Source organism: Mus musculus, chromosome 10 (assembly GCF_000001635.26).
Source record: "Mus musculus strain C57BL/6J chromosome 10, GRCm38.p6 C57BL/6J".
Lineage (NCBI taxonomy): Eukaryota > Metazoa > Chordata > Mammalia > Rodentia > Muridae > Mus > Mus musculus.
Genome location: NC_000076.6, coordinates 76,347,873 through 76,629,729, shown reverse-complemented (window position 1 = coordinate 76,629,729; position 281,857 = coordinate 76,347,873). Strand labels below are relative to the sequence as shown.

The 281,857-nt window shown below is 47.8% G+C and overlaps 8 protein-coding genes and 3 long non-coding RNA genes across 42 annotated transcripts; 5 read left to right on the top strand and 6 right to left on the bottom strand.

Moving 5' to 3' along the window:
* The first annotated feature begins 6,099 nt into the window (after window positions 1-6,099).
* On the top strand, window positions 6,100-33,974 carry Col6a2 (collagen, type VI, alpha 2). 2 transcript variants are annotated; one of them, NM_001347207.1, is made up of 28 exons: window positions 6,100-6,479; window positions 14,512-14,684; window positions 14,795-15,393; window positions 15,601-15,621; window positions 16,410-16,475; window positions 17,729-17,782; window positions 17,894-17,938; window positions 18,288-18,314; window positions 18,541-18,567; window positions 18,657-18,701; window positions 19,027-19,080; window positions 19,508-19,570; window positions 20,148-20,210; window positions 20,384-20,473; window positions 20,960-21,022; window positions 21,561-21,623; window positions 21,941-22,003; window positions 22,573-22,635; window positions 23,105-23,155; window positions 23,523-23,558; window positions 23,894-23,956; window positions 24,608-24,670; window positions 24,846-24,881; window positions 25,340-25,385; window positions 25,522-25,674; window positions 25,816-26,268; window positions 26,363-26,401; window positions 29,837-31,895. In NM_001347207.1, the coding sequence occupies exons 2-28, from the start codon at window positions 14,525-14,527 to the stop codon at window positions 30,130-30,132; spliced, it is 2,802 nt and encodes a 933-aa protein (NP_001334136.1). In that variant the 5' UTR covers window positions 6,100-6,479; window positions 14,512-14,524; the 3' UTR covers window positions 30,133-31,895. The 2 variants fall into 2 exon arrangements, with proteins under 2 accessions (NP_001334136.1, NP_666119.1); NM_146007.2 differs by lacking the exon at window positions 29,837-31,895 and adding an exon at window positions 32,919-33,974 and having other exon boundaries at window positions 6,326-6,479.
* A 5,417-nt stretch (window positions 33,975-39,391) lies between these two features.
* Window positions 39,392-54,082, bottom strand: Ftcd (formiminotransferase cyclodeaminase). Of its 3 annotated transcripts, none has more exons than NM_080845.2 (14): window positions 53,971-54,082; window positions 53,046-53,229; window positions 51,600-51,728; window positions 49,859-49,947; window positions 49,561-49,740; window positions 48,298-48,435; window positions 48,096-48,227; window positions 45,858-45,919; window positions 45,431-45,560; window positions 45,037-45,198; window positions 42,554-42,597; window positions 42,291-42,429; window positions 41,565-41,660; window positions 39,392-40,504 (listed from the first exon to the last, which is right to left on the bottom strand). In NM_080845.2, exons 1-14 carry the CDS (start codon window positions 54,022-54,024, stop codon window positions 40,418-40,420), a joined length of 1,626 nt encoding a protein of 541 aa, NP_543121.1. In that variant the 5' UTR covers window positions 54,025-54,082; the 3' UTR covers window positions 39,392-40,417. The 3 variants fall into 3 exon arrangements, with proteins under 3 accessions (NP_543121.1, XP_006513278.1, XP_006513279.1); XM_006513215.3 differs by lacking the exon at window positions 53,971-54,082 and adding an exon at window positions 53,342-53,383 and having other exon boundaries at window positions 40,169-40,504; XM_006513216.3 differs by lacking the exon at window positions 49,859-49,947 and having other exon boundaries at window positions 40,169-40,504; window positions 53,971-54,068.
* Window positions 54,083-59,197: 5,115 nt separating this feature from the next.
* Window positions 59,198-64,965, top strand: Gm15343 (predicted gene 15343). Its single transcript, NR_152752.1, has 4 exons — window positions 59,198-59,527; window positions 60,260-60,398; window positions 60,698-60,827; window positions 64,925-64,965. It is a non-coding gene; the product is annotated as a predicted gene 15343 (long non-coding RNA).
* Spatc1l (spermatogenesis and centriole associated 1 like) lies at window positions 59,529-67,737 on the bottom strand. Of its 4 annotated transcripts, none has more exons than XM_017314142.2 (4): window positions 67,498-67,737; window positions 65,535-65,882; window positions 60,243-60,394; window positions 59,529-60,064 (listed from the first exon to the last, which is right to left on the bottom strand). In XM_017314142.2, the coding sequence occupies exons 2-4, from the start codon at window positions 65,740-65,742 to the stop codon at window positions 59,738-59,740; spliced, it is 687 nt and encodes a 228-aa protein (XP_017169631.1). In that variant the 5' UTR covers window positions 65,743-65,882; window positions 67,498-67,737; the 3' UTR covers window positions 59,529-59,737. The 4 variants fall into 4 exon arrangements, with proteins under 4 accessions (XP_017169631.1, XP_006514342.1, NP_001346115.1 ...); XM_006514279.3 differs by lacking the exon at window positions 67,498-67,737 and adding an exon at window positions 67,381-67,479; NM_001359186.1 differs by lacking the exon at window positions 67,498-67,737 and adding an exon at window positions 67,163-67,458 and having other exon boundaries at window positions 65,599-65,882.
* Window positions 67,504-83,859, top strand: 4930483K19Rik (RIKEN cDNA 4930483K19 gene). The gene is made up of 4 exons (NR_045354.1): window positions 67,504-67,617; window positions 74,423-74,527; window positions 74,667-74,754; window positions 82,930-83,859. It is a non-coding gene; the product is annotated as an RIKEN cDNA 4930483K19 gene (long non-coding RNA).
* Window positions 72,591-98,165, bottom strand: Lss (lanosterol synthase). Of its 4 annotated transcripts, XM_030244922.1 has the most exons (23): window positions 98,056-98,105; window positions 97,712-97,880; window positions 96,079-96,217; window positions 94,063-94,171; window positions 93,365-93,486; window positions 92,067-92,161; window positions 91,282-91,378; window positions 89,810-89,945; window positions 89,310-89,418; window positions 88,766-88,884; window positions 87,814-87,911; window positions 87,235-87,262; window positions 85,823-85,879; window positions 85,194-85,265; window positions 84,229-84,279; window positions 83,519-83,668; window positions 82,871-82,967; window positions 82,190-82,295; window positions 80,445-80,510; window positions 79,847-79,927; window positions 78,975-79,145; window positions 77,332-77,410; window positions 72,591-76,793 (listed from the first exon to the last, which is right to left on the bottom strand). In XM_030244922.1, exons 7-23 carry the CDS (start codon window positions 91,284-91,286, stop codon window positions 76,662-76,664), a joined length of 1,557 nt encoding a protein of 518 aa, XP_030100782.1. In that variant the 5' UTR covers window positions 91,287-91,378; window positions 92,067-92,161; window positions 93,365-93,486; window positions 94,063-94,171; window positions 96,079-96,217; window positions 97,712-97,880; window positions 98,056-98,105; the 3' UTR covers window positions 72,591-76,661. The 4 variants fall into 4 exon arrangements, with proteins under 4 accessions (XP_030100782.1, NP_666118.1, XP_006513346.1 ...); NM_146006.2 differs by lacking the exon at window positions 92,067-92,161 and having other exon boundaries at window positions 98,056-98,125; XM_006513283.3 differs by lacking the exons at window positions 72,591-76,793; window positions 77,332-77,410; window positions 78,975-79,145; window positions 79,847-79,927; window positions 92,067-92,161 and having other exon boundaries at window positions 80,446-80,510; window positions 82,181-82,295; window positions 98,056-98,165.
* Window positions 98,166-113,870: 15,705 nt separating this feature from the next.
* Window positions 113,871-160,828, bottom strand: Mcm3ap (minichromosome maintenance complex component 3 associated protein). Of its 2 annotated transcripts, NM_019434.3 has the most exons (29): window positions 160,516-160,828; window positions 158,478-159,781; window positions 158,081-158,307; window positions 153,138-153,216; window positions 152,806-152,947; window positions 151,820-152,010; window positions 148,590-148,729; window positions 146,909-147,106; window positions 146,347-146,615; window positions 144,914-145,076; window positions 141,228-141,388; window positions 140,154-140,395; window positions 139,663-139,862; window positions 138,902-139,002; window positions 136,738-136,869; window positions 136,187-136,300; window positions 133,170-133,322; window positions 130,077-130,274; window positions 128,600-128,668; window positions 128,386-128,520; window positions 126,925-127,078; window positions 125,309-125,567; window positions 125,003-125,100; window positions 123,042-123,432; window positions 122,183-122,440; window positions 121,303-121,432; window positions 118,507-118,710; window positions 117,162-117,312; window positions 113,871-114,148 (listed from the first exon to the last, which is right to left on the bottom strand). In NM_019434.3, exons 2-29 carry the CDS (start codon window positions 159,673-159,675, stop codon window positions 113,990-113,992), a joined length of 5,916 nt encoding a protein of 1,971 aa, NP_062307.2. In that variant the 5' UTR covers window positions 159,676-159,781; window positions 160,516-160,828; the 3' UTR covers window positions 113,871-113,989. The 2 variants fall into 2 exon arrangements, with proteins under 2 accessions (NP_062307.2, XP_006513957.1); XM_006513894.3 differs by lacking the exons at window positions 151,820-152,010; window positions 152,806-152,947; window positions 153,138-153,216; ... (1 more) ...; window positions 158,478-159,781; window positions 160,516-160,828 and having other exon boundaries at window positions 148,219-148,729.
* On the top strand, window positions 160,616-172,478 carry Ybey (ybeY metallopeptidase). Of its 2 annotated transcripts, none has more exons than NM_172550.4 (5): window positions 160,616-160,956; window positions 161,344-161,573; window positions 163,365-163,493; window positions 165,405-165,473; window positions 166,411-170,163. In NM_172550.4, the coding sequence occupies exons 2-5, from the start codon at window positions 161,364-161,366 to the stop codon at window positions 166,495-166,497; spliced, it is 495 nt and encodes a 164-aa protein (NP_766138.3). In that variant the 5' UTR covers window positions 160,616-160,956; window positions 161,344-161,363; the 3' UTR covers window positions 166,498-170,163. The 2 variants fall into 2 exon arrangements, with proteins under 2 accessions (NP_766138.3, XP_017169375.1); XM_017313886.2 differs by lacking the exon at window positions 166,411-170,163 and adding an exon at window positions 171,308-172,478 and having other exon boundaries at window positions 160,846-160,956.
* On the bottom strand, window positions 168,512-180,681 carry 2610028H24Rik (RIKEN cDNA 2610028H24 gene). Of its 5 annotated transcripts, none has more exons than NM_029816.2 (8): window positions 180,409-180,649; window positions 179,061-179,097; window positions 178,344-178,417; window positions 176,782-176,946; window positions 174,911-175,025; window positions 172,114-172,229; window positions 171,568-171,850; window positions 168,512-169,243 (listed from the first exon to the last, which is right to left on the bottom strand). In NM_029816.2, the coding sequence occupies exons 1-7, from the start codon at window positions 180,469-180,471 to the stop codon at window positions 171,608-171,610; spliced, it is 813 nt and encodes a 270-aa protein (NP_084092.2). In that variant the 5' UTR covers window positions 180,472-180,649; the 3' UTR covers window positions 168,512-169,243; window positions 171,568-171,607. The 5 variants fall into 5 exon arrangements, with proteins under 5 accessions (NP_084092.2, XP_006514360.1, XP_011241902.1 ...); XM_006514297.4 differs by having other exon boundaries at window positions 168,620-169,243; window positions 179,061-179,239; window positions 180,409-180,449; XM_006514295.4 differs by lacking the exon at window positions 168,512-169,243 and adding an exon at window positions 171,291-171,359 and having other exon boundaries at window positions 180,409-180,681.
* Window positions 180,682-186,817: 6,136 nt separating this feature from the next.
* Pcnt (pericentrin (kendrin)) lies at window positions 186,818-278,476 on the top strand. 17 transcript variants are annotated; one of them, XM_017313839.2, is made up of 43 exons: window positions 186,904-187,165; window positions 189,375-189,587; window positions 192,514-192,585; window positions 193,049-193,304; window positions 195,690-195,745; window positions 195,949-196,123; window positions 196,590-196,726; window positions 200,419-200,530; window positions 201,677-201,917; window positions 202,758-202,845; window positions 206,505-206,962; window positions 209,188-209,752; window positions 211,164-211,370; window positions 217,081-217,232; window positions 217,558-217,709; window positions 217,972-218,204; window positions 220,100-220,262; window positions 220,820-221,032; window positions 223,006-223,038; window positions 225,079-225,308; window positions 225,856-225,972; window positions 226,086-226,106; window positions 228,195-228,398; window positions 229,704-229,874; window positions 236,691-237,536; window positions 240,198-240,878; window positions 242,201-242,303; window positions 243,860-244,026; window positions 244,825-244,989; window positions 247,543-247,710; window positions 248,305-248,497; window positions 249,291-249,567; window positions 249,675-249,825; window positions 254,430-255,110; window positions 259,651-259,895; window positions 260,897-260,999; window positions 262,249-262,422; window positions 272,576-272,695; window positions 273,334-273,566; window positions 274,595-274,671; window positions 275,419-275,557; window positions 276,694-276,821; window positions 277,951-278,466. In XM_017313839.2, the coding sequence occupies exons 1-43, from the start codon at window positions 187,112-187,114 to the stop codon at window positions 277,989-277,991; spliced, it is 9,015 nt and encodes a 3,004-aa protein (XP_017169328.1). In that variant the 5' UTR covers window positions 186,904-187,111; the 3' UTR covers window positions 277,992-278,466. The 17 variants fall into 17 exon arrangements, with proteins under 17 accessions (NP_001269921.1, NP_032813.3, XP_017169328.1 ...); XM_017313843.2 differs by having other exon boundaries at window positions 211,161-211,370; window positions 249,291-249,513; window positions 254,430-254,879; XM_017313841.2 differs by having other exon boundaries at window positions 211,161-211,370; window positions 249,291-249,513.
* 1700094J05Rik (RIKEN cDNA 1700094J05 gene) lies at window positions 228,223-240,715 on the bottom strand. Its single transcript, NR_040580.1, has 5 exons — window positions 240,624-240,715; window positions 240,170-240,344; window positions 230,785-231,329; window positions 228,900-228,944; window positions 228,223-228,362 (listed from the first exon to the last, which is right to left on the bottom strand). It is a non-coding gene; the product is annotated as an RIKEN cDNA 1700094J05 gene (long non-coding RNA).
* Window positions 278,477-281,857: the final 3,381 nt, after the last annotated feature.

The following is a 281,857-nucleotide window of genomic DNA, read 5'->3' as shown; positions in this document are numbered from 1 at the left end:
AACTAGACCCGGAGACATCAGAGCAAGGCTGTCACAACCCAATAAGAGTATCTTCAAAGAAACTAGAGGAAGAAAGCTCATTTTCTTCAAAGACCGGCTTCCCCACACATCTGGAAGCCAGAAGACAACGGAATGCCATAGAGAGGAAATAACTACTAAGCTGGACTCCTTATCTAGGGAAATATCCTTCAGAGCTGAAAGCTAAATAAAAAGTTGTTTAGACAACTGGAAGTGGAAACACTGGTGTCCAGCAGACCCATATTACAAATCTCAGCTGAGGGTACGGTGGCGGGCAGTGCCTAAAGTGTCCCCTAAGGACTCCACCTCCAGTCGCCATTTGTGTAGAACCTCCCCTTGAGCGTGACTACACCTGATGGCTCTCTTCTAAGGAGTAGATAATGGCAAAAGCCACAGATGGTCACTTCTGAGGGGAGCTTATACAAGTGGGGGGGTCCTCTCTCCTGAGTCGCCACCCTTTCTTGCCAGCACTACCTGTCTCTTTGTGTCTCATCTGTTGCATCCCCACCTCTCTGTTACCTCTCTTTCTACATACTCCCTACTCTGAGGAAATGAGGCTTCTATGTAGGATATGAGGCACTGGCTCCTGTAATAAATTTGTGTTTGGGACCCATGGAGGCTGGAGCTTGCTACAGGCACATGGAGAACTTGGTGATGGAGATGGAGATGGGTTAAGGATGATCATGGTGATGATGGTGGTGGTGGTGAAGGTGATGATGGAGAGAAGAATGGTGGCGATATTTATTTTCTCATGACCCTGGTGACAGAGGTGACGGTAGTCATGGTGGCCGCAGTAGTTACTTTTCTGTTTCGGTGATGAAGTATCCTGGCCAAAGGTAACTTAAGAAGGAGTTTGTTTGATCTTGTGGTTCCAGAGAGAGAGAGAGAGAGAGAGAGAGAGAGAGAGAGAGAGAGAGAAGCTAAGAGATCACTTTTTTTTTTGGTTTTTTGAGACAGGGTTTCTCTGTATAGCCCTGTCTGTCCTGGAACTCACTTTGTAGACCAGGCTGGCCTCGAACTCAGAAATCTGCCTGCCTCTGCCTCCCGAGTGCTGGGATTAAAGGCATTCGCCACCACGCCCGGCTAAGAGATCACATCTTTTAACCACACATGAAGCAGAGAGCAAACTAGAAATAGGTGTGGATATAAATCCTCAGAACCTACCCCCAGTGGTGTGCATTCCTCCAGAAAGGGTATAGACATCCTCTCATAACCTCCCCAGATGGCACCACCAACTGGGGACCGAGTATTCCAATGCCTGAGCTGAGCCTATGGGGAACATTTCTCTTCAAGCCACCATCATGGCCATGATGGTGAAGCAGATGAGCATCATGATGATATCAACGGTAGTGGAAGAGACAATGTGGATGACATCGATGGTGGTGACAGTAACCATGGTGAGGATGTTGGATGGTACCTACATAGTACTCATTGTGAATATGGGGGCAGAGTATAGATGGTCAATGAAGAGGATCATGGTACTGGTGGTAGTGATTCTGAACCCCTGAGTTGTCATGAAAATTTGATCTTTGTTCAACATGGTTATCTTTGGAGGTGGGGTGTGTGTCTGTCTGTCTGCCTGCCTGCCTGCCTGTCTGTCTGTCTCTGTGTCTGAGAATTCAGTTAAATCTATGGGTTTCTACCTCAAAAAAAAATTACTCATAGTCCAAGTTTTCCTTAGACCTGGGGGACTTGATGCCCCCCAGAGGAGCCCTATGCTAGCATTCTTACATCCGGTCAGGCCAGGCAGAATGGGGTTTGTCAGCACAGCTTCATCAGGCCGGCGCAGAGCTGGAGTACATGACATTAGAGTGACCCCTTCTTTCAGCACAGCACATCTGGAGAAGGGGAAACTTTTGTCGGAATATAAATATTGTGAAGTATTTTGTAATCTAACTGCATGTAGTTTAGATGTACTCGGAGTGGTTGAGGGGGAGAAAATCAATACCACTGGACCAGAAGTTGAAACAGTCAGAATGTCTTTCTCCTGTTCCAGCCTCTTCAGTGAGCCTTATTCTTCCCACGGTGAGAAGAGTGGCCTCTCCTGTCTACCCTTCATAACACAGGGTCCCCTAGAGGGGCTCCAGCAACCGCCTGGTTTCACTTCCTGATAAATGTGTGTGTCCAACACACACACACACACACAAAATGGAACTCAAAGACTACCTAACCAAGTCCTTGACTGGGCTTCTCCTGAATGCTCTTGAGATACTCCTCTGAGGCATTTGTGCCCCCATCACCTGGCATCCTCGTTCTCCCTGGACCCTAAGAACCAGCCCTCTGCTCCTGGACCAACTGAAAACAAAAGCAATTATCTGTGAGCTAATTAAGGACACGGGAGTATCACCAACTTGAAAAGATGAAACCTCTATAGCTCTACCACCAACTCTGAATAATCAGGTGCTGTCACAGAGCAGCTCATGTGGTCACCCACAGCAGGGGCCTTTGTGATGGTTTTGTTTGTTTGTTTTTGTTTCTGCTTTGTCTTTGGAGAAAGTGAAACCCTGAGGGGTATGGGGGAAATTGAAGCTCTGGGAGTTGGGGAAGTTACTGGTGTGTTGACTCTACCTGAGCGAAAGGAACTAAAACCATCCTTTGAAATATAATCAATATATCCAGGGCCAAAAGCAACACTCCTGGATCTAGAATGTTCCCACAGATGTCTCAAGCATAAGGAAGCCACTGATGGTCTTCCAAGAGCTACTGCAGTCTTTCAAGGGCCTAAGAACATAGGTAGAAGGAGTGACAGAATTGCTCACTGTGACAGGGTACTCATGCATGTCTTGTTTCTCTGGTCTCCCAAACAGTAAAGAATACACATGATGTTTATTGTCCTAGCATCTCCCAGAAACAGGATCAAAACCAAACCAAACAAACAAAAAATAAGACAAACAAGCAAAAGTCCTGTGACTTTTGTTCTCTACATTCTCCCTGGTGGCAGGGAATGACACTTAACTAGGGGGCATCCTTGAGCAGGTAGCCAATCTCTCAGGACCCGTCATGGATTGGCACTCAGAAGGTACAGCGTTTGCAGGGATGGCTCTGGGTTGCCTCATGTCAGCTCAGTAGAGCCTCAGTGGCTACTACAGAGAGATGAGCAGCTTGGAAATGGAGCTGAGGAGGAAGAGGAAGGCAAGCTAGTCCTCCCATGGCTTTGGGATGTGAGCAGACCTCTTCTCCTCCATAGGCAGTGAAGGCCAAAGGCTCATCCCTCCAGAGCCCTCATCGACATAAGCAGATTTTCATTGAAAAGAAAAAAAATGGGATGTCTAGAATCCTTGCTATGGCGTGAAGTCAGCTACTGCCTCAAGACAAGACCCATGGATCGACTGTGTGAGCTACAATCACATTCTTGGACCAGAAGAAAGAGAATTGGGGCATGTACTTGCCTCCCCCACCCGAACCTCTGATGACCGCCCTTTCAGCCACGACTCCTTATAATTATACAGGATCCCAAATCCTTTCTCCAAAAGGGAATCCTGATGACATCCTGTGCCTCCAGGAAAGCGTCCACTCAGACCTAAGGTCTAATCATCCTTAAGTTGATTTAGCATCCCCTTTCCCTAATGTACAAACACCCAAATGAGCAACAGTCAATAGCCTGATTGTCCATTCTGTCTGTTCATTGTATGAGCTTCAAAATCCTGTCCCCAGGGCTCTCCTCGCTGCTCCTATGAATATGTGCCAGCTAGCTCTTCCAACTCTATCAAGTGCAGATTCTGTTTCATCTGCTCCAACCCTACACATCCCCACACTAGGGGACTTCTCCTCAGTCCTCAGGCAGCCTCCAGTGGGGCTCTAATCACGCCCTCAAAGCATTGTTCATCACTAGGAGGAATGGCTGACTTAGAAAAGATCACCCTGTCTGCGGGCCTCAAGAGCCAGGGGTACACAAGGCCACATATGCAGTTTCCATGGATGTCCAACCCAGGTGTCTCTCAAATGTGCCTGGAGCCAAGTGGGCCTCCCTGTCATCTCAGAACAAGGCACGATTTCCTTTAGCTATTAGAGAGACACTAAGAGGCCCTCTGGTATCAGAAGGAGCCCTTCGCTGATGGCTAAGCGTCTTGGTCTCCAGCTGTCCCTCTACAGGACATCAAAGCATCTCAGGAGTAACCATCCCACCCCATTGTCCTCCACATCCTTCAGATTCCCGTTCTGCCACATTGAGGTGTTCCCTGGTCTAGCCCAGGGTAAAACCTGCAACAGTTTACTCTCTTGTACTACAGACAATATCCCCCAATCAAGGCAGCGTCCTCTCGTTGTCTTCTGCCAGTGAATGGTTACTTTGTTGCCCCTTTCTCCACCCCTGCGGCCCTTCTGGATGCTAATGGAAATCCTCTGAGAAGCAGGGATCAGATGCAACTGACTTGGCAATGCTTGGGAAGACACAGAGCTGGTAGCCACAGGTATTGGAGCCTCTGGTGAGACAAACCCCTGTGAGGAGCTGGTGGGGAAACTTCAGCCTTGTCACTCCTAAATTGTCTTGGAGAACTAATCCCTCGAAAGATTCAGATCTTGGGATCTGTCAGCGTCCTTTTGCTGGAGAGCAGCCAAGACAGGAAGAATACAAAAGCTGAGGCATGGCCAGGTCAGCTGCGGTCTTCCATGGCTGGAGCACAAGCCTGAGCCTCTTGCTCATGGGCACCAATGCAGCTGTCACACACAGACACACCGTGACACAGACAGATGCTCTCTTTCAGGAGCGCGCGCACACACACACAAACACACACACACACACACACAGAGACAGAGACAGACAGACAGACAGACAGACAGACAGACAGAGATAGAGACAGAGAGACAAAGAAACGGAGAGAAAAAGACAGAGTCAGTGATAGAGAGAGGCATAGAGATAGAGAGACAGAGAGATGCAGAAACAAAGAGATAGAGACAGAGAGATGAGAAAGATACAGAGAAGGAGAAACAGAGGGAGAAACAGAGAGAGATAGAGAGACAAAGAGAGGGGGAGGGAGAGAGAGAGAGATGCAAATACCATACATAAGACACTCATGCATACTTACACCTCTGGCTCTAGTCCCTCCCTACCCTCTCAAAAGACCTCCAGCACAGAGCACGGCACACAGCAATAGCTGGCACTGCCCATGAAAGGCTGGTACTGATGCTGCATTGCTAATAGTCAGGTCAGGGCTCCAGGTCCTAGGGACTGCAAGTGGTAAGTGGTACAGGCTGATATCTCTCAGGCTGGGACCTGTAGGGACAGCTTTCAGCTCCCAAGAGGTCACCTTAATGGCATTTTCCTATTCCTTAGAAGAAACACTGGTCCTCCATTACTACTTAGGCACAAGGATCCAAGACACTGTGGAAGGTGCCTTGAGCCAACTTCTCAGGTGTGAGACATCAGAAGAAAGAGATGACAAAGCTTCAATGGGCAGAGGCAGGAAGGTCCTAAAGACAAGGACCTCCAGCAATATGGGCTTACCAAAAGTAGTTCCTCCCTGGACAGGAGGGGGTAGGGGGAGAACACAGAGTGGGACTGGAAGTCAGGGGCTAGATCAGAGATTTACTCAGCTGTATGAGAAACAAGCCTCATCACCCCCACTACCCTGCACCCTTGAGAACTGCCCCGAATTGAGCCCCTTCCCTATCCCTGCCTGTACTTCTCAGAGCCAGTCCTACTCCAGGCTAGAAAGTTAAGGCCCTAGCCATAGCTTATGCACCCTGCCAGCGATGTGAGCAGACCCCACTCAAAGCCGACCTCTGGGATTCTTGGAGGAAAGGGTTATATACCAATGCCAGGGCTCCTACATCTATGCCTGGTCCTCTTGCCTCTTCAGGGCCCTATCAACTTCCAGGAGCCTCAATACCAATTCAGGGCCCGCTGAACCCCAAAGACATACGTTCTTTGCATCCCTTCACTGCACTTTGAAGTTCAACCCCACATCCCGCCCAACTTCAGTCAGAATACTGGGGGTGGGGGGAGCGGGGGAGGGAGCCCTGGCCCAACAGGATAAGAATAGCTTCTACGGGGGGGGGGGGGGGGGGCTCCTTCCTTTACGTAGAGGAGGAGGGAGCTTGAGCAAAGGTCTGGGAGACCTAGGAGTCCAGAGGCTTGCAAGGAAAAATAAAAAAGTCACCAGGCACTACAGCACAGAGATGGTCCAGCTCCAACCCTGCTGCGTGTCCTGGCCACTCCCTCCCCTCGCCTTCCTTTCCTCCCCTCCCCCAGCTCATTCCCCAGCTTCATCTTAGTCCGTCCAGCAGCCCCACCCGCTGACCCCGCCCATCCGCGGGGCCGCAGCGCCCCCCAGCGGTCGAGTTTTCCAGGCATCCGCCCGCCCGGGACAGAGTTAAAGTGGGAGGCCCCTGGCTTGGTCCCCTCCCGTTCAGTCCCGGGCCGCGCCTGGGTCCCCTCCCTCCTACCCACTCGGCGCCCGCACCTCGGGCCGTCAGGACCCGGGCTGTCCTCGGGAAGTACCCAGGCATCTTCTCCAAGCCAGGTAAGCTTCTTCGCATGGTGTCCAGCTGGGACACGCGGGAAAAGGGGGAACAGGATTCGGGGGCTGCACCTCAGGGGTCTAAGGTGAGCACAGTTCTACCCAAACCGAAGGTCCTGCCCCAGGTTCTAGTCTCCAGGTGGCCCCTAGGCCTCTGTTCGACAGAGCCTGGTTGGGGTGCAGGCTTCTTATTCTAGACTCCACAGCTTTCTGCTCACCACTGACAGACCAGATCCCTGCTCCTTCCCCAGTCCTCAGAGTGTCTCACATCTGGTCAGACCCATGGCCATTGCTAGCAGGTCTGAGTTGTCTCCCAAGGGTTAAGGAACCTAAATTGCCTCAATGGGAAAATACGCTGTGACTTGAACCTGCACACAGTCCGTTGTTAGCCTCTCCGTAGGCCCTAAGGAAGAAGGGTAGTCTTCATGGGGAAGGAAGGTAACAGAGCCACTTGAACTAGTTCCTCAGATGGACTTCAAGGGTACTCTGCGGGAGGCAGAGAAGGGAGTCTCAGGTCCCAGCAGTGGGCTAGCCAGGTGCTCTCAAGGGGACACCTCGCCATCTCGAGGTACTCCCACTGTGCTTAAGGAGAGACCAGGCAGGAATCATAAAGATGAGGGTGGACCCAGGAATAATAAAGTCTGTCACTCTTGGCTCTATCCTAGCCCTGAGACTCCCTTGGGCACTCCAGTCCCTTGGGGACTCCAGTGGGCAACCTCAGAGACACCTCTCCTATAGACAGCAACACAGCCCCCTCGTGAAGCCTGGGTATTCTGGGGGTATCTCCATACTCATCTGAGGACATGGAGCCAAGTGCCATAGAGGGACAAGGTACCAACAAGGAACATTTAAGGTCCAGATTAAGTTGCTGGGTTCCTCCCCTTCCCCCAGTTAAATAGTTCTGGCTCTTGAGGCTAGCACACACATAGCAAAGGAAAAAAAGAAACAGGGCATTTGCAGCTTCATCTCACAGAAACTGGAGGTTACACAGGTGTCTGGGATCCCTTAGAGAGAAAAGGTGGGGCCAGAGACTGGGCTTGGACCTAGGGTCCCAGGGAACAGGTGATACCAATTGGGAGGGGTTGAACATAGGGGTTTAGAGCATCCATTCTGAAAGCTGTGCTTCAGTCTTGGGAACAGTGCGTTTCCCAGTGAAATGGTGTTGGGGAGCCAGCACAGACCTTGGAAGAAGTAGTCAAGACTACTGCCACTTGGGCAGTTTGTGTGCTGGAGGGTGGGTTCCTTCCTGTCCAGCAGTGATTTGCCAGCAAATCCAGTGAGCTCTTCTTTAGAGAGGCCTCTAAGGAGGTCTCTCGGCAGGGCATGGGAAGCTACGGGCATCGGAGGTTCTTTGATATGACTCTCAGAATCCAGCCAGCCTCGTTGTGTCTCTTTTGTCCATTCATGAAATCTGAGAGTCTAGAACCCCCACTGCACATGAGCAAACCTAGGGGTACTGCACATGAGCAAACCTAGGAACCCAGCCTCTGCCCTCAGTACTGGCTGGTCCAAACTATGGGCAGCATCTCCATGAGTGCCCACTGGAGATCCAAGACACAAATGCCAGATAGACAAGGGGCAGCTTCCTAGTCCACACGGCAGGGAACTGGCATAAGGAGTGGGGAGTTCTGTTCTGAGGGGCCCAGGTTCCACTCATTGCCCGTTACCCACCAGAGAAGCTGGACAGAACGCATGCCATCTACTCTCTGGCTCTCTGCTAATCTACCCATTGTGGTGTGCAATGCTTGAGGTTTGTTCTACTTAGCTATGTGGTGAGACCCTGGAGAGGAGGGAAAGGGGTGTGTGTGTGTGTGTGTGTGTGTGTGCGCGCGCGTGCGCACACACACACATATATACATATATACATATATACATATATATGTGTGTGTATACATACATATATATGTGTGTGTGTATACATACATATATATGTGTGTATGTGTGTATATATATGCATATATATTCTTTGAATAAATAAAGATGTACCCAGAAATGGAGGAGTTATATTATTTGGCAGTTCTGTTTATAATCTTTGGAGACACCTCCAGGGTTCTGACACCAATGTGCTTACATTCTCATCAGCTGTACTCAGGGTCCCAAATTCCTTTATATCCCCAATGCTTGTCATTTTCTAATTGGTTGGTTTCATGGTGTGTGTGTGTGTGCGCGCGTGCGTACATGCACACTCAAGCACCCAGATTCAAACCTAAGACAAGTTTCAACTTACTTGCACATGTTAGGCAAATGCTGTACCACTGAGCCACACCCCCAATCCTGTGCTGCAATTGTTTTTAATATTAAATAGGTGTATCAAACTGGCTATTAGGTTTCAACTTTCACCTGTAATTAATTTGAGTTTTCTTCGAAAAAGTTTTTGTTGATCTAGGCAAATATTTATGTTTTCTATTTATGGGGTTTCATTTCATAGACTTTCTCCATTTTTTTTCTAGTTTGTGTCTTGTGTGTCCTTTCTTCATCTCTATTATTCTCTGACAGGCATGGATGCATCTGTTGTGCCTTTTCTAGTCCCTTCAATTGTACACTAGGTTACTGATCTGAGCTCTTTTTGGGGGGGGGGGGTTTGGTGTAAGCTGTTACAGCTGTGAGCTTCTCCTCTTAGAAATGATTCTGCTATGTTTTAGAAATGTCTTATTAATTTTTATTCGTTTCAAGTGTTTTCTTACTTCCCTTGTATTTTTTTTCCATTTTTTATTAGGTATTTAGCTCATTTACATTTCCAATGCTATACCAAAAGTCCCCCATACCCACCCACCCCCACTCCCCCTTTTTGGCCCTGGTGTTCCCCTGTACTGGGGCATATAAAGTTTGCGTGTCCAATGGGCCTCTCTTGTATTTTTTTTTTTACTTGTTGGTTATTTTAAGAGCATGGTATTTAATTTCCACAATGCTAGGAGGTCCCAGTCTCCCCTTGTTACTAACCTCTAGGTTGGCTCCACTGGGATCTAAGATGTTCTTTAGGGTGTCTGTCTGGGCAAAGCTATTGACCTGGGCATTTTTGTGTCTTCCATTGCTTCCCCTCTCAATGAAGTGACTTCTCGAGTAATGAAAGGGCTGGAACTTCATTCTCTGCTTTATTTTCTGTCTCCATGTTGGAGTCATTCATTCAAAAGCAGTGATGGAACCACAGGAAACAGGAAAGCTGCTGTGTGTGCCCAGGGAGGGTCGTCTCGGAAAGAGCCCAGGAAGACCTCACATTCACAGTTCTACTTCAGGCTGATTCTTGTCACAGAGGCTGTCTGTAGCCATCAGAGTCAAAATTTTAAAACCTCAAATCAGCACGGAGGCAGAGATTCTGGGTTGCAGAGTTACTCCATTATTAGGCTCAAATCTCTGGTTTTCAGTAAACCATCGGAAAGAATGTGAAAGAAGAGGGACAGATCGTCCAGAATGGAAGAGAAAAGAATTGTCATATATATATATATATATATATATATATATATATATATATATATATGTATATGTGTGTATAGTACATATCTATATATCTATATATAGAGAGATAGTATATATCTATATATCTATGTATATATATAGATATGTAGATATAGTAGATATCTATAAAATCAGTAGATTTATATATCAGTATATATATATATATATGTAAATCAGTATATATATATGTACATATATATATATATATATATATATATATATATATAGAGAGAGAGAGAGAGAGAGAGAGAGAGAGAGAGAGATGAAGAAAGAAGGGGTGGATACGTGACTCAGTGGTAGAGTGCTTGGCTAATAAAGAGAAGAAATAAATCAATAGAACCTGTATATGAGAACAGCCCACTGGTAGGTCTACTAGACAAAGACTTTAAAATAGTCATCTTTAAAATGCTTAAAGAACTAATGGAAGATATAAAGGACATTAGAAAATAATTTATGGATAAAATGAAAGTGTCGATGAGGTGCCAGGAAAAAAAACTAAAAATAAACCCAAAATATGAAAAGTACAGACTTGAAATGAAAGTCTTACTAGAGAGAGAGTCTGAGGCATGTTTGAGCAGCCAGAAGAGAGGTTCGGTGAACTTAAGTCAGAACGTGAAAAACTGTCAAGTCTGTGGAGCAGAAAGAAAATTCTCAAGAAAAGTGAATAAGGCCTCAGAGGGCCACAGAGCATCATCAAGAGCAACATGTGCACTGTGGGAGACTCAGGAGAAGGAGCCAAGGGGGTAGAGAGCTTGAAGAAATAATATCTGGGGCTGGGGGCAAACTGCACAAGCTTTATCAATGAATATAAACACCCAAGAAGCTTAAACTCCAAGCAGGATGAGCTCAGAGAGGCCTACACTCAAACCTATTACAATTTAACCCCAAAGACAGAATCTGGAAGGCAGTAAGAACGATGTGTCAAATACAAAGCATCCTTGATAAGTTTCCTGGAAGATTGCCTTTCAAAGCTTGAATCCAGAGGCAGAGGGTTAACTAATATAGGCAAAGTGGTGAAGGCAAACTAGTATCAACCAAGAAGCCTCTACCTGGCAGAACTGTTCCTTGAATGTAAAGGAGAAACAAAGACACTACTAGATCAACAAAAGCCGAGGACATTCATCATCAGGAGCATCTGCCCTGAGAAGAGGGTTACAGGAAATCCTGAGGGTTACCATGGAGGGTGATGGACAATAACTCACAGCCATAGGAAGACAGGAGGATCTCAGACAAGGAAAACACAGTGGACAACTGTTAAAAGCTACTGTTATTGAGGGTAGCACTGGGTTTTGTTCTATACATGATTTGAAAAGCTAATAAGTTTTAAAGGAAAACAGTTATTTGCCTAAAAGCTAGTGTTACTGTTTGATGTGTAATTTCAAAGTTTCTTTGCTGTAGAATTTAAGAAAAAGATATATTAAAATGTTAGTTGTGAGGATGGAGAGATGGCTTAGCAGTGGCTAAGAGCACTGGCTGCTCTTCCAGAGGACCCAGATTCGATTCCCAGCAACCCACATAGCAGCTCATTACAGTCTGTAAAATCCAGTTCCAGGGGATTGAACACCCTCTTCTGGCCTCCACAGGTACCAGGCACACACGTGGTGCACATACATCTATGCAGGCAAAACACCCATCCACATAAAGTAAAAAGAAAGTTAAAACAAAGAATATAGATTAGTTATGTTTTGAAATGATATATGGCCAGCCTTCTGTATTCACTTTTCCCACATCCATAAATTTAATCACAGATTGAAAATAAAGCTGTGCCTGTAGTGAGTATCTACAGACCTTTGCTCCCTGTTGGTGCCTTTAAAATGTTGCATAACACATATTTATATAGAATTACCATTGTAATTGACATTAACAGCAACATAGAGATAATTTCAGGTATACAGGAGGATATGCATAAGCTACATGCAAATACTATATTATTTTATAGAGGGTATTTAAGCATCAGACTTTTGTGTCTAGGAGAGGTCCTGGATCCAGATACTGAGAGACACTTATGTGAAAATGGGGTTTTAAAATTTGTGTGTGTGGTGTGTGTGTGTATGTGCATATATGTGCATGTGTGTGTATGTGTGTGTATGTGTGTGGTGTGTATGTGGTGTACATGTTTGTGTGTATGTGTATGAGTGTGTGCATGTGTGTGGTGTATGTGTATGTGTGTGTGCATTGTGTGTGTGGTGTGTGTATATGTGTGTGTGCATGTGTGTGTATGTGTGTGTGCATTGCGTGTGTGGTTTGTGTGTGTATGTGTGTGTGCATGTATGTGTGCATGTGTGTGTGGTGTGTGTGTGTGTGTGTGTGTGTGTGTGCGCTCGCGCGCGCTCGTGCGCGTGCGTGTGCATGCACATATGAGTGCAGGTACCCATGGAGGCCAGAAAAGAGCATAGATCCTCTGGAGTTGGAGTTAGAGTTACAGGAAGTTGTGAGCCACCTAACATAGACACTCGGGTATTCTTGTAAGGTCAGTACAGCTTCTTAACACCAAGCAGTCTCTGCAACCTGGGGTGGAGTTTTATGATACTGGTAACTGAAAGGAGTGGGGACAGAAATATTAAAGGTGGAGACATTTTATGTCATTAAATTAGTACACATTCAAACAGTTTCAAGTTTAAGAACCAAAATACAGTGTTCTCAGCAACCACCAAGCGAAAAAGTAAACAAATACCAAAGAAATGAGAAGAGTATTTAACATTTTGCTACAAAAAAATCAACCAGACTGTAACAACACACATAGATGGTAATTTGAAAATTCGGGAACACAAATGTGTATGGCATAGAGAAAATGGATGCAAAACTGGGGGACACCCTTTGTCCATAATTTCTTTTAACAAAACTGGATTCTGCAAACCAGAGACAGAGATCGGCAGAGTGGACTTTACCAAAAACAACACAACCCCACTTCATGTTCTTTGCAAGAGATTCACTTTAGATCTAAAGAAGAAAAAAAAAAAAAAAAGGTTAACAGTGCCATGATGGGAAAAAGAGATCCCATGCAAACAGCCAGAGGGAGAGGGGGTAGCTATGCTAACATCAGACAAAGCAGACCTTAATTTAAAAATAAGAAACAAAGAAGGCCATTAGCTATCAATAGGAGGCTCAATACCTCATGGGTATCACGGTTCTAGGATTCTACCCACCCAGTAATATTCCATCAAAATGTTGGTGACTTTAGTTTTGCTTTATGAGACGGGGCCTTTTTCTACAGCTCTGGCTTGCCTCCAACTCTCGAGGCCCCTGACTCCATCTCCCGTCTGCTGAGATCACAAACATAGGCGGCACAGCGTTGTCGTTCCACTGTCCATTGTGATTTGTTATGAGAAGACTCCATTAGCATATGAGTACCAGGCGGTGAAGATTGGAGGTTATCTTGGAACAACTGCGGCTGCCTCTGTAACTGCCATTTCTTTTCCTTTAGGTGTTTCCTAAAGTTTGTTGTTGCTTTTTTTTTCCCTATGCAGATAGTTTTAGAATTCTTATTACAAGTTAGATTTGCCAACTGGTGGACTTCACATACTTCACATGAGTGTGCCTAGTTAATTCTGTTTCCCTGGTGATAAGGGGCTTTCATGATCTTCCACACAAGGTCCCTCTGTCATTTCTTGGTTTCTCCTGAGGCCACCTGTCTTCTCTGTGACTGTCTGTTATACTTTCCACGGTCTGTTCTCTGTCCCTTGGATGTTCTTACCATCTGTATCAACAATCACTCCGGTATAGTTTATCTCATCTTTTTGAAATAAACTTACTTGCTTGAGACTGGATCTTGCTATGGAGCCCAGCTGGTCTTGAATTCGTGACTCCTGTCTAAGATGCCCAAATTGCAAGTGTGTGTGTCTCACCTGATCTCTTCCATCCTTAATATCAAATACACTGCTCACTGGCTCCATTCATTTTTCCACTATAATAATGTAATGTGTGAAATCTGAAGTGCTTGCTGATGTAATTTCCCAGATAACAGGTTTGGACAGAGTCTCTCCAGGAGCATAGTCACCATCACTCTAGAGTGTCTGTGTTACCTCTTGTCTAGCGGTCTCGTTGCACCCACAGTGGGCAAAGAGCTGCCGTCAATCTGCCAGCATCTGATGGGAAGTCACAAAAAAAAAAAAATCAGTGTGTCTGACTAGACCTGGCTCCACTCAGTCCATACTAATGCCCCACGTGAAGGGGAACCAAGCTACAGGGAGAGGGATATGCCCAGGGTCCGGCACTGAGGGTAGGACTGCCTGAGCGAAATGGGCATGTGTCTCCTTCCTCCTGTTCCCAGTGAAGATCCTGGAGTAGGATGTGTGAAGAGACAATGCTTCCTAGTGCCCCCAACACACACACAAATGGGCTCATCTATGTGTACCCCAACTTCAGGGAAGAGAGAAGAGCTGTCTGTTTGAATCCAGCCTAGTACTGAGCTCTGCAGACAACAGAGAGTTGGAAAGGCATGATTCTCCAGTGGGTGAGGGGCAACCACATGGGGCATGGAGGTCCCTATTTCCTCAAGGGATTACAAGCTATGTGCATCCCATGCTGGAAGGGCAGTGATGTATATTGGGGGCGTCTATAATGGCCCCTTCTCTTTTTGCAGGACATCAGGGCACATGACTACTATCAAGATGCTCCAGGGTCCTCTTTCTGTGCTCCTGATTGGGGGACTCTTGGGGGTCCTCCATGCCCAGCAGCAGGAAGCCATCTCACCCCAGGAGCAGGAAGCTGTCTCACCAGACATCTCCACCACTGAAAGGAACAACAATTGTCCAGGTACCTGGATGGGAGAGAGTGGTACTCATAGGGTAAGGGTGGGCTCACATCCTAGCCCCCAATGGGCATACCCTGATGGATCCAATGTCTACCCTGCTCCCCACCTCCAGAGAAGGCCGACTGCCCAGTCAACGTGTATTTCGTGTTGGACACCTCAGAGAGCGTGGCCATGCAGTCCCCGACAGACAGCCTGCTCTATCATATGCAGCAGTTCGTACCGCAGTTTATCAGCCAGCTGCAGAACGAGTTCTACCTGGACCAGGTGGCCCTGAGCTGGCGCTACGGTGGTCTACACTTCTCGGACCAAGTGGAGGTGTTCAGCCCACCGGGCAGTGACCGGGCCTCCTTCACTAAGAGCCTACAAGGCATCCGCTCCTTCCGCAGGGGCACCTTCACTGACTGTGCATTGGCTAACATGACGCAGCAGATCCGGCAGCACGTAGGCAAGGGGGTGGTCAACTTCGCCGTGGTCATCACTGACGGCCACGTCACGGGCAGTCCGTGTGGGGGCATCAAGATGCAGGCTGAGCGTGCCCGTGAAGAGGGCATCCGGCTCTTCGCTGTGGCCCCTAACAGGAACCTAAACGAACAAGGCCTGAGGGACATCGCTAACTCTCCACATGAGCTCTACCGTAACAACTACGCCACCATGCGACCCGACTCTACCGAGATTGACCAGGACACCATCAACCGCATCATCAAGGTCATGGTAAGCACCTGTGGTTCAGGCAGAGGCTAAGGATGCTGCCCACCCACCAAGGTGGCCCCATCAGAGTTCAGTGTGTCCCTCTGTGGATACGTCAGTTAAGGGAGATTGGGGTCAAGTCCTCTCAAGTCCATGATCCCCACCCAGACTCAGGAGGTGGCACACAGGTCCCTAGGCTCAAGCTAATCTCAGTCTCTCTGTTTTCTGCAGAAACATGAAGCCTATGGAGAGGTGAGTTCCCCTGTCACTACAACACAACCTATGCTACCTGGTGGCAACCAAGACTGTTGACCCAGCGGAGGACCAACGCCCTGCTCCTGGCTCTCTAGGGCCTTGCTTGAACAAACCAGAACAGAAGCAGAGTTGAAGTGTCCCTGCTCTGTCTGGCCTGAAACTCTTGAGCTTGGGTGAAACTCCAGTCTCATCCAGTCAAACCCAGGCGATTTAGTTCCTCCCTGGGATGGGGGGGGGGGGCAGGTCACATGACTTCTGAAGAAACTGAGGCATGTACCAGAGTGGGGAGCTTTATCCAACCCAGACTAGAAACCATGTGCCTGTCTTGAGGGGTCCTACAGCCTTGGAAGGTACTGTGTCCCTGTGGGAAAAGGGATGAGGTACCCAAAGTCCCTCCCTACTCCTTCTGTGGAAACATCCAACCTAGAAAAGCTACTTAAAAGAATGGCAAATCAGTTCAAATAATATAAGTGGTGCACAGCCGTGGCTAGAGCTCATTGGTTCTTCTTACTTCTTCTTACTGCCTGTCATTGTTTGACTTGGCCTCACTTATCCAGAATGTTTAACTCAGCCTCACTTATCCAGAATGTGGCTAGATGATTTAACTAAATGCTGGCTCCCATTTGTCTAGTACCCTGTATCTGATCCTTCATTCCAGCTTTGCTTGTCTGTATAAGTGTTTAGGAACTTCCTCTGAGAATCCAAGGTTATACCTGTTCCCAGTCCATACCCAAGTGGGGACCTGTCCTTCTAACCAGACCTGCTGTCTTTCCACCTCATTTCAGTGCTACAAGGTGAGCTGCCTGGAGATTCCTGGACCCCACGGACCCAAGGGTTACCGAGGACAGAAGGTAAGATGCCTGGAGACCACATGGCTTCTGTTTCAGGAAGCCCCTGCATAAATTCCACGTTAAAAGCCAGCTGGCCGTGGATGGCCTCAGCACTTCCAAACTTGGAGAGACTAAAATTCTGATTTTATCCGTTTCCTTTTTAATGATATTTTAAGAGAAGTAGGAAATGTTTTACTTTGTTTAAAAAAACTATTAATATATGCCACTTAAAATACATTTGAGAAGTAAGCAAGCATGCTCATGTGGGGAAATAGTATATACAATACATTTCTGTCAGTGAAACAGTTGCCGTTTAACACAAGGCATCCACTTGGCAGCTGACTGGATGCTAGGCTGTAAGGACTCTGCTTGGATTGCCTGATGTTTTTCTAACAGAGCTGAGTAGAATAAATCCTCTCCAACTTCACTACCACGGTGTCTGAAACTAAGGACTCGAGTGTCAGAAACCTGAAGGGTAGGAAGAAGCTGAGACCAGTCACCTGAAGTGGGTTTTGCTAGTGCACTGAGGGCTTCGAAAGCAGTAGGTGGCTGCTGAGATATCTTCTGCACTAGCTGTTCCTGGCCACAAGAATGCCCACCCTGTGACAGCTGGGAATGAATTTGCCACTACCTTATCACTCATACAGCGGAGCGGTGATCTGGGCCCTGGGAGGCGGATGCCACAGGGTCCTTCCGGGCAGAGCACAGCTGAGACCCACTAAGATATCTGACTACTTGTTCTGCTTGATCTCCCTGCTCCTCTATCTTTTACCTCATGGCTTCTTTTTTCCTTTTCCTCCATCCTTTTGCATTTAAAGTGAAAGAATATTAATAAACAAGCGCATTTATTTAGTAAGACCTGGATATAAGCTTAAAACTTAAATTCCTAGGGAGTCTAATGTTATGTGGTTTTCCAAGACCCAATCTTTCTAGTTCCTTCAATCCACCCCTTACCCACACCCATCCCATTCCTGAGGAATTCATAGCCCCATGAGTGTGGTCTGGGCTGTGGTACAGAGGTCCCAGCACCAGCATCCCCCGATGAGAAGCTGCTCTGCCCATTTTCAAAGTGGCATCATGAAGAGCTGTCTATCAAGGCTCAGAGAAGTCATCAGAGCCTGATGGGGGCCACCGGGGCCCTCTGGGGAAAATGATCCCATTCCAAGATGTTCCAGCCTGGAGAGGGACCAACGGCTTTTGCCATACCACCTCTCTCAGGAGATGACAGGGTTCCCGTGCCTCAATTTACTCTTCTCCCCATCCTCTGCTTTTAGGGTGCCAAGGGCAACATGGGTGAACCAGGAGAGCCTGGACAGAAAGGACGACAGGTAAGGTCCCCGCATGGCCTCTGACCTCTGGCCCCTGGACTTGACCCCTAACCACCCTCCCTGCACCCAGGGCTGGAATCACACCCAAGGTTCTTTGTTCCTTCTTCACAGGGAGACCCCGGCATCGAAGGCCCCATTGGATTCCCGGGACCGAAGGCAAGTTCCCTACCCAGGGCTGCAATGGGGGAAGGGGAAGGGAGGGAGGTCAGTTTGGGGTCAGTTCCTCATGCTGCCTGCCCTTGGGGGTATTCACAGACCAGCCCCAGTTGCCAAAGAAGAGCAACACCTCTACAGCTTGAAGGTCACCCCAAAACTATGTATCCATCCTGACCCCTCCTCTGTCATGCATGTTTTCAGAACCCACGTATGTTCCAGGCATAACGCAGCCATGGTGTGCACCCTCAATGCTGGGTCTTGGCTGCCTTTCAAATCTGTTTATCTGGGGCTTCGTTGAACCTGCTGACTTGCCCTTGGTAACACTCTTGTCTTCTCCTTCTGCCCTCAGGGTGTGCCTGGCTTCAAGGGAGAGAAGGTAAGTCATGATGTGGCCCAGGACATGGATAGCCATTCCATGCACCTGATAGCCCAGCAACCTGTCAGCGGCTCCTGGAGGCAGACCTAGGTTCCTCGCTGCAGTGAGGAGCCTAGGTCTAGTTCTGCCCTCCTGTTTGGGCTGAGTGTCTTTGTTTGCACCCCAAAGCCAGCAGTGTCTGTGATGCTTGGGACCTCAACCAACACTTTGCTTTCCTCCCGCACAGGGTGAATTTGGATCGGATGGTCGGAAGGTAAGTCTGAAAGGATGGATGTGCCCTGCCTTGCTGCTCAGAAGGAACAAGGATCGAGATTAACCAAGCGTCTTTTCTTTCTTCTCCAGGGAGCGCCTGGCCTAGCTGGCAAGAATGGAACAGATGGACAGAAGGTAGTCACTAACCCCACCCCAGCAGCCAGACACCTCTGTGCACCCCCCCCCCACATGCACATAATTATATTCACACGGATGTAGATGTATAAACATATACACACATGCATGGTGAGGATATTCCACACCCACGAACCTGGCCTGGTCCTAGGATTCTGTCTCCATGGAGACAGAATGAAGCAAGATGGGAGAATCATCTCGCCTTCCTGTGCTCTGTCTAGGGTGCAGCCAACCTAGACATTGTCATACAAGGGCCTAAGTGGTACTGTCACTGACTTGCATGGACCCCAGATCTGTACTCTGATATTCCGCCTTCTCCTTTCAGGGCAAACTGGGCCGCATTGGGCCTCCTGGTTGCAAGGGAGACCCCGGAAGTCGGGTGAGTATCGCCCCCATCCTCACTGCCTATCACATGACATGAGAAGTCATTCAGGGGACATGGATACCAGGCAGAGTTGGAAGCAAGTCTTTGGATTCTCTCTTCTGCCCAACCTCTCCCTGCTTGACCCTCACCCATGGCTGGAGCTCTGCTAGTCTTGGGGTCACAACCCACCCCCTTAGGAGCCCATGAGCCAACCCTTGGACATGTATGGTGACCAGGCCAGGCTTAAGCTCATGGCCTGAGGCTGGGGAGTTCTGAATCTTTGATGCCCGGGCTTAGACATAGCTCTTGTTGAGCCAGGATCTCACAGGCGCTGGGGTCCCCACTCCATGTCAGTGTTCCTGGCTTGAGGGGAGCACAGTCTACCTGTGGCAGCACTTAGCAGGGACTCAAATGGCCCAACAGCCTTTCTCACCTCCCACAGGGCCCCGATGGATACCCTGGAGAAGCTGGAAGCCCAGGCGAGCGAGGAGACCAGGGTGCCAAGGTAAGGACATGGCCAGAAACAGCTCTAGAGAGCCGGCTGGGTTACCACCCTCAGGAATCCCTGCTTTGGGGGTCCCTGTGCCATCTTAGATTAGGGTGAGGGGACACCCCAGAATGTGAAGCCTAGCAGGGAGGTCCTGGCCTCGCGTTCACTATTTAAGAGCAGGTCACATGTACTAGCTCTCCCACCTCCCCTTCCAAGCTTGCAGAGACCTTGAAGGATGTTCTAGTCACTGTTCACAGCATTTCCTAGTCCTTGAGGCCCTGGTGACCCTTTTGCCCTTGATAGCCCTAGACCTTTAGCCATGGGGTAGGTGTCCCTGTCTCTTCTCCCCTGAGCCCCTACCTAAGCTACATCCCACTCTGACCAGTGCCTCGCAAAGGGCTCCTTTCCCAGAGTCCAGCAGACTTTATACTGGGCTCATGGGTTGGTCTTCCGGGCACCTTAGCAAGGCAAAGGCCCCGTTATACCTGGAATCCTGTGTAGGCCAAGAACACAGGAGAACTTAGATGGTCCAGCCCCACTGCCCAGTCCCTGTCTATAAAACAAAGCTGATGTCACCTCCCAACCCTTCCAGGGGGACTCTGGCCGCCCAGGACGCAGGGGACCACCAGGAGATCCTGGAGACAAAGGAAGCAAGGTGAGTCCCTGGCCTGCTCACTGCGGTTGCCCAGGATACCATTGACACTGTCCTATGCCCTCATGCATTGTGGAGGGATGGGGAGCCCAGGTTAATGGAGCCATTGCACACTGGATCCTGCATATTACTCAGCCATGCTCCCAGCCATGCTGAGTTGTCCCTGCCTTACACAGGGATATCAAGGCAACAACGGAGCCCCTGGAAGCCCGGGAGTGAAAGGAGGCAAGGGAGGGCCTGGCCCCCGTGGACCAAAAGGAGAGCCTGTGAGTTTATTCTGCACCCACACACCTCTACACCTGGACCAGGCCTCACCACCTTGGGCAGCAGAGTTGAGAAGAAGCCATTGACAAATGGCACTGGGGATACACAGAGCCCTCTATTCCCAACCAACCCTTTCCCTAGCCCCTCCTACAAGGCTCCCCCAAGACTAAACTCAGGGTAGGGACCTCACCCCAGGGTTAATCCTTAGAAGAGACAGTCTGAGGAGGCCCAGACAGGGAGGGAGCAGGAATGACCACCTGGCAGTCCAAGATCCGTCCCAGTTATTGGCCAGGGCTTACAGCCTGACCAGAAACACCTACACACACACCTGAGTCTTTGACTGGGGCAAAACCAACATAATATTAGTGCGAAGATAGAGCCACAGCTCCAGACGGATATCAGGAGGGACTACCAGGCTCAGGGTCCTAATGGAGGGCTAGAAGTGATCCACATGGCCCTCCCAGCAGTGACATTCCTCCTTCATCCAGGGACGCAGAGGAGACCCCGGGACCAAGGGCGGCCCCGGCAGCGATGGTCCAAAGGGAGAGAAGGTAAGGTGTTTTAAGGAGCAAAGGTTTCTACTCTGGAATGTCTCCATGAAGCTGGTGGGCTGATTCCATCTTCATTCCCCCCAGAAGAACAAAACTCTGCAGTCTTACCACTGATGAGGATGGGGTGGGGGTCACTGCACTGTCCGAGAGGGTAAGCCTCAGACAGGCAGGCTTCCACTCCCAACTGTCCCTGAGGCTTCTGGAAGGGCACCGCCCATCCAATGCCTGCTGTGTATAGCGACAGAGGCTGCACACTGCTCCATCTTGCAGCATCCCCACTGCAGACATACACATTCCTATAGGCTGTCACTGCCACAGATCGCTGGTGGAGGAGCCTTCCTCTGATCTAGTTAGGGTCCCTACAACAGAGTGGCCTCAGGAGGACCGAGGCGGTAGGTCTGGAGAGTATGACTGTTCTGAGGGGTTGAATAACTTATCCCTCTAACCCTGCCCTCACCCACCCTCTGATACTGCTTCTGGACGGGATGATTCAGAGCTGCTCCCTGACCTAAATCTCACCAGACCTGTCTTCTCCTAGGGAGACCCTGGTCCTGAGGGGCCTCGAGGCCTGGCTGGAGAAGTTGGCAGTAAAGGAGCCAAGGTAGGCTCTGCAGAAGGTGGCAGATGCCAGGGAGGAGGGCTATACCCAGGACAGGAGGTAGCAAAGGCTGGGGTGGAGGGGGCCACACCCAGGACAGGAAGTGTGTGGAGGAAGGGAGCTGAAGAGATCTGTGCCCAGTACCTCTCTTAACCTTCTCTCAGACCCAGCCAAGGCAAGTCCATGGCAGGTTAGTGGGTCCAGTGCAGCCTGATCCCAGCCCTGAACCATAGCGCCCACAGGGCTGATGTTAGGACTCTGTGGGTGCAGTATTAAGCCACGGCATCCCATCCTCTTACCCCCATCTCCTTTCTTTGCAGGGAGACAGAGGTTTGCCTGGACCCAGAGGCCCCCAGGGGGCTCTTGGAGAGCCAGGAAAGCAGGTGAGTATCGGGACCCTTGAAGCCTTGAGGCCACGAGAGCACCCTATCCTTGGGCTCCCATCCACCCCTTACCCTGTTCTCAACCGCTAACCATTCTCCACCCTGGCTCCACCCCTCCCACCTGTTCCCTACCTTGGCCATGACTCTCCATCTTTCCTCTTCCCCTAATCTTTCATCAGCTCCTCACCCTACCCCTTATCCCCATCCACTCCTCACCTGCCTCCTGATCTCCCCACTCCTCTCTCTCTCCAACCCTCCACCCACTCCACACTCTACCCTAGACCCCCAACCCTCTCACCACCCGCTTTTCACCCTGCCTCCCAAAGTCCCTCCCACTTCCAACCCTGTTCCATCAACCCCCACTCTGCCCCAGACCCCGTATCCCACCCCCCATCCTACCCGATACAAACCCTTGTCTACCTACTCTCTACCCTTCCCAGTTCCTAGCCCCAGGCAAGGTGGTGGCTCTGCTACCCAGACCTGCAATCTTCTCAGAGCTGGTCAAATCAAGTTAGGGTCATCACCATTTCAGGTGACTAGGCCACCTCTGATTTCTTTCTTGCCCTCAGGGATCTCGAGGAGACCCTGGTGACGCCGGACCTCGAGGGGATTCAGGACAGCCGGGCCCCAAGGTATATCCTTCCTCTTGACATGGGTCCAAGGCAGTCACCTGTAGAGGTGACCTCCAAGAGGGCAGCAGGCAAAGCTTGGGCGCCTGGAGGAGAGAGACCTCCCTTGGGCCTCCTGTTCCCAGCTCCTGATAAGAATCGGCCAGGGCATCGAGGCTGGGCCTCTGAGAGTGGAGAGCAGTAATGGACCATGTGCCTCTCTTCTGCCCTCCCCAGCAATGACCTTCCTGGAAAGATGACAGGGTCCTGAGGGATGGACAGTCATATGGGTACTGCATGGTGCCCGTGGCCTTCTAGTGTGTGCCACAGGCCCTGAGTTATCTGGTACTTCGTTCACATACACTTCATCCCAGAGGTGGGCAGGCAAGGCTAGGCTCATAGCCTCTGCCCCCCACCCTACACCAAACACCCTTCACTGTTTGAATACTTCCTTCTCATCATCCATTCCGACTAACTCAACCTTCCCCTTCAGGGCGATCCTGGAAGGCCTGGATTCAGCTACCCGGGACCTCGAGGGACACCCGTAAGTCTGGCAGGGGACAAGAACTCCCAGGAAAAACCTGCAGAGAAGGAGCAAGGCTTTTAAAGTCCCTCCATGTGGGATTAGGAATAGAGAGGGGATGTGAGTCACCTGTCACTTGGTGCAAAGGTAAATCCAGCCAGCACCAGGATATACCAGGGGTCAGACAGAGCCCAGGATTGGGTCAGCATGGCTCAGCATGTATGGGCTCAGTGGCCTTTACCTGAGGTGTGTGTGAGCTCCTATATGAATTCTGATATCCAAGAAATCATGAGGGGTGATCTTAGCTCCAAGGTGGGCTTCTCTGCCTGTCACAGATTTAGGGTCTGTGACTGAGCAACTTGTCAACAAGCCTTTGCTTGCTTCACAGGGTGAAAAAGGCGAGCCCGGTCCACCAGGCCCTGAGGTACTCAGATGTTTTATCATAATCAGCCTTTTCCTGCATGCCTTGTCTGCTATGGGAACAATCTTTTGGTCATTTCCTTGCCCCAGGACTGGCTACAATGGGCCCCTGGGTGGGCTTTAGGTGGTGGTAGCCTGTGTTGTGTCTTTTTCCAAGCAAAACCCAGAGCTTCCCTGAAAATGCCCAGCATCCTTAACTCAACTCTTAGCTCAACTCTGCATATGGTTTCTGTGGCACTTCTGAATCCCTGCTTGTCTGAGGAAGGTCGGTCTCATAGTGTGGGGCACGGGTGTGTGTGCCACCCACTGCCCACAGCTAACGTGTGTCTTGTGTCACAGGGAGGCCGAGGAGACTTTGGTCTGAAAGGAACACCCGGACGGAAGGGAGATAAAGGGGAGCCAGTGAGTGTCACCATCCTATGTCCTGGGCAATGGGCTGGCACATGAGGAGGGCCTAAGATCGCTGAAGAAACATCCAGCCTCCCTGGCACCAGGCCCTTGAAGGGAATGGTCAGGCTCAAAAGCCTCCTCTATTCTATGCAGCCTTCCTCAGCCAGCACCCCCTGTGGGCTCAGTGGCACAGGCTAGACCCATGTCATGTTCATTTCCAAGTCCCTGGCACATGATGGTCATGTGGGTACATGAAGAACAGAGAGGGCAAGACATCACATATAACAGTGGATAGCAGATGAGGTGGGTGGACAGATGGGTGGGGGTTGGCAGTTCAGTGAAGGGATGGTAGGTGGACAGACAGGTAGTGGATAGATAGGTAGGCAGATTGGGCACATAAGTGTGCCCAGATAGCCACTGGATACCTCAGTGTGAGTTATCCCAGTATTGAGTTCCTCGATGGCCTTCTACTCTCTCTTGCCTACGAGACTCTGATAGTGACTGCTAAAGACATTGCTAGGGCAGTGCCAGACTTGGGATGAAGAGGGTGATGCAGTACTTCATGCCCTCTATACTCTTAATAGAGACAGGGGGATCAATACTCCTGTGGAGCTGAGAGACCTCCCAGGACCATATTGAACCTACTTCCCTGTTTCTCCTCAGGCTGATCCTGGTCCCCCTGGTGAACCTGGCCCTCGGGGGCCAAGAGGAATCCCAGGACCTGAGGTAAGCCCACCTCTGTTCCTTTAGCCCATAGCTCCTGAGCCAGCCAGGCTAATGTATGTTGAGCCTCTTGGTTCTGCCCTTAGTGGGCCCATGGGTCAGCATGTACTGGGTGGTAGTACCAGGAGCAACTCGGACTCAGAAGCCTCACCCCTTACTATTGTCCTTTGTCCTCCAGGGAGAACCCGGCCCTCCAGGAGACCCTGGTCTCACGGTAGGTGTCACTTATTGTGGAATCAGGATCCTGTTCATGAGTGTCCTTCTCTCTTCTAAAAATCAAAGACCAAGAGCTTCAAGTACAGAGGGTTAGCCAGAGCAAAATCAGAGGAGAAGCTCAGAGGGCAAAGTTAGTAGACTAGGGTTAATGTCAACAGGTTTGATGTTGGCAGAGACAAGGTCAGAAGATGAATCAAGGTTGGCAAAGGTTAAGTCCAGTGCAGAGGGCAAAGTCAGCCATGGTCAAGTTGGTAAGGACAAGGCCATAGGAGAAGAGTTACTGGGTGTAGTTGGCATGGGTAAGATCAGAGGGTAGAGTTGGAGATGTGTGTATCCAGCTCTACTCTATGTATGGGCATGGGCTTCAGCAGACACAGGGTGAGGGATTCCTATGGAAGCCCAGAGGAAACAGTAGGTGTGCCCTGCCTAAATGTACCCATGGGGGTTGTCTTTCAGGAATGTGATGTCATGACCTATGTGAGGGAGACCTGTGGATGCTGCGGTGAGTTGGCCCAACACATCAGGATGTGTGCATGGCCGCCGGAGGGGATGGATCCCTCACAGTCTCTCCAGCCCCATGCCCTAAGTATCTTCACACTTCCAACTCACTAATGCTGTCATCCTGAACACCCTTCCAGACTGTGAGAAGCGCTGTGGTGCCCTGGATGTGGTCTTCGTCATCGACAGTTCTGAGAGTATTGGCTACACCAACTTCACCTTGGAGAAGAACTTTGTCATCAATGTGGTCAACAGGCTAGGTGCCATTGCCAAGGACCCCAAGTCAGAAACAGGTCAGTGAAAACCTAGGAGGACCCCGAGGTAGAAACCAGAACCTCCTTCTAGCTAGGATCATGGCTCTGCTACACACCCCGTGATTCATTCCAGGTGGCCCAGTCATGGTGGACACTGTTCATGCTGATCTTCTCTCATAGGCACACGTGTGGGTGTGGTGCAGTACAGCCACGAGGGCACCTTTGAGGCCATCCGGCTGGACGACGAGCGAGTCAACTCCCTGTCTAGTTTCAAGGAGGCTGTCAAAAACCTTGAATGGATCGCCGGTGGCACTTGGACGCCCTCTGCCCTCAAGTTTGCCTATAATCAGCTCATCAAAGAAAGCCGGCGCCAGAAGACCCGGGTGTTCGCAGTGGTCATCACGGATGGGCGCCATGACCCCCGAGATGATGACCTCAATCTTCGGGCACTGTGTGACCGAGATGTCACTGTGACAGCCATTGGCATCGGTGACATGTTCCACGAGACTCATGAGAGTGAGAACCTCTACTCCATTGCCTGTGACAAGCCACAGCAAGTGCGCAACATGACGCTGTTCTCTGACCTGGTGGCCGAGAAGTTCATCGATGACATGGAAGACGTCCTTTGTCCAGGTGAGTGGCAGGACCCGGGCCTTTACCCCTAGAAAGCTGACCACTGAGAGCCCAGCAGAAACTTATAGAGACCTGGTTTCTTTCTCTCTTCTAGACCCCCAGATCGTGTGTCCAGAACTTCCCTGCCAAACAGGTAACCGGGGTACCTGAAACCCTAATTCCAGACAAGCAGAGCAACCCAGCATCCTTCCTGTTCTAACAGGAATTGTGCAACCTCAAGGGTTTGTCAATGTGGAGGCACCTCCTTAGGGAGAAACCCTTGAAGTTCACCCCTGGCATGGTAGAGTCAGAGGTTCAGGGTGAGAACTGGCTCCTGAGAGCATGTAGTATCATCCTGAGCCCCTGCAGGGTACCATCTGGGCAGAGACTGCTGGCCTGGCAGTGCTTGGCTCTTGGCCATTGATCAAAGAGGTATTTCGACACAAAAGGAGTCTCTCCCAAGAATCCCAAGTCTCCCTACCACTGGGTGCACTCATTTTGGTCCACAGGGCCAGGCCCTCCCTTGCATTCCCTTCATTCCTGCTCTTCCAGGGGCTCCGTTGTGGGCAGACATAGCTAGAGCCATCCAGTTGCCAAGACCTGGCAAGCTCTGCTCAAAAGATAAAGCCCTAAAACCAATGGGTGGAACGGCTGGTGTTGGACATCTGGTGATAAGCACAGGGATACCCACTAGCAGTTGATAGCTTTGCTTCTAACCCTGCAGCTGCCTTTGTGGCCTTCATAGTAAGAGGCTGAAACCAGAGCTGCTACTCCCAAGGGAGGGTAGGAGGTGTCCCTGCTGTGCTGAGGGTCCCTGACAATACCTCCCCCCAAGATGCTGCTGCAGAGTGCCTGGGTAAGAGCCTCAGGAAGTTGTCCTGGGGCCTCCGTAGCCACTCAGTCCCCTCTGCAAGCCCTAGTCATCCAGGAGTGTTGAGTAGGGGCTGGGCCAGTTCTGCATGGTGGAGTTACTGTGGAGATGGAGCCACAGGTAGTAGTCCTCATAGCCTGAACTGTGCAGCTACATCTCCCTACAAAGCCTCAGCTGTTCCTTGATTCCCTCCCAAAGACAAGGTGGCCCACTGAGCATGTGCACAGGCTCAGAGCCCACCGGACAGAAGGGACAGTGTGGCTTGGGAGTCAGGGTCTCACACTGTTCAAACAGAGATCACTACCAAGAAAATGCTCTCAGGGCAAGCCTTAGCCTCAGCCACCTAGCGTAGTTACCTGGGAAGGATTGTGTGGGGCTCCGAGCACTGGCTTCAAGTTGCCTGTTCTAGTATCTGTCAAAGACTAGAGGTCATGTCTGCAGTGAGACCTTACAGCTACACCTTCAACCCTGGCTCCTGGCACCTTGACTGGGCAGTTAGGTGAAGCTGTACTTTGGTGGGTGATGGTATCCAACTCCAGCCCGGTATTGTAAAGCCTTATGTGAGGTTTGTATAGGGGAGGCTGATTCCACAGATGGCTCCACCCCTCCAGCACAGAAGCCAGACCTTGATCCCTGAGTCTTGCTCCTGATCACAGTTGGAAAGGTTCAAGATTCTACTCAGCAAGTTGCGCAGCTGTGGATTGCTGGGGCTGTCTTTATGGAGTAGCAAGTTCCCCTTTTGGTTGATATCAGGGAAGAAAAGGTATTGATTGGATCTTGTCATGTGCTTGCTCTATTGGTGATGCCTTGTGAGGCTTTGTTAGTTATGAAAGCAACAATCAGTTGTGTTGATTTTCTATTACTGAGTAAGCCCTGTGTCTTGTGTCTCTGAGGCAGAGCCCTTTGCTCATGGGCTACCAGAGATGCCTGCTAAATTTGAGTGCCTTGTGTCTTATGGGGAGAGCACTTCTATGTTCAAAGAGCTGTCTCTGCATCTTCTTTTCTAGTGGCTTCTATGTCTGGCTTGTATGGGGCAATGCTAGATGATAGGGTATAGAGACTCCAGAATGGGGTACAAGGTCAGACAGTTTCCACCTCTGGACAGACCAACTCTGGAGGATGGCAAGATCAAGAGGAAATGGGCATCTCAATTTACTCTGAGGCCTTCGGACCCCACAAAGCATATTGGTCCTCTCCACATTCTGCATCTCCCTAGCCCCCTTCTATTGACCATAAAGCACATTTGCATTTATTGTTATATGAAATTTCAAGGTAAATTAGACACGGTGATGGGGTAAGGGGTGCATAGTGACCTTAGATGGTATCTTTATAAATGAGGTCTTAGGAGAGCATCCTTGAGTACATTTCTGATATGAATATGATGTCAACAACACTACCAACTCTGACCTAGCCCTGACTGTCTGAGTCAAGTAACTACTAGCCCTATCTGTCTACCTGGTTACCTTGGGCCTACCTCAGGCCAGCAGTTGTGTCCCTCATTAGGAACTACTGAGTGTGCCTGAGGAGCTCAGGACTATAGGAAGAAAATTAGTAATGACCACAGTACCAAAGACTGTAGAGAGACCTGAGCATGAATTATGAAGATGAAAAAAAGAAGAGCCTCTAGAACTGTTCTCCATCTCTGAGTTATGACCCTTTTGGTAACCAATGACCCTTACACAGGGGTCACCCAAAACTATAGGAAAACACAGGTTATTTACATTATGATTCACGATAGAGGTAGAATTATAGTTATGAAGTCGCACCAAGATAATTTTATGGTTGGCGGTCAGCACAACATGAGGGACTGTATAAAGGGTTTCAGCATTAGGAAGGTTGAGGACCACTGCTCTGGAACCTCCCCAGAGAGGCTCAAGGTCCTGGCCCTGTGATGGACACATGAGGAAACTCATGTGTCCTTTGTTACCAGAGAAAAGGGAGTGAGTTGGGTCGTGACATCTACTGAGTCATAGGCATACCCTTCCACTCCAGTAGACACTGTGAGATGGAAGGAGGGAATAGTCAGACAGACAGACAGACAGACAGAAAAGGAGAGGGGGATAAAGAAATGAGGAAAGAGAAATAGAACCAGAAAGAAAGGGAGAGGACAGGACAGAAATAGAAAGGGAGGGAGACAGAGACACAAAAGGAGAGATGAAGGAAGAAGAGAGGAGGGAGGGAGAGAGGAGGGAGGGAGAGAGGAGGGAGGAGGAGACAGGGAGGATCTTGCTCTCCCTTGGTGCCTGTACCACTCAGTCTCAGACCCTCATGGACAGTCCTAGAACAGCAGATGATAACTCTGGGACCAAAAGGTTAGCGTTGTAGTTTTGTCTGTGAGCACTGTCCGGAGCTGACTCTTCCTAGGGATGTGGAGATGTAGAACTGATCTGGAGAAGTTTACAGCATTTGTGCACATCTCTCAGTTGGGCTTGGGCACTAATGCTCTGTGCTGAGTTTCTTTAGAGCTCTGTGGATTCCCCAAAACTGCTACTGGCCTGTCTCCTTGGCTGTATCGCTTGCTTTCAGCTTCTTCAGCCCCGCTAGCTTCCTGCCTATACCAGACACCACCACCTGCTCCATCCTCCCATCTCCTACTTGTCTCCCTGGGCTTATTTCCTTTGGTCCTAACTACTGTCCATGGTCAGAGGCCTAAGGAGGGCTGGAGGCCAGCCACACCCACTGGACCTCCTAAAGTCTTCTCTGGCCACTCCCTTGCAGATGAACCATGGCCTGGGAACAAGCCCCCGGTCACCTTCCTCCGCACGGAAGAGGGTCCGGACCCCACCTTCCCCAAGACCATCCCCCTGATCCAGCAGTTGCTAAACGCCACGGAGTTCACACAGAATCCAGCTGCCTACTCCCAACTGGTAGCTGTGATGGTCTACACCGCCGAGAGGGCCAAGTTCTCCACAGGGGTCGAGCGGCAGGACTGGATGCAGCTGTTCATTGACACCTTTAAACTGGTGCACAGGGATATCACAGGGGACCCAGAGAGCGTGCTGGCACTCTGCTAAAGCCTCGGGTTCACTGTGGGAAGGTAGCCAGAGCTAACCCCTCATTTCTTATAGATTCCCAGGGCTGCCACCACAAGCTGGGACCTTAGGTAGTAGGAACCTAGGAACCTGTCCTCGAAACTCCCAAGGCCAGAAGTCTAGAATCTTATGTCTTTAATATGATACTCTCTGAAGGGTTCCTCCTACTTCCTCCAGCCTCTGGTAGAGCTTCCATCCTTGGCTTGTGGGCACACCTCTCCAGCATCACTTCTATCTTCCCACAGACTCTTTTCTTTGTATGCCTGTGTATTTTTTCCTCCTCCTCCTCCTCCTCCTCCTACTCTTCTTCTTTTTCCTCCCCCTCCTTCTCTGCCTCTTCTTCCTCCTCCTCCTTCTCCTCCTCTCTCTCCTTTTCCTCCTCCTTTTCCTCTTTTTTCTTCTCTTCCTCCTTCTCTTCCTCCTCCTCTTCCTCCTCTTCCTCCTCCTCTTCTTCCTCCTTTCCCCTCTTCTTCCTCTTCCTCCTCCTCCTCCTTGTGTTTTGCATTTTGTTTTTAGAGACAAAGTTTCTCTGTATTACAGCCTTGGCTGTTCTGGAACTTGCTTTGTAGGCCTGGGATCCTCCTGCTCTGCCCTGCCCCGACACTCCCAGTGCTGGGATTAAAGGCATGCACTGCCATGCCCCACTTTGTTCAGTGATTGGAGGCCCACCTTATGCCCCAGAAGCTCAGTCACATCTGGCAAAGGACTGTACCATCAGGGTTATATTAAGGCTCTTGAGATGTAAACCTCTGGGCATCTCTCAGCAGAGCACACCACCTCTGTCCTGCTGAGCAGTCTTGTGTTTGAGAGCACAAATGGGGGTGGTGCTATTTGAACGCTTGGGGAGGTCTCCCTGTCCTGGTCCTGTCTGAGCCCCATGTTGGGGGTCAGGTATGTGGTCATAGCTCACACAAACCATGGAACTGTAACAAGGGCCTTAATGTGTCTCAGCAACTGTCATACCCACTAGGTCAAAGTCCCAGTGTGCCTCAAACACCAGGCTGTGGGCCCAGCCTGGTCTCTGTATCTGAAGGCATCATGAGGAGAGCGTATGCCAGGCAGGACTTTTGATACCTCAGCCACATGACTAAGAACCATGAAAGCACCCTCTTCCAATATGGGGAGTAGCAAGGGACTCACTGCAAAGTCACCAAGACCAGTTCAAGCCACCAAGGCAAGTTCATGTACCTGGCATGTTCTGATTGAGCTCAAGGAACCTCATCAGGTTGGATGGATGTCCTTGACCCCATCTGTGCCCCCTCTCTCCCAGGATAAGGCATATCCTGCTGGGAGGGTGACATCCCATAGCAGGCTGGGGCCAGACTCCCTGCTGGGAGGTCACAGGTAGAAGAAGGGAACCCCACAGAAATGGAGCACAGAGTCCCCCAAGTCCCCAAACTCCCAACTGCTTGTATTGTTCACCAGAGTTCCCTGGTCTCCTCCAGGCCCTGTAGATGTTGCTATTAAGGTAAAGTTCTCAAGCCAGCAGCCCACACTATTTGTCTGCCTCTGGGTTTGTGGTAATAACTGTGAGGGGGCCAGTCAGTTATGAGGACCTAGGAAATCCAGTCGTTCCCAAAACTTTTCTAGGCATCCTGAGCATATTGCAGGGATTATGGGTGATTAATAAAGTTAATAGGCTCAGTAAGAAAGACCCTGCCTGCCAGGGGCACTACCTGACTCGGGGCTCAGACTCAGAGGTAGTGAGCGATTGCAAACATTTTATAAAAAGTTGAAGCCTGTAACTATGCACTGCTGTGGTCAAACGGTAAGTTGGGCTAGCATACACTGGGATAGACCCTCACACACAATTGGAGTCAAGGGGGAGGGAAGGGGGAGGCGCAGATGGGGTAGGTACACTGGCAGCCGGGTCCTGCCTCCACATTCTTGGTCATACATGACAAGAGTAACGTTCTTAGTGTGATTCCCTGGGGTCCCAAATCCTGGATTATGGCAGCATACATAGGTTGGCTGAACATATCTTCCCCCGGAGAGAGCCGAGATGGATGTCTGGTGACTGGGTAGCAAGGCCCTAGCCAGTGATCTCTGACACTTCTCTGTGTGTGTGTGTGTGTGTGTGTGTGTGTGTGTGTGTGTGTGTGTGTGTGTGTGTGTGTGGTCTTAGCTCCCATAGTGCTGTGTGTCTGGGCTGGTGACTACCCACCAATGAAAGGCTTGGTGGTAGCATTGAATCCACTATGGGCCTACCTGGATTGCTTCGGCCATACCAAATATACACTACTATACATTTGGTATATAGCAGTATGCCAAGGCTACAGTGAGTGTCAGGACACATGGACCCTTCCTTCCTTTTCTGGGAGATATGTGGTTCAAACAGCCCAGGTGACTCAGAAGTAAGTGGCCCCTGAGGAGAGTCAGGCCCAGGGGCCTTATCTTAACCCTCCCACCAGAGAATAACCTCTTTGTGAGTAACTGAAATATGGGCTGAGTAAGGGATTTGGGGTTATTGAGAGTCCCAGAGGTGGTTGATGGAGGCTGAGACCATGCTTGGTGACAAAAAGATGAATCTTCTAGCCTCTAGCCAGATCTCTAGTTCTCTAGTTTGGGGGCATTTAAGAAAATTCCCGGGGAGCAGTATACATACTCCCAAGGAGTTGCGCTGTTGAAGCCTCCATTGGTGGCTGTGAGTGAAACTCCAAAGTCCCAAGACCGGGGATCCAATAAGCAGCTTGTATGCAGAGATGGGATGAGTTTCAAGCTGGCCGCCCCTTGCCTGCCTGGGCCCCCACCTTACATCTTCCCTGCAGAGCTCTATGTGGCCCAGTGCACACAACGGCCCGTGGACATTGTCTTCCTGCTGGATGGCTCGGAGCGGCTGGGCGAGCAGAACTTCCACAAGGTGCGGCGCTTCGTGGAGGACGTGTCCCGGCGCCTGACTCTGGCCCGGAGGGATGATGACCCACTCAACGCCCGCATGGCTCTGTTGCAATATGGCAGCCAGAATCAGCAACAGGTGGCCTTCCCACTGACCTACAACGTGACCACCATCCACGAGGCCCTGGAGAGGGCCACCTACCTCAATTCCTTTTCTCACGTGGGCACGGGCATCGTACACGCCATCAACAACGTGGTGCGGGGGGCACGGGGTGGGGCGCGGCGCCACGCAGAGCTCTCCTTCGTCTTCCTCACGGACGGTGTCACCGGCAATGACAGCCTGGAGGAGTCAGTGCACTCTATGCGTAAGCAGAACGTGGTGCCCACTGTGGTCGCTGTGGGCGGCGACGTGGACATGGATGTGCTTACTAAGATCAGCCTGGGTGACAGGGCGGCCATCTTCCGGGAGAAAGACTTTGACAGTCTGGCCCAGCCCAGCTTCTTTGACAGGTTCATCCGCTGGATCTGTTAGCACCGCCATGCTCGGCCACCTCTCCATCCCATCTGTGGTGCTAATAGGACCCTAGCCCTGCCGGTCCCAGCTAGACGGTACACTTGGGTCTTTCTAGAAAGTGAAAGCCCTTCTCCCAAAATCAGGACAGAAGGACTCTGAACCCAAAGCCCCTTACCTACTTTCAGCTCTCTTGGCTTCCCCTACCCCAAGTCTCCATCCTACCTATACCTTGCCCTCAAGCATTGGAGGACCCCAGAGTCTTCCCACTGCCTGTTTCCCACAGCCTCTGCCCCCTTACTTCCCTTTCCCCCTTCATGCATCCACTAGTCCCTTCTGAAAGCTGTCTGCTGGCCTGCACCAGTCCTGCCCAAGGCTCTGTCTTTCTCTGCCTGTTATTTCCTATCTCAGGAGATCAGACCTGAGAGCCCCATATCACATGCCCAATGGCCCAATAAAGGTTTTGAGCCTCCCTGTTGCTGCCAGGTCCCCAGTGTCTATGCCCAATAGGGCCTTACCCCAGGCAGGTACATCACTGGGTCTCTTTTTCACTCTAAGACGACACTTAGGCTATTTACATGCCCACCAGAATACATCATTCCCTGATCCCCAGCCCCAGGCCACCCTTCATGGAGACAGGTACTGCAAAATGTGCTACACTGTCTCTAATGAACATTTAGCATAGCCTCAACAGGGACTCCACTCTAGCCAGTGAATGTCCAGCTAAAATTGCCACCCTGTGATTGTGAACTGTCTCTCAAGCCTCCGATGGGGCAGGGTTATCTTAGACTGCCTCGTGGCTTCATTGAGACACTCATGGAAGGATAGGTGAATAATGGATTGTGGGACAAATGGCCATCAAAAGATAGTCTACTTCAATGTGGGTGCTCTGGGGTTGCTCATGTCCCAGGTATTCCACACTTATGCTCCTGGAAGCCACACATAGAACATAGAATAGGGTTTTCCAGGACAGGGGCTGTGCTGTGTTCAACCTCCATGACAAAGCATGGAACCCAGGGTCTGGAATATACCATCTTGGGTTACATTATGGCTCAGAGAGAATGGCTTACCTGGTATTCGTGAGACCCTAGCTTTTAACCTAGCACAGGAAGACAGGAGAAAAGACCAAAGAAGAACTAGAAGTCAGGCAGAAAGGTGGAATCTTGTGGGTTCTTAGACCTGGAAGACAGAAGGCCAGGTGTGAGGTGTGAGTAGGGCTGGAGCCCTCTGCCTGCATCATGGAGGGTTTATCCTCAGCCTCAGGCCTGGCTCCAAGTTAGCAATCTCCTTGTCTTTGGTGGCAGACAGTGTCACAGTAGTCTCCATGAGATGTTCTTTCTGTGTTTATCTGTCCAAATTGCCCCTTTTCCATTTTTTTTTTCAAAAATAGATAAATTTTTACTGAGCCTCTTAGTTTCCGACATGAGGCGATAGGAAAGACGGTGCTACTTTGCAGCATTTTACACAGATCTAGAGACATACTTTCAGCGCCCAGAGCTTAGGAGGACTTCTGATTCCCAGAAGTTGGATCAAGCACAGTGGTGTTGACTCTTTGGGTCTTCCCCCTGACTCTTCCCTTAATATAGTAGCAAGCTCTAACTAGTCCTCCGGGGATCTGGGCTGATTTTACCACTCTGTCTGATATTGTAGGTCCAAAGTCCTGCCATTCCAATCAATAGCAGCTAATTCCCCTTCAAAAGTGAGTTGTGTTGGTAGAATCTTGGCATCAAGTCGTCCTCTCCCTCTCTCCATTGCCCATTGTGGCTCACTCTCCAGCCCAGCCTTCCCCCCTCCCACATACACCCTGTGCCCTCCTGTTCACAGGCTCGCCATGCCAACATCTGATGGCCTCTGATAATGCTGCCTGCTCCAACCTAAAGACAAGGACCTGGTGTCTTTGAACTTGTTTGGATATTGGTATCAACACCAGCCACTTCCTGTGACATTCCTGTATGCACAGCAAACATCTCTCTCTCAGGGACCCACTGGCTGTATCTTCCCTTTTTAGATTTTTGCCTGTTGGTTGGACCTTTCCCATTTCTTTTGGTTTACCTTCATTAAGACATGCTTTTTCACCCGCTGAACATCGAATGCTTTGAATATACTCACAACGAATGCTTGCTTTAAAAAGATGTTTACAGGCTGTCATCACATGGTTCTCATTAGCATCCTTGGTTGCATTTTAATGTTTCCTAATACCAACAATTCCCAAGGAACGGATCTCAGTTGTGGTCCTGAAGAAACTAGGCAGTGTCCCTCTCGGACAGCTGTTCCCCAACCTATACCCACGAGGATTTGCTGCTGTCTCCCTGCTGCCTGCTTTCCTCCAAATTGCCCTTTTTAAAAAGGAAACTAATCTTATTGGGTTAGGTCTTTCTCTACTCTAGTAAAAATCTCTTTGCAATGAGTGACATTTGCAAAGAGCTTCTTTTCATGTAGGGCCATACTCTGAAGTATGGGGCTTTGGAGGTCAACACAAATAAGCATCCCTTCTATAAGACTCTGACAGCATGTCATGAGCTACTGGTTGACACTCCCCCTCTGCCATATACATTCATTAGTAATTCCAGGAGCGGGGAATGTGGGAGGACATGGAGAACTCTCTCCATTCACAGGAGTTTAGAGCACAGGGCTATGACAGCGACCTCTCAGATGAAATGAACATCCTTCACTATGTCACAAGTCCCTGCAGCAGCCCCAGAGTGGTATGAAAGCCAGTCTTGAAGAAGGGACTTCTCATACATCAGTGATGTGGGAGAGGGGTCCATCTGCAGTCATTCCATACCACAATTGCTACCAAAGCACCTCCACTAGCATCCCCTATCCCATATGCCCATACCACAGTCCCCTGGAAAACAGCCCTTTATCAGCATCAACCATCACACCCTTACCAACATTCTCCCTGCATCTCCTTACCAACACTCTCCTGTCAACACTGCCTGACAGCCATGTACTCGTTAACATCTCATGAGATCTACCAAACATCGCTACATTAATATACTTCCATCAGTGTCCATAGTCCTATATTCTCAACCATATCTGTTGCAAACAGCTCCAAACCAAAGTTCCTTCACCATTGTGCTCCTACCAGTAACCTCTCACAACTGTCCTGTCACCAGATCTCCTCACCATAGCACCCACCTCTCTCTCTCTCTCTCTCTCTCTCTCTCTCTCTCTCTCTCTCTTTCTCTCCTCCACAAGCCTAATGATACCACTGCCTCTGGACAGCAGCAATCTACTTCCCCCACACCAGCATCCCCTCCCACTGTCCCTCCTCAAATTCTCCCCATCAGCAGCATGTCTTTACCATGCCTCTACCAATTTCTCTTCATGCCCTTCCCCTTACCATCACTTTCCTTCAACTCACTTCATCCCCCTTGGCATCTGCCAATCATGGCTTTCCAATCACCACCTTTCCCTCAGTACCGCCCCCTTACTGAGTTCCCCCCACCCCAGTCCCCTCATCAGAATCATCTCACTACTTTCCCTCATCAGGATCCACTCCCACCTTCCCTTCACCAATATCATCACTCATATTCCCCCCAAGAGAACCCCTCACAAATAGGACCAAACCGCCTTACTCTTGCTGTTGTGGTCCTTCCAGTGTCCCCTTGCTTATGGGCCTTTAGACCTCTATGATACTGGCTTGGGTCATGAGTTCAAGGATATGTGCAGTAACAAAATAGGTAATAACCTGTCCCAACCCACCCCCCAAATGCACACAAGAACATTTTCAGATGCTCCAAGGATGCTGGCTATACCATACTAGACTTCTCCCCACTACAGTGTGGACAGCCAATCTCCCACCCTGCTTTGGGGTCATCATAGCTATTGCTCTAGTTAGTTTTCCTTCCTCTGATAAAACAGGGACAAAAAGCAACTCTGGAAGGAAATAACATGCTTGGCTTACACTTCCACGTCACAATCCATCATCAAGGGAAGTTGGAACAGGAACTCAGTCAGAAACTGAAGCAGAGGCCATAGAAGAATGCTGCTTCCTGGCTCCCTCCCTCTGGCTCATGCCCAGACAGCTTTCTTATATAACCCAGGACCACCTGCCTAGGATTAGCACTGCCCACAGTGGTCAGAGTCTTCCCACATCAATTAACAATCAAGGGGACAATTCCCCACAGATTCAGCCACAGGCCAATCTGATCTGGGCAGTCACTCAACTGAGACTCCCTCTTCCCAGATGACTCTTGGTTGTAGACAAACTAAGTAGGATGTCTCTTCCTGAAAATGATAACATGCCTTGCCACTCTGCCTACATGTTCCTGCAATAGACATACTGGAGGGAAGAGTTTTAATCCAACCTTCTCTGCCATCCTGCAGCCTCTCTGGGTTGCTATTCTATTTCTGGGTCACGGTGTTGGGGATATGGCTAGGGTTGGGACCTAAGTTCAGTAGGGGAATCAGAGTCTCCTCTCTGCCTGAGGAAGAGATCAAGGAAGCTGTGCCCTGGAGAGAGAAGTCTTCTGAGCCACTTTGTGTGGCTCTTTTATGTGAAGTGCAAAGCCCAGGCTAGGCTGGGATTGGGTACTAACCTCCTCAACCCTCAATGTCCCTGGACCTTAGGAGAAGAATGCAGGGTCCTCATCTGTCTGCTTCCTCTCAAGACAGCCCCAACCCTGTGTGGGACCCACATGTGAGACTAGCAGCTCAGGCAGCCATGAGAGATTCCATGGGGCACAGCAGTATACCAATGGCCTCTGTACTGGCTGGTTTTGTGTCAACTTGACACAAGTTGCGGTTATCACAGAGAAAGAAGCTTCAGTTGAGGAAAGGCCTCCATGAGATCCAGCTGTAAGACATTTTCTCAATTAGTGATCAAGGGGGAAAGGCCCCTTGTGGGTGGTGCCAAACCTTGGCTGGTAGTCTTGGGTTCTATAAGAAAGCAGACTGAGCAAGCAAGCAAGCCAGTAAGGAACATCCCTCCATGGCCTCTGCATCAGCTCCTGCTTCCTGACCTGCTTGAATTCCAGTCCTGACTTCCTTTGGTGATGAACAGCAGTGTGAATAGCGTAAGCTGAATAAACCCTTTCCTCCCCAACTTGCTTCTTGGTCATGATGTTTGCGCAGGAATAGAAACCCTGACTAAGACAGCCTCCGTGGTCCTCTCCCATCTGCAAGCACTGCCATTGCATGGTTCTGCATATTGACTGTGGAAGGCTTCCCCCACAAAGCTCTGAGCCAATGACCTTCACTACTGAAGTTTCATGGAATCCTAAGCTCCAGAAAGGAGCAACCCCCCTGTGCTGGTACCACATCGGCTTTTTTCAGCCTAGTCCTTCCAAAGCTAGGGTCCTGTACCTCCACTCTACAGGCATGAGTTCAGGGACTCAAGACTTACACACACACACACACACACACACACACACACACACACACACACACACTCGTCCTCTGAGACTCAACTTGCTACTGTAAAGGACAGAGAATGAGCCCTGAGAGATGCTTAAGCAAACGCTCTTCGGAGGGCAATAGGGGCAAACCCATTGAGTCACAGTGGTCATCTTTGTCCTGTCTCCAGTAGAAGCACTGGCATTTTTTTATACACAAATTGGCCAGAGCCCCTTACCGTTACTGGCCCGGCCCTTCCAAGCACCTTGTTAAGTACAGTCTATTTTGTATGAACTTCCTGCACTGAAGGATTCCACCCCTTAGCCTGCAACGCATGTGAAATGTCTGCTTGCGTGGCTTCCCCCGGTTGACGATGTCCCCTTCCCAGAAACAAATGGCTTAAATTTCCGGATAGCCCATCTGTCTTTAAAAGGCATTTAGATTCCCTGCCTCACTTAGGAAGAATGTGCCACACGCTGTTTGCTTTTTATAGCCCGTGTTAATGAGTACAACCATATTTGGGAGAGCTTTTCATGGACTGGGACACCCGAAAGTCATTGGGATGGTTTATTAGTAATAGGGACTAGAGAGAAAGGAAGTGACGAACACGACCTCTGAGGATGGAGGATGGGGTGAGCCCCCTTAAAGGTGGCATGGAAGGTAGACGTAGACTGTCTGGTGAAGGAAGAGAATGCCCTCACAGTCCTTAGAAACCAGACATCTCTGTTCCTTGCTACATGGCTGTGCTGGTGAATTGTATGTCAACTTGACACACAAACTAGAGTCATCGGAAAGGAGGGAACCTCAATTGAGAAGATGCCTCCATAAGATCTGGCTGTAAGGCATTGTCTTAATCAGTGATTGATGGGGCAGGGCCCAGCCCTTTGTGGGTGGGGCTACCCCTAGGCTGGTGGTCCTGGATTTTTATAAGAAAGCAGGCTGAGCAAGCTATGAAGAGCAAGGCAGCAAGCAGTATCCCTCCATAGCCCATGTATCAGCTCCTGCCTCCAGGTTCCTGCCCTGTTTGAGTTTCTGTCCTGACTTCCTTTAATGATGAACAGCAATGTGGAAGCGTAAGGCAAATAAGCCCTTTCCTCCTCAACTTGCTTTTTTGCTCATGGTGTTGCATCACAGTAATGGTAATCCTAACTCAGAATCCAGTGCTCAGAGTATACCAGTGCTGGATGCATCCCCCATAAATCCTACATCTGGGATCTCTGGGGCTGGGGCTTCTAATTCATTGCTCACAGATCAACAGGTTCCCTGGCCATCCTCCCAATTGCAGTCTCAGTCCTTGACTATGGGCCCCAAACCCAAGCACACCAGAAAAACTTGTGTTCAGAATTTACCAGAAACCATGGATAACAGAGGGTATCAGGATACCACCACCAATCAGGCCCTACCATACCCTACCCCAAACCCCCTCCGTTGCATCTTCTGATCCTGCATAGACAGCTGTGCATTGAGCCCCAACCTGGCCCTGATGGTGTCATGGCTGACTCTTCCCCCCCAAGCAAGGCTTGGGCCACTTAAGATAGGTAAGGAATACTGGAAGTTGGACCATTCACTGGAGCGGTCTCTTCACTCCTTTCGGGCTTCTAGGCTACCCAGCACCAGCGCAGCCTGAGTCTTGGCTTCCTGCAGAAGGCTGGAGATTCGATGGTGTGTCTGACAGACAAAAAGGGATATGTCACCCTACAACTTCCATGCTTGCTTCTCCTGACAAAGTAATCCCAGGTTCACACTGCCCCCGCTCCATGACATAACCACCTCACAGTGACTAGGGACATCTTGGACAGCTACTCCTGGATTTCTCAGTGTGGGTAGGAGCTCTGAGGATAGCCACAACCATTGACACTCCATAGACTTCTATCCAAGTTTGTTTGTTTTGGGGGGTTTTGTTTGTTTGTTTGTTTGTTTGTTTGTTTGTTTTTGCTTCTCCTCAGACTGCAAAGGGTAGAGCTGTGTCCATAAGACTCAAAGGAACAGGACTTACGTGGTTCATACTATCTTAAGTCAATCAGGGAGGAGCTGGACCCAAAAGATATCCAATTGCTAGCATCCCATATAAGAACTGAGCCCTTAAAAAGGTGTTTTTGAAATATCCATGAGTCAGATGCTTAAGAATGGGACAAGGACCACTTGTGTCTGCTGATTGACAGGGACTTCCTTCAAAGCAATAGAAATGCCTTGAAACTTGCTAGAGTGATGGCTATATACTATTATGGAAGTGCAAAAAACTCTACTTTGTTGTATACTTTAAAATTGCAATTTGTGTGCTCCACGGAATTTACCTCAATACTACAATAAAATTGTCACGTGACTGTTATGAACGCTGAGATTCAGTTCATTTCTTAAAGTTATTGTTTTTCCAGTCCCTAGGTGTTGGTGTTGGGGGGGGGGGGAAGAAGGGGTGCCAACCTGAAGTGGTCAAATTTCAGTTCTACATAGAACAGGGAATGTCATGTGGGCATTGGGGCACTATCTAACAACTCTTAGCCAAGCTGGACCTATGGGAAAGAGAATATCAAAGTATTCCATCAGGCATCTGGTCACTCTGTCCCCATGGTCCTTGGATGGATGAATGGATGGATAGATAGATAGACAGACAGACAGATAGATAAACAGATAGCAAGGGCCTGTTCCTTCAGGTGACTAATAAGAGTCAACCATGCCCACAGTAGACATGGAAGATCCCTGGGTGGAGCCTGGCATCACATCTGCCCACCTTCTCTTTAAATACATCATCCGTCATGTCCTTCAGGTTGATGAGCACGTTGAAGTACGCACCAAACACACCTGTCTCCAAGGCTTTGGCTGCCACCTGAAGAGACATCAGACAAAGAGGCTGGTTCTGGACCCACAGTGCCTCCGAACCCTTTGAAAGTCTCACCCCTCGTGTCAAGACTGAGCAAGCTGACCCCTCCTACAGATTGCCCTACAGGCAAGGACTCCATGCAGACCTTCATGTTCTATACCATCAGACCTGACCCTATCCACAGAGATCAGGCTAACCGTGGTCATTGTGGCCTGAGACCTGAACCTGAAAAAGGAATCCTCTACAAATTTGAAGATACAGCTGCGGGAGGCCTGAGGAAACTGTGAAGGTGGGGCGTATGCTCTAAAAGCTGTCAACCCCTCTAAACTTGCCCTCGGGAGCTGTCTGTCCGAAAAGTAGGGCCACTCCCAGGATAGAGGATCATTTCTCTAGGACCTCAGAACTAAATGCTGAAATACCTTGCAAACTGTAGGGTTTCTGGGTTAGCTACAGGAGTCATAGTGTATGGCTTTGTTTTGTCCCATCCCCCACACTGGACATAGTTGAGTGATGTCTACTTCTGTGGACTGCCCCAGGTACTCCCCAGTATGGAGGGATAAGGGTGTTCTGTCTTCAACTGGACATTGACCAAGACTGTGAGTGTTGACTGTTGACTCCCTGGCACCACCATCTTACCTGCAGGTCAGACAAGCAGGACAGGTTCCCACAGTGGGCCAGCTCCTGCAGCGCTGGCCATAGCTGGGACACAGTCTCGGCCAGTTTCAGTGGCACAGCGACTGCCTGTCTCAGCCCCTCCTGCAGAGCGCATGCACGCCTAGAACCCAGGCAGTGATGTGTGAGTTAGGGAGACAGAATACATTCTGTGCCAGCTCCTTAGACACTGAGACCCATGGCCCAGAGGGTCCAGCAGGGATGCCTGGCCAATGCAGTGTGCTTACCTGTCTCTCTCTTCAGGCGTGTTCTTGGGCAGCTTTATTGCCTCCTATAGGGGGTGGGGGGAAAGATCGAGCGGCCATAAGGGGCTGTGTGTCCCCTGGCCATGCTGGAATGGCAGCTCTGACAGCTGATGGCCACATGGGCAGCATTTACCCACAGCCTCCAGCATGGGCGTTTCCCCACAGCATGTACATCGTGTGCTACAGGCCAAAGGCAAGGATGCATTCGTTGGGGATGATGTTTCTGTTGGTGTCTGTGATTTGTGGGCCTGGGCACCAGGGTCTGGGTGTCATAAGCCCACCTGGCTGCCTGGAGGAGACAGGTGTGTGGCATTCTCTGGGAACCTTGTTTCTAGGAAAAGATGCCAAGATCCTTTAAAGATCCCCAATAAAGGCCCCCAAATTCTTCCCAGCATTCATCCACAGTACCAGGCTCTTCTGGTGCAAATTCCAATTTAAAATGATGCTAACAACTTTGTCACTCACAGGAGTGACGCTGGTGCTAAAGCCCTGAGACCTTCACTGCTGTGGTGCCAATATCTCTTGCCCTGGTCATCGGTAGACTTGGCCTTTCTTCTGAACGGCTACAGGTATGGTTTGTAGTGTCACAGGAAGGGATTCTGTGCATGACAAATGCTTTAAACCCAAGCCTCCCACACAGTCCCCTTCCATCTTGCAGGATGGGACAGGATGGGGGCAGCTGACTAGGTACAGCCATTATTGTTCCTATTTATACAGATCACCAGGAAGCCATTATCAGTGGCCCTTCTGTCAGCCATGGCTGACAGCAGAGGCTAAGCAGACACAGTGTCCCCAGCTAGCTTGTCACTATGTCACAGTACACCTCTCCTCCTGCGTGGGGAATGTGGTACTCAAGCTGGCTTCTTGTCTGCCATGACCTTCCTCTGACAGCCCACCTGTCAGCTCTGTTTCCCAACTTATTATGAGTTTTATTATGTTTTTCTTTTTCTTTTTTTGCTTTTTTTAATTGTTTTGATTTTGATGAGAAAGATATCTAACATTTTGCTTCTAGAAATTTCTTCCATATATTGTGGCTCTTTCCTCATTTGTTTATTTATTTCCAAAAAAAAAAAAAAAAAAAAAAAGAAAGAAAAAGAAAATCCATCTTCTTGCTGCTCACAAGGGATTTACACAAACTTCATTTCATATTATTTCATATCATCTTGTGTGCTTTTGACGTTTATTGACTCTGTTCCTTATTGGCTTTCAATCAACTTTCATTTAGCTGACTTTAATAGTTGGCTTTCTGAGTATTCATCTTATTTCTTACTTTTAATTTGTAATGTGAGAGCTGTCTCTGAATTTCTAATATTTGTATCAAAACTTATTTCTCTTTAAAGTCTCTCTCTGTGTGCTTACATCTCTGTTTGTGTCTCTCTGTCTCTATGTGTCTCTGTCACTCAGTTCTTATCTCTCCATTTCTACCTCCACCTCTGTGTCTCTGTTTATGTACATCTCTGTTTCTGTGTGTTTATCACTGTGTGTGGCAGTCTCTGGCTCTGTCTCTGTCTCTGTCTCTCTCTCTCTCCCTGTCTGTCTCTCTCTTTGGTTTTGGTTTTAGTTTTTGGTTTTTGGAGACAGGGTTTCTCTGTGTAGCCCTGGCTGTCCTGGAACTCACTCTGTAGACCAGACTGGCCTCGAACTCAGAAATTCGTCTGCCTCTGCCTCCCAAGTGCTGGGATCAAAGGTGTGTGCCACCACACCGGTACTCTGTATCTCTTTATGTGTGTGTCTCTGTCTCTGTATCTCTCTATGTCGGTCTGGATATGTGTATCTTCCGCTTCTAAGCATGTCTTTCATCTTTTCAGAGTCAGGCCCTGGATCCTCACCACGTCCTCTGATCTGCTCACAGCCTGTCATTATTTCTCAAGATGGTTTTTCCACCTCCAGACTCCCCTTATGTTTCCTATTATCCACAAGGCTGAGGGATTCTTTCCAGTCTAAGGCTCTAGTCTCCAAGTTTGTTCTATGACCTCCTTGGAGCTCTGGCCTACTGAGGTTGTCGGGACAGTCAGGACAGGGGGTGGGGCAGCCCCTGCAGCTTGCCCCTTACCAGAGTACAGTGCCAGCCTCCATTGTGGGCCAGATAATCTACAGGCAGTAGGCTTCCTTCCTGCAGGTCTTAGAATCTAGGGTTCAGCTGTCACACATCGCTGGCCTGAAAGCCAAGATTCTGGCTGGCCAGCCTATGAGAAGCATTTGAGCATGCACTCAAGGCTACCAGCCTCTATCCCTCTAGGATCCCCAATTCCAGGGTCCTCCCACTCTGGGGTTCTACCCTCCAAAGCTTCATTCTCTGGGACAATGTCCATGCTCTCCAGGACTGGACCCTCAAGCTTGCAGAAAGTAGGGGCTCCTAAGATAGAGGCAGATCATGACACCTCCCCAGTGCCCCTGGCCTCTGGTTGCAGATTTGCAGGCTACTGTGGCTAGCCAGCCTAGGCCTGGTAGTTCTGCGCACTCACCAAACAGGCAGCAAACGCCCGGGCATCAGCATCCACCAATGAAGTCAGCTGGGCAGAGGCTGCGTGGAAGGGTGGGATCAGGCGTCGCATTGTGGAATCCAAGTGATCAAACTGGCGCCGGCCATAGGTCATCTGGCCCACCATAGAAGCCAGGGCTGCACCCTGATAAGGGGAAAGATGGGAGGGGGGGGTGGCAGAACCTAGCCAAGGGACTGCCCTGTCCTTCAGCGAGGAACAAGTGCAGGGAGATGAACTGTAGAGTCTCGGCCTGCAGGGTCCCCCACTACGGAGTCCCCCAACCTGATTCCTGCCCTCCAGGATCTCCTACTCTGCCCCCGCAAGCCCCACCCCATCCTGGGTCCTGCCTTCTATAGCTCCTCCCTCAGGTGCTCACCAGAGCTGCTACCGCTGCTGCTACAGAACCTCCTCCTGGGGCAGCAGAGCGGGCTCCCACCTCCCGAACAAAACCGCGCAGTGAGGTGTCCAACAGGCTCTGTTCTGGTCCACTATCGGGGACTAGGTACCTACCCAGTGGGAGAGACTTAAAGAAGGGGAGACAGACACTCTTACCCCGAGCCCCGAGCTAAGAGCCAGGAGAGAAGAGATGCAGACAGGCAGAAAGGGGCGGGACTGAAGCATGCGGGTTTGGGGCTGTGGGGTGGAGGGATCAGGCATCAGGCATGAGGACTTGAGGTATGGGGACCAGAGATGTGAAGATAAGGACGAAGTAGAAGATGTGGGAAGAGAGATAAAGCAAGTAAAGAACGGGCAGGAAGGGAACAGAGTGGAGGATTTGGGGCGGAGACATGAGGAGGCCTCACTCGATGATCCGTTCCTTTGGGTCGAAGGGTGCCAGCGAATCCAGGCCCAGCCGGTTCACCACCTGGAGAGCGGGCATCCCACCTTAGCCCACTGCTTAGCTTTGCTTCACCTTGACAAGTTTTGCCCACACTCCCTTCCCAGGAACCTAACCAATTTGCTTCCTGCCAGGTTGAGATACACACAGAAACACCCCATGTTTCCAGGGAAAACAAGGGAGAGAAAAGGTCTCCTACTCTTCCCTCCTAAGGAGCCTCCAAGGCCATGGGAGGGACAGGGGCCAGCTAAGTCCTCTTCTTGGGACAAGAGTCTAACTCTTCTACATATGTATCTGGAGAGGGTGAGTGGGTGGAGGAGCACCCTCATAGAGGCAAAGGGGAGGATGGGATGGAGGGGGTTGTGGAGGGGTAACTGGGAAGGGGATATCATTGAAATGTAAATGAATAAAATGATTAATAAAATAAATAAATACATAAGTAAATAAAAAGAAATTTATTTTAAAAAAATCTGACTCAGAATCTAACAGAATCTCACAGTCAGAGATAGTCAGAGACAGTCAGGGACAGTCAGAGACAGTCAGGGACAGCTTTGATTACCTCAACATAAATAGGAGGAAAACTGTCCCTTTTAAGATTAGAATTCATCCCAACAAAGACTATTTGGCCCTCTATGAAGCCATACAACAGTGTCAGCATGCCTCACGTTCTAATAGCAGGACGGGGACACCACCCCCCCAAAAGGTGGTTATAGAAATGGATAAGGGATGTCACCCGAGAGTTGGGACACAGAATTTGAAAACAGTGGATAAAACAAGTTCCCCGGAAATACATCCCCACCCCCAAGCAGATCCCAGGTTCACTGAATTGAGCAAAGGTGTCATAGATTAGCAGGGATGCTTCCAAAGAGAGTCACTCGAAGATGGGACCAGGGGAGGTATATGCCTGGGACATGCTCACAGTCATCTATTGGATGGAACACAGGGCCCCCAGTGGAGGAGCTAGAGAAAGTACCCAAGGAGTTAGAGGGGTCTGCAACCCTATAGGTGGAACAACAATATAAACTAACCAGTACCCCCCAGAGCTCGTGTCTATAGCTGCATATGTAGCAGAAGATGGCCTAGTCGGCCATCATTGGGAAGAGAGGACCCTTGGTCATGCAAACTTTATATAACCCAGTACAGGGGAATGCCAGGGCCAAGAAGTGGGAGTGGGTGGGTAGGGGGGGGGGTATAGGGGACTTTCGGGATAGCATTTGAAATGTAAATGAAGAAAATACCTAATAAAAAATTGAAAAAAAAAAGACATATGTATCTAAATCTGAAAACTGTCAGGAATAGCGGTATAAGGAACCTTCCAGCAGACGTGGCTACTCACAGGAGCAGTCAGCCCAGGATTTAGGAAGCAGAGAACATAACGTTTATATAGTACAAGTCACAAAGGAAGCTGGGGCAATGTTCTTCTAAATGGACAATGAAAATGGAAACTCTTCTAATCACAAGTCTAGGGCTGGCAGCAGAACTTGGTCAATGAAGTGCTTGCCACTCAAGCGCAGAACCTTGAGTAAGATCCCCAGGACCCATATCAGAAGTAAATAAATAGAGAAAGAAAGAAAGAAAGAAAGAAAGAAAGAAAGAAAGAAAGAAAGAAAGAAAGAAAGAGGGGAGGGGAGGGGGGAGGGAGAGGGAGAGGGAGAGGGAGAGGGAGAGGGAGAGGGAGAGGGAGAGGGAGAGGGAGAGGGAGAGGGAGAGGGAGAGGGGAGGGGGGGAGGGGAGGGAGGAAGAGGAGAGGAGAGGAGAGGAGAGGAGAGGAGAGGAGAGGAGAGGAGAGGAGAGGAGAGGAGAGGAGAGGGGGAGGGGGAGGGGGAGGGGGAGGGGGAGGGGAGGGGGAGGGGGAGGGGGAGGGGAGGGGGAGAGGGAGAGGGAGAGAAGAGAAGAGAAGAGAAGAGAAGAGAAGAAGAGAAGAAAAACGTAAAAGCCTGTCATGGTGGCAAGGACATCACTTATAATTCCAGTGCCAGGGAAGTGGAGACAGGAGGCCTAGCCTACTTAGTGAGTTCCAGTCAGTGAAAGACCATGTCACACGCATGCATGCACGAAAGTGCGCACACATGCACATGCAGGTTTGGGATTTGGGGTGGGCCTTTCTGGAACTATCAGCTTACTCCTAGAACAGCTCCTACAGCCTCCAGTCCTCCCTTGACATCTCTCTCCACAGCTGCCCCCCAAAAATAGCATGGCCCACCAGCCGTATCCGATGCTCCTCCTCCAGAACAAACAGCTTCTCCTTGTCACAGTAGAAGGCTGCGGCATCCAGTAAGGCCTTCAGAGGCACCAGGCCCACCAGCTGCGAGCCCACCACTGGGAGATTCAGCTCCTGTGAGACAAAGGTGAGATCAGTGCCTCCGGGTGTGTCAGAAGAGTGTGGGATGCATGGTCTTACCCACCTGAGCCTCTCTGCGGGCCTCCTCAAACACTGTGTGCAGAGCTGTGACCTCAAAGTCCAGGAGGTTTGTGGACACCTGAGCCAGGTTCTTCTCTTCCAGGTACCAACCGATGCCCTGGACCTTTTTCAGACGTCCAGGCTACAAAGAGATGCATCCCCAGACGTAGGCTAAGAATCTCATCTCTGGCTGGCCCCTGCTGCCCAGCTTCCTTTGTGACTTGTGTTTCCTAGCCAGATGAGTCAGGCAAGGTGACCCCAGCTAGCTGGGTTGACACTGTGGCTCTCCCTGCTCTTTCTATCTTCCTTGGTCTGGCTAGAGAGATGAGGCAAAACCTCACCTACCACATGAAAACTGAGGCCCCAAAGGCCAGTTTTGGTGCCACTCTGTGACCACATCATGTTCTAGAGACCTAGGAATGCTGATGTCAGAGGCCCCGGGGAGTCCCAACTCCACTATGGTACATCTCCCACCCACTTGCTATATCAGTCTCTCTGATCCACTCTCTTTGATGACCTAAAGCAGGAACTCTGACCTTGCCTTTGGAAGAAAGGAAGGTCACTATTCTTTACTTTGGGCTTATAGATAGCCGATGCTGCAGGAAGCCAGGCTCCTGAACCCTCCCTGCTTGCTAAGATTGGAGATTGGGTCAGATGGGACGAGGGGGGTCCCCCCACCTTTCACCAGGTATATCTGTGTCCCCTGTGTCTGATACGGACTCTGGGGAAGGGATGCTCAGGCTAGCTGATGAGTTCTATGCAGACCTGGTGCAGACAGAGGCATTGTGTGGTGGGTCGGGGTGGGGTCTGGGGGATAACTTATTGCATCTAAAAGGACATGGGGATGTGGAGATTTCTGGGGCTGCTAGGCAGCTGTCTACACAGAAGCCTGACCCTGTCTGCTTCTGTGGAAATGTCTGCTAAAAACAAGGGCTTCTGGGACTGGAGAGATGGCTCAGTGGATAAGAGCACTTGCTGCATTTCTAGAGGACCTGGGCTGGATTCCCAGCATCCACATGGTGGCTTATAATCATAGATGACTCAAGGGACACAGTATAATTTCTGCCACACATGCAGGCCAAACACAAATAAATATTTGTTAAGGAGCTCCTCAAGTTGAAACAGTGAACTCTGATCCTGAGACCACACACACACACACACACACACACACACACACACACACACACACACAAAGGTAAACAATCTTCCCACGGGATTCCGAGGAAGATCCCTGGAGGGATGAGACAGCAAACTGGAAACCACCCACCTGGTCTTTCCCTCGGCCCTGCTCCCGCAGGTTAAGAGCAATACGGTGGGCCTGCTCCTTGGTGCTTAGCAGGTTGATATTGAATGCAATGAGGAACTTCCGTGCACCCGTGACAGTAGCACCCCAACTGGGGACAAAGGAGCTAGGGCCAAAGTCTGGCACCCACTCGGCCTGTTTGAGCTGTGGAAACATTTACCTGGGGGTGAGGAGGAGGGGCCCTGTACCTACCCACTCTCCCCAGGGGGGAAATGGCAGGGAGGCCACCCTCTCACACCCAGCCATGTATGTGGGGGAGCACCTTCTCAGGCAGGGCCTCATACTCTCCAGCCCGGATGGCTGGCAGGGTCTGACGACTGGGCGTCTGAGCTGCCTCACCATAGAGATACACTGCAAAGAAACCCAACGGGTGCTTAGCTGGGTAGAATTCAGTACTCTGAATCCCACAGGGACCCAGGCAAGGTGGCTCCTTCTAGCTTCAGCTGGGGGTAGGTCTTCTTTGGCTTTACTCACTAGGGAGCTCCACCTTCTCCATACTCTTGGAATGGGCATTGCAATTCAGATGCCTCTGGCTTACCCAAAACCAGTACTGCTGTAGAGCACATACTTACAGGAGTTAAGGTAGGATGTGTGGGGAACGCTGATGGAATACTCTCAGGTCTCTGTTTTAAAATGTTTTGGGGGAGCTGGCAAGATGGCTCAGTGGTAAAAGCACTGACTGCTCTTCTGAAGGTCCTGAGTTCAAATCCCAGCAACCACATGGTGGCTCACAACTACCCCTAATGAGGCCTGATGCCCTCTTCTGGTGTGTCTGAAGACAGCTACAGTGTACTTATGTACATACAATAATAACTAAATCTTTGGGCCTGAGCGAGCAGGGCCAACTGGAGCGAGCAGGGTTGACCAGAGTGAGCAGGGATCCTAAAATTCAATCCCCGGCAACCACATGAAGGCTCACAACCATCTGTACAGCTACAGTGTACTCATATACATAAAATAAATAAATAAATCGTAAAAATGCTTTTTGACTGTGTGATAAACCTGTCCTCGGAGGAGAAAAGACAGAGCTTGCTGTACATGTGGGGCCTGGCCTCGATGTTAGCTTGTGTTTATGGCAGCAACAGGACCTGGCTGGACCCCATCTATGCTGCTGTGTGGACTGCCTACTTTGGTGTCTCCCCACAAGACTGTGCTATGCAGTCTGTGTCTAATTTGTCCTATAGATCATTTTCTTGATCTAGCTAGTTTCCCAAAATACCCTCCACCATTTTTCACATATGTATAGTGTACAATTGTGTATGCCTATTCCTGCCTTTGTGAAGACTCATGAACACATGTACATATGAATGTAGAGACCCAAGGTTGACGTCGGGGATAATCCTTGATCATTCTCCAACTCTATTCACTGGGGTGGGTCTCTCACCCTGGTATGTAAGGCTAGTCTTGCTTACTAAATTCTTCTGTCTCTTCAGGTTGTCATTACAAGTGGTTCACCACACCCATCTGGCACTTATGGAGGTTCCTGGACATCTGACCTCTGGTCCTCATGCTTGAGTGGCAAACAGTGAAACCACTGAACCAACCCCCCAGCCCCCCAATTCTTTCTGTTTGACAAGGCATGGGTTTTTTACCCTCCAGACTCAGCAAGCTAAACTGCTTCATCACATGGTCACACAATGTCCAGCAAGCAGAACCGGACATGCCGCCTATGCTCTGCTGTGGTTGTGACTCCTTGTCTAAGAAAGAGGGCTGGTAATGGGGTTTCTTTCTTGGTAATAATCTGCATTATTTTTGTTTTGTTTTATTGAGATAGGATATCTCTCTGTAGCCCAGACTGTCCTGAAACTATGGAGCAAGCTGGCCTTGAACTCACAGAGATCTACTTGCCTCTGCTTCCTTAGCACTGGGGTCAAAGGTATGTGTGCAGCATCATGCTAGGCGTGATCTGCACTCTTAAAAGGTGTGGCACGCAGAGAACTAGAGAGCGTGTCGGAGACTGGAATCCGGAGGTGCACCAACATCAGTCCTCCCAGGACACTCACCTGGTACATTAAGTTCCTCTGCCAGCCGCTGCCCAAATGCCTTGGCACAGAGCACACACTCTTCCATGCTGACGCCCCTCACCGGGATGAAGGGACACACATCCAGAGCGCCCATTCGAGGGTGCTCACCTGCGGAAAAGGGGGCGGGGCTGTCATCCTTACAGCTGACCACAGTAACCATAGAGAGCAGCCAGCCTCAAGTGGTTGGCAGTAGCAACTGCTCCCAGGGTGGCTATCAGGGATGCCACAGTATGTGGCTGGCAAGAGAAGGAATATATATATATGTATATGCATATGTATATATGTGTATATGTATATATATGCATATATGTGTAGGTATATATATATGTGTGTGTGTGTGTATATATATATATGTATATATATATATCCCTTAAAAAAAAGAATCACAAGGGCTGGCGAGATGGCTCAGCCGATAAGAGCACTGACTGCTCTTCCAAAGGTCCTGAGTTCAAATTCCAGCAACCACATGGTGGCTCACAACCACTCGTAATGAGATCTGACGCCCTCTTCTGGTGCATCTAAAGACAGCTATAGTGCACTTATATATAATAATAAATAAATCTTTGGACCGGAGCGAGCAGGGACTGAGCGAGTTGGGCTGACCGGAACCAGCGGTGTTGACCGGAGTGAGCAGAGGTCCTAAAAATTCAATTCCCAACAACCACATGAAGGCTCACAACCATTTGTACAGCTACAGTGTACTCACATACATAAAATAAATAAATAAATAAATAAATAAATAAATAAATAAATAAATAAATAAATAAATCTTTTTTTAACATGCAAAAGGATCACAAAACCTTAGTGAGACCTTGCCAGGCTGAACGTATCAGGCCTTGGAATGCCTCCGCCTCCCGTGGTAGCAGAGCATCCGCTCCACATCCAGAACATTGTGCCTGGCTCCTCTTAACCTTGACAAACCTGTTATCTACTCCTTACTGCGACCTCTGAAAGCTGCTCCCAGAGAACAGACAGAGGTCATGGCCTTTTGCCAGGCTCCGTGTGTCCACTAACCTTTGGCTCTACCCACTCCCCACCCCACCCCCACCCCACCCCCGCCACTGTGTTTGCTTTAGAGGCAGTTGACACATTTGCTTCCCAGCTCTTTGTCCTCTTCTGGCTCCCCCAGGCCTTAGTCTAGTCAAGACCTTGGGATGAGGAGCCCCTGTAGATGATCATAGAACCACTGGATCCAAAAAGAGAGGTAGCCACTCTAGAGGGCAGCTGATCTCCATAGCCTATGTCCTAAGGCTGTCTCCCTGCCTTCCCCCCAACCTGTTCCTGGGAATAGATACCAAGGCCACGCTTGACTTACACCGCATGGCCATGCATGCCCTGGGCCTGCCCCTCAACCAGAACGCCTTGTCACCAGCTCAGCCTGGAAGCTGAACCACAAGAGCCCGGGCTCAGCCTGAGCTGCCTCACCCTTGTGCTTGCTCATGTCGATGAGCTGTGAGGCCGTACGCGCAGCATGGAGGGCCCCCTCTACGACACACTCTGGCTGCCCCACGAAAGTGTAGACAGTGCGGTTGGTGGAGGGTCCGGCATCGACGTCCAACAGCACACAGCCTGGGGTCTGGGAGATGGCTCGAGAGATGGCATCAATCACCTGGAGAGAGAGGCCCGACACCGTGCCTCAGTCCCCACTTGGAAAGGCTGTAAACCCACACCCGCGTGTGATCTCAAGCAGGTAGTTTGGCCAGTTCCCCCAAAGAGCTGACCTTCATTCAGTCCAAGAACCCACATGGCACAACAAGGAAGGCCCCCCATGGGAGTGGCCATGATCACCCCAGGTTGAGGTTGGCCCAAAAAAATAAATAATGGGCCTTTTGCCAACACCCAGATACTCAGAGAAGGTGGACGGAGTCACATCCTTCTGGTGGGGACAGCCAGGGTAGGGACAGTCTGCTAATATGAGAGGTCAAAACTGGGGCCCAGAGCCCAAACCCTATCATGAGGACTGCTCTGTGCCTCAGTTTTTCCATCATGTAAGGGGGTTGATAATAGTGCCTGCCTCTCAAGGCTTCAGGGGTGAGGAAGGAGTTAATATATATGTGGGGGGTGACCTTTCCTGTGACCTCTGCCCTCTGCATCTCTCTATTCAGGGTACTTCGTTTTCAGGTAGGAACACTGCAGTCAAAGGATTCACTAGGCCCCTACCAGGAGCACTCCAAAATCCCCAGGCCCCCTGCCATTCCTCCAGAGTGTTCCAGAGCTGACAGAAATGGTTCCTGAGAGGGATCCAACAGGGCTGTGGCCCTGCCTGTTCTGGGAAGGCAATCTTCTCCCACACCAAACTCACTCCCTTCCTGGGACCAGAGCACCCACACAGCCCTGGAAGGAACCTCACCTCCTGGTTGTTCCCCTCTGAGAAGTTGGGGACACATTCCACCAACTGAGACATGGCCAGCACCTGAGTCCAGAGGTTCCTCTCAAGAGGCTGTAGAGGGACACAGAGTGACAACTCTCTGATGGCCCTGGGGCCTTTATACCTCCCCACAGTTAGTTTCTTATTAACCAGGGACAGTGCGATGGGAGCTGAAGAATGCAGGGGTGCTCTCTGGGATGAGCTTGACAAAAAGCACATGAACAGCGTCAGAGGGGCACAGGCCGAGGACCCCAGGAGGCCTAGAGGGACAAAGTTCAGGCTAGGGCATCAAGCCAACTTGAGCTCAAGGCCCAGCTTGGGCCAGGGTTGCCTCTTGACCATCCAGGTGACCCTGTATTGCCCTCAGAGTGTGGCCTTTCTGGAAGAGGCCCCATGGGACTTCTGGCTTAGTAACTCTTCATGTCGGGCCTGGTCCTCAGGGAGGTGGGGGAGGAGAAGCCATGTGTGAAGCCCAGCATAAAGCCTGGTCCTCCCCAGAAGTCGGCTTAGCTCAGAGAGGCAGGAGAGAGCATGGGGTGGGAGCAAGAATGTGTTTGACCATGGGGATTTATGTATGAGTGTTTGTGTGTACAGTTCATGGGTTAGATGTACATATGGGTGAACTGAGTAGGTGAGTGTGTGTATGTGTACGTGAGTGTATACAAGGGCATATGGGAATATGTAGGGGTTGGTGTGAATACACATGAGGGTGCTAATGTGTATATATGTGGGCCTGAGGTTTTCCACGGAGATCTCTGGCCAGGCCTGGTGCGAGGTTTCCTGCGAAGGGAAGCGAATGCAGGCAGGGAGGGGAAGTCACTTGCCCGCTTCTGCTGCACTGTCGGTCAATCAGCTCCACCTCCGTCTCTGCCATGCTGTAATTCCATGCCGCCCTGCACTAAGTCGGGTCGGGCTGGGCAGACAAGAAGCTGACTAGCCAGTGAGGAGTGTGGCAGGGCCTCAGGTGGCTCTTCAGGAGAACAGATCTCTCGCCAAGTGTTACAGCTCTTAGGACAAAGGCTCGGGTGGCGGAGTAGTTCTCGCACATCTTTATTCCCTGGAACGGACTTATATACAGTTTTGGGGATGATTTGGGGTTTTGACAGCAGGTACTTCTCATTGGCTTGGACTGAGAGTTTGGGGAAACCTTATTTGCATGTGGGAGGGCTTGGTGCAGCTACTACTTGATGGATGCCCATACCTCTCTGCAGGGGGCTGTGGGAGGCTGTAGCTACATGACAGGAGCCAGGTGCCCAGGAGGCATGGCCGAACTCCTGCCATCCCATGCAGGTGGAAATCTCCGCCCTCTGGGGCTCCGGGGTTCCAGACCTATGCTCAACTGGGGACCAGGTTATCTGTGCATAGCCCACCACCCCACACATATATAAGTAGATGTTAGACTATATGCACTGTGGGGCTGATGGCATGTGTATGGATGCTGGCATTTGCAAGTGGATGGATGTTAATGTGTGCATCAACCATAATGTAGGAAAGATGGATGCTGATGTGGACAAACCTATGATGTGTATGCGTCCTTGCTGTTCTGTTGTTATGATAAAAAGCTCTTACCAAAAGCAACCTGGGGAAGGAAAGGGTTTATTTGATCTTATACTTGTAGATCCCAATCCATTGGGAATAGTTCTATCTGTAATAGACTGAGCCCTCCTACAGCAATCAATAAAATCAAGCCAATTCCTGGCGCTGGAGAAATGGCTCAAATAGTTAAGAGGGTTCAATTCTCAACACCCACACGGCAGCTTACAACCATCTGTAACTCTAGTTCCAGAGGATCTGACACCCTTTCCTGGCCTCTGTGGGTGCAGGCATGCATATGGCCCACATACGTACATACAGGCAAAATAGGCACACACATAAATCTAAAAAAACAAACTTAAGACAATTCCCCACAGACATGGCCACAAACCAATCTGATCTGGACAATCACTCAATTGAGGTTCTCTTTTCCAAGGGGACTTTAGGTTATGCCAAGGCAATAATAAAAACTAACCAGCATAATGTATATGTTGTTGTATTATTAGTATGTGTGCAGTGTTAGTGTTAGCGTGTGTGGCATTGGGAGGAGTGTTAATGTATGATGTTAATGTTTGTGTATATATATATATAAGTTGAGTGAGCATATGTTTGCATTGATGCTGCATGAACATATGGGTATTGGGGTGGGTGTAGGTGTGAGTGTACCCACAGTAATCGGTGTGAGAGTCTAGCAGGTAATGCTGTTGTGTATGATGTTGCTGTGTAGTACTGAGCTCCCCAGGGCAGGCAGGTGAAGAATTCTAGAGCCAAAACTCCTTAAAATTGATAGCCCCAGTTGCATGAGAATGGCAAGATCAAGATCATGGCCCCAACTCCCAGATGCCTTCATCCAATTCTTACTAATTCTAGGTAGAGGCAGATGTATCCCTTCTGTATGTGATCCACAGATCTAATGACAGTCCTGGACACACATGAACATCCCTGTCCTAGAGATGGCTCCCTTCCCAGGTGTCCTCATTACCCACATACTTCACAGAGATGTCCCCTATTCAAAGCTTTTGGGGTATCAGAGTACCAAGATATAGCTCCCCATAGCATCGCTGGGCCCAGGTGAAGAGATTCATGTGGACATAGAGACTCAGTCTTCCTTGTGGCCAGCTGGAAAGACAGAAGAACCATTGAAGGTATCACAAAGTTGAACAACTGGAAGTGAAGTGCTGGACCCAGGCACAAATGCAGAGCAGATATCCAGGAGTCCGTAGATAAATGATGAATTGTCCATGTAGAAGGATCCCAAGTCATTCTTGCAGGCATCAAGCCCTGGGCAGGTATCGCATGACTCCACCACTCTAATGCGGGACATGGTCATAGGTAACCAGTCCTACAACCTGTACTCATCTCCAAGGGACTTGGCCAAATTATATCACTATCAAAGTTTGCCTCAAACACACACACACACACACACACACACTACACACACACACACATCCTTCACCACTGCCCTATCGCTTTCCATGCAGGGACACTCTCGAACTTTCCAAACAGCACACCAAACAAGTCCCTAATCTCTAGTTACACTTCCAAGCCTGGGCCCACTCTGTGCACAGAGGACAGTCAAGTGGACACACCACAGCCTGGGACCATGCAGAGCTGAGCTCAAGCACTGGTGTATGACACCCATACACCAGTGTCCTCTGGGCTTGAGTTTGGAATGTTCCCAAAAGGCTCCTTATTGCAAGCTTGGTCCCAACAATAGCAATGTTAAGAGAAAGGGCTTTGGGATCATGATTGGATCCTGAGGACTCTGATCTCTTGGACGGATTAGGCTATTGATGAGTTCTTATTGAACTGTGGGGGTCAGGGCTGGTTGGAAGAGGTAAATCACTAGGAGTGAGTTTGCCCTTGATCAGGGTATAATTGTCCCATGTCTGTGTTCTTTCTTTGTTTCCTGGACACTGAAATGAGCAGCTTGCCAGGATATCTCGCTCCATCATAGGCCCAGAAACAACGGAGCCAGCCAAGCATGGCCTGAAACCTCTGCATGTGAGCTAAGTAAATCCTTCCTCACTAAACTCACTTTCTCAGATGTTTTGCCATAGAGACAGAAAGCTACAGAGACTCACAGTCAAGTCCAAGAGCCCGATTCTTCAGAGCCTGAAGCCTGGGATCCAAGTCACCCTGTCCCTCCCACTCCCAGGGTTACTTTTTTTTTTTTACTTGTGCTAATTTTCTGTTTATTCTTTTATGACACTGTGACATCTTGGGTGCCTTGCTAGTTAGAAAAAACAATCTTTCCACTGTGAGTTAGCAACTCCTGGTATATAAACACATGTCTGTTATGCAAAAGAACCAACTCAAAACCTACTTCTTCAACTCTCTCCAAGTCAAGGGTCTCTGCCCTCCAAACCACACAGGGCAAGACACTTGGTCAGTAGAGGCACAATCTATCATAGTCCAAGCCTGTGGAAGTTAAACACTCCTATTCTTGTTCATGATTATCTACCCTCCTCCCCCTTATCCTCCTTCCCTCCCTCCTCCTCCCCCCCTCATCCTCCCTCTTCCCCTCTTCCTCTTGCCCTCCCTCCCTCCCTCCTCCCCCTCCTCTTCCCCCTCCTTCCCCTCCCCCTCCTTCCCCTCCTCTTCCCCCTCCTCCTCTTCCTCCTCCTCCTCTTCCCCCTCCTCCCCCTCCTCTCCTCCTCTCCTCCTCCCCCTCCTCTCCTCCTCCCCCCTTTCCTCTCCCTCCTCTTCTTCTCCCTTCTTCCTCCCCCTCTTGCTCCTTAGAAGCATCCTGCCCATCCACCACACAGCCCTGTGCAGCAGCAGGGGATGCTTCCTACTGGAGCAGCCTTCTCTCCTCTAACTCCATGCCTGCAGCCTGCTGTACCTGATTAAACAAATCTACGGACAGATAGATCTAGCTTTATTCCTTACCTCAGGTTTGCAGGAAGCATCCAGTTGCTGTCTTCAAGGGGAAGTGGCTGTGGCCTATCTGACTAAGACAATAGACATAGCTATAGGCCTGTGGTCTAGCAGCTCCTATTGCATGATGTATGGGCGGCAGCATGCTCACTGCCTCACTTTAATCACCCCAAAAGTGACTGTAAAAGGGGGATGCTGATGGCAACTCTAAGCCAGACCCTCTCAAGGGCTTAGGCAACTCCAGGTTGGCTGGACCCCACCCTGATATCAGGTTTCACCCTTTCCCTTCAACCAATAGGCATCCCAGAACTGAACACTTATTCCAAGCAGAGAGGGGTCCCTCAAGGATGTTGCTTAGTTTTCCCCGGCTCCAACAATTTGGAGAACCTAGACAGAAGTCCTACTCAGAACTCAGGGGACCGCCCAGAAACCAGCTTGGGGCAGCTACCTGTACTGCCTGAGCCACCTCTGCTCTCAAACTTGCCAAGTGTCATGCCACTCTGGGTCTTTGTGTCTGGATCCCCAGTCTCAACCCTAGCGATTCACGGATGGTTCAATCCCTTTGTTGTAAGGCTGGCTCTGGAGCTGTGTCTGTGCACACAAGAGGTACTGCTGGGTTGGAATTGGTGTGAAGTCACAGTAACCTTGCCACTCTGGCCAATGTCCAAGAAGAATAGGCCTCCTAGGTCCCAAGAACTAAGCCCCATCATCTCTTAGAGGCCTCTTCCCTATGTTGCTGCCGCTTCTGTAATTGCCGCTCCACAGAGCGTATCCCCCCCCCCTCCCCCCGGGCTCCGCACATGCGCAGTAATCAGGCCAAACGGACTTGACACCATCTGCGGTCATAGTCCAAAGTCCCTAACTTTGACCACAGGGCTAGTTCCATTCTGATAGACTCTGTGGGTTCCACAACTATCTTGCCTGCAGCTCTGCATTTAGGGACACCCAAATTGGAAGAGGACTTACTGGTCCTTTCAAGGGGGAGACGGAGGCTTTCAAGGATGCTGTGCTAAGAAGGGTCCCAGCATTCAGCCTGAGCCCCAGGTTCTGCTCAGAAACACCAACCCACAGCTTTTGCAGGCCTGCAGAGACCAAGACACCTCACCACGCCCTCAAAGAGCCAGAGGTAAGGCAAACAAATAAATAAGCTTTTAATAAGGCAACAGGTGCCCGTTGGCTGTGCGCAGTCCGGGCGGCTGGATGCCCTGGGCAAGCGCAGACGTGGAGGAGGCCTCTCCCCACTGTAGCTGGGCAGACAGCTTCCATGCGGGAGGACGCGGGTGGCCCCCGGGTTTGGAACAAACACGTTTATTGCCGGAAGGGTGAGGCAAGCGGCTCACCAGGCAAAGAGTGGTTTACTGTCCTCCTTGGAAAGCTCACATAGGCAATTCAGCAGTAGCAGGGAGTCACCCAGGAACTTGGGCGGCACAATGTCAATGACTAGTTTGCGCAGGGCAGCCGGGCTGCTGTGCAGTGGGTTGGCCCGCAAGTCTGGACGCTGCTTCAGGATGCCATAGGTATTGATGAGAAACTCACTGAACACCGGGTGCACTTCGCGGCTGTAGCCCAGCTTCTCCAGCCGTGCCGTCAGAGTCAGATAGCGATGCGTCAGCTCACGCAGCTTCTTCTCATCCACGGAGCCATCTAGGGACTTGATAGAGGTCTGTGGGACACGGAGCAGAGGAAACAAGAAACCAGGTCAGGAAAGCCTCTAACCCTAGTGGATATAGGTGGGGAGGTTACATTTGAACCCAAGAAGAGTCTGGGGTCTGCACGGACTTGCCAGCACCAGGATGTGCGTACCCCAAGTACCAGGCCTGAGCTGGGGCAACAAAGTGTACCTGCTTGATCTTCTCAGGAATGTTGGACACTGTGAAACCGTAGAGGCGAGTCACCCCTGGGAACACATAGGCCAGGATACGCCGGTCAAGCTGGAACGCGATCTCCCCAACGATTCGGCCATCCTTCTCAGCACCCGAAAAACTCTGGATCTCTGGGTAACACAAGTGCCATCCTGACCATTTCAAGGCACCAAAGTACCTTCCCCCCACCCCCACCCCCACTGCCAGAGTACATGAAAATCTTTAAAAAGCTGAGGTATTTGGACCTGAAGAGGGGACCATCCCTCTCTGTTTGCTCTCAGCATGTTCCCCTGAGACCTGGGCACATAGCTCCTTCTCTGTCTCTGTCTGAGAAGCCAAAAGTCATGTGAAACTGTAGAAGACAGTGGGGCCCCTGGGAAAGAGGGTACCCAAGTCTATCCAGAGAGAGCGGGGCTCTCCCCTGTTGTTCTCAGATGCTGTTCTGCCACCCCACCAACTCAGCCTTCTCTGAGGACAGCAGGAGACATCACAGCCTGGATCTGGAAAGAGCCAGCCTCTTCCAGTCTACAGCATTGCCACCAAAGACAGGCCAATGTCTGAAAGGTCAGTATCAGCCCTATCTCGCCCATGTCTGTGGAGAGGATAGATGGGCTGACAGAAGAGTCTCTTTTTATTCTTCTTCTTCGACTTCTCGGGACTACCCTGCACCCCCCTGAAAACTGCTCCCAAATAACTCCTCTCTATACAACAGCTCCTGGTGTCGTCATAGAAATCATTATTAAGCAATGGAGTCCGTATCCATAGCCTTTGAAAACCTCGTGCTCTTTGGAAAATGAACCTCATCTGAATTTAAAAGGCCTGTAGAAAACACTCTTCTATCTACAGGGTCCGTGTTGGCCACTTACACTTGGATGCGTGTAAGCTGTACAGTAGCTCTCGGTTCAATTCCCACATTACAGAGCCCAGGATGGCAGCACAAGTGACTTAGCCTAGGGAGCCCCACGTGCTACACCCCCCACACACATGCTGATCTCATTTAGAGGCATTACCCCTGACTGAGCTGCACACGTCCATTCTGACAGAAGACAGAGGACAATATGCTAACACTCAGGCAACACCTGAGACTCACACCACTGACAGGATCTCAGTTTGGTAAGGTCCTGTGCGTCTGACCCAAAGGCTCCCACATTATTGAAAATAATGCCACATGGCTCAGAAAATCCAGGTCCTGTGTGAGTTATGATTGTTCAACACCCACACTCAAGACACTGATAACCACATAGAGACATGGACCCTGGACCCTCATCCCTGCTGGAGGTGCCTTGTGACCTTAAGCTTTTGAGAGGTGACCCAGAATGACTTGTTATCCTCCTGACCATCATGGGGACACTAGTGGGCAGGCCCCAGGGCTAGTTCTGCCTATATGACCTTGGTCAAGCGGTCGTCCATCAGGTATCAAGTTCTGAGCCAGGGTCTGTGATACACACTAACTAGACATTACTGTGCTGAAAAGCATGTATAACTGTGAATACCAGTGAGTGAGACAACCAGGAAGAAGCTTAGATAGACAGGAAAAACAGGAGCCTCCAACTTGGACTCACAGAATAGGGATCAGGGCAGATGAGAAACCAGGCCGTTGTTGTATATAATTGGGCACTTGGAAGTTGCATCAGCTGGCCCGTCCCTTGCAGGGTCAGCCTTTCCGACCAGTGCTTTCAGAAGCACTGTCACTGCCAGACAGCTCAGAGAGGTTGAGGACACATCTCCTGCCCTCCCGCAGAGTCCCAGGTGGCAGAAGCCAAAGACTTTGGGTTCTTGGTACCTGCAGAGCTATACTCTCTCCAGCGTCTTCTGAGGAAAACACCCAGCGGGCATAGACCAGTATAGAGAGTGAACTTTGCTATTCTCTGTGACCTTGGCTCAGCTACTTGGAAGAAGAGATCGCTCTCAAAGTGACCCTTGTGACAAGTAGTGTCCTTCCAAGCATAGGAAACCAGCAAGCAGCCAGGCCAACAGCCCTCAGATGTGCACCCTGCTTTCATTTCTTAACTTTGGAACAGTCGGTTCGCCCATGTGAGAACCCTCAGAGGGTCCCAGTACAGCTGAGGCTGGGGTCACCTGATTGCCCAGTCAATTAAAAATCCTTTATCAGAACGCAACTTATATACTATAAGCCCTCCCTCTTTCAAGCAGCTGATTCTATGATCACTATTATACACAGAGAGTCTTACAGCCATTACCACTATCTCTTGCCAGAAGTTTCCAAGACCTCCCAAAGCAAACGATTCTATTCCCAGTCGCTCTTCAATCTCCAGCCCTTGTGACTACCACTCTCATGGATTTATCAAGGATGGGCATGTCACATAGGTGGAGCTACACAGTGGGCCCCCTTTTACATCTGACATCATCCAGTTAGCATGTTTCCAGGGCCCATCGTTGTAGCATGCCAGCGATTCATTATTTCTATTGGCGTTTGAATAATACCCCATCATATAAACAAGCAATATTGTATTCACCTGCCTGTCAGCTGATGGGTGTTTGGGTTGCTTGCCTCTTTGGACTATTATGAATGAAGCCTTAGTGGACACCAGTGTCAAAGTTTCTGTGTGAACAGATGTTTCTGTTCCCTAGGATGTCTGGTTCATAGGATCTTTGAGGATATGCCAGACTCTCTTCCTCAGTCAGCTATCCTATCTTGCATTCCCATCCGTACATCACTTCATCTTACACCACTCTTGTGCAGTTGTTTTATGGCAGATGGAGCTGGGGCACGGAATCCCTTTTGGACTCTCCTCACATTGTTAACGATGCATAGTGACCAATCTGCCCAAGCCTTCTGCATATCTTTTAAAGACCATCTTGCCGTATAGCCCAAGCTGGTCTAATACTAGAGATTCTTTTGTCTCCATCGTGGTCAAACAACTGTTCCACAGGGGTTGCATATGAGACATCCTACACATCAGATATTTATATTGTGATTCATAACAGTAGCAAAGTTACAGTTATGAAGTAACAGCATAAATAGTTGTATGATTGGGGAGTCACCACAAACTGAGGAACCATATTAAGGGGTCCTGGCATTAGGAAAATTGAAAACCATTGTTCTCAATGCTGACAGTCCCGGGGTGCACCGTCACCCCTGCAGCCTTGTCCATTTTTAATTGGATTGTCTAGATCTTTACTATTGAATGCAAGGGGATTTTGTTGCATTTTTTTAGTTAGTGTTTCAGACAGGATCATACTCTGTAGCCTAGGCTGGCCTAGAAATCACTATCTAGCCCAGGTTGACTTGAAATTCAAAGCAATCCTCCTATGACCCTGAGATTATAAAACTGAGCCACCACATCCTTCAAGAGTCCTTATATATCCTGGAACTATTCTTTCTTTGGGGGTGGGGGTGGGGTTGTTCAAGACAGGGTTTCTCTGTATAGCCAGGGCTGTCCTGGAACTCACTCTGTAGACCAGGCTAGCCTCGAACTTAGAAATCCACCTGCCTCTGCCTCCTAAGTGCTGGGATGAAAAGCGTGTGCCACCACTACCTAACTCTGGAACCATTCTTATACCAATACATGACTTACAAATATTTTCTACAGCAGTGACTTCTCTTTTCTTTTTTCTTTCTTTCTTTCTTTCTTTTTTTTTTTTTTTTGGTTTTTCGAGACAGGGTTTCTCTGTATAGCCCTGGCTGTCCTGGAACTCACTTTGTAGACCAGGCTGGCCTCGAACTCAGAAATCCGCCTGCCTCTGCCTCCCAAGTGCTGGGATTAAAGGCGTGCGCCACCACAGACTTCTCTTTTCTTGATACTCCTTAAAGCCTAGGAGATTTTTCATTGGGAAAAGGAGTTCGCTGTATCTATCTTTGGTGGTTGCATAGGTTTTTGGTGTCATACATAAAAGCCCATTGCCAAGGCAATGAAGACCGAGCCCCATGCCTTTAAGTTTTATGGGTTTGGGGATTCTTGTGTCTCTCGGGCTTTTTCACATGCTTAGTTGATTTTTACATATGACATGAGGTACGGCCCAGCTTCCCTCTTTGTACACCCCCATTTGTTCCAGAGTGTCCTTCTTTCCCTGAATTGTCTTAGCAACATTATAATGATGGGACTTTAAATGTGTGAGCTTGCTGCTGTCTCTTTCCCATTGATAAGTATGTCTATCCCACAATGAGTCTTATGATGGTCTCGATTACTGTAGCTTTACAGTAAATTTACAATTGGAAAGTGTTGAACCCTTTGTTCGCTTTTTAAAAGTTATTGTTGTTTTGTTTTGTTTTGTTTTAACTTGTCCTGGGACCTGTCTATTTCAATATAAACATAAGATTCTGCCTTACCTTTTCATAGAGAAATTAGCTAGAATTGATAAGAGTTGCAACAATCTATTGGTTATTTTTTATATCGACCATTAAACAATACTAAGTCCTCTAATCCACGATTATAACTGTTCTTGGCTATTGAAAGTTTTACGCCTTTCAGTGTGTTTCTTTCTTAGTCATTTTGCAAAGTTGTGGGTACTAAAAGCCCAGGAATTGAGAACCAAGCTGGAAGCTGCCCCAATGCTAGCAGCTTTTATAGCAGTAGACAATGCTATGTAAATTGCTAGGGGAGCTATCACCCCTCCTCCCTAGCAGTGGAAATGCTATAATGCTGACCTGCCAAACAGAATATTATTATTCTGATACCATAACAGCATGAATTTTATAGGAGTAACCAACCACTTTCTGACTGGATTTGAGACCGGCTCCACAGGCAGGAAGACGTTGAGGCCATGCCATGAGGAGGAGCCATCTTTTCAAGAGTTGGCGCTGGAATAGCTTCTACAAGCAAACCTCACACCACAGACAAAACCCCAAACACTTGGTCCTAGTCAGAGACCTAAATCCAAAACCTAAAGCTACGAGACCTCTAAAAGATTAAAGAGCATCTATAACCTTGGCCTTCACAGAGACTTCCTAAAGTAGATCCCCAAAAGCACAAACTGTAAAAGAAAGCTATCAGGAAATTCTACACGACTATATTCAAGTTTCACCCTGCGCCCAAACAGTAAACAGTGGGAAACTCTCAGACTGGGAGGCAATACCTAAGGAACATAAACCCAGAAGGACTTAGATATGGAACCGCATGAAAAAATGTTTTTTCAGCTAAATATCAAGGATGAGCATCTCCACATTTTTTTCAAAAGGCCAAGACAGACCTAATCCTGGACCCAGGCCCACCCTAGCGCTCCTCCCACTCTTCACCACTGGAGAAGCTAGCCAGAGCCAAGTCTCTAAAACGTGGTTTCCCCACCCAGGGCTACCTGTGTGTACCATACCATTGAGGTAATAGGTCCTCCTGCTCCTATCCCCAGTGGGGAGGTTACTCTCCGAGAAGCACACCTTCTTAGGTCTCGAGATTTCCCTGGGCTCAAGCAGTGTTTTGTCAGCCAGGGAGTCCTGCAAGGGACTCAGGAGCGGGGACAGCTTCCTGTCTGCAATCCGCGAGTGTAGTTCTGAAGGGCTGAGGAAGGACTTGAAAGGCATCTGAGAGGTGGTTGCACAGCCTGGGGAGGCTTCGTCCTCACTGGAGAGTGGGGCGTGGGAGCATAGTAGGTCCTCCAGAGAGGATGTCGGTAGCTGGGAGGGCGTGTCAGGGACACCGGCAAACCTTCCAAAATCTGGACCTGGGATGGAGCAGAAAAGGGCCATAAGTCAGACTGGTGGTACTCATAGACACATCTGGAAGCAAGGTTGTGGGTGCTAAGTACGGCTCCCAACCAGAGCGGTGCCCCTCCCCCTCCCCCCTGGCATTTCATCTGGAGATAGAGGGAGTGCCTCCCTGCCTCCTGAACTCAACAGTAAACATGTACTCCTCCGCGGGCTCACAACCACACTCACTAGAGTGATGTCCACATGCTTTTCAAACTCATCACACACGGCGCCGTCCTGCTAAGTTTTTTCGCAATGTAAATCTTTTCGGATTTACCCATATCCAGCCACCCGTGAATCACCTGGTCCCTCTGTCCGCTGGCCCATGCGCCCAGCCAACAACTTTCCACCTCATTTCATCATGACTGCAAAGCGATGGCTCAGTGTGGTGGCTCAGGGGTAGGACGCTTGCTTAGATGGGCTAGACCCTGAGCTCAAAGCTCAGTACTTGAAAAAAAAAAAACTATTTGTTGCGGTCAGCAACTGGGTGTGCTTCCCTGCTCTTGATGGAGCCCCTCCTAAGCTCCGGTGTGTGCATCTTGGACTGCCGTGGTTTTTTCTCGGTCCCCATCAAATGTAACTTATCTAGCCATTCTTTGACTTTGCAAGTCCCTATCTACTTCCTAAAAGCTGGTTCCCTTAGCAAGAAAGCAAGCATACTTGAGAAAGTGTTTTTTAGAACCTATCAAAAATCATACCTTAAAATATACATAGGCAGGAACCACTGCTCTCTCCCAAAAGTGTTTTATAAGAACAATGCATAACACCTTACCCGCAAGATGCTACACCTCCCTGTCTGCCCTTGTAAGACACATCAGTCCTTGAAGGCCTGTCTATCTATATACCCTTCAAAGCACCAAAGAGCTTTACGTACAGCTGGTTGTACACCAGCTAGAAACATGAATAATGTTTTCTTGGAACCGGTGTCCAACAGTTCGGTTAGAAGCAGAAAACCAAAGTGGGCCCATAAACCAAAACCTAAAAATTCTGAGAAAAGAGAATCTCGTCAACAAATGGTTCTGGGGAAACTGCCTTTTACATGTGAAAGTGCAAGACTAGGGCTGGCAGGATGGCTCAGTGGGTAAGAGCACTGAAAGGACACCAGCAGCCTGGAGCCCTGGAATCACACCCTGCCTGTTTTAAGCCAGGTGGCTGTGCTTTGAGACATTACCAACCAGCATAGCCACCAGCCAATCTAAACCCTACAACCCTTCCCAGGTAGAGCTGCCCTGTCCTGGCTAAGCCTGCACCTCACCTCCATTCCCTGGGGAGCAGGCCTCAGGGTAGGTAGGGACCTTGGGATAGAGTAGGTCCCGGCTCCCTCGACCACAGCTCTCCTGGCAACTCTCACTGAGCAGTCTCTTCAGCATCTGGTTCTCCTTCAGGAGGCGCACCTGCTTCTTCAGGTCTGCGTTCTCACTCATGAGCCTGCTCATCAGTTCGCTACCCTCTGCCATGGTGTCAGGTACTCACACATGGGCCTGTGGCCCCATGGAGATGGAAATACAGAGCCCGAAGACCCCACAGAAACAGCCTAAGGCCACGGAGTTCCACGCTGCCTGGCCTTCCACAGCCTTGTGATGTCGTTACCCTTAAAGAGGCGGCGCCACAAAGCCAAGGAACGTCCTTCTTCCTCATCTGCTCCTCTGCTCCTCTGCTCCCAGACATCTCTCAACCAACCTGGACCTGGTGATACACAGATGAATACAAGTATGTAGGCATGCGCCTCAAACCACAGAGGGATTGAGTGTTCATAACACCGGCTCGCCTTTGGACTGTGAAGGAAGGAGAGTGACCTTCTAGAAGGCAGCCTAGACAGGGAGGACAGACCTTTCTAGTACCTTCCAGCAGCAGCCAGAACAGGGCATTGGGGGGGGGGGGGGGCATGTGTCCATACCATGTGAAGCCCATAGGCCACAGTGGCGACTTGGCTGTCATCTCAATGGCCACTCTTCCCATGACATATGCCTATGAGGTTAATCTCTCATTACCTGGCTCCACAGGACCATAGGCCAATGGGACTCCCAGATCCTACAAGAGATATGGGATGCTGTTTTTGAGTCTCACTCTTGGAACCTATACTTAAGGAAGGAAAGGCCCATAATAGAAGAAGAGATGATCAGTCTAGGGCAAAACCCTATGATTGCCCCCCAGTCTTAGGGAGATTCTAGAGGAACCCTTACGGGGCTGGAAATGGAGGCCACTTACTGATCACGTCACACTTCCCTCATGAAAAGACGTCAGGCAGCACATTTGTGTCCACCGCACACACTGAGCACTGGGTGTCTGATTCCATGCCAAACACTAGATTAAGTAGGGATGAGACCCTATGAACCAGTGATCATGAGATGGGCGGAACTATGGTAGTCCACTGATGTAGCTGTCTGGGAACTCACCTGGGCACCCTGCTCTTCCTACTGCACTAAGTGGATGAGCTCTGTCTCTGAATCAGGTCTTCCTGTACTGGCTGCTCAGAGACACCAAGGGTTGCTGCCTGGTCCTCCTTGATGAGAAAGGATGCAACCAGAAAATCCCAATCCAGCTTCTATCAGGTCCTCTTCTGCCGATGTCTGGGGCTCACCATCAATGTCTGGATCACCCTGTGCAGACATTGGCATGGTTCCTGGGTACAAATCTTTATATTCAGTCCAGGCAGCCATGTTTGTATAACATTTCAAGTGCAGCAAGCTTAGATTTTGTGGAGAAAAGAGATTCTAAATATCAAATGCTGGGTCAATTGGCCTCTCTCCTCAAACAAGGGCAATGGGAACCTGAATGAGAGGCACTAAGAGCTTTCAGTAGCCTTCAAAGACAGCGAGTGGAGCACATAAAAGCATTGGTCAGAAGTCAGTCAGGTATTCCCCTTTCCCAATTTCTGGGATCAGGGTGCGTGAATGGCTTTCCCTTCCATTAGCTTTGTGTGTGTGTGTGTGTGTGTGTTTGTGTGATTTTTTTTTTCAGATTTCTCTCTGTATAACCCTGGCTGTCCTAGAACTCACACTGTAAACCAGTTGGCCTCAAACTCAGAGATTGCCTGCCTCCACCGCCAAGAGCTAGGATTAAAGGCATGTACTACCATTATCTGGCCCCCTCCACTAGCTTCTAACCACACTGAAAGACCACTTCTTTCCCAGGCAAGAAAAAGCCTTCTGGACTCAATTTGTTATTAGTCTTAAGTTTAATTCCACATTTGTAACAGATGTGGTCTGAATCACTTTCCCTTATGCCTTTAAAGTTTATCAATTTATTTATTATAAATTTATCTATCTGGGTGTTCTACGTGCATGCATGTCTGTGTCCCACGTGCATGCCAGAAAAGGGTGTTAGGTTCTCCTGGAACTGTAGTTACAGACAGTTATGAGATACCATTTGGGTGCTGGGAATCCAACCCATGTCTTCTGGGAGTGCACCCGATGCTCTTAACCACTGAGCCATCTTTCCAGCCCCTGAAAACCTTAGTGACTTTCCATGCCTTTGCGTGTTTTGTGTGGGTGCACACCCATACCATAGTGCACATGTGACAGTCAGAGGACAGCTCTCTGGAGTCAGCTCTCTCATGGTATCACATGGATTCTGGGGATCAAATTTAGGTCATCAGGTTGGCAGCAGCCAGCTTTACCCAGGGAGGCATCTCAGAGGCTTCTTAATAGCATCTTGACCTGATTTTACACCATCATGTTACAAAGTGAGTTGCTAAGTGTCCTGACTCATGCAAAATTATTTAAATTATTAATTAAACTATCTTTCTGCAATGTTTGATAGAACTTACCAGTAAATCTATAGGTCTGGATGTCTTCTGGGGATGTTTTAAAACTTATAATTAAATCTTTAAAATGAGATGAAACAGGAAAGATAGTATGTAGATAGGATCTCATTATGTAGCCTAGGCTACCCTGAGACTCTTCCTCTTGCCTAAGGGATACAAAGCTACTTACACATACCTGCTTTGTGTGACCATTGTCTTTCTTGCAACCAGTCCTGGAAGCTGTTGGATAGCTACCCTCAGGAGCCTAATTTAAGGTACCCAGCAGGTCTCAATCTCCCACAAATAGATGGAGCCAAAGAGGGAAAATAAAAACAATATGGAAGAGCTTTGGTGGCAGGGATTTTAACAGGGCACAGCAAGTAGAAGAACTGGGAGCCAAGCAACCAGAACAGGCTTGGAGTGCAATGTACAAGCAAGGCTGAGCAGCAGCTTGGGAAAGCAAGGTGGGCAGAGACTTACCTGCTGTCTCTGGGATCTGTGGTGATAGCCCGTGGATCTCATCCTTCCTAAGGCTTCGACATGACCCTTGAATACAGTTCCTCATGTTATGGCGACCCCCAACCATAAAGTTATTTCATTGTGAACTAATATCCAATAGGCAGTGTATCTGACCCACAGATCAGGAACCACTATGATGGGCCCTTTATTGTTTATGATACAAATCGTTTCCTTTGTTTTAACTTAGCAGACTAGAGTCGGGTTAATCTTTCCAAAGTCCTACTCTTCGGATTAGGATCAGCCTTTTCAACCTTTTGCTCCTTTTAGTCTTTCCTTCTTTACACTTGTTTTTGGCTTCCTCACATCATCGTTGAGCTTCCTGGTCTTAAATCCATGTTCACTTCATGCTTTAGCTGCAGCCTACAAATTCTGATGTCATTGTCATTTTCGTCCAGCTTGAATTTCTCCCGGGCTTTCAGCATCACTTTCTTTTAAAGCCTTTATTTTTCTTTTAATACATTTCAAATTTACAACCAGACTAGGAGGTAGAGATCACCTTCACACCCCCTGCTCCCACATAATCAGACCTTCTCCCCACCGTCAGAGCCCTGCACCTGAGGGTCCAATTGTTGAACGTGACATGTCCCTAGTGCCCGATGGGTACTGTTCATGCCACTTCCCTCTTGGAGCTGTGTGTTCTGTATGTTTCGGACAAAACAAATGTATAATGGTGGCATCTGCCCACTACAGTGTCCCGCAGAGCAGTTTCCATGGCCCTGAGGAGCCTGTGCTCTTTATCCTTTACCCTGCCAGAGTTGGATTCATGCAGTATGAACCCGATGTTCATATAAAGGTTCCCCTATCTTTTTAGTGTTTGTGTGTGTGTGTGTGTGTGTGTGTGTGTGTATCCATGAAAATCACACAATAACTTTTGGGAGTTGGTTCTCACCTTCTACTTTGAAACAGGGTCTCCCTCTCCTTCCACCTCCCCCTCTGGTACTGTGCTGCATATCCCAGCTAGCTGGCCCTAGTTTCAGGGTTATTCTCCTGCCTCTACCTCCCATTTTGCTGTCTAGGGTGCTAGAATTACAGATGAATGCTTCGGCATCTGGTTTTTTTACCTGGGTTCGGGGAATAAAACTCACATGTCAGGCCTGTGTTTCTAGTAATTTTACCGTCTGAACCATCTCCCTAGCCCCCATATCTTTTAAAAATAGAATATTTTTTGATAAAACTGAGACAAATTTATAAACTTATAAGTACCCTTTAAAAAAAAAAGCAGAAACATTATGCTGTTCACAAATAGAAATGAAAGCCAATCGACTAGACACTAGTTGTTCTGGGTACAGCATTGCCAGAACACGTGATCAGGTAGATCCAAATCAAAGGGCTGAGAGGGGTAAGACTACAAATGGGACAACTATTAGCCACATCCCCAAAGCTCACCTTCCCAAAGTCCTAATCTAGAAATATCCCTATATATGGCTAACCGCCACCCAGAGCCTGCATAGGACTGACATAGATCCTCTGTACATATGTTATAGTTGTGTAACTTTGATCTCCTTGTCAGGCTCTTAACAGCAGTGGCAGGAGCCGTCTCTGATTCTGTTGCCTGCCTTTGGAACCCTTTTCTCCTACTGGTGGCCTTGTCTTGCCTCACTCTAAGGAGAGGTGTACTGCAACTTATGTCAGAGCTGGTGGATAGCCATGAAAGGCCTGCCCTTTTCTGAGGAGCAGAAGGGAAGGGGGCGGGGGAAGGACTGGGAATACAGGAAGTGGAAACTATAGTCAGGATGTAAAACAAACAAACACCCCAATACAAGTAATGTCAGCTAACTCTGTTCCCAAACTCCCTCATTTCTTATTGAACTCCATTATGGCCCAAGAACATACTTTTCGGTTCCTGAAGAGTCCCACATCCCAGCATGATGAACGATGATGAAGCGCTTGAGTGTGTTAAGTCTCCACAGCTTCAGAAGAAGCATCCATTCACAAATGCCAATGAGCTTTGTCGGTTGATACAAGAACCTGTTCTTAACAGGCTGTCCCAAGTTGATTTCTGTGGATGTGATTAAAAACACTTTTGACCAGGAGCAAGAGAGGAAAGATGTTATTCCGCTTATAATTTCCTGTCACTGTCCTTGAGGGAAGGCAGGAACTCGAAAGCAATGGCGGAAAGGTTGGTCTGTTTATTCCACATAGTATTGCCTCTGACCAAGCAACCCTACAGTCGAAGTGTGGCAAGAACCATTAAGGGTTGCTTGCTGACTCATGAGCTTCCGCTCTCTCTACTTGGCATTTTTAAAGTCACCAGCAGGTCCACCTGGTCTCGGCATTGCATCTTCTCCACTCTTATTTTTGCCAGGCCGGTTTGCAGTTAGGAGAATGTATGTGCCTTTTCCATACTTTTACGTTAGGTTTTATAATTTTATTGATGTAATAACACACAGAGACAAAAAATGCAAAAGGAAGACTTGAATCCAAGCAGTGCCACACTTTATTTGTCATTGCTGCATAATGTTTGTAGTGTTCAAGTGAAAAGAAAAAGAAAACAATTTTGAAACATTGCTCATTCCTAATTATTTCTACTTCAGAACATGAGATACTTCACTGTTACTTTTTTATTAAGGCAATTTTTAATACTTTTTAACTGTTTTATTTAATGTGCATTGGTGTGAGGATGTCAGATCTCCTAGAATTTGAGTTACAGTAGATTGTGAGCTGCCCTGTGGGTGCTGGGAATTAAGCTAGTGCTCTTAAGTACTGAGCCATGAATCCAAACCCAAAACAATTTCTTAAAAGCAATGTTGTTTTCCAAAACTGTGCGCGTGATTGGCTGTGTATGATCAGCTATCTACCTCAAAGGCTGTTTTTCTTTTGTGCTAGGACAGGTTGCTGGCCCTCTTTCTGTCAAGCAAGTCCCCCTAGCTCCAGAGCTAGGGCTAAGCAGTTCTTTCTTTCGAGGACTTTAGTTCTTAAATTTGATTACTTGTCTTTTTGTTTGGTTGGTTGGCTTTGGGTTTTTTTTTGAGACAGGGTTTCTCTATGTATTCCTGGCTGTCCTGGAACTCACTCTGCAGTAGACCAGGCTGGCCCTGAACTCAGAAATTCGTCTGCTGTTGCCGCTGCCTCTCAAGTGCTGGGATTAAAGGCATGTGCCATTAAGCCTGGCCTTGATTGCTTGTCTTTGATGATGGGTATCATTGGCATTTCATCGTTTCAAGCATCCTTGCTGCACTGGGAAGTGTAGATCCTAATGAAAATTATACTCATAAGAGAAATGTGGTTTTGTTCTTGTTTCCTTTTAAGAAGCGTTGATGTGACTGGGCCCACACATCCTAGACACTCTGCTTTGTGGGAGTCCACACTGAACGCCTCTCCATCGTGTACCTAGCACATTTATCATTCCAGGTCTCTCACTGCTGGATTGTTTTTGCATTAGTTCAGACAAGAAGTTGATAATTCAGTCAGGAGAGAAGGGGAAAATCAGCTGCTAGCTATGTCTGAACTGAGTACCATACTCATCTGGGTCAGATTTGGGAAATATAACCTCTATACATAAAACAAAAGTCAGTTACATATCACATAGTGGATGTCCATTATTTAAAAATTGATTTATAAAGACCTTTTATACAGATTTTTTAAAAAAGATTTTCATAGTGAAGTACATGATCAAGAGCTAATTTTTAGCATTCTACGGGTACTACCCCCTTGCCAGGAGACTTATCTACGAGGTCAGGATGACTGCAGTTTCCTTCCTAGGACTCACTGTTAAAGCCCCAAAGGCCATTTTGGAACTGTACATTTGATCACATTGTTAGCTTTTTCTGTTTTATTCCTTTTGTAAACCTTTGAATAAAAACATCTGAAGCTTTAGAAAAACAGATAGTAGTAGTATCTGCATAAAATACAGAGATAAAATAAAGTTAAGATGGAAATAAGTCAAGTTGAAAGTCATATATTGTAGTGCATGCCTTTAATCCCAGCACTTGGAGGAAGAGGCAGGTGGACTTCTGTGAACTGGAAGCTAGCCTGCTCTATATACATATTGAGTCCCAGGATGGCCAGAGCTATACAGTGAGACCCTGTCTCAAACCAATTAATAAATTAACTAATTAAAAATAAATCAATCTGATTAACTATATATCACCATACAGTTGTATTTGTTAAAACAGATCATGAGAAAACAGCATTCAGCAAAAATTTATTTAAATAAAAACATCTTAGTAAATTCAATTCTACTTAGCAGTAAGTCATATTTTAAAAGGAAAAAATACTTTGTCAGAGAGACTTAACCATCAAGCCCTTCAGCAGGGGATGGTGGCACACGCCTGTATCCCAGCGCTCTGAAGGTGGAGGCAGGACTACCCTCAAGCTTGAGGCCATCCTGGACTACGTAGTGAAGATCATGTCATAGTGAGTACCACACAGGAAAACTGCTTCAGCGTGGGGGAGGGGGGGGCAGAAATGTCAACATTTCTTACTAAAGAATCCCTCAAAACCGTGTTGAGGTTCACATCATAGTTAACCAAGGAAATGTGCTGTGACTCCACAGGAAAAGCCATCAGCATTCCGAATTATTCCTGACAGGCTCCAACTTTCATTTTAAGCATCCTTAAGAACTTCTTCTGGACAGTTATCTGGTGAGTGTCCCCCCACCAACCCCCACCCCCCGCGGAGCCCGGAGAACTCCCTAAACTGGGGCTGGTAAACCAGCATGTCCGGAGAACTCCACAGCATGACCTGCTACAGCCTAAAGCACGTCTCGCCAGCAGTCTGTTTGTTAAGGGAATGTACAGTGATCTGGTTCGTAACCGGGAATTCCAAGGGATGGTTGCTGCTGCTAGGAGCAGATCTAGCTGAGTTCACCAGTTCTACTCCTGGCAGAGGTTAGAAGTCAGTGCTGTGAACAGCACGGGCCACTAAGGCAGGAAAGCCCTGAGTCACAGCACAAGGTGTCGATGGTGGCAGCTGGGCAACAGGCAGAGGGCACAAAGTGCACCATGGCCAAAGGCTGCCCTAGAGGGTCCTGCACAGGGGAATGGGGATCAGACACAGCTTTCTGCTTGTCGGAGGGAAGACTATGGGTCAGGGAGCGATTGGAGATACCAGTGCAGAAAGCACTACAGATGCCGAGAGTTAGTTAACTAAAGGGGCATCCAGCTGGACCCCGCTCACCATGGCCAGAGAGAAAGGCAGTAACTTCAAGGAGACACATAGTTTCCACCCTGAACTCTGCCTGCTCTGGCCAGACACACAGTTACAATCAGGAACTTAAGAGCTCACACCCAAAAAGGATTGCCTCAGACATCTGGCCCTCACTTGGACTCACAAAGCACAGCTGGCATATGGGCTGATAACGATCTTTGGGTGTCATGGGCATTTTCCTGGCTGCCTTGGTGTGTCTAAGTGGTGAGCTGGATATGATTAGCTGTCCTTGCTCCAGCACTGTCCCATGGCAGGAACCGTTACAACCACTGTCTACCCTAATGGCTCCCCCACGTGTGCGTCTCTATCTCAACAAGGACTGAGAAGCCTGGACATCAGGATGCTGATCTTGTAAGAAACCAATGCAATTGTATAAGCATATAATCTGGGGGCAGAATTGGATGCTACAACTGGCTCCTTGCCACACAGACTCAGCATAGACACTCCAGGATGAAATGTCTCAGGAAGGCAGGTGGTTGTTTTTAATATTTTATTTTCAGGATTTATTTTATGTGTATAGATGTTATGAGTGTATGTATGTCTATGTACCATGTGTGCAGTGCCCACAGAGGCCAGAAGATGACATTGGGTTCCCTGAGAACTGGAGTTACATGCTGTTAGCCACCAGGTGGGTGCCAGGAATCAAACCCAGGTCCTCTGAGAGAGCAGCCGCTGTTCTTTACTACGCCCAGGGTCTGTTTAGTAAGGGAGTCGGTGATCATTCAAATGACTTTTAGTAGCATTTCTGGTACAAAGCCAGTTTGTATTTCCTTTCTGAATAACTGGCATTTCATATAGTGATGTAGTCATGGGTAGCAAGTTTCTAGGGACACCAGACACTGCTCAGGGCACAATGAGTAAGGGACCTGCCTCACCTGCCATTGAGCCTTTCTCTGAGCACCCCTGCACCATATGGCTGCTCTAACTCCCTCAGCACAGCAAACACAAGATGCTCAAGTGCCCACTCCACAATCAACAAGGGAAGCAGTGAAGAAGCCAGCTGCTCCCTCACAGGGAAGTCATTGATCACAGAAGCTCTATAGCCTCTCTCCCTCGGGGAGAACGAATACCCAGGAGCTTCCGAGTCCATCCACTGCGCCTCTCTGGATCTCAAGGCTCATCTTCTTCCCTTTCTCACTGAAGCTAGTCCAAGAACTTTAAGCGCACACTGACAAGTGTCTAAAGACACCAACACTGACCCTATCCCCAGCCTCCTGTCTACAGAAATAGAGAACGAGGCCTAAGCAGGGCTAAGAAGGCTCTTATCACCCAGCCAAGACACGGGGCTCTCCAGGACCTGGATGGTGATGATGCTGGCCAGGTGCAGCAGACACACACGTGTTCAAATGTGGCCGGCGAGGGTATTGTCAGGATACAGGTTGGAGAAGCGGCCCAGGGCCCAGATGGGGAAGATGTTTCTGTAACTTGTGTAGCTGATGGCACAGGACTTGTTGAAGACCCCAGAGATGTTCTCCTGGAAAGACATGGAAAAAATGAGCAATAAGGCACTTGTCCCTGGATGGTGGTCCTAACTACTGAATTTCCCAGCCCTAGGACAAGACTGCTTGGGAAAAGCTAATGACCCAAAGACAGGCAAGCAGAGGCTGGCAGCAATCCTGCTCGACTTTGGTCCTAGATCAGAGACTATAGCTTCAAGTAAACATTCTTCCTTAGTCTAGTAGTCTCTAACAATCCCCATAGGCACAGAGACACATGGAAACCCAGCTGCACATCTTGTGAGTGATGAACCACACACAAACAGCACACGGTAGAGCCGAGGTTGTGCAGAAAACTTCAGCTCTCCAGTCCTTTCCCCCAGCCAGTTTCCTTTACACACAGCAAAATGTGCTCAACACATCTTAGCTCTACAAGCAGGACAAGTCTCTGCTGGGCAGTGTCCCTATCCCAGGTCCCCAAAGGCCCCTCAGAAGAACATGGGCATAGGAAAGCGTGTGGAGACTAACGGAGAAGTTGGGAATCAATGTGGGAATGACTGCCCACCCCTCACACACCTGAGGCCAGTCTCCATTGGGTAACTGCTTCCCTAGCAGACATCTGATCCCTCTCTCCTGAGCAGTGATGTCGGGATGCCTGAGGGGCAAGAAGACAAGGTGAGCATACCTAGCAAGTGGCATGATCGTGCATCCCAGGAAAAGAACAAAGTCTCCAAATCCCATGACAATGATATATGTGGTTTGAATAGGAATGGGTTTGAATGCTCCGCCACTGGGAGTGGCACTAGTAGAAGGTGTGGCCTTGTTGGAGGAAGTGTGTCACTGTGGAGGGGGGCTTTGAGGCTATGTGTTCAAGCTATGCCCAGTGTGACACACACAATCCCCTTCTGCTGCCTGAGGATCAAAACGTAGCACTCTCAGCTCCTTCTCCAGCAGTGTCTACCTGCACACTGCCATGATGATAATGGACTGAACCCCTGAACCTGTAAGCCAGCCCCAGTTAAATGGTGTCCTTTATATGAATTGCTGTAGTCACTGTGCCCCTTCACAGCAATGAGATCCTAAGATGGTAGGTAAACCCTAACAAGCAGAACACCTGAGACTCCTGCTAGAATCTTCCCATGAGCCTGAGAAGCAGAACATGTGTAAGCATGGGGAGTGCACACGTGGTTGCCATGACGACATGGCAGGCACACGGTGCTGATAGATTCCCTAGGGAGGAAGACAAGCCTTATGCCTACCCTGCTGTGATGGTTTGTATATGCTTGGGCTAGGGAGTGGCACTATTAGGAGGTGTGGCTTTGTTGGAGTAGGTGTGTCACTGTGGGTCTGGGCTTTAATACCCTTGTCCTGGAAGTCAGTCAGTCCTCTCTGAGAGGCCTGCAGATGAAGATGTAGAACTCTCAGCTTCTCCTGTACCATGCCTGCCTGGATGCTGCCAGGCTCCCACTTTTATGATACTGGACTAAATCTCTGAACCTGTAAGCCAACCCCAATTAAATGCTGTCCTTATAAGAGTTGCCTTGATCATGGTGTCTGTTCACAGCAGTAAAACCCTAAGACACCTGCTGGGGACTGAGTAGGGACAGACTGATGACTCTCACGTCCTTGGGCTCCCTGTACACACTTACTAAGGGGATTTCGGGAAGATCTCCAAATGGCTCCAAGTGTACTGTGGCAACACAGGCTAAGACAGCATGTACAGTGTGTGTACTCCTACACCTGTGTGAACACACATGTATATACCTAAACATATATATGCAAATGCATGTACATCCAGATACATATGTGGGTCTGTGTACATGGGTGCAATACATGTGTCTCAATCCAATATGAGCCATGGACATGAGAGAGCCAAAGCAGCCACAGTAGCCTTGAGCTCTGGATCCTGAGGCAGCGCTTTCCCTTCCCCACCACAGCCCCGCAGGCCCCGCTGTTCCTGCTCTGCCAACAAGTACTGACTACCAATGGACAGGTAGACCACTTCTAAGGATGAGTCTCCCTGTAAGTACCACTCATCCAGACGGGCTGCCACTTAGCCTAGGAATAGGGTATGTGGTTCCATCCACAGTTACAGAGGGATAATGGCTCAGTCCTGTGGCTACTTTCACATCTTCCCACATCTGTCCATATCCTAGGCTACCTCCTCAAAGCTGACTGTCCCTAGCACACACTTCCAATGATGGTTCCGTTGCCCTTACCTGACAGCCATCAAACCCATCAGGGCCCAGCAGGTGCTATGGACCTGGGACCTAGCACTCTGCACATACCGCCGCTGTTCACATGATTCAAAGTCCTCTCCCCAGCCTCCATCCGCCATCTGCTGGGACAGGAGGAAGTTGCAGGCCTGAGCTACTTCTGCACAAGCAGCCCTGTAGAGAGAGCAGGAGGTTTGGAACATGTTGCCTTGAGTGGATCTAAGCCCTCTATACCCTACCCTGACAGGCTGCCTCAGGGTCATGGGAGGGGCCTGCAGAAGTGAGTGGATATGGGTGCACGTGTGCTGCTGGGCACAGAGGAAAACCCTCTGCAGCTACAGACACATGCAGGCTGGGTATGTGGGTACACAGAAACAGAACTAGGCATCCCTGAGTTGCATCTGCCTCAGCGCAACATCCCTAACTCCCCAAACCCACTAGATCTAGACGTACTGGCTAGCGCAGCCAGAGATAGGACTTGAACCCCTCTTTTCCCGAGTTCCTAGACTCCTATCCCATTGTTTAAAAATATTAAACAAAATAAAGTCAAATATCAAAGGAAAAAGACCACCATGGCAGAGCGTTACTGGTCTGCTTAGTTTTACTGTCAACACAGGGTCATCAGTGGAAGAAATTGGGAGGGTCCAGCCCACTGTGTAAGAGAGCTGGCTGAGTAGGGTTTCTTTCATGGTTTCTGCTTCAGTTCCTGCCCTAACTTCCATCAGTGATGGATTATGACCTGGAAGTATAAGCCTAAAGTAACCTCTTTCTTCTCCAAGGGGCTGTTGGTCAGTGCTTTATCACAGTACAGGAACAGAACAGAACAGCGACCATGGCAATGCCCTAACCGCCATCAGCCTGAAAGCCACACTTACCCATCTTGGTAGGTATGCCCCATGCAAGCGAACGCTTCCAAGCCAAACCAGGTGCCGTAGGTGAAACAAACACCCCAGGAGCTAGAGGGAACAGAAGAGAACGTCAGCCTTGCTCTTCACTCCAAGTGAGAGGACAGGTACTCTACCCAGGTACTGGGACAACCTCAGAGAGGGCAGAACTGGATCAAGCATGGGGATACATGCCTATATTCCTAGCACTGGGCTAAGGCAGGAGGACTGCTAATTTAAAGCCAGCCTAAGACATGCAGCAAGACCCTGTCTCACAAAACCAAAGAGAGAGTAAGAAACAGAAAGAGGATGGAAGGTTGGAAAGGAGAGGAAAGGGGGAGGAAGGGACTTCAGCAGTTGGTATAAGAACTTCTCACACACATCCCAGGCAGGGGGGAGTGTGACCTGCTGAAGTTGGCACTGTTCACCTGGCTCAGCCACAGCCTCCTCCAACCAAGGCACACAAGAACTGCATACAGCAGGGAGGGTGATAGCAGGCCATAGAGCTGAGGCTCCCAGGACAAAGGCAGTAAGGGCAGACTCCTCCCACCCCTGCATGCACACCGCCTCCCACCTCCTGTCTGCTCACCCCTCCCAGGAGCCATCGGCTCTCTGCTTCCTTCGGCAGAAGTCCAGGCCTTGATTGAGGGTCTCCCTGCAACAGAGGCAGTTCTAATAACAGCATTCAACTACTTTTCTAGTCCAGCCTTACAAAGCCGTCCACATCTTCCCCAGAAACATGCTTAGGTCTCTCTCTCACAGTCTATCTCCGTACCGGCTTCTGAATTAGCTATTCTTCTGTTGCTGTGGTGAAACACCACAGCCAAGCAACTGACCAGAGAAAGAGTTTAACTTTCGGGCTTACTGTCCCAGAGGGTGAGAAGGAGCAACTGCACACGCCTTGTTTCCCAGGGACAAGTGAGATCAGTCTGAATGCTATTAATTGAGCCATCTCTCCATGCTTTAGCTCTGTTTTTTAAGTGTATTGTTTTATTTATGGGTTTTTGGTGAACTTTCTCAATGCTAGGAGTGGGCTACCTCCTTAGGAGCTATTAGACAGGCTCCTCAAAGCCAGGCTTTTTTGTTGCAAAACAAAACTAAATAGTCGCTACTGTTAAAGATTCTGCTTTGGCAAAGATAGGCTAAGACTAAAGTAGAAACTACTTCCTTACAAGCTGGCTTTCATAATACTGAAGATAGCAGCAAGCTGTTGGTGCAGAACTGTCTCCAACAGTCCAGCTCAGCTATGGACCCTGCTTGTTACAATAGAAACATCAGGTAAGAAAATGCCCATTAATACAATATTAACACATGAACACGATAGTTAAGAAAATGCAACTTTACTGCTCTCTGCTGTGATCTAAGGCCCCCTCCACAGGAAGAAACTCATGTTACTGTAAACCGGGCAAAGGTCATCCCCATGAGGAGGCCACTGCCACTGCTTTATTAGATAGGTATGATGTGCCCCTTCTAAACGCTGTGTTTGCGCCTTAACGTCACTGCCGCCTTCGGCTGTCATTAGTCATGGATGGAAACTTTAATAATACAAGGTGTACCACGAAGACTCACAACCAGTCAAGCTCCTGAGACAAAGTAATTGTTGCTATGTCAGAATGGTCCAATATTCAACCATAGATGGAGAAAATGCACAGCTATACAACCCCTCCAAGACTCAAGAAACATCACAAACAAGGCAGATCCAAAGACCGCAGGAACCAGCGGAAGGGATGGACTGTTGCGTAGTTGCTTCCACCAAATGAAACGCTCCCTACACTTCCACGGAACTAACAGTAAAAGAAACCAACACCTGCCAGTGCGGGACTCAACCAAGGCAGGTCCAAAGAGAGCAACAACAATCCGTGACTAAGGACAGAAGGGCAGTCCCTTCATGGGGGAATGACAATGGGGTGTAAATCAGGTAATGTCAGGGTCCCCACATAACAATCTCAAGAGCTTCTGACCATTCATTGGCTCTCAACATGAAAGAACACATAGTGGCTATTTACCTGGACAGTGGTGGCGAAGTGAGGTATTTATGTCCATTTTAAAACATGTTCAAGAAGATAGGAAAAATAACCCCTTGTTACATTACAGTTGTACTGTCTTTCTCAGACCTATATACACGGAGACTCAAGCACAGACACAGACGGCGCGCGCACACGCACACGCGCGCACGCACACACTCACACACACACACAATGGATCTGTAAGCATCTGAAACTGTCCCTGCATTTACTCAAGTCATTGTCTCCACTTATCTTGTTGAAAACCCACGGTCTGCTGTCAGGGAACGCTGAGCTGTGGGCCTACTCAGTCCTGCCTTACCTTCCTTACCTGACCTCTGCTGCCCTGTAGTCTGGGAAGTGTTCATGGAAATGCTTCAGTGCCTGCATCACAGCGGAGGTACACTCTACATACGTGTAGTCAATCATGATGTCTCCTAGAAAGGGAGAAAAGAAGGCACCTGAGCTCCACTATGGTTCAGGCCAGAGTGTGGTGAGCAAGGGTGTTAAAGCATGCAGGAGTCACACCTGGACATTACCCCAAGATCAACCTGAGCAGTGTGGCCACAATGGGCACAGTGAGACCTGCACACCTATGCTATGGCACACACACAAGACAGCTGGGCTACTACCACTGCCACACACCCCAAACCCCCACATGTATGACAGGTCAAAGCATAGGATAATGAGAAGGCATAAGGGAAGGGATAGCAGGTGCCAGGGTCCATGAAGAGAGAGCTTGCCCTGACAGACTAGAACTTTAGTGACAATAGTCATGGCCAGACAGCCCCTGACACAGGTCCTTACACGTGCTGGGGGTCACTGAGCATATGAAGGGCACATGGCAATCTCCACACAGCATGAGGCCCTGTGGATAAACAGCAACCCCAGCCTAAGGTCTCCATGGCCTGAGACAGGCACTGCATACTCTGGGGCTCATAGGGGGCTCTACGTGGACCTGCCTGTGTGCCAGGCCTGGTCTACACACCATGCTGCTAGTCAACACACTTACCAAAGACCTCTGAGGGGTTCAGCAGCTCCAGCAAGTAACCCCCACGCTTCTTCTCATAGGTAGCGAACCCGCCATCAGCATTCCTCAAGCTCAGTAACTGGAACGAGAGGGCACCCAGACAACTGAGCGGACAAGGGCGGCGTGACTTGGCTGAAGCACCACTGACAGCCAACAGGACAGGAATGAGGGATAAGAAGCCAGTTTCTGTATGTGGTAGGTGCCCAGTGCAGCTGCACAACATCTGGAGACATACTCTAATATCAGGCCAATATTCCATGGGAAAATATATACAAGAAGCAGATATGCCCAAAGGACTTTGCATAAAGAAGAACAGACATCTCCAATTCTTTGGATACCCAGCAAAGACCACCAAACCTCCCAAATGAGACCTGCAGAAAACTCATCACAAATATGGGCAGTTCCTTGAGTCTCAGAAGCTAAGAAGAGAAGCCTTGGGGACTACACGGCCTGCTCATAACTTCTGGAACGGGCTAGGCACTGTATCTTATAGTGCAGAGCCTTCGTACCCAAGCAAAGTTCTAAGGAACTATCCCAGGGTTTATTCAGTCTTAGACTCCGACATCATACAACTCAGTCTGAGTGTGCTAAGACACAACCACAGAAGCAAACATGAAGGAAGACGCTCACCACATCCACAGCATCGCACAGCCGCTCTCGGGGGATATGCTCAGTGATGGACGGACACTGATTCTGCAGGAGCAGCACAGCCTTCAAACCCTCGGCTGTGCAGTCAGCAACGATCCAGCCACAGTCCAGTGTGCTGAAGGAGAAACCACCCTACAGAGACAGAGTGCAACAGTGCCCTCCCTACAGAGCCGCACAGTCAGGGCAAGGCCTAGCCACCACCGCACAGGGGTACCTAAATTGGGCGCAGTTGAACAGACTTCAGCTTCAGCACAGGGACTGTCTAGGACTTCATGCCCAGCCTGAATGCCCTCAGATCTCAGCAATAAAACGGGTCTGGAACCTGAACAGCCGCACGTGTACCTCTGGGACCCCACTAAGGAAAGGCAGCAGCTATGTCGACGTCTCCTTCCACAACCTGCATCTATCAGCAGGCCCTTACAGCAAAGGAGGCTGATGCTGGCTGAGTCCCTCATACCTTCTGCCTTGAGCTCAACACTCCAGCTCAATGCTCAGCTGTCTACTTAGCGTCTGTGTGTGCTACACACCTGAACGAACCTGAAGCATAGCCACAGAGGTATAGGCTGCCTCGGGGGATAATGAAGCCCCTGACACGAGGCATCTACAGAACAAGGAGCTGGAAAAGCAACAGAAAGCCCTCTTCAAAGGGAAAACAGTTGAGCTTTGGGCTTGGGTGGGCTGCCCATACATACCTTGCGCATATGGCGATAGTACTTCTGATAGTCAGGACAGTTTTCTGGAACCTGGATGCAGCAAGGAGCATATGTGGAAAACAGAAACATGTTGGTGCCTGGGACCCTGTGCTGTGATCTGGGAGACAGACCTACTTCGAGCCACAGTCAGTGCACCATGACACCCATGAGCCCCACATGGCCTTATCACTACTAGGAAATTAGATCGTCCACAGAGGGGTGAACAACCTACTCTTGCGCCCAGCTTCATGGGTTCACTACTCCTGAGCTGCATGACTCAGTTCAAACAAACAGCAAACAAACAGGTCTGCATGTATGTGCATGCACGTGCAGTGGCTTCTAAAGGCCCGCCGTCACTCAGTGATGTCCTAGAGCAGGCTCTGCTAGGGAAGACAGTGCTGACTCACTCCTAACACCCTAGACAAACATGGGCAGCAGCCGCAGGGAGGATCCGAGGAAGCTACATCCCTGTGGGATCAGAGGACAGGGCGACAGGAACATGAGGACACTCAGAGGAGGACGCCAGTGGGATCTAGGCCTGCAGCATCCAGTGCGTCTGCAGCAGGGTATGCAAGGCCAGTCTGAAAAAGCGGCACATGATGATGGGGGCTTGAGGTGGATTTGGAAGGCAGGAATAAAGACAGTGGTCTGGCAGGCCAGGTGGCTGCTACACATGGCCTCTGGGAGGGCACCTCAAAGATGGCTAGGATATGAACAGGCTATGGCACTCAAGGCTACACCTCCTGACTGTGCCATAGGCTGGCTTTGGCCCTCCACACACAGGCGTTCCAGCATGAGGAACAGAAATTGCCAGCTAGTGACGTGCCCCTGCAGGCCGTGGCCAAGCTACCTTAGGTTGACTAGGTACACCAACATGGTCTAGGGCCAGGCAGAGCAGCATGGAAGCAAGCTAAGAAGGCCATCTTGGGGAGACAGGACTGACAAGGAAAGGGCACGGGCCTCACCTGTGAAAGCCGCAGGAACTCGTGAGCCTTCTGCAGGCAGGGCAGAAACTCAGGTCTGTGGTGTGCACCTGCCTAGAAGACAGCAGGGTAGCACAGCTGAGCCAGTCCTCCGGTGTCCTGGAGACATCATGCCACCCCACCCCCGCCTCCAGAAACTGACACATCTTAAGAGTTTTCTAGGATTCCCTAATGTTCTCTGCTTTAAAGGGAAAAGATAATGAGACGCGACTAAAGACTGGAACGGACAGAAAAGAGCAACCCTGGATAGTTACCAGACTCACACTGCTCTGACAGGCCCTACCTCCAGCACCTCAACTTGGCTTAGGCCCTGGGTCGTCCAAAGATACCCTGGGGACTTCACTGCTGTCACCCCACCTGCAGGAATATTCTTTCTCTCTAGCTCAGGTAGCAGCTAATGTTCTAAGAGCCTCAGGCCCACCCAGCCCAGGGACCACCTGCCCACTCACTCCCTAGGTTAGGATTATCACCAGAGGACTGGAAGACAGGCAAGAGAGAAGCTCGAGGGACAGAAGGCATGGTCAGCAGTATCCTTTCTCTCAGGGTGCATGTGTAGCTCATACACACAGGAAGATCACGTGGAGGCTGCACAGAGAAATACAGCCACATACCTCTAACAGTGCTTGGATAGCAAATGAAGTGTCCCAGATCTGTGATCCATTGGTGCCCTGTTCACAGATAACAAGCTGTTAGAGCAACCCCATCCATTGACTCCTAGGATCCAACCTGTCAGAGAGTACCCAGTCAATACCCTATACCAGATTCTAAGCCTTATGCACCCTAGTAGCTGACAAAGGAATGAATGGACACTGAATCTTGTGGGCAGATGTGGGTAATAGAGCCCCACCTGCCTTTTCGGGCCCTGGAAGAACAGCACTTTCTCAGGACATACCCAGGACCATATGTTCCCTTGAAGAACCCTCCATACCCCGTGACAGCATGGTATCCCCTCCATCTCCAAGCATGCTTAAGGTGTCAAGGACCCAGATGACATATTACTGTGGCCCTTACACAGTAAGGAAGGTCCCTTCAAATCCCACCCTAGAAATCTGGTTTTCTGAACAAGTCTTGGGTCTCAGGGTAAGAAATGGATGATCCAGTCCACAGGGGGTTTTGTTCAGAAATCTCTATAAATATTTGATAGCTCCCAACCCTACAGGGTGATCACACCTCTGTAGGGGCTAAAGATCCCAGCTAACCACCTTCCCAGAAAGAAGCACATTCACCGTCCACCCTCTGGCTAGAGCCCTAGAAGCATCTAGGGGAAACCGACCACACATCATGCACCATCGCCAGCATCCTATCTCCAGCAAACCACTTCCTGCTTGTTCTGAGCAACGGCAAATATGCCGTCCTTTACCACTAGGTATCACAGAAAGCCTGGGCCCACCCCTCTGACCCGGAGGCTCCTCCCGTATGGGTGGCCAAAGAGTGTCATGTCTAGGGTTCCCCTTCGAGCTGAGAACACACAGCTCTTAGTGGCCTGCCAGAGGAGCTTCCAGATGTCCTTACAGAGAGGCCATTACCACCCAGAGCCAGTTCTCCAATACAGTGATAGGATGAAGGTTTCTGGAAGGTCTGAGCCAAGCCTGGACCTGTCATGGTTTAGTCGGCTCTGAAGAATGACTGCAGAGGATCATGTGAGAACATACAGCAACCACAGAGACCAGGAGGTACCCACAACCCCATGGCCCCATAGACATGAGGATTAAAGGGTGACTAAGTCTCCTCCTCTTTTACTGCAAGAATGTTGTGGGGAAGTAATTTTTTTCTTTGGTTTCATGGTTTGTCACTCCTGCTCCACCCCCACATCCCGTTTTAATTCAGAAACAGGGTCTTGCTATATACCACTGTCTGGTATCAAACTCAATCCTCCTGCTTTAATTGACTGGGTGATGGCACTACAGGTAAGTGCCATCATGCCTGAATGTCACTTTTGGATCATAATAACTCTAAACAATTAAAAATAAGCAAGCAGAGATGGTCACAAAGAGAGCTAGCAGCATCCGTTCTGTGCCCTTACCTGCATTTTCATGCCATCAAGGCCCAGCCTATGGGGATAAGAAAAGATGACGTCAGGGAGGTGTAAGCTGGAATTCCAGCTGTCCATCAGGAGCCACACACACACATCCAGATCACCCGTGAGCATCCATACCCACCTCCCCTCGATGCTGACTTCAGTGCTGCCCAGCTGGGCTCACAAGCACAAGGGCTACATCCAGCAGAAACAAGACAGCAGCTTACCCAGGGGCACTGGCCTGTGCCATAGGCTTCTAGAGCCAGACTACCTAGATATCCTATCTCACACCACCACCAGAGAGAAGATGGCCTCTAAAAGTGCAAGGCTTCCTTCCCCTGTGATGGTCACTACTTTGGACACAGTGTCTCTAGGCTTCCTGGCTCTGACTCTGGGAATCTCCCATAGTTCCTGCTAGTTACTTCCCAAGACAATCTAACTGGCAATGCTCCTGATTTCACAAAACACTCTCAGAAGCTTGACAGTTTGCCCCCTAAGTAGATGAGCCATAGGGCCCAGCTTTATATCTGCATGTCTACAGGGACCACTCTGCACCACACCCAGCCACCACTTAACCACTCTCACCAAAGGTAATCTTTGATCCGAGAAACGTGCTCCTGGAAGGCCGGGGAGGATGGTCCATCCACTGACCAACGAACAAGCATGTTGATGGTCTTTGAGATCTGCAGGAAATGTGGCCATCAGGACCCACACAACTCTACCATGGAATGGGGCCCCATCTGTCCTAAAAGTAGCTTCCTAAGTATTCTCTATACATTCATGTCCCTGGGAACAGACTCAAACTGAAGCTAATAAGATTCTGGGTGAGCTTAGGGTGTGACAAATAAGGACCGAGCATCCACAGAGAGAGAAAAGGGACGAAGCTCACTCAGTGCTAGCTGAGTGTATCCAGAGAACCTATGGGCAGCCAACCACAGTACAGTAACCAATACCACAACCCACATCCTGACTGTCTCTCATCTGTGAGGACAGCTTCCTCACTGGGTCTCTAGTAACTCTGGCCAGTATACTCTGACTACAGCCTCCGCCATATGCTCCTCGAGGTCCCTAAGTATGTACGAAGTTGGCCATGCCCAGGAAGCAAAGCAAAACCAGCAACTCCAGGCCTGGCATCCAGAGCCAATGGAAGAGAGACCGGAAGCGGAACATGAGCGTCCTACTGTTCTCATTACCCCTGAGCACCTATATAAGGGAGGAAGGTGGGTTATCTAGGGTGGGATCTGTGAGTAGAGGGGAACTCCCCACCCAGTTGGCCGGGAAGCTCAAGAAGTAGTCTTCCAGGAAATATTCAGACTTAGACAAGAGCCAGGCAGGGCAACGGGAGGAAAAGCTTCACTGAGGGCAGAGAATGGATACAGGCGGGGCTTCAAATGTACTGACCCAAACAGAGATGTGCCGGGATCTGGGAAATAAGCCTGCCTCATTCCCAGCTCAACAGAGCCTAGCTCTTAGGACATCCGAGAGGACCCCACTGCCACCAAAGCTGCTCTAGGGACCAGAGAGGAAGGGTACTGACCGGGCCGATGCTGATGCACTTAGTGAAACAGTCATCAGCTGCAATGTGTTCATACAGCATCTGGACGGCCCACTTCCGCAGGCTGGTGCTATGGAAACGTTCATACAGGTTGAGGAGTCCTGTGGGGGAGAAGACATTAGTGGACACCTGGCAACAGGAGAGATACGTGGGGCAGGCTGCACCCTAGTCTTTCAGACGGGGATGGGTCCTCCACATTACAGCATCTGGACCTCTCTTCCCCCCTGGGATCCCTCCTCCCGCTCACTCTGCCTCATCTGGGCTTCCTCCTTCCCATCAAGGAAGGACTGCCTCAGACCTCCCACCATGTCCTGCCCTGCTTAGGGGATGCTGAGGGGGTATCACTGAGCAGCAGTTGGCTGTTGTTGGGGAACCAGAGCAACGCTGTCTTTCCAGCTCCCACTCCAGGGCCCCAGCACAGAGGTCATTTGTTGCACCGACAGAGTGGAGGAATTAATGTGGAGAGCTGAGCAACATCTTAACTGTGCACGCCCCCGGGCTCTCCCAACCCTCAGGAGGCACTCACCATACACCACATGCAGCAGCCAGCTGTGTGGCGTGTACATCTCATCGGGGGACACGTTGTTCCTCTGCGCTGGCCAATCGATGCTGGCGTAATCCTGCACATAGAGTTCCTAAAGGGCAGGGCAGACCTGAGTGCCTAGCATTAGCAGCAGACACAGAAGCTAGACTAACCCTAGCCAGGAGTGCTCTCAAGTTGCCTAGGTCCCACGCCAGTGCAAACCCTGTTCCCAAAGCCCGTTTCAGGGCTATGTCCCAAGAACAGTCACTGCAGGCACAGGCTAGGGCTGCAGCTTCTGAACGCTCCAGGTCCCACTGCACAACGGCAGATGCCCTTCCCACGACACAGACCCCTCTGAGCAGTTTATGTTTGCTTACAGGCAAGAAGGCAGAGACTCCTCAGGAACCCCCACCGTACTGAGAAGCAGTTAAGCTCCCGAGGCCCAAGACCCCAATGGCTGTGTGTCATTTCCTCACAAGATCCCTAGAGATCATGAGGCTTACCTGGCGGAGGCTCTGAACCAGTGGGTCCTCTGAGGCACTTAGCCGAGTGGCGTAGCAGTAACTCATGGGCAGATAGACCTGCCGGCAGTGACACCAGAGAGTGGAGGGGTGCGCTGGTACCCATTCAGGAAACAGCCTGGAAGAGACGGGCCGTGTCCAAGGGACAGAAGAACATAAGCCTACACTGTTACCGGCCCTGAGGCCTTGGGCACCTTACGAACATGCTGCTATGAGTGCATTCTTCCATGTGTGTGCACACTTGCATCTACATACTAAGCCAAGTGACTGGAGCTAGTGCTACATATATGAGGGATGGTCATGTGAGGAGCCCTACAGTGTAGGACATGGACCAGAAGCACCAAGCTTCCGCACCCCACTCCACCCTGGCAAGGCTTTCTTCTGCCTGCATCTCCCAAGGCAAGTCTAGCCCCTAGCCAGGAGAGGTGCCAACGACGGACCACTGGATGTAAGCACAAGCCTAGTATACCTCCTTACGTCAAGTAAACAGTACACCCACCCTGCCCCACACATGGAAAGCTCTGTCCACACCTCTCGATGAGCCAGGCATTTGCCACACACTTCTCCCACTCAACTAGGCTGTAGAGCAAAGCCTTCTAGTTCTTGTTTTATGGCCCTGTTGTCCTTTCCCAAGTAGTCTGAATTCTGTCTTTCGGCATGTGAAAGTTACAGCACAGGAACCCTCAACTCTGTCTTCAAGAGGACAGCTGGCTCTGCATGAACTCTGTATAGTTCTGGGGATCTTACCGCCCAGTATGTGTAATCTGGGGGTCAATTACATATGTATTACACATGGCACCAATGCTTTTATAAGATATTCACAAAATAGAAAAAGACACTGAGCATAGGGTCAGTTAGTAAGGAATAGGCTTTGACTCTGCTGGGTAAATATTAGTAAAGAAAGAAAAATTTAGCCGGGCGTGGTAGCGCACGCCTTTAATCCCAGCACTCAGGAGGCAGAGGCAGGTGGATTTCTGAGTTCAAGGCCAGTCTGGTCTACAAAGTGAGTTCCAGGACAGGCAGGGCTACACAGAGAAACCCTGTCTCGAAAAACAAAAAAAAAAATTTAAAGATGCACATGTAAATGCTCATTGGTGAAATAATATCTAGGACTTCCCAAACATTTACCATAAATTAGTTAAGAAAAAGAGATACAGGGATGGGAGAGGCCCTTTCCTTTACTCCTATATATACTCCAAGGTTTTGTAATTACCTGGTATGATCTGTTGTCTATTCCCACAAAGCCCAAGCCACACAATGGGTTCTGTAATTATCCTACAGGGCTTCACAGCCTGCTACAGAGCTGGGTGGTCTGATGCCTTGCTTTTGCCTAAAAGAGTCCCCTTTCTATATATCTACAGAACACATCAGGGCCTCTAGTGAGATGCTGATCCACCCCATGAGGTCTCATCCATGTACTAGAAGGAAGTGCAATGGGCAGAGGGCAGGCATACCACATCTCAGGGAATAGGGTGTTGAGTCCTTCCCAGCTATAAACATTCAGGACAGCCAGCCAGAACTTCCCCCAGGAAGGGATGGCCACCGCACCACCTGCAAAGAGAGAAGGAACAATTACAATGAATACTGGCTTGCAGCTTTCTCTTGGGCCCCTCCTTGCATGAACGAAGTTCAGCCTTCCATGGGTCCTGTAACTCATAGATGAGAACACATTTTCCACAGCTGCCCAAGACACCACAGCCACTGGGTAGAAACAGCAGCCAGGAACAAGTGTGTCCAAACTGCAAAGAGCTGTTTATAGCCCTGGCCCCAAGCAGAAGCACATAAAGACAGCTACTTGCACAGGTAGCTCGGGGGGGGGGGGGGGGTGGCTAGATACATGGCACTAGGAGCCTTGAGAAAGAAGGAGGGGGAAGTGGCCTGGCTGCTCTTTCTCCATCCGAGCCCAAGATGCTGCTTATCTGTGGATTTCCATTCAGCAGGTAGCCTAGCACAAGTGACTCATGGACAGTCTAACATGCAGCCCCACGTTCAGAGCCTTCCCGGCCCCTATCAAGCAATAGTCTTTTATGGAGCACAGGCAACACTGATTGCTATACATTTCATGAGGTCTGGCCTAAATCCAAGTGTGTCACAGTCCGAGAGAACGAGAAAGCTGCCAGCTAAAGTGTGATGCAAGCACATTCCTCCTCTGGGCAAACATTAGAACAAGAGAGCAACAGAACAGAAGGTAACAGCGAAGGTACGTGATCAAAAACGTCAGAGGCCAATGATGACTTACTTAGTCACAACAGGGGCAGAGTCGTGAAAGAAGATTGCAGACTTTCATAATGCATACAGAACACTTCACCTAGCCTGGGAAGTCAGAAAGAAACCCTGAAAGGGTGAAATGGAAGACACATCGTAAGTGCGAAGAGGTATTTCCAAGACAGCCAGGTGAAGGTGGAAAGTGGGGGGAGGGGATATGGTGCACAGGAGCCCTGAGGCAGGAAACCACCTTGACAAAATGGAGCATGCAGCAAAGAGCGAGCCAGGAGCACAGGCCTTGGAGGGGCAGCGTACAGGACAACAGGAGGTCCTGCGGAGAAGCAGTACAAGAGGGGCTTTGTTCTGAGAGCCATGGGGGCTGTGGAGCCTGCTGAGGGCTGGGGGGACTTAAAGCCCACAGGTGAGGAGAGGAGTAATGGTGCCCAGACTCAAGGATGCCAAGTGTGGAAGGAGGGGATAAGCAGAACTCCCTCACTGAGGCTGCTCACCTAGAACTCAGCTGCCCCAAAAGGCAGACTGCATGGACAGTCCCACAGGCACTGTATTAGCGTGTTGCTTTTAAACCTTTACCAATTCATGGACAAAGCAGAATATAAACTACCACATTGTTTTAGACTAAGCATATGCTTAATTGGTAGAGAGCTTCTCTATAGGCACAAAGCACTAAGTTCAATTCCCAGCACTACACAAACCAGGCGTGGTAGTGCGTGTCTGTGATCCCAGCGCTCAGGAGGTGCAGACAGAAGGATCAGGCAGACAAGGCCAACCACAGCTACACTGTGAGTTCAAGGCCAGCATGTGAGACTGTCTCAAAACAAACAAACAAAAACCAAAAAAACACTCAGGTTGCAGCTAGGCTAACTGTACACCCATTACACAAAACACACACACACTAATTAATTAATTAATTAAAAATAATAAAATTAGGGCTGGAGAGATGGCTCAAGAGGTTAAAAGCACATATTGCTCTTGCAGAGGATCTGAGTTCAGTTCCCAGAAGCCACGATGTGGCTAGTACCAGTGTCCGTAACTACAGTTCCAGAGAACCTGACACCCCATTCTAGCCATCATGGGCGCTGCATGCATGTGGTACACAGACATGTATGCAAGCAAAACCACCCAGAGACATAAAAATAAATACTTCTTTTCAAATAGTTAAAATTAATAACTATTATCACTAAACAGCTCAGTTTCCATCCTACTCACACGTTTTTCCCAGTGTTCCAATGAGAGGTGCATCTTACTAATTCCCATTTACCAGCGCTCACCATGTCACTATGACGAAAACCGCATGTGCCATACAGGACGTACCTTTTTTGTGAAGGACGTTCCGAGCGCGCACAAGGTCAGGATCATCAGGCCCAATACCCAGGATTCTGAGAGCCACATAGTTCAGGGCAGTCCCAAACACTGTGGACTTGTCCTCGATGTGCCTAGTGGGAGTAAAGACTGGTGGGGAAGGGCTCTGCTATCTGTCACTACTTCTAAGAAACGAAACAACACTGGCAATGAAGTCTACCTAGAGAAGACTGCTGTAATACCTCCCACCACCATGACAACACCAAACGCACACTTCAGGGACACCCAGGGAAAGTTTAGTCATGTAACAGAAGATGTCCAATTGTTCCAAAACCATCTGGGCAGGGCCCGCCCTACCCATCTGCTCCACATCAGGAAAGCAGACTGAGATGGGACTGTGGGACCCCCTTCATTTGCTGCCATCTCTGCTGCCTCCAGAGTTTTAAAATATAATGGCTTTAACTTGGCACTTGAGTCTCAAGAGGCTGCCAAACACAAGACTCATTCACCACAGCAGAGGTCAAACCATGGCCGGGCTACGCATAGGTACCAGGCTACCCTCCTCCAACCAGGCTTTCGCCCACCCCACCCTAGGTCCATGGTTACAGTCACCACACTTCTCAACAGCTGCCTGAAAACCCAAGCATGAGCTACAGAAAACACACGCAAGCATACACATGTATATATGTGCTGCTGTTAAGCATACTCACAAGCCCCAGCCGCCATCAGGGAGCTGCACTGACCGCAGGTACCGCACCATCTCCTCTCTGTATCCAGCTGGCAGAGAGATGTGTGATATGTGACAGGTAATCAGGAGACCTGTGGGGTGAGAAGGATGTTCCACACTAGTCATGGTACCCAGCGCTGCTAACCCAAGCCATTCTTCTGAGGACCTTCTTCCTGACACAGAGGAGCAGCTCTGTGCCGCTCCTTCCCGTGCAATCAAGCCCAGGAAGGCCATTCTTCCTAAGCCAAATCAGTGAGTTTGGAAACAGGGCTTAGGGGAACACTAAGAAGAATCCAGTTAACACTCCAAGTCTGGGACCCCCCGCAGAGCTCAAGTGGTTATGCCTGGTACAAATACCATAGTCTGGGTCAGAGAAACACTGCAGAGCCTTGAAGAAGCCTCCCACACATGCCCTGAAGGACTAAGAAGAGCCAGTTTAAGATCAGTGGGTTCACTGCGGGCAGCCAGGTCTTGCTTTAACACCTGCTGGGACTGGAATACTAAAATGGTAATCCTGGACGAGAGAAGAGCTTTTGTTTAGTTGATTGACTGACTGACTGATTGGTTGGTTGTTTTTGAGACAGGCTTTCTCTGTGTAGCCCTGACTACACACTCACTCTGTAGACCAGGCTGGCCTTGAACTCAGAGATCCAGCTGCCTCTGCTTCCCAGGTTCTAGGATGAAGGTGTGCACCACCATCACCCAGCCAGGATAACAGTTATTGCTTAGATTGTACTGCTGTGTTTTATAAACTTTTATACATGTATGTGCTATTTTGCATATATGGGGAGAGATGATACTACACAAGAAATCTTCATTCCAAGCCTGGTCTTTGGGCACATGGCTATCCTCATCACCCACAGAGCAGCTGCTTATCATACACCCACCCATGGCATGGCACAGGAAGGGTATCAGAAACAAACCCATATGCTCCTAAGAACTCAGGCTACTGATATAGTAGAGTTACAACACAATGTGGAAAAGGGTCTTGAGGCGTGAATACGGGTTTCTTCAGAAACCAGGCAATCCACGATGCAAAGAGCCTTACCCAGCTGAACTAGATCAGAGACTAGTGTGTTCAAATACATTCCTTCTAGCAATCACTAACCTGGACCTGTGGTTCCCTGGCCAGAACTCCCTCAGCCATCCTTTGACAACAAGTCCACAAGGGATATCATGGTTCTCCAACTGCACATGCATGGATACCAGCGCCTCATCCTCAACCTCTTAAAACCGAATTTAATCAAAGGAGAAGAAAATTTTCCAGACCGAAGAAGCAGCACAGTCAAAGGCCCAAAGGACGGCCAGAGCTGTATTGCTTAGAAGACTCAAGACCGAGTGACTATTGGCCATCAAATGGATGGTGTATTAGATCTCCATAACACAAAGACCAGGCTGGGCTTAGTATCTGCAAGAGAGTTTCTAGGTAAACTGAGGTGGGGAAAAAGTCATTCCAAGTTTGTGGGTGCTACAATTGCATGGGCTAGGGCCTCAGACTAAATAAAAAGAAGGAAAGAATCCGAGTACCAGCCTTGGTCTCATTTTGCTTCCTAACTGTTGGCACACTATGACCAACTGCCTCATGCTCCTGAGGCAAACACCCTGGCACTGGCTGGGCCTTCCACCTTACAGTACCCTTTCCATCTGTACTGGGATTTAAGAGCATCCACCACCCATCCATCCCCTTCGTCTCGAAAATGCTTTGCTTCCATTAGAGTACTTGCTGGTCTAGCCTGGGCTAGCTGTGTTCCACCACTGTTCCCTAAATCCTGGCAGCAGGATGACTGGGATACCCTCCCCTAGAGCTTTTCCAGTAAGCTCCTGGGTTTTAACCTGCTTGACCAGGATAGGTCAATCACAACACACACACACACACACACACACATACACACACACACACACACACACACACACACACACACACACACACACACCGTGTGTATGCCCCAACAATCTAGAACAGCCTTTCCCTTGAATTGAGGTAGCACACTCCTCCTACCTGGCAAGAGGAAGAGCGGACCACCATAATCACCAGCCCAGTGTCCATCCTCAGCCTGCAGCTTGGCATAAAAGGTTACTCCATTCAGGGCCCCCTCATGGGCTGTTTGCGCTTTTGGTAAGTCCGTGAAATAACTTCTCTGTGAAGAGAGGGAAGAGAGGAGAGTTGAGGGTGCCCGCCGCTCCAAGGAACCCTCGTCATTCACAAGCCAAGTCAAAGTGGTGACTCTAAATTAAAATTTTCAACTGTTTTAATCTGAAACAAGACAGGGTAGGACAATTTCACCCCATATATAATAAAGAAGCAATTCCATGTTGTCACAATTTCCCTTCCAGCCATTAATCTATAAATCTCTTCAAAACTTCATGTCTTAACTAAGCCCAGCACAGACCACAGGGAAGGCAGGGTACTGATGCCCAACTGATACTGGGACTCTTTCACAAAGGACCCACACAATAGCATAGGCGTTGCTCAGAGAGAGATCTTCCCAGCGGATGGCCAAGACTCACAGGAAGCCTGTGAGCTAACTAACTGCTCCATGATTAGCTGTCCATCATCCATGCACCAACACACACAACCAGAAAATCAGGTCCTAAGTATTTCATCTTGTGGATCCAAACAAAAATCACACCCATCTTTGTAATTCTCCTGCAAATCAAAAGTTAAATATCAAAGTGGAATGCTCAAAATGAAACCAAATTAGGGCAACTTCTTCCACAGGTCTCTGAGGTGGAGGGACTTAAATAACGAGGGTTGCTTCTACTCCTGTCTCCGGAAGGAGGTACCACACTTTTTGTTGTTTAGATTGAATTGAGGCAAACACTCACAAACACTGACCCACATCAGCAGCCCTCTTCTTTATTTATTTGTTATCATTTTTGAGATAGGGTCACACTACGTAGACCTGGCTGGCCTAGAACTTGCTCTGTAGACCAGGCTGGCCTCAAACTCACAAAGATCTGCCTGCCTCTGCCTCCTGGGTGCCGGGATTAAAGACCAGCACTACCATGCCCAGCCTCTTTATTTTCTGAGACAAGCTCTACTCAGCTGCCCAGGCAGATCTTAAACTTTATCCTTGTCACAGCCTACTCAGCGGCTAGGATTACAGGTATGCCTGCCGGGCCCAGGTTCATATCTGTTTTAAAAAACAAAAAATTATAAGCCTTATTATTAAAATAAAAAGAAACCTGCAAATTAATAAAAACATCGCACACCAAAATTAACCAAACACAAAGTCTACTCAACTTAATGACCTTGGCATTTGAAAAGGGAGACTGTGAAACTTTCCATAAAATGATGCACTTTCAGTACCCACTATATTTTATGCATTAATCTATTGCCCAAACCACAAAGCCCATGACAGAGTTAGAACTAGAAAAGCAACTAGCTTTACATCTTCTTACATAACTTGTGAACTTTCCTGATCCTCTTATAGTCAGCTTTTCCTCATATCACACTATACCCACATATACATTGGTTTACACATATGCATATATTACTGGCTGGTTGCCTGTTTTTTAAATAAGGCTCTCCACTGTTTCAGAGCTCTGGCTCAGGAAGGCACGGTGTAGGCTGATCAGTGATGGCTTCCAGTCTTGGGATGGAATGGTGCTTTCAGAATCACATCACTTACTGTGTCCAGTCCCAAAGAGTGGGCCTCTAGCCCGGTCTGCTCTCGACCAGGGTCGTCCTCCGCTTGATAATAAGTCCATCTCTGCCGACCCAACTCATTCTGGAGCCGCCAGCGGGTGAGATCGGTGGCGGGCTCAGTTTTATAGGGTCCCCCACGACGCCGCAGACACCTGAGGGGACCAGCGAGAGGAAGCAGCCTTCCTTAGACTCCGCCCAGGTGGGATGCCTGCAATCCAGGCATGCAGAGCCACCAGCCATGCCACCCTGCTGTCCAGACACCTTCCCTGCCACCGCCCTGCCGCGTCCCTCGCAACACCCGCGGGAAGCCCAGGGTCCGCGACTCACGTGCCCTCAGTCATGACAGCACTACTCTCTGCCACCGCTTGCCAGCCCTTTACCTGACAGCCTAGTGCACTGCGCAGGCGCGAGCCTCGGCCGACCGGAACTACTGGGTGGGCCGATGCGAGCTCGGCCAATCAGAGCATCACCAGGTGGGCACGAGAGACGCACCGCGACCACAGTGGCTGGGCGCAGGGCCGCCCGACGCCGCGAGGGCACCAGGGGGCGTGGCTGCGGGGCGGGAAGCGCTTTGGAGGCGGGGCCTATGAAAGAGGCCGGCCTGTGGGCGAGGACGGCCTGTGGGAGGGGCAGGCCCGTTGGAGGGGCGGGGCGGGATGGGGGGCGGGGCCGGCCCCTCTAGATCCTTATTGATGACAGCCTTGGACTTCTGGTCTGGGTGTTCTGAGCCGGGATACCTACAGGGTTGGTGAAAAATGGCCCCTCCGACATGCAGGAAAGAGGCCGCGGAAACCACGAGTGCTTCAGAAGTACGGAAGAGGCATGAGTGACCTGAGGTGAAACTAGCGTTGATCCGAGGCACCACATGGACCATCATGGGGCAGGGGCCTTGACCCGAGTGAAGGGAGGAGGAAACTATGATGACACGTAGTTGGGAAGAGGGTCAGAGTAGTGTTCTCAGAAAGCGGGCACAGGCTCCTCACAGGGAGCAGCTGCAGAGTGTGCAGAGGGCTGTGTCCTGACTCCCATTAGCAGGTAGAGTTCCACTTCCCTAGCCACAGCACTACTCTCAGGATACCTGGAGCTTGGAGTCCTACAAGTTAAAGGGGGAAAAGCCTTGATTATGTTTGACAGTAGAGAGGGAAGCAGGAAAGCCTGTGGTATGCCGGCAGAATCTAGTAGAGACGTGCAATGAAGAACATTTGAACAGATAGTATTTGAGAAGCATTGCTGGCATGCAGGAATGACGACCAGAGATCAGAAAAATATAATTCCAAGAACTCCCAGCGGTACAGTGTGTCCTACAGAGTGCCGACTTACTTACAACTACCCAAACCCGATAGCCTCCCTGCACCTAGCCCTCAAAACGCTGCCAAGGAAGGGGCCATGAACCACAAATCAGAGAAGGAAGAAGTAAGAGGCAAAGAACACTCACACACCTTCCCTAGATGGAAAATCGGAATTTTAGATGGCTAGTCAAGAACACTAACCTCTTCTTTGCCCAGTTTAGAAACTTGTAAAGATATAAGACAAGGCATTTTAACTGAGCCTTGCCTCAGACTATTGATTTGGGGACTGGAGGCCAATACTTAAGTCCAGTGCGTAAGAGCACTTGCTGCTCATTCAGAGGACCTGGAATTGGTTTATAGCACCCACATGGTGACTCACAGCCATCTATAACTTCAGTTTTAAGGAATCTAATGCCATTTTCTGACCTCCTCAGTCACCAGGCATGTGTGAGATGTAAGTACATACATGCTGGTTAAAACACCCGTACACATTAAGTTTTTAAAATTCACAATAGAAAAGTCAGTTTGAGCTGGGCGTGGTGGCACACGCCTTTAATCCCAGCACTCCAGAGGCAGAGGCAGGCAGATTTCTGAGTTCAAGGCCAGCCTGGTCTACAAAAGTGAGTTCCAGGACAGCCAGGGCTATACAGAGAAACCCTGTCTCGAAAAACAAAAACAAAAACAAAAAAGCCAAAAAAAAAAAAAAAAAAGTCAGTTTGAACAGGGCTGGCTAACTGCTTCATAATGACTGCTTTTCCCTTACACATGTCTCAGCTTCTAAGCCAAGCGAACAACTGAAGCCTTTGGGAGCTGACCCACCAAGAACCATGTAAGCACAGTATGCCAATAAGAAGACCCAAAAAACGATGCCCAGGGAAGCCTAGCACACTGGATGCTGTTCTCCCAAATTCACTAAACAAGCCACTCTCTTTCCCTGGAGAAAAAAGCTAGAGTGTTTTCCAGGGAAGTCCTTTTTGTGTCAGAACATGAAAAATTGGAAAAAAAGAATTCTGGTCCGTACGGAACCCCAGACTTGAATGGCAAAGCTAGACAGATGGCAGAGATATCAGCTGCAAAAGAAGTTAGGTTGATATTTTCCTGGACTAGACATCCTATGAATAAAGTAATATGCTTTCTAATATCTAAGGAAGAAAAGTGTGAAATCCTCCTGCCAATTCACATAGATGGATTTCTAGAGACAGTTGTAAGAAATGTTTGTCACTGCTTGGCTTGTACCATATTGAGCTTATTCTATAAACTAAATACAGAAGACTCTAGGGTTTGGGACCTGGACAACTGGGTGTAGAGTGAGCTTCCATTGACAAGGAAGGCAATGTTCTTAGCTATATGAAGATTGGGAAAGCCTTGGCTGACAAAGACCCTGGAGCCTAAGGGTTTCAAGACAGGCCAAGGGGAAAAGCCTTATCTGTATGTAGAAGTTAGGAAAGGTCAGAGGAGCTTGGAAATTTCACGGAGAATTCATTTTGACAAATATTAGGCATCCGAGTTTAAGTAGTTTTAAGTAGACTGGTATTCAGAAAAGAGAACAAGGCTAGATAAAGAAATCTGAGAGTCATCGGGTGGCATTTGAAATCATGAGATTCGATAAGATCAACTAGAAACTGAACAGAGAAGCTCGACTTTCCTGGTCCATCGAGGAGGAAAACTAAGGGACTAGGGTCAAAGAAAGCAAGTGAAGCCCTGAAGGGAGTACAAGATGGAGTTGATGGCAATCGCTGATTAGATGTGGGGGAAGTGATTAGTTACTGACTCTGGGGAGACTATAAAATGGGGTTGATGGTACTTGCTGATTGGACGTGGGGAAATGATTAGTTACTGACCTAGGAGCTGCCTTAGGAGTCAGAGATGACAGGAAAAGAAAGATATTTCTATTTAAAAACACCAGGCTGGACATAGATGTTGATTTCTGTTTCCTGCCCATGTCCCAGTCCAAAGACAAAGACATTAAAAACCCAGGACAGAAGTGAAAAGGAACGGGGGAGAGGGGAGGATCCAGAAGGGAGGGAATGAGGGGTGGACTCAATCAAAACACACTATATGCATGTTTGAAGCTCTGGATTTTAGAAAATATTTTAAAGAAAATTATAAAGACTAGAAGTAGATGGAGGAATGACTGATTCGGCAAAGCAGAGAAAATGAAAACCTCTATGTGTAGATAAAGCCAGCAAGAAATGACAGTTCTCGCCAGGGAACGAACCCTTGAATTAACAGAGTCTGGAGGGAGCAGTGAAAACCTTGAAGGAACATTATCATAGGGTTTTTTTAAATTTATTTATTTATTTTATGTATGAGTACACTGTAACTGTCTTCAGACACACCAGAAGAGGGCATCAGATCACATTGCAGATGGTTGTGAGCCACCATGTGGTTGCTGGGAATTAAACTCAGGACCTCTGGAAGAGCAGTCAGTGCTCTTAACCGCTAAGCCATCTCTCCAGCCCCCCATTATCATAGTTTTAGTGTTCTGACTGGGTGGAAGCCTTGAGCAGCTGAGTAAAAGGCAGATGAGGCATAGCTGGATATCATCAAAACCAGAGAAATTGAAAATTTGCACTCGTAGGGGAATCCAGTCCTCCCTCTCACATTCCAACAGCTAGCCTGAGACAGGAGTCAAGATTTCTCTAAGGCAACTGGTCTGTAGTGCATTGGGCATGGTGGCACGTGGGTATAATTTCAACACTTCAGAGGCAGGAGAATTGTGATTCTGGCCAGCCCGAGTTACATAGCATGATCACCAGAGGGAAAGACAGAGGTGGGAGGGAGGAGAGAGAGGGAGGGCAGGGAGTGCTTTGATGAGATAGCTCAGTTCTGTGCCTGGCTCACAAGCTCAAGGGCTAGAGTTTGGATCCCTGTCATCCACATGTAAACCAAACCGAGTAGCACATCTCTACAGACCCAGTGCTGGAGGAGCAGAAGCAGAACAAGTCGTTAGCCAGCCAGCCTAAAGGAGATGGTGAGCTCAGGGTCAGTGAGAAACCCGGTCTCCAAAAACAAACAAGCAAACAAGGAAGACTTCCTGGTCCACATCTGACCCTCATACATGTAAGGATGCACGCGTACACATATGCACATACTCACATGAACACATGCACACACAAAAAGAAGAAAAGACCTCCAGGCATTGGGGACTAGTAGAAAAACTAGAGAAATCCTCAGTGGGTAGACTTTGCTCCCTGATTCAGAGCTCCATTGTCAGCATGCATGAGCAAGCAGTAGAGGGAAACCCAGCAAGAACCCCTCCCTCTGCCCACCCATGGACATGAAGCCCAACAGAACCATCAGACGTCTGTGTCTCGGCATTACCTCACTAAACTACAAGACAAGTGCCAAGAAAAAGCTGCCCAGGGGACTCCTCATTTTAAAGCTATTATGTTTAGAATAAGTTTGTTTAATAGTAATATAAGTTAGGGAAAAAACCTAATCGAGGGCAGAGAGTTGAGACATTTGAGAATACCATGGACAGAAGTGATGTAATACAGTATTTTAAATTTTAACTTCACAAATGTATATGATGTGTTTTGATCATACTCATCCTCACTTTGTGCCCCAATTTCTAGAAGTCCACACACCACCCCCAGAAACAATCTTAAAAATTTGAAGAAAGGGCCTGCAAGACGGCTTAGTGGGTATGGGTAAAGGCACTTGTTGTACAAGCCTGGGTAGAAGAATTGACTACACAAAGTTGTCCTCTGATCTCCATATACACTCAGTGGCATGCATGCCCCACACATCACACACACATCACACATCACACACACACAGGAATAAAAAAAAAATAACTTTAAATATTTTTATTAGATATTTTCTTTATTTACATTTCAAATTTTATCACTTTTCCTGGTTTCCCCTCCAAAAACCCCCTATCCCCTCCCCTCCCCCCCCGCTCACCAACCCACCCACCCAACTTTAAATATTTTTAAACCTCTTTTTTTGTTGTTGTTGTTTTTGTTTTTGTTTTTCGAGACAGGGTTTCTCTGTATAGCCCTGGCTCTCCTGGAACTCACTTTGTAGACCAGGATGACCTCGAATTCAGAAATCCACCTGCTTCTGCCTCCCGAGTGCTGGGATTAAAGGCATGTAAATCTCTTTTCAAGAAACAAGACTAGCCGGGCATGGTGGCGCATGCCTTTAATCTCAGAACTCAGGAGGCAGAGGCAGGCGGGTTTCTGAGTTCGAGGCCAGCCTGGTCTACAAAGTGAGTTCCAGGACAGCCAGGGCTACAGAGAAACCCTGTCTCAAAAAACCAAAAAAAAAAAAAAAAAGAAAGAAAGAAAGAAAGAAGACTAAAAGGTAATAATTGCCAATCTAAAATGTTACTCTCACTGAAATATTGAATCAAATATAAGGAGAAATAAAGACATTCTGGATGCAAAAGCCGTTACAGAGAGATATGGTTCCCAAAGGGTTGTCATGAGAAAACGGAACTAGAACTCTACCTTACAAACAAGGCTGTGTTGGATGTACTGAGAGTTTTGAGTGAAGTAGTGGCAAGAACATAGAATAAAACAAGGCAGGGAGAGCCAAAATTGCACCAGAGTGAAATAAAGTCATGACTCAGTAACAGATTCAGCTGCTATGAGGAAACAAAGTCAGCCTGAACTTCGAATTCAGCCAACATTGAACTGATGAAAAAGACACGTAGTAGAGAAAATATAGGCATATATGTATGTGTGATATACATTGTAGGGCAGATAGTACTTTTATTGTAGGAAAATGTTAGGAGCCATAATGGGACAAGCTAATAACTAGCAGGTGATCATCCTGAAATGGCCTGCTTCGGATTATTATATAATCTGTGACAGGTACACCCTTATTAAACAAGGCTATAAGGGATTCATTTTAGGAAAGATTCCTGCTATTAATATGCTTTTCCTGTTATTATTAAACATATATAACAATCACTAAGTAGTAGCACACCCCTTTGGAGCAGATCTCTGCAGACCCCACTGTCTTGTAGTGATGCTATATAAACAAATAGATGACTTAAGTCCTAATGATGATCTTATAAGAATGCCTAAAATTGGCCGGGAGTGGTGGCACACACCCTTAATCCCAGCACTTGGGAGGCAGAGGCAGGAGAATTTCTGAGTTCGAGGCCAGCCTGGTCTACAAAGTGAGTACCAGGACATCCGGGGCTATACAGAGAAACCCTGTCTCGGAAAAAAAAAAAGAAAGAATTCCTAAAATTATATGTGATTATTAAGCTCTTTCATAGCGGGACTGCTATCAGGTCCTTTTCTGATAGTCAAAACTGCAGTGAGAACTCAGTCTCTCAAGTGTCACCAGTTAATTGCTCTCAGATGGTTACCAGACTTTCTCCTACTCAGAGCACATTCCAAGAGGTTATAAAACAATTCACCAAAGGCCATAAAAATGGAACTAATAGACAACCGGCCACCTTCCTGGTGAGAACACAGGGGTCCGCCCGGCCCGAGAGGTTTCTGCCTCAGGCCCCGGCGGGAGCCACCTTGGTTCCGGGACTCCGAGGAGGGCAGGCTGCACGGGTGAGGGTGTGGAATACAGAGGCCAGCAGTTTCTGGGACAGGCGAGAGCCACAGAGCTTCTGAGGTGGCGCCATCTTCGGCTCCAGACAACTGGCCACCTTCCTGGCCAAAGCAACACAGCTTCTGGGAAAGATCCTGTTTTGGGCCTTCATCTTCAGCCAGGAGGAGGTCCAAACACCAGATAACTGTGCACCTTCCCTGAAAGAGGAGAGCTTGCCTGCAGAGACTGCTCTGACCACTGAAACTCAGAGGAGAGAGCTAGTCTCCCATGTCTGCTGATAGAGGGTAACAAAATCACCAGAGGAACAATCTCTAAACAAAGACAACTATAACAACTAACTCCAGAGATTGCCAGATGGCGAAAGGTAAATGTAAGAATCCTACTAACAGAAACCAGGACCACTCACCATCATCAGAACCCAGAACGCCCACTTCGCCCAGTCCAGGGCACCCTAACACACCTGAAAAGGTAGACCTGGATTTAAAAGCATATCTCATGATGATGGTAGAGGACATAAAGAAGGAATTTAATAACACACTTAAAGAAATACAGGAGAACACTGCTAAAGAGTTACAAGTCCTCAAAGAAAAACAGGAAAACACAAACAAACAGGTAGAAGTCCTTATAGAAAAACAGGAAAACACATCCAAACAGGTGATGGAAATGAACAAAACCATACTAGACCTAAAAAGGGAAGTAGACACAATAAAGAAAACCCAAAGTGAGGCAACGCTGGAGATAGAAACCCTAAGAAAGAAATCTGGAACCATAGATGCCAGCATCAGCAACAGAATACAAGAGATGGAAAAGAGAATCTCAGGTGCAGAAGATTCCATAGAGAACATCGGCACAACAATCAAAGAAAATGGAAAATGCAAAAAGATCCTAACTCAAAACATCCAGGAAATCCAGGACACAATGAGAAGACCAAACCTACGGATAATAGGAGTGGATGAGAATGAAGATTTTCAACTCAAAGGACCAGCAAACATCTTCAACAAAATTATTGAAGAAAACTTCCCAAATCTAAAGAAAGAGATGCCCATGAACATACAAGAAGCCTACAGAACTCCAAATAGACTGGACCAGAAAAATTCCTCCCGACACATAATAATCAGAACATCAAATGCACTAAATAAAGATAGAATACTAAAAGCAGTAAGGGAAAAAGGTCAAGTGACATATAAAGGCAAGCCTATCAGAATTACAACAGATTTTTCACCAGAGACTATGAAAGCCAGAAGAGCCTGGACAGATGTTATACAGACACTAAGAGAACACAAATTCCAGCCCAGGCTACTATACCCAGCCAAACTCTCAATTACCATAGATGGAGAAACCAAAGTATTCCACAACAAAACTAAATTCACACATTATCTCTCCACGAATCCAGCCCTTCAAAGGATAAAACAGAAAAAAAACAATACAAGGACAGGAACCACGCCCTAGAAAAAACAAGAAGATAATCCCTCAACAAAACTAAAAGAAGACAGCCACAAGAACAGAATGCCAACTTTAACAACAAAAATAACAGGAAGCAACAATTACTTTTCCTTAATATCTCTTAATATCAATGGACTCAACTCCCCAATAAAAAGACATAGACTAACAAACTGGCTACACAAATAAGACCCAACATTTTGCTGCTTACAGGAAACTCATCTCAGAGAAAAAGATAGACACTACCTCAGAATGAAAGGCTGGAAAACAATTTTCCAAGCAAATGGTATGAAGAAACAAGCTGCCATTCTAATATCTAACAAAATCGACTTCCAACCCAAAATAATCAAAAAAGACAAGGAGGGGCACTTCATACTCATCAAAGGTAAAATCCTCCAAGAGGAACTCTCAATTCTGAATATCTATGCTCCAAATACAAGGGCAGCCACGTTCATTAAAGAAACTTTAGTAAAGCTCAAAACACACATTGCACCTCACACAATAATAGTGGGAGACTTCAACACACCACTTTCACCAATGGACAAATTATGGAAACAGAAACTAAACAGGGACACAGTGAAACTAACAGAAGTGATGAAACAAATGGACTTAACAGATATCTACAGAACATTTTATCCTAAAACAAAAGGATATACCTTCTTCTCAGCCCCTCATGATACCTTCTCTAAAATTGACCACATAATTGGTCACAAAACAAGCCTCAACATATACAAAAATATTGAAATTGTCCCATGCATCCTATCAGATCACCATGGACTAAGGCTGATCTTCAATAACAAAATAAATAATAGAAAGCCAACATTCACGTGGAAACTGAACAACACTCTTCTCAATGATACCTTGGTCAAGGAAGGAATAAAGAAAGAAATTAAGGACTTTTTAGAGTTTAATGAAAATGAAGCCACAACATTCCCAAACTTATGGGACACAATGAAAGCATTCCTAAGAGGAAAACTCATAGCTCTGAGTGCCTCCAAAAAGAAACTAGAGAGAGCACACATTAGCAGCTTGACAACACACCTAAAAGGTCTAGAAGAAAAGGAAGCAAATTTACCCAAGAGGAGTAGAAGGCAGGAAATAATCAAACTCAGGGGTGAAATCAACCAAGTGGAAACAAGAAGAACTATTCAAAGAATCAACCAATCAAGGAGCTGGTTCTTTGAGAAAATCAACAAGATAGATAAACCCTTATCCAGACTCACTAGAGGGCACAGGGAAAGCATCCTAATTAACAAAATCAGAAATGAAAAGGGAGACATAACAACAGATCCTGAAGAAATCCAAAACACCATCAGATCCTTCTACAAAAGGCTATACTCAACAAAACTGGAAAACCTGGATGAAATGGTCAAGTTTCTAGACAGATACCAGGTACCAAAGCTAAATCAAGATCAGGTTAATGATCTCAACAGTCCTATATCCCCTAAAGAAATAGAAGCAGTCATTAATAGTCTCCCAGCCAAAAAAAGCCCAGGACCAGACGGGTTTAGTGCAGAGTTCTTTCAGACCTTCAAAGAAGACCTAATTCCAGTTCTTCACAAACTATTCCACAAAATAGAAACGGAAGGTACTCTACCCAACTCATTCTATGAAGCCACAATTACTCTGATACCTAAACCACAAAAAGACCCAACAAAGATAGAGAACTTCAGACCAATTTCCCTTATGAATATCGATGCAAAAATCCTCAATAAAGTTCTTGCTAACCGAATCCAAGAACACATCAAAACAATCATCCATCCTGACCAAGTAGGTTTCATCCCAGGGATGCAGGGATGGTTCAATATACGGAAATCCATCAATGTAATCCAGTATATAAACAAACTCAAAGACAAAAACCACATGATCATCTCATTAGATGCTGAGAAAGCATTTGACAAGATCCAACACCCATTCATGATAAAAGTCTTGGAAAGATCAGGAATTCAAGGCCCATACCTAAACATGATAAAAGCAATCTACAGCAAACCAATAGCCAACATCAAAGTAAATGGTGAGAAGCTGGAAGCAATCCCACTAATATCAGGGACTAGACAAGGCTGTCCACTCTCACCCTACCTATTCAACATTGTACTTGAAGTCCTAGCCAGAGCAATTAGACAACAAAAGGAGATCAAGGGGATACAAATTGGAAAGGAAGAAGTCAAAATATCACTTTTTGCAGATGATATGATAGTATATATAAGTGACCCTAAAAATTCCACCAGAGAACTCCTAAGCCTGACAAACAGCTTCAATGAAGTAGCTGGATATAAAATTAACTCAAACAAGTCAATGGCCTTTCTGTACACAAAGGATAAACAGGCTGAGAAAGAAATTAGGGAAACAACACCCTTCTCAATAGTCACAAATAATATAAAATACCTTGGCGTGACTCTAACTAAGGAAGTGAAAGATCTGTATGATAAGAACTTCAAGTCTCTAAAGAAAGAAATTAAAGAAGATCTCAGAAGATGGAAAGATCTCCCATGCTCGTGGATTGGCAGGATCAACATTGTAAAAATGGCTATCTTGCCAAAAGCAATCTACAGATTCAATGCAATCCCCATCAAAATTCCAACTCAATTCTTCAACGAATTAGAAAGGGCAATCGGCAGATTCATCTGGAATAACAAAAAACCGAGGATAGCAAAAACTCTTCTCAAGGATAAAAGAACCTCTGGTGGAATCACCATGCCGGACCTAAAACTGTACTACAGAGCAATTGTGATCAAAACTGCATGGTACTGGTATAGTGACAGACAAGTAGACCAATGGAACAGAATTGAAGACCCAGAGATGAATCCACACACCTATGGTCACTTGATCTTTGACAAGGGAGCTAAAATCATCCAGTGGAAAAAAGACAGCATTTTCAACAAATGGTGCTGGCACAACTGGCGGTTATCATGTAGAAGAATGCGAATTGATCCATTTCTATCTCCTTGTACTAAGGTCAAATCTAAGTGGATTAAGGAACTCCACATAAAACCAGAGACACTGAAACTTATAGAGGAGAAAGTAGGGAAAAGCCTCGAAGATATTGGTGCAGGGGAAAAATTCCTGAATAGAACAGCAATGGCTTGTGCTGTAAGATCAAGAATCGATAAATGGGACCTCATAAAATTGCAAAGCTTCTGCAAAGCAAAAGACACCGTCAATAAGACAAAAAGGCCACCAACAGATTGGGAAAGGATCTTTATCTATCCCAAATCGGATAGGGGACTAATATCCAATATATATAAAGAACTCAAGAAGGTGGACTCCAGAAAATCAAATAACCCCATTAAAAAATGGGGCTCAGAGCTGAACAAAGAATTCTCACCTGAGGAATACCGAATGGCAGAGAAGCACCTGAAAAAATGTTCAACATCCTTAATCATCAGGGAAATGCAAATCAAAACAACACTGAGATTCCACTTCACTCCAGTCAGAATGGCTAAGATCAAAAACTCAGGTGACAGCAGATGCTGGCGAGGATGTGGAGAAAGGGGAACACTCCTCCATTGTTGGTGGGATTGCAAGCTTGTACAACCACTCTGGAAATCAGTCTGGCAGTTCCTCAGAAAATTGGACATAGTACTACCGGAGGATCCCGCAATACCTCTCCTGGGCATATATCCAGAAGATGTCCCAACCAGTAAGAAGAACACATGCTCCACTATGTTCATAGCAGCCTTGTTTATAATAGCCAGAAGCTGGAAAGAACCCAGATGCCCCTCAACAGAGAAATGGATACAGAAAATGTGGTACATTTACACAATGGAATACTACTCAGCTATTAAAAAATGAATTTATGAAATTCCTAGGCAAATGGATGGACCTGGAGGGTATCATCCTGAGTGAAGTACCCAATCACAAAGGAACTCGCACAGTATGTACTCACTGATAAGTGGATATTAGCCCAGAAACTTAGGATACCCAAGATATAAGATACAACTTGCCAAACGCATGAAATTCAAGAAGAAGGAAGACCAAAGTGTGGACACTTTACCCTTTCTTAGAAATGAGAACAAAACACCCATGGAAGTAGTTACAGAGACAAAATTTGGAGCTGTGACGAAAGGATGGACCATCTAGTGATTGCCATATGCAGGGATCCATCCCATAATCAGCTTCCAAATGCTGACACCATTGCATACACTAGCAAGATTTTGCTGAAAGGACCCAGATATAGCTCTCTCTTGTGAGACTATGCCGGGGCCTAGCAAACACAGAAGTGGATGATCACAGTCAGCTATTGGATGGGTCACACGGCCCCCAATGGAGGAGCTCGAGAAATTACGCAAGGAGCTAAAGGGAACTGCAACCCTATAGGTGGAACAACAATATGAACTAACCAGTACTTGGGAGCTCTTGTCTTTAGCTGCATATGTATCAAAAGATGGCCTAGTCGGCCATCACTGCAAAGAGAGGCCCATTGGACTTGCAAACTTTATATGCCCCAGTACAGGGGAACGCCAGGGCCAAAAAGGGGGAGTGGGTGGGTAGGGGATTGGGGGGGTGGGTATGGGGGACCTTTGGGATAGCATTGAAAATGTAAACGAGGAAAATACCTAATTAAAAAAATGGAACTAATGATTTATTATAGGTGCTAGGACAGAAGATAAAATATTGACTGGGCTTATCTAGACAAAACTTCACTAATAATTTAGTTATGGTTTTAAACCTCCAGTGAACCTGTGGAGCTGAGACAGGTGATGGATGCTTAGCCAGATAATTACTCCTAATGGATATGCATGTACACATTCACTGTTGTCAACTTCTATTTCAATTTATGATTTGATTTTGTATGTGACCTTGTGATGAACTTTGTGACATGTGATCATGTATTCTGAAAGGTGTATAAGTACCGAGGACAAAGAGATGAAGAGAATCAAGAGAGAATTTTTTGCCTTTCCTCACTTAGAAGAATTTTTCCCTTTCCCAGACTAGGATCTTTCTGCTTTTCCCCTTAGATAGCTTTCATAGGAAACTTTTTACAACTTAGTAATAAGTACTATAATCACTTTTCTAAGTGTCCCCTTTTCTTCCTGCCTTCTGACTAACAGCCTTCTTCCTGACTTCTGACTAGCAGGCTGAAAATTAGAGCCCAGCAGTTCCTGCTGAGACAGAACAAAGGCCGCATTGCTTAATCCTCCACTGTTAGGCTACAGGTGTTAATCGCCTAAGTCTTTACCCTCAGAAAGCAAGAAAGTTTCTAGGACCTTTTAGAAGTTATTGTCAGCATTTCAGTACAGATAGAGAGCTAGAAAGACCTCAGACTTTAAAGCCATCACCAGAGTCCTACTCCGTGACTCCACCACTACCCTCTCTGGGCTGGGAGGCTGGAGGCAGGAAAAGAATGTCACAATTAAAGCAAGGTTAAGGAGTAACATGAAGGAGCCTACAGGATGACAAAGCAGACAGAACTGCTTGCCCCCAACCATAAAAGCTGTAGGCTAATTCAGAACCTACATGGTAGGACAAAATTGTAGTTTCCCTTGACTTCTGCACATGAGTACTGGAGCCCCTGTTGGTAGAACTGTTTAGGAAGGATTAGGAGGTGTGGCCTTGCTGGAGGAGGTGTGTCACTGGGGTGAGGGGGGTGAGTTTTCAAAAGCCTAGGCTACTTCCAGTTAGCTCTGTTCCCTGCTTGTGGATCAAGATGAAAACCCTTAGCTACTGCTCCAGCACCATGCCTGCCTTCCTACTGCCTGCTATACCCCTAAACATCCTAAATACCCTCTAAACAACCCCAATAAATGTATGTACTATGGTGCCTTATTACAGCAACAGAAAAGTAACACACGCAATAAAGAAATGCTTAAAATAACATCAAGTCTTTCTTGATAAACAGTGAGCCACTGAAGAGGGGAAAAGCTTGGGGAGATGGCTCAGATAAAAGTACATGCTACACAACTAATAACCTGTGTGTGATCCTGCAAACACACAGGAAGCAGTGGTGTGTATCCTGTGAGCCTGGCACTCCTAATATGAAAATGGAGATAGAGACAAGAATTGGCTGGAAGGACTGGAGACCTGGCTTGGTGGTTACAAACACTAGCTGCTCTTCTGGAGGACCTGGGTTTGAGCCTCAATACCCAGGTGGTTGGCTTACAACTCTATATAACTCCAGTTTCAGGGAATCTGACACCCTCTTCTGCCTCTATGGGTACTAGGTATGCACATGGTACACAAGTGTGCATGCAGGTGAAACACTCAAGACATATAAAATGAATTTAAAAAAAAAAAGAATTGGCTGGAAGCGCAAGGGTCAGCTAGCCTGAGATATACTGTACAGCACATAAATGAGAGACCCTGCCTCAATGAGGACGGAAGGGGAGAAGTCTAAAAGTTGTTCTCTAAGCCCTTCATGGATGCAAGAACGCACAATACACACACACACACAGAGATTTGTGCCAGCAAGGTGGCTCAGGGGTTAAGGCTGCTTGCCTCCAAGCCCAATGACCTGAGTTCATTCCCAGTTGCATATGGCGGAAGGAGAGAACTGACTCCTGAAAGTTCCTGTGATGTGCTGCCTCATATGCATGGAAGTCAGAGGACAGCTTGACCTTCACATGTGCACTGGCACACACTTGCCCATACACATACAGAATGTAAAGTTATCATTAATATACATAGGACAAAAAAATTGTAAAGTCTAAAAGATGTAATATTTGGAGGGTCACGGGGCGGGGGGTAGGGAGGGAGCCTTACTGGTAGTTTTGAGGATGGCCAGAGCAGATTTCTTCCAGGGCTTTTTACACAGTGAACTGAACAAGGAAGGACCAGAGATACTGCATACTCCTCTTGAATAGACTCTGGGGGCTATAGGATGATAGTCTGGAAATGCTTAGTGCACAATATAAGAGAAATGACCATCGCTAATTTTATTAGTACATCTTCCATTCCTTGCAAAATGCCATTTGATATATTTATGTGTATGGGTGTTCTGCATTCCTGTAGTGCACAGACAGGTGTGGTGCCACAGAGGTCATAAGAGGGTGTCAGGTCTTCTGGGAACCACGGGTTCTTCACCAAGAACAAGTGTAATGTGACAAGCCATCTCGCCAACCTCTTCCACATGTTATTTTTTAAGAGAAAATAGGATCAGGTCACTTCTTTCTAATGTTTTTCCACAACTGATCCCCATGGCCCTCTGAGTGTAGTGAGAGCCTGCTGGCCTGTTCCATCCATTTGGCCTCACAACCAACTGGTGCCTCAAGGAGTTCATCATGCCCTCTCATGGACACTACTACATTCTATGTATGTACTACATTCTATGTATACTACTACGACTTATATATGTATTTTTGTCTGTCTGTCTGTCTGTCTGTCTGTCTGTCTGTCTGTCTGTTGGCTCTCCTGATAAGCAGGGTTGACCTTGCAGTGAGGACCCTGTGTCTTACTTGTCCCTGCATTTCTGATAGCTAAGATATCAGGGGCAATGACTTTACTAAGAGAATTATCTATTATAAACAGAATAAGCAGTCAATGGATTACCAAGGGAGGGAGAATCGGTTTTTTCCAGGTAGATCTCTGATAGGTTCTCCAATCCCATATGGTCATCCCTAAGCACATATACATTCAAGCAACATTAAATAGACTCAGTAGACGTATGTATATGTAACAATTATAGAAGACTAGGTCATGAATCCCAGAGTGTGGAGGGGGAGGGGTAGAAATGATCTAATTACAGTACACTCACGCATGAAAGTCTCAAAATAAGTGTGTACTGAAAACCAGAAAGTCACAAAAACTCCCTCTGAGTATTTTCCGGTGTGTGTGAGAGAAAAAAGTCTAAGATCACCAAAAAAAAACCCCAAAAACCAAAAACCAAAAAACAAAAAAAAACCAAACCTACTAAAGACATCACATAGCCTTCATTCATAAAACTAAGGCGGCTCTGGAATGATTCAAAAAGTTTATTTGCATAATTAATAGTCACATTTCCAACAGCATCTATAACACAATTGAATACAGACAAAGCATTATGAATTAGAGATCCGTCTCCCGTCAGACAGCTACATGTCCACCATCTCCAGCAGTGCAGAGAGGTGCAGCTCGGAGGCTGCTTCTTCCGCCCTTGAGCTCTGGATCAGCCTTTCCAGGAGCTTCAGCTTTTCCGTCAGGGATGAACCGGATGCCTCTGAGAACCTCAACTGCTTTCCTGTTCCTGAATTCTAATTGAGTAAAAAAGCAGCAAAAAGTAGTCATGTGTGGCGGCGTCACATCACATCCATGCTCACGCCCGCATCACAGAGCCTCTTGGGCTCAACAGAACCCTCGCCTGGTAGCGCTCCTCCATCTTGCCTGCCTAATCTGCTACACACAAATAGCCAGTATTCTACGGAGCTTAACCAAGTTCCCGCCTTGGGTCATTTATTGATAAGACATATAATCAATTCCATTGTGAAGACTTTTGTACATTAAACTTTGTTAACTATCTGGCAATGTCTTTAGAGAGAATTAGTCAGAATATAAATTTGGGGAGCAGGTAGAGTGGGGTTGAAAAAGGGTGGAATATAGTTTGGGATAGCCTCAAACTTGCTACATAGTAGAGGCTGGCCTTGAACTCCTGATCTTCCTGCTTCCATCCATCTCCAAGTGCTGGGCTTACGAGTGTACACCACCATGCCTCACAGTAAGTCAGAGAGAAGAGTATTTTAAAGGATTAAGCAAACTCATCAATGGAAACAGTATGCTATCGTACTCTGCCTTCCTTCTGTGAGGCTTCCTAAGGCATTCTGGAAACACCTTTCGCCCCTGCCCCACGGCATGATCCTTCAGATAAACTCTTTCTGCTTCCTTATCCGCCAAGAAAAACATAGAGAGGCTCTGGGGCCTGGACGATCTGGCTTTGAAAACACTATCCTAATGTGAAATTTACTTCTGTGAGCTCACCTTCTTCCCTTATTAATTTCCTTAGGGAAAGTTAATCCCAGAACTGAGTCTGGTCAAGGTTCAGATAGTTATGTGGCCCCACAGACAAGAGCTACTGTTCCTGTGTGTGCTGGTTTGTTTTTGTTTCATTCTATTTTCTGAGACAAAGTTTCTTTGTGTAGCCCTGGCTGTCCTTGAACTTGGTTTGTTGACAAGACTAGCCCCAAATTCAACTGCCTGTGCCTTCCAAGTGCTGGAATTAAAGGTGTGTGCCCCCACTGCCTAGCAGTGCTGGTTAGTTTCAAGCTAGGTATTATTATGGAAAAGAAAATCTCAATAAAGAAAATGCCCCCATAAGACTGGCCTGTGGGTAAACCTGTGGCACATTCTGATTAATGTGGGAGGGCCTTATTGTGGGTGGGGCCACCCCTAGACCAGTTGTCCTGGGTTCTATAAGAAAGCAAGCTGAGCAAGCCATGGAAACAAGCCAGTAAGCAGGACCCTCCATGGCTTCTGCCTCAGTCCCTGCCTCCAGGTTCCTGCCTTGTTTGAGTTCCTGTCCTAACTTCTTTGGATGGACTATAAACCCTTTACGTTGCTTATAGTCATGGTGTTTTATGACAGGAATAGAAGCTCTAATTAAGAAATTAGTTACCAGGCCTTGGGGCATTACTGTGACAGACCTGAGCATGTATTTTGGAGGATTGTGCATGGCCTCTGGAACTTCAGACTAGAAAAGCACTCGAGTGTTCAGAGTTTAATGAATTGTGGGAATGCAGCAAATGGTGAAAGTAGTAGTGCAAACCAGGCATGGTGGCACACGCCTTTAATCCCAGCACTCGGGAGGCAGAGGCAGGCGGATTTCTGAGTTCAAGGCCAGCCCAGCCTGGTCTATACAGAGAAACCCTATCTCGAAAAACCAAAAAAAAAAAAAAAAAAAAAAAAAGAGTAGTGCAGATGGTGGTGGCCTGGCTTGTGATGTTTGAGAGAGAAGTCTTGAGTCCCTCAAGTACTCTAAGGCTGAGACAAGTGATACTGGTCAGCTGGGAGCTGCAGAATCAGCCCAGATTAGGAGACCAGCAGCACTGAGGTAAATTATTCTCAAGTGTTTATTCAGGATGAGCACACAGAAGCTCATGGCCCAGAGGGAGCTGAGGCTGCACCTCATGTTGGCATCTGAACTTGGTAGTGGAAGGCTCTCCCTATACTGGTTTTGAAGGCATATAGGGGTTGTGAAGAACAGCTGAGGCTTTGGCACCATGAGAGGCCAGGCCAGGCCACGGATGCTCCCCCTGCAGTAGAAGGCTCAGGATTGAAGGCGTCATGGCAATATAATGCTTGGTATCATGTGGCAGGGGTGGAGAGTCCCTGAAGAAAGCCCGAGAGATGTTATTGTCCCAGGAGCAGCTCAGCTGCAATGGGGACTCAAGCATTGGGTATGGCAGTACCATGGTGACCTGACCACCAGGGGTCGCAGCAGCTGTGGCATGTAGCCAGCCTGAGCCTAGAGGACAAGCTGCATGTGCTGCAGACAGCCACCAGGCATTTTGAAGGAGCCCAGAAGAGGGAGAGTGAGTGTCAGACAGTAGTAGTGTGACACCTGGCTTTACACTGCTGGACTCTGGGTGCTCGCAAGTTGACCGTGACTGTGCCCTTATTCCCCTTCTTAGAACAAGAACCTAGGTAACTTATTTATTTTACAAGTAGCCATAGTTCAGAGACTTTTAACTTTCAAAAAGACATTGAAATTTTAGAGACTTTGGATATTTTACAGAGAATCTGGATATTTTAGAGAACTCCTGGATTTTTTTTTTTTTTTTTTTTTTTTTTTTTTTTTTTTTTTTTAGTATAAAAGGACATCTATTTGGGGCATGAGAACAGGGGTGAGAAGGGAACATGGACATAGAAAAAAAGGTGATAGAGAAGGAAGAGGCAGGCCATGGAACACTGGGGGGGGGTGTGGGGAGGGGGTAGGGGAGAGGTTAGAGAGGGAGGGGAGAGAGGGAAGCAGAGGGGGAAGGGAGAGAGAAGGGGGGAGGGAAGGCAGAGAGAAGATAAGGCCAGAGAAAGAGTGAACTTTTGGATATTCTAAAGAGACAGAACTTTTAAGGTATTTAAAATTGGTTTTTAGTTTGTTTTTTCTTTTTTCTTTCTTTTTTTTCCCCTCCTTCATTTTTCAGGACAGGGTTCCTGTGTAGCCTGTAGACTAGGCTGCCTCACACTCATGGAGTGCTGGGATTAAAGGTGTGGTCCACTGAGGCAGGCGTATTCCCCGTCTTTAATTCTGGAAATGGCAAGGGTACTCGTTCTCACCTGAGGACTTGTAGATGTTTTCACCATGGTCTGAGTTTTGATAGAATCAGGAAAGGACACTAGCGTCTGAGGGAGGTAGAGAGGAAGCCGAGTTGACTCTGTGAATGCCTGTGAGTCTTGCGATAACCACTGCTGAAGTTGATCTTCAAACCTGAGACAGTATGAGATCGGAAAGTGAGGAAGACAGAGCTTAAGCGGCACTCGCTCCCGTGCTGTTAACTCCTCGTCCTGAGTATCCGTGAACAGATGTGGATGCCCACATGACGTCAGAGAACGCTCTGTGGTGCTCTTGGATTTATTAAATCCTTTCAGGGACTCAGAACAAGGTTAAGAAGTTGTTGGTCACTGACAGGGACAAGAACTCGTGAGCAGACTCAAGCATGCAGGATGCAGAGGGCCAGAGTGGCAACTGGAGACAAAGGAGCTGCGTCAGGAGCATGTGTCAGTATGGCTGCGGTTTGTGTGCTGACCTCCATGTCCTAATGGAGGAAGAAGCAAGGTCTCAGGTGAGCCCTAAGGGTGGAGCACTGTGTGTAGGCTGGAGGTGACACTGCACCCCAGGGGGAGAGCTGACCTCAAGCACACAATGCAATGCTCCTCTCTAGCATCAGGAGAGACACACCAGCATGGTGGGAAGACAACCTTGACCAAGTTCTGTCTTCCCCGTTCTATTTCTCAGTGTGAATGGCCAGAAGAGGGAGGTACAAAGGAAAGGGAGTCAGCTAAGCAGAGGAAGGTCTGCACTAGCTCCTACCCACCTAGTAAGAAATGACCCACTGAAGCCTTGGGCTTCCCAAGGGCCAAGAAGCAGTGGTCAGCCATGGCAGACCAAGCTATGTAGACTTAGCTACACATATTCCCTCCTCTAGAAGACTTAAAATAAGCAATGAAGCCAATTTCAAATGAAAAAACTTAGAATATTCTTTCTAGAGCACAATCTGTCTCTTAAGGGCTTCTACTTTTAAAAAGTTATTTTTAGTTATGTGTAGGTGTGTGTGTGTGTGAACATCTGTGTAGGTGCACAAGTGCTCACAGAGGCCAGAGGGGTCAGATCCGTGGAGCTAGAGTTAGAGGTGTTTAGGAGCCACCTGCTATGGATGTGGGTACCAAAGTGAGGTCCTCTGGAAAATGAGCAAGCACTCCAGCCCACACTTACACTTTATAAATGTCTCACTTCCTTTCTTTTCTTTTCTCTCTTCTTCCTCATTTTCTTTTTAAATAAAGTCTCATCACTATAACCCTTGCCAGCCCAGCCGCCCCTTCCTAGCCTTGGCTGTCCTGACTTTCCTCTTGCAGGAAGTAGAAAGAATGCATGAGTACCCAGGAAGGGGACAGACAGACCAACCTCTTGTTCTCTTCCTTCTCTTCCAGCAGACTGCTGGACAGACTCTGTGCCAGGAGCTCTTCTGCAGAAGCCCCCCGCAGCAGGTCCTCTGTACTGAGGCTCCCCTCTCGGCCACTCTCTTCCTTTTTCTTCCCTTTCTGGTGTACATGAAGCAATGGAGTAGGAAAAGTGCTTGTAGGAGGATGGATGGACCTCATCCCCGAACTGGAAGCACAAGGGTGAAAGTTCTTACAGTCAAGAAAGATGGGAGAGAAGATGACAACATTGTGCACAGCACATAGACACAGCTGGACACGTCTTCACTCTATGAACAAAAGCCTCAAGATCCAAGTGCTCTAGTGGGTGGATTATACCCATGTCAGGCCCTGGGCCTGCCTCGATTTCCCTCAAGTCAGAGACTATGGCAACAAGAGAGGGCAGCTCTCATACTATGTGCTATATAGTGACTCACACACACACATCAAGAGACACTGTTGGCAAAACAAAACAAAACAAACAGAAAAATAGCCGGGCGTGATGGCGCACGCCTTTAATCCCAGCACTCCAGAGGCAGAGGCAGGTGGATTTCTGAGTTCGAGGCCAGCCTGGTCTACAAAGTGAGTTCCAGGACAGCCAGGTCTATACAGAGAAACTCTGTCTCGAAAAACCAAAAACAAAACAAAAAAAAAACAAACAAACAAAACAAGAGACACTGTTGGTCAGGCTTGCTGGCATGTGCCTTTAATCCCAACATTCTGGAAGCAGAGGCAGAGACAGACAGACTTCTGTGAGTTCAAAGACAACCTGACCTACATAGTGAGTTCCAGGCCAGCCAGGGATACATAACATAAAAGAGAGGGAGGGAGAAAGGAAGAGGGGGTTGGGGGGAGGGAGGGAAAAAGGGAGACAGACAGACAGACACAAAGACAGCTATTGCTTCCAAACGTTCCACTAGAGCTGCTTTAAATCAGGCCTTTGTTTCTTATCCCAGTCTGTCTCTGTCTCTCATGTGTGTATGTTAAGATTTATTTTATGCATACAATGTTTGCCTGTGATGAACTTATGTGTAGCACAAGAATACACGAGCACATGGAAGCCAGAAGAGGGCATCAAATCCCTAAAAATGGAAGAACAACAAATGTTCTTAACTCCTGAGCCATCTCTTAAGCTCTATATACTAAGTACATCTTTATTGTTGTTGTTTTAAAGATTTATTTTACATGTTAGTGTTTGGCCTGTATATGTGTATGTGTATTACATGTGTGCCTTGTGCCCAAAGAGTTCAGAAGTGATTGCCAGATCCTTGGAACTGGAGTCATGAGTGGTTGTGAGCCACCACATGGGTGCTGGGAATCAAACCTGGGTCCTCTAAAAGAGCGAGTGTTCTTATCCACTGATTCTATATTTCAAGGCTGTGGGAACTTCTGATAGTTAGCTTGCTGAACCCTGGACCGTAACCAGGGCTACAATGCTGATTCTTCTGAGCTGGCACTATACCGTGTGGAAATTCTCATTTTTGATATTTATGCCTATCTGCCCCGTATCAGTGGCCATCAGGCAACATCAGTGACAACCCGGGCAGCACAGACTGGTGCTGGCCTTCAAGCCTAATGCTTTATGGAAGAGCATGATGCTTTGTTGTTGTTGTTGCTTTTATTTTACTGGGGTGTGTTTTGCATTTTTGTTTTAATAGATTTATGATAGGTAGCTGTGGTGGCTAGTTTTAGTGGTCAGTCTGAAAGCATGCAGAATTCTCTGGGAAGGAAGGCACATTGAGGGACTGTCAGATGAACTTGGTCTGCAGACATGCCTGTGGAGGACTGTCTTAATGACATCAGTAGTCGTGGGAAGACTCAAACCACCCTATGTGGCCGCCATTCTCTACTGAGGTGAGCAAGCCTGCGCACATTCTTTATTCGCTCTGGACTGCAACTAACTGCTTCAGGTTCCTGCTCTGATTTTCCCAGTGAGAAACTCAAACCCTTTCCACTGGGTTTCTTTTTGTCAGAGTATTTTACCAATACAGCAAAACTTAGAAACGAAACTAAGACAGTAGCTCAGGGCCGTGGGAAGTGCACATGTAGAGGTCAGAGAGCAGTTCTGTGGAGTCAGTTCCTTCCAACTCAGTGGATCCCAGGGATCAAACTCAGGTTGCCAGGCCAGAACAGTAAGTACTCCCACCCGCTGAGCCATCCTTTATCCCAACATGTTGATCCATCCATCTGACCCTGACTTAAGCTTTAAAAAGTTCATTTTGGGGCTGTAGAGCTGAGTCAGCTGTTGATGGCACTGGCTGCTGGCCTTCCAGAGAACCCTCTCCCCGGTGCCTGCACGTTGGCTCACAACTGTCAGTAACTCCAGGTCTAGGGAATACAACGGTGGCCCACAAGTGGGGCACTGACATATATGTAGGCAAAACAACTATATATATGAAATAAATAAACATTTTAAATTATTTCAACACGTATTGAAATGACCACCTGGCTTTTCTATTGCAACAGCAAATTATATTAATAGAGTTCTCTTGCTGATCCTGTTTCTTCTGGAAGGAAGACTACTGGGGAATGTGCACAGGTGCTGCATTGGGTATTTATGAACTGGGTTTATGAGATGAGATACCAGCTTTTTTATCTGCCTCCTGCAATTAGGGTTGGCCTGAGCTCATCGGATAAATGGAGAGAGATGCCTGCATCTGCTCTCAAGTGTCTACGCGGTGGGGACACCCCGCACTCTGCAGGGTTGCCAGAGTTGCTCTAGGACAGGGAAGGGGCTGTGGTCCAGAACAGAGACAGAAAACACACTCAACATAGGCCTCACCGTCCATGACTCAGCTGCAGTTCCCGCTGCGTCTGCATTCTGGCCTGTTCCCATGACAAGGGAACGTGGTATTTTCTTAAAAGGTTTTTGAAAAAATACACACATATTTGACCATCTTCACTCAGCGCCTCTGAGAAAACAGTACAAGAACAGATTTTTAGAAATCAGATATATAAGGAGCAACAGATGACCACTTGATATTCGCTAATGTAACTTCCGTGCTTGGATGGGACATGCATTGGTGAAGATTGTGAAGGGACAGGAATAGCTCGCAGAGCTGTGCCTCTAAGAGCTAACCTAGGAGGCCTGTTCCAGGGAAGGAAGTCTGTGCTCTCCTAGGGCCTTTTCTTGTTGGTTTGTTTGTTTGTTTGGAGACAGGGTTTCTCTGTGTAGCCCTGACTGTCCTGGAACATGCTCTATAGACTGACCATGCTGGCCTCAAACTTGGAGATCTGTTTGCCTCTGCATCCTTAGTGCAGGGAATAAAGGCATGCACAGCATATCTGGCCTTGTTTGTGTTTTTGAAACAGGGTCTCTCTATATAGTCCTGGCTATCCTGTAACTTGCTAGGTAAATCAGGCTGGCCTCAAATTCACAAGAGATCCTCCTGCGTGTTGGAATTAAAGATATAGACCACCATGCCCAGTCAAACCTTAGTGCTTCAAAAGTTTCTAAGACTTTTCTGGTCTAATTTAAAACAAGAGTGGAGATGGTTTTGTTTGTTTGGCTTGCCAGAGCTACACAATAAGACCCTATTTAAAATAAACAAACTAACTAACTAGCTAACTAACTAAAATCTCACTCCCCCCCCCCTTTTTGGGTAAAATTAGCCTAGGAAAGTCTCATGACTTTCAGTCCCCAAACCCTGAATGACTACTACCTAATGTGACAGGGAGCCTGGGGGGTGTCCAGTCCCTCAGCTTATGATTGATGCATAAGGTGATGATGTCATCCCACGGGATCTCGGCAACAGAAGGCCCCAACTCCTGGCCTGGAGAGAGGCTCTTGTTCTTCCACTTCTGGTATGTTCTGCACAGCAGGTTCTCCACCTGGGACTGGAGGACAGGCTGTGTCTGGCTTGAGCTGGGAATCTGGGAGGTGTACTGAATGACCATGGAACACACAGGGAGCCAGGGGGCTGCAGAGAGAGTTACAGGTGTGACCAAGAATCAGTGAACACGAAATATTATTAATGCTGTTTTCTTGGTAGAGGGCTACAGTGGGTAAGTCCACAAGCTTTGTTAGCTGAATATTAAGCAGGCTCCCTCCTTCCCAGTGCCATTAACATAGGAAAGAGCAGCCCCTGCAGCACCAGGTTTGAGTCAGCCTTGGCTATCTGTGGAGTCTGTATCAAACAGCCCAGAGGCCTCATCCCCCAGGCACAGGCACAGTCAGGCTTTAAATGAACAGTGACCTACACTAGCACTTAAATGCTGTCATAGCAGCAGGGCCAGCAGCTCAGAGGCAGGCACAGAAGTCTCATGCTTTTCAGCTGGCCTAGCTCTTCTGGTAAGCAGCGCCTGTGGGGCAGTCTCAGGACTGTCCTGGGGAAAAGGACAACAGCTCCCACTCCATAAAATCCTGTTTCATCCTAACCCAGAAACCCAAAGGCTGATGCAGATAGGTACACAGAGGAAGTGGACTGCAGACTTCACCCTGGAATCCACCCGCTGGTATAGTGTCTCTGTAGCAAGAAGAGGAGGCTAGCCCTCCACTCCTCCCTCAGGGTGGGTACATACCCCCTGGGGGTGGAAGGTCCATCTGTGGAAGCTGGAACCCAAGCACAGCTTGTTTCAGCCACGCTAGATGCTCTGGTGAGTTCCAGTGCAGGTGAGGAAGCAGCTGGCTGCCTCCCACTTCGGCAAATTCCATGACAGGCCAGGAGATGTCACACAGCTGCTCAGAGGATACCACAGAGGCCAGGAACTGCAGCACACTGTTGAACAACTCAATAATGGTGCTAGGCTCCTGGGAGGGCAGGCTAGCCAGGCGCCTCTCTCTCCTGTCGTGGAAAAACCGACGGCTGAACTCGCGGCTGATCCCATCCTCAACATACTGAACAAGGGTCTGGCAGCAAAGGTCTAGGGCTTGAGGACATCGGGAGATCAGCCACTGGACTGCTCCAGAAACCTGAGGGTCAAGACAATTGGGAGAGATCTGCTCAAACAAGTCACACTCGTTTTAAAAAGTAGTTTTCGAAAGGGGCTTAGCACTCTGCCCATGGCTGTTTTAGGAAAATGCCCCAACAACAAAATCTCAGCCGCTGCAGGAAAGGGCACAAGGCCTCTGCGTGCCTGAGTCTGGGCTTCTAGAGCCTTGTGGATGTGCCTCCCAGAGGCACCACAGAGGGCCCCATGAGTCTTATCTAATTAGTAAGTGGGGCCTGCAGAGCCCTCCTGGAAGGACCAAGGACCTCATGAGGGCTTCCTCACCACCCACAGGAGCAGAGCCACTCCATCTTATTCCTAGAACTAGGGTCGTCACTGAACGCCAGGCAGCTTCCTCACGCTCTGCCATTACCTCTTCCTGTCCAGCTTTGGTTTGGTTTTCATAGAGTGCTGGAGATAAAACCTAGGACATTCTTTTTTTTTTTTTTTTTTTTTTTTTTTTTTTTTTTTTACTATGATAGCCTTTTATTGAGAATTTTATTATATCTTTTATTATTATATTATTTTTTTATTATATATTTTCCTCAATTACATTTCCAATGCTATCCCAAAAGTCCCCCATACCCTCCCCCCACACTTCCCTACCCACTCATTCCCATTTTTTTTGGCCCTGCTGTTCCCCTGTACTGGGGCATATACAGTTTGCATGTCTAATGGGCCTCTTTTTCCAGTGATAGCTGACTAGGCCATCTTTTGAACCTAGGACATTCTTATATGTCAAGTGGGACTGTACCCCTGAGCTACATCCTCAGGCCATATGCAATCCCTACACTTCTTTTCCTAAACCATTTTTAGCAGAACCTTTCCAGGAAGTCTCAGGTAATATCACTTCTTTATATTTTGTAAAAGCATTCATTCTAAAAAATTAATTAGATAAATCTGACATTCAGATGTAATATATAAATGGTCATTTTAATTTCATAAAAGCAAAACCAAGGCTGGGCGTGGTGGTGCACGCCTTTAATCCCAGCACTCAGGAGGCAGAGGCAGGTGGATTTCTGAGTTCGAGGCCAGCCTGGTCTACCGAGTGAGTTCCAGGACAGCCAGGGCTACACAGAGAAACCCTGTCTCGAAAAAACAAAACAAAAAACAAAAAACAAAAAACAAAAAACAAAAAAACAAAAAAAAAAAGAAAGAAAAAAAAAACAAAGCAAAGCCAAAAAACTTATTTAACATATTACTGAAACCATACTATGGGTGTTTTTTAAATTTTATTTTTATTCCTGCCTGCTGTATCTTTAGAAATAGTGTGTGTGTGTGTGTGTGTGTGTGTAAAACATAAGATTAAAATGGAGATCACTAATATAAGCTGGACAGGACGGTACATGCCTATACTCACAGAAGAGGAAGAGGAAGCATCACTTCTAGGTTACCCTGACTGCCTAGCAAACTTGAGATCAGCCTGCCCTACATGACAGTGTCTCAAAATCCAAACAACCACATATATTACATTCCAGACAGATGAGAAGATAGGTAGCTCAGGAGAGAAACCAACAAGTACCCTGACAGACCTTTAAAAGGTGAAACCATACCTTCACTGTGCCTTGTAAATCATTAACAGAGTCAGGAATCTCAACAACAATGTAATCGGAAATCAGCTTGGCTGAAACCAAATCCTGTAACATCAGACCTTTAAGAGAAACAGGAAGGACCCATGTAATAATACTCATTTTGCACATGCGACACATCCCAAGCTAGTTGTGGCCCTGCGCTGTGGACAGAACAAATAGGGCACTAACCCCAAAGCTCCCCACACTGCTCTGCTGGCCATCCATCACACTCATGCCCCACCCACTTCTTAAAGGTATGGGATCAGGAACGGGGCTTCCTTCACACACCGTCCTCTACTGCCCTCCCCGCGGAGTCCCCTCTGGAGCTGGGCACGAGGACCACCAGCGGCAGGGCAGGCTGGAAGGGCTTGGCCTGCAGAAGCTGCTTGAGCTGCAGTAAAGCCGACAGCCAGGACAGTTCCTCCTCTGCCACCTCCTCACTCTTCACTTTCGGGGGAAGCAGCAGCATGAGCCCACTGGTTCCCAACAGGTCCTTCTGGGTCTCCACAGCATCAAGGGCACTGTCACTAAGGGTGCCATGAGCCACCTGCAACAAAATCAAAGATGTCAGGGTGAATGTACCAGAGGACAACACAGGAGACAGTCTGCCTCAGCAAGGACAGTTGCAGAGCTCTATTCACTGTGCCCTGGACAGTCCTTCAAAGACAAAGCTGGGCCACGCATGGCGGCGGCACAGGCCATTAGTCCCAGCACTCAGATGGATCTCTGAATTCAAGGGCAGCCTAGTCTACGGTGCAAGTTCCAGGACAGTGAGTAGTGAGGGCTACACAGAGAAGCCCAACCAAACCAAACCAAACCAAACCAAACAGAACCAAACCAAGCCAAAACAAGAAAAAGCAGAGAGAGAGAGAATATAAGGTAAATATATTTTCAGGAGGATAGCAATCAGAAAAATTCCCCCCTCCATGTCCTTTCCTCAGAATCATCTAAAGGACTAAACCAAGAAAAGGTATTGTTACTATCACCAACACCAACATCACACAAGTACTAGCCATTGTTCCAAGACCATATGCACAAATTTACTTCAAACCCAAGGGCCTACTAAGCAGAGCCCTAGCAAAGGAAATACACCGTGTTGGGAACTTTAATTAGTAGGAATATTGTGTTTAAAAGAAATAAGGACTAAGAAACCTGACAAAATCAAAGAGCTATGAGAATGACATTAACAGGGATTAGTGCTCGCAATAAAACAAAAAGGGGCCTAAGGTCTGCTGTTGGGTAGAGGCTGCAGCTTGAGTCAAGCAAAAGATAAAGTAGAAAGGAATCCTGTAGAGTGCATCACATTCTCAAGGAGGAATGTGGCAGCCAAGGCTCAGTGCTTGCTGTAGTCTGGCCCTGAGGAGCCAAGTGTTTACTGCTTGGCCTCCAGCTTGGCATGACTGGGAGATGGGAGGGATACTGAAGAGGTGGGATCTGTGGAGATATGAGGTCACTGGGGACATGACTTTGAAGGACTGTGGGCTGCCAACCTCCTCAGCTGTGTCCTGGCTGTCAAGTGTACACTTTTCTTCTGCTATGTGCGTCCTCAGAAAAGCAACAAGGGCATCAGTCATGGACTGAAACCTTCAATACTATGAGCGAAAGTAAGCTTCCCCTCTTAAAAAAATGGATTATATCTGGATAATATTATATATTATTATTTGTAACCACGACAGAGGGCAAGTACATTGCTCTCCCAGAATCTGTACTAAAACCTTACACCAAGTAGATGGCTGTGGTATATTAATCAAGATGTAAAGAAAAACAGACAATGGCATTTACTTCGATCATCTCAGAGTCATTGAAAACCACCTTTGAGAATAAATAGTAATTTATAATTTCAGAGACATCTGAGGAGAGAAAATGAAACCTAGAGATATGTACATGAAGTGACTGTCACTCACCTTTATACACACGTTGACAGAAACTGTTTGATCCCCTTTACTACTAAGTGTATTAAAGACTGAGAGGGTCTGGATATCACCAGCATTATCTCCTATGTCACCCACCATGCTGTCATCTCCTGTGAATTTGACCTTTAGCCAGTTTTCTAGTATTCTGTAGATGAAAGAAAGTAACATTTCAGGGAATGTCTAATTTTAAAATGACTTACAGAAATCCTCAGGAAAACAAGAGAAATACCATATGGATACAGGGTCCCAGACACCAAATCTAATTGTGAAGCTCACAAAACAGGTTATCATTTTAAAATGGAGGTTGGCCCTCTACTGGGTTATTTACTTGGGTAAGTGCAAAGGACAGTTGTGAAATTGGCTCATTCGAACGAGATTGAAAACTGTGAGCTGAAGAGGAAAGGGCCCGAGCAATAGAAACCATCCCTGGAGTTACACATACCCATTTCAGTAAGGTGAGTTGGCGCACACCTTTAATGCCAGCAATTGGGAGGCAGAGGCAGCTGGATCTCTGTGTTTGGGGCCAGCATGATCTACATAGCAAGTTCCAGGCCAGTCAGGGTACATAGTGAGTGAGACCTTGTCTCAAAAAACAACCACCACCACCACCACCGAACTATTTTACAGAATCAAACTTCTGATCCTGGGCCAGTGAGACAGCTCAGTAGATAAAAGACACTTGCGGCCACACCTGCCAACTGAGTTCTGCCCCTAGAATGCAGATGGTGTAAGGCAGGGGGGTTCTCAACCTGTGGGCTGCAACCCCTTTAGGGGGACTGAACAATCCTTTCACAGGGGTCCTTAAGACCATTGGAAAACACAGATATTTATGATTCCTAACCACAGCAAAATGACAGTTATGAAGTAGCAATGAAAGTTTTATGGTTGAAGGTCACCACAGTGTGAGTAGCTGTACTAAAGTCACAGCACTAGGAAGTTTGAGAGCAGATTTCTGTAAGTCTGTCCTTTGACCCCCATACCCTGTGGCACATGCAAAACAAACAAACAAATATTCCTCAGGGCTAGAAAGATGATGGCTCAGCAGTAAAGAGCACTGGATGCTCTTACAAAGATCCTGGGTTTAACTCCCAGCAAACACATGGCAGCTAACTCTAGCTCCAGACAATCTGATGCCTTCTTCTAGCCTCCTTAGGCACTGCAAGCACAAGGTGCACAAATATACAGAATCTTAAATAATGTAGATACTAATCAGGACACCATACCATACAGAGGTTTAAATAATCCTCAATCTTAGAGCTTTTGGACTTACATGGAATAATGCCTAGTACATGGAAAAATGATAAAAATCCAAATACATATGAGCAAAGTACACTGAGACACAAACCTTTAGTGTCCACCCCCACAAACATTCTGCCTGCCTGCCTGCGACTCTCAATAGCACAATCCTCCTCCGGATCAGTATCCACACTCCCCATACAGGAAACTGCTGACCTGCCAGGACTCTCTGGAGTCTGCTCTTCCACATCAGGCAACACCAGCACCAGTTTCCAAAACCTTCGCTTCTGCTTCATGGGGAGGTGCTCAGACACAATGGATGGCAGGTCCAGAGGTGCCCATGCAGCATTCCTGGAAGGGGCAGATCACCATGAGCCAATATGCAGTACCCAAGCAGGAACAACTCAAACAGTGAGAATGACGGACAGACCTCAGCAGCTGCTGGTGGAAGTGCTGGACCTTTATCTGGTGAGCTGTCTTGTTTCTAAGCCGCCTCAACCTACAAATAACAAAAAAAGAAAGACAAGGACTACAAAAGGGAAGAAACGAGTAGTATTTACTTCCCCAGTACCAGAAATGGACTACAGACCTCACGTCTCATGCTCAGCAGTAGCTGACCAATACAAACAGACCTCACGGGTTTGTTTTGTTATTGTTATCTTTTGTTCTTAAGAGAGAGAAAGAATCTAGGAGAAGTTAGGGGAGAGGAAAAAACACAATCAAAATATACTGTATGAAAAATTTAAAAATAAGTAATAAATAGTATTTATTGATATTTCTGAGTGAAAAGTAATTGCTCAATGTTTCCTGGGGGAGAATAATAGACTCTGATAAAATAACGGGTCACCCAACCCCATCAAATATCTGCTGCACTATTCACTGTGAGCTGGCTATGAGAAACAGACAAAATCCCTGCCATCCTAGAGCACGCTCTCATGGGAGAGAAGAGCCTCTGTGCTGGCTGGTGTGGCTCACAGAACATGCCTACATACCAGGCATGGTGACGCACACCTTTGATTCCCAGCACTTGAAAGGCAGAGGCAGGTGATCTCGGAGTTGAAGGCTAGCCAGGCAGCCAAGGCTACACGGAGAAACCCTGTCTCGGAATAAAACAACCAACCAAACAAACAAACAAACAAAACCAAAGTTAACTATGACTTCAGGAAGCCAGACTGTGTCACAACAGTCATGGGTCAGAGTAAGGCCCCTAATCCCTGACTTCAGAGTATAGGCCTGACTATAATCTCTAGTTATACAAAGATGACCTGGTGATCTAACTGACCAGACAAAACCTTAGGAGTAATTGCTCAGTGAGAATCTCCTGTGATGACCAGAGGAAGAGACATAACCCCATCAGGTTAAGCCTACGACACCTCCATAGTGCCCCCTAAGGCCTGCCCGCTGGGAGGCAGGACAGCTGTGAAAGCCCCCTGTACAAACAAACAAACAAACTGACAGCACTGGCACTGTGCCTACGGAGAAACACCAAGCCAGAGATGCTATGACTGGACAGTTTGGGCCTCAGGAACTGCATTGAATGGGGAAACTAGGAGGAACAGCAACGAGGGCCTGGATGGGGGTGACACAGAAAGAAGGGACTCTGCCAGAGGAGATGGAGGTGGATGGAGCACAGTGAAAGGAGCACAGTAGGACAGTGTCTGGAAGCAGAGCTGGGGCAGGCTACCCACAGAACCTAAGCCTTTCAAGGTCATGCAGAACGAGAGCCTCCCTTCCTAGTGGTAGAGAAGTCACAGGCTCAGAACTGTGGGAAACACAGCCTTCAAGATGCATTCCTGTGTCAGTCCTCACTTTCAGGCTCCATCCATCTTTAGCTGCAAAGTCATCAGTCTAACTCAAGCTAAAACTAGCTGGGCATGGAGCCCTGAGGCCACGCCACTGGGACTGACCTGGTACAGGAGACGCCTACTTTGCCTGCGTGGCCCAGGTCCAAAAGACCCTTGGCCAGGTTCTCCTCAGTAATGGGGCACTCTGCGCTGGGCACTAGTGCCTGCAGCCGGTCATTCACATCCACACAGCATGGCGCTGCAGGGAAGGCCCGCATCTGACGCCGGAATTTCTTCCGAGCTGCAACAGCCTCCCTCCACCTAGAGGACAAAACAGCATGCGGTTATTGGATGATGTGTTTAAGGCTCATCCACTGGCGAAAAACATAGTTCAGTATATAAATATGGAAATTTGGTTTTGTTTATCATTTTTTTTAGATTTATTTATTTTATTTTCATGTATGTGACTGTTTTGCCTGTGTACATGTATGTCCACCTTGTACATAACTTCTGTGAGCCACTAAGCGGGTGCTAGGAACCGAACACAGGTCTTCTGCAGGAGCAGCAAATATTCTTAACCACTAAGCCATCTCTCCAGTCTAAAAGTGTGGCTTTGACAATCTTAAGTTTTTTTCTTCAGCAAGAGTGCTTAAAATGAAAATTAATCTCAATTAAAATGTGGGTGTGATGAAAAACAAAAGTGGTGAGCTCTGAGCTGCTGGACGTAAGTACAAACACTGAATTACCTCTGAAAAGCAATCTGGACACAAACTTAATAGTATAGTGATCCCTCAGACCAGCAACCAGGAATGTAGGTCCCAACAACATGTGTGAACAGACATGTAAAATGTTAATAAAAGAGAGGTCGCTAAGGCACTGCCACAGCCACAGAGAGCCATGTGACAGTCACTAGAGGGTCAGTCACTTAAGGCACAGACACTCCCAAGAGCATACTGCAACACTGTTATAATAGTAACAGGAGAACCTGACACCATGCTACAAAGGTCAGGCCTGCACCTTTTATTGGGTACAGTTTCTTGAAGGGTACCAGCAGCTGCTACTTCTGAAGGACGGCGGTCTGTCCTAGGAAGTTTTCTCCTGGGTGTGTTCCTTTTGATACTGTTGTTACCATCAAGGCCATTATCACTTGCTTTAAATTTCAGTATAAAATGGATCACCCTTGGCACACATACAACATGAGCGGTGAGCCTAAGTAGCACACACTGGGTGCCCCTTACTGCTGAGAGGCCACAGCGATACACAGGCATCTCTGTGCCCCCACCATGCTTGGACTACGCTCACCATTACCCAACCTGAAATGGGCTACACTGTTTAGTTTAGATATATACTGTTTGTATATGTTTCTTCATAAACTGATCATTTTCTACTATGGAGAGAGAAACTCAAACTTAATACCTGAACTTTTTTTTTTAACTTTATGACATCACCAAAGTGATATGAATTCATTTTTTAAAAATGGACTTAAAATTTAATTTCCTAGCTTAAGATTTCTTAAACTTTTTCAATTTACAATTCCTTTTTCACCCAAAAAATTTGTATAAAACCCCTGGTATATAGGTATATAAAATATAGAAATCAAACATTTAGTGATAATAAATTATAAAGAGAATTACTTAAAACAACAATTTGGAATATATATATAATCCTATCATATATTGAATATTAATATAAATTTGCATACTAAGGACACAAATATGCTTGTTTTGTCTAATACAATGTAACCCAAAATTATACCAATTTGATAGCTGCTGAGGGATAATGATACTAAAATATTATGTCTCTGGAGCTTTTTCATGGGCTGGAGAGATGGCTCAGCAGTTAAGAGCACTGGCTGTTCTTCCAGAGGACCAGGGTTTAGTTCCCAGCACCCACACGGCAGCTCCCACAGTCTGTGACTTGGGTTTTAGGAGATGAGAGCCTTCCTCTGACCTTTTCTACACTATCTGTGCATTGCATGCACATGGCACACATAAAATAATAAGTAAATCTTTAAAAAAAAAATCAAGAAAGACCAGTCTTGAGTCACAGACAATGTTCACTCATATGGGGGCACAGCAGCGGAGAATCCACAGCTGTGTCTCCAGCTGCAGTGATGTGTCAGTCATTACACATTGGACTGTGAACCGACCTTGGTCACTGCACGTTCAGAGCCTCTTACTGTTGTCATTATTATATCTCTCTGCAACCCTCACAGTCAGTTACAGAACCCACATTCAAGAAAGTTTGTCCTAGACTTGTGATATGCTACACAATACTCTCAATATCATGAGAGACCCCTCTACACCTAGCTACCGCCCAGTCAGCCCGGAAGGCAGTCACCCGACACTGCTGAGTGCGTTCTGTTGCTGAGCTATGGTACTGGGAAGGTCAGGGGTAGTAAATGCATTTGTAGTTCACAATGAGTCACTACGGGGAAACACCATCATAAAAAGCATCGCCATTAGGAGCTGGAGAGTTAGTGCTGTGGCTAAGAGTACGTGTTGTTCTTGCAGAGGACCCAGGTTCGATTCCTAGCACTGTGGCAGGTCACATCTGTCTATGACTCTAGTGCCAAAGGATGTGACACCTCTTCTGACATCCTTGGTCTCCAGGCATGCGTGTGGTTCACATACATACGTACATGAAGACAAAGCACTATATACAAAAAAGATAATAAAATAAATCTAAAGCTGGGCGTGGTGGCACACGCCTTTAATCCCAGCACTCGGGAGGCAGAGGCAGGCAGATTTCTGAGTTCGAGGCCAGCCTGGTTTACAAAGTGAGTTCTAGGACAGCCAGGGCTATACAGAGAAACCCTGTCTCAAAAAACCAAAATAAATAAATAAATAAATAAATAAATAAATCTAAAAAAATACATGGTTTTGATTTTTTGATTTTAGAGAGAACATCAGATTTTTGTAAGAGAATACCAGTTTGAAAGATTCATTCATATTCGTGAAGCCATGGCGAATTATTTAATGTATTCAAAGACATTTCCCTGTATCCAGTACAGCCAATAAACAAACAAACAATAAAAAGCAAGTACTCTATAAATATCTGTTCACATACAAGATATTCTAACTCTACTTCAGTTCTCCATTCCTATCAATCTGTGAGCCTTTCATGTCTGACTAATGGAGTTGACAGCTCACATATTATGAACGCGATAAAAGCTCCTGTGTGGGTGGACGTTATCTGTAGGAACACAGCACTAACCGTTGTAGATACTTGCAGAAACACTGGAGTTCCTGGAGTGTCTCTTTTGCAGTCTGGAAAATTTCCTCAGCAAGAAACAAATCCACCAGGTGTGCACAGACGGCTTCACAACAGCGGGCCACACGGACCTTCTGGTCTATTTCTACTGCACTCCTAAAATAGAGAGCAATTACCATAGAAGCAGCTACACCAAAGGGCATGGACACTTACGGGCCTGCTTTAAAAATGTGCGTCTGGGTCGGGAATGTCAGCTTGGCACAGCTAGAGTTATACGGAAAGAGAAACCTCAATTGAGAAAATGCCTCCATCCAATTGCCAATAGGCAAGTCCGTAAGGCAGTTTCAACTTCCTTCCATAATGAGCTGTGATGTGGCAGTGTAAGCCAAATAAAAAATAAACTCTTCCCTGTCCAAGCTGCTTTCAGTCACAGTCTTAGTCACAGCAATGAAAACCAAATTAGGACAGTATCTGCCTAGCATGTGTAAGGCCCTGGTTCTGACTGCTGCACCCACCCTAGAAGAAGCTGGAGTCTGACTTCCTATGGAAATACAGTAACAAATATAACATTTCCACTATAAGAGGGAGTTCAAGACTTTTATTTTTACTTAAAAGCAGATCACCTGGGAAGAAAAGCGAAAAATGTCATGGGGGTGCCAGATCAAGTCCAAACAGGCCACTGTAACAATCCAGAAATAAAGTTTTAACTCATAAAGCTATGGTGGCCTGCGTAAACTTCCTAACCCTAACGCCCAGGAGCCTGAGGTGAGAGCACCACTTGAGCACAGCAGCTGAACCTAACATAACAAGAAGCCACACACAAACTTTACTCTGTCCGGTGTGAGGGCCCCAGTGCACCATGGGTACACGTGCGTGGAGGCTGCAGGAAGTGCTCTCTTACTCCACTGAGTGGGTTCTGCAGACTGGCTCCAGGTCATTAAGCTCGGCAACAAGTGATTCTGAATTTTTATTTTTAATGACAACTTAGACAACTTCAAAGTCTTATCAGCAATATGTGGTATCTACAATTAGAAGTACCTTCCACACATGATAAATACTAGTGGCTACTAGGAATGGCTTCCTCTGGTCAGATGGTGGTTGCCCTCAGGTAAACCTGTATCTCAGACTTTCCTCTTTTTCAAAGAGAGTCTCACTAGTTAACCCCAGCTGACACAGAATTTGCTTTGTAGCCTGAGGTGGCCTAAAACCTGTTCTCCTCCCTCAGCCTCACAAGTACTGGGACGACAGGCAAGTACTGCTGTACCCAGATACAAAGAGAAACAGTGTTGTGGCATGCCACCTGTGTTTGGCAGCCTGCAGAGGCTGGATCAGGACAGCAGAGTCCCGGGAGGTGGGGTTACTCATGACTGTGAGTAACTGACGTAGGTCTAGGAATTAAACTCAGGACCTCTGGGTTTAGCAAGCACTCTTAACCACTGAGGTATTTCTCTCACCCAAAAAAAGAAACTTTTAAATAAAAGGATTCTACTAAATAAGGCAGAAAAAAAAAAAAAAAAAAACAACCTACCCCATTAAAGCAGAAGTAACCCTAAGCAGAGGAGACCCCTTCCCAATAACCCATCTTTGCCAGTGCCAGAGACACTCCAGACCGAGCCAGACTCAGACACCCAGAGCCGCAGGCACTTACCTCACACGTTAGCAAGCCCTGGGCTTTTATTTAGGACTAAAAATAAATTCACAGGGCTGGAGAGATGGCTCAGCGGTTAAGAGCACTGACTGCTCTTCCAAAAGGTACTGAGTTCAGGTCCCAGCAACGATATGGTGGCTCACAACCATCTGTAATGGGATCCAATGCCCTCTTTTGTTGTGTCCGAAGACAGCAACTGTGTACTCATGCACATAAATATTTGAAAAGAAACAGGCATAAACTTCCCTCTCCTTTAAAAAAATAAAAATAAGCTCACTAGCTTGACACAGTGGCACACCTCCAATTACAGCAGTTGGAAGGCAGAGGCAGTAAGTGGCTTTCTCTGAGTTTGAGACTACCCAGGTAACAAAGTGAGTTCAAGACCAGCCAGGACTACATAGTCAGACCTTGTCTCAGAAAACAAAACAAAACAAAACAAAACAAAACAAAACAAATGATATACTAAATTAATCTAGTACATGGAAGGCTCACATAGGAGAATAACCCAAGTTCAAGACCAACATGAACTACATAGTAAGTGCTAGGCCATTCTGGGCTACAAAGTATGATCCTGCCTCAGAGAATGGACATTTGACATCGTTTTGTGAGATCTCTTCCTTATAGCAACTGGAGAGACAGGCTCCCAAGTCTCGGACTAGGAAGAACACGGACTGCAAACACACTGCCTCTGAGCGGTGGGCGCTGTGCCGTGCACTGTGCTCCGTCCAGCTAATGCTCTCAGCAGGACAGAAGCACAGGGCAGACCTTCCTCAACAGCTCTCAAGTGAAAAGGCCAAGGAAGCCTCACACACAAGTTTAGAAAGGCTTCCTTAGGGCTGGTGAGATGGCTCAGTGGTTAAGAGGGCTGAGGGCTCTCCTGGAAGTCAAGAGTTCAAATCCCAGCAACCACATGATGGCTCACAACCATCCGTAATGAGAGAGAAACAAACAAACAAACAAACAAACAATCCCTATCCCTGCTCTCGGGGACCAGAGCAAGATGGGGAAAGGGAAAGGAAAAAAAAAGAAAAGAAAGAAAGGCTCCCTTAGTTGAAGAATAATGGCATATGGCCTACTATACAAAGGTTCTCTAGTAAATCTGCCAACAGACACATCTCATGCTTCCTGATAGGGACACTGACTCAGAGGGCCTCCCTATCAGAAAACAGCATGCTACATCTGTCTAGAAGCTTTTGATGCAGTACTTGGGAAGCTAGGCAGATGGAGCTCTCTGTGTCTGAGGCCAAGACCAGCCTGTCTACAGGACAGCCGGGGCTAGAAAGAGAGACCATGATATGCATACACATCATTACAACAGCTTGGCCACAGTCCCTCCTTCCTCCTGACATTCAGGACACAGTATGTCACTCACTGTAGCTCCTGAGAGCAGGTTTCCCACACACACTCTGTCACCGTGAGTTCTGTCAGCTCTGCGGCCAGACCCTCGCTCAGCTGAGTTAACATCAGTTCTCTCTCTTGCTTCAACCTAGGGGTAAACGGAAGAAAAGCACAAAGATAATACTTAAAGAATTCAGTTCAGTGGTTCAGTGGTTAAGAACGCAGTGTTTTTGCAGGTTCAGGTCCCACATGGCACTGCTCATAATTGCCTGTAGCTACAGCTCCAGAGACCTAACACCCAGAGGAACCTGCACACACATCAATATGCCATCCACCCTGCAACACACACAGGCACAGATACACACATACACCACATACCACACACACACACACACATACATACATACAAATACACACACACACACACACACACACACACACACACACACACCCTTCCCTTAGTCAAATCATTAGGGTGGTGAATGGTCCAACAGGGTCAGACGACAGAAGGGCTATCAGAAGTCAGAGGTCAGGGCTGGGGCAAACTAACCTCCATGCCCGTCTATAGGAGCAAGACACACCCACCGTTCCTCCTCAGCTCGTTGCTTCTCTTCCTCTAGTCTCTGCCTTTCCATGGAAACTTCCTCAGCGGCAACGTGCCTCAGAATGCCCGTGGTCGCAGCAGTAATCAGATCCTCCACAGCAGCATTGGAAACGCTTAACAAAACAAAGCAGGCGGCATTCAAACCCAGACAACAGCAAGCCACCATTCCCTCCTGCCATGGGAGACTTGTCTCTAGAAGGCAGAGACCTCAATACATGAAAACCAATCACAGGCGGACAAGATGGCTCAGCCGTAAAGCTGCCATGCTGTGCTAGCAGGTAACCTGAACAATAGTAATAACTAATAATAAACAAAATAAAGTTCTTCTAAAAAAGCATCTACAGTAAAGAAATACAACTATACTTACTACCTCACAAAGCTGCAATCGTCTTAATACTAATACTGTACACATATATAGTAATATATACGCATATATATATATATATATATACACACACACACACATATATACACACACATGCACACATACACATATACATGATGATTCTGTGACTTTTGCAATTATATAGCTCAAAAGATATAATTCACAAAGGAGTTCAAGAGTAATCAAGTTTAAAAACTAAGTTAAAAAATATATAAGTGAGTTTATCATATCTCTTATCATAAATAATCTTATTTTTGTAAATGAAATGGTAAACTAGTTTCACAAGGTATATTGCTTAGATTCAGGAATGAGAGAATCCCTAGTACGTTAAACTAAGGACAGAAACAGTTTGCACTACAACTCCAGGCCCTGTTGGTCATTTGAGCATCCCCGGGACAGTCTGGTTTACACACTGAGTTCAGGTAAGCCAGGGCCCCAAACTGAGACACCGTCCAAACAAATGCACAAACAAACAGACAGACAAAGCAAAGAAAAAAACATAAGCTATAAAACTTGTAGAAGAAAATACGAATATTTTCATGACATTGGATTTGGCAGTAATTTTCTAGGTAAGACCCTAAAGGCCCAGGTAACAAAAGAAACATTAGAAAGATTAGACTCCAAAAAGGTTTGACTCTTGTATGCATTAGAGACGTTACAAGAGGCGAGAAGAGAAGCGGGGTCAGAGCCAGGGCGGTGGCTCGGTTGTAGAGTGCTTGTCTAACAGGCCCAAAGGCTCACACCTCAGCGCTGCCTGCCAGGTGTACTTGAGAGGTGGGGGCTGAAACAGGGGAAAAAGACCATCCAGAGAATGAGAGAAAATACATGCACTTCTGTGTCTGATAAGAGATTAACATCCAGAATATAAAGACGCTCCTACAAGTCGACCACAAATAGCTCAAGCAGAGGCCAACAAGTTAACTTACAGTTCCAGGAAAACAGAAGAACAAACAGGACAGAAAAGAAGCAGCACCGCCAGCCATGAGGGACATACAAGTCAGGCTTTAATGAGATGCCACTCCTGTCACAAAGAACGGGAGACAGAGAGCCACCACTCCCAGACGGACGGACAGACTGGCAGTGCACGCCTGCAATCCTGGTGCTCAGGAGGCTAGGGGCGGCAGTCAGGAGTTCAAGGCTACAGGCTGGCATGGTGAAGTATAGCTTCAGCCCCAGCAGAGGGGGAGCAGAAGCAGGCTGATCTCAGGGAGCTGGAGGCCAGCACGGTCTACAGTGTCCAGTTCAAAAGCTAAAACAAAAGGGCAGTACTGGAGAGACGGCTCAGCAGTTAGGAGCACTGAGTATTCCTGAGGACCTGAGTTCGATTCTCAGTACCCACAGGACACCTCACAACCATCTGTAACTTCAGCTCCAGGGGAGCTGATGCCTTCCTCTGCCCTCTGCAGGTACTGGGTATACATGGAGGACACACATACCTGCAAGCTAAACCCTTCAACACATAAAATAAACAATCAAATAATTAAGACTTGAACCGTTTAAAAAAGGAATCACAAATGGAAATTACATACTAATAAGAACTAAAGGTCAGAAACAGGAGAAACCGCACCTCCCTAGAGACCAGAAGAAACATTTAGGCCTCAGAGAGGTGCAAAGTCCCTGAAATTGTCACCGTGGATCTTAAGCACATGGAACAGGGACTTGCTGGTAAGAGAGAACAGCTTTATTAGGAAGGACATGACTGTGCCCAGAAAGCAATTGTCAGCCAAGCAAGAAAGGCTGACACGCTAGTCACCACTCACCCCAGAGCTGCGGCTACGTAGGCTGCCCCAGCGGAGCTGACTTCCTCACAGTCCACTTGCAGAGCCTCCTGGATGAGCTCGTCCACCACCTGTACCAGGTCCTAAGGAGAGACATCTTGCGTGAAGACTTCTTAGTGACATTTGTGAAGGTGTTCCCAGCAAAGCACAGGGACCTTAGTGTAGAGGGCTGCAGGAAGACTCTGAACAACAGAAAGATGCCTTCCACAGAGGTGAGGGCAAGCAAGCCTGCTGAGGACTGCCCTGTAGGTGGCCCCAACAGCACCTTTAGCCATCATTTTGTGTGCACATTAAATCCTCAATTCCTGTGACCTATGAACTTTCCCTCTAGACCCTCTGACCCTCCAGTAGGGACAGTGTCCAGCATCTGCCTGAGAGGCCAGTGAGACACAATCAAGTCCCCACTTGTGCAACAAACAAGATCTGCTCAAAACCAAAGCCTCCCTCTGCCGACAGGTACAAAGCAGTGTCGTGACCCACAGGCCCTGGACAGCCATTTGCTGGGTGCTGCACATGAGCAGAACAGACATGTAGGGTTCAGCTTGGTATGGAAGGAGGCACTCAAGTGTAGCTCTGACTATGATGAAGATGGGCCCCTGTTGGTACCTGAGGCTGACTGAGTAGATCCAGCCTCTCCCCCTCCCCCTCCCGACTCGGGCTCCTATCTAACGAGACCAAGCAACACAGCACCCTTACACAGAATGCTACAGACGTCATGAGGCTTTAACACGCACGATCCCTACCGAGTCAGAGTACACAGGCGCAGGCTTTGGAAGCAGCACCTCAGGCTGCGTGGAGGCCTGGAGAAGGCTGGGTGCTGCGGCTGGGGCCAGTGGCTGGACATGAAGCGCCGGCGTGGCTGAGGATGCAGGAGGCGGCTGTGGGAGGACCGCCAATGTTGGCACGTCCACCTCTGCCTCACAGTCCTCTCCTCTGCCACCACCTAGAAAGAGACACAAGGTGCTGAAGACACTTGCTAGCAGAGCACACAACTACAGTCTCTAGAAAAGGACACAGCTATCTGTAGCGTGAGGGGCAGACTGCCCTCCTGACAACCATTCAGGGACATGGCACAGGATGACAGATGCCCTGTGTGGAAACGCACTATCACAAGCTCTAACAGGGGCTTCAAAACTCCAGATCCAGGCAAAGCAAGAGATATTTAAGCATCTGGCCAAGACAGAATCTTCGAGTGACAGGGAGGCTTCCAAGAAGGGAAACGTACTTGACTCACCTGCTGGGTCTCCACCAGCTCTCTGAGTGCTGATGGGCAGCTCCGTAGCCAGGCTCTCTCCAACGTACTTATTCTGGGAGTTGAAGCTGCACACAGGTGTATGGCGAGGAACAGGGGGCAACGGCCCTCCATTCACAACTTCCCCAACTGACACCGTCAGCTTCCGGCCAATAAACACTGACTTCCTGGCCTTGCATAATCCCTCCGGTTCCAAGAATGCCGACCGATTCAGCTCAACACAGCTACGCAGACCACAAAGAGCACAGCAAGTAGTCAGCAGGGAAAGAAGACGGCTAAGCCTCCTCACACAGAACTACCCGATCCCCCGATCAAAGCAAGGCTGGACAGGTATCAGATGAAAAAGCGTCCAGTCTCAGGAAATCGTGACCCAGGGCTCCTTTTTCAATGATGGCATCCCACTCATTCAAAGCCACAGCACTTCCCTGAGGATAGATCGAGAGGGAAGAGCTGCAGGTGGGCTGAGGAAACAGAGGATGCCAAATGTAATGGTGCCATTTGTTGGGACAACAGTTTGTGAGTATCACCAGTCTCACCCTGACTACAGGAACAGAAGGCCTTGCCATGGCCTACTGGTCTACCCAGCTCCTCTATCAGGTGTGCAGGGGCCAAACATGGGTGAACAAAGTCAATCTCCAATGAAGAAAATAGAAAAGTCTTAATCTTTATCTTTAGGTTCTCAGCTAACTGATCAAAAACAATGACTTGGGAATAAGAAAGAAGTTGGTCTGGTTTTTTTATTCCCAAATCCCTTGTATGTACATCTTTAATTCTACCACTTAGGAGGCACAGACAGGTGGATCTCTATGAGTCTGAGTGAGGCCAGCCTGGTCTACACACAAGGTTCAGGCCAGGCAGGACTACACAGGGAGACCCTATCTTAAACAAAAAATGGACTTGGTCTGGCCCCTTGTCTGTTGGGAGTGCCCCTAGTTTCACAGCAGGAAAGCTGCACACAGAAGAGCCCAGCAAGCAGACTTTATCAGAAAAGGAAAAAGGAAAAGAGGGGAGGGGGCAGAGAAGTCGGAAGGCTATAGATACAGCCTCAGCTCTTACCCATCAGCTACAGTGAGGCCATGGTAATTGAGGAAGTTTGTCGCCTCTTCACTATCTCTGAACAGCAGCATGCGGACGACACCATCCAGGGGGAAGACGGTAGAGCGCTGTGTGCTTACAGTATAAGCAACATTGAGTGCCCGGAGGGCATCCTTGCGGATCTGAAAGAAGCAAGTCAATGCAAGCTCAGAGAAAAGCCACAGCCAGCCAGCCACACAACCATGAGCCCCTGCTACAGCTTAGCTCCTGTGCACGCTCTTACAGACACTCAGATGCTCAGGAAAGACTACTGTGAAAACGGCCCCAAAGGAAAAGATGGTATGCGAAGTTTTACTTGTAAGAAAAACTAGCATGCATCTACCAAGGAAAGGGCATGAAAACCAAGTGTCCAACATCCCCTGAACCAGAAGTAGCTGAGGTAATGAAACTATGGGAATCTATGGAATGCAAGGGGAAAAAAATGTAAGACATTAAATTAAGTATGAAAACAAAATGGATTCATAGCAGTGTAACGAAAACAAGACAACCAAAGAAAACAGGAAAATCTTAACGGAAGTCTGGTTAGGTTTCAGGGCCTCTGAGCACTTATGCTGTTTCCTCCCAGTGGTCATTAATTGCCAACAACACTCAAGAGAGCATATGAAGGGGCTAAAGAGATGGCTCAGTGGGTAAGAGCTCTGTCTGCTCTTCCAAAGGTCCTGAGTTCAAATCCCAGCAATCACATGGTGGCTCACAACCATCTGTAATGAGATCTGGTGCCCTCTTCTGGTGTGTCTGAAGAAGCTACAATGTACTTATATATAATAAATAAATAAATCTTAAAAAGAGAAAGAGAGAGAGAGAGTGCATACATGCCTGGCTGTATTCTTAATGCTCAGAGTACAATGCAGACAAAGCCAACAAAGTTCCCGTGTCCACACTACTAGCATGCCAGGGAAGAGACTAGAGCAATGATGGTAAATATGTAAAGAACACTTAATAGAAATTATAGACAGACTGGAGAGATGGCTCAGTAGTTAAGAGCTCTGTCTGCTCTTCCCAAGGTCCTGAGTTCAAATCCCAGCAACCACATGGTGGCTCACAACCATCTATAATGGGATGTGACACCCTCTTCTGGTGTGTCTGAAGAGAGCAATGGTGTACTCATATACATAAAATAAATAAATAAATCTTTTAAAAAATTATATACAACAAAGAAGGCAGTCTGAGGGAATACGAGCCCTGAGAGAGATCAGGGCGAGCTCTGGTAAGTAAGGAAATAGGAAGGCACTGTGGCAGCTAGAGCTGGGCCGAAAGAGCAAGGAGAAGGGGCCTAAGACTCAGGACCAGGGAGAACACCACCAGTGGAAAGGTCTTCTTTAAAAAAAAAAAAAAAAAAAAATCCTGGTTTGTGCTGGAAAGATGGCTCAGCAGTTAAGAGCACTGACTATTCTTCCAGAGGTCCTGAGTTCAAATCCCAGCAACCACATGGTGGCTCACAACCATCTGTAATAGGATCTGATGCACTCTTCTGGTGTGTCTGAAGACAACTACAGTGTACTTGTATACATAAAATAAATAAGTCTTTAAATATGCATATATAAAATTCTAAAAAAAAATCCCAATTTTACTTATTTGAAGCTACCTACAGTAGCCAATAATATACTACTACTACTATTACTACTACTACTACTACTACTATTACTTTAAAAAGTAATACTATTCTCTCCCTCCTTAGCTGCTTGAGGACAACCACTAATATGACACAGCACTGCTCTGGACCAGGAAGTTCATGACTAAGCATCTGCTTCAGGGTGGCAGACAGCATCAGGCACATCATTGCCTGAGAAGGCAACAGTATAGAAGACAGAAGTTTGGGAAAATCTCACCACAATGTACAACACCAGATGTCATTTGGACTGAAAACATTTGGGCAATGGACAGACAAGTGACTTTGGCTTGACTTAAGATTCTCTGGATTATGCAAAGACTTGAGAGACAGGAAACAGAAGTGACCACAAGGAAAGCAGGAGCTTAGAGAGTTGGGGCTGTGAAGGGCAGGCCTGTGGCTGGAGAGTTAGAGAATCTGCCCTGACTTTCTCCGCTGTCACGCTGCAAGTGTGCAAGGAGAGTACACATAAACTGTAATGACACAGAGAAGTAGATGCAGAGCTCCCCAGTGGCAACCTCCTTTCCAGGTGTGTTGGTGACACACATAGCCTGGTAGTAACCAATAGCTCTCCAACTAGACTTAAGGCCTGCTCGGACAGAGGGCAATCAATTCCTGATACAGGAAACCTAGCCACCTCCCCAGGCTGGTGAAGTTATGGATCTTCCTGTAACTGCCACTTTATTAAATATCTGTCCTGTGTCGTCCTCACCCTCATCAAGGAAACGTCTCTTTGCAAGCTGGAAACAATTCTAGAAAACCACAACCAACCAAAATGCAGAGTTGTTGGACCCAATGCCAAAGGGTGCAACTCCAACCCCGCTCCCACACCTAAGGCTCAGGGATCGTGTGGGAGACGGGAGGAAAGGCTGTAGAAGCCGGAGGGCCAGGCGGTTTGCCATAAGATTGTGTCAGAGTCAGAAGCTACCTTCATGAAGACTCACCGGCATGACTGTCTAAGCATGAGTTCAACAAGGACAGCAACAGACATGCTAATGCGGACAGGGGAAAGCCCAGGAGGCCCCAACCCTACACACAGAACAACAGGCAGCTAAAGGATGCTGAGTGTGGGAGAAACAGTCTTCCCCAGGGAAGAGCTCACCAAGTGGTCAGCCCCGAAAATCTACAGACATTATCCAGACTGAGCATGGTATCCTTATATTAAGGTGTCTGTGTGTGTGTGTGTGTGTGTGTGTGTGTGTGTGTGTGTGTGGACAGACAGACAGATGCACTAATACATAAACACATAGACACATATACACCAATTTATGAAGAAAGAAGCCATGAATTTGGAAAGGAGTAAGGACTGGAACATGGGAGAGTTTAGAGGGAGGACAGGGAGGAGATAAATGACGTAACTGTATTATAATCTCAAAAACTAAAAAGTTAAAAAAAAAATACAACTCCTAAAAATGAATTCTTTGCCTAGACTATAACTGTGCTAATATTCAGCATTTCCAGGACTTGGTGTGATCAGAGGCTGTAATAACTCCCAGTTCTTCCTGCTAGCAGACACCTGCAGACCCGAGGCAGCATGGGAAGGCAGAGTGCTGCTGCTGCTGCGGCTGCTGCTCACACTTCTCACCACAGAGGAGCCAGCGGTCTTCTGAAGGCCTCTGTCATCCCAAGGCACAGCAGGGCAGAGTGGAAACACAGCTCACCCCCCAAAACTGTTTTTTTCCAAAGTCTTTCTATGCTACTGTTCTCTCAAAAATGTTATTAATACTAATGACTTCAAAGTTAAGGCTTTTGTACAATATAGGATTTGTGGTTTGGGGTTTGCTTTCATGAACTAAACCTGTCACTCCAAAGGCTTCTGTGAGACACAGAACCATGTTTACACTGCATGGCCCCTCCTAATGGAGAGCCATGGTATCCCATCATACAAGATTAAAGCAGAAACACCTCGCTGGGCTGTGCCTGTCGCATGAGTTGACAGCTGGCTGGCTGCCCACGGGAAGAGCGCAGGACAGAGAAGCACTTCAACACTACAGTATTGTTGTTCCTGTTCTTACCTGGTAGCAGGGGCTCTACTCACCTGATTAAAGTAACAGTGTAACAGGCACGCATTCAGGTAAGAAGCTGACTGAACCAGTTTGAAAAATCTCACAAAATTATTGCTGTTCAATGCAGCAAAAGCCTGGACAGCGAAGTTCACCTCTGGGGAGTTCCTAACGTCAGGGTGGAACTGCTGCACTTCTCTGTAAGTTAGGAAGGCAGAGGGTCAGGACACTGGTCTTAATCAATCTGATAATAACTGGGTTTCAGCAGTCCTGTGACAGCAAGTCTGACACAAACCACTAAAGTCTAAGCTCTATAACCAGAGCTGCCATCCTCACACTCAGCAGGTACTCTACAGTCTTCATCCGTCTGTTCATCTGTCCGTCCATTTGTCCATCTATCATCTATCCACCCATCCACCCACCCACCCACCCAGCCATCCATCCATCCATCCATTCACTTGAGACAGAATCTTCTGTATCCTAGGTGAAATTCAAGTTCACTCTGTAGTCACAAGGATGGCTTTGAACTTCTAATAGGTTTACATGTGTGGTTTTAAAAGTGTTTCTTTAAAGAGATAATAAGCTGTGGGGCTGGAAGGATGGCTCAAAGGTTAAAAGCACTTGCTTCTCCTGCAAAGGAGCCAAGTTAGACTGCTAGCACCCATGTCAGGTGGCTCACAGCTGCCTGCAACTTCAGCTCCAGGATACCAGACACCCTCTTCCAGCCCTGACAGGACCCTGCATTCATTTCCACATGTGCACACACAGACACATACTATACACAATTAAAAACAATACTAAATGAAAATCTTAAAAAGATAATAAACAGCTGGGCATGGTGGCATGTGCCTTTAAACCCAGTCTGAGCTACAGAATAAGTTCAAGGACAGCTAAGGCTACACAGAGAAGCCCTGTCTCAAAGAAACAAAATAAATAAATAAATAAAATGACAAATTAAAAGGATGATAAACAAGTAAGGAATAATTTAGCCGACTGATTGGCAGCTGTTAGCAAAACAGCAGAACAGAAAACATAACTGTGTGTATTTATGTGCACCCACATATGTACACAGGTGGCCAAAGGATGTTTGGCATCTTCCTGAATCGCTTTCCATGTTAGTTTCCCTGTATTTCTCACCTATAGATCTACTGAAATGTCAGGTCTGCATTTCAAATCCATTCACTCCAGTAACTGATCTACTCTGATTTCATTTAACCCATCCTTCTAGTATTTCTAACAAAGCAGTCTGAAAGCTGAACTGCCAACAACTCTAAGGGACTTCTCAGCTTACGTGCCTAGTTTCCTCCTGCATCCCTGGGAGGCTTCCACTCAGGAATGAACATGGAGGGATTATACAGAGCACACGGGTCTCAGTACTTGCTCCCAATGTTTACACCTGACTCAATTTGCCAACTGCACTACGAAACTTCTATACATCAAAGCCCAACTTCTGACTCTGAAAACCTACCTCAAAATGTCTCCTTTGTTGAGATTAAGCAGGACATTGTAGCCCTGAAACTCTGCTTCACTGGCACAAAAAACACCCTTGTTCCTCAGGTCCTGGTACATCTCCTTCAGACTCTGTAGACACTTGGTCATGTTCTCATTGTTGATCTTGGCATCAAAGGAAGACATAGGCTCCTCACACATAAAGTGGGCACAGTGAATGTGAAATCGGGTACACTTCTCGATCAGAGACACCGTCAGGGGATCACAGAGGTGCTGCTGTGTTATGTCCTGTTCAAGGTTAGAGGGGAGAATTACATACACACACAAGCACTGAGCACACACACAGAAAACACAAACACAAGATACATGCAGAGTCAACTTTGAGAAAAAAAATTATGATTATGAGTTGAACTACATTTCAACTTGAAACAAACACAACGAAACAATGAAATACAGTTTTATAATGGCTCAAATAAAATTATATTTTTGTTCCAGATAAAAATATCCACATAAAACAAAAAGTTTGAAGTTCACTTTGTAAATCTACACGCATTTCCATCATCTGAGTGGGGAGCAGTTACCTTCCGTATACCCCGGGTGCGGTTCCACACGAAGTCATACCAATCCCGAAGGCTGCCTTCCTTTTGGTCCATGATCTGGGTCACCAGGTAGTCCATGGTCCTGCTGAGAACTGCTGAGGGTCTCAGCTCATGTGGCAGGGGCTCCTCCTGATCTGCAGAGGACCGGCTGTACTCCTTCACGGCTGCTGCATGGTCCACCTGGGGGCAAGAAGTAGGGACAAACTGCTTTATGGCAGTTTTTGGACCTTAAGACGCAGGAGGAAATCACACACACATTGTGGAGGTTTGAAGGCCTGGCCATAGGGTGTGGCATTATTGGAGGAGGCATGCCCTTGATAGAGGAGTGTGTCGCTGCTTAGGTGGGCTCTGAGGCCTCCTATGCTCAGGGTCCACCCAGTATGGGAGAGAGCCTCCTCCTTGCTGCCTACAGAGGGAGTCTTCTCCTTACTGCCCTCTAATCAAGATAGAAGTCTCAAGATGAAGAACTCTCAGCTCCTCCAGCACCATGCCTGCCTGGACACTGCCATGCTTCCCACCTTGATGATAATAGACTGCACCTCTGAACCTGTAAGCCAGCCCCAATTAAATGTTGTCCCTTATAAGACTTGCCTTGGTCATAGAGTCTCTTCAAGACAGTAAAACCCTAAGACATGCATCCCTATGAGAACAATGCTTGAGAATGTAACTCTTAGATGAAAACGTTCTGTTAAACGTGAGACATTTCAAGGACAATGTAAGCTAAGAAACTTGAGTTGGGCAAATATAACAAGGCATCCAGAGGAACAGAAATCTAAGTGAAGACACATCAGCCCGCCCAAAGCACAGCTGTGACAGGTAAAGGGGCTCAGGCAACAGGAAAGATCTCATCTGTGTTCAAGTGTCAAGTTAAACCAACACACCATAAATAAACCAGAGGTGGGGAGTTTAGACCAGAAAGGGTTAGGGCAGAGCCCTGTGGGTCAGGCCTGATGGAGCAGGTGCAACTTCCCAGGAATTCGCAGACACAGAAGATAACAAACGTGGGTAGGTGCAGAGATGAGGCCCCTGCTTATCTGCTGGCTGCTCTGTGGATCAGTCCTGGGTCTATGGTGAGGCATGTTGCTGGGCTGGGGACCCTGGGTAGAGCAAATCTGAAGGGCACAAGAATGCAGACTGGTGCAAATTCTTGGCAAACAACTCAGAACACGCACTCTAACTCAAGTGAGGGGAAGCCATGCCCTTCGACACATTCATTTAACAGTTAGTATCTTGGGAAGAGAAAACAACTTAAAAGCAAAAATGGTGCTGAGTGGTGGTGTCGGTGCACATACCTTCAATCCCAGCGGTCAAAAGCAGAGGTGACAGATCTCTGAGTTTGAGTCCAGCCGGATCACACAGTGAGCTCTAGGCCAGCCAGGAATATGTAGAGGAACCCTGACTCCAAAATCCAAAGCCAGAAACAAAACAATAGGAGCCCAGCTGGATCGCTCAGTGTGGGTGAGGGCACACGACACAAGGCCTGAATTCAGTCTTCAGAACAGTGGAAGGAGAGAAGCTGCTCTTGTACACTAGTCTTTGTGGCACACATGCACTACACACACACACACATTTGCACTTGTAGAGTAAATAAATACATTTTTAAAAGTCAAAATCAAAACAACAGGAAAAAAAGCAGAGATCATTAGGACACACAGAGTTCTACCTGGTCAGTCCCTGGGACAACTTCAAACACGCTCAGCTGGCTCCGGGTCTCCCTCAAGTACCGCTCCTTCTCGGGACACATGTCAGGGCACGTCCCAACAAATGCCCTGGCTTTGTCCAGGTCCGTCCTCTTCACTCGAGCTGAATGATACCAAGCCAAACGTAAGGGTGCGTGCACCACAGGAGTACTAAGAACTCACGAAGTGGGGGCTGGTGAGATGGCTCAGTGGGTAAGAGCACCCGACTGCTCTTCCGAAGGTCCGGAGTTCAAATCCCAGCAACCACATGGTGGCTCACAACCATCCGTAACGAGATCTGACGCCCTCTTCTGGAGTGTCTGAAGACAGCTACAGTGTACTTACATATAATAAATAAATCTTAAAAAAAAAAAAAAAAAAAAAAAAAAAAAAAAGAACTCACGAAGTATACTTTCATAAAATGGGAAAAAAATCAGCCTGTGATCCCAGCACTCAGGAGGCTGAGGCAAAGGGATCCTAAATGTGTGGCCAGCCTGGGCCACATAATGAGTTCCGGTTAGTCTAGAATATATAAGATCCTGTCTCATCTGTGCACTGCCCCTGAACAGTCACACATAAAAAGAAATGTTTCTTAAATTTTGGGCCTCTGAGATAGGCCTCGTAGCCCACCCTGCCAGGCAATGGGTATCTTGGCTAACAAAAGCCCCTAGCCAAGGCTACACCCCTCTCTAATAATCAAACACATTCACTACAGACTCAAGAAGGAAGACAGAACTGGAGAGAGAGCTCAGAGATTAAGAATATTAGCTGCTCTTCTAGAGAACCTAGGCATAATTCCCAGTACCCACATGGCAGCTCACAACTGTCTATGACTCCAGTCCAAGGGGATCTGGCCGTCGTTGGCATCGGGCATACAAGTGGTACACAGACATAAATGTAGAGAAGATACTCATACACATAAAATAAAAAGAAAGTTTAAAATGTTAAAAGCAGACGAAGCGTTACATCACTTTCACTTAGACAAGTGTGCTCTGCCAGCACTCTGTGGTTCTCAGGACCTCGGTGGAAAAATCACAATACTAATGCAGGAGTGTAACCAAAAAGTACATCTGCAGGCTGGACGACAGTGGCGCGCGCACACCTTCTTTAATCTCAGCACTTCCGGGAGGCAGAGGCAGGCATATCTCTGTGAGTTCAAGGCCAGCCTGGTCTACAGAGCGAGTTCTACAATAGCCAGTTCTACAGTACACAGAGAAACCCTGAGGTAGGGAGGGGTAAAAATATCCCAGTCTGGGATTCTGTTAAGTGTTCAGAACTGCATAATGAAGTTACCTAAGTACACTGTTACTGGGAACACCTGTTCCCTCAGTAAGCAGACCACTTTTTACTCACAGAATGAAAGGTTTTAAGCAAAACTTCTCAAAACAGCATATACACATTTTAGTTCCACTTTTAGAAACTTAGTATAAGCGTCTTTAAATTTTTTGGTTTTGCTTTTGCTTTTCTGAAAGGGTACCACAACATAGCTCAGGCTATCTTGGAGCTCACTGTGGACAGCAGACTGTCCTGCTTCCACTAGAGCACTAGGCTACAACCGGGCCAGGTGCTGGGGTGGTAGGTATGTGAGACTGAGTCAGGTTTTCCTTGTAATAAGTATACTGGAGATTCTTATGCCAACTTGCCACAAACAAAAGTCATCTGAGAAGGAAACTCAATCAATAAAATGCCTCCGTAAGATCCATCTGTAGGCCCTATAGTTAGTGCATCTCAATCAGTGACTGATAAGGAAGAGCCCAGCCCACAGTGGGGGTACCAGCTCTGGGCTGCTGGTCCTGGGTTCCATAAGCAGAATGAGCAAGCCATTGGAAGCAATCCAATAAGCGCCATTTGTCCATGGCCTCTGCGTCAGCTCCTGCCTCCAGGATCCTGCCCTGTGTGAGTTCCTACCCTGACTTCTTCCATGATGGACTATGGTCTGGAAGTGTAAGCTGAATAAACTCTTTCCTCCCCAATTTGCTTTTTGGTCATAGTGTTTCATGGCAGCAAGAGAAATCCTAAGACAACAAATTTATTAGAAATGTACAAATCACCAAGCCTATAAATCATAGAGACAGTTTTCATCACCATGCTAAGAAAGCTCTGTGATTGGTACACTAATTCACAGCTTTAAATAGCAAATCCTGTCAGGTGTGATAGGTATGTACAATCCCAGGAGGCTGAGAGAGGAGCACTGTAAGTTCAAAGCGAGTATGAGCTTAATAGCTGTAAAGACATTCCACACAGCTGAAACTTAAGAGAAACGTGTAGGGGCTGGAGAGGTGGCTTAGAGGTTAGAGTACAAGCTGCTCTTCCAAAGACCCAGGTTCAATTCCCAGCACATAGATGGTGGCTCACAACTGTGTGTAACTCCAGATCCAGAGGATCTGACACCCTCGCACAGACATGCAGGCAAAACACCAATGCAAGGGAAATAAAAATAAATGTTTAAAAATTGTAAATGAGGACTGGAGAGATGGCTCAGTGGTTAAGAGCACTGACTGCTCTTCTGAAGGTCATGAGTTCAAACCCCAGCAACCACATGTTGGCTCACAACCATCCATAATGAGATCTGACACCCTCTTCTGGTATGTCTAAGAAGACAGCCACAGTGTACTTACATATAATAATAAATCTTTAAAAAAAAAATTGTAGACAGGCGGTAGTGGTACACACCTTTAATCCTAACACTAGGGAGGCAGAGGCAGGTGGATTTCTGAGTTCCAGGTCAGCCTGGTCTACAGAGCGAGTTCCAGGACAGCCAGAGCTATACAGAGAACCCTGTCTTGAAAAAAAACCAATAAATAAATAAATATTTTTAAAAATTGTAAATGAGTCCATGAATTTCCATATGGGTTCTGTGTATCTGTAACATTATTTTAACATTCTTTGAGAGCAATGCATTCACAGTTTAACATTCCGAAGGGGAACAATCCTGAAATGGAGCATCCCCTCTCCGTTCTGCATTTCAGACCCCTGTTCCTCTCTACCAATAATCAGTTAATTCCCCTGCATCCTCCCATACACATATAAGCATATGTAGTCATCACATTAGTACACACAGCTCACATCTCTAGCAGACCAGGGCGCAGTAATACCAGGAACAGATTATCAGAAATCCCAAGACTTCGCGGTAGGAGAGCCTCTGTGGCTCCCTAGAAACTGCCTGGTACAATCCTGCCAGGGAATCTGGAATGTGTGTCTCTGTGCGTCGTACCTTGCCGCATGATGCGGTCTCTCTGGTCCAGAAGGCGGTACTTCTCCTCAGATGTGTCTGCCACAGTCCCTATCAGGGTGCTAAGAGATGACACGCAAGAACCAAGGCCCTCGGAGCCCTCAGATCCAGAGTCAAAAGGATCCGCCTCAAACTGGTGCATCTTCAGAAGACTCGGCTTCTTCACTGGAGAGCTATGGAGAAGACAGCACATTTGGGGCCTTCGTATCATTCCCACTTCTTAATGTTTCAAGACATTCTGGTCCTCAAAGTTAAGAAAATACAGCGTTAAAACTAAAGAAGCCAGCCAGGCGTTGTTACACGTGACTTTATTGATCCCAGCACAAGAAAGACAGAGGCAGGTGGATCTCTGTGAGTTCAGTGCCAGCCTGGTCTACATAATGAGTTTTAGGACAGTCAGAGTCCTAATACCCTGTCTCAACTCCCCTCCCCCAATAAAACAAAACAATAAAAAGCACAAAGCCTAAATAAATGAGATGTTGCCCTAACAAGGCTGGCACAGGATTGCTTGAGCGAGTGATCTGAGGCTAGGCTGAGCAGTGAGCAATCAGTAATTCTGAAATCCTTCAAATCTTATAGACACTGAGATGGGGGATGAGAAATGTTAGTCTGTTGGTAGAGTTCTTGCCTCTGCTGGGATGAGAGTGTACAGCACCACCACCAACTACATTTTTTAAAACATAAATGAAGGACTAGAGCAAAAATTGCAGCTTTGTGATAAGGCTTTCCCTAAAAGAAAAAAATCTGCTTGAAGTTAGTCCCACTCCAAAGAGGGCTTTTTCAAAGACCTAGGACCTGGGGAACTTCAGAATAAAGCCATGTCACTGCTAACACTGGCAACTGCGAAGACCCACGCACTGTGAGGGAGGAGATTCAAAAGCAGCTCTTCATACACCTGCCCCATAGCAACCATCGAAGCTCTCCCCTGCTTCTCCTCCATCAACAGTTACTAGGGAGATGAGTCCTACCTTTTGCTGAGGAGGCTGCCGGCTGCAGGCCTCACGATGGGCTTGCTGAGAGGCGAGTGCTGAAAGGGGGAGTCCTCGATGCCCTGGCTGGCTTCACTCTCACCAAGCTTCTCCTTCAGGGGAAAGAGTTTCTTGCTGGGACCTGAAGACACAAGTGTCAGAACAAGGTTTGCAAAACTCGAAGAAACAGCTATGAGATCCGGGATGCAGCTGGAGCTAGCCGCACTGCTGCTGCCCTTAGGGAAAGAACCCACACCTGCACGTCAAAGGCCCTGCACAGAGAGAGAGAGAGAGAGAGCATCAGACTGGGGACACAAGAGTGGAAAACTCACTTATTTTCTTCTTGTGCCAAAAGATAACCACGTCCTTATGCAGACCTTTCCCCTTCTTCCTAGCCAGGGCTGCCGATGCCTGAAAAACAGTTCACAACACAAAGTGTAAGGACACAGAGAGACCAGACACTATGTTAAAATGCTGAAAGACAGAACAGGCTACTCAAAAATAAAAGGAGGGCCAGCAAGATGGCTGAGCTGGAACCTGGCACCGTGACACAAGACGGTTCAATCTCCTGTACTCACAGAGTGGAAGGAATGGACCTCCAAAAGTTGTTCTCTGACCTCCAGATGATTACCGAGGTACACCGATGCCCCTGCCCCTACATGCACACACCTATACATGCACACACGCACATGTGCAAACACACAGAATGAAAATGATTATGTAAACCTTAGGACCTAATGAGATGGCTTAGCGTTAAAGAGAACTTGCTGCTCTGCTCCTCTACCAGACAGATGCCTCACAACCACCTGTAATTCCAGCTCCAAGAGATCCAACCCCCTTCCCCTTCAAGGATACTCACACACACACACACACACACACACAAAACTTAAAAAAAGAAAAAAAAAAAGGCTAGGTGTGGTGTAACAAATCCACAACAGCGTGGAAGCCCAATGCCTTTCATCCCACCACTCAAGAGGCAGAGGCAAGTGGGTCTCTGGGAGTGTGAGGCCAGCATGGTCTACAAAGAAAGTTCTAAGACAGCCAGGACTATATATATATATATATATATATATATATATATATATATATATATATATAGAGAGAGAGAGAGAGAGAGAGACCCTGTGAAGAAAACGGGGGTGGGGGTGGGAGTGGGGGGAGTAGTAGGAGAGGGACAGGAGGAGGAAGAGAAGGAGGAGGAGAGGAGGAGGAGAAGGAGGAAGAAGAGGAAGAGAAAAAGGAGGAGAAGGAAGGAGTGGAGGAGGAGGAGGAGGAGGAGAAGAAGAGGAAGAGAGAGAGAGAGAGAGAGTGAGTGTGTGTGTGTGTGTGTGTGTGTGTGTGTGTGTGTGTGTGTTAAGGTCACCGTCAGCAACATAGCAATTTTGAAGTCAGCCTGGACTACATGAAACTGTCTCCCAAAACAACAAGCATTAAAATATACACACAGATGCATACACATTAACATTTTAGATTTTGCTTATTTTTCATTTTGCACGTGAGTATTTTGCCTGTGGGTTTGTAGGTGCACAGTTCACATGTAATACCCGGATCCACTAGAACTGGAGTTACAGCTGGTTACGAGTCACCATCTGGGTTCTGGGAACTGAACCTCAGCCCTCTATAAGAGTAGCAAGTGCTCTTAACTACTGAGCCATTTCTCTAGCCCCATATATAACATTTTTTTAAAATGTGGATCATAAAATATGGCAACTCTATGGCCAAGAATACACACACACACACACACACACACACACACACACACACACAAAATTACAGCAGTCAGCGCTGCAAACAGATACCAATACACCAAGCATTCACAATAGCCCATTGCAACAACACAAGAGTAGTGTTGTAACAATAGTAACAAAGTGTAGACAACCCAACAGAACAGTACTCACCCATCGAAAAGAATCAAGTTCTCATCCATATAACAATATAGAAAGAACATGCCAAGTGAAATGAGCTACATATAAAGACAACTTGTATGGTTCCACATCCATGAAATACCTAGACTAGGCAAATTCATAATGATAGAAAAAGAGAGGTAACCAAAGGCTGGTCAGAGAGTGGAGACGCGCCTTACTGATTACAGAATATCTGCTTGGTCTGATGAGAACATTCTGGAAATAGAAGTGTTATGATCACCAGGCATGGCTGTGCACACCTTTAATCAGGCCACTCAGGAAGGGGAAGGAAAAGGCCAAAGGTTCTAGGCCAGGGCCTGGAGAGATGACTTGGCAGTTATGACACTGGTGGCTCTTCCAGAGGACCCAGCCTCAGATCCCAGCATCCACATGGCAGCTCACAGCTGCCCGTAACCCAGCTCTAGGATTCAACATCCTCTTCTCTCCTCCACAGGCACCAAGCATGCACGGAGTACACAGACATACACATAGGCAAAATACTTATACAGAAGGAATAATCATTATTATTTTAATAATTTTGAATAAATAATAATTTATGCAAAATGTTTTCAAGTTCTAGACCAGCTTAGGCTAGAGAATTTGTGTCCAAAGGAAGTGACTGTAATGTACATAATTATGAATATAAAGCCATTCATTTTTAATTATTATGAAGAAATAAACAATAAAATCCCTCAAACTGAATACATTCTGGCACAAAAACGTTGTTCTCTGAGATCTGTACTAAGGACAAAAGCTATCCGATAAATACATAAAGAAGCAAGGTACAGTGGCATATGTACAAACAACCCAAGCACTTGGGAAGCTGACATTGCTCACAGTTTCAAGACTAAGCTGGGCAACACACCAAGCCATAGACCATTAGCTACACAGCAACACCACATCCTAGCATACCTACGGGGTTGGGTGGGTGGTGAGCACTGGGATGCAGCTTGGCGGGACAGCGTGTGCCTAGCATGCTCAAGGCCCACAGTTCAATCCCTAGCCTGAAGACTCAAGAGCCAAACGCAGTCCCCACCCCACCCCCCAAAAGGCAGAGAAAGCTGAGTAAGCAAATAAACAAGACAGACAAAAACACTTTGTAGTATTTAGTAACCACAGGCTTCCTATTCACTGCAGAAAACAGCAACAATTAGTTGGATAGGATGCAGCATGCCTCTTATCCTGAACTCCTCCAAAGGCTGAGGTAAGGGCCCTGCACTTCCAAGTGAGTCTGGGCAACACAGCAAGACCCTATCCCGGGAAATCAGACTAGAAGCTGTAAGCTAGGAATGGTGGCCCATGCCTGCTCTCCCAGGGCCTGGGAGGCAGAAGCAGGACAGAGCACGGGCAACATACAGACCCTTCCAGACACAACACGTATGGGCAAACAACAGCGAGCCCTGTCAGTGAGTGAAGCATCTGACCCAAGGTTAATACCCGGACCCCGAAAAAAGGTAGAATGAGAGAGCTCACTCCACCAAGGTGTCCTCTGACTCCCAGACATATGCCTCTGCCCCTACACCACACACACACACACACACACACACACACACATCATACACACCTCCACCAAGGTGTCCTCTGACCCCCAGACATATGCCTCTGCCCCTATACCACACACACACACACACACACACACACCACAAAAATGAAAGTTATGAGAACATGCATTCTCCTTTTTAAGTTCTTATTAGTTTCCTCTTTCTGTATGAATACTTAGAAAAATAACAAAGATATAAATTTACACAAGGTGAAATCATATAGCCAATGCTACAAACCCAACAGTTTTTTCTAGGGAATAGGATCATGACTTTTTCTTCTCTGTATTGTTTGAATGTTTAGACTAACCATGAACTTAGCCAAGTAATACAAAAGCAAAAGCAGAAAATTCAAGTTTGAAAAAGTATTATGCAAGCCAGGTGGTGGTGGTGCACACCTTTAATCCCAGAACTGGGGAGGCAGAGGAAGAGGCAGAGGTAAACAGATCTCTGAGTTTGGGGCCAGCCTGGTCTACAGAGTGAGTTCCAGGTCAGCCAGGGCTACACAGAGAAACCCTGTCTCAAGAGGGAAACAAAGTACTATGTGTCTACAGTGACTCTCAGACCTTTCAGAGGAACCAGACTCCACAGGCACAGCTCGGTCCTCCCCTGCAGCACCATACTCTCCAGAGAACTCAGACCTGCACACGCCCAGGTTAGGAAAACAAACTATGTCATCCCGACCTCAAGTGAAGAAGAGATTCTTAAAAAATCATTTCAGAGCTGGGCATGGTGGCGCATGCCTTTAATCCCAGCACTCGGGAGGCAGAGGCAGGCGGATTTCTGAGTTTGAGGCCAGCCTGGTCTACAAAGTGAGTTCCAGGACAGCCAGGGCTATACAGAGAAACCCTGTCTCGAAAAAAAAAAAAAAAAATTTCAGGGGGCTGGAGAGATGGCTCAGTGGTTAAGAGCACTGACTGCTCTTCCAGAGGTCCTGAGTTCAAATCCCAGCAACCACATAGTGACTCACAATCATCTGTAATAGGATCTGACAGCCTCTTCTGGTGTGTCTGCAGACAGCAACAGTGTACTCATATACATAAAATAAATTTTTAAAAATAGTAATTTTAGCAAGCATGCCTAGGAATGGGTTTCATATGGCATTTCATACGCATGTATCATTATACCTTACTCTAATTGGTTCCCTTCCCTTACATCATGCCCCGGGCCTCTGCTGGCTATTTACCTATACCCCTACACCCCCAAGTCTCCCTTCTGTTTCCACGTCACATGTCCATTATCCTCTTTATCAACCTTCCCTTTAAAATCTCGTCGTCCTCTCAAACTCCTTCTCTATCATGATCCATACCCCACACAGTCACACAAATCTAATTCTGAACCTAGAATGAGCTATTTAAAGAGAAAAGGAAAGCTACGTGAGTGCTTTCCCTACCATCTATCAAGCAAGTGACTTATGGCTGAAAAGGGAAAAGAGTTTGCAAGTGACGACGTTGGAGCTGGAGAGATAGACAGGCAGCAGGCAGGAGCACTTGCTGCAATTCCAGACGGAGGCCTGCGTTTTATTTCCAGCACCCACATGGTTCCACCCATTGTAAAATCATCTGTTACTCTGGTTCTAGAGGATCTGATGCCCTCTTCCGACCTCTATGGGCATCAGACATGCAAGTGATGCAGAGACAAACATGCCAGCAAAACACTGATACACAAAAATTAAAAATAATTTTTTAAAAAATGTATTTTTCAAGTGACCAAGTTGAGGACTGAGAACACAGGCTCAGAGGGGCGGAGCTTGCATCTCCTGCTCAGAGCCCTGGGTGTGATTCTTTGCAATGCAGAAAAAGCGACAGGCAGCAGGTTCTCGGGAGTACTCACGTGGTCGAAAAAATGAATCACGGCGAGCTTCTTGCTGCGTCTGGTGAAGACCCGCTGGACTTTAGCGATTTTGCTGAAGTGTTTCTCCAGGATGGCTCTGTCGTTGAGGTAGTCGGGGATGTTCTTGCACTGGATGGCTGTGAGCTCTAAAGAAGACACGCCCCCGAGGCTGTAGATCCACTCTTCCCTTCGCTTACTCTGGCGCACAGACTTTCCCCTGAGAGAATCTGGAATTTAGAGAGCAGACAAGTAAGTCTGTCAGGGACAACACTTCCAGGCAAAAGGAGCCACCACGGGATAAAAGCCAAGATCGTGGGACTTAAAATCAAGTGACCACAAGGGACCTCACAAGAGCTCGGCAGCACACTTTTGTGGCACACACATGTTTAGGACTCACCTTCTTTCTCATCTCTACTTTCTTCTTCCTCTTTAGTCACAGCTGGAAGGCGGGAAGGTACCATGGTGGACTGACTCCCTCCTGGGACGGCCGCGTGGTCACTTTCCCCAGGTTCCGCAAAGCCACTCTCCTTGGATTCCTTGCTGCCCAGGCGGCCTGCCTCTTTATTGCTTTTGAAGACCTCCTGTATTGTCCGGCCAAACAAAGTACCTCCCCGGGGTCTGTTGAGGCGGACTGGCCGTTTATCTGGGGGATGGTCGCCCCTGGACAGGGGATCAGGGTCTTCTGCTGCCTCGTGGCAATGTCTCCTCGGGGAGCGATCCTGGTCCTCTTTCCTCTTTAATCCCTTCATGAGGGTGGGAAGTGGCTCCACCTGGGAGATGGCTTCCTCACATCCTTGGCGGAGGCTTGGTTTGTTAGCTGGGAAGGGCTCCCCCAAAGATCCTGGTGACGCTGTGGGGAAAGTACTGAAGCTACTGTTTGAGCTTCCAAACGCTGACGTAGAAACCCTCTTCTCTTCTTCTACATTTTGGTTAGACAAAGGAGAGGCAAAGGCAGGAGTATTACTAGTAACTGGTTTCGAAAAGATAAAACTTGAGCTAGTCACCGAACTATTTGTCACCTGTGGGAAAGAAAAAGGGGTCAGGCCTCCAGACCCGCTACCAACGGGATGGGAAAATGTAAAAAATCCAGAAGAAATCTGGCTCTGGGTTTTTTCTGGCTCTGACTCAGGCCCCGGTATCGGTTTGAAGACTGCATTTTCCAGAGGTTTAAACTTGAATTCCGTCTTCCGAAAGCCAGAACCTGCTACTTCTCCGGTTTCTGGCCCAAAAGTAGCGCCACTTGGGAAAACCCCAACACTAGAGGTTGACTTAAAGCTGAATGCCGTATTGCCGGGCACAGAGGAACTCGAAGTAGCTGCGAAAGAAGGTGTGGATTCGAGACTAGAGAAGAGTCCCACACTTGAGGTTTGGGTGAGTCCAAATGCTGGCAAGGAGGAAGAATGGCTTCCTCCAGAGGGTGTTGCAAAGCTTGGTACTTGTGAAAACGCCAGGCTCTTGCTGGGTGTGCTGTTCTGTCCAAAAAGGGAAGGCTGGCCAAATCGAAATGGTGATTTAGTCTGATATGTTCCCGTGGTGCTGGAAGATACCGCAAAAGCACTGGGCTGCTGCCCTCCGAAGGGGTTCACCGGGTGCATCTTCAAGCCAATTATCTGAAGGCAATAAATATGGACTATACACAAGTAGCTCTCCTCTTTAAATTATCTGTTGCCAGGGGAAGCTCTCCTTCATCCTCAGGATGACCTGGAAAAAAAAAAAAAGGTTAGGACATCACAGCATATTTTGCTCCAACTCTTAAATCACAGAAATTCTAAGACAATTATTTAAAAGGCAAGGGCACAACGGGCCGCCGACCACTCACAGATCAACAGGTTTTGGACACAGGGTATTAGAAATGGATTATGGTGTAAGGGAGGTTTAAAGATTTTTTTTTCTTTTTCTTTTCATTAAAGACAAGGTCTCGTAAAACGGGCTTGGTGGCGCATGCCTTTAATCCCAGCACTCGGGAGGCAGAGGCAGGCAGATTTCTGAGTTCAAGGCCAGCCTGGTCTACAAAGTGAGTTCCAGGCCAGCCAGGGCTATACAGAGAAACCCTGTCTCGAAAAACCAAAAAAAAAAAAAAAAAAAAAAGACAAGGTCTCGCTTAGCCCAGGCTTGCCTCAAGCTTACTACAATCAAGCACAACCTTAAGTTCCTTTCTTCTGCCTCGGTCTCCCTTCTGCTGGGACCACAGGTGTGCTCCAGCAGGCTTAGGTGAAGCCTGATCCGTTATGATTAAAATAAAAATGCAAAGCATTTTATTCAATTGATACCTTCTCGGGGAAAAAACAAGCAAACAAACAAACAAACAAAACCTCAGTAATAAGACGGGAACACATCACTTATCAGATTCTTGCGATCTCCAAGGCAAAATAAATAAATAAATAAATAAAAACACAAAAACCGTAATTTAAAATGTTACTGCTTTGGGTTCCTACCATCTCATTTTTCTCCCGGTAACTCGAACTTGCGATGCCCTGGTCTAGAAATAATAGCTTTTTATCCCCGATGCTTAACACTCCGGAAGCCGGCCGCTAGGTTAACAGACGCCTTCGAGCGAAGACTAGTGAAGGCCTTCAGCAACTCGGCAAAGACACAAGGGACAGCGGAGGCCGCGGAGGGAGGAGCAAGTCCGCCAGATACGGCCACTGTCGCCAGCGCTTGTGCTCGCCCACAGTCTGCGTGCAGCCTCTACCGGGCCCACCGCACCGCAACAAACCGGCCACTGGAGCGGGCTCTTGGGTGTGCGCTACGGACATCAAATTTGTAGGACCAACTTCCGGTCCTCCGCATCCGGCTTCCGCTCTCTGGGGTGTGCTGCTGCTGATCTTCCGGCAGGCGGCCCGCCAGACCCCCGACCTTCTTCACGGTCGGATTCGGTAAGTGCACGGCGATCCCGCATTGTGCGGCGTGGAAGCCCCTCGTTCGTGCGTGGATCCTCCAGCCTGAGTGCCCGAGAGACGCTGGACCCACAGCGACCCCATTTGCTCACCCACACTCATCCTCACCTGGTCCTGCACCATTGCAACCGCCCCAAACCACTTGCCTTATTCTGCACGTTGTGCCCAGTCTACCCTGTTTATTAGTTTCCTAGGGTAAATAAAGGTGATTTCCCTTAGCATTGCCACCAGATAAATCCCATCAAATAAAGTTTTATTGTGAGCGCGTGTGTGTTTTTACATAACTTATCACTCTCTAGTAGTTACGGGTCTTTTCTCGAACTTTAACCACAGGTTCCTTCCAACCATTTTTTTTTTTTTTTAAAGGGCTGGGTGTTCTTCCCGAAATGAGTTTGGTGATTAAAAATCTGCAGCGGGTGGTCCCCATCAGAAGAGTGCCACTTCGCAGGAAGATGGATTTAGTCAGGAGTATCTTAGGAGTGAAGAAATTTGACCTGGGGATCATCTGTGTTGACAACAAGACTATTCAGAACATTAATAGGATCTACAGGAATAAAAATGTCCCAACTGACGTGCTTTCTTTCTCATTTCATGAGGTAAATATGTATACCTCATATTTAAAATAAATATATATGTATGTATATATGTTCTTCTCGTACAGCTTACCTTCCTTCCAGAATAGTTCCTGTTAATTACATTACAGATCTGGTTATCTTTGATTTTGAAGTTTTCTGGAAATGCACTGAAGTCTAGCCTGGTGTGACTGTGCATGCCTTTAATCCCATCTATCCAAGAGGCAGAGGCAGTCGAATCTTTGTGAGTTCAAAGCCACCTTTGGTCTGCCTGGTTAGTTTAAGGCCAGACAAAAGCCACATAAGAAGCCCCTTTCTCAGCCGGGTGGCAGTGGTGGCACACACCTTTAGTCCTAATGCTTGGGAGGCAGAGAAAAGCAGATCTCTGAATTCAAGTCCACCCTGGTGTTACAGAGTGATTAACAGGACAGCCAGGGCTACAAAGAGAAACTCGGTCCAAAAAAAAATCCTCTCTATCTCAAAAACAAGCAAATAAAAAACAGAAATGAAGCAATATGACATAGACCCATTAAGTATGTCTAGCCCTAAACATCACAATTCCTCTATGCAGGGACCACTCTCACTAACTCAGTGCCCTCAGGAAATTCAAATAAGAGTGTCTGCAGTTTTAAGTGTACCTCAGTAGTAAATGCTTGGACAGAAAAGTAAAAACTGGTAAGCATTATCAACAGATTCCCTTGCGATAGATAGCTACAAGGAACCACATTGTCTAAATAGCTTCCCCCATTGTTAGCAGAAGAAATGGGAATACTCCTTTTGGGGAATGAATTGGTAGTAAATGGTGCTTCAAAGGATAGAAAAGAGAAGGAAAGAGCCAAGGATGCAGGCTTAACCCTGGAAAGTTAAGCCTTGTGATTGTGGCATAAAATAAGGTCAGGCACCCGTGCAGAGTGGGCATGGTGGTCAGGCAGAGACAGGACAGGACTCGAGGTGTGCGTTGGGAGAGGCTGGATGCAGTAGAATCAGTGTCGCCTGCTTCTAACTGCAGACAGGATTGGGCTATAGCCCGCACAAGATGGGTAGAACAGAGCCCAGCAGAGGGGACTGAAGGTCTACAGCATGTCTGAAGAGGCCACAGCTAATGAAGGATTTGTTTCTGTATATATATATATAGTGGATTATAGCATACACACGTTTCTTCCCCTGTCAAAGCAAAGTTCTTTCTGCTTTTCTCTTTTTTTTTTTCCACCCTTTGGTTTTTCGAGACAGGGTTTCTCTGTGTAGCTCTGGCTGTCCTGGAATTCACTTTGTAGACCAGGCTGGCCTCGAACTCAGAAATCCACCTGCCTCTGCCTCCCAAGTGCTGGGATTAAAGGCGTGCGCCACCACGCCCGGCTTATATGTAAGTACACTGTAGCTGTCTTCAGACACTCCAGAAGAGGGAGTCAGATCTCGTTACCGATGGTTGTGAGCCACCATGTGGTTGCTGGGATTTGAACTCCGGACCTTCAGAAGAGCAGTCAGTGTTCTTACCCACTGAGCCACTCTCCAGCCTGTTTCCCTTAACAGGAAAAAATGGCAGGCACACAAGTGGGGAAAGAGTGTGATTGTGTCCATATGCCAATTCAATGATATTGAATGTGACTTTGAGAGGGGTTGGGGGGGTGAGTAGATAATTTGATAAAAACAGCACGTGAGGGTCACTGTGTGATAACTGCATTCCACCCCCTCAGACTCTTTGATGGTCCTTAGCCTTCATTATGCAGCTTGAGCATCCTGTGGTTAAGAGTCCCGTGCCCTCTGCTAAACAAGTGAGCCAGGTCCTTGTAACCTGGTGATGTTTCTCCTTTTCAGAATCTGAAAGCTGGCGAATTTCCTCAGCCACACTCACCGGATGATTATAATCTGGGAGACATTTTCCTAGGGGTGGAGTACATTCTTCAGCATTGCAGAGAAAGTGAGGATTACTGTGATGTCCTGACGGTAAGTCGGGTGCGGAGCCACATACGCTCGCAAAGGAACTTCAAATGAACCTTAGAGAAGGTGGAAGAGGAGACTCCTGGTAACACACGAGCATCCACACATACCACTTGTATTGATGGGACTGGAAGCTCCAGACTTGAGGGAAGGAGAACACACTGGGGGGGGGGGGGGAAGCCTGGTGTCCCCAGGGACTTCTTCAGCTTTTATCTCTAGAAATGGGACCATGCTTCCCTAATTGAAATTTGCTGGATTGGCTTCTTATTACACTACCCAGAACAGAACAGGAGCCTCCACACTTCAGAGTTTGAAGGCAGGAGGGGAAACTAACAAGAGACGCGATGTACCAGTGTTCAGTAGAAGAGCTCCACTTTGGCAGAACACCCACAGCCTTGCTGTCTGTGGGCCTCCTAGAGTTGAAGAGTGACCCAAAGCAGGCCCTGGTGGTGACCCAGAGTTAAGGCCTTGGCCTTGACTGTCTCCTTGATCTCGGATAGTGCAGCCTGTGCTATACAGAGTTGGGGAAGTTATAATTCTCTGCTGTGAAGGAAGTGGCCCAGAGCCAGCAGCGGCACTGCCAGTTGACATAAAATAACACCTCTGCTTTAAAGGAAATAAGAAACTAGTTTATTCTGAGCCAAATGAGGGTGGCTACTGAAGCCAAAGAACAGATTTGGGTTACTGTACAACATGGAAGGGGTTGTGTGAACTCTCATAGTCCCGGAATAGACAAAAGGCACATGTCACCAGTGACTTCAGTGCAGACGTTAGACAGACAGTATACAGGGAGGTGGTGGCAATTCTGTAGGTTTCCCACACAACCACTGAGTGTCCCTGGCTTTAGGGATGGCCGAGGCTAGAAGTGTGTCAGACTAACCATGCTTTCCAAGAGGTGATCTGCTCAACATGAGGGTATTAGGGCAGATCCCAAGGTTCGTAGTAAATGGTTATTAGAGGGTACTAAAGATTGCTAGAGATAACTTTAGCTTAGCTTGCAGTAGTCCTCTCTATAAATCTTGGTGTTCTGGTCAGCCAAAGCTAGACATCATGCAGGCTCTTCATTAGCTGGGCTCTTCAGATCTTCAGTGCCCTCTGCTGGACTCTGTTCTACCCCTTCTTGTGCGGGCTATAACCCAATCCTGTCTGCAGTTAGAAGCAGGCGACACTGATTCTGCTGCGTCCAGCCTCTCCCTCCACCTACTCGAGTCCTGTCCTGTCTTTGCCTGACCACCATGCCTACTCTGCACAGGTGCCCTGACCTTGTTTTACGCCCTAGCCTAGAGGGATGGCTCCGTGGGTATCAGGAGCCACTGTTCTGGTGAACACGAGTTCTCTTCCCAGCATCTGGGTCAGGTATTTTACAACCGCCTGCCCCCAGCTCCAAGGTATCAGATGTCCTCTCAGGCCGCAAGGATGTCTGTACTCATGTGCACATATACACAATTTAAAAATAATAAGTAAATAAATGAAAAGATGTAGACTATACCACCCAGGTCTTGAACTCTTGGATTCAATCAATACTTCACTGCAACCTTCTAGACCACTGATACTACAACCGTGATTCACCCTTGCTTAATTCTATCTAGTCAGATTCCCAATACTGCCAGGGACAATCAACTCTTTTTACCTGGTCTCAACCCCAAACAGTGTTGCTCCACACTAATTAAGTGAACTGAGTGAATGAATTGTTCTGTTTTAGACAGGAGGCGATAGAGGTTGGGATGTAGCTCACTGGTAGCACTTGCCTAGACAGGAGAGAACTGAGTATTAACTCCAACCCAGGGCAGCAACTGTGTATCCTGCCCCAGGGTCCTGGCGTAGGACAACTCAGTCTTACAAGGGTCCTCTGTGAGCCCGAAGGGGCGGCCGTCTGGTAGATCATCCCCTGAGCTGACTTCTCAATTACTCCAACAGGTCACAGCCACCCATGGACTCTGTCACCTGCTGGGCTTCACCCACAGCTCCAAAGCCGAGTGGCAAAAGGTAGGAGGGGTACCTGTGCAAGGGGCTACCCCAGATACACCCTTAACCCTTAGGCTGCTGCCCAGCATTCCCCTCCCCCACCTCGAAACCCCATGGCAAGAGGCCGAACTACAGCCTCCATCCATCCTGCCTGGAAAGGTGAGGTCTTGTATTGAAGGCTCTGGCTCCTCATGATACTTCACTCCTGAAAGGCACCCTGGACAGGCAGGTGAAAGTTAAATTCCCTGAATGCTAGCTATTATCGATGGGGGTCAAGGGACACTTAATGTTCAGAAAAACATACAAAAAATAAAAAATAATAAAAAAAACCCTTACCCATCAGTTGGCAACAAATAATGCTAAGTCATGGTTTTTTTCTTCTAACGGCCAATGGGTACCACACTTAAAGCCCACTACGTTGTCCAATAGGCTTGGGTTACGTTTGTAGGTAATGTGTGTGCTGGTTATCTGCAGAGGCAGAGGAAGGAGTAGATCCCCTGAAACTGGAACTACAGCTGGTTGTGAGCTTCCTGATACGGGTGCTGGGAACCGAACCCAGGCGATCTGTGAGAGCAGTGAGTGCTCTCCACTGCTGAGCCATCTCTCCAGCACCCATGAATGAACTTTTTTTTTCAAATTAAAAGTAGATCGCAGTCTGCTTCTGCTACCACCCAGCCCTGTCTATGCCCACTCCCTCCCTGCCCCACACTTCCCTGGGCCCCATGTGTACCCCAGCTTCTCCCCCTTCCTTTGGGAGCCCACTCCCTGCTGTCCTGTCCTTTGATCTTGCATCTACCTACAGCTCTCTGAGTCTCTGTTCAGGTGCTGCTGATAGACTTGTGCAGAGCCTGGGGGAGCGGCTAGGGGGGCTTCAGAAGGAGGTGAACCCTGGGAGGACTCGGACTCGGGACAAGGGTCCCCAGAGTCCCTCCAGAGCTTGTGCTCTGCTGTGTTCCAGATGTACAACCAGGAGAAGCTGGTGCTGGAGGAGCTGAGCCGCTACACGGGAGCTAGGCTCCAACCCCTGAGCAGGGGCCTCTACTGATGCCACAGAGCTTTGAGACAGAGAACTTGTTGGACAGAGTCCCGTCCCTCTGCAAGACTCCAGGGAGCCTCTGCTTACCAGGGAGCCCCTGAGTGGACCACGTGGAGCCGGAATAGATGCAAAAAGCAAGAGGAATTTTTGTTCCAGTGCACTGGGGTCTTCCCAGACCCGAAGGAGAGGCGGCGACCCCCAGCACCCATTCAGGGAGTTTTTATATGGTTTCCAGGGGCAGAAGAGAGCATCAGCAACTAGGCACAACGTGATTGGCGGAGCAGTGCACCCTTTAAACTGATTGGTCTTTAGGGAATGAAGTGACAAGGACGTCCCTTGTCTGAAGGTGTCCTGCAGGATGTGTCCCCACCCACAGGGCAGTTCTGCCCTAAGGTCTGAGAAATGTTAATTAGCCTCTTCCTTCTGGAGGGGCAAGTGTTTCATGACCTTCCCAAACTTCCTAAGCTGGCCTTTTTACCTCCACAGTGGATCTCTGCTGGTCCTGTTGCCCTGGAGGGCCTCAGCCCACACTACAGCTTCACTCTGTGAGTGGACCAAGTACCAAGGAAGTGCCTGTCAGCCCTTACTCTGATTAGAAATCTATGCGGACTCTGTTGTAAGCAGAATCAGGCGTTCTAAGAGAAGAAACATGGACGCTCTTGTGCTTCTTTGGGTTTCTAGCTGTAGAGTCTGGGCAGATTGCCTTGTCTCCCTGAAGTGGGAGGAACGTGCCAGAACACTGAAGCCTGTTCTCCTAGGAGGAGGCGCCTGCAGACCAGCAAGCCCAAAAGGACACCTTGTGCCCTCGCCTTTCTTAAGCTGTTGGCTGCAGACACCACGGGACAGCCCACAGACCTTGTCTCCTGGGGCCAGAGAGTCAGGAGTGTCCCCCATCTGTGTTGCTGTTTGTAATTGTTTTAGATGACCTTTATTTTATTTGGAGCAGGGCAGTGGTGGCACACGCCTTTAGTCCCAGCACTTGGGAGGCAGAGGCAGGCGGATTTCTGAGTTCGAGGCCAGCCTGGTCTACAAAGTGAGTTCCAGGACAGCCAGGGCTACACAGAGAAACCCTGTCTCGAAAAACCAAAAAAAAAAAGGATTTTATTTGGTGTGTGTCATGTGTGGGTACACATTTCCCACTGCGGGGGGTGGGGTGGTCAGCTGGGGGGAGATGTCTCTCTCGTTTATTATTTTGTCCCCAGAGATGGAACTCTGGTTGTCAGCCTTGCCATCCCACTGACATCCTGCAGGCCACCGTAGTCCTGCCACTGGGGCTCCCCTATTGGCTGTTAGAGGCATGGTAGTTCTGCTCAAGGCCTGGAACATGGAATTCTGGTGACCTGAAGTCTAGTTCAAAGCAACATGCAAATGTCTGTGCAAATCTGGATCACGAGAGTCTTCCCAGCAGGTAGCCAGGGACCTTGAACCTAGATAGGGTTTCCTGACCCCTCTGCTGGGTGTACCCGCATATACACCTATGCCAGCCTGTTCCCTTCTTCTCGGCCATCTAACTGGTTCCTCGCCTTTGAGCATCCTTAAGGAATGACTGCTTCTGTGCCCTTCATTTTTCTATTTCCCTTTTTCTCTGCTTGGTATTTCTGGTTTAATTTGGTGGGGTTTTTGGTTTTTTTGGTTTTTTGGGGGGTTTTTTTGTTTTTTTTTTTTGTTTTTGTTTTTGGTTTGGTTTGACCTTGCAGCTCTGGGCATGGAATCCAGGATCTTGTCAGGCTTGGCAAGGCTCTGCCACATTCCCAGCCTGTTGCTCAGCTGCCCTAAATCTGTGGGTTGGTCAGCAGCTGTCTCTGAGTCCAGCCACATTGTTATGATGACTCCAAGCCTGAGGGGGCACTATCTGCCCTGTTCCAGGAGGCACAGCATCCTCACTTGGGGCTTCCTCACTTTGTGTTTATTCCAGATTTCATTTCGTCCCTCACTTCCCTGAAGGGCCTGTGATGTTTTTTAATTTTTAAAAAAGATTTACTTGGGTATGGGGGACTTTTGGTATAGCATTGGAAATGTAAATGAGCTAAATACCTAATAAAAAAAAGATTTACTTATTTTATGTATATGAGTACACTGTAGATGGTTGTGAGCCATCGTGTGATTGCTGGGAATTGAACTTAGGATTTCTGCTCGTTCCGGCCCTGCTCGCTCCAGCCCAAAGATTTATTAATTATATGTAAGTACACTGTAGCTGTCTTCAGATAAACCAGAAGAGGGCGTCAGATCTCATTACAGATGGTTGTGAGCCACTGCGTGGTTTCTGGGATTTGAACTCGACCTTCAGAAGAGCAGTCAGTGCTCTTAACCGCTGAGCCATCTCTCCAGCTGGGGCCTGTGATCTTGATGAGAGTTTCATGGACTCTGTGGATTGGCCGCTCACACACTTGAGCCATCTTTAAAATCTCTGGGGCGTACTGTGCATCTTCTCAGAGTAAAGTTGTGCACAGTGGTGCAGTCCCTGTCACCACTGTTAAGGGGCATGGCCAGGAGAAGCTTTTCCCTGAGTCACTGGGGACCCCCTAAGCCCACTACAGGGCCTGCTCAGACTCTTTAGTCTCCCACAGGTGGTCCTCAGACAGCAGGCTTGAAAGGGACGGGGAAGACTGTGTGTGAGGGTGGGTCCATGTACACTCCCATAGCTTCCAGAGGCTGATGGTGCTCCCAGAGCCAGGATGCTCCCAGGCTACTTCCTCCTTGTTAGCCCAGCATTGCCAGGCCATCTGAGACAAAACATCTGCCAAATATCTTCCTTCTATCAGATCAATAATCATATGAGAGGAAAATCGTGTTAGAAACATCATCTAGGAAGGAAATTATGTGAGCTCTTTAACTGGTGCTTTTAACAAAACCAAGTTTCTCTGGAACCACACCCCAAGGCGCACTGAAAGACAGGTCTGTCTTTATGGATTCTTCTCTACCTGATGGGCTGGGGTGGAGATGGAGGAGAGAGAGCAACCATCCAACCCTCCCGGAGTGAACAGTGCTTTGTAAACAGCGTGTGTAAATACCCATACTTACACAGCCTGCAGTGCCCACGTGCATGCATGTGGACCTCACATGTACCTGGGCCTTGTTATGATTATAAAATGTTATAAGTATGAGTATCTTGCCTGTGTGTATTTATGTGTGCACTCCTGATGCCCTTGGAGGTCAGAAGAGGACATTGACTATCCTGGAACTGGAGTCACAGAGAGTTGTGGATTGCCATGTGGTGCTATTGAAAGAAAATAAAACTTGAGTCCTGTGATTCATGTAATAGCCCAAAGAGTTGTTTGTGAGCTTTGAAGCCTGGGACTGAGAACATAGCAGAACAGGCCAGGACATGCCTGGGCAGGCCCATCATTAAGACATTCCTGAGGCTGCTTGGCCATAAAGATAAAGAGAATGCAAAGACATGTCCAGACTGGCCTGGCGCCTCCCTATCTCCCACCCTTCTGACATGGGTTAAATGTTAACCAGATGCTCTGCTGTTACCTCCATCTGCACATACACTCTGCTGATGTTTAAATGAACCAATCGTGTGAAACCGCGCCAATTCCTCCCCCAGCCCCAGACCCTTTTCTATAAAAACCCCTAGCTTTCAAGCCTAGTGGTCGACAACCGCAATCTCCTGTGTGAGATACATGTCGGCCCGGAGCTCCGTCATTAAACTACCTCATGTGTTTGCATCAAGACAGTCTCTCGTGATTCCTTGGGTGCACACCAACTCGGAATTGAGTGGGGGGTTTCTCCACTAGGTTCTTTCACTATGACTTAAACCTGAGCAACAAGCACTCCTAACACTTAGCCACTGAGCCAGCTCTCTAGCCCTTTTTTGTTTGTTTGTTTGTTTTTAGAGACAGGGTTTTTCTGTGCAACTCTGGCTGGCTTAGAACTAACTATATAGACCAGGCTGGCCTCTGCCTCTGGAGTGCTGGGACTAAAGATGTGCACCACCGTGCCCAGTTTCTTATTTTCTTTTTAATTACATTTAACCAGCCACAGGGGCTGGGGTCCAGGCACATCCCATGCAAAAATGGAGGCAAGAGGCCAACCTGTAGAAGTTGGTCACCTACCACCACCACCTAAGCCCCCATATCCTGAGAATAAAACTCAGTTATCAGACTTGAGAGCAAGCACCTTTACCTGCTGAACAATCCTGTTAGCCCTGTATATGCCCTGTATTATTATTATTATTTCTTTCCTCCTCCTCCTTCTTTAGAAATATCTATTTCATGCATGAGGACACTGCCACTGTCTTCAGACACACCAGAAGAGGACATCCCATCCCCCATTACAGAGGGTTGTGAGCCACCATGTGGTTGCTGGGAATTGAACTTAGGACCTCTGGAAGAACCTTTAGCGCTCTTAACTGCTGAGTTTAACTCTCAAGCCCGGCCCTGAAGTCATATCACAAATTCTTCAGCTTGCTTCTTTCACATTAAAATGAAGTCATTCCAGGTATGGCCGACAAACACAGTCTTCCCCAGCTACAATATTCGACTTCCCCTTGCTTCATGTGGGGGCGTGTGTAGCACCCATCCAGGGTATAACACAGAGCCTCAGACTGTCTGAGCTATATCTCCAGCCTGTTTGACTTTTATTCTAGCCTTCCATAAGAATGTCAAAATGTATATGTAGCCATAATGATTTATTCTGATCTTGGGTAGTTTTTCTTTAGTCTTTCATAACAAAATGTTTGTATTCCGCCCAGGTGAGGCATTCATTCTCCTGGCCTTCCTTGATGGCCCTGTAGAGTAACTGAGGTTGGCAAGGCCACGGTGCTTACTGAGCACGCCTCAAAAAGCATCACTTTTTTTTTTTTTTTTCTGTGCAGCTCTCCGGGATGGACGCCTTCTGAGACCAGTCCTGCTGGGCCGTCAAAAAACCTAAAGGATAAATTTCCCAGAAGGTGACCGAGACCCACGTGGTCTGGTGACTGGGGCTGACACCTGCAACCTGCAACCCTATGGTAGACTGAAATTTTGTCTGGCTCTTTCAAAATAGCCACAGTACATGGGCCTGACCACAGAGTGCATGCATGTGCTCTTTGGCATGTGGGTGAAGAGAAGTCACCAGGTCCATCTTTCCGCTTACCTGCCGCAAGACACTAGCTTTCTCCCTCCACACTTGTGTGCTAAGGATAGCTAGGATGGGAGGTCGATGCCTCGGTCAGGTGGCTCACAGTGGGCAAGAAGCTGGCTGCGTGTGGGAACGCAGTGGCTGCGACCACTGGAGGCCACATGGCATAACCTGCAGGGGCGCCAGCCGTGGAGGCAGCGGGCAGCTGAGTGGTGGGCGCGTAGTGGTGGTGGTGGTGAACCGGGGGTGGCTTCTGCTTTTCAGCTCTTGGGACTCCGTGGTGCATCCATCGTTGGTCCTGGCAGAGCACACAACCAGACCAGGACTTCAACATCCTTTCCCTGGGCCCAAAGTGGTAGGAAAGGCAGCAGAATGTGTTGGGGTCCCTACATGGGCTTAGAGCTGTCTGGGCTCCAGCTGCATTACCTGTTCCTCTTGCAGAGGACTGGCGAACAAACTGGAGAAATCCTTGCACAGGGTCTCTGGAGCAAGCCCCTCCCCCAGCCACCACGCCCCTCCCTGCCCCCCAGCCAAAGGCTACATTTCAGCACCCAAACTTACCTGGAGGGTAGCAGCACGGGGGCCTGAGGACCCAGGGGGCAGGGCTTTGAGCATCATGTTCTGCATGAGAATCTGGTGCATCTGCGCGTTCTGCATCAGCATCATCTCCACCATGTCTAAAAGGCGAGTCGGGTACTTATTCATGCGTTAGCTGCTCATTAAAAATGGGGAGCAGAGGGCTGGAGAGATGGCTCAACAGTTAAGAGCACTGGCTGCTCCTCCAAAAGTCCTGAGTTCAATTCCCAGCAACCACATGGTGGCTCACAACCATCTGTAATGGGATCTGATGTCCTCTTCTGGTGTGTCTGAAGACAGCACCAGTGTACTCATATATATAAAATAAAATAAAATAAAATAAAATAAAATAATATTGTAGCTGGGGAAGACTGGATTTGCAGGTCTGGCCTCTAGTAAAATGAACTGGTTTTAGGCCACCCACAGTGGGGACTTTGTTGCCATAGGTCTAGCACGTTTATCACTCACCAACAAAGGTACCTGGCAAGGTTGTAATTTCTGACAGTGTGACGGACAAACAAAGGCAGTTTTTCCACAGCAGCTAAACTCTGCAAACAGTGCCAGGACTCTTGCCAGCCCCATTAAAGTCAAACAACCAAGCCCAGAGTATCAGAGGGGCTCAAACAGAAGCACTAGGAACTGGTCAGCCCAAGCCAGGCCATAGGAGCAAGGTAGGAAGCCAGACCTTTGTTGCAAATCCCTTGTGAGACAGAGTCAAGAGGCCAAATGGCAGTCCCAGGCTGGACAGGGACTCCAGGAGCTTTGGACGAGGCTGCACCCAACAGCAGGAGTGGCAGGTGCTCCAAAAGGCAGGGTTCTCCTAAGTCAAGCTTTTGGGCTTCCTTCCCATACCAGACAACTAGGTATGAGACCAAATGTGGTCACCCATACTCTGCCATGCCATTCAATCTGTCGCTGACTACAGTATGGATTCGTCTTAGGTGCATTATACTAACCAAACTAAGACAGTCACAGAAAGACAGAAGTCACATGACTCCAGCTACATACTCAAACATGTCAAATTCAGAAAGAAAGAAAACGATCATGGTTAGAGGGACTGTTGGTGAAGACTTTCAAGCTATGCAGTCTTTTAAAAGCTGTAAGATCAAATATTAAGCATACGTTGTAGGGCTGGAAAGATGGCTCCGTGGTTAAGTGCACTCTGCAGACCTTGCAGAGGAGCCCTGCTTTGGTTCCAGCACACACACAGTTGCTCACAAACATCTGTAACTCCAGTTCCAGAGGATCTGATGTCCTATTCTGTACCCCCTGGACGCCAGGCACGCACATGGCGAACATACATACATATATGCAAGCAAAACATGCCCATACATAAGAATAAAAAAAAACTAAATGCTTTTACAAAAGACTTTGTAGTACAACAGTGTCATTTACTCCACACCATTGAAATCCAAAAAATAGTTCGGGTGTCCTATATTTTGTTTTGAGACAGGGTCTTTTCTTGCAGCCTTGGCTATCCTGGAACTCCTAGAGCTCAGCTACCTTTGCCTCCGCAGCCCTGGGATCAAAGGTGTGTACTGCTTAGCCGCTGCTGTTTTGTCTGTTTTAATGGTTTGCTTTTTTTTTTTTTTCTTCTTTTCTGAGATGAGGCCTCATGCAGCCCAGGTTGACTTCAAACTCACTATGTAGCCAAGGATGTCCCCGAAATTTTGACTCTCTTGCCTCTAGACCCCAAGTGCTGGGATTGCAGGTGAGTCACCACGGCTTGGTTATATAATGCTAACTAGGCTTCTGAATTCTGTTCCAGAATTTTAACTATTTATCTTTGGATTTGATTATGAAGGAACTATGGTCTTTTGGAGGGGTTGTTTTTTATTTGGTTCTTCATATACCCTCTATTTCCAGAGAGTAAAGGACAGTTGTTTGGGGGATTATTATTGAGTCTGTTATCACCAGGGGTCTACCTGGCTTGTCCTTTGGCCTCTACTCATACATTGTGCTGTGTATGCATGGCCCCCACTCCCATGGCTAATTAAATGTAATTAAAAATAAAGTATGGGGCTGGAGTGATGGCCATGTGGTTAGGAGCACTGGCTGATTTGTTTGGATTCAGCATCCATACTGCAGCTCACAACCATCTGTAACTCCAGTTCTAGGGGATCCAGTCCTGGTGCCCTCTGCTGGCCTCTGAGAGCAATGCATGAACATGGCAGTGATGCACAAGCAGGCAAAACAATCACAGACACAAGACAAAAATCCTTTTTAAAAATTAAGAGGAGCCGGGAGTGGTGGCGCACGCCTTTAACACCAGCACTCGGGAGGCAGAGGCTGGCGGATTTCTGAGTTCAAGGCCAGCCTGGTCTACAGAGTGAGTTCCAGGACAGCCAGGGCTACACAGAGAAACCCTGTCTCAAAAAACCAAAAGAAGAAGAAGAAGAAGAAGAAGAAGAAGAAGAAGAAGGAGGAGGAGGAGGAGGAGGAGGAGGAGGAGGAGGAGGAGGAGGAGGAGGAGGAGGAGGAGGAAGAGAAAAGAAAAGAAAATGTAGAACCTTCAGCTCCTCCTGCACCACACCTGTTCCATGCTCCCACCCTGATGATAATGGACTGAACCTCTGAACCTGTAAGCCTGCCCCAGTTAAATGTTGTCCTTTATAAGACTTGCCTTGGTCATGGTGTCTGTTCCCAGCAGTAAAACCCTAACTAAGACAGCCACCTACTTAGAAAATATTCTCATTAGGAAAACACCTACTTAGGACATATTTTCCTTTTCGATATTAACTTCGCAACACGAAAGCAAAATCAATATGGAGCACATACGCACCTTCCTTAATACTTCCTGACCTCGGAGTGGGAAAGGCCTGAGGAGGAGAAATCTGTGCAATCAGTGGCTGCTGCTGCGGTAGCTGCTGAATGATGGTGGCAGGAGCCTGGGGGACCTGAGAGAGGCAAGTTGGTTATCTATCTGGATGCACGGTCTTTGCAGCTATCCCCCACCATCCACCTGCACACTTGACCAACCGTCTATCCATCTGTCCGTCTACCCTGTCATTGATCTATCCATTCCCTCTGCTATGAATGGCTGTTTGTTTCCTTGCCCAAAGGACAGATGTCTTCCAGATCCCCCTGTGCCTTTCCCCCTCAACTTCCTGTGTTCCCTTACACCGAGTCCCAGGCAAAGACCTCACCTGGGCCTCCCACCTCCTCTGCTTTAGAAGAGTGTTTTCTTGAACCAATGAGATGGCTTAGTGAGTAGAGGTGTTTGCCAGGTGGCCTGGAAACCTGATCCCAGAACTCATATAACAATGGAAAGATGACAGCCACTCCACAATGTGGTTCTCTGACTTCTATGTATGCGCTGTGGCATGCATGAGGCTCACATATGTATCACACGTGCTGTGTAGTTTGACTAAGATTGACTTATAGAAAGTGACACTGTCAGGAGGTGTGGTCTTGTTGGAGGAAGTGCATTACTGTGTGAGATCTGCTGGCGCTCAAGCTCCTCCCTGTGCAGAAGAGACCCTTCTAGCTGCCTGGAAGCCCTTCTTTCTGTCTCTGGCTCCTGTAGCCCCACGTCTGCCTGGATCCTGCCATGCCTCCTGCCATGATGATAAATGAACCTGTGAGCCAGCCCCGGTTAAATGTTGTCCTTATAAGAGTTGCCTTGGGGGCTGGTGAGATGGCTCAGTGGGTAAGAGTACCCGACTGCTCTTCCAAAGGTCCAGTGTTCAAGTCCCAGCAACCACATGGTGGCTCACAACCATCCGTAACAAGATCTGACGCCCTCTTCTGGTGTGTCTGAAGACAGCTACAGTGTATTTACATATAATAAATAAATAAATCTTAAAAAAAAAAAAAGTTGCCTTGGGCCAGGCGTGGTAGTGCACGCCTTTAACCCCAGCACTCGGGAGGTAGAGGCAGGCAGATTTCTGAGTTCGAGGACAGCCTGGTCTACAGAGTGAGTTCCAAGACAGCCAGAGCTACACAGAGAAACCCTGTCTCAAAAAAAAAAAAAAAAAAAAAAAAAAGAGCCTTGGTCATGGTGTCTTCACAGCGGTGGAAACCCTAAGATGTGCACACACCACTACTAACATATACAATTTGAAACGTGTATATCATTTGCTCAAGAGGTCAGTTGGTTTCTGTTGCTGGTGATTCAGGATGCAGTGTGTAGGTCACACATCATGTAAAGTTCTCAGAACGGTATACTCCGCTGTCCCTAAGTCAGGGTCTTAATCATCCCTGGTCACTGTGAAGTATTAAAGGGCAGTGCTTCTCTGAATTCAGGGACCACTGGTGCTAAACTCCCCTAATTCTTCCAATGGTTAGGTTTGATCTACCAGGAGGTGAGTCTGTCCCGAGAGTCCGCCATCCCTAAGCTGGTCTTCCATGTATTTCCCCCAGAGGACCCAAGGTATCATGGACAGCAAATGAAGCTGCTATTTTCTGTTAACAGAATGGACCTCTCCAGAGGACCAGCACCCTGCTGGGGACTCCTGGAGAGACAGAGAGAGAGAGAGAGACAGAGAGAGAGAGACAGAGTCAGAGTCTTTGGCCTCCCTGGAAGGTAGGAGGGGAGAGAAAAGCCTCTGGTCTCGCTGATTGTATGGCCTGTTGGCAACACCATGCCCTTCTGCATTGTGGTGACTTCTCCCACCCCACCACAAGTTGCCTTTCCCCAAGAGTCCTCCCTACCGGGTGCTGGATGATCCTTGGTGGCTCTGGGGGTCGGGGCAAAGGTGGGGAGGCAGCAGGGAAGACATCTGTGGGAGGCACCTCTGGGTTCAGGGTTGGCACTGCAGCTCTTCCATGCATCCTCCAGGCATGGGCTGGGGAGTGCTCATCCATCAGCTGCTGCTCCTAAAACGACGACGAGAGCCTGTTGGCTGGAGAGCCATCAGCAGAGGTCACTGATTCAACCTCAAGCCTCACTGCGTGAGCAGCCCCTAACCAGCGTGGTTTTACCATGCCTCACCCCTGCCAGGGAATATGGCACCCAAATATTCAGGGTGGAATCCCTGGAACTAGGGATCTCTTTGTGTCTCTCCCAATGTGACCATAGTCAATAAACCATCCTCTTCTGGTTTTTACTGTTGCTTTTTTTTTTTTTTTTTTTTTTTTGGTTTTTTGAGACAGGGATTCTCTGTATAGCCCTGGCCGTCCTGGAACTCACTTTGTAGCCCAGGCTGGCCTAGAACTCAGAAATCCACCTGCCTCCCGAGTGCTGGGATTAAAGACGTGCGCCACCACGCCCGGCTTTGACTTGACTTTTTAAAAAAGATTTATTTATTTATTTATTTATTTATTTAATGCATACGAGTACACCACCATTGCTTTCTTCAGACACACCAAAAGAGGGCACCAGACCCCATTATAGATGGTTGTAAGCCACCCTGTCATTGCTGGAAATTGAACTCAGGACCTCTAGAAGAGCAGTCAGTCCTCTTAACTACTGAGCCATCTCTCCAGCCCATTGATTTGTGTTTTGTTTTGTTTTGTTTTGTTTTTTTCGAGACAGGGTTTCTCTGTGTAGCCCTGGCTGTCCTGGAACTCACTTTGTAGACCAGGCTGGCCTTGAACTCAGAAATCCACCTGCCTCTGCCTCCCAAGTGCTGGGATTAAAGGCGTGTGCCACCATGCCTGGCTTTGATTTGTCTTTTAATTGGCTTATTGTGAATGGGCGGCCAGATTGGGCACAGACTGTGACCCCAAGTTCAATAGTGTGCCTTGGTAAGCACTCGGAAATCCTCTTCTCTGAGCACATACCAATTACTTGTTGAGTTTCTGGTTGTCCTTAGTGTTTCCCAGGCAACTATCTAATGGTTCCTCATGAATTTCAGCATCTACCTCACTGTAGAAAGAGCCAGCCTCCTGTCCCGCAGCAGTGTTGGAATAACACCCATAGAGATGCTTCCAGGCAGGGCCACTTGTTGCTGGAGGCCAGTTTAGCTTAAGTGAGCTCTTCCCGGAGGAAATGGGCCTTAACTCATTGCCTTCTCTGTTGCCAGCTACCTAAGCAGTCTCTGAGTTTACACATTGCCTGTCCTGATGCTGTACTTTGTCTGATTTCCTCAGGGAAGTAATGGGGTGGGAGTATTTGGTCTCCTGAATGCTCAACATTTCAGTTAACCATCTTCAATTTTGCAAACATTAGCTAATTGGCCCCATAAATTCAGAGCGTCTTTGTTGGTGTATGCTGGCCTGTGTGTTAGACCTTGGGGAGTTGGGCCCGTGTTTGACAGAGAGTGCTGGCCTACCCAGAGTCTCTGTAGAAGGTCCTTCCTTCTCCTCAAAGCACTCTGGAGGGCTGTGTCTGACTTTTCCTGCTGTCCTGCACAAAGAAGGCACATATCAATGAGGTATATAAACCTGGCTGGTGGCTCTGATGTAATGTCCCAACTTCCCTGAACCCTAGGGTTCAGAGTAGCCTGGAGTCTTTGAGCTCCTGAGCTCAGGTCTCTCATAAACATCCATCCTAAAGGAGAGGCCGGGGTTGGAGCAGGGAGAGCAGGGGCTATGGTAGAGAGGGAAAGACCTGGTTAGAGTCAGCCTAGAGGATTTTCTTGGTCATGTAAGGCATTGGACAGTAGAACAGATCTCCCTTGATGCTGCAGCATCCTATAAAGAAGGAGGTCTCCACGGGCCCAGTCATACCTCCATAGCCCTGGCTTCAAAGCCTGGCCCAGGGACTGAGAAGGAAAAGCTTGAGACCCCGCCCACCCCTGCAACCCGAACAATGCGAGTCTGAGTTAACAGGCAGAATTTCTGCACTGAACAACTTGAGGTAGGTCACCTGACCTCATCTACAAGATGCACTCCCTCTAGGAGCCTGCTGGCTAACGGTGTGTGTGTGCGTGCACTAGTGCACGCGTGTATGCGTGTGTGCGTGTGTTGTTCTAGCCTGCTCTGCCTGCCCCTCTTCTTGTCTGCTCCCCTTCTTCCCTGGATGTGCCCACGCCATCTTTAGCTCTTACCTGCTCTGTCCATGCTGTCCCGTTCCTGCTCCAGCATCTAAGAGGGAGAAGCTGTGATGGTGACTCGGCTCCAGGTTGGTGAGTGGGGTCTGCACTGCCCACCTGCCTAGGTAGCTGATGTGCCAAAAGCTCCGGGGGTTGGGGTGGTCAGCATCCAAAAGGAAGTATGGTAAGAAGCGCTTGGAAAAGTGAGTAGGTGGAGGCAAGGGCCCCCATTCTGTTAAGGATTATTCTGGTAATGTTCTCGAATGTAATGTACGCTCTCCATCCTAAACCCAGAGGGACGATGCTACCTGGAGGAAACCTTAAGGTGATGCTCTGCAGAGACACAACACAGTAGGACATCCTGATGCACAGCACAGAGTATCCTGATAGGACTCCAAGTGTTTCCCTACTGGGGCCCAATGGGGACACAGTGATGGGAACCAAGATAGACGATCTGATGGTCCACAAGAGGGCTCTCTTATGAGTCCCAAGGATTACCCTGAAGATCCTGAGAGAGAGATGCTCTGGACAGATTGCTGAGTAGCAATCCTTGCAGAGACTACCCTCAGGGCCTATCCAGGGCCACCTGGGCCCTGAATTTGGGATTCTGGGGTTTGGTAATAGATAGCAACAGGGGGCTGGAGAGATAACTCAGTGGTTAAGAGCATGGACTGCTCTTCCAAAGGTCCTGAGTTCAAATCCCAGCAACCACATGGTGGCTCACAACCATCTGTAACGAGATCTGATGCTCTCTTCTGGAGTGTCTGAAGACAGCTACAGTGTACTCACATATAATAAATAGATAATTTTTTAAAAATAGATAGCCATAGAAGAAGAGCAATGCAGGCAGAGTGTACAGAGCTTCTACGCTATCTCCCCGGGGTAAGCGGGGGATAGCTAGCCCATGGGAACTATGCTTAGTTGTGTGCACAGGCAGGTACGCTGCTGATCGTAAATCACTCCAAATTTCATCGATGGTTGCAAAGATGGAGAAGACTGGGCATGGCCAGCTTTTTCCCCGGGAAGTTGGGCTCAGTCTCCACAGTAAGGAGTATCCCTTTAAACACTGGAGCCTGAAGGTGCAGGAGCTCTGTAGGGCCATGCCCTAGAAGTACACTTGCTGGTGGGCACAGACTGCCTCCTGACTTTGGAAACTGCTAGAAAACACACACACACACACACACACACACACACACACACACACACAAAGCATACAAGAAGCCATAGCTGTTCATTAGGAAGCCAGACGCAGGGAAAGGGTTTGCAGGGTCTAGAAGCAGGGACTTCTCCTGGCTGTCTGCAGAGGAGGGAGATTTGAGTGAAGCAAGGGATTAACAACAGTAGTGGAGAGGCTCTGTTTTACCTGTTCCAGGAGTTGTAACCTCAGCCGGGTCATCTGATCTGCCATCGAGGAGTCCAACGTCATGACAACTGAATAAGGGGCCTGCAGAGAAGTAGGAGACTGAAAGTCCTCACTCTGCCTTGGCCCTTCGTTATGTATAACAAAGAGCCCCCTCAGGGATCATGGTGCCTCAAGACAGGTAAATGGGAGACTGACTGGTCCCTTCCCTGGACCACAGTGCCAGAGCCTGCCCTGAAGTCTGTGACAGTTGCTAGCCTGTGAGGAAGGGAGGTCCTGGGTTGCCAGGACACCTCTGAGAGTCCTTTCTTGGCTCTGTGTCCCCAAATGGGTCACCTGTAAACACTGACTCACGGGTGTTGCCAGGCACGGATCAGTGGGGAGGTAAAAGGCCAGGGAGACAATACTTCAGATTCCTCCAGATGCCGCTTACCCCGGGGAGATAGTGTAGAAGACTCCTGGAGGACTCCTCATTGCCCCTAGACCTACACCACACCATTCTGGTCACTTGCCACTGCCTCTAGGACACTCTTGTCCTTCCTTGAAACCCTCAAAGTAAAAAGGCAGTGTGGCTGGATACCTAGGAGACCATCAGACAGGAGCTCCCTGAGGGTTTCAGGAAACTCTTTGTGGCAGAGACTTTGGCCAGAGAGGGGTCAAAGGCAGTGCCTAAGGGGACCCTGGGACAGAGAGTGCACTGGCATAGAGAACACAGACAGGAATTTAAAAGGGGGGGGGAATATATGGGGTTGAGATTCTAAACCAGATGGGATGTAAGTCAATCACCCTATGAACTTATGAAACAACCAGGGTAGGGTCGACACCCTGGAGCCTAGGTAACCCTGGAAATTGCAACAGATCAAACGGGAGTTAGAGGGACATATGTAGACAAGGAAAGCAACAGCAGACTCCCTGAGATGGTGGCTACTTGGTCCCAGAAGGCATTGCTAGGAGAGATAGCAAAGCCTGGGACTGGGTATCTAAACAGGGCCAATAAAGGAAAGGGGACGCTGTGCTCAGCTGGGACACTGATGATGTTTTCTCTCGGTTTGACTGGGCTTTCTGGGAATTAATGCTTTTCTTATCATGCAGTATTGAAGGTACGATCTATCAACACAGCTTACCCCTGCGATGCTGACCCTGGCTCCCTGGCCTAGAAGGAGCTAACTGGCTTCTCTGTTGTGAAATGCCTGTCCTCGTCCTGTCCTCTTTGGTAGGCAGTTGCTAGGGGCAGTAAATGTTTACAGGGTAGGGAGCACATGAGAGAATATCTGTGTTCCTTACGTCGATGGCTTTTAGTACTAAAAATAAATTGAAATAAGATCCAAGAACTACACTTACAGAGTTTCTCTCGAGATTCCATGCCAAGAACTTTCTGAGGATGTTGGCACAGGCGAGCTGGGCACGTGCCAGTTGTAAGAAATTGAACTGCATAAAACCTGAGACTCAGGTATGACTCTGGGCTCTGGTGGTTCTCGGGAAGTCTGATCTTGCTATCTTTCTGGCCCCTTCATCTAAGGAGCCTAGCTCCCTCTCTTGTTTGCACAAAACACCCAATTCTGAATCCGGGACTCAAGAAGTCTCAACTCGCCAGAGAGGACCGTAAACCCACGGAGGAATGCTACTTTGTGGCAATGTCAAACCTTCTGTTGTTTTTTTTGTTTGTGTTGTGGTCACTTAGCTGCATGGCTTATCCTGAGGCTGCCGGGCAAGACCTTTGATAAAGTGTTACTCCTGTGAGTGAAGGGAAGGAGTTGTTACTGCTTTTACTCTGAGAGGGAGCTAAGGCCAGCATGCATTCCCCGTCCTGGTCCTGTGACCACAACAAGCCATGTTCAACTGGAGGTGTGGGGGTCAGGTATAAACAGAACAAAGAACCCCCAGAGCTCACTGATCTACTGTCAAGAAGGCATGTGGTGCGCTCAGATGGTGGGGTTTATCTGAGGAAAGACAAGAAGAGCATGCCCAGGCCTGTCCTCCTTCCCCTCTATCCTTCTTCCCATGTCACCGCCTAGTTACAGACATATAGGGAGGGAGTTGGGCTATCCTACTGGCTTCCCTAGACAGAGATGCAGCATGGTTGAGTTTTGGGGGTGTTGACCCTTCTCCACATGGGGAAACCATCAAAGATACTCAAATAGCTTAAGAACAGCAAGGTTATCCTGAGCCCACACCTCCTTCCCTTAGGAACCATATTTGCCAATAAACAAATGGCTTCTGATTTCTCTTGATAAAGTGTTTTCTGTCCGGCTGGGGCGCATGCCTTTAATCCCAGCACTCGGGAGGCAGAGGCAGGCAGATTTCTGAGTTCGAGGCCAGCCTGATCTATAGAGTGAGTTCCAGGACAGCCAGGACTACACAGAGAAACCCTGTCTTGGGGGAAAAAGAAAGTGTTTTCTGACACCAGAAGGACCCTCCTTCCCCATTGAGATAGGCTCCTAATAGTAAGGACAGTCTGGAGGGGGGCCACTTATGATGTGCACAGTAGCCAAGGTTACTAGCAAAGACCCTCTCTGCTGCAGTAGGTGTGATGCGGCTACAAACTTTTGACTTTAAAAAACAAAAACAAAAACAACCCATATCTTCCGTTGTCTCTGTCTTCCTAGGCACAAGCCTGCTCTTGGCAAGCCAGTTAGAGAACTAACTCAATATTCTCTCAAGTGACTTTGAAACTCTCTCTAGCGGATAACTTCAGCGCAAATGCTTGCTTGGTATTTCCTGTTTGTCCCCACTCATGCTATTCACAGCCTCTGTGTGAGGCCTGAGTGTGTGTGTGTGTGTGTGTGTGTGTGTGTGTTTTAAGGGGATATGTTTGCAATGGGAGGAAGTTAGAGTAGTTGGGGGAGAAGAGGGTCTGGGTTGTTTTGTGGGTGTAGAGCCTGGGAGCTTGTGATAGGTGTCACAGGTATACAGTAATGGGGAACTAGATACCAAACCACTTGGGGTATGGCTGGAGGGGCAGATAAGGGAACCAATGGCTCTTCCAGACAAACAGAAACCTGCTTCACAAGTTAATGGGAAATGGTGACTTAAGGCTAATGTTTTAAACCACTAGCAATCCTCCTGTTTACTGGTCAGAGTCCAGGCTGAGCCGGGCCTGTCATTTATGGCATTGACAGTGGTAAAGCCATGTTGGGGGCGGGGGAAGGGAGGAGTCCACTTTGGACCTAGCATTGATGTCATGAGATTGCAGACTCAAGGAGATGACAAGAGGAAGCTCTTGAGTGCTAGGTTTAAAACTTTTGTTTGCCTTTCTGCAATGGCCTCCAGCTCCTTAGCCTCCACAGGGGTGAGTGTCAGAGAGCAGAGGAAGACTTGGTCATTAAAACACAGACACCTCCATTCCAGGGGAAGATACCTCCCTGGCTGATCACACGCTGAAGCAGGGCTCCAAAGGCAGGCGCAAGGTCCTTGGTGAAGCTCCAGCTGGTCACAGCAGTTGTTTCCTCATTATTGGTTACCTAAATAACCAGCTGCCCTCTTGGAGCATCAGAGAGCTACCGGAATACCCACCATTCTCATTATTGCTCAAACTCAAGCAAAACTCACATCTGATTATTCAAGCCTTTCTGCCTACGTATCACTTTAATGCAGTGAGTGTTTTGAACTGTTTGTGTGTAGCCTCAGAATGGAATCAACACCGAAGCCTTAAGTTTTCATAGCCCGTGGAGTGCTACATATAGCTTTACCTAAATCTGTTTGGGATGGCTGGGGGATGGGGGAGTGGGGTTGGGGGAGTGGGGTTGGGGGAGGGGAGACTGCCAGTAGAATGCCTTGTTCTGATTATGTGATAGGATAGTTACTGTGTGTTTAAAAGCTTCACATATAGAACAAAAAAAAAAAATGTCAGATAATCTGGGCAGTGGTGGCATACGCCTTTAATCCCAGCACTTGGGAGGCAGAGGCAGGGGGATTTCTGAGTTCAAGGCCAGCCTGATCTACAGAGTGAGTTCCAGGACAACCAGGGCTACACAGAGAAACCCTGTCTCGAAAAAAACAAAAACAAACAACAAAAAAGGATGTCAGACAAAACAAAGAGCAGCTGCCTTTTGCTGCTGGGGTCACTTCTTTCCCACCCCACCCCCAAAGAAGTTAGCCACTTCATGTCCCCGCAGCCTCAGCCTTCCTTTTCTCTGTTACTCTCACTTTCAAAGAAGTTAGCCACTTCATGTCCCCGAAGCCTCAGCCTTCCTTTTCTCTGTTACTCTCACTTTCCTGGCTTCCGAGGGCATCCTGTGTCTCAAGCCTGATGCTTACCATGTCTTCACATTGGTCGTCCTCCCAGGATATCCAGTTCTCTGTCTAGCCTATGGGTTGAGCTGGGTGGCACTCCTTGATGACCACCCCTTATCCCAGACTCTTATATAGCATTCCTCAAGAGCAGCAAGTGCCCTCAGACCCCAAGGCATTGCTCTAGCCCCCCCAATTTTATTTTAAATTAGATTTTAAAGACATTTTATTATTTTAATTATGTATGTGTATGTATGTGTCTGTACATGAGTATTTGCATGTGGTTGCCAGTACTGACAAGGTCAGAGGCAGCTAATCCCCCTTGGAGCTGGCATTATAGGCAGTTGTGAGCTGTTTGACATGGTTGCTAGGAACCAAACTCTGGTCCTTTGTAAGAGCAGTATGCACTCAATGCTGGCTGCTAGTTCTCTGTTAACCTGGGACAAGTTATAGTCGTCTGAGAGAATTTAGATGCCAGAACCCACATCTGGTTCTAAGAGAAGGGAACCCCACTGCAGAAAATGTCTTCTTAACATTGGGCTTTAAGCAAGCAAGTCTTTTTATTTTATATTTACATAGGGTCTCTCTTTTTAGCCCTGGCTGGCCCTGAACTCAGAGACCCACCTCTCCAGTGCTGGGTATAAGACACGTGCCACTATACGAAGCAGGGATTTCCTTAGTGAGTGAGGGGGTAATTTAGATCCCAGAACCCACATCTGTTGACGCACAATTGCCTGTAACTCCAGCTTTAGGGCATTTAACACCCTCTTCTTACCTCTAAGGATACCTGCCAGTTCCACACAGAGACACAAACATACTCATAGTTCAAAGAAATAAATATTATTAGGTATTTATTTATACTTTAAAAATTATTTTATGGGTACCAATGTGCGCCACATGAGTTTTTGGTGCCCTCAGAAGCCAGAGGTGTGCATCAGATCCTCTGAACTGGAGTAACAATTGTGAGCCACCATTGGGTACTGCGAATCAACTGGGGGTTCTCTGGAAGAGCAGCTAATGCTCTTAACTGCTGATCTCTCCAGTCCTTTAAGTTTTGATATGTAAAATATGACCGACCACCCTTCAAACATTCCTTAAATATTGCATGGCTCAAAGACTGAGACCAACATATCCTAGAGGATAGGTCTGTCCAGAGGGACCCCCACCCACTCAGTGTTTTCATCAGTGCAAGAGACACTTCCTAAGAGGCTTGAAGTCTTTTGAGTCATGAAAGTGAAACAATTTATTTTTTGGATCTTGTAAAGTTGGGTGTCAGCCTAGAGAGAAGGCAAAAACGGCTGTCATGCAGATTTGGTATAAAATAGGTTTTATAGCCCTTACGGCATTTCCCTGTTCCCAAATTCCACACTACTGAGTTCTTCAGGAGGATTCATTCTTATAGGCATTACCCTCTCTCCAGCTTCCCTATCCTATCCGTGCAGGATGCAAAGCTCTTGACATATATCCTGGAGCTCAGATCCTCTCCTTTTATGTTAGTCATGTTAACAGCCTGCAACGTTTCAACCCAATGATAAATTAATAAATGTTAGGCAAGAAAGAACCTGCTGCCGGCTAGGGAATCCAAGGGCCCAATCCTCCTAATTTCCTGTAATCCACCGATGAGCTTTAAACGCGCCTCTTACTACAAATGGACCATAGTTTCTTTATTTCCTTATGGCAGAAAGACTTTCCTGGTAGAGGTGATGGATGGAGTGAGAGTCAGGTGCCTGAACACACAGCGACTCTGTACATTGAAGCGTGTGCGTGAATGCAAAACGGCCCTGGGTGGCAACTCTGGGGTCCACTGGGGACAGCGGTCTAAGTTTTAGGTGTCATTCAATGAGTAACTCTGGCTATACTCTGTTCTTTGGATTTGGATTGAAGACAGGGGACCGTGTTCAGGAGGGGCCGAAGTGGTCAAAGAAGGGAAGCAGGACTCCCAGTTGACTGCACCTGAGAACCAAAAGTGGGGGCTGGTGGATCCTAGAGGATGCCCCAGTGTTCGCAGAAACACATCGCGACAGAAAAAACGACTTTGGCAAAGTGCGGGAGAGAGTGCCCAGAGCGCACCGGAGGCATGGAGAGCCGCTGGTATGTAAGTCCTCCTCCTGTCGGGAGAGGGCGATAGGTAGCACCGCCTCGGGAAAACGGTTTGTCCAAACCTTCCCGCCGCCCAGTCGACGAACGCCCGCGAGCCCCGGGAACGCCGCGCCTCGCTCATTGGCGTGGATGAAGAGGGTGGAGAGCGTCGGCGTACCAATTGGGGACCAGAGAGATGGCTCTCCGCCCTTGGAGCGTCAGCGGAGCGCGCGTGCGCAAGGCCACACGGGGCTCCGGATTGGCGGGGCGAAGCTGACAGTTGTGTGTATGGGGGGTGGGGAGGCGAGTGGGTGAAGGGAGGGAGTGTAAATAGAGCGAAGGCGGTGTCGCCGCCGCCCTGTCACCTCCGAGCGACTCGCCGGGAGCCCAGGTGGAGATGGAAGACGAGCAGGAGCAGCGGCGCAGGAAGGTGGAGGCTGGGAGAGCCAAGGTTAGACGGTAGCATCCTTCTCTCAGCTTTGCGGTGGGGAAGAAATCCTAAAGCGGTTCCGGTGCTCAGACCGCCGCTTGACACAAGCGGTGGCGGTGGAGCAGTGGGAACTGCCGGGCGCTTGTCCTTCCCGCCGCTTCTGCGGAATTCACTTCCTAGGCGCCGCCATCTTGAATCCAGCGCCCTCTGTCTCGCTCCGCCCTATTACACCCACAGCCAATCAGCGTCAGAGACGTACGACTTGTAGGTGGGCCCGAGCGCCATGGGCGGGTCCTGGTCACCTAGCATTCTTAGTTGTTGTGCTTCCGGTGCTCAGGCACTTTCCTGAGACTAAACTGTCCAAGGCTTTTTAAAGACCGTCTTCAGACTTTATTTTCCCAGGGAACCAAGAACTTTGCTCCCTAGTGGTGTCCTGTTGTTGTATTTCGTTGTTCGCTCTCTGGCCGGGCCCCACAACTGCCATACTACCGAGGGTCCTCTTCTCACCTCCTTCTGCCTCAGATTTTGAATTTGTTTGAGACTCTACCCTGGGAACACTTGTGGCTGTTAAGATAGTTGTTTTGTTTTTTTGTTTTGTTTTGTTTTGTTTTTTTCGAGACAGGGTTTCTCTGTATAGTCCTGGCTGTCCTGGAACTCACTTGGTAGACCAGGCAGGCCTCGAACTCAGAAATCCTCCTGCCTCTGCCTCCCAAGTGCTGGGATTAAAGGCATGCACGACCACTGCCTGGCAAGATAGTTATTTGAAAGGTGATGGGGATTCAGAGGAAGAGAAGGTGCGAACATTTTGGAAGTGGATCTCTGGCCAGCTATCATGGCTGTGGAACCAGAGGCTGTGTCCCTACCCTGTACTGTCAGGACAGTATAGCTATAGCCTTCATGAAAGGGCTGTGTTGATTTTGTGGTTCGCCTAGTAACAGCAATTCTTCATTTGTGTCAACAACCCCACCACCACTATCACCCTGCACCCACTTCGAAAAAACATGCAAAATACACAGAGGAAATGAGAGCACAGCAATGTCAGATTACAGGTGCCGGCCAGAAGCCATTGTGGCCCTTATGGGGTATAAGCTGGGCACATGTAGATAGACACTTTGAGAAATGAGGGCATGTGAAGTTTAGTACTTCACCAGGGGAACTGGTGTCTGTACTTGGGTGGGTTTGTGAACCCAATTAGATATCCTTAGGGAGATGGAGGCTAATGAGACGAACCAGAAGGCCACTCATTGAAGGTTCATGGCCAGAGACCAAGTACATGCTGCAGAGGGCGAGCTCTGAGGCAGACAGTTGCATTCAGTGGAGAAGGCAAGAGATTAGAACAGAGTTGGTACTGTAGGCAGTGCCCTTCAAATTTCTCTTCCCACAGATAAGTGGCCTTGTTAATTTCCTCCGCCAACGAAACTGTGCGTTTCTCTTTTCATCAACAGGGGCACATCTGCTTGGGTGGCCTTGGTTGTGATTTGAGGGAATAGATGTCCCCCCACCCCACCCCAGTGAGACGTTGGCACACCAGCGCTTGCCTTTTTGAATAGGGTACGAGGAGGAGATTGTGTGTGAATACAGTCAAAAAGCCTTGTATCTGAGGGACAGAAAGGAGCTACGCTGTGCCTCTGACTGGCAGGCAACATTCTGGGATGCTCCCTAGTGCTTTGCTGCGCTGTGTCAGAAGTAGAGCATCAAGATTCTGCAAAGGAAGATGCTAGATTGACCTGGCTTAATTAAGTTTTTGCTATTTCTGTACCTCGTCTCAGAGTCTATGGCTAAGAAGTTTTGGCTGGGCGATGGATTGCTTCCATTAGGGACGAATGGGGGCAAGAAGGGGATGATCTAGCTTCATGTCATAGTTTTAAGACTTGAATATAGACTTAATTAAGCTCTCAGTGTGTTAAATCGATGCATTTTAAATCTGTTGTAAACTATCCAAGGCTTAGAACAGCCAATCTTTCACCCAGCCATATTGCTTTCTTTTTGCCTGCTTGTAGGCATCATTAATAGCCATTTGTAGACTCCGTGTCATTTTTGAGCTTCATGCCAAGGGCATCGATGTCAGTGAAGGCAGTGTTTTCTGGGAAAGCGGTCGCTCGCCCCCGTGCGGCTGAGTGGTTGGCGCTAGCGCGGACCTCATGCTCCCCACAAGTGTGGTGACCTTGTGGTTTTGTTACTTCTTCCTGGTTTACCTCTGCTTCTACTACTGCTCTCAATTTTTCCGCAGCTTGCTAACTTCCGACAGAGAAAAACAAAAGGTGACTGTCCGAATTCGAAGAAAAAGACGGCGAAGAGGAAGGGTTCGGCTGTCCATGCGTCTGTCCAGGAGGAGGGTTCGGTAGCCACTCCCAACAGCGAGCTCCCCCAAGGAGGGGCGGTCTTTGAAAGCCCATCATGCAGCAACACCCTGGAGGGGACCAGAGGGGCATCTGCAGCTCAGGTAGACTTCCGTATCATTACATTAACGTGTTGTCTAGCTTTTTGTTGCCGTAGTAATGTACTAAAAGGGACCTTCTGATTTCGCCTTTCAAAAAACGGGGAGAGAGGGATTTTCGTTTTAAAAGGTGAGTAGATGGGTTTCCCGTGAATAGATGGCTCCTCCTTACAGCTGACTTTGTTTCTTACTGTGTGTGTCCTGGCGCTCCTGTGGACTTTGATGACTTTGTGGAGAAAGTCCTCTCCTTCCACCATTGTGTAACTTCTGGGAATTGAACCTAAGATGCTTGCTTGGTTTGTGTGGCAGCTGCTTTATCCACAAGCCTGGGGTTTTTTCTTTAATATGATGTTTGAAGAGTTTCCGGGCAGTTGTGTAAAAGAGGAATGTCAGTTTGGTGCTTTGGTAAGGGGACTGAGAGTGCTGTGGGTGTGGTGCATTCTGTTTGACATTCCTTCGTCTGCTTTTGAATGCACCGGTGTGATTGGGGAAGGGAGAAGGTGTGGCAAAAACTGTGTGTGTTGGAAAGAGCTGGTCTCTGGCTGCTTAGTTCTATGAATAGTGGGAGCACCCCACCCCCTGTGCCCCACCAGTGACTCCCTCACCTTCCTGACCCTGCAGACTACTCTTTTTTTTTTAAATGACTTTCTTGCTTATCTTATATATGAGTACACTGTCACTCTCTTCAGACACAGTAGAAAAGAGCATCGGATCCCTGTGAGCCTGGGTTGCTGGGAATTGAACTCGGGACCTCTAGAAGAGCAGTCAGTGCTCTTAACCACTGAGCCATTTCTCCAGCCCTGTAGACTACTCCTAATTGGACTTTCCCGGAACTCTTGTGCGGATTGTAAATAAGGCCTTGAAATCTTGAGGGCCCTTGATATGTGCAGCTGTGGTCAGGAAACTGAAATTTATCTTAACCAGAAAAGAATTTCAAGGGCAAAATTTCACTGAAAGTAATGGTATGTCTTGACTACCCTATCTGAGAAGAAAATATGATCGTTGTCAGTGTACCAGATGGGAGATCTACCTGCAAATTCGGGATTTTGTTTCTCTTGAAAGATGCCGGACGTTACTTTGGTGCCTGCCTCCTTGTGTTCTGGCAAGCTGGAGCTCTCTAGGGGTGCATGCTTGTGCCCGGCTTACCTTCTCTGCTCTGTGTTCTGTGGGCCTGGCTTGGCTGTTAGCTGCCATTCACTGTAATTTCCCCTTAGCATCTCTCAGTGGTCGAGAAACGAGAGGCCATGCCAACCGGCCCCTGCTTAGCTGGCTGGCTGTGCTGCTGTTTTGTGTGTCTCCTCAGGCTCTCTGAGGAGAAGCTCATAATGTATAGTTGTAGTGAGAATTTTGGTTTCATTATAAACACAGAAATGTTGTAAGAATGTTTTGATTTTAATCCCAAGTGTGGGATACGGGGCTGCTTCAGATTGTCTGCAGTAGCTGACTGTGATTTGCCTCGTGCTCTGGCAGGGCTGTGACTTGGCCAACTGCAGATAGTTTTTTTTTTTTTTTTTTTTTTTCTGGTTTTTTGAGACAGGGTTTCTCTATAGCCCTGGCTGTCCTGGAAGACCAGGCTGGCCTCGAACTCAGAAATTCGCCTGCCTCTGCCTCCCGAGTGCTGGGATTAAAGGCATGTGCCACCACGCCGGGCTTCTAGTCACCATTTTGTAACTTGATTTATTATGCTTTTCATTTTAGGATCTCGGGCCCCATCCCCATCCCATCTGGTTCCTTTCTAGTTGGCTTTCTTTAATAAAAACCTCTTTGTGGTTATTCTTTTTCCTTGGGAATATCTAAAATCTTTTTCTTTGCCAGGCGGCAGCACACACCTTTAATCCTTGTATTTCTAAGGCATAGGAAGGTGGATCTTTTTAAATTCAAGGTCAGCTTGGTAAACAGCCGTGGTTCTCTGCCTTCCGAATGCTGGGATCCTTGAATACAGTTTCTCGTGCTGTGCCGATCCCAACCATGCAGTTATTTCATTGCTGCTTCATAGCTATAATTTTGCTACTGTTATGAGTTGTAATGTAAATATCTGATATGCAGGATATCTGCTATGGGACTCCTGTGAAAGGGTCATTTGACCCCCAAAGGGAGCACAACCCACATGTTGAGAACTGGTTATCTACAGAATGAGTTCCAAGGACAGCCAGCCTTGGCTTCACAGCAAACACACACACATACACACACACACACAGCAAGAAAGGGAGTGGCACGGGGCGGGGGGTGGGGGGGCACATGTGTGTCATGACTCAGAGTGTGAAGGTCAGAGGACAACTTTTCAGGGGTCACTTCTTTCCTCTCACCCTCTTTGTGAGATAGTCTCTTATTTCTGCTGCAGTGCTATAGATGTGAGTTTACAGCAGACTCTCCAGTCACTGCCTCCCGCCTTGCCTGGGGAGTTGTTGGGATCCCAGACATGAGCTGCTACCTTTAGCTTTTCCCATAGGTTCCTGGGATAGGCACTCTTCCCCACCAAGCTGTCAGTGGTGCTGGCCCTCCTGGCTCCTCTTTTTACTTTAATACTGAGTCAGGACTTTGCTGTTACCCAGGCCGGCTTTGAACTTGTGATAGACCAGGTAGGCCTTGAGGTTACAACTCTCCTGCCTCAGCTAGGGTGCTAGGATTACAAGTGTGGCCCTGTGCTCCACTTTCTTTTTAATTTAAAGATTGAGTCTAGCTTTCTACCCTCTCCTGGTCCAAACTATGCAGCTCAGGGTGGCCTTGAACTCAGGATCCTCCTGTCTTTCCCTAGATTTCTGTCTTTCACGTACCATGTTCTCACAGTTTGCCTGTATTGTAGTGTGTATTAGTATTTCCCTCTGTTACATTTCATTGTAATGAAGTCCGCTTTCCACGTCAACAGATTCGAGCAAATGTCGACTGAAGTATTTGGGAATTCTCTAGGCTACATCCTTTGCTTTCCTTCTAGGAACAAGAAGACTGTGAACTGGATGTGACTGACCTGCAGGGACAGCAGCAGACACAGCCACCGCCACCCCAGGTGATTGGCAGGGCTCTCAGCCTTCACAGGGTCTTAACCAGTGCTCTACCAATTTTACCAGGGCACAGTGGGTCCTAAGTTGCTGGGGGGCAGGTGAGAGAGACTCATTCCAAAGTAGACAGGTCGGGGCGGTGGCTTGCCATCTCCTCCTTTGCCTTGATACTTCCGCCTTCTCTCTGTGAGTCCATTCCCCAAGCAAATGGAGGGTCACATGTGGACATGTGGGGCTGGGAGTCTGCCATGGCTATCGTGTGTGTGCTGTCAGTCATGCGGCAGCATAGAGCTGGGGTTGTACCTACCCCCTTGCTGTCAATTACATGCCAGCATAGAGACGGGGTGGCACCCTCTTAAGTTACAAGCACCTTTCTCTCCCTCATTCTTTTGCAATTTCTGCTTGGCGTTGCCCTTGCCATCCTGGTTTCTGACCTGGGTCTCATCAGGCCTGGCTCCTCTCTGCCTGCAGACAGCCCACAGCCTGGAGCTAGAAGCGCTGCGCTTGAGCCTGAACAACATGCACACAGCGCAGCTGGAGCTGACGCAGGCCAACCTGCAGAAGGAAAAGGAGACAGCGTTGACGGAGCTTCGGGAAATGCTCAATGGCCGGCGGGCACAGGAGCTGGCCCTGCTGCAAAGTCGGCAGCAGTGCGAACTGGAGCTGCTGCGAGAGCAGCACGCCCGCGAGAAGGAAGAGATGGCGCTCCGCAGCGGGCAAGAAGCAGGTACCAAGCAAAGACAGGCCGCGGACCGTGTGCTTGTGTTCCCACCTGTTCTTTTCTGGTTGTTGCTTAGCCTTTAACAGCTGAGTCATCTTTCCAGACCTCTTCCCCCTACTCCCAATCACACCATGCGCATGCACGCACGCACACATACACACACACACACACACACACATTAGCACACACACACATACACACACATTAGCACACACACACATACACACACACACACACACACACACACACACGCACAACTTGAAGCAGCCTGCTGATTTTCCAAATCACTTTTACTTAAGTACATGTTTTGCTTTTTTGTTCTTCTGTTCCTCAGAGGGAGGTGAGCCATCCAGTGGGCCTTCTGCGAGGGAAGGAAGCCATCCACTGGGTTCTCTCTGTTGGCAAGTCCTTACTAGTGTTCCAGCTTTGCCCCCTCTGCAAGTACAAGCAAACTTGACTGGGCCTATGTTGCTGGCTGGACAGTTCTTGAGTTGGCCTGGCTATTTATTCATCTTAGATATGGTCATATTGCAGGTCTGCGTGCTAGATCCAATACCTTCTTAGACTTCTGCCAGCTGTCCATAGAGCAGCCTTGGTGGACCGTCTGCTTTTACTTAGGTAGTTAGTATTTTCTAAGTATTGGTGTTTTGTCTGTATCTATGTCTAGTGCCTGTGGTGGTCAGAAGATGGCATTGTCCCTCCAGAGCTGCAGTTACAGATGGTTCTGCTACCATGTGGGTCCTGGGGTTGTACCCAGGTTGTCTAGAAGTTCTGGAGCCATCGAACTGTTGAGAGCCATCTCCTTAGCCCAGCATTTTCTGTTATATAAGTATCAGCTTTATTGAGAAGCAATTCCCCTGTCACATAGTCTCTGTGTATAAGCAGCATAGTTTGGTAGACTTAAGTTCTCTAGGTAGCTCCATAGCGGACACTGAGGACATTCATTACTTGGGAAGAGGCCTTGCTTTTCTTTTTCTTTTTCTTTTTTTTTAAAAGATTTATTTATTGTTATATGTAAATTCACTGTAGCTGTCTTCAGACACACCAGAAGAGGGTGTCAACCTCATTATGGGTGGTTGTGAGCCACCATGTGGTTGCTGGGATTTGAACTTGACCTTTGGAAGAGCAGTCAGTGCTCTTACCAGCTGAGCCATCTCGTCAGCCCCAAAGGGCTTGCTTTTCTACTTGTCTTCCCAACCAACATCCCTGTGACAAGTCTGTCTGTCTGTCTGTCTGTCTGTCTCTCTCTCTCTTTTCCTTTTGGCTTTTTGAGACAGGGTTTGTTTGTATAGCCCTGGTTGTAGGCTGGCCTCCAATTCACAGAGATCCACCTGACTCTGCCTCCCAGTGGGTGCTGGGATTAAAGGTGGGTGTCACCACTGCTCTCCCCCCATCACACCCCAGGGTTCCTCTGTGTAACAGCACTGGCTGTTCTGGAACTCTCTATATTGACTAGGCTGGCCTCGAACTCATAGAGATCCATCTGCCTCTACCTCCTATAAGTGCTGGGGTTAAAGAGTCCACCGGCAGGCCCCAGATGCATCTTTCTCTGCTGGAGAAAGCCTTCTCCCTTGCCTGGCTCTCCCCTCAGTGAGAAAGACCAGGTTTCTTTTCCCAGTGCTTTCTATGTGTCTTTTGGTACTTTGAAATCAAATAAATACATGTTTTTGTTTTCTTTTCTTGTCCAATATAAGCTCTCTCTCTCTTTAGTCTTCTATGCTTCCCATTCCACTTGCAGAGGCCCCCTTCCCTGGGGCCCCTGGTTAGGCTGCAGCCCTAGGGAAAGAAAGCAAAGGGCTCTCTTGTGCCCTGGGATGTAGTACATGGCTCGTTAATGATGGATCCCAGCCTTTCAGCTACCTTTCGACTTGTCTGCTGCTGCCTTGCCTGCCTCCTGCCTCCTGCCATTGCTTGCTTCTTCAGTCCTACCCTCTGTTGACCTTTCCATCCTGGGAAGTCCTGCTGGAACCCATCTTCTTGCCCTTCTCCCTGCTTGAGTTGGGAGCTCTTGTACCGTAGGACAGTTTCTTGTGTCTTAATATTAAGTAGCTTATCTTGGCCCTGGCCCAGTGGGCACATGAACTAAAGTGCACTGCAGTTCTCTTGTCTGAAAGTTCACGTAGGTTTGGAGGTGTTGGGACCCCAGCAGCTGATCTTGAGCTGTGCTCTTAGGAGAACCTGAGAGCCTGGAAATCTCAATATTCTTTCTTTTGATGTGAGTACGTTTCTTAACTTAAACTGGCCATCGTTTGGCTGTCTTGTCGTCCTGTGTGCATTGGCAACTTCCCACAAGTGGACAGTGGGTACTTGAGCTCCATTGTTTCCTGGGTAACGAGATTGTGTTGAAAGCTTAGATCCTGTGATCTGACCGACTTACATTTTGTCTTGCAGCTGAGCTGAAGGAGAAGTTACGGTCAGAAATGGAGAAAAACGCCCAGACGATCGAGGTGTGTGGTTGGTTGGAAATATAGTTCTGCACTCACTCCATTTTACATTCACATCCCACGGAGATCCCCCACCCCCACCACCACCATGATGCAGATAAAGTCAGTCCAGGGAACTGGAATGTGCTGGGAGGAAGTCAATTCTTGGTGGTCCGTGTCCTTCAGAGATTGGGTTGTACCACAATCTGCTTTTTCTTTGAAATTAGACCCTGAAGCAAGATTGGGAATCCGAAAGAGAGTTATGTTTGGAAAACCTCCGCCAGGAATTGTCGTTGAAGCATCAGTCGGAGATGGAGGGTTTGCAGAGCCAGTTTCAGAAGGAATTGTCAGAACAGAAGGTTGAATTGGAGAAGATTTTCCAGGCCAAACATGAGGCTGAAGGTGAGCCCTTGCCTAGAGCGAGCATATCTGGGGCACGGGGCACTGAGCGCCCGCTAGAGTCTGCAACCAGACTTGCCTGTTCCCGCCTTTGCTTCCAGCGCAAGCTGCTGAGGACAGACATACAAGGGCATGGGTGTTCATAGAGCCTTCTTGCACTGTCGGTTACTAAATTCCTCCTGCAGAAGGAGTTTGGAGGCTGCTCACTTTTGGGACCACAGATGTTAGGTAACATAGTGGTGATTCTTGTGAGTTGACTATGTCTGCGTGCCTCTTCTTTCCCGCTGTGGGAATAGGCTGGCTCCTGAGGCCATTGTTACACCCCCCTGTCAGGCAATCCTGGGTGTCCAGGATTGAAACATGGTGGGCACAAGATTCTGTGTGTAAATCGTGCATTTGTTGTGAAATGCTGATTAGCAACTACTACTGAAGTTTTCATAAACTAGGCAACCCCTGTGCTGCTTTCTAGTTTCCCTGAAGAACCTGGAGGCTCAACACCAGGCGGCCATCAAGAAGCTGCAAGAAGACCTGCAGTCAGAGCACTGCCAGTATTTACAAGATCTAGAGCAGAAATTCCGAGAAAAGGAAAAAGCAAAAGAGTTGGAGGTAGGCCCAAACATAACGTTGAGTCATTTGATTGTATGTGAGGATGGGGTATGTGTGTCTGCATTTCTGGGGTGGACAGGGTACCTGTGGATTCACAGGCACACCGTGGTTGGTGTCAGTGTCTTCCTCTATTGCAAGCCATCTTATTTCTTGAGACAGGATCTCGTACTGACCTGTGAGCTCACAGGTCGGCTAGACTGGCTGGCTGGCAAACCTTTGGAGTCTGATACTCCAGCGCTGGTGTCCGTCACAGACCTCCCGTTACACCCTGCCGATCTGAGCTCAGGTTCTCATGCTTGAGTAGCAAACCTTATCTACACCTAATTACTAGCTTTATTAGAGGAGTTCTGGAACAACTTGGAACACTATATATTTTGATGTCTGCTGAAACTTAAGTGCTGAGTTCTAAGAGACTTAGTTCTTGGTTCAAAGGCCTAGAGCAACAAGGCCAGGCCCATAAAGTAATGTTCAGTTTTTAAAAGAGATTTTTTTTTTTTCTGCACATACGTGTTTAGCCTGCATGTATGTCTGTGTGAGGGTGCAGATCCCCTAGATCTGGAGTTACAGATGGTTGTGAGCTGCTACATGGGTGCCGGGAATTGAACTCAGGTCCTCTGGAAGAGCGGCCAGTGCTCTTAACCATTGAGCCATCTCTCCAGCCCCCTACCCCCTTTTTGCTTTATTTTGTTGAGGCAGGGTTTCTCTGCCTGTCCTAGAACTCTGTAGACCAGGCTGTCTCTACCACTGAGCTGAATTCCCAACCCCTCAATATTTAATCTTGAATTCAGAAAATACGTTACTCTCTACACAGGTTCCTGAGACATTCATAAAAACTCTGGACACTAGGAACATGAGCACATACCCTCTGAGCATACATGGTTAAGCAAGAAGGTTCCAAACCAGGGTAACCAAAGCTGTGTCTGGTGCTTATGTATTCTAGACAGTTTTCCTAGTGAAATACTACAAGTCAGATGTGAATATGGGAAGGTCCTGCTCAGAGGCTTCAAGTGTTTTTATTACCCAACGTAAGAATCAAACTGTCAGGTCAAGAAATTAGGAAAAAGGGGCTGGAGAGATGGCTCAGCAGTTAAGAGCACTGGCTGCTCTTCCAGAGGTCTTGAGTTCAATTCCCAGCAGCCACATGGTGGCTCACAACCATCTGTAGTGGGATCAGATGCCCTTTTCTGGTGCGTCTGAAGACAGCTATAGTGTACTCATATACATAAAATAAATCTTAAAAAAGAAAAAAAAGAAAGTAGGGAGAATTGAGTCAGAAGCTGGAGTTAGTTCTGAGCAGAGAGTTACAGACCTGAGCAGAGGAAGTATTGAGTCCTAAGATCCACACACAGGAGGCCTGGCTGGCCTCCTGGTGTGCCAGGGCCTGTGCCCTCCTCTTGCAGAGGCCAGTCTTGTGTCAAACCTGTCCCGACCTCATGTCCTTTAGGTTCTCCACAAAAAAGAGCTTTGTGCACCTTTTGTTCCGGTGCCTGTAAGCAGGGCAGGCTCACCTCACAGTCACTGCCACTCTTGCTGCAAACTGGAGCCCACAAAGGCCTTGTCTCTCCATGACTGCCCACAGGCTGGGGCCCACGAGGAGATGCACGTGAGGGTGGTCCTTCAGCCCAGCCCTCCTGACCAGGTGTATAGCCCTGGACTGGGCCGCCCCACTGGCCATTGGCAGCATGTATCCTTGCTCAGAGAGAGACAGAGAAATTGCCCTGAGAAAGAACTGGAGCACAGGTTCCTGAAAAGAAGACCATAAACCAGACTGTGTGCAGGCAATACTCATTTAAAAAATGTTAAAAGTTTGAATTAAAGTATATCATTTCCTCCCTTCCCTTTCCTCCATCTGAGCCCACCCATGTCCTCCAAGCCCACACTCTTCAAATTTATGGCTCCTTTTCTCTGGTGGTTGTTGTACGTGTGCATATTTATTTCATTATTTATTTGTTTGTTTAATATATATGAGCGCTCTGCTGCATGTACGCCTGCATGCCAAAAGAGGGCATCAGATCCCTTTATATAGATGGTCATGAGCCATGTGGGTGCTGGGAATTGAACTCAGGACCTTTGGAAGATCAGCCAGTGCTTGTATCCTCTGAGCTATCTCTCCAGTCCCACATATATATTTTATATATACATAAATGTATAGCTACAACCTACTGAGTCCGTTTAGTGTTGCTTGTATGTGTATTATTTCAGGGCTGACAGCCTGATATTGAATAACTAATTAAGGGGCTCAGCCTTGGGGAGCACTAACTCTAAGGCTCTCAGCAGTCCTTAGTTGCCTGCAGTTCTTTGTCTAGTAGTGTGGCCCTTGGAGGCTTCCCCATCCATGCCTGTTAGCCTTGTTGTTGGGATCTTGTGTAGACTGTCACATTATGGAGACACTTTAAGGGGAGCATCCCTGTCATTTCTAAGACATAATTTCACAGCAGACTTCCTGGTTTCCTGGGCTTACTCTCTTTCTGTCTCTTCTGCAATATCCTCTGAGCCGTAGGAGTAGGCGATGTGTTATAGATGCATCGATTAGTGCTGAGTATCGCAAACCTTAGTCATCCGTATCTTTCCCACTTGTGGTTTTTTGTGATGATGTCTGCTGCAAGGAGAAGCTTTTTTGATGGTGGGAGTGAGAGTTACACTTAGCTGTGGATATAAGGGTGAGTATTTGGAAGGCAGTTAGGGATCATGCTGGTCTAGTAACGTGGTAGTAGATTGCCCTCTAAACTCCATGGCCTCACTAGCCCCAGGTAGCTGGTTTCTAGTACCAGACATGTTTTCCCTCCCTATGTTCAATTAGGGAGCTGTTGGTTACTGCTAGGTGTGGCTATAAGGTGGTTCTGGAGGCCTTTGTGTGGAAACTAGAGGTGCCTGTCAGCCTGAATCAGGGCTTCACCTTGGCTTTGGTCCTGGTGACATCCTCTTCCCAACACGTGCAGCTTTCTTCTACAAGCTGTTCTCGGTAATTGTGTGAGCTCTTTGCAATGGGGTGTTCTGATGTATCAAAAGGTTAGAAGGAGCCCACTTCAGTAACGTGAAATGAGGGAGGTTCTTTATTTTGTGAATGGTAGTTAGTGTGGTTTATGCTGTTTCTGAGAGTCCTCCAGATAAACATGGAGTGGACCTGTTGTAAGGTTTGACCTGGAGTTGCATGAGTAGTGTCAGAGTGACCGAGTCCTATTCTACGTGGGGACCCATGGTTTCACAGTGAGCACACACGGGGCAGATGGTATAGAGACATATAGCTATAGTTCAGGTCTCAGGCAGGGAGGAGGCATGCGGCTCGCAGGCATGGCTGCACGGTTGAAGCTGCACTGTGAACAAAGTCACTTCAGTTTTTTTTATTATTTTAATGCTTATTTTTGAGAGAGTAATTGCTGTGTTGTCCAGTCTGGCCTCATAGGGCTGAGCTCAAGAGATTTTTCTGCCTCAGACTCTAGTAGCTAGGACGACTGTTGATTTTTGAAGGCCCCTTGGCCTTGCTTGGTGGAGGCTGTTCACACTGCTTTGTTTGGGTTGTTGTTTCGCTGCCCTTCGTGCTGCAGGCCGAGGAGCTGAGCTCTTACTCTGTGGGCTTCATGCCTCCTTTTGAGATGTGACTCCCTGAGGCGGCTTACAGTACAGAGCCACACATGGGCCACCGCCTCCCGGCTCCTGTGGTTCTAATGGAAACATTTTCTTCTTCTTCGCAGTTAGAGACCCTTCAGGCATCCTATGAAGACCTAAAGGCACAGTCCCAAGAAGAGATCAGACTCCTTTGGTCCCAGCTTGAGTCTATGAAAACCAACAGAGAGGAACTGAATGGTGAGGACTTCTGTGGGATGTTTGATCCTTCAGGGCTAAGCTGTGCAGACTGGTGTGTTTGTGTGTTTGTGTGTTTGTTTGTGGATTTTGAGGTGGCATATTGGAACCTGTTGGCCTTGTACATTCTTTTTTTTTTTAACTTTTTAATTGATTAGTTTTGACTTTTATATCATGTACCTCAGTTCTACTCATCTCCCCAACCTCTCCTATCCACCATTCACCCTTGCAACCTGCTCCCCAAAATAAAACACACACACACACACACACACACACACACACACACACACACACTAGAAGACATCTCATTGTGGAAGCTGTAGTGTGTCACAGTGTGTCCCACAGTATATCCCTCTGTCCACACCTCTTCACTTGCGAATGTTCATTGCCATGAGACATTGTCCCGATTCGAGATCTCTGGCTTCTGTGATGTCATCAATATTGGCTCCTCACTGGGACTCCTCCCAGTTATCCTGTTGTTAGCTTGTGTCATGGAGATCCAGCGGCTTTGGAATAGCAGGACCAGCCCTTTCACATGTCAGTTGTTCACAGAGGGTGTAGAGTTTTGGATGGGCCAACTCAGAGCCCTGGATCTAGGCCTGGGAGGTAGCTGAGCTAGTCAGCCCTCTGACTCTCCCTTATCTGCACCACCAGGACAAGCTCTCTAACACTGCTCCCGCTAGGTTAGCCCTCATGTCCTCATGTCCTCAGGGCTGGCTCACCTGCACCCAGGCCTCCAGAGCCAGCTCCACTGTGCTGCCCAGTCAGGGTACAGAGCCTGCTCTCCTAAGGGCTACAGCTGTGAGGGGCTGGGCTGGCTTTCCGGCTCTCATCCCTCAGGGATGGCTCACCCGAGCCTTTCCCATCGGGGTGGCTCCACTGTGTTGACCAGGAGAGGTGCACAGCTAACTCTGAGTGCTGCAGCCAGCAAGGGACTTGGCCAGTTCACCTGCTATCATGACTTCAGGGCCAGTTCTCCCACCTGCCACAGGTGGTGACGGGTGAGGGGGGAGGGCATTTCCTTCCCCCCATGCCACCTCTGGGCAGAGGAGTCTGAGGCTAGCTCTCTTGAGCTCTTGTGCTGTGGGTGGGGCACAGGGCCACTCTCCCGAGAGCTGCTGGGGTACTTACATGCTTCTCCCACTAAAGGGTCATGGGATCCAGTGCTGGCCCAGGCCTCTCACCTGGAGGAGCTGGAGCACCTGCGGTCGGGTTTCGCTCAGCAGCAGCAGCAAGAGCGAGCCCAGCACGAGTCTGAGCTGGAGCACCTGAGGGTCTATTTTGAGAAGAAGTTGAAGGATGCCGAGAAGACATACCAAGAAGACCTGACTGTGTTCCAGCAAAGGCTGCAGGAGGCAAGGGAGGATTCTCTGGAGTCTACAGAAATCAGGTAATGGAAACGTTCCCAGTTCAGTGGATTTCTGCCATGTGGGGACCTTGGGCTAAGTTCTGCACTTCTGTTTGTGATCTCACACTAAATGAAGTACAGCAGAGCTGGGTTTTTTATTTTTTGTTTTTTTCCTGTTTTCTGTTGTTGCCTTGGCTGGCCTGGAACTTACAGAGGTCCAGCTGCCTCTGACTCCCTAGGCCTGGTAATAAAGGTGTGAATCGCTATGTCAGTACCTCCTGGCTGGCCCTAGGACCCTGTGGTCAAATCTCCTTCCCCTGTGTTATGGTACTGGCTAAGCAGCATGGTGACCTAGCATCATCTGTTCCTTATGTAGATGCCTTACCTCTGTGTGGTCGGACAGGGACAGAGTGGGCCAGAAAAAGGTTCACTAAAGCTTTTTACTTTATTTAAAAACACCTTAAGTCTCTTTATTAATTTAGTGAACGATTGTTTTGTCTGCATGTATGTATGTGCATCACATGCTCTTGAAGTCAGAAGAAGCCATTGCCATCCCTGGAACTGGAGTTACAGATGGCTGTGAGCCACCCTTCCGTGCTGGGAATTGAACTTAGTTAGGTCCTTTCCAAGAGCAACTAGTGCTCTTAGCCACTGAGCCATCTCTCCAGCTCCAAAGATTTTGTTTTTATCGTATTTAATTTTGTCTGTTTTTGAGAAAGGGTCTCACTGTGTAGCTCTGGCTGTCTTGGAGCTCACTGTGTAGACCAGGCTGGCCTTGAACTCACAGATTCGATTGCCTGTGTGCCTCCTGAGTGCTGGAATTCAAGGTATGCAACCACCGTGGCCAGCACACTAAAGCTTTTATACATGTCTTCTCTCTAGTTCGTCCTGTGTGCTTCCGGAGGAGACATCTGGGAGAGAAGGAAAGGAGCCACCAGATCCACTTGATCTTCAGCTTGGGCAGCCGAAGGTGACAGGCTGTGTGGCTTTAATCTGAGGAGGTTGAGAGTCAATCGTCTTTAAGTTAGCAATTGGCCGTCTTTCACGTCATAGAGTGCGTTCTGTCCTTGTTGCCTCGTCCCTCGGGGAACTTGAAACACCTCTCTAACCTCACGTGTGTATCCAGGCTTGTTTAAGGAGTAAGGACCTCGTCTGAGGCTGTTGTATCCTCCCTTCCCTTAGGCCTGCTTGCTTGTTGTCCTGCTCATTCCCCAGCTGTCCTCGAGCCTTCCTCTGCCACCTGTCTGCACACCTGTCAGCCTCGACTTTGGCATTCTGACAGATGTGAAGATGTTAAAAGACATCTGTTTATACATAGGCATGTGTGTTGGTGCACTTGTGTGTGTGTATGTATATGTGTGTGCATGCACGTGTGGTGTGTCTGTATCTGTGTGTATGTGTGTCCTAGAGATTAGGACAATACCGTGTGAAATTGGGAGGGGAACACAGCTCAATCCATGACAGGCTTTTTCCAGCCCTTGGAATCTTTTTTGCCCATATGTCTATCAATACCTGGTTTCTCCTGCTCTGGTAGATGTAACAGAGTTCCCCTGTATCCTGACATATGCCCATTGGTATGGCTGCATCCTCTGTCTCTTGTTAATGCTCTGGGGTATGAGAACCTCACATCCTGCCTGCACTCTTTTTTACACTACATGAGGCCTTTGAATCCCAGGTTCTCCCTTCATGTGTATTCCTTCTGTTGGACTGTTCATTGGCCTGTGGGTTTTCTGTCACCTGTAGCTCTTGTGAGTTTTGGAAATGCTCAGACATCTTCAGGGGCTCCCAGAATGGCACTGGCACTCTCCTGATCTTCATGCCACTGTCCTCAAGTCTGTCCAGACTCTTCCCGCCCTTCATGGTGATTGTTCAACTACCGTGGGAAATTCAGACATTATGCAAGCTTGAGAAAGTCATGGCCACACCATCATGGGCCTGGACAGACTGGAACATGTCAGCTTCTTCAAAGTTACAAAAGGGCTTCCTTATATAGCCAGTGCGGTTCAAGGAGTGTGAACTAGTTCCTGTCTTTTGCTGCTTGTATGGTAACTAAGCTGTGGTCTTGTCGTGCATGTGACCATGTCTGATCACACGCCTTTCATGCTTTCTGTGTTCATGCCTGTGTTCCTCCTGAATGATTTCCGTTCTCCATCAGAAAAGAGCGTTAGAGGAATTTCTTTCTTTTTTTCTCCTCTTTTTTTTTTTTCAGAAGAATTTTTTTCTTTTTTCTTTTCTTTTTTTTTTTTGAGATAGAGTTTCTCTGTATAGTCCTGGCTGTCCTGGAACTTACTTTGTAGACCAGGCTGGCTTCAAACTCAGAAATCCACCTGCTGAGTGCTGGGATTAAAGGCGTGTGCCACCACCATCCAGCTCTTTTCTTTTTTTTTTTTTTTTTTTTTTTGATCACCAAGTTGTCTTTAGAATTAAGGAGCCAGTAAAGGCTTGGCATAAGATGGAACTAAAAACAAGTTTTCTTATATTTAAAGTCCTTTTCCATCTTTATTCTGTTTTATTTTTTTTAATTAAATTTTTTTCAATTCACTTTGCATCCTGGTCACAGCCCCCTCCCTCTTCTCTTCCCAGTCCCACCCTTAGAGATCCCTCTCCCCTTCTCCTCAGAGAAGAGGAGACCCTCACCCCCAACTTGGGCACCATCCCACCCTGGAACATCTAGTGCCAGCACGTCTAGGCACATCTTCACCCACTGAGGCCCAACCAGGCAGTTCAGGTAGTGGAAGGGATCCAATGGCAGGGAACAGAGACCTAGACAGTTCTCGCCCTGCTTGTCAGGGGACCCATGTGAAGGCCAAGCTGCATACCTGTGACAAATATGTGGGCGGTCTAGCTCAAATAAATAAATAAATAAATAAATAAATAAATAAATAAATAAATCCCTGTGACTGAGATCACAGAGATGCTGAGGTGTTGCAGGCACTGTCTGCTCTCTGAGAACAAGAGGTCCCCTGTACTCACAAGGCCGCTCACAGTGGTCTGGGACTCTAGTTCCTAAGGAGCTGATGTCCTCCTCTGGCCCTCAGATGTGATAGGCTTTCATGTAGGGCATAGATATACATCTAGGCAAAACACCCACACACGTAAAATAATCTTTAAGAATTTAAATACATGAAAACAATAAGATAAAGAATGAAAAAATAAAAATTCAATTTATTATAAAAAAGATACCATTTACCAAAATTAAATCAAGGTAAACTATTTAATCAGCTGTATAACCCCTAAGGAAATAGAAACAGTCATTGAAAGTCTCCCAACCAAAAAAGAGCCCAGGGCCAGATGGTTTTAGTGCAGAATTCTACCAGACATTCAAAGAAGAGCTAACACCAATACTCTTCAAACTATTCCACAAAATAGAAACAGAAGGAACACTGCTAAACTTGTTCTGTGAGGCCACAGTCACCCTGATACCTAAACCACCAAAGACTCAACAAAGAAAGAGAATTCCAGACCAACATCCCTATGCAAAAACACTCAGTGGAATCCTCACAAATCGAATCCAGGAACACCCTAAAAACATCATCCACCATGATCAAGTAGGTTTTATCCCAGCTTTCTTTCTAATGTCCTTGCTGCAGTAATATGCCTGCAGTGAACAGTTCTGTTGTTTTGGTTAAGATTTAAAGTTATTGTTCAAAGCCTGTTTTGATGGTTTCATCATCTGTGCCATCTTGGGATTGTCTGAAATGGATCGTATTATCTCTTTAGCGTTAGCATGGGTCACAGTTTCTGTTTATTTTTTTTCCTGGTTTGTTTGTTTTTGTTTGCTTTGCTTTGTTTTGTTTTGTTTTGTTTTACATTCTCTAGCGTTGTGTTAAATCTGGATATTGTGGGGCGTATCCTTCAAGAGTGGATGCTGTAGGGTATTGAAACTTTGCTTTAGCAGGCAGTTATCTTGATGAACCAGTCTCCACGCTCCATCTCTGCTTTGGGATGAGTGTTCTGTTCAGTTCTTCTAGCTTTAGCCAGCTTGCTTTTGGAGCCTGTCCTACATTTGCATTAATTTGGGGTCAGCCTAAATTTGGGCCATGTCTGATGTTGTACTCAGCTTATAGGTCTCACACCAGGGACAGTTGGTCTGGCTAGATTTGTTTACCAGAGGATGGCGCTCACTCCCCACTTTTGTTTTTGATGCTGATTTTTGCTTCTTATTGGCAAGTTTATTCTGTGCTTTTTTTTCTGTTTTGAAATTTTAGGTATCGGCCCATTTTTAGCTTTTTATTTTCCTGTCCAAGAGACCTTTAGAATTCCTTGGTTTATTATATAGATCAGGTGACTTAAATTTTCTCTCTTGAGTTTCTCCTCTTGCGGCTGTTGGGTGTGGTCTCCCCTTGAAAAAGACCTACAGGTCCATCTTTCCCCCGGCGCATGCGTGTGCGTGTGCGTGTGCGTGTGTGTGTGTGTGTACCCGCCTGCTTGTGTGACGGTTCCAGGTATTGTTTGTGTGGAGGAAAGCACAGCTTTACATTACTTTGTTTTAGAGTCTTACCATTCCCAGCAGCACACGATGTATTCCCACTGCTGTATAGATGTCTTCATGTTAGGCCTGCACTAGAGCCATTGCATCCGAATCAAGAGAATGTCTCTCTTCTTAAATAAAACTATGTCATCTTACAGGTCCAGGAGAGTCTGGTTGAAGACTGTCAGGTGAAACTCAGTAAAGCCGAGGAGAAGATTCAGCAAATGAAAGAGGAGTTCCAAAAGAAGGAAGCCGAGTGGGAGCTTTCCCGGGAGGAACTAAAGAGAGAAGCTGAAGAGAGATTAGCCTCCATGTTTCTGGAGCTGAGAGAAAAGGCTGAGTCTGAGAAACTGTCCATAATCAGCAGGTTTGAACATCGGGAGTCCAGCATGAGGCACCTGCAGGACCAGCAGGCCGCCCAGATCTTAGACCTGGAGAGATCTCTGATGGAGCAGCAGGGTCACCTGAGGCAGCTGGAACAAGAACTCACTCGAGATGACCTTCTGCCATGCAGCCAGTGTGGCCAGGAGCCCGCCATGGCCCAGGAGGAGAAGAATGGCGCGCTCCTCCGAGAGAAGGAAGACTGTGCTCTGCAGCTGCTGATGGCCCAGAACAGGTGGGTGAGGTTGTGGGAGGGTGTGTGTGGTGTGGAGCCACCTGCCCAAGGTGCTGGCAGAGCTTGGTTGGGGAGGAATTGTGGAAAGAGGTAGCAGAAGGTATGATAGACCTTTGTACAGCCGTGTGCTCCGGGATAGGCTTGCTGGGAGTAGCACTGTCCCATGCTCCGTGGAGCTTGAGTTCCTTGCATGAAGCTGAGTTTGCATGCGTCCTGAGCATCCACATTCTTGCTTGCTTGTTTTTGAGAAGAGGTCCCTTTTGTCACTAAGCTGATTTAAAGATACACTGCAGTCCCCTAGTCTCAGCTTCCTAAATGCTGTAGCTGTAGGTACATCTAACTTTTGTTTTGAGACAGACAAAAGTTCTCTATAGGTTTTGATGGCTGCATACTGTGTGTATAGCCCAGGCTGGCCTCTTAACTCCTAACCCTCCACCTAAGTCTCCTGCATGCTGTGATTATAGGCATAGACACTATACCTAGTTATGCCTTTGCCAGTACATTCCATGTGTGCATGTTTTAATATTTTAGTGACATATTTTTTATAATAAATTGAATTTAAATTTTCATTTCTCATCTTACTGTTTTTATGTATTTAAGATCTTAAAAATTATTTGATGTGTGTGGGTGTCATACCCTTCATGCATGTCTGTCACCTCTGAGGGCCAGAAGAGGGCATCAGCTCCTCAGGAACTGGAATTACAGACCACTGTGAGCTGCCCTGTGGGCGCAGGGGTGCAGCAGCCTGTGGCTGTAATTTCTCAGCATCTCTCCACACTCTTTTCAGTGGCAGGATTTTTTTTTCTTTCTTAAGACAAGGTCTCACTCTAATTCTCTAGTACTAGATGTCCTGGAACTCACTCTCTAGAGCAGGCTGGCCTTGATTCCATAGAAATCCACCTGCCTCTGCCTCCGAGTGCTGGGATTAAAGGCATGGGCCACCACTGCCTGGCATTCAGTAATAGAATCTTAAAGCGCACTTACAAGGTCTTATGTGGACATGTCCTTCATTGGGATGAATGTTTTGTGGGTCTTTTCAACTTAAGCATATTGTTTTAAAAAATAAACATTTTCTTCTAAATCTCACACTTCCTTGAAGTAACAGACTTAGGGCATAGTGAGGTTATTTTCCTCCTTTGGTGCCAACTCTTTTGCAGTTCATAATCCTTAGGCTGTAGAGGCTGAGGTCTAATTCCCAAGGGACTGCTAAATCTTCTGGTAACTTGGCCCCGCTTGCTTCTCCGTCTTCCCCAGCTTTGCGGCACCAACCGGGGATGCTAGGGAGTTCCCTGGGTTTGAGATTTGAGTTCAGATACAGATCCGTTACTGCCTGGGCCAGAGAGCCACCTCCCCAGGACCTTGGAGTTCGTGGCTCACAGAAAGCCCGCAGCAAAGTCGTCTGTGTCTGAGTTGCAAAGCTCTTGGGACTAGGAGATGCCTCAGTGGGTGAGAGAGCTTGTGGTCAAAGCATTGAGGACCCAAGCTTGAATCCTTGGCTCGGGTAAAAGCTGGGCACGGCTGCACGCACCTGTAACTCATTGCTTTGGAGTGGAGACTGATAGACTCTCAGAGGCTCAGTGCTCAGCCATCCTAGCTAAAACAGAGTTTCAGGTTCAAGGGAAAGAGACAGAGATCAATAAAGAAAGATACTCATTGCCTTGCTCCGGCCTCTACATGTGTGCATACATAAACATAGACACACATAGGCTCTCAAAAGTCAGATCTCATGTGTATGTAAACGTGACACACTTCCCATGGAACATAACTTCTGCCAGGGACCTTGGTTAGTCACAGTTGCACAGTTGCCTTCTTTTTCTTTTGGCTTGCTGTTAACCCCCCCACCCCACCCTGCCTTCGACTGCTTTATGGCCCCCTTAGGTAATTTTTTCCCTGTCAAGGCACAGAGAATTCTGGAGTAAATGCTGTCACAACTTAGCTGTTGAGCCAGCCATTTGAGGTCCCTCCTGTAGGGATGTATGTACAATTTCCCTACGGGTGCTGTGTCTTCTTTGTATTTTTAGGAGTCGGGGACTCTGTGGCTTTTACAGTTTCTTGCCCTGGTGTTACTTAGGCTTCATGTGGCCCCTGAGTTTTTCTGAGGGAAGGTTCAAATCCAGGATTGAGGCAGCAGCTCCCTGTGGGTAGTGTATCTCGGGGCTCAGAGGGGCTAAGTTCGATGCGGCCACGTGCCCTATTGTCTGTGTTCTCCTTGAGTGTTGTCTCAGGTTTTTGGAAGAGCGGAAAGAGATCATGGAGAAGTTTGCCAAGGAGCAAGATGCCTTTCTTCGAGACGCCCAGGAGAAGCACAACCACGAGCTGCAGCTCCTTCAGCAGGGACACCAGCAGCAGCTCCTGGCTCTGAGGATGGAGCTTGAAACCAAGCACCGCTCTGAGCTCACAGAGCAGCTCGCCTCCTCCGAGAGCAGGCGGCAGGCGCTCCTTGAGACTCACGTGGCCGAGCTGCAGGTAAAACACAATGCTGAAATTAGCGCCTTGGAGAAGAGACACCTCTCCAACCTGGATGAGTTAGAGTCCTGTTACGTGGCCGACGTTCAGACTATTCGGGATGAGCACCAACAGGCTTTGGAGCTCTTGCGAGCGGAGCTGGAGGAGCAGCTACAGAAAAAGGAGTCTTGTCACAGAGAGATGTTGACGCAGGAGCTGGAAAACCTGAAACGCCAACATGCTGAAGAGCTTCAGTCCGTAAGAGATAGCCTGAGAATGGAAATGAGTGCCCAGCACATAGAGAACGGGAAAGGGCCGGCCGCTGACTTGCAAGGAGCACACCAGGTGAGATGCCAGGGCCCCGTGCATGTTGGATGTGTCTGGGCATTTGTGGATATACACCTGTGTGTCTTGGTTCCACATCTGTGTATTCATGTACCTGTGTCTCTTGTCCTGTGTGTGCCTCTTTGTGTATATGTGTACAACTGTGTGTTGGCACATACGCATGCGTGTGAGTGTGTCCGTGCCCATGTGTGTGTGTGTTTGTCTCTGTCCATGTGTGGGGTGTTCGTTTGTGTGTATCTGAGCCTCACAGAGAGTTGATAGCAGTGGTGATTTATGGTCTTACTATAGATGATATGGTAACAGTCAGGGTTGTTTAGGGCTCAGGTCACATTTGCACTGATTGCATTGAGAGCTTTCAGGAGTTCCCTGAAGCCAACCTGAGCCCTCCTGTAAGTCTTAGTTCTGAGACCGCAGTAGATGGATCTGATTTCTCTGTTGTACATGCAAAGCCTCTGTTCTCTTCCTATTGCAAGTTCCTGAGATTAATTTTTATATGAAGAGGGAATTTCTGGCAACCTTGCAGGTGCCCTATGTCTGCTCGCAGGACTTGGGAGCCTGTGATCATGAATAAGCCGCATCTATAAAACCGTCTAGTGTGCTTTGTACAGCCTTTGACCTTCTTAGATGGTGTCTTCTGTCCTCTTGAAATGGATTAGGCTGTTGTGTGGTAATGCACGGAGCAGTGGAGAATGCTTACTGTAATCGGTGCATCAGTCCTAGTGTCTAGAATGGCCCAGAGATCTGATCCAGTCTCTCTCTCTGGAGTGGTTTGGAGAACGTTTGAGACTGCAAACGTTTGAGATTCATTTGTTTTAAAGGAAATCTGCTGCTCTTCCAGAGGACCCAAGTTCAGCTTCCAACACTCATGTCAGGCAGCTCAGCCTGGAACTCCAGGTCCAGGGGACTCAGCGCCTCTGGCCTCTGTGGACAGCTGCTGTCATATCCCCGTACCCACATACAGACAACACATAACATACACAATGAAAAAATAATAAAATAGAAATAGCTGGCCATGTTGGCACACACCTTTAATCCCAGCACTCAGGAAGCAGAGGCAGGCTGATCTCTGTGACTTCTAGGCCAGCCTGGTCTACAGAGAGAGTCCTGAACAGCCAGGGTTACACAGAAAACCCCGTCTCTGGACAAAACAAAACAAAGTAAGAACTACAATAACAAGAAAAAATACATCTTAAAATAAAATAAAATAAAATTTTAAGAGAATATTCTAAAAGCAGACACATACAGATCACACACAAATACTTTTTAAAACCATAGCCGAGCTTTATTGGTGGCAGAATTTAATTATAGGAAGCACTTGGAATCTTGGCCACTTGCATGTATTATACTCCTTGGGATGGGGAAATCTAGGATATGCACAGGCTTGACCCCTGTGGGAACTCTGTCTCAGCAGCAAGACCCGGCCATGGCTCTGCACAATGAAGGGCACCTGCTGGTGGAGGATGGCGATGCAGTCTTGCGTAGTGTGGACGCTGAGGGCCTGCTGCACCAAGCTGGACCTCAGGAGCTGGGAGACGCGCACACAGTTGAAATGCAGAAGTCACAAGCAGAGTTGGCCAAACCCCAGGAGCTGCAGGCATCACAGGACCAGGTTGCACAGGTAAGTACTGCCTGGACAGTCAGTCCTTCAGGGTAGCACTTTGGGTGATGTTGTACTCCCTAGGGCAAGCAGTTGATGAGCACAGCGGAGCCGCTGGTCAAGGGTGCTAGGGTCTCCTCTTGAGCCCACACCATCTTTTCTTTTCTTTTATTCTTTTCTCATAACTTACACCTGGACAGCAGTTTTCCCTCACTCGTCCCAGTAAAAAAAAAAAAAAAAAAAAAAAAAAAGAGCAGGTTTCCCAGAGAGATCCATGGCCTAACAAGTTATAATAAGACTGGGCACAAACTCTCATATATCAAAACTGAACGAATCAGCCCAGTACGAGTAAAAGGGTTCCGAGCAACAGTAACAGAGTAAGAAACACCTCCATTCCCACTATTGGGAGTTGCACAGGAACACCAAGCTACACAACTGTAAGGTATATGCAGAGGACCCAGCTCAGCCCCATACAGGGTCTGTGTTTGTCACTTTAGTCCCTGTGAGCCCTGCTTGGTTGATTCTGTGGGCCAAACACTCAGTCTTACTACTGAACTTGAGTCTCTCACTTGACTCTGGAACTCACTGTTTCAGCTAGTGTAGATGGCCAGGTTGCCCGAGGATTCATTTCTGTCTCTGCATACTGGGATTGTGGGTAAGCACTTATGTGGTACTGGGGTTTTGAACTCTTTTTTTTTCCCCCCCTTTGAGACAGGGTGGGTTTCTCTGTATAACCCTGGCTGTCCTGGAACTCATTTTGTAGACCAGGCTGGTCTCGAACTCAGAAATCCGCTTGCCTCTGCCTCCCGAGTGCTGGGATTGAAGGCGTGTGCCACCACGTCTGGCTTTGAACTCTTGTCCTTACACCTAGGGCGAGTACTCTACCTCTACTTGCTGAGCCATCTCCCCTGTCTCCAAGCAGGGTTTAATAAGTGCCTGCTCACAACAACAGACACAGTGGGCGTCAGGCGAACCTGCTGATTCCACGTGGGAAGATGCCCTTGGAGTAACTTCTCCATGACCCCCACTGCGTGGCACAGCAACAGGTCACCCTTCATCTCATCCCGTTTCCAGCTCACACTTCTGCCTCTTTCTGGCTGTGGTTGTGTGAGTTAGGGTCTGCACAGGGAGGGCCTAGTGTGCACTGAGTGTTTTAACTCTCATTCCTGTACCGGTCAGCCTTTTACCCTTTGCCCTGGGTTCAAGTGGGCAGTTCTGTAAGCATGGCCACTCTTGTCAGACTTGCCTTGGCTTTGAGACATTTCATTTCCTCCAGTGTCTTCTCAGAGTGTTCCCCAGGATGCCAGGGCTGGCGTCCCAAAATAGCAGGGACGCGCTGTCCTTGCCGCCTCCCAGATTCTGCCGAGCCACAAATATCTTGCACCTGTCTGCAGAGCCAAGCTGCTTCTCAGCAGGCTCATTTAATGGAACACTCACGGTCGGGCGGGGCCTTTTCAGGATGACCGCCCTTTGGAGTTTGGTTGCACAAAACATTCTCTGACTTCGTAAGCTGGGTCATTTTTTCCCCTATAGAAGGGCGTGACCCATGAAGAAGTCTCCCTGGCTATTGACCCTGATCAAGAAGTGTGGTCCAGAAGTAGCTACAGAGTGACCAGTGCTGATTGTCCAGGGCTGTTCCGTATGTTCTTATATAAAACCCAAACCTGTTCACAGGCTAACCCTTGAAAGTGGTAAGAGACTGTAGTTCGCTTTCTGTAGTGTGAACGTTTGTACTTTACTACTGACAATGCTCATCTTCACTCTTACGCGGTGGTCTTTGTGCACTGTCTCCCCAGACATGGTTGGTCTGTTTTCTGAAAACATTTGCAATAGTTTTCGTGTATTTTTGTTGGATGTTTAGAGAAAACTAAGTATAGTTTTAAAAAATTTCTTGAAATATGTATTTTTATTTTTTACTTATGTGTGCACACACTCGAGTGTGTGTGTGTGTTTGTGTATGTTTGTGTTACCAGAAGAGGGTTTTGGATCCTCAGGAACTGGAGTTAGTTGCTTGATGGGAGCTGGGAACCAACCATAGGTCCTCTGGAAGTTCAGCAAGTACTCTAACTGATGATCCAACTCTCCTGCCCCTAAAGTGCCATTTTTTTTTTTTTTTTTATATTGGCCATACCTGGTCACATCAGCTTTGTGACTGTGACCAGTCACTGTGAAACCTTGTGAGATTTCAGCCACAGACCTGCGGAAGTGCCTCACCCATTCTTGAACATGTCGAATGCTTCTGGTTTTTTTATCCTGCTGAAGGCTTCCCTAGGACAGACCAGTGTGTTCTGCCTGCTGGCTCTGCTGCCTGGTGGGAGGTTGGGCTGCCTGCTTTCTGCTTGCCTCCCATGAAATACATACGTTCTTGTAGACACACACGTTGTTATGTGTTTTTGTCAACTGCCTTAAAGTCCTTCCTGGGATAGAGGGAAAGTGAAGACTACAGAGCTGTGTGTCCAACCTCAGGTCCTGCAGCTCTGCTCTAAGGCAGAGGGCCCAATGTCAGCCTGTTTAGCTCTGGGTTCAGCAGGGCTCCCTGCTCTATAGCTGGCCATTCCTAATGAGATCCTACATGGAACCACTCGGTTGTCTTCCTTCACAGTCAGTGTCAAGAACAGAGAGCCAACAGCCAAGTATAGGTGGAGAGTTTGGTAGGCTCTCCTGTTCTACTGCAGAAGAAATCTAAAACTAACTTTGAAAAAATATCATTCCGTTTTGAAGGCTTAGTTTTATTCACATTGTATTTATCTATCTATATATAAATATGTAAATACAACCTGCTTAGTCTGTATAATGTCTCTCTCTCTCTCTCTCTCTCTCTCCCTCTCTCACATACACACACACACACACACACACACACACACACACACACACTTACCTTTATCTGCTAAGCATTCTCCACACTTTGTACTTGACTGGCTTTATAATGTGTATAGATGCCTTTCCATACAATTGGTCTGTAGTGATTCAGTGCATCACGACTGTCTTCGAGCTACCATGCAGGGCTTGGACTCACTAGTAACACGGCAGGGTCCTGTGCCGGTTACGTGTATGCCATGTAAGTTGTTGAGCACAACAGCACATTGTCATTTCTGTCTCTCTTGCTCTTGCTGAACTCTGGGTACTGGGACTGTGATGGTTTGTATATGCTCTGCCTAGGGAGTGGCACTATTAGGAGGTGTGGCCCTGTTGGAGTAGGTGTGTCACTGTGGGTGTGGGCTTAAGACCCTCCCCCTGGCTTCCTGAAAGTCAAGTCTTCCACTGGCAGCCTTCAGATGAAGATTAGAACTCTCAGCTCCTTCTGCACCACGTTTGCCAGGATGCTGCCATGCTTCTGCCTTGATGATAGTGGACAAACCTTTGAACCTGTAAGCCTGCTCTAATTGTTGTCCTTATAAGAGCTGCCTTGGTCATGGTGTCTGTTCACAGCAGTACAACCCTAACTAAGACAGAAGTTGGTACCAGGGACTGAGGTTTTGCTGTGCTAGGCCTGACCACGCTTTGGTTTGGAAGGATGGTTTTGGGCCTTTGGATTTGGGAGGCCATGGAATGCTTTAAATGGGGCTTAAGGAGCTATCCCAGTAGGAATATGGAAGACTTTGTTACTGAGAGTGATTCGAATTGTGCAGACCTGGCCCAAGAGTTTCAGGGGAGAAGAATTTCTGTGTGTGGCATAGAGACTGTTTTTTTGTGGTATTTTGGTGGAGAATATAGCTGCTTTTTGCCCTTGTCAAAAAAATCTCCCTGAAGCTAAGATTTATGTTAATTGCACCGACAAAGGAAGTCTCAAAAGAGCCCAGCAGGTGGATATGGTAAACCAGTATCTTGGCCACCTGAGGATTTTAATAGGGGTTACAAGGTAAGGCTTTAGTTGTTGTGGTTGAGTTGCCATTGTTTGTGGAGTTTCCCTTCTCGTGGTGGTTCTACTGGGTTCAAAAGAGAAAGGTTCGGGCAAAGCCAGGGTTTGCCAGATGTGCAGCCTTTGGTTAGGTCTCACGAAGAACATTTTGAACAAGCATAGTAAGCTTAGAAAGGAAAAATATAGAATATATGGTTCAAGTTCTAAAGGGGCACCAGGGAGTGAAATGGAGCTGAATCCTGTGCTCTGGAGATAGCAGATTAAGGGAGTGGGACTTTGGGGCAAGATCCTACCCACCTTTAACCCCAGGAGATAAGGCCAGATCTCCAAGTTCGAGGCCAACCTGAGACAGAAGAGCTTGTTGTAGGTGAAGTTAAGCTTGAGTCAAGGTGTGGTGGTGTACACCTTTAATCTCAGGAGAGTCAACCTGAGCTAGAATAACTAAGACAAAAAGATACCACCCCATGGCACCATGAATCCCAGGTGCTATTGTGATCCTCCTGTCTCTAACCCTTTGGAGCTGGGTTTGTGATGTGCTGTTCAGGACACCTGGGTTGCTACATGGATGCTGATTTCTGAGCTGCAGTCCTCATGGCTGCCCAAATGCTCTTAACCACCGAGCCATCTCTCTAGCATATCCAGTTTAATTTTTGGACCTTCTAGGTCATTGACTTCTCTTGGGCCACTGGTCCAACCGTGACCCACTGTAGTGCTTTCATGTCACGGGTAGTTAAGCTCCCAGCTTGGTGCTCGGTAGTGTGCAGGGTCTCTACTTGGAGGTCAGTGGTCTTTGGCTCCTTGACTATTTTTCCTTCTGACCTGGAGTGTGTCAGCACTTCGGCGGACCTGTGCTCTGGCACAGATGTGGACATGTGTTGCGGGTGGAGGGGTGCTTGTGTTTGACCAGAGGATGATGACTGCTTTGTTCTGCCTGGTGCCTCCAAGGACATGTGTGGTCCCTGTACTTTTCTCTTTCATTTGGAAGATGCCAAAATTCTCTGTCACTCACGGCTGGCCCAGGCCAAAGACCCTTGGATTAATGGTGCTATGGGGTGGTATCTTTCCTTTGTAAGCCAAGCTACACCAGATTACTGGGATCTGTGGCTACTGCTTAGGACCTCATGGGAAGCCCGAGGAGCCAGCAACAGGGAAGCAGGTCTGCCTGCTACTGTCCTGAATGGCTCCGACACTGAGCCTTGGTTTTGTTTGCTTTTGGTTTGCTTTGTTTTGTTTGTTTTTGAGTCAGTGTCTCTCATGTAACCCCGGCTGTCCTGGTACTCAGTATGTACACCAGGCTGGCCTCAGACTCAGAGATCCTCCTGCCTTTGCCTCTTGAGTGTTGGGATGGAAGGTGTGAGCCACCGCTCCAGGCTTGCCTCTGTTTTTGAAGAGAAACACGTAAGAAGGACCTGTGTCTGTACGTTGATTGATTTCATAGGGAGCGACTAGGCTCAGGGATTTTGATTTTGATTTTTTTTTTCCTCAAGAGACAGGGTTTCTCTGTGTAGCCCTGGCTGTCCTAGAACTCACTTTGTAGACCAGGCTGGCCTCGAACTCAGAAATCCGCCTGCCTCTGCCTCCCAAGTGCTGGGATTAAAGGTGTGTGCCACCACCGCCCGGCAGATTTTTATTTTGAATTATTATTTGCGATAGGATTCTGCCCTCTCATTTCCCGTGTATTGGGGACAGGTAGACCTTCAGATATACTTCAGCAAGTAAGAAATGACGAAGGAAGAATAGTACTCTGACCTTTGCTTCTCTCGTGGCCATTTTTCTATTTGACGTAATTTAAAAATCGTGATGGAGTTTCCCAGCACTTACTTGCTTCAGCCACAGTTGTTGTAACTGAGGTCTGCCACCTTTTCCCAACAGGTGAGAGACAAGGTCTTCCTGCTGAACCGGGAGTTAGAAGAGTGCCGAGCGGAGCTGGAGCAGCTACAGCAGAGGCGGGAACGGGAGAACCAGGAGGGCACCACGCTGATCTGCATGCTCAGGGCTGACCTGGAGCTGGCTCAGGGCGAAGGGTCAGTGCTTCCCTCCTGCACCGCTGCCCAGCCAGCAGCACTTGTTGCCGGACTTCCATATTGACACCTGGGCTCAGAGACATCAGCCACTTTGTTCTCAAGTCCTAATGATTCCCGTTAACTCCCTGCATACCCAGATGCTTTCGCAGCCCCCCATTTTACCAGAGAGCATGTTTTTATTGAAGCCCTATTAATTGAAGCACTGTAATCATGGCCACCTCCCCATCACCCTCCTTGCCAAATAAAAACATTTGCAGGCATGTGTTTAGCATTTTGTGAAGGGCCAAGAACAGCTCTGATGATTGTTTTTCTTTTTCTATCTTAGGAAAGCCCTCCGAGATGCCCTGAGGAGACTTCTCGATCTGTTTGGGGACACACTGAAGGCAGCTGTGACCCTAAAGAGCCGGATCAGTGAGCGTGCGGGGCTCCTCCTGGACCACGAGGATGCTGCAGATACAAGTGACGCCCGGTTAGCAGGTACATACTCGGAGATGAGTCGCCTGTATTAGCGCAGTGTATCCTGGGATGGGGCCCATTATGCTGAGAACGCCCTCAGGATCTTTGTTCCCTGTCAGTTCCCATACTCTGGGGGAGCAAGGATCAGGCCCAGGTCAAATGCTCTGAGTCTGAGGTTGGCTCATCTGTGCTGTCCCCACACCCTTCCCCACACCTCCCATACACCCGTCCCAGGTTGTGAGCTCACTGAATGGAGATGTGGGTATCTGTGTCTGTCTTGCAGCTGCCGCCCTTGGCGATATGTGGTCTGACGAGGGTCTACTGGAGATAGACAGAACGTTGCCAGAAGGGGCAGAGACATCTTCCGTGTGTGAAATTAGCAGTCATGTGTGTGAAAGCTTCTTCATCAGCCCTGAAAACACACTGGACTGTGAGCAGCCAATTAGGAGAGTCTACCAGAGCCTCAGCACGGCCGTGGAGGGCCTCCTGGAGATGGCCCTGGACTCCTCCAAACAGGTGAGGCCCAAGCCCCATGGCAGAGGCTGCTGGGTGAATGGGTGGGTGAGACAGATGACTCACAAACAAGGCTGCATAGACGGTTAATGTTACCACAGACACCGTGGTGTTCCTAACGCTCATTCCAGCTTGTAGGCTACAGAGATATCTTCATTTTCCAGGTAGATCTGAATTCATGGGTGCTCCCAGTATGCCTTATTCCACCATGTGGTTAGAGACAGAAACCCTTACCCTTTCCTGGGAAGGCTGTTGGATGTTAATGTTGATTGTTGATGCTAATCTTTTACGGCTGATTGTGTGAGCTTTCACGTACGCTTTAGTTGAAATCTTTCTGAACGGAAATTTCCAAGGAAGCATGCAGTGAGAAGGACAGGTACCGTCTCAGTTGACGCTCAGCACCGAGTAAAGCAGACATGGCGGTGCGTGCCTATGCTCCCAGACATGGCGGTGCGTGCCTATGCTCCCAGACATGGCGGTGCGTGCCTATGCTCCTAGCACTTAGGAGGTAGAAACAGAAGGATCAGCAGTTCAAGGTCATGTTCTGTTTACCATCGAGCTTGAGGCCAACCTAGGATAGAAGAGATCCTGTCTCAGAAGCAGAACGCAGGGCCAGGTGTGGGAGCACGTACTTTTAGTCCCAGCCTGGTCTGATAGCAATGTCCAGGCCAGTTAGGGCTGTATAGTGTGACCCCATCTTTGAAACAGAAGCCACCACTACCAACCCAAACCTACAAATCCACCTTTTGTACTTTAATGCATACTATAATGTTTTGTATTTGGAGAGTATCACTGAAAAGTAGAATTTGTTCATTTCTTAGAACAGGTAATTGGAAAAGATACTAAATAGAAACATGGTGATGGAGAAAGCAGCACATGACTCTTCTTTTCTTTTCTTTTCTTTTCTTTCTTTCTTTCTTTCTTTCTTTCTTTCTTTCTTTCTTTCTTTCTTTCTTCCTTCCTTCCTTCCTTCCTTCCTTCCTTCCTTCCTTTCTTTCTTTCTTTCTTTTCCTGAGGTTAGCAGTTCATACAGTAGGCGTTTCTGTGTGAAGCAATGCTGGGCCCGGATGCCTTGTCGTCTGCTGGGGTTGGGGGCAGTGGGGGGAGGCGGCAGTGGGGTGTAGGTGTTTCGTGTTTTGAGGCCCATTTAGCCCTTAAGTGACCTCGAAGCCCCAGTTGAACCCAGATGTGGGGAGGGGATGTCAGAGGCTATGGAGGAACTGTTAGCCTTGTAGATGTAGAGGTTGCTCTGTTGCCGCAGCCCTGCCACCCAGCACTAGTGGCAGTGACACTGATATTTTTCTAGATGAAATGGGTGATCTTAAAAAAATTAATTATTTTTTTACACTTCATATTTTATCCCATCCCCCATCCATCCTCCAACTGTTCCACATCCCATTCCTCCTCTCCACCCACCTATCTCCATGTGGATGCCCCCACCCCCCACCCCACCTGACCTCTAAACTCCCCGGAGCCTCCAGTATCTTGAGGGTTAGATGCATCATCGCTGAATGAACACAGACCACTCAGTCCTCTACTGTGTGTGGGTTGGGGAAATGGATGATTTTATTTTATTTTACTTTATTATATTTTATTATTATTTTTTTAATGTTTGAGTGCTCTGCTGCATATACACCCACATGCCAGAAGAGGGCATCAGATTCCCTCTTCAACATCAGATGGTTGTGAGCTACCATGAGGTTGCTGGGAATTGAACTCAGGGCCTCTGGAAGAGCAGTCAGTGCTCTTAACCACTGAGCCATCTCACCAGCCCAGTGACTCAGATATTAACAAGTTCCCCACCCCCACCCCACTCCTCTTTCTCTCCCTTCCTCCTCTTCTTCATACCCTCTGTATCTTCCTGTATGTAGCTGTGATTTTCAAATGTATCTCAACAGCTGGAGGAAGCTCGCCAGCTCCATCGCTGTGTCGAGAGAGAGTTCCGTCACAGGAACGAGGAGATGGCCCAGGCTATGCAGAAGCAGCAGGAGTTGCTGGAGCGCCTGAGGGAGGAGAGTGCGGCCAAGGACAGGCTGGCTCTGGAGCTGCACACGGCTAAGGGTGAGTGCGACCGACATGGCGGGGCCAGGCTGAGGCGTCCTATACCTCAGCCGTGCTCGGCCTGGGAGCAGATATGACCTTCCTGCTGGAAACGTGAAAAGCAGGGTCTTTAACAGCAAACTGCTTAACCAGACCTTGGTGAGGGGCGAGGTGCCAGTGCCAGCTCTGCCCTTCAGTATTCTTTGGAAAGTTGCATTGGCTCCAGGAAGCCATGTTGGTGATCGATCTGTGATCGGACTATAAGGGTCCTGCAGTGAGTGCTGCCACTTGGCCCTGTGAATCTGTGTCACAGGAACACCTCTGGCATGTCACCTCTGAGCCACGGCCATTCTGTCCCACAGCTGGCACCTCTGCACAGATGAATGGGCTGCTCAGCTCTCTTCAGGCATCGGGCCTTGCCTAGAGACCCAAGCCCCTTCTCTGAGGGTCACCAGGAGTGACCCGCTCTGACCTTCCAGTACTCGGGCCACATCAGCATTTTGCACAGGGTCCCCAGCAGTCTCTGTTACCCTTCTGCATGGGTTGCCCTATCTCACTGTGCTTGGCCTGTCTTTTAGGCCTCCTTGAAGGATTCAAGGTGGAGAAAGTGGATCTGCAGGAGGCGCTGGGCAAAAAGGAGGAGTCGGAACAGCAGCTGATCCTGGAGCTAGAGGATCTGCGGAAGCAGCTGCAGCAGGCTGCCCGCGAGCTGCTCACTCTGAAGGAGGAGAAGTCGGTCTTGTGGAACCAGAAGGAAACTTTGACTAATGAAGCAAAAGAAAGAGAAGCTGGTGAGAAGTGTGATTGGCAGGAGGCTGAGTGGGCTGGTCCCCGGTTGCATGAGAACTTGGTCTTTCCAGAGACAGAAGTACAGAGAGCATTTCCCATTGTGTGGGCTGTTGTAAGGGAAGCGCTGGCCGCAGGAAGGACGCATGGGTAGGGTGCAGCATCCAGTTGCTCTGCAGTGGGCCAGAGGGAGTTTGTCTTCATGGCTGACACTGCTAATGAGCAGGTTGATGTATCGGGGTCTGGAAAATGAACTGTCCTAAAACCGTACTGAAAATACATGTCTGGCGTTAGTCCCGAAAGTAGTTCGTGTGCGCCAGCTGCCTCGGAGGAGCCATATCAACGTAAAGGAAGAGAGGTTTCTTCTGGCTTACAGTCCGGGAGGGTTCAGACGTGGCTCCTTGGACCACTTGGTCTTCGGCCTGTAGACAGGCAGCCTGTCATGGTGGGATTGTGTGATAGGAAAGCTACTCAGCTCACTGCAGTCTAGGACTCTCATTTTTATAAGAAAGCTCTCACCCCCAAACCATTAGGCTGTGACTCTACCAATGGGTTTATCCACTGATGAGGGCAGAGCGTGCCTCTTTCCCAGGCCCCGGCTCAGAGCACACGGCTTTGTCCATAGGAGCTTTTGACGAAACGTGCACCGTTTAAACCATAAGACACTTTCATCAGAGGGTTTTACTTCCTGCAGACACACGGCCTTCCTGTGTTGCCCAGGCTAGTCTTAGCTATCCTCCTGTCTCAGTGTCCCTGAGTGCCAGCATGCTCTATATTATATACAATCTATTTTTAGACATTTTAGCTGTTGAAATGAAAATGGACGAAACTCGACACATACACTGGAAGAACAGGTCATTTTTGATTTGTCAGAAACACTTCTGCTTCCATGTGTGCCCTATCCTCTGTATCTTTCCCTGTGTGTTTTTTTCTGTGTCGTCCAGTTTTTCTTCTGTGGGAAATAGTTGGGCAGGGACAACCATTGTGCATAATTTCTCCTCCTCAACCCCTGAGGCTGTGAGCTGTACCACTGTATTCTGCTCTTTGCTGGTTTTCATAGCCCCGCTGGTTCTTCCTTACATCCATGTCTGTGTGTGATATGAGCTCTCTGCTCCCAGACCATTCAGTTAAATGTCTTGCTTTTTGTTAGGTCTCCTTTTCTATTCTGGGACAGTTCTCAGTGGCTGGCCCTTTCTTGTGCATACCTGAGTCCTGTCCCTGGACACCTTGTGTTTTATTAACATGAGGCAGCAGAGAAAGAGTCTCTGAGGGCCCGTGGACTATCTGGCAACCCGAGAAGTATCCTGCATGCATGTTCTGGCTTTCTTTGGGAATCTTTTGGGGTGTAACTGCTCTTCCCCTATTCTTTGTATGGCCTGGTGTTCTGGGCAGCACCATGGCTGGGCTGTGCCTGGGCATTCCAGGCAGAGACCCAGGAGGAGGTTGGGGCAGTGCAAGAACATTGGCTCTCTGGTCTCAGGGCATGTTGTATCCATTGCTGTCTGCCACCAGCAAGCTCTTGCACCTTCTCTGGAATCTCACTTGGGATTGTTTATTCAGCCTTAATTTTCATTCTTGCCCTTTTACCTCTCCACCCAGCGGCTGAATCTGTTTTGAGTCTGCTCCTATGCACTGGGCCTCTCTTGCTCTGAGCCACCACTCAGCTCCCTTGACTACAGGCTTCCTGAGGTCACCTGGGGTCCTATGAATATGGAACAGCTTCTTAGGGCCTTTGAGAACCCCACTCTGCCTTCCTTTCAATTCTTTACATTTATGTTGTGTTATCATCTTTTCCTGTTTTCTCTAAAATGACCTCTCGAACCCCCCTGTTCGGGCTCTATGACCACTTGAGGGCAGCCAGTGGTGTGTTGGATGGGTAGGACCTACGGCCTGGAATGCTGCCGGCCTTCGCTTATCCCTCTGTTCCTGGTCGGGGTCTTGTGTCTGTCCGGTGATGCTTTCTTTCTGATTACCACAGGCTCTCCTGTCTTGCCAGCACACAAGGACACAGGTTTGTAAAGAGTGAGCTCTGCATGACATAGAATGTTTGCATCAGATCTCTCAAATTACTAAGAGGAGAAAGTGCTTTAGAGCTTTGGCGGCAAATTAGTGAATGATATAACCTTTAATAACTGTTCCTAAGAGGCGGCAGCACCGTCTTGTTAGTGCTCCAGTGGTATTTACTCTTTTCTCTAATGACTTTCCCAGTTATTATAAGTCCTGTTTGTGCTGTCTTGCCAGAATTGATGCTTTGTGACCATGATGCTATTTGCTGGATCAGGTCCCTGTGTGTTGCTGGGCCTGCCTGTGCCTCTGTGCCTTGTTTGACTACCCTGATGGGAAGTCCTCACCTCCACAGCCCCTATAGGCCATGGCCGCACCACTGAAGGGCAATGGGAGGTGGTGTCACCAGGCCTTAAAGGAACCTGCGTGTCTCTTCCTGACGAGGCCGTGCCGACTGGCCAAGCTTTTAGACCTTCTCCCTTACTGGAAGCTTGTGAATGACATTGTTCCAGCTGCATGTTTAAGGACAGTTTCCCGAAGTCGCTGACTTCTAGTACGGACGGTTGTCGATAATGTTGCATTCCTGGTAACAGTTTGTCGGGAACGTAAGAATTGATGAAAATCACTGGGACAGTGGCACAGGTTTTAATTAATCCCAGCACTCGAGAGGCAGATACAGGCGCATCTCTCTAGCCTTGTCTACATAGTAAGCTCTAGGACAACCAGGGATATACAGAGAAACCCTATCTCAAAAAAAACCCAATAAATTAATTACTTAAATTCATATCCCCGAGTTTTGATAATCTCTCAGGATTTGTCACTAGTGAATCCTTTTAAATAATAGGGTTGTTAATCTATAGTTTCAATTCAGATGGGACCCTCTCTCCATCCATGTCTTATTTCATTTGCGTTGTTAAAATCCTTCAAAATGAGTTACTATTTGTGTGTTTATTTTGTGGTACCGATGAGCTCTCGTAGCATGGCAGATAACCCCTTTGTCACACCCCCAGCTCTGGCCTGTGTCACTTGTAACTAATATAAACTGGTTTCTGGAGGCTGGCAAGTTCAAGGTGAGGCAGGTCTGTGCCTCAGAAGCCATGGTCCTCTTGAAGATGCTGAAGGGCTAAGAGAGGGAATCCTCCCCCCATTGGCTGGAGTTAAACTCATTCACGAGGGTGGGGTCTACATGCCTAGTTACATCTCAAAGGCCCTCTCATAACAACTTCACTTTGGCATTAAATTTCAACCTGGATTTTTACAAGGGACAGGCATTCAAACCCTAGCCCTGGTTATTGAAACCATGTCTTGATTTACTAAATGCTACTTACTTTCTCTGAGATATGTCATAGTCCTGACGTAGTTCTACAAGTTCTTCTCCGGAGCCAATGTTTTCCCCTCCCCCCACTAAGCTATCAGTAGCGTGAAGGCTTTCACCCACGATGAATTTCTTCTTTCTTTTTTTTTTCTTTTTGGTTTTTCGAGACAGGGTTTCTCTGTATAGCTCTGGCTGTCCTGGAACTCACTTTGTAGACCAGGCTGGCCTCGAACTCAGAAATCTGCCTGCCTTTGCCTCCCAAGCGCTGGGATTAAAGGTGTGCGCCACCTCTGCCTTCAGGACACACATTAGGCTTCTAAATTTTAGCCAGTTTTTACTTAAAAGATGTGACTTTTGTTTCAGAAGGAATTTGTATTTTCAGAGATCACCTCACAGGGTTCTGGGTATGTTAGGATGTGGGCTTATAGTTTGATGGGAGACAGGCTGGCTCAGGCTTCGGTTGTCACAACTGTGCGGAGGAGAAAGGGTTTTGGAGAGGGCATGAGACTTGACTCTTTTCATGGGGATCATGCTTGAATCTCACGCCAGCCATAGGGCAGCTAGGATGTGGTGACGGTTGTCTCCTAAGCGGTCCCCTGACGTTCCAGTTTGGATTCCTATGAGCAGTCCTCTGTCAGGGCCTGGCGCTGACAAGCCACCAATCACGAGCCCTGTGTGGGGCAGCCCGTGCTCTGAGGTAGGACTCCATGTCTGTTTTCTTGGCATCCTTAGCACTGCAGGAGGAGGTGGAATCTCTTACCAGAGTCCAGTGGGAGTCCAGGAAGCAGTCTGAAAAGGACCGCGCCACCCTACTCTCTCAGATGCGCGTCTTGGAGTCTGAGTTGGAGGACCAGCTTGTGCAGCACCGGGGCTGTGCCCAGCTGGCTGAGGAAGTGGCTACCCTGAAGCAGCAGCTGGCTGCCCTAGACAAGCACTTACGTAGCCAGCGTCAGTTCATGGATGTAAGGAGGTTTTTTTGTTTTTTTTGCTTTTTATTAATTTACATCACTAAACTTAACTAGAGCACAAACAGCATCTATGCTGTCATGTTGTGGGCTAGTGTGAAATGCACCTATCAATGGCCGTGTCGCCTTGACTATGGCAGGGACTTTCATTTTGTGAAGATTCTAAGTGAATATTCTGGCATCTTCTTGACCCATATCTTTTCCTACTACGGTCTTGGGAGAAAATTCTGGCAGTCGAACTGCATGCTATCGACCCAGGAGGTGTCTATAGTTTATTTCTATAGAAGGCAGAGCTGCCTGGGCTTACTGTGGCTTCCCGCCCAGCAGTTTGAAACCACTGTGACTTTGTGAGACATCTCCTTTGCGATTGGTTTATCGTCAGATTGTTTCTTTTAGCTCCATTTTGAAAACTTCACATTTGGCGGGGGGTGGGGGTTGTTGGGTAAGCAAGCAGACACGTGTGATGTGTGGTTGCAGCCTCATTCTTTGGCTTTGGCACATGTCCCCCTGAAGTCCCGTACTCACACATGGCCTCCTGTTCCAGGATCAAGCTGCCGAGCGTGAGCATGAGCGGGAAGAGTTCCAGCAGGAGATCCAGAGGCTGGAGGGGCAGCTCCGCCAGGCAGCCCGGCCACGGCCTCCCGGGCCCCGGGACAGCCAGGTAGGTCAGCCTGTGGTGTCCCGTGTCGGTGGGTGACTGCTTACGGCAACGTTTTAAAGCTTTGGTTTTTGTTTTTGTTTTACATTTGTCTTCCACGGACATGGAAACTGCAGTGCGTCCAGTTAGACGAGGAGGTAGGATGGCCGGCAGGCACCTCCTTGCTTGGGTGCTTTTTGTCGGCGGCTTGCAGCTCCCGAGCACAGCTTTGCCCTAGGCTGCATGGTAGTTTGCTGCTGTGTGCACTGCCCTGTCGCTTGCTCTCTGGGCTTTCATTTGGGCTGTGGAAGCCTGCGACCCCTTGCCTGACGTAGCTGTAGTTGAGTCGCTTGTGCTTTTTTAAAAAGTGACACTTGGGGGGGGCTAGTGAGATGGCTCAGCTGGGTAAGAGCACTGACTGCTCTTCCGAAGGTCCTGAGTTCAATTCCCAGCAACCACATGGCGGCTCACAACCACCCATAATGAGATCTGATGCCCTCTTCTGGTGTGTCTGAAGTCAGCTACAGTGATCTTATGTATAATAATAAATAAATCTTTAAAAAAAAAAAGTGACACTTAGGGAAGAATGGGCTCCCAGGAGATTGTGAGGCACAGACCTGGTTCTTGTTGAACAAGAGTTCTGCTGCCTAGCCTTGTACTGAAGGGATGTGGTGAGGCCCCCCCCCCCCCCCCGCAGACCCCCAGTAACACAGGCTTCCTGATGCCTTCCCATAAGTTTGTTGGTCTCATAATGTTGTATGTTAAATGTAAAACAGGAGCTGTGGCAGCTGGTCCAGGAAGAGTGCTGACGTACAATACGTAATTCCCTTTAGGGATGAGGGTTAATAGATGAGCAGGCTTCAAGGCCGTGATTGGGTCATGAGTGGGGGAGAGCATTGGAGAGAAATATATGGAGATAGTGTATGAAGCTGAGCATGATGGGACCTCAAAGAGAAGGAAGGAGGGGCCTTCCTTCAGTAAGCCTGAGAGTAGGGGCTGGAACACAGCCCAGCATCATGTCAGCAAAACATGCATGTGTGTGTGTGTGTGTGTGTGTGTGTGTGTATATATATATATATACATATATATATATATACACACACACACATACATACACATATACATATATACATAAATAAAATGTTCCTCTCCTCTCCTCTCCTCTCCTTTTTGTTGAGACATAGGCCTTGCTGCCTTGGAACTCACTCTGTAGACTAGGCTTGCTTTGAACTCAGAGATATGCCTGCCTCTGCCTGCCAAGTGCTGGTATTAAAGGCATGTAGTGTCATGCCTGGCTTTTCTCTTTTGTTTGTTTGTTTCTGAGACAGGGTTTCTCTGTGTAGCCCTGGGCATCCTGGAACTCCATCTGTAGAGATTCACCTGCCTCTGCCTCTAGAGTGTGCCACCACTGTCCAGACTGTCTGTCTCCTTCCTTCCTTCCTTCCTTCCTTCCTTCCTTCCTTCCTTCCTTCCTTCCTTCCTTCCTTCCTTCCACAACTCGTTTGTAAAACTGCTTTTTACTTTTATGTGCATTGGTGTTTTACCTGCATGTGTCTCTGTGAGACGGTGTCAGGTCCCCTTGAACTGCACTTACAGACAGTTGTGAGCTGTGGGTGCTGGGAATCGAACCCAAGCTCTCTGGAAGAGCAGCCAATGCGGTCAACTGCTGAGCCATTATTCCAATACCTACTTCTTGTTTTTGTTTTTTTAAAGAGTGAGAATAAAGAGTTGGAGAGATGTCTGGTTGCTTGAGAGTGCTCGTACAAGGTGGCTCATAACATCTGTAACTCCACTTCCAAGGGATCCAATACTCTCTTCTGACACAGGCACACCCATGGGGTACTTTACATACATGTGAGCAGAGCATGTGTATTCACATTTAAAAGTAAAATTTGAAAAACTTAGAAAAGTGAGGTAGGTGAGCTGTCATGAGGTGATGAGGTAGGCAGAAGAGTCCTTATCCTGAGCAGCCCCGCCCCCCCCCCCAAGAGTCTCCTGAACAGCAGAAAGATAGAACTTTACAGCTTTGTTAGGGGTGGCATGAATTTTACACCACGTGATGTAGTTCAACATGGTACATACGATAGAAGGGGTAGAAGAACCAGGCATCATCATGAACAGAGCTGTCCAGTCACTGCACTGACTGCTTCCTGCTGCTTCCAGGGAGAGCTTAAAGGGGCATGGCCTGACTCAGGCTGTTTTATCCGGAAGTTTTGTGTTCCTCATATATTTGTTCCTGTGTTTAGGTGGAGTTGTTACAAGAAAAACTGAGAGAAAAATTAGATGGGTTTAATGAATTGGTCATAAAGAAAGATTTTGCCGATCAACAATTGCTAATCCAAGAAGAAGAAATTAAGCGCCTCGAGGAGACAAATGCCAGCATACAAAGACAAATGGTCCAGCTCCAGGAAGAACTGGAAAAACAGAAGAAAAGCATGGAAGAATTAAAGGTAGAGTTCCTAGTTGGGCCGCAGTACTAAGCTGGGTGTGGTGGGATGTGGATGGGCCGCATGGCTGTGTGGGCAGGCCATGCACAGAGCTGTAGCATCTCTTGGGCATGTGGCTTGAAATGAAGGAAGGGACATGTATCTTGAACCCAATAGCAGGTCTGGGCAGATGTCCTTAGTGACCTCCGGGCAGCAGGGTAGCCTTGTCAAGACAGGGCTGTCGCATTGCCTAGACTCCGTTGTGTCTGTGTTTGAGCTCTAGGTCAGGACTTGAACGTGGGAGTTTTCCTTTGCTTTTTGTCGTCAGACGTTACAAAAGTGAGAGCCAAGGAGAGGTGCTACTCAGTAGTCCGTAGCTCGAGCGAGACAGGAGCCCCACTTGAGGGTAGTGGAGGTCTCAGCAGTGCTGGCGGGAACCTGAGCTTCCCCTTGTTTCCTTGATCCTCCTGTTCAACCTGCAAGTTCAGGATTCCCACCCTGCTGCCCTCACTTCCTGCAGCTCACCTCAGGGCTGTGGCGACCTTATTCTGTGACTTGAACTCACTGAACCTGGAGGGAGGGAGGGAGGGAGGGAGGGAGAGAGAGAGAGAGAATATGAATGCCGGTTTGTTCTCCTCACATTGGACCACTTGACATTGTATGCCGGTTTCTTTATTCCCCAGTGTTTTGTGAGCGTGTAAATGTTCTCTGAAACCTTTCTTTTAAAAGAATTATTGCTGTATTTTATGTGTGTGGCTGTTTTGTTTGCATTATGTTCGTGCGTCACATGTGCCCTTGGAGGGCAGAACAGGGCATTGGATCCCCTGGAACTGGAATTATAGACGGTTGTGAGCTGCTGTATGGGTGAAGGGAATCGAACCTGTGTCCTCTGGAAGAGCAGCCAGTGCTCTCAACTGCTGAGCCGTCTCTTCGTTCCTTGGATCCTTTTTCATGAATTCATGTTCAGCACATGGAGATATCATCCAACCTGTCCTGGTGTTGTCTGTGTCCCTGTGTTTTTATAATTGCCACTAGCCCAGTGGACACTTACAGATGCTGTTCAGCTATTACTAGGAGTTTCTCATACTAGAGTCCTAGGCACGCCTCTTTGGCTCTCCTTACCAGGTGGATCTAGTATGATCTCAGTTAGGTTCTGTCCAGAGTGTATAGTCTGGAGGTCCAGTGAGTGTAAGCATGCTCAGGTAAGCTCAGATATGTGCAAACATACCCACTTCTGCAGGAGACCTCATGCTGGCTTATAACAGTTGATTCCTTAAATCCCTGATTCCTTGTATTTGCCTAACATACTCATTCCCCCTTCCCCCATAGGAAAAAGAGATACTAAAGCAAGAGAACATGGGTGACTTACTGCTAACAACTGTATCACGGTCCGGGCTGGATGAAGCTGGGTGTCCTATGCTTCCCCAAGGCAGCTCTTCTAGGGGTCCGGAAGCCCAACCAGATGTAACAGAGAGGGCACTCTTACAGCACGAGAATGAGGTAAGCAACATGAGCTGGGTGGCACTGCCCAACTGCAGCCCCATGACCCTGGCTGCCCCATGACCCCGAGCCCTTCTGCATAAAGGCTCACCATCCAAAACCAGGCAGCAGCACTGTGGCCAGAGTTTATACCCTGTAACTTTGTAGGTTTCTGTCACTAGGGGATAATAATACCTAGACTTTGAAACCTTCCAAAGCTACTTTATTTAATAAGTATTAAATATGTTAAAATATTAGAAAAAAATGTCAACACTTCTTCATGTAGATGAAAGGTTTTGGACTTAAAAGAACAGCTAGAGAAGATCAAAGATGACTTAGTAGCTGGGTGTGGCAGCACATGCCTTTAATCCCAAGCACTCGAGAGGCATTCGGATCTCTGAGTTCAAGGGCACTCTGGTCCACCGAGCAATTTCAGGACAGCCAGGGCTACAAAGAAAAAACAAACAAACAAACAAAAAACCAAACAGCTATGGCTCTCCCTACCCTAAGGGATTGTCCGCTGATACTACTGATCCCGGGGTGGGGGGGGGGGTGCGGGGGGGGGGGGTGGGCATTGGGAGCAGAGATGATGAACTGGGGATTTGGAAGTCCTGTGAGTACTCATGATCACACCAGCTTTTGGCTATTATACATAAGGCTGCTATGAACATAGTAGAGTGTCCTTGTTATATGTTGGAGAATCTTTTGGGTATATGTCCAGGAGTGGTATGGCTGGGTCCTCAGGTAGTACTATGTCCAATTTTCTGAGAAACCACCAGACTGATTTCCTGAGTGGTTGTTCGAGGTTGCAATCCCAAGTTGCATTTTTTAAAGATGATGTATATTTTATTGAGGTTGTTAGACTTCTTGGCATAAGTCTTATCTTTGACTAGTAACTCTATCACCTGTTCCTTTATTTATTATTACATACCTATATATATTCTTTATTTATTCTCTGTATATTCTGTATATATATAATGTATATATACTCTGTATATACTCAGTCTCTTTTGATGTATATGAAGAGCAGGCTGTCATTTTTTCTCTGTCTTGGCCTTTCTGCATAGGTGTTTATCAGCTCATGGTTCTTCTGCACTAGGAGTGGACTGACCAGGCCTAGAGAGATCTCCCAGCTTGCACATGCATTTCTGTAGTTCCCAATGTGTTTGTAGCAATAGGTCAATTCCAGATGTGATTGACACCAGGTTTCCGCTCGCAAGGGAGTTTCAGAAACGGTGTCTTTCAATATTTCTTAGAGTTGCTAAATCACGTCCTTGTTCTCCATGTTAGCACGGTGGACTGTGTTGGTGGCGTTTTCAAGCACGGAGTCAGCCTCACATCCCAAGAGCACACTCACCTGCTTGTGGTGCAGGCTTCCATGTGCAGATGTTCTGTGAAGTTCTCTCTCTGTCTCCACCAGGGACAGCAGTCAGCTTGTGACCTCTTGAGTCAATTTTTCCCCTTCTTTACTGTTTTCTAGAAGAGATAGTTGAAGATTGGTATTAATCCTTAAATGTGAAGTTAAATTTGTTTATTTTGTGTTTTTATCTGTGTTTACTTGTGTTTTTATCTGATTTATTTTAAGATTTATTTGTTTATATATGTGAGTACACTGTAGCTTTCTAAAGACACACCAGAAGAGGGCATCAGATCCCATTACAGATGGTTGTGAGCCACCATGTGGTTGCTGGGATTTGAACTCAGGACCTGTGGAAGAGTAGTCAGTGCTCTTAACCACGGTGCCATCTCTCCAGCCTGTTTGTTTTTGAGACCGGATCTTTCTGTATGGTCCTGTCTGTCCTGGAGCTCACTGTGTAGACCAGGCTGCCCTTGACTCACAGAGCTCTGCTCTCCTTGGCCCAGGATTAAAGACATGCATTTTCATGCCCAGCTGTGGAGTAGAGTTTTCAGTGGAGCTGCCTGATTAACCTTGTTTATTGCAGTTTGATTGCATCTTCCTTTCACTTCCTTACTAATTACAGAACAAGGAAAATTAATTCCTATTGAGAAATTTAGAGCCATTCTTCCTTGAAGTATTTTTTTTTTGGCCTGCCCTATTTTCTCTTTGCTTGGTGTTCTAGTTACAGATAGACTATATTTTTCATAAGGTGGATAATTTGAGCCATGCATAGTTTTGTTGTGGGGGGACCACGTGCTCAGAATTATGCTTCAGACCCTCTCCCTGGCCTGAGCCTGTGCAGCACACAGAAAAGGGGGCAGAGCAGAGCTCTCTGTGCATTAGAGGACTCGTACTCTTCTGTTGCTGTGGTAAGACACCATGACCAAAGCAACTTAGAAAAGACAGCATTTATTTGGGTTTTTTTTTTTTTGAGACAGGGTTTCTCTGTATAGTCTTGGCTGTCCTGGAACTCAGAAATCCGCCTGTCTCTGCCTCCCAAGTGCTGGGATTAAAGGCATGCGCCACCACCGCCCGGCAAGACAGCATTTATTTGGGGCTCACAGTATCAGATGGTTAGAGTTCATGACCATCATGGTGGGAAACATGGCAGCAGGCAGGCAGGCAGGCAGGCAGGCAGGGCTCTGGAGCAGTAGCTGAGAGTTTTCATCTTGCTTCACAAACTGGGAATGGCATGTGCCTTTGACTCCTTAAAGCCTGCCGAAGTGACACACCTCCTCCATCAAGGTCACACCTCCTATTCCTTCCCAATCTACTAACTGGGGACCCAGTATTCTAACATGAGTTTCTGGGGCCATTCTCATTCGAAGCACCCCAAGGATCTTGTCTTTTACCCAGCCATAGTTGTGTATGAACTATGACATAGAGCTTGCGAAATTACATGTTGTTTTGGGGCTCTTGATATTTCAAAAGCGACATTCATTATTTGAAAACATTTAGAACACGAATCGGTTAGGCTTTTCCTGGTTTTGGTAACTGCATGTGATGGTGTCTTCAGAGAATGGAGTTGGGCCATATTGCCATGGCTACCAATCCCAAGTTCCCACTAACTGTTGTTGTAGGTTTACTTCATATCCAGGTTCCTTTAAAGTTCCTGGGGACTAGGTGAAACACAGCACGCCATGAGTGTGCTCTTTCATGCCTAGTGAAGGGGGTTCGTGTCACACACCGCAGAGCCTGCCACCATGGATCCAGTGGTCACTTGGGTGGCTGAAGGGACAACGACTGTGGGTCATTCAGCTCATTATAACTCGGTCCCCGGCCAGTGTGACACCCAAAGTTTAAATTACTGCTTCAGGAAAATGAAAACAAGCCAGTTAAAAGGATAACAGAGTAAGGGGTCTCAGTGTAGCGGAGTGCTGTGCGCCTAGATTGGGCAGACCTGCCGCTACTCTACCATCTTCCACATCTATGAGACCCCTTAGACTTGCAGTTTCTCCAGGCCATGTGCTTCTACTCTGCTTTTCTTCTTCTTCCTCCTCCTCCTCTCTTTTCCTCTCTCTCAAACTTCCTCCTTTTCTCTTTTCTTTTCTTTTCTTTTCTTTTCTTTTCTTTTCTTTTCTTTTCTTTTCTTTTCTTTTCTTCTCCACCTTCCCTCTTTCTGCCCAATCACCAGCTCTCCTTTATTTTAAAAATTGAGGTAGGAAGCAGGTTTATAGGAGATCACCTGAGTGCTGACTATTCCTTGTTGACAACCACTCACAGGAGAACAGAATTGACATCAAATATGATTAGCCCCAGGGATATCCACAACACTTCCCCCTTTCTGTCCAATAAAAGGCTATTTTATCTCAGGTATAATTGAACATAACTATTACTATTTTGTAATTTATAAAGTATAAGAGACCTAATACCCACATAACTATTACTATTTTGTAATTTATAAAGTACAAGAGACCTAATACCCAGTCCAATATTTTTGTTAATTAAACAGAACCTCTGTCATCTATCCTTACTTAAAGGGCTTATAATTCTACATCTGGCTATGCCTTGGCTTTAGATTGGATGCCATCTGAAAACCACCCTCTCAAACTGTTCCTCTCAAAGTAAAAGGCCTGGGTTGGCTAGGAGACTATGTAGTTGTTCAACCCCATCAGAAATCCAAGAACAACTGATATTAACTGAAAATATATAGGAAGCCTAACACAGCTTCCCAAACTTAGCCATTTTAGAGAGACTGCTGATCACTTGGACAGTCCCTTACTTCAACACGTTGGAGCATTGGTCTTTAGCCTACTGGCCAGGGTCATCTGACAGACTTAGAGAAACAGGAATAGTAAGGACTAGCCTATTCTGTCTCGGCAGAATCAAGCTGTCCTAACCTGTAATTGTGTCCTCTTTGGACAGTTTTATGTCTGTAGATGAAATGAGGCAATTCTTGCCTAGTGGCTATCTTGCCACAACTGGAGTAACTCAAAGATGCTCAGTTTCTTCTTTGAATCCGAGACAGGGAAAGCTGTCAGGAGCAGACTGGTCTCAACAACAAGTGAATAAATAACATTAAACGGTACATTCTGTGGACTTCTAACGTTTTTGAAAACCAACTTATCTATGTGAAGTAATCTAGACTGTTCTGCTAACTACTCTCAGCCCTTTCTGATTAAAGTGACTGAAAACACCCTAACAGTAAACTCAGAGCCATGAATGTTCTATTTGGCCCTTAACTCACAGGCTTAAACATCTCAGATCTGTTTATAATAACAGCAATAGAAGAACTGGGTCTAAGCCTTGTACTTCAAAATTTTTAGTATCAAAGACAACCTCTACTAACCACTCCCAGTCCCAAAGCCTGGGGAACCGGGATGACGACGCTTCATAACTTCTTCAAGCTGAATATGGGCGTTGGGATATTTTTGAAGAGGGGAAAAGGTAGGGAGAATGGGAAAATTCGTTGGCCTTAAGAAGGCCACACCAATGATTGTCTCTGATGTCTGTGTCCTGACTGGATCCGGACGAAAACCAAGGCATCAGGAGTTCAGGCAGGTCAGCTCAGCATGTCTGATGATGACATTCACCAAGGTTGTAACATCTAAATCTCAAAACAAAACTTTAATATCATCAAGACAGTCTTTTTGTTTATTCTCTGGAATCTAGTTCTTCAGGGGGTCTCCTTCTATCAAATCTGATCCATAGAACTTGGAAGGGTAAATACCTTAATCACCTTTTCCTTAAATTGGCATCTCCTTCAACTGGGAACCAGGAAAACCTCTAGCTTGCCCTCTGTCCCAGAGGAACAATAAAACAACCACTACTCAAAATCACACACATTTTAGCCTATTTAGGCCTTTCTAATTTTCATATCAGGATATTAACCCAAAATTCCCGTGGAGTCCACGTTAGAGAATACGAATCTCCGGCAGACTTTATCATACTGTCTTGAAAACAATTGATTCACACTTCTATCTATACCTGCTTATAAGAGGCAGCTTGTCAAACCAGGATTTAAACCCAAAATTCCCGTGGAGCCCATGTTAGACAGAGTATGAGTCTCCTGTAAGATTTATTAGAGCAATATATCTTTATACCATCTTTAAAGCAATTAATTCAAACTTCCACTAATATCTGCCTATAGGAAGCAGAGAGTTTTTCATTGTTAAGCTCTCTACCTAGAGACTTCTGACGTTTTTGAAAACCAATTATCCTATTTTGTTGATTAGTCTCCCTTTTTTCTCTGTCGCCAAGGTCTTCAGGAGGTCTCCCTCTGTCATGTCTGATTTTTATTAATTTGGAAGGAACCCACAGCTTTTCCTTTCCTGTGGAAAGATAGGCATAACCTCTCCCCCAGTGTAACACATTTCCCATTTTCCACTCTGATGTTAGGATATCCTTAATATAAACAGGCTGGTTAGTTCAATAGTTCTTTCCACAATCCAGTGTCTTTCAGCAGCTGTGGTGTTTTGTTCATTCGCATTTAAAAAATTTTAAGGTTAATAAAGCACTATGTAATCTATCTTTGGGGGTTCCTTGTTGCCCCCTTTTGCCCATTAAGCTTCTCCCAGAGTTCGATTAGATCACTCCAGAATCGCTTGTCCTGTAGGATTGTGGGATATGCCTGTAACATGTTTTATACTATAATATTAAAAAAAAACCTTCATCTTATTAGAGATATACGCAGGACCATTATCCGTTATAATTTGTATAGGTATTCCCAGAATGTCCATAACTTCTAACAATTGTGTAACTACAGAATCAGCCTTTTCTGATGCCAAGGCAGTTGCCCATTGAAATGCTGAATGTGTCTGTAGTATGGTGCACATATTTCAGTTTAGCAAGCTCTGTAAAGACATCATATGCCAAATGCCATTTTTGGGGGTACTTAGGGTTAGTTCCGGTTATACAACGAGCAAGTAGGACATTGCCTCACCTTTTCCTTGGCTTGTTGCCAAGTGATGGAGAACCCTTTCTTTAGACCTTTGCTGTTAACATGGTGTTTTTTATGGACTTCTGAAGCCTCTACTACTCTTGCTTGCTTGCTTGCTTGCTTGCTTTCTTGCTTGCTTGCTTGCTGCTTCCTCGGTGGTCGGATGACTTCCTTGCATTCATTCAGTATTTGCATTTTCAAAGGCTAAAGGCTCAGTTATTGCCTTTCTTGCAGCTGAATCTGATATACTCCTTTCCACAGCTGATGTTAACCTTTGTAAAAAGGCAGGGAAGGTTTCTTGTGGACCTTGTATGACTTAAGTAAATGGTTTTCAAGTCTTTTTCCTGATTCTGCTACTTTGTCCCCCGGCCTATCTGAAGAGCAGGTGTAGTGTGTTTGGATTAACAAAACAAAAAGCCATGGTGTGTGTGTGTGGGGGGGGGGGGGGGTACTGTCCTTCCCTGCCTTTCTTTTTTTCTGGAGACAAACCTTCAGCCTTCTGTGTCCTCAGGCTAATTCACGAGCGACTGCCACCTCATGGCCTGTGCTTCCTCTGTAGGTTGTCCACAGGAGAAACTCTGAGATTGATGAGCTGAAAAGCCTCATCGAGAACTTACAGGAAAACCAGAGGCAATTACAGAAGGATAAAGCAGAGGAAATCGAGCAGCTCCACGAAGTCATTGAGAAGCTGCAGAGCGAGCTGAGCCTCATGGGACCCAAGGTGCACGAAGTCAGCGATCCTCAGGCTGGCAGCCTCCACAGTGAGCTGGCCTGCCTCCGGGGGGAAGGCCTGGGTGGACAGGCACTACGGAGTGAGCTGCAGGCTGCGCAGGCAGCCAAGGAGGTGTTTGGCCAGCTCCTGGCAGACCAGGCCCACGGGCACAGCCAGGCTCTGGAGGCCCTGCAGCAGCGTCTCCAGGACGCAGAGGAGGTTGCTGCAAGACACCTGGCTGAGCTAGAACACTGTGTGGCCCTCAGAGAGGCTGAGGTGGAAGCCATGGCCTCTCAGATCCAGGAGTTTGCAGCTACCCTGAAGGCAAAGGAAGCAATCATCGAGCAGAGAGATTTAGAGATTGATGCCGTGAACAAGTGGAAAGTAAGCCATTCCCTGGAGCTGGAGGCCATCCTTTTGGCTTTGGCTCACTTCCGTCATGCTCTGGAACAGCAGACCTGTGCCACCCCGGACGAGCCCCCTGAGCTCCGGCAGCTGCGAGTGCAGTGTGCTCGCCTCAGCCACCAGCTACAAGTGCTGTATCGGCCTTTCCTCAAGTGCCGGATGCAGTTGGACCAGCACCAGCCTCATGTGGCATCTATTGGCTGTGCAAACCCTTGTGCAGATGATGAACTGGAGCAGGAGGGAGTCAGCAACAGGCTGGCCTTGGCTCCCCACAGCCTGGCCGCACAGGTAGGCTCCGTCCTCAGGGGCTACAGTAGGTAGCCTTCTGCATCGAGACTTCTGCTTGTCTTTTACCTTTAGTGACTTCTGTTCATTCTGCACACTGGTCTTCTCTTGTCACTTTTGGCTTCTGGCCGGGCAGAGAAGAGAGCGAGCCTGGGGTTTGGCTCACCTGTGCTCAGTAGCTCCCCCTAGTGTCTCCTCCTGGCTTTATTGTGGAGCCGAAGGCCCTACCCAAGCTGGCTTTGAAAATGTTCCAGTTAAGAGCTTGCAGGTTTAGCTGCCTGACTGTTCCCACCTGCTCCTCTTGCCAGCGGCTCCACCCTGCGCTTCCCTACCACATGTATCCTTCCACCAGAGCCCGAAGTCTTTGACCTGCTGTGCCTGGCGGTGGGTGTTGAGCAGAGCCAGAAGAGCTTCCCTCATTGTCTCTGCTTGTTTTTGGTGCAGCTCTATTGCTCAGGTGGTCTGAGGAGCAGCCAAGTCACATCTGAGTCCCTGACTAACCCAGTTGAGAACATTGACTCCCAACCCACGGGTTGCAAGACCCCTTTGGGGGGGGGTGGCTAATGATCCTTTCACAGGGGTTGTATACCAATATCAGATATTAGGATTCATAGCTAGCAGAATTAGTTATGAAGTAGCAATGAAAATAATTTTATGGTTGGGGGCTCACCACAGCATGAGGAGCTTGTACTGAAGGTCACAGCATTAGGAAGGCAAGGAGCACTGCTGTAGAAGTTCTCTGGTTTCCCCTGGTCAAGGATAACCTACAGTCTGCCGAAGTCCTGTGACACTAAAGGATGCCAACCTCCACCGGCCGACAGTATGACATCAGAACTCGCAGTCTGCCAGAGGCGGCTAGGAGCAGATGCTCTTAGTGAGAAAGGCAGTGCCCTTGAGCACAGAGGATGACAGCAGGGTTCTTGAAGGGAAGCGGCCGCGTGGGCTTGGGGTAAGGTGGGCTGGGCCTGCTCTACAGTTGAGGGCCAGGTACATCATGACAGGGTTGCTTCTCCGAGGTGAGAGGTGAGAAGCCTCCTTAGAGACGCCTCAGAGTCCCTAACCCCTGGTGTATGGACTCTCCTTGTGCGCTCTGCAGTCTCTTACAAGCTTTATTCATGTTTGCTGCAGTCTGCTTACATAACCCCTGTTCATTTGAACACCAATTTGCTCCACTTTCCAAATCCAAAAATCTTTGAGATTTTTAGCCATGATTGATTTCCATTGTCCCTGCCAATGTGTCTCTCTAGCTTTGGAACTCTTTTATTTTTATTTATTTATTTTTATTTATTTGTTGGTTTTGGTTTTTGGTTTTTCGAGGCAGGGTTTCTCTGTGTGTAGCCCTGGCTGTCCTGGAACTCACTCTATAGAGCAGGCTGGCCTTGAACTCAGAAATCCCCCTGCCTCTGCCTCCCCAGTGCTAGGATTAAAGGCGTGGGCCACCACTGCCAGACTGGAACTCTTTTATTTTTTGAGCCTTGTTTTTTCTTCTCTCTTTCCTTCCTTCCTTCTCTCCCTCTCTCTCTCCCTCCTTTTTTCTTTCTTTCTTTCTTTCTTTCTTTCTTTCTTTCTCTCTTTCTTATATCTTTTAATCTAAGAAAGGGTCAATTTTTACTCTGGGAGAGAAGGGTCCCTTGGGAATCTTGGCTTGTTTAGGGTCAGGATTTAATGAGGAAGCATGTGGCAGGGCTTGCCAGGCCCCTTGTATCCAGCAGCCCTTGCTGCAAATCTGCTCCCCGCCCTGGGTGTGTGTTACGTGTGTCAGTCATAAGTTCCTCTGTGAGAACAGAGTCCTGCTGGTGAGTGAGGCCCCATGGCCTGCTCACTGATGCTTACAAAGCAAGCCCATGACTCCTTAGCCACTCAGAAGATTCAAAAGACTCCTAAAGCTGGTTGGTCTCAGTGCACGCATGGCATTTGGAACCATTACGGCTGTGATGGCGCCCGTGCCCTTAGTGTTGCTGGGAGGTGGAGGCCCCAAACTCAGGCTCCACCCCTGCCTGTGTCTGAGAGCAGGAAAGGGTCAGAGTTACACTAACCTTGACTGGACCTAGGCCAAGAGCAGGACCTGGACCTGTGCCGTGATCTGAGGGATGCTTGTCTCCATCTCCAGCCCATCGGACACCTCAGGGAGTATGCTCTGGGAAGTCTCTCACGAGCGGCCTACAGCCCACTCCCCCGTGATCTTATGGTGGCTCCGTCTGTGTGACTGTAAGAAGACTCTGCCTGTGGCGCCACAGACAGTGCCAGGTGCCTGCCAACAAGGAAGCTCTGCATTCCCATAGCAGTTACAGCTGTCTGTCTCTCAGTGTGTGCATATAGAACTTTCTAGTTTCTTTTTCCCTCAAAACAAAACAAAGCAAAACCCCCAAATCTTGAGTAAGTCCTCACAACCCTTAATGATGATCTTTGTCTTTTAGGTAAAAAAAACAAAAACAAAAACAAAAACAAAAAACAAAACAACAACAAACCCAGAAACCATGAAAAACAAAACAAAAAAACCCAACTTTCAAGCTTTAGTTCTGTTTTCTATGCCATTAAATAAAGTTGACATTTTATGTCTCTTGAAGGTTTGTTATAGGGGCTCTTTTTCTGAAAATAGTTCAGCAACACTAGGGAAATATCAGCTTGTACTTCACCTGTTCATTTCCATGTTCTCTCACACAGGCTAAGGAAGAACTGGAAGACTGTCCCCTGGGCAAGGCCAATCTCATGGCCCAGGTGAGACAACTTCAGGAGGAACTGGACCACCGCGTGCATTCCGTGGCCTCCAGGGACACCAACTCGGAAACTTGTAAATTACAGCAGCCAAACCTGTCGGAAAATGGGCCACGTAATCATTGTTGTAACGGTGAAGAAAGTAAGCCATCGCCTCCCGATGATGTACTTAATATTGCCAAAACCACATGGGATGTAATTGATATTATTAAAAATCAGGATTTGTTGGTCCAAGTTGAAATGCCAGATTTCCCCACTCAAGAAAAGTTAACATCCCAAGGTGGACCTTTCTCTTCCCAAGCCAGTGGGCACAGCGGCTCCCTCCTCCCAGAGGAGGCGGCTGAGCCCCAGCAGGACCCCGTGAGGGCACTGGACCTGTCGTCCTGGAGCTCCCCTGAAGTTGTCCGGAAGGACCCATCCTTGGAGCCTCAGCACAGCCTGCCCCTGACCCCGGGCGTGGGCACAGTGAGCCTGCACAGTGTGGACATCTCACCAGACTGGACAGACCCGCTGCTGCAGGCAGACGTGTCGGGGCTGCTTTGTTACCCGGGCAAGTCTGCATCAGGCCAGGCCCCACTGTGGGCAGTGGCCCCCTCGGCTGGGAAGCACCATGCGGAGAGGACAGCCACGGTAGGTGTCTCCCCTTACTCCCTGCTGCAGACATTTGTGGGGGGCCAGTGTTTTCGCAGGGTGCATCACAGCAAGGCTATTGTTGGCTCATCTGACAGTATGTGCCTCAGAGTCGCTGAGGAGCCTGGCTTTCCAGAAGAAATCAGCCCTCCAGCTGACTGTTGTAGGGACCCTTAGATGGTTTTAGTCACCTCTGAAACATGAGGGATAATTGCAGTCCTCAGAACCTTAAGTTGTGGGTCTTAATGGATGTTAGTTCTGAGTAGCACGGTCATAAGTCTTATGTAATTTACAAAAGGCCTCATTGTCTGAGTTGTTTTAGATTTTGTATGTGTATGTGGAGGTCAGAGGTCAATGTTTCTTGTTCCTCTGTTGCTTTCTATCTTATTTTGAGACAGAGGCTTTCACTGAAACACAGCTTCCTCCTTGGCCCAGACCGGCTGGTCAGCAAGCCCCGTGAATCTTCCTGTCTCCACCTTCCAAGTGCTGGGATTGTAGCGACATAGCATCCACCTGGGATTTTATGTGGGGAAGCTGGGTGGGGACTCACACTCTGCTGACTAAGGCACAGCCACAGCCCTAGATTTATTATAGTAATTGTCTGTGAGTGTACATGTGGTACTGATTAATTTTAAGAACACTTCAATTTATTATTTTTTAGTTTAATTGCAATTTTCTTTTTTAAGGTTTTTAAAACTTATTTCATGTATGTGAGTACACTGTAGCTGTCTTCAGACACACCAGAAGAGGACATCGGATCCCATTACAGATGGTTGTGAGCCACCATGTGGTTGCTGGGAATTGAACTCGGGACCTGTGATAGAGCAGTTGGTGCTCTTAACTGCTGAGCCATCTCTCCAGCCCTGGCATTTTTCTGTTTTGAAGTATTTTTTATATGAGGGTACTTTGGGGTATACATGTTATCTAAGATACCCATACATTATCATCTATGCACAAATTTAAAAGTTTTTGAGATATATTGCTAGTGGCTGTTTTATAAAGATTATTTTAAAACAGTTTTTAAAATTACATTTCATTTTGTGTGCATGTGTGTTTGGTTACAGCACGTGGACGTCAGAGAACGCCTTGTGAGCAATGGCCGCCTTCTATCCTGGGGGTCCCATAGTTTACACCCAGGTTGTCAAGCGTGGCTGCAGCTGCCTGTACTCACTGGGCATTTCTCTGTCCCTTAGACTATCCCCAGTGCTGACTGAGCTGTCGGCAGCACGGGTGTGCAGCACAATATATTCTGACCTTAGGAAGTTACCATCTGTTGTTACTTACTGTTTTTGTGACCTTACAAAAATCTGCCTGTCCAATAGGAGAAGGACGTCGAAGACTTTATCGTAACATCTTTTGATTCTCAAGAATTGTTAACATCCCCTTCTCATGAGTTAGCGAGAAGAAGCGATGGGAGCAGGAAAAGTGAGTCTGTCTTTTATATATACATATACATACATACATACATACATACATGTATATATATATATATATATATATATATATATATATATATATATATATATATATATATTATTGTGTGTGTGTGTACTTTTAGAGTTCAGGATACTACAAAGGTTCCACCAGGTCCTCTGCTGTCCAAATGCACTGTCACCTTGTTCCCTGAGTACAAGTTGCCAACGTGCTTCTGTTTGCCTCCTAAGAATGTCTTCGTGTGTTGGGGGTGGGGGGTGGGGTCCAGGTCTCAGCTCATTGCTTAGCACCTTTTTCAAGCGTTTGGAAAGAAAAGTAAACGTGCAGTGAACGTTCCTTCCCTTCACACTCAGATGGAGCGGATGGCGGGGAAAGTTGAGTGGCCTGTGTTGGACTCAGTGGGGACACCTGTGTAGGACTTATTGTCATATCACATTTGCTGTTAAAATAGCATCTATTGGCTGGAGAGTTATTCGGTGGATAGGGCACTGACCTTTCTTCCAAAGGACAGGGGTTCACTTCCCAGCATCCACATGGTACTCCTTGGCTGTCTGTAATTCCAAGATCTGACACCCTTAGACTGACAGACATGCAGGCAAAACACCAGTGCCTATATAAACAACTAAGTAGGTTAAAAAAAAATTGCAGAATTTGGAGGCAAGAGAGGCAGGCGCATTTCTAAGAGTTAGCATGTTAAGGCTGTGAGTTCCTGAGTGTCATCTCTTGCTTCCCCACCTCATGCTTGAGAATGAGGGTCTGGGCTTCCTCTGTACGTATGAGTTCTAGGATTTCCTTCCATTTGCTGCACTTTCTTTCTCCCCAGCATTATGAAAGGTGTGAATCCTTTCACTGTATGTCTGAGAATGTAGACTGAGCACAATCAAGGGAGAGATGGCCTGATGCTTCTGCTCGCTGTGGGTCTGGGGCTGCTGCCTCTATAGGCTGAGTCCCTGGGCACCAGACCCTCACTGTACCGCACTGGCCAGCACGTTCCTGTAGGCTTTCTTAGGCTATTGCAGGCAACAGGCCTGAAGATCCAGCTTTTATGCTCCCAAGGCCTTGTAAAGCCCCTGCCCATTAGATGTCTGGTGCCACAGGTTCTGGACTGTGCACAGTCTCGTCCCTATCCCACCTCAGGTCAAGCCAGGCACATCCAGAGTGGACACCGCTGTCCACCCAGCTGCTCCTACCCCGTGTCTAGGCTTGGTGTCCTGTCTGTCCGCAGCATTCTTGACCCCTGTGCTGGGTGAGAAGCACCTAGGCCTTAGGTACTGTCTGGCAGCCCCTCAGTGCTTTCTGGGGTGTGGTTGCCAGTGGGGGTGAGCGGGTACAGCCGTGTAAGGAGCTGAGATAACCCTGAGCAGACAACACGCCAGACATGCAAAGTAAGCTTTCCCTTTCTTGCTCATTTCCCTCTGACTTGTGTTTTATGGAAATTGGTGACACCTTTACCTGGTGCTAATCGGTGCTTTATGTGCCATGAGTTGCTGTCACTGTAGTTGGAAACAGATGCTGTGGCTTCAACCCCGGACCCCGTGTGCTTCTAGGTGATGGCCCAGACATTGCTATGATGTTGACCCTGGGCTCAGAAGGGTCTGAGACTCCCACCACTGACCTAGTCGCTGCTGCTGCTGCTGCTGTTCCTTTCTCTAGAAGGTTTGTCCAGTCACCAGGAGCAATGAAGGAGAAGGAGATCCATGCAAAGCAAATGAAGGTACTAATGTCCCAGAGAATTGGCAGCCCCAGTGACACAGAAAAACCTGTCCCTTCCGATGGTCAGCCTTAGCCCATTGGTGGGCTACACTCATCCTGGGCCATCACAGTATAGGAGTCCCACTGAAGGTCCTCCTCTTTGGTCCTATGCCAGTCCCCCAGGTGGTGGGCCTACTACTTTTGCTGTAGTGAAAACCCATGACCAAAAACCAAGCTGGGGAGGAAAGGGCTTATTCACCTTACATTTCCACATTGCTGGTCATCATTTAAGGAAGTCAGGGCAGGAACTCACACAGGGCAGGAACCTGGAGGCAGGAGCTGAGGCAGAGGCCATGGAGAAGTGCTGCTTACTGGCTTGCTCAGCCTGCTTTCACATAGATCAAAGGACCATCATGCAGGGAAGATACCACTTGTAGTGGGCTGAGTTCTCCCCCATTGACCCTGAATTGAGACAATGCTTTACAGCCTGATAAGAATTAAAACGGTAGACAGCACGTTATCCCTGAGTCAGGGAGGCATTTCCTCAACTGAGGCTCCTTCCTCTGATGACTGTAGACTGTGTCAAGTCGATACAAAACCAACCAATACAGTTAATCTTTGCTTTATTCTTTGTGCCTTAATTATATATGATACAAAACACTGAGGGAGAGGTCTTTAATGTTTTCTGTCTAAGCACAGCCTAATAGTAAAGTAAGTTTTAATTTTCAGTGAAAGAGCTGAGGTGGCAGTAGTTGGGTGTGTGGATGATGGTTTCAGGCTGGGATGCCTCCTGCTTCCTGATGTTTTTTTCCTTCTGTAGGCTTTGCTGCAGATGGTGTTTGATGAGAGCCACCAGATACTGGCCTTGTCAGAAAGCCAGGACCCCTCTAGTGCACTGAACAAAGGTGAACCACGTGACCCCCTGGATGGCTTCCCGAGAGACAGTCAGGCCCTTTCGGAGGTGACAACTGACAAAGGAGAGAAGGTAGGAGACTGCTGGCTCAGTACACGAGAAGGAACCATTTGACCTGCCCATAACATGGTCACACCACTGCGATGGCTTTGAACAGCCAGCCTGCTCCTGACCATAGCCCCAGGAAGCACAGAGTACCCAGCAGGGTAGCTCCATATAGCTTTGCGCCTTTGCAGCCCAGGGCTAGCTGGTGCAGCAGCAGCAGAAGGAGAGAAAGGTTGCCCATTCTATTTGTGGTTTTTCTGTTGCTGTGATCAAGCACCATGACCGAGGCAGCTCACAGAAGGAAGGGTTTGTTTCAGAGGAATAGAGTCCATCATGATGGAGAGCTGTGGCTGGTAGGAGCAGGGAGCTTAAAGTTCACATCTCAGCCATAAGCATGAAGCAGAGAAAACTGTAAGTGCCTAAAGCTTTGTACTCTCAGAGCCTGCCACTCAGTGATGTACCTTCTCAGAAGGCCAAACCACCTACACCTCCGCAAACAGAGCCACCAACTGGGAAGTATTCAAATGCCTTAGAGTGTGGGGGACACTTCTCATTCCAGCCACTACTTTTTTGCTCTTTTTCATCTCACTACTTCTGATACCAACAAATATTTTAAAAAAATAACGTTTGTTATGTAGCATGTGTGGAGGGATTACTGTAGCGTGAGTGGAGGTCAGTTGGTTTTCCCTCCTACGGCGTGTTTTCTGAACATTGAACTCAGGTCATCAGACTTGGACACAGGAGCCTTTGCCTGCTGAGCCACCTGGTTGGCCCCTGATATCATTATGTTTTTTAATTATTTTATGTGTATGAGTATTCTGTCTGCATTTATGTTTGTACATCACATGTGTGCCTGGTGCTCACAGAGGCCAGAAGAGGGTGTGTGATCCAGTGGGACCGGAGTTACACACAGAAGTGAGCTAACATGTGAGTCCTCTGGAAGAGCAGCTGGGGCTCTTTACCAACCACTGAGCTGCCTCTCCAGACACTAACGTCAGCCTTAAACTATTGTTGTTGTTGTTGTTGTTATTATTATTATTGAAGTTTTTTGTTTGTTTGTTTGTTTGTTTTTGTTTTTTGTTTTTCGAGGCAGGGTTTCTCTGTATAGCTCTGGCCATCCTGAAACTCACTTTGTAGACCAGGCTGGCCTCGAACTCAGAAATCCGCCTGTCTCTGCCTCCCGAGTGCTGGGATTAAAGGTGTGCGAATACATTTTTTATCACATTCACCCCCATCCTTAACTCTTTTTCAGGTTCATATCACCTTTTTTCTATATATATATATCCAAGTCTGTGTGTGTATGTGTTCATTTAATCTTCAAGATGAATTTTTCTGCCCAAATATTCTTGGATATGTACTGACACTATGACCACAGCAATTTTTTTCTCTAAATATACATTCTTTTTTTTTTTTTTAAGGGTTTATTTATTATTATATGTAAGTACACTGTAGCTGTCTTTAGACACACCAGAAGAGGGCATCAGATCTCATTATGGATGGTTGTGAGCCACCATGTGGTTGCTGGGCTTTGAACTCAGGACCTTCAGGAGCGCTCTTACCCGCTGAGCCATCTCTCCAGCCCTCGGCAGCTCTTATAAAGGAAAGCATGTCACTGGGGCTGGCTTACAGGTTCAGAGGTTTAGCCCGTTATCATCATGGTTTGAAGCATGGCAGCAAGCTGGCAGACATGGTGCTGAAGAGGTAGCTGAGGCTATATATCTGGATCAGCAGGCAGGAAGAGAGAGAGCCAGTGGGCCTGGCTTGGACATTTGGAATCCAAAGTCCATCTGCAATGATAAACTTCCTTCAGCAAGACTCACTACTCCAACAAGGCTATACCTCCTAATCCTTTCAAACAGTGTCATTCCCTACGAACTCTCGGGGGCCATTTTCATTCAGACAGCCACAGTGGTCTTTCCTGGTAATAGTGGTCTTTAATCGATTTACCAGCGCTGTACTCTCAGAGAACTGGTATCAGTATTTTGGTGATAGAGTCAGGCTGAGCAATTCCAGTCTTCAGTCAGACTGGTTTCTGCTCTTCTCTGCCTTCTCGGCTGCCATGATAAAACACCACAGACCAAACAGTTTAGACAGTTTAGACAATAGGTGTTTACTGCGGGGCTGTGTGGAGGCTGGGTGTTTGTGCTCAGCACCAGCTGGGCTCTGGTGAGAGTCCAGTACTCAGTTTGCAGTTGCCTCCTCCTGCAACAGCAGAGAGCATGCGTACCCTTAGGTATTCTCACGTTTCTACTCTTACAGCTATAACTAATCACAGCGTTGTCAGGTGGAGCCCCACTGTACGATCACAGTTCATCTGAGTGGTACACTGTTCTTCACTGTGAGGATTAGGGCCAGATATGTGAACTTGTGGGACAGACACATCCTGTTGGTCACACTTGAGTGCACACTGAGGAGGACACAGTGTGTGTGTGTGTGTGTGTGTGTGTGTGTGTGTGTGTGTGTGCGCGCGTGCGTGTGCGTGCTGAGCGTATAAAGCAGGTGCCTTGCACATGCTAGGCAAGCCTCTGCCACAGAGCCTGCACCCTAGCCCAGCACCGGCTCTCCTGTTTTCCCCTTCAGGAATCTTTGGAAACACACCTTACGTGGAGTGAGGAGCTTTTGCGGGCCATACAAGAAGTGTTTGCCAGGGAGCAGGAGAAGGCTGAGCTGCAGCCTAGACCTTATGGTTCAAACCTAGGAGATTATAACTCCCTGGTCCAGAGGCTGGAGAAGGTTATCCAAGAGCAGGTGAGCAGCAGCCTTGAACCTGGCCTTTGATTACCACCTTCCGGAGAGTGTGAGGGAGTCCATCTTTTAGGAAATTTTCGACTTACATATTTTTCCAAACTTTGGAATGTGGTGATCATGGGCTGAGGAAGCCTTGTGAAATGTCATGCTTTCAGGTATAGGTGCTAATGTGCTTGGTGGATTCGTCCCTCAGTCTTCCTCCCTGGGACACACCTAGCAAAAGAACAGACTCTTTGAGCTCTCCCTGGGCTCTCCCGGGCCACCAAGCACTCTGCACATGGGCTAGAGGACATTAGCATGCTTGGACAGTAGGAATCCTGTTCATGTCCCTGGGCACAGATGAGACGTCTAAACTCGAGACTGAGGTGCCGATGCAACAGGCCCTGGGCTGTGAGGAAGGTGCTCAGAGGCCAGGCTCTAGGTCCTGTGCACCTGCTGCATCCTTACAAAGCCATTAAACCCGCCACGGCGGCTCTGGAAGCTTGGGTTTGAAAGGATTAGTAGTGCAGGATGAGGCACTCCCGCCTTCTGCCTCCTCTTCTGGGTGTTTACCATCCAGCGTTCACCCCGAGTGTGTTCTTCCCTGCCCTCTAGGGAGACCCGCAGAAGGTCCAGGACCACCTGTGTCTGTCAGACAGGAGCAGCCTGCTAGCTGAGATTCAGGCCCTGCGTGCTCAGCTCCGCATGACACACTTACAGAACCAAGAGAAGCTGCAGCAATTGTGTGCAGCCTTGACGAGCACAGAGGCCCGAGGGAGCCAGCGGGAGCACCAGCTACGAAGACAAGGTGGGTGCCCCTGCATGCAGTTTACCCCACCCATCCCTGCCCCGCCAGGCCCTTGGATGCAAAGGAAGCCCTGATCGGGATCTCTCAGTGGAGTGTATGGGATCTCTCACTGGAGTTCAGAATCTTGTATGTAAGTTTTCACCTTTAGGAAGGTTTTTATGGACATGACATCTGTGAACAAATGGTCTGTTTCCTTTCTGGCCGTGTACTGATCAGGCCTTAGCATGGCAGCCTCCCTCAGTCCAGTGTTCTCCCTTCTGCAGGAGTATCTGTTTCTGTTGGGTTTCTGTCAGGTAGTCACGCTTGTGCTGGGTCATGTGCATGCATGTGTCTTGGCTAGACTCAAATTTGTGTCTGTTTATAAGAGTCTTGCTCTGCAGTCTTGAACCTTTATTTTTAATTCTCATGTTGGCGAAGCACTGACCTTGCAAGAACCACACAGCATTCCCTTCTGGATTTTCAGAGGACTGTGCAGAACCAGTCTTCCTGAGGTTCTGGGGGAATTTTTCAGTAAGCCACATGGGCCTTAGTTTGTCTCTGTTGTAGGAATATGGTGTGTGAGGATGGCTGGTGCTATAGGTCTCAGAGTGTGTCCTGACCAGGAGGTCACACCTAAGAGTCAGAGGAATGTGTCCCTGAGTGCCTTGGCTCCCTTAGACACAATGGCTTCCAGTTCACAGAAATACTCACAGGAAGTCCTGTCCCCCAAATCGACATCATTTATGACATACCTTAGTGCAGCACACTACGGACTCAGGGATAACGTGCTGTCTACCGTTTTAATTCTTGTCAGTTGAACTTTTGGCGTACAAAGTGGAACAGGAAAAGTGCATAGCAAACGAGTTACAGAAAACCTTGAGCAAAGAACAGGAGACGGCGAGCGACGTGCGCAAGCGCCTGGTGGTGGAGCAGAATGCCGTCCAGGACTTGAAGTCCGAGCTGCACGCCTGTAAGCAGGAGAACACCAGCCTGCTGGAGTCGCTGGACAAGGTGCAGCAGGAAGTCCTGCGGCTCAGGTATGGCCATGTGACGTGGTCCTACTGTGGAACTTCTTCTGCTTCGGCTGGCAGGTGCTGTGGGGGCTTTGGATTTCCGTGTGACAATGGTGGGAGGGACGCCTGCCTGGATGTCTCCTTTCCACACAGCTCATTGCCGTCCCCTTGTGTCTCTCACGCAGAGCTGTGCTGGACGGGAAGGAGAAGGAGCTGAAGGTTGTGCTGGAGGAGCTGGAGTCTGAGCGCGGAAAGGGGCAGGCCCTCCAGGCCCAGCAGGAGGAGCAGCAACTGCGGTACCTGCAGAGGGAGGGCCAGAGCTCCAGGGCCCTGGAGGTGACTGCCTTTCTTGTTCTTCTGTGTGGTGGGCGGCTCAGTCAGAAGGACTTTAAGACAAAATGAGGCTATCCATTTTATCTTTGAGTTTATAAAATAATTACATCACTTACCATCTGTTTCCCTTGAAACCTTCCTATAGATCTTGATTTGCTCTCTTTTAAATCTATGGCCTGAATTTAACCTGCTCGATCTGTAAGGTGTTACTTGACTATATTTTCAGGGCTCTTCTATGAGGAAGGCTCTTTCTCGCACTCCTAGCATTGCTTGGTTGCTGCTCTTTTTGTAGGGTCGAGGCCTCATGGTCTATCCCTATCCACTTGGGCATGTCTGTATGGTCTAGCCCTAGTCACCTGGGCATATCTGCCGTTGTCCTTTCTCAGCTCATGTTTGTGGTGGCCATGTTGGTAAGGCTTTAGAGGTGTAGCTTCTGAGATTGCTCTGAGACACAGTCTCACAGTAAACTCTGATCTCTGGCTCAGATACTCTGTGTGTGCCCTCTTCCCCAGTGTTTCCTGAGCCTTGGGTAGGGGTGTGGTTGTATAGATGTATCAGTTGGATTGGTGTCCCTCATCTGTTGCAGATAGAAGTTCCCTTGAGGGATGAAGGCTACACACTGACCTGTGGGTTTAAGGACATATATTTAGAGCATATTCTAGATATGTTCTACGTAGCACAGAGTGTAGGGGGTTGTGCTGGTTTAGTAAAACAGAGGGTGCACTTTCTCCTTTAAGATCCGTGACTTCACCAGTCCTGGGTAACTGGTTAGGTCTCCAGCACCAGACAAGATTTTCCTCTATTTGCATGGACCAACTAGAGGAAAGCCCTTGGATCCCATTAAGTACCACTGCTGCACCCTTCGAGCTATGGCGCCAAGCTGGTTGTCATGGTGGTCAGTAGTCATCACAGCCGGCTAGGACTATCATTGCTTCCCCCCATGGGAAGCCTGCACAGTGCCTCTGGTAGGATGGAAGCTAGTTCTTGAACAGAAGACATTCGGGTCAGTTCCAGCTCAGTGGCCACTGAGGCCGTGGGTGTGAAGTATGTGGTGTTTTAACGATAGGGACTTACCTTTGTCCCTTTGAGGAACAACCAAGGGCAATAGCAATAGCCTGTGATGTTTTAGGAGTCTCTCGGACAGCCCTGGCTGTCTTAGGCTTACTGTTGCTGCGATAGAACACCGTGACCTAAGCAACTTAGGGAGGAAAGGGTTTGTTTGGCTTACACTTCCAACATTACTGTTCATCATTGGAGGAAGCCATGGCAGGAACTCAAACCAGGCAGGAGTCTGGAGGTAGGAGGGGGAGGCCATGGAGGGATGCTGCTGTTGGCTTGTTTCTCATATGCCTTGTTCAGCATGCTTTCTTGTAGCATCCTGGACCACCAGTATAGGGATGGCACCATCCACAATGCTCTGGGGCCTTCCATACCAATTACTAAGAAAATACCCTACTGGTTTGACTACAGCCCTGATTTTTTTTGTTTGTTTGTTTGATTGGCTTTATTTTTTGCGACAGGATTTCTCTTGTATAGCCCTGGATGTCCTAGAATTCACCTTGTAGATCAGGCTAACCTCAAGCTCAGAGATCCACCTGCCTCTGCCTCCCATGTTCTGGGATTAGTGGTGTGCACCACCAAACACAGTTTACAGCCCTCATCTGAAAGGAGGCATTAATTGAAGGTTCCTCCTCTCTCAGACGACTTTAGCTTGTGCCAAGTTGACATAAATCTAGCTAGCACACTGACCAACAACTCAAAAGAGGGTTTTTCATGCCTGGTGTTGGGGTTTTTTGTGAGGTAGCTGTTGGCTATTGGAGGGAACGTTGTCAACAAAATGAGAAAATTTCCTTTAAGCTATATGTGTATGCATGTTTATATGTAGACTTACATGTATTAGAGTGTTTTTCTTTGGGTAGATAGTTAATAGCTTGATTCCTGGTGACTTTTCCAGACATCTTTACTTCTCTCCCTTCTCCTTCCCTAGTTAAAGCCCTCTCCCTGCCCAGCTGTGGTGGTGCAAGCCTTTAATCCCAGCATTTGGGACAGGGAGGCAGAACTCTGTGAGTTCCAGGACAGGCAGGCCTACATAAGGAGAAACTGTGTCTTGAAAAACAGTAGTTGAAAAAGCCCCCTCTTTTCCATTTTCCCCTATCAAATCACGTGTACCCACAGTTCCTCTCTAATCTTCCCGCAATCCTACCATGCTGGTTTCTGCAATCACGCCATGGTCCATGCTCACCGCCGACTGTTTAGAGCTTCAGATGAGGAAGGCCCTGTGTCACTTGTGGTTTGGTGGTCTCTCTTGATGTGCATCCTCTTTCCTGGGTCCATGCAGCTCCCTGCAGTGCTCACGGTTTCGTTTCATTCCACAGCGTATACGCGCTGCATCTCATTATCCATTAGTTGTTCCGTCGAAGGACATGCAGGCTGTTTCATTTCTTAGCTGTTCTGAGTGGAGCAGCAGTGAACTTGGCTGAAGGAGCATCTGGGGAGTGGTATGCTGAGTCCTGTGGGGCTGCGCCTGGGAGTGGTACAGCTGGGTCATAGGCGGGGTGTCACTCAGCATTTCTTCTTCTCAAATTCTTTCTCCTTCATTTCCTTGAGTCGTGTCTTCAAATTTCTTGTTCTCAGATGAAGTCAATGATTGTCTTGTAAAGCTTGTTCTGTGGTTCTGGGTAATTTCCGTTGACAAACATATCTGTAGGACTGGTAGAATTTGGAGAGAAGACACCGGCTTGACATTTCCTTCCCACTGTTGCTATTCCTGTGATGAGATCGGGCCTCTGTGGACTTGTTTTCTCAGTTCTAAGTCTGACCAGAATAAAGCAGGTAGGGGCGGAAGACAAGATGCACAGGCAGGTTGGGCCGAGAGGCTGGAAATGGCTTGGGTGATGTGGAGTCAGATGGGTAGAGGGGAATGGGCTGCTGTACAGTTGTGCCTCCAGGTCTAATCCTGGACTGTGGGGTATTTCTGGCTGGGTCAAAAAGTTGGAAGTGGTGTGGGAGGGACCTGTGGGTTTGGGAATAGAGTCCTGTGAGAAGCATAGAGATTGGTGGCTGTGCAGGGTGTCAGACTAGTTAGCGCAGGTGTGGGACCTGCCAAGGCATGATCTCAAAGGTTGGGTAGAGTGGGTGAATGGGGAGGGTTAGAGAGACTCATAGATCTAGACCTTGGAGAAGGCTGTGAGTGGACCATTTGAATTCAGCGCAGAAGGGACCTTGTAGTGGCAGGTAGGGAGGGATCCTGATAGAATCTTACATCAGGGTTGTGGCGTAGGCAGGAGTTACCAGATAAAGGATACTGGCAGGCTGGAGAGAAATTGTGTGTGGAGATGCTGAGAAAGACTGATGGGTTCAGCCCTAGAGATGATGTGTGAGATCTGCCGGGGTGGAGAGGATGTGACATAGAAGGGAGTTGTGGGTGGTAGCAGGTAAGGCAGACAGACAGGTCCTGGAAGAATCCTAGAGATAGCTTGCAGTATGGGCAAAAAAATGGTGGCCAAACATTGTAAGGACATTGTAAGCAGGGCCAAGGCAATATTCAAGTCAGACCACACCTGGCAAGGGAGAAGGTGGGTATCTGACTTAAGGCAATGGTGTACAGCCTTGTTGATTGTTCCCAGCTAAGGTTCTTCTGCATTCCCATTGGTTTTATTTGTTTATTTATTTATTTATTTACTTTCTTGTAAAAGTGTTCTTTAATTTTTGAGAATTTCAAACAATATGTCTGACTTTATTTTCCCCCTTCCCCAACATCATATTCTTTCTCTTAAAAAGAAATAAAAAGAACAGAAACCATGGAGGCTGATTTGTTTTGGTCAACTACCCCTGCTCATGAGGCCTGCCCTGGAGTGCAGTGCTCATTGAATGAAGTTTTTCCTCCCAGTCACTTAATTCTCAGAAATAACGACTCTGAGACTAGTTATTTATTACTAAACGCTTAGGCCGTAATCTTTCCTATGTTCTCCAAGTAGCTGTTAACTTATTATTTCTTTTATTCTCTTCCGAGTTCAGCTACATGGCTGATTCCTTGCCTTGTCTTCTTGTGTGTATCTCCTCAGCATTCTGGGGCAAGTCTCCTGCTTTCCTGACTCTTTGCCAGAATCCTCTCTCTCATTCCTGGATGTCCCACCTCCTATTTCCTGCCTCAGCTCATTGGCCATAGGCTTTTTTATTGACAGGTGATGCTTAAGAGAGTCTCTCTACAAGTGTGGCTGTTATACCCAGTGTCACACAACCTCCTTGTAGCTAGCCAGATGATGTTTAGCACCTAAGGTCTTCATAAAGCAGATGTGGTAAACATGGGGTGTCTTTGTACCCTGAGTTCATCGTATCCTGTAGCTCATGGTCGTCGGTACAGTGCGTGACTGTAAACACCACATCTTTGAGCATTCTGGTGTTTTGGGATTTCTAAGAAAGGGAGAAAGATGTGTGCATATACTTTCTCAATACAAATTCCACATAGTATTTCACCCTATAGTCCTGAGTATGGTTTTAACCCATAGGATAGTTTTCAAAAGTTGTCATTTCTGAATTAAAAGTGTAAATAAGAAAACCATCAGTATTAATTGTTACTATCTTGGTTTTTTTCCCCACCCATGTAGGAGTTGAAACTATCTTTGGAGAAGCAGCTTGCTCAAAACAACCAACTGTGTGTGGCTTTAAAACACGAGCGTGCGGCCAAAGACAACCTGCAGAAGGAGCTGCAGATCGAGGCCTCGCGCTGCGAAGCGTTGCTGGCACAGGAGAAGGGCCAGCTCTCAGAGCTGCAGAAGAGCCTGGAGGCTGAGCGGAGCCGCTCACTCGAGCTCTCAGAGGCCCTACAGCACGAGCGCCTCCTGACAGAGCAGCTGAGCCGCAACTCGCAGGAGGCCTGTGCCCGCCAAGAGACACAAGTGCAGCACGCTCTGCTGCGAAAGCTGAAGGCAGAGAAGACTCGTGCGTTGGAGCTGGAGGCCATGCTTGAAAAGGTGCAGAAACAGGCTGCCCACACCCAGCAGCAGCTGGAGGCTCAGGCTCAGGAGCGCTGCGTAGAGCTCAGGAGAGAGAAGGAGGTAAGTGGCAACCTGAGGTCAGCCGTGGATGCCTTGCGGACCCACAAACAGGAGCTGGGATGCTGTCTGCAGAGAGAGAGGGAGAAGGCAGCTTGGTTGCAGGCAGAATTAGAACAGTTATCTGCCAGAGTGAAAGAGCAAGAAGCCCGCAAGGACGCAAGGAGGATGGAGAGGAGGTCGAGCCGCGCAGACCTGGACAAGAGGAAGTGGCAGAGAGACAAGGAGACGCTGGTGAGAGCAATCCTCCGGCAGCTGATCCTCCAGCAGCTGATCTCCGTCCTTACCTACCGCCCCTGAGTGGCTGGAGGTGGTGACTGTTCTCAGGGACTTGTTCCTGGCCTCCCTCCCATTCCTCTTTATGCTGATGCCACACTGTGTGGCTCACCCTAGCTGTGTAACAGGCTTTGAAGTTAAAGGTGTGAGCACGCTCGCTCGGTTCTTTGAGCTCCCCGCTCTCTGTGAATTTGAAAATGATCGTCTTCATTCTTCTTTAAAATTTACTTTGTTTTTTAATTTTCACCAAATTTTTCAGTTAGCGGACAGCATGGTGAGCAGCATTCTGGCGTTTTCACACAGTGTGCCGTGGTATTTTGCGTTCACTCTCTCTCTCTCTCTGTCTCTCTGCTTGATGCCTTTTCTCCCAGGATTCCCACCCCCCACACAGAGTCAACTTTCATGGATCTCCTTACACTTTCAGTTTCTTAGACTACACATGTACATATAAATACATACATTTATATCTATGTATACACACATGGGCATATTTGTAAATTTTAATTTTCCGCAGTATGTCTTATTTCACTTACTATATAATGACGTCCAGTTTCGTTCATTTTCATTTTCCTTCAGATCCCATGGTTTCATTTTTCTTCATGACTGCACAATTCTGTTGTGTTTGTGGAACACGGTTTATTTATCTGCTCCTGTATTGATGTACGATGTCAATGGTAGCCATTGTGATGGTGTTGGGCTAGAATCTCAGAGCGTTTTTAAATAGCATTTCCCTAATGGTTCAGGACGATCATTAACCGCTTAGATTTCTTCTCTTGCAAACTGCCTGTCCAGTGGATTAGAGCATTTATTAGTGGGTAATTTGGCTGCTGAGTATTTGCAGTTCTTCACTAATTCTAGACATTAATCCCCCATGTGTGTGTAGTCAGCGATTGTCTTCCATCTATTTTGCAACTGTTGTCTTCACTCCGTTGTCCCCCATGTGTGTGTAGTCAGTGAGTGTCTTCCCTCTGTTCTGTGAGTGTTGTCTTCACTCCATTGTCCCCCATGTGTGTGTAGTCAGCGAGTGTCTTCCCTTCGTTCTGTGAGTGTTGTCTTCACTCCGTTGTCCCCCATGTTGCAGAAGCTCCTTCCTGTCATCGGCGGCTCTGGGGACCAACGCTATTAGTGCTTAGGAGTCCTTGGCTCATCCCTGTACCAGGGAGTAGTTAGAGTTCCCAGCTTTTAGGTCTTATACTAGGAGGGGTGTGTGTGTGTGTGTGTGTGTGTGTGTGTGTGTGTGTGTGTGTGTGTGTGTGAGAGAGAGAGAGAGAGAGAGAGAGAGAGAGAGATACTAGTTTTTCCAGCACCATTGCTAAAGAATGGGTATTTTTATCTCTGATATATGTCAGTTCTGTCAAAGATTGGGTGGTTGTAGCAAGGTGGACTCATTTCTGGGTCCTCTGTTCCATCTGTTGGTCCATGTGGCTCTTTTTGTGCCCTTGCTATTGTGGTTTGTGACTGGGGTGCCATAATATAGTCTGCCATCAGTGGTGATGCCGTCTCCAGCGCTTTTCTTTCTGCTTCCATACGAGCTTTAGGACTCTTTTTCCTACTTGTCTGAAGAATGTCATTGGGATTCTGATGGGAATTCTATTAAATGTGAGGACCAGTCTCCACAATAGTAATTCTCTGAGTTCATGCAAAGTTTTTCCCTCAGGGTGCCCACTTCAGCTTCTTCATTGCCTTTTAAAGTTTTCATTGTAGAAGTCTTTGGCGTGTGTATGTATGTTTGTTTGTATGTATCCTGCCACTTTGCTGAAAGTGTTTATTATGTCTAAGAGCTTTCTGGTGAAGTTTTTAGGTCTTTCAAGTGTAGGATCAAATGGTCTGGAAATACTAATTTGATTTCTGCCTATACCCTTTTATTTATTTCTTTTGTAGCTGAGACTTAAGCACATATTGAATGTGGTAGAGAGAGTGGACACTCCTGCCTCGTTCCAGATCTTAGAGGAAACGCTCTGATGCTCCTGTTTAGTACAATGCTGACTATGGACTTGTCCGATGTAGCCGTGGCTGTGTTAAAGATTGGCCCTTGAAATGTGGCAGGAACTGCATTGAGCTGTCTAGGCTGCATTGTGAGGCCTGATGTCTCAAGTCCTCTTGACTCGTGAACACATGTCTAGTCTGATGTCTTTTTAGATTTTTTCACTTATTTTTTTTTTAATTTTCTATATCTGGTGCGTTTGCCTTCATTTGTGTGTGTGTGTGTGCGTGTGCGTGTGCGTGTGCGTGTGCGTGTGTGTGTGTGTGTGTGTGTGGGCGTGCGCGCAGTGCCTGTGGAGAGCATCAGAAGGCATCAGAGCCCCTGGAACTGGGGCTACAGATGGCTGTAAGCCATTGTGTGGGTGCTGGTCATATAACCTGGGTCCTCTAGAGGATCCTCCAGTGCTCTTGAACACTGAACCCTCCCTTCAGTGCTCAAGTCTTTCTGCTGGTGTGTGTGGTGTGTGTGTGTGTGTGTGTAGGTGAGAGGGAACTTTGGGGTGTTGGTTGTCTTCCCTTTGCAAGGCTTCTCCCACGCAGATTCAGGTCATCAGACTAGTGTGGCAAGTGCTTTGCCCACTTGAGGTGCTTTACCAGCTCTGGTCTTTTATTCCTCATCTTACTGCTTGCCCTGGCTGATGCTTGGCAGCCTAGAGTGGGCAGAATGGGAGCACTTGTCTCCCTTCTCGCCTGGGGAAGATCCAGCCTCCACTGTTGTGTGTGATGTTAATTTTGGTAGTTTTAGGAAGTTTGGATCACTCCCTGGAACCGTGTTTATTTTTGTGGATACACTTGGTCAGAGGCAATTTTCTTTAATCTCTGGTTATTCAGTCTTTTAAAATCTGTTTTAAATTACAAAAGAGTATTAGACTTAGGGAGTGGGCTAGAACATTGCTCAGTGGGGAGTGTTTTGCCTCATAAATATCTCTAGCGCTGCTCCCCACCCACCACCACCACCACCACCACCACACACACTCACACACACACACACACACACACACACACACACACACACAAAGCATTAAGACTTTTGCTAGGTGTTTTTTCAGTGTTTCTTCACATCTGCGGGTTTTGTGAGAGGCTATTGTAGCGATGGGTTTGCAGCAGGTGAGCCGGCCTTTCATTCTGGCCACGGAGAACAGTTGTGTTTACCTGCTGTGCTCAGTTTGTGATTGTGTTGTTGAGAATCTTGGCATCTGTATTCAGAGGGGATGTTAGCTTGCAGTTTTCTTGCATCTTTCGTTTTAGATCATGATAAGACCCATGTGGGTTAGGCTGGGCTGAGAAGTATTCTCCCTTTATTTAATTTTCTCTGACATAGGGTCTCTCTGTATAACCCCAGCTATCCTGGAACTTACTATTTAGGCCAGGCTGGCCTCACACTCAGATCTGCCTACCTCTGCCTCCCAAATGCCTGTAATCCCAGCACTCGGGAGGCAGAGGTTAATAGATCACAAGTTTAAAATTAACCTAGGTGATATAGCAAGGTCCCTTTTGTTTTTTGTTTGTTTGGTTGGTTTTGGGGGTCTTTTTGAGACAAGGCCTCATTATGTAGCCATTGCTGGTCTGGAACCTGCTGTGTAGACTAGGCTGCCATTGAACTCACAGATCCTAGCAAGGCCCTTTTGGTTTTGATTGTTTGTTTTGGCACTGAAGTGTAGAACCACCAGCTTAAGAAAGGAGTGTTCTGTTTCCTGCATGCACATTCATGTCATGTGGGCACGTGGAGGTCAAAGGGTAAACTTGTGGATCCATGTCTCTCCATCCACCTTTACCCTTTAAGCCTTCTTGGCCTTCCCTGAGACCCCTCTGTTCCCCTCCCCTTACCTGGGGAGGCGACTCCATCTCCATGTCAGGGGAGGGTCCAGGTTGCTTTGTGCCCTGTACCTAGCAGCTCTACAGCACCATGGCACTCACAGATGACCTCATGTCCATTTGTAGGGCTAGGCTGTGAGGACACAGGGCTACCAGTGGCATGTCGCTTGCCTGTTGTTGTCCTCCTTTGTTGACTTGTGTGTTGTGATATGTGTATTAATGAACTTCAGCCCCGTGTCAGCCTCACAGGCTTCTCTGCTGGTTACCCTGTGGGCTTGCCTTAGACTTGGTTGAAGCCTAAGATGAAACTCCAGTGTAGACTCTGCTGTGGGAGTTTGCCTGACTGTGTTGATGGTGCTAGGTGTATTCGTTGTTGGGATCTGGGTAGAGGGCCAATAAACCGTGTAAACCCCTTCTTCTCAGGCGCTGTGGTTGTTTTCTGGAGGTCTGGGGGGAGGGTGTTCTCCTGTGTGGTGCTGCGTTACTTTACAGTGCTGGTCTTTGGCCCGATGATCTTTAAGACTTGTTTTGAGGCAAAATCTTACTGTGTTTCCGGGGTTGGCCTTAGTGAGACTTACTGTCTCCATCACACATGACCATCACCTCACGATCCCCTGCTTCCACTTCCTGAGTGCTGGATGTGCCCCACTCATTCTGCCCAGCGTAATGGTCTTTGCTTTTGTTCTTACCATTGTGACAGCGAGAGTTGGAGATACAGCGTCAGCGTGATGAGCATAAGATCGAGCAGCTTCAGCGTCTGGTGAGGGAGCTGAGGTGGAAAGAGGAGGTGTCCGGAGGAAACGGCCCTTGCCGGGGCTCCCCCGGCCGGGGTTCTCTGGAGAGGGACCAGTTCCAGGAGCAGCAACAGGAACTGGAGAAGATCCGGCAGCAGCTACTGTGTGCAGCTGGCCTCCTCACAAGCTTTACCAACCACACGGTAGACAGGTATGCATGGGCACGTGATTCCCAGTGACCACTGGTCCCCCATCTCCACCCATCCACAGCATGGCCTGTGCCTGTAATTCCCACACCAGGCAGGCAGGAGGGCCACTGCAAGGGCAGGACTAGCTAAGTCTACAAAGTGAGTTCCAAGCCAACAAGGTCGATTTGGCAAGACTATTTAAAGAGGACAAGAAAATGAAGTGTCGGACACCTTTGATTTAAGGACTACGTCTAAAGGTGTCCTACGGTTTTCTCACTCCATGAGTTTAGTTGAACTAATGGGCAAGGTCTTCTGAAGGATCCCGACAAAACCATATTTTTACATTCTAATGTTACCAAAAAAATCTTGTTATTCATAGTTTCAGGTTGTGTTGAGATTTGCTTGTTTGTTTGTTTGTTTGTTTGTTTGTTTTTCATGTCTCTAGCTGTGTAGCGTCCAGGCCTTGGTGTCTACCAGCGGGGAGGAGGCTGTTATCAGCGAGGATGGCTCCTTGTCCATATCTAGATCTGATCTGCTGAACAGCATGATCTCATCTAGGACAGCAATTAGATGCTTTTTATTGCTATATTTACTTATTTTGCACATTTGTGTCTGTGTGGGTGAATGCGTTTGAGTCAAAGGACAGCTTGTGGGAGGAAGTGTGCTGTCTCCTCCCACCAAGTGCAAGGTCAAGGTGGTCAGGCTTGTCAGCAAGCGAAGGCATCTTGCTACCCAGGGGAACGCTTTCGTTCTTATCAATCCAATAGGAAGCAGTGGGATGCGGGGATGCAGAGATGCTAGCTGAAGCACTGCCTAGGCCACTGTCACAGACCCTGAGTGAAGTGACACACCAGCCTGGCAAGACACCCACACGGAAGCGCAGGGCTGGACTGCTTGGTTTCTCAGAGAAAATGCTGCACAGACCTACTTTCTTTGTGCCACTAGCAGAGAATTATGGAATAGCTTAGGATTTCCGTCATTCGGGGCATACATAAGCCTTTTAAACACCTGCTCGTTTTTCTAGGACAATTAAAGATTGGACGTCATCAAATGAGAAGGCGGTGTCATCCTTAATGCGCACGCTGGAGGAGCTGAAGTCTGAGCTGAGCATGCCCACCTCCTTTCAGGTGCGTCTGGGCTCCTCCATGCGTGCAGCACACTTGCTCTAGCCAGAGAGTGGCCTGAAGCTAAGCTCCCCCCACGTGTGGTCTTGGAAGGAGTTTGGGGGTGGGGTGGGGTTGGTAGAGGATGTCATGGCTTCTTTATATCTTGTCTATTAACCATCACTTCCTTCCTCCATTGTTGGTGTGGGCAAGTGAGTGACCATGTACCCTGTGTGTCCTGGTGGGTATCTTAGCATTTGATACTGACATCTTGGGGTCTCAGCTGCACCGTTTGCACATACTCTGTGGCCATCTACACTCGATGCTCACTGCACGTGGCCCAGGCTCATCTTGAGAGCTAGAGACTGGGCAGAAGGCGGTGGGTTCTCCTGCTGAGGACAGATGCCTGGGAGGTGGAACACTTGCCCACAGCAGCCTGCTTCTGGTCTGCTTCTGCTGAGAGCCGGAATTGCAGCTCTGAGCCCCCTGCGAGTATAGCAGCCTTTGTGGTTGCTCACGGGTCCTGCATGTCCCAGATGCTGACATTGTTGCTGACCAGTGTCCAGTGGTAGATACGGATTGTAGCATGTCATCAGACATAGAAAAGCTGTGCCACCAATGTCACCCACTTCTTGCCCCACTCAACGAGTGCTATAGGGAGATGCAGTTTATCCCATCCCTCTCCTTTGTGTCCAAGATCGAAAATTCTCCATGTAGGACTAAAGGTTCCAATTGTAAGTGCACAGGCATCGTGTAAGTTGATTACATGTGTGTGCTCCCCACCCCCAACAGCAGCAACATTCCCCTTTCAATTGACCACCTTGGTATGGGACTCTTGAAATACTCAAATCAGGATTACACTTGTAACAGACCTGAATCACTTTATGTGTCAGAATAGTTTTGTATGGGCTATTTTATAAAAGATGGAAAGAAATTTGTGATTTGCTGGCCTATTGTTTCCTTCCCATATTGTTTTGCCCAGCACCACAAGCCTGGTTTCAGGCTCCAAATCTTCTGAAAATTATAGTTCCCAAAGCAACCAGTAATAATAAAGCACAGGCCGGACAGTGGTGGCGCACGCCTTTAACCCCAGCACTTGGAAGGCAGAGACAGGCAGATTTCTGAGTTCGAGGCTAGCCTGGTCTACAGAGTGAGTTCCAGGACAGCCAGGGCTACACAGAGAAACCCTGTCTTGAAAAAACAAACAAACAAACAAACAAACAAATAAATAAACAGCACAAAGTTCTTATAAATTCGTTTACTCCTCTTGAAGAAAAAGATGACTGCAGAACTCCAGGTCCAGCTCATGAATGAACTGCTGAGCGACAATGATGCCCTCACAAAAGCTGTGGGCATGGCAACCCGAGAGAAAGCTGAGCTGTGCAGGACCGTCTCCCGGCTCGAGAAGACCCTGAAGCACCACACGCAGAAGGGCTGCGTTCTTAATGTGCGTATCTGTGCCTCTTCCCCGCCTAGCACTGCCCACCCACCGTCTCTTTACCACGATGGTCTGTCAGAGTTGCCCATTCTGTCGGTCAGGGAACTGGGCTGCTTCTTCCTAGAAATGGGCCTGTATGCCACTTTTCCTGGTCGGCCCTGGGGCTCCTAGCTAGTTACTGCTCGCAACTCAGTCACTGGCACATATGCACCGCCAACCAAGCTTTATGGGTTTCCTTTCGTTTTGATTGCTTGGTTCTTGTGTGTGTGTGTGGGGGGGGGGGAGGTCAGGGGATTGAGTCAGAGAATCCTAGGTGGCCCAGGCTGGCTTCCAACTGCCCATGCGACTGCAGCTGACCTCAAACTTCTGATCCTCCTATCACATCATTTCAAGTGCTGAGAGTACAGCCATGTGCCATCATACCCAGTGTTCAGTGTTTTCGAGGGGTGTGTGTGTGTGTGCATGCTCATGTGTGCCTGTGTACCTGTTGTTTGTGTACTTGTGTGCCCAGTTCAGGTTGAGACCAGAAGTTCACATTAGGTGTCTTCCTCACTTGCTCTCTACCATGTCTTTTGAAACAAAGTCTCAACCTGGAACCTTACAGGTTCAGGTAGACACCCTGGCTGAAGGCCCCAGAAACTCTCCTGGCTTTACCTCCTCCGTGCTGAGACTACAGATTCCCACTCGCTGCTGGGAATCCAAACTCAGGTCCTTGTGTCTGTACAGCGAGCACTTTAGCAGCCGAGTCGTGTGCCCAACTCTTTGGTGTTTTGCTATCTTAGCATCAACTTTTCTACTTCAGGCACACACGTCCAGCATCCCACCCTTGTCCACCTCTGGCTCTTGCTCATTGTTGACCTGTTTGTCACTAACTGTTTCTTCCTCCGACCCTGGAGATGTCTCAGGGCTGGTTAATTAACCTAAACTCTCTTCATTGTCAGGGTTATTAAAAAGTAGGTGTAACTGTTTGAAGTTAACTGTCTATGGGGATGGTCAGCGATCTCGTTCTTGAAGTAGATGGAGTCCACCCTTACTTATGATGTATTTGTTATTTTTATATGTTTGAGTGTTTTGCCTGCATATATGTCTGTGAACCACATCTTTGCTTGGTGACCTTGGAGGCCAGAAGAGGTCACTAGATCTCCTGCAACTGGAATTATGGAGAGGTGTGAGCTGCCAAATGGGTGCCAGAAATCCTTTGGGGAAGCAGCCTAGCGGTGTTCTTCACTGCCAAGCCATTGCTCCAGCTCCTCTTACTTACAGTTTAATCTGTCACAGTTTTCTACATTAAGAGTTAGACCCTTGTGCATTGGTTCCTCAGAGAAGGGAGTTTCATGGAGACCAGTTGGCCTGCATCATTTACCAGAACCCTTTCTGTCCTCTTAACCTGTTGAATTTGGTGGTCTCATGCTCCGCCATAAGCCTTCTTATTCATCCTCCACAGTGTTTAACCCCTAATCTTCGTATAATCCCAGTATCTGTTCTCATTGCCATATGGGAGCACCTTGCATTTCTCACCGTGGCCCTCTTTCTCTTCCTACTCACAGAGAAGTAGCCCTATACTGCCTAGTATGTCACCGCCTTTCTCAATGTGAAATATTTTCTCCTGGTCTGTGCTGTATGCTTCTCTGAATGATTTCCTTTGCAAAGGCTTTTGAATCCAATATATTAATTTGTTCTTTCTGGAAAATTGTAGTTTGGGGTCTGGGATTTCACTCTGAATTTGCCTTTGTTCAAGGATGTAGTTGTGTGTACGGTGCTGTTTCTCTGCTGGGTTTTCCGATGCTGAGTCTGTGAGTAATGGGGTCAGAGGGGCCCTGGAGGTGTCTCAGATTCAGAGCTTTGTAATACCTGGAGGCTCAATCCCTAAGGGCAAAGAGCTACTGAGAGCAAATTGCATCTGACAACCCCTTTCCAAGGTCAAGTGGACAGCCCCAGCTGTCTCGAAGTGGCAGAGAATGGAGCATAAAACATGCTCTGCTTGCAGTCAGGGCTGAAACAGGCTGAGGTCCACAAGGTCAGGCCTGGTTCCTGACAGATTGTGATAGCAGCACAGGTTGTAGTTGTCATAGCAACTAGAAACTGATGGAAACTCTTGGGTACAAACTGTCTTTTTTTGCCACCTACATTCAGCCAGTCAAAGGCTACCACAGATTGTGCAGAGCCTTGGACAGACGGATGGACAGACAGACAGACTCATTGGATTGCACATTGAAGCAGGAAATGAACTTGTCTGTGGTTCACTGTGTACCATCTCCTGCTGTAGGTAGGGAACTCACTCAGCCTCTCAGGCTGTGGCCCTATACCACTCAGCTGGTGCCAGCCTGACATGCATTCCTGCTGCTGTTGCCACCTTCCAGACCCACTGTTTCTGAGACCTGGGACTCCAGCATCTAAGACCCGCTGCTCCATTTTCAAGTTCTGTTCTTTGTCAAGTTGTTTGGCAGTTCAGTATAAATTTCTATAGAAAATTATAGAATCTTGCTTTTTTGTTTTAAACTCCTATTTCATTAGCTCTATGAGCGTGTACAGGATTACGTGAGACTATAAGGTGCAATTATTTTCAAAAGCAGTCTAACAGTTTCTCAAAAGGTCTCTCAACAATTCTCCTTTCAGGTATTTCTTCAAGGCGAGGGAGGAAACTTGTACATGGAAGTTTGTTAAATGCATTAAAACTTTACAATATTATTCTTTTGCAAAAGGTAGAATTCAAAAAGGTAATTCAAATGTCCATCAGTTGATGGACAGATAGTTTTATCAGAGCTGAGGCTATAACTCCGTGATAGTTTGTGTATCATGTATGAGGTCTTATACTGCGTGGCTTTTCCTGAAGAGATGTGAACAGATGTCTGCTTGGTCCTAGCTAGGGCACCAATCTTTGACAGACCAAAGAAACCGTTCTATCCAAATCTAGTTTGGTGAACCAGTGAGTTTATTGGGATTAGTTATGGTTGCATGGTTGCTGACTCAAAGCAGCCGCCTGTCCAAGAAGCTCGCACAAACACTGTATCCCGGAGCTCCTTGTACACTTGTAGACAGACAGACAGCTCTACTGGCAGTGTAAGTGCCTCTCCCCAGCCATTACTTCCTGCTTTATAGGCTTGGGAAGGAGCCTTATGAATTTTGTAGCTTTCTGAACTTCCTGAGCCTTGTATGTTGCAGGAGCCTTTCCCTCCTGTCTGGGAGAGAATGCTAGGATTTGGGAGATAATAAATTTTACCCCTTCTTCCTGCTACCTCCCTTCTACTCCATTCTTTCTGTCCCCTCTCCTCCCAGAGTTCCTTCAGCTTTGGAGGTAGTAATAGAGATATGTGTGAATTTTTTTTCATTTATTGTTGAGCTTTGGCCACTATGCCTAATCAACAGCCACTTACTTGTTCTTGGGAAGTTGACCAGTTTTGAATCCTTGCAGTGCCTACCCACTGTAAAAATATTTTCCTTCATGATTGAGGTTAGAATCTGATCTGTGGCTATAAATATAAATGCTGAAGGCAAGCTGACAGGAACATCTTATCTGTTTAACAAAATATTAGCAGTGGCCTTCCTTCCGGTGGCCTTCTATCCGGTGGGTACCTTTGACCTCCCCAGACACAGAGTTTTGCCCTGGCTTAGAGTACCAGATATAAGTGCCTTCTTGTGGAACAGGCCTTAAATCTAATTGGAAAGCGGTTGGTTGTGCATGTAACAGTCATGTTACTATTGCACTAGCAAGCACTTCTTACTTGGCTTGTTGATACGTGCAAGATCATGAGCTGGGCTGGACTATTAGTGGTAGTCCCCTCTCACCCCCCCCCCCAGCATCCTGTATAGCACCTCGGGCACTTCATATGCTAGCCAGCAGGAAGAGAGGCAGTTCAGTGCCCGCCTAGTATTTCCATGTCCTGCAAGCAGATTATATGGTGCTTTCATGAATAGAGTCTTTATTATCTAGTTCTGGCATGCACCCAAATGTAATGGTAATAGCCTGCATGGATTATAGCCTTCTAGGCCAATGGCTCATAGGGAAATAGCCCACCAGTAGCACTGGGATTTTCATTCAACAGCTTTCCAGTAGCACTGGGATTTTCATTCAACAGCTTTATGGCTCATGGGAGTTCCTTGTTCAACTTATGTAGTAAAGTGGTTTAAACTAAATAGCTGCTATTTTTCTGTAGTCCTTCTAAATGCTTTTCCAAATCTGCACAGCGGTAAAGGTTAGCTTTATATGAAGAAACTTTTTAACAAGAGGCAGGGTCTCTGAAGGCCTGTGGCTGTATATGCCAAATAAATGCCGCTTGGTCCGGGAGGGCAAAGGGGGTACTAAGGGACAGACATTCGCATGGTCTGACACAGTCTGAAAAGATCCCATCATTTCTATTGATTATGTCATCAAAAAGTGATGTCTGGCATAGAAGCATCGAGGGCAGTGTCTTCTGGTGTTCTTGCTGTGAACAGACACTGTGACCAAGACAACTCCTATAAAGGACAGTGTTTAACTGGGGCTGGCGTACAGGTTCACATGGCAGGAGGCATGGCGGTGTCTAGGCAGACCTGGTGCGAGAGAAGGAGCTCAGAGTTCTACATCTTGAGCCAAAGATAGCTAGGAAGAATCTCAAAGCCCACCCCCACACCGAAACACTTCCTCCAACAAGGCCACACCCACTCCAACAAGGACACATCTCTTAATAGTATCACTCCCTGTGGGCCAAGCATTCAAAGCTATGGGGGCCAAACCTGTTCAAACCACTGCAGGCAGGCAGTACCTCATTACCTTGGCCATTTTTCAATTTGAACGCCCTCTGTATGTCCCATTGCATTGCCTAGGATCTCCAGTGCATTGCCAAGTAGGAATGAGTGGCCTTGGTCTGTCTGCCTGGGTCCATAGTAAGTCTTCTCTGTGAAAAAGGATATTGGCTGTGGACTGGTTTGGTTTTTTAAAAATATTTTTTAAAAGATTTGTTTATTTACTTTATGCATATAAATATGCTGTAGCTGTCTTCAGACACACCAGAAGAGGGTATCAGATCCCATTACAAATGGTTATGAGCCACCATCTGGTTGCTGGGAATTGAACTCTGGACCTCTGGAAGAGCAGTCAGTGCTCTTAACCACTGTGCCATCTCTCCAGCCACTGGATAGTTCTTTGAATGCCCTTTATTGGTTTAAGGCTGATCTTTTTTATTTGATTCTTTCTTTTTCAAAAATACTTTCCCTTTTTGTATTTTTGATTTAGTTTCCATGACAGCAGGTTTCCGGATGGCTTCCTTTTTTGTTCGGCTATTACTCCTGAGCTCCCCAGCAGCCCCGTCTCCCATCTGGCTTCCCTTCATTCTGCTTCCCTCCCAACTTACCTGCATTCTGTATCCCTCCTTCCCGCTATGTTCCTTCCTTCTACGGGTATTCTCTGTTTAACAAGTAGAACTAAAGAGCTTGAGCTAGAATCCACACATGAGAGACCACACTGTGCGTGTCCTCTGTCCTGGGTTACCTCACGCAGCTTGGTATAATTCTTTCCAGTTCCATCCATTTCCCTGCAACCTTCACAGTTTCTTTTTCTTTAAAGCTGAATATCTGCTCATCAGTGGTTGGCCACTTACTTGTTCGTTAGCTAGCTATTGTGAACAGAGCAGCAGTGGCCATGGATGAGCAGGTATCTGTAGTATGAAGATTCTTTGTTCATATGACCAGGAGTGGTGTAGATACCTGGGGCACATGGTATTTCAAAGTAGCGTACACTCACACCAACAGGGTTTATGGCTGCCATTTTCCTAAAGCCACCCCAATATTTGTTGTTCTTGGTATTGTTGATGCTAGCCACTCTGATTGGGTCGAGATGGATCTTAAAGTGGTTTTCATCTGCATTTCCCTGAGGGCTAAGGATGTCGAACACATTGAAAAGTGTTTCCTACTCATTTTTATTTCTTCTTCTTCTTTGGAGGATTCTTTGTTTAATTCTTAGCCAGGGTTTGTTTTTTTGTTTTTTTTTTTCCCCTTGGTGTTTAGTTTTTGGGGTTCTTTGTCTGTTCTGGACTCTCCATCTTCTCACATCCATAGCTGGCAGAGACTCTGATCCTGTGGACTGCCTCTTCACTTGATTGACTCTTTCTTTTGTAACACAGAACCTTTCATTTCATGATATCCTATATGTTTGGTTTTATTTGTTTGTTTTTTTGTCTTTTGGGTTTTTAAAAGAAGATTTATTTATTTAATTTATGTATATGAGTACACTGTAGCTATACAGGTGGTTGTGAGCCTGTATTATTATAAATACATATACTGGAACTGTCTTCAGACGCACCAGAAGAGGGCATCAGATCTCATTACAGATGTTTGTGATCCACCATGTGGTTGCTGGGATTTGAACTCAGGACCTCTGGAAGAACAGTCAGTGCTCTTAACCGCTGAGCCATCTCTCTAGCCCTTTTTTGTTTGTTTGTTTGTTTTTGCTTTCCTGTACTACAGGGTGCTAGTCAGCAAAGCATTACCTGTACCTATGTGTTGACGCGTACGCCCAACTTTTTCCTCTAGCAGGTTTAGAGTATCAAGACTTTTGTAGAGGTCTTTGAATTTGGAGTATTGGGCAAAGTGTGAAATAGTGACTGAGTTTTATTCTTCTGCCTGTTGATATTATTCCAGGTTGCTTAGTACCATTTGTTAAAGATGTTGTTTTTAGCCAGGTGTGGTGGCGCACACCTTTAATCCCAGCACTCAGGAGGCAGAGGCAGGTGGATTTCTGAGTTCGAGGCCAGCCTGGTCTACAGAGTGAGTTCCAGGACAGCCAGGGCTATACAGAGAAACTCTGTCTCGAAAAACAAACAAACAAAAAAAAACAAAACAAAAAAAAAAAAAAGATTTTTTTTTTTTCCTTTATTTTATACTTTGGGCATCCTTGTTTTTTAAAAAAATCAAGTATCTGACTTAGCTGTAATCACATGGGTGTGTGTCTGGGTCCTCGCTTCTCTTCTACCAGAGTACCTGGTTTTGTCCCAGTGTTCTTATTACAGAAACAGTACATCTTCCCAGAGAGAAATCAGAGATGATGGAAGGAAGCTCTTTATTGCTCTTTGTCCTGCTGGGGAGAGCTAGCCTTCAGTACAAGATTTTACTAACATATACATTTTAGGCTTCTGCCGGCCACAAATATAAACACAGCATCCTTAAATCTCTTTCAGGTCCAGGCCCAGGTTACACTTTGAAAAACGTAAACAGAGACAGGAGACTGCAAGTTTAAAGCAGATAGATTTAGGCAGAAAAGATACTGTGTATAGCCAGATTTATTTTAAGTACAACCCTGATGTTGTTCCTTTTGAATACTTGTCGTCTGGTCAGCCATCTTGCCCACCTGGCGGATTATACTTTTCCTGGTCAGAGCACACAGGCTTTAGTGGTGGCCCTAGACTTGGCTGTGCTGCTGCTGAGCTATCCTTTAGCCATCTCTTGTGTGCCAAGGCTGTTTGCTTTGTTGCAGGAGTGGAGCCTAATGGCTGGTTAATCTTTCACCTCCTAGTATCCTAAATTTCTCTTGTCTCTTAACAGGCCTGGCTAGCACACTACTTACTTACCTTTGGGATATTTTGGAGTCAGTGCTCCTTTAGCTAACTTGTACTTTGTGTGACTGCATGGTTCCTGAGGAACTCTACTAGTAAGGCCTTTATCCTATGTCACGATGTTATTTTATTCCTGCGGTTCTATCGTGTCATCTGAAGTCAGGGGTGGTGATACTTCTCTTCCTCTTTGTTCAAGACTGAGATTGTAACTGGGAGTTCCATTGGCTTCACATTGGCTGTGTAGATGGCTGTGTAGGATGGCCAGTTTCACAATTGAGTGAAAGGATGAAGTAAAGGGGGGGGACATGGCCATCCCTACAGCATGGAAGAGAGTTTTAGTGCAGGTGTAAGGGAGAAAGCAGGCTGAGGGAAGAGTCCAGGCTGAGCGTGGCCAGCAGATGGGGAGGGAGAGGGAGAGGGAGAGAGAGGAGCTGCTGACCAACAGAACAGGGGAGCCCAAATGGCTGAGTTATATATGGATCAGGTGCAATGGGGGGGGGGGGGTGTAGAAGTCCAGCCCCTGGGAGGGCTGGGAGGGAGAGATTTAGGGTGGGGATAGAGTGAGGAGTCCTGGGAGGAGGCACGGGTACCAAATGAGACTTATCCTGGGCTTGATTGAGACCTAGGAACAATATTAATTCTTAAACTCCACGAATATGGAAGAGCCTCCTCCCATCCTCTCGTGTGTTAGATCTCAAGTCTGTCACTGTCAGAGACAGATGTTTAATAACTTTAACTCCTTTGAGCTGACCCAGTGGTCTTTTATTCTTCCTTTTCTTTTTCTTTCTTTTCTTCCTTTTTTTGTTTTTTTTTTTTTGTTTGTTTTGTTTTTCGAGACAGGGTTTCTCTGTGTAGCCCTGGCTGTCCTGGAGCTCACTCTGTAGACCAGGCTGGCCTTGAACTCAGAAATCCTTCTGTCTCTGCCTCCCAAGTACTGAGATTAAAGGCATGCGCCACCACTACCCAGCTCTTTTATTCTTTCTTAATGAGTGTCTCAGGCATGCAGCCAGCTGGGATGGAGGAGTGTTTTACACCCAACAGACGGGCAGATATTATTGCTTAATTTGTCCACAACCATACTGAATTTATTTCTGCTTTGCTCTGTCACTCAGAGTTGTGGATAATTCTGTTTCTCCTTTCAGTTGTGTCTGGATTCCTTTGTTCTCAGATTTTGTTAGTAGACCAAGGTAAAGAAAAGTCTGTACTCATGGCATTGTGCCTGATGACTCAGACCCGTGGTCTGCTGGGTGTGCAGGACCAGGACGTGCCTGGGAGCTGGTGAGAACCTCACTCCAGAGCCCCGCTTGTAAGGTTCCTTGTTTAGAGTGCCCATTGGACTTTTTGTTTCTCCTGAAGGTTACATCTCTTTGATGGTGATAAAGCCTGCTGAGCTTTTGTGGGCTTTAGTCACAGTTGTGGGTAGTACCTGGTCTAGAGGGTTAGCTAGCACAGAGGTGAGAATGCTATCTTTGTTTTTTTTGTTTTTTTCCTCGAGTCAGGGTTTCTCTGTATAGCCCTGGCTGTCCTGGAACTCACTCTGTAGACCAGGCTGGCCTCGAACTCAGAAATCCTCCTGCCTCTGCCTCCCGAGTGCTGGGATTAAAGGCGTGTGCCACCACGCCCGGCTGAGAATGCTATCTTTGATGGGTAGATTAAAGAGGGGCAGCAGATGAACTGGTGGAATCCCTCCTTCATGTTCACGGTGTTCCTGTCAGTGACTGACACCTCACCCAGATCATATGGTCTTTTCCTTTTTCTGATTGGCCGCCTTAGCCTCTGACTCTCCTCCTGGGGGCCCCTCTGTGTGCCCCCAACTGTTTCTTGTTTGTTCTTGTTAAAATGTTCCTGTTGTACATCGATATCTCAGTAAATAAGAGTGAGTGTTCCCCTGATCTGACGACTGGAGCAGAACTGAAGTTGTGCCCAGCATGACAGGGGACAACACAGTTGCCATGTGGCTGATGGCTAGTAACACCTCCCTGGATTCCAGCCCTCGGATGACATTTTCCCAGTTCCTACCCTCATCTGAGGCAGGCCACCCCACAGTAGTCCTCAGCCAGCTGTGGTAGAGATGACGTGTTTGAGTATGGCCCTTTTCTTTCAGATTGCGTTACTGTCCTCTGAGTCATCTTTCTCAGGATGTTCCTATTTAAGAACACCTCCTTAGAAGGCTGGGAGATGGGTTGGTTAGTGACGTGCTTGCTATGCAAGCATGAAGTTCTGCACTCATCTGCAGACAGACGTGAGCTAGGGCCTGGTGGCACATCCCTGTAACCCCACCAATCACGAGGCAGAGCCAGGTAGTTTTGAGGCCAGCTGGATATCAAGTTCCAGGAGAGCACGAGCTGCCCAGTGAGACTATGCAGGTTGTAGTGGCACATGGACCTGTAATCCATCCCTGGGCCAGGAAACAGACTAGCGGGTCTCTGAGGTTAACTAGCCAACTAGCCTAGCCTATTGTGTAAACCCAAGGGCCCTGTTAGTGACCCCATCCTTTAAAAATCCTGAGGAATAACACACCCAAAGTTTACCTCTGACCTTCACCTGCAGGTACATACCTATACCCCTCCCCCATGGAAAAAGAAAGGCTCTATAGAGTTGTCAGCTGTGGTTTTTTTTTTTTTTTTCTTTAACAGAGGCAAAGCAAGTCTTCATTGAAGCAAGATGGGACAGATTTGCAGAGTTCTCTACGGCACTCAGACCCAGAGTGGCACTCGCAGACTACAAGTGGGGACACAAACACCTGCAATATCAAAGTAAGACATGCAGGATGGGCGGCAGAGTGTCAGCTACATCTCAAGCCAGGGCTAGTTCACTGTGGGAAGACCTCCCTGACTACTACAAGGTTCTTGTTAGCTTGGTGTGTCTGTTGACACATAGTTCAAGCACACATCTTCACAGAAGCCCCGCTGCCCTTGTGGTCAGATCACTATGAGCAAGGCAGTCAGCATAAACTGGCCCTCAGACTTGGTTGGGTTGTATGCGGATGCCATGTTTGCTCTAGGAATGGGTCAGAGCATCAGGAGGCAGGTTCTGCAGTCTTTCCTGTCCTTGCCCCTGAGGGAGAGGTGCTTCTCAGGGTTTGGATCCAAGCTCTGGTTTCAGTTTTTCCCATCATCCACATCATCTGTGGAACCCGTGAAGATAGCCCCTCAGAGCCGAAATCTCATGGTCTTCATGGGGCTCACTTGTGAGTGCTGTGGACGTTTTTCCTTTGGGTGCCTTTGTAAGAGAAGTGCTTCAGTGTGCATGGATGACTGATAATTTGTTAGGTGCCATTCAGTTTAATTTCCTTATTTTGTAGTGAACGCCTAACTGTGCTGTTGTACTGAACAGGCTCCATCAGGAACGTGGCTCTGTCTCCTCCGGTTCTTACTGTCTGCCTTCCTTTCAGATGGAAAAGCTGTACCTGCACTATCTGAGAGCAGAGAGCTTTAGGAAAGCTCTGATTTATCAAAAGAAGTATCTCTTACTGCTGATTGGTGGATTCCAGGACTCAGAGCAGGAAACGCTCTCCATGATCGCTCACTTGGGGGTCTTTCCTTCCAAAGCAGATAAGAAAATTACTATGTCACGTCCCTTCACCAAGTTCCGCACCGCCGTTCGAGTGGTCATCGCAGTATTGAGGTAAAAGTCCCTCCCATACCCAAGCCAGTTGGCAATGGCATGTGTTTGTGTCAGTAGTGGCTTCAGTCCTTAAAAAGACAGTGTTTTCTCCTTCAGTATCAGTGGCATCGTGGCCGTGAAGAAGACATAGTGACAACTGGTCAGTTTAGGCTGGAGGGATGGCTCTCAAACCCACATGGTCATTTACTGCCGTTCACCACTCTAGTTCCTGGGGATGTCCCGGCTCATTCTGACCTTCCTGGTGTCAGGAGTTCATGTGGTGTGCATACATATATGCAGGTGAAATGTGCATACAAGTAAAGAAACAGATTCATGCTGTCCCTGGGTATGGTGGTACAGGCTTGTCATCCCAGTCCTCAGGAGGCCAAGACAGGAGGGTCAACAGTTCTAGCTTAGTCTGAACTATATTATAATTGGGACCCAGTATCAGAATGCCTGAAAAAGTTTCCAGAGCCTGGTGGTCTTTTTTGGAAGAATCTATGGTTTGTCACATCACAAAGAGGAAAGTTATGGTCATGCCATTTGCCAGGAAAGCCATGCTAAAAGGAGTGCCAAGTGCCCATGTACTGTCACACTGTCTGCCACCTTCCCAACACTGTTAGCATGGTCCCGCTGACAGGCCCCCTCTGGGTTAATCAGAAGCAACCTGAAAGAAGGGGTGTGTTTCCCCAGTTTCCCCTGATGATATATATATATATATATATATATATATATATAGTCAGGCTTGAATTTTGGAGTGGGATGGGCTGTGGATAAGCTGTGGTAGATGTGGGCAGAACCAGCTGGTTGACAAGGGCGTGGCCAAGGGGGGCTTCTTCAGAAGGTGGGAGGTTCCTGCCCAGCATGAAGGTACAGCCAGCGCATGTCCACAGCTAGTTGGCAGCTTGTTGGTGGACCCACACAGCTGTGGGGGCTGTCTCCTGTGGCCGGGGATCACCTTCTGGTGCCTGGCCACAGCAGGAGTGTTGCTGCGACCTCTCTTCCTGTTTGCTCTCATGTTAACGATGCTTTGTCCCCTTTTGGTGCAGGTTGCGGTTTTTGGTTAAGAAGTGGCAGGAAGTGGATCGGAAGGGAGCCCTGGTACACCCCAAAAGCACCCGCCACGGTGGGTCCCGGGTCATTGCCTTGCTTGCTGCTGGCGGCATTTTCTTGAGCGTTGTGGTGTGGGAATGACCTCAAGCACAGTAGGAAAACTAGGAATCCCAGTCGGTAGCCACCCTACAGCACTGGGGACAGCGCTGACCGACCAATGCCCACCAGGGAGCGCACGCCGAGCACTGCTTCTGCAGTGTTGACCGGCGAGAGCTCTCCTTTGTGCCGCTGCACTCCTGTGTGAGCAGTCGTGCTTGCTTTAGCCTCAGTGGCCCCTTGTCTCTGGGGCTCTCTGCTGCTGCCTCCTCACAGGAAGTATAACAGTGGCTTTGGGGACTCCAGAGGGGACAGTGACAAGTGAGAGTCTTTGCTGGGTCTCTGCCTAGTGTCTAGGGGTGGCAGCTGTGAATTGTCCTTCTACTTAGAGGACATGGAAGGCCTAGGCCACTGAGCCACCACTGGCTGCCTGACATCCTGACAGTGCCTTCAAGTTCAGGTCAGCAGGCATGCTTTTCCCTAAAGCCTCTCGAAGGTTCCCCGAGTCATGGGCTGCCCGAGTAGTGCTGCCAGTCAGGGCCAGAGTCATTCAAGCAAAATGTAGGTCATCAAAACTTGAAAATATCACAACTTGATATATTTTGAAATCACCTTGCTGAATCTTAAAATTGTTTGTATAAGCTTAAAGTTTTGGCAGATGGACTTTCTTCTAAAGTGTGAATTTCTTTTCCTAATGATTTGCTGTTTGTTCATTCTTGGGAAGGACACCGAACATCCCAGAGACAACGTTCTCCATCAGGACCCAGAGCGTCTCTGCCAACCCGAGACACTTCCTCAGGGCCTACCAAGGCCTCTCGGCACAGCCCCAGATCTGCGGCAGCCGGCTCACCGGGCAAGGAAAGGTCAGCTGGGCGGCTCGCAGCCTTTCCCCTAGAAATCATGCCAATGAGATTCAGAAGCCTATACGGCTGCCCAGAGAAATGTTGGTTTGACAATTCTGTCTTTGACCGGCTCAGAGAAGGGTAGGGGACACAGCAGGGTCTGCAAGAGCCTGGGGACCCTGGCCTTGTTCAGAAGGGCAAGATCACCTGTGTAGCCAAGCAGTGGTGGTTTATATGTTTAATCCCAGCATTCAGTATGCAGAGGCAGGCAGACCTCTGAGTTTGAGGCCAGCCTGGTCTACAGAGTGGATTCTGGAACAGCCAGGTCTATACAGAGAAACCCTGTCTTGAAAAAAAAATCAAAAAAGATAACCTGTGTTCAGTACGTGAGGCATGTCCCACCCTGAAGGGTTTGGAGCTTGGCTCAAGGAAAGGGAAAGGAGCAAGGTGTTCCCTGGGGACACAGGGCATGCCAGGCAGGACAGTCACAATGGGAATTAGGCAAGGGTGGGTTTTGCCCTGGGATCTGTGGGCCGATAGGTAGACCATTTCAGTTACCAGGTGAAGGATGCTGAGGTATCCAGTTGTAACAAGTATAATCTCAAAATTTAGTGAACTAAATAGTTCATAATTATTGCCACTTATTCTGACTTCAAAGTGTGATATACTAGTTGATCTTATTTTTTGTTTTTGTTTTGGGTATTTGTTTTGTTTTGAGACAGAGTCTCATTGTGTAGCCCTAGATGACCTGGAACTTGCTCTGTAGACCAGGCTAGCTTTGAAATCACAGAGATCCGATCTCTACTTCTGTCTCCCAAATCCTGGAATTACAGGAGTGTATCTCCATGCCCATGTAGTACTGTATGGGGCTAATGTGTAGTTCAGTTGGTACCTTGCTTACCTAGCATTCATGAGCTTCTCAATTCTAGGCAAAGAAAAAACACTATTCTTTGAAGTAAAGAACAGGCATAAAAAAGAATAGTTCTGATGGAGACCCATCCTGATTGGTCAACTGACCCCAGCTCCTCCCCTGTGCACTCTTGAGGATAGTCACCGGTTAACTTAATTCCTGTCACCTGTTAACTTAATTCCTCCTTCCCTCCCTCTCTCTCTCCTTCCTTCTTTTCCTTCCTTCTGATATTGTTCTTTGTTTGCAGATCAACTTCGACACCAAGTTCAAGGCTAGAAAGATCCCTAACTGCTTCTCAAGATCCTGAGCACTCCTTGACAGAATACATCCATCATTTAGAAATGATCCAGCAAAGACTTGGGGGGTTGCCGCCAGGTAAAAACTGTACCTTAGAGACATAACCACATAGAAAAGACTGCCAGTAAATTGATACGACAGTACTCCCAAGTTATCCCAGCACTAGATAGGTCCTGGCAGGAGGGCTGCAAACAGTTTGAAACCAGACCACTATACACCGTAAGTACCGGGCTAGCCAGGGCTACAGACAAAGTGAGTCCCAGGCTAGCTAGGGCTGCAGAGTAATATGCTGTCTCAGAACAAAACAAAAGAACCTCTGCTCTCCGCTTAGTAATTGTTAATTGTTAGTGATTGTGTCTGCACAGCTGTGTAAACAGTGTAGCTGGCAGTATGTGGTGGGGAGGTCTGGTTCCGTCACTGGTGGGGTCTTTTTGTCCTCTTATGCTGGCTTCTAGGGAATGTAGCGATAATTATATTAACTGCTTTTCTCATTGCTGTGAGCCAGAGTCTGGGGAGCAGCAGTAGGTGGCTAGGGCCTCTCTAGCCTGTAGCTCCACACTTCTCCAAATCCTTCAGGCGAAGACTTCAGCCAGAGGCCTTACAAGCTTGTGGCCGAGGTTCTCGCAGCAAGAGTTCTGCTCTCTAGCACCAGTTTTCTGTTAGAAAATTATAATCACTGACCAAATATCCTCAAATATGATAGGAGGCAATCAAGAACGATTTGTTCTGGTTCACAGTTTGAGAAAATAGTATTATTGTGTTGGGCTTTGCCTGCCGCCTGGAGTGGCTTCCGGTGGACGCTGATGCGTGTGGCTGCTTGCACTTGTGCGGGTTAGGAAGCAGAGGAGGGACGGGAAGTGAGGCCAGGCTGTTAAAAAAAAAAAACCTCACTTCCTGCTTCCAGTAAATCACTTCCCTTAGCAAGGCTTCATATCCTAAATGGTGCACAGCCTCCTAAAACAGTGTTCTCACCTGAAGACTGAGTGCTAAAACACACACTCTTGTGAGGGATATTTCCCATTCAAATCATTACCAATAACTGTTTGGCCTGTATGTAATTTGTGTAGTAGTTTCTTAAACCTAACCTTCTATTTTCATTATAACCCACATTTTTACCAAAGCGCAACTCAGTGAGGGTGTTCTGAAGTTATAAAAAAAAAAATTTATAAAAGTTTTATAACACATTTCTATCCTATTTTAATTTTAGATTCTACTCAGAAATCCTGCCACCAGAAGATTAAACAGTGAATAAAGTCCTTGCGGCTCTTAACCTTTGACATTTCTATTTGAGGAAAGATGTTTTTTTTTCCTAAGGAAAGCCCATGATATAGTCTGGGACACACACTTCGGAAGTGGTGACACCAGCCCCTAGGAGCCACCGAGAGCTTCCACCTCCACACACTGCTACATAGAGGGAGCCCGCTGCTCTCATCCCCACCGCACGCTCCTCCCCGCCCAGCGAGCAGGGGCTGTGCTGGGTCCTGTGCCTGATGATGGAGCTCTCTGCCTCCTCCCAGGCAGAAGCTGCTTGCTTTCTTAGCGTGTCAGGATGGGAAGGTCAGTTGCAAATGAACACAGAGGAAAAGAGGAATGTATTTTTTAAAGACTGTTGTCTGCTGGATGGATGGATGAATGGTCTTGTATTATTGTTGTTGTTGTTTTTGTAAATCCATTCAGTTTATTCTTTTTATTGGCAAAACAAATAAAACTATGTCAAACTTGCTTCTCCTGGCTACAGCCATTCTGTAACTCTTTTATATTTATACCATGCGGTGAATCTCGTTCAGAACCTTTCAGTGAATGTATGGTCAGGTGTGTCACACAGACATCCACGCGTGTATGGATTCAGGAAACATGGCAAAACGTTCTTGAAACAATACATATAGTTAGTGGGTATATTGTTTAAGACTTCTTCAGAACATAAGAAGGGCACAAGTTGATCATGCTCAATTAAAGTTTGGCCCAGAAATGCTTTAAATCAAATATGTGGTGGTGTACCAGTCAGCACCCAGGTATTATTATTATCATCATCATTAAATGTATGAGTATCTGTGTGTACAACTGCATGCCAGAAGAGGGCCCAAGATTTCACTCTAGATGGTTGTGAGCCACCATGTGGTTGCTGGGAATTGAACACAGGACCTCTAGAAGAGCAGTCAGTGCTCTTAGCCGCTGAGCCATCTCTCCAGCCTGAGAAGGAATTTAAGTGTTTGTCAGATGAGCCAAGACAGACAAGGTAAAGTAACCCAGAGATGAGCCACTATATTGGGGCTCAAAGAACTCTGAAACTGTCTTTGGACTCAAAGAACCAGTCCCCCATGGCAAAGGCCAAGTCCTGGTGAGGTGGATCCGCTGCTAGAGGCACACATATACACCCCTGTAGCACACACACCCCTATAGGACACATACATGCACACGCATACACACCTCTACCGTAGTCTGATAGCTGTAGGCCTGTTGTCACCCATTCTACCTCAGCAGACTTAGAAGGAGGGGCCTTTCAGTGCAGTCCCACATTAAGAATTCCAGCTTGCCAGGCAGGCATGGTGGCACGTGCCTCTAATCCCAGCACTCAGATTTGCTTGGGCTACATAGTTCCAGGACTGCCCAGACCCTGTCTCAAACAAGAATGAATGAATGAATGAATGAATGAATGAATGAATGAATAACGAATAGGCTTCAGCTCAACAGAAATCTTGTCGTGTGTCTGAGTGACCGGCTAAGCCCCTTCGTCTGTCAGTTGCTTTAGCACTATATGAGTTGGTGTATATGCTGGTCTCAGCCACTCAGGTCCACCAGGGCCTTTCCTATCTCATCTAGGCCATGCTCCACCCTGGGGTACAGAAAGGCCACCAAGGTGCCTTCCCAGCCAGTCCAGGGGTACCTCCTGGACTAACTTCCTCCTTTCCTGTGAGCCCAGTCCTCTCAGGCCCAGTGAGCTGACTTCAGATAGAACATCTCTTCTTTCTCAGTTCCCTCCATAATGCCCGCCCCCTCTCTACTGTCTTCCAGTTCCTGATATCCATGGGGACCTCAGATGATAAGTGAGTGTCTCTAGTGGCCTGTTTGGGCTGAGCCATCAGGATCTCTCTCTTCTTTTCTCATACTACACACAATCTGTCTCAAGGACTAACGACCCAATTAGTAGTTACATCACCCAATTTCTCTGTTTTTATATCATTCAGGCTAACCCCATCTGCCCACTGTCTTACAGGCTGGGCTGTGCAGTGCTCTTTCACCTCCTGATTTAAAGATCCTTCTGACTCACGCGGTTTGAATGTAGTAGTGGTTTCATACACCAAGTGTGGATTTTTCCTCTCCTGTTTTAAAGGTCCAACTTGAGGGGCATCTGTTGCTAAGGCTCCACTTTCCTCCCCTTCACTACATTTACTACTGTGCTGTGGCTTCCAGATGTTCGGCTCTCAGTAGTTGCTCTTCAGCACAGATATAATTTCTGCTGTCTCCCTTTTTGGTATCCCAGCCACAAAGAGCAAGCTCGCACCTCTATATTGACCTCCTCTCTTACCCAACTGTCCTAAGATTCTTGTCTGTGGCACACCAAGATCTTTGCTACACCCGAGTGGAGGTTTCCAGGAAGAAGCTGTCAGGCCTGACAACCGGCAGTGTCAGGCCATGTCTCCTGCTGCTTCTGATGGTAGGAAGGTGTGGTACGTTTGTTACTTCTGGGATGCCATAGAAAAACACCTTACCACTAAACCCTAAAAATGACTAGGATACAGCAAACGCTTGGATTCTTGCCAGGGTTTCTCTCTCTTGCTGAAGCAACTGCGTGTATTACCAGCCTCCAGCCCCTTCTCCATGTGACCCACCTGACTGATTGATTGATCCTACAGTTCTTCAGATGTGAAGGCATTCTTGAAAGATTCCTCATATGACCACGAACCCTGCTACCCAGTTAGACATTCTAGCTTGCTTCATTAAGCACTGGAGTAATCCAGCCTCAGGTCGCCCCCTCAGTTCCTGCCAGTGTCTACGTGTCGGCTGTGTATTATGTTTATAGGTTGAACTGTTCCCTCACCAAAGGGATGTCCTTATCTTAAGTACAGATGACTATGACCTTAGTCGAAATTGGGTCTTTACAGATGATTAAGTTAACGTGAGCTAATTAGAATGTTCTCATATTAGGTTTGAATGGTGTCCACTGATAGACACTGGCACATAAGAACCTCATATGAACACGAGGGCAGGGATGGGGGTGGGACATCTATAAGGCGAGAAACATCAAAGATTAGAAGCAGCCACTAGAGGCCAGGAGACAGCTCTAGAACAGATTATCCTGTATAGTTCTATATGGAACCGATCGTGTCTGACACCTTGTCTTAGACTTCGAGCCTCCAGAATTCTGGTGTGGTAAACTGTCTGTTGAGCCAGCTCGGTTCCCAGTTACCACTGTGCTAGCAAAGGAATACACAGCCTTTTGGAGGGAGAGGTGGGGATTCAGGGCCCTAACCCCTTCTTAATCTCATGTTTATCTGAATTATGCTCAGAAGTAACCATAATTCTGTGTCTAGTATCCAGCAGGTGGGGTATTAGTGAGGTTCATCTAGAGGTACAGACCTAATAGACTGTAAATGAAAAGGGATTTACTAGCATTGAATATACAACACAATTACTTGGGCAGCCAAACTGGCTATCCGGCAGGGAGACCGAGAGCCAATGGCTGCTCAGTCCGAGAAACTGGATGTCTCTGTGATTCCTCATCTGGTGCTAAAGGCTCAGAGGATTCCTGGCCAGTCGCTGGTCGTTAGTCCATTTTGGAAGAAGGACCTAGGTTCTGATGTCAACGAATGATAAGACCTATAGCAGCAACAGCTACATGCAGTCACCAGCAAGAATGTAGGTAGGCAGGCCGGCCGGCAGGCAAAGCTGATTTTATTCATCTCTTTTTTTCATCTCTCTCTCTCTCTCTCTCTTTTTTTTTTCAGTTTTTCAAGACAGGGTTTCTCTGTATAGCTCTGGCTGTCCTGGAACTCACTTTGTGGACCAGGCTGGCCTCGAACTCAGAAATCCACCTGCCTCTGCCTCCCGAGTGCTGGGATTAAAGGCATGTGCCACCATGCCCTGCTTATTCATCTCTTTTTGCCAGAGATACT

Excerpts from the sequence above, each read along its gene's own strand:
- Ftcd (NM_080845.2), bottom strand. The coding sequence starts at position 54,024 with ATGTCTCAGTTGGTGGAATGTGTCCCCAACTTCTCAGAGGGGAACAAC. Across the intron at positions 53,230-53,970 it reads CAGAGGGGAACAACCAGGAG|GTGATTGATGCCATCTCTCG; the intron begins GTGAGGTTCCTT and ends CTCTCTCTCCAG. Across the intron at positions 48,228-48,297 it reads AGGCCCGCAGAGAGGCTCAG|GAGCTGAATCTCCCAGTGGT; the intron begins GTGGGTAAGACC and ends TTTGTCTCACAG.
- Ybey (NM_172550.4), top strand. The coding sequence starts at position 161,364 with ATGAGTTTGGTGATTAAAAATCTGCAGCGGGTGGTCCCCATCAGAAGA. Across the intron at positions 161,574-163,364 it reads TTTCTTTCTCATTTCATGAG|AATCTGAAAGCTGGCGAATT; the intron begins GTAAATATGTAT and ends TCTCCTTTTCAG. Across the intron at positions 165,474-166,410 it reads CCAAAGCCGAGTGGCAAAAG|ATGTACAACCAGGAGAAGCT; the intron begins GTAGGAGGGGTA and ends GCTGTGTTCCAG.
- Pcnt (XM_017313838.2), top strand. The coding sequence starts at position 187,112 with ATGGAAGACGAGCAGGAGCAGCGGCGCAGGAAGGTGGAGGCTGGGAGA. Across the intron at positions 249,826-254,429 it reads AGAGCTCCAGGGCCCTGGAG|GAGTTGAAACTATCTTTGGA; the intron begins GTGACTGCCTTT and ends CCACCCATGTAG. Across the intron at positions 262,423-272,575 it reads AGAAGGGCTGCGTTCTTAAT|AGGCAAAGCAAGTCTTCATT; the intron begins GTGCGTATCTGT and ends TTTCTTTAACAG.
- Col6a2 (NM_146007.2), top strand. The coding sequence starts at position 14,525 with ATGACTACTATCAAGATGCTCCAGGGTCCTCTTTCTGTGCTCCTGATT. Across the intron at positions 17,939-18,287 it reads TTGGATTCCCGGGACCGAAG|GGTGTGCCTGGCTTCAAGGG; the intron begins GCAAGTTCCCTA and ends TTCTGCCCTCAG. Across the intron at positions 18,315-18,540 it reads CTGGCTTCAAGGGAGAGAAG|GGTGAATTTGGATCGGATGG; the intron begins GTAAGTCATGAT and ends CCTCCCGCACAG.
- 2610028H24Rik (XM_006514295.4), bottom strand. The coding sequence starts at position 180,471 with ATGACGTTGGACTCCTCGATGGCAGATCAGATGACCCGGCTGAGGTTA. Across the intron at positions 176,947-178,343 it reads ACCTTCTACAGAGACTCTGG|GAGCAGCAGCTGATGGATGA; the intron begins GTAGGCCAGCAC and ends TCGTCGTTTTAG. Across the intron at positions 175,026-176,781 it reads CAAGGATCATCCAGCACCCG|GTCCCCCAGGCTCCTGCCAC; the intron begins GTAGGGAGGACT and ends TGCCTCTCTCAG.
- Lss (NM_146006.2), bottom strand. Across the intron at positions 91,379-93,364 it reads GAACGTCCTTCACAAAAAAG|GTGGTGCGGTGGCCATCCCT; the intron begins GTACGTCCTGTA and ends CTCTCTTTGCAG. Across the intron at positions 82,968-83,518 it reads TGTGCGATGCTGTGGATGTG|TTACTGAGCTTGAGGAATGC; the intron begins GTGAGCGTCTTC and ends CTCTCGTTCCAG.
- Spatc1l (NM_029661.1), bottom strand. The coding sequence starts at position 67,364 with ATGGCAGAGGGTAGCGAACTGATGAGCAGGCTCATGAGTGAGAACGCA. Across the intron at positions 65,883-67,162 it reads CTGCTCCCCAGGGAATGGAG|GTCCAGATTTTGGAAGGTTT; the intron begins GTGAGGTGCAGG and ends GCTCCATCCCAG. Across the intron at positions 60,395-65,534 it reads GAGGACCTATTACCTCAATG|AGATCCAGAGTTTTTCGGGT; the intron begins GTATGGTACACA and ends TGTGTTACCCAG.
- Mcm3ap (NM_019434.3), bottom strand. The coding sequence starts at position 159,675 with ATGCACCCGGTGAACCCCTTCGGAGGGCAGCAGCCCAGTGCTTTTGCG. Across the intron at positions 158,308-158,477 it reads AAGTAGAGATGAGAAAGAAG|ATTCTCTCAGGGGAAAGTCT; the intron begins GTGAGTCCTAAA and ends TCTAAATTCCAG. Across the intron at positions 121,433-122,182 it reads CAGGCTCCCTGTCACATTAG|AGGCGCTGAGTGAAGATGGT; the intron begins GTAGTAGTCATT and ends CTGTTTTCTCAG.